The 288,358-nt window shown below is 39.6% G+C and overlaps 11 protein-coding genes and 1 long non-coding RNA gene across 22 annotated transcripts; 4 read left to right on the forward strand and 8 right to left on the reverse strand.

Moving 5' to 3' along the window:
• Positions 1–28,888: 28,888 nt before the first annotated feature.
• On the forward strand, positions 28,889–47,595 carry st3gal2 (ST3 beta-galactoside alpha-2,3-sialyltransferase 2). Its single transcript, XM_040034435.1, has 8 exons — positions 28,889–28,951; positions 29,045–29,731; positions 36,171–36,230; positions 36,666–36,799; positions 38,469–38,648; positions 38,962–39,007; positions 39,902–40,021; positions 40,108–47,595. The coding sequence occupies exons 1-8, from the start codon at positions 28,889–28,891 to the stop codon at positions 40,279–40,281; spliced, it is 1,464 nt and encodes a 487-aa protein (XP_039890369.1). The 3' UTR covers positions 40,282–47,595.
• Positions 47,596–48,098: 503 nt separating this feature from the next.
• Positions 48,099–68,035, reverse strand: aars1 (alanyl-tRNA synthetase 1). Its single transcript, XM_040034916.1, has 20 exons — positions 67,906–68,035; positions 66,025–66,180; positions 65,657–65,845; positions 64,891–65,036; positions 60,665–60,856; positions 59,109–59,253; positions 58,688–58,833; positions 58,449–58,557; positions 56,653–56,803; positions 55,806–55,930; positions 54,209–54,353; positions 53,935–54,113; positions 53,100–53,213; positions 52,763–52,969; positions 52,475–52,659; positions 50,708–50,816; positions 50,129–50,242; positions 49,821–50,027; positions 49,297–49,410; positions 48,099–49,202 (listed from the first exon to the last, which is right to left on the reverse strand). Exons 2-20 carry the CDS (start codon positions 66,166–66,168, stop codon positions 49,023–49,025), a joined length of 2,901 nt encoding a protein of 966 aa, XP_039890850.1. The 5' UTR covers positions 66,169–66,180; positions 67,906–68,035; the 3' UTR covers positions 48,099–49,022.
• Positions 68,036–68,473: 438 nt separating this feature from the next.
• exosc6 (exosome component 6) lies at positions 68,474–70,094 on the forward strand. Its single transcript, XM_040034926.1, has 2 exons — positions 68,474–68,820; positions 69,423–70,094. The coding sequence occupies exons 1-2, from the start codon at positions 68,543–68,545 to the stop codon at positions 69,967–69,969; spliced, it is 825 nt and encodes a 274-aa protein (XP_039890860.1). The 5' UTR covers positions 68,474–68,542; the 3' UTR covers positions 69,970–70,094.
• Positions 70,095–71,333: 1,239 nt separating this feature from the next.
• psme3ip1 (proteasome activator subunit 3 interacting protein 1) lies at positions 71,334–77,118 on the reverse strand. Of its 4 annotated transcripts, XM_040034962.1 has the most exons (8): positions 76,998–77,118; positions 75,115–75,246; positions 74,925–75,023; positions 73,782–73,903; positions 73,311–73,444; positions 72,539–72,624; positions 72,153–72,344; positions 71,334–71,718 (listed from the first exon to the last, which is right to left on the reverse strand). In XM_040034962.1, the coding sequence occupies exons 2-8, from the start codon at positions 75,239–75,241 to the stop codon at positions 71,714–71,716; spliced, it is 765 nt and encodes a 254-aa protein (XP_039890896.1). In that variant the 5' UTR covers positions 75,242–75,246; positions 76,998–77,118; the 3' UTR covers positions 71,334–71,713. The 4 variants fall into 4 exon arrangements, with proteins under 4 accessions (XP_039890896.1, XP_039890888.1, XP_039890871.1 ...); XM_040034954.1 differs by having other exon boundaries at positions 71,334–72,341; XM_040034937.1 differs by having other exon boundaries at positions 71,334–72,344.
• An 8,212-nt stretch (positions 77,119–85,330) lies between these two features.
• Positions 85,331–135,712, reverse strand: cpne2 (copine II). Its single transcript, XM_040034994.1, has 16 exons — positions 135,410–135,712; positions 131,143–131,336; positions 122,589–122,768; positions 122,327–122,401; positions 121,575–121,646; positions 120,144–120,227; positions 119,880–119,969; positions 119,511–119,609; positions 117,518–117,604; positions 116,128–116,187; positions 102,859–102,992; positions 101,629–101,683; positions 101,154–101,205; positions 96,786–96,919; positions 88,261–88,497; positions 85,331–86,669 (listed from the first exon to the last, which is right to left on the reverse strand). The coding sequence occupies exons 2-16, from the start codon at positions 131,317–131,319 to the stop codon at positions 86,562–86,564; spliced, it is 1,644 nt and encodes a 547-aa protein (XP_039890928.1). The 5' UTR covers positions 131,320–131,336; positions 135,410–135,712; the 3' UTR covers positions 85,331–86,561.
• Positions 135,713–136,782: 1,070 nt separating this feature from the next.
• nlrc5 (NLR family, CARD domain containing 5) lies at positions 136,783–173,131 on the reverse strand. Of its 2 annotated transcripts, none has more exons than XM_040034983.1 (55): positions 173,019–173,131; positions 171,893–172,242; positions 170,685–170,735; positions 168,854–168,922; positions 167,939–168,124; positions 167,585–167,739; positions 166,927–167,058; positions 166,276–166,591; positions 165,018–165,486; positions 164,689–164,851; positions 164,282–164,412; positions 161,440–161,665; positions 161,122–161,363; positions 158,636–158,719; positions 158,455–158,538; positions 158,251–158,334; positions 158,067–158,156; positions 157,788–157,838; positions 157,675–157,704; positions 157,215–157,298; positions 156,888–156,971; positions 156,683–156,772; positions 156,462–156,542; positions 156,134–156,217; positions 155,558–155,641; positions 155,054–155,143; positions 154,119–154,166; positions 153,984–154,013; positions 153,807–153,890; positions 153,629–153,712; positions 152,420–152,509; positions 152,198–152,257; positions 151,672–151,755; positions 151,451–151,534; positions 150,951–151,040; positions 150,769–150,834; positions 149,599–149,682; positions 148,983–149,060; positions 148,743–148,829; positions 148,553–148,606; positions 148,341–148,388; positions 147,984–148,067; positions 147,804–147,887; positions 145,145–145,219; positions 144,912–144,989; positions 144,712–144,795; positions 144,129–144,218; positions 143,929–144,012; positions 142,378–142,461; positions 142,021–142,104; positions 141,840–141,923; positions 141,668–141,745; positions 139,053–139,136; positions 138,818–138,901; positions 136,783–138,712 (listed from the first exon to the last, which is right to left on the reverse strand). In XM_040034983.1, the coding sequence occupies exons 2-55, from the start codon at positions 172,224–172,226 to the stop codon at positions 138,631–138,633; spliced, it is 5,724 nt and encodes a 1,907-aa protein (XP_039890917.1). In that variant the 5' UTR covers positions 172,227–172,242; positions 173,019–173,131; the 3' UTR covers positions 136,783–138,630. The 2 variants fall into 2 exon arrangements, with proteins under 2 accessions (XP_039890917.1, XP_039890908.1); XM_040034974.1 differs by having other exon boundaries at positions 165,018–165,489.
• A 155-nt stretch (positions 173,132–173,286) lies between these two features.
• On the forward strand, positions 173,287–180,524 carry LOC120735572. Its single transcript, XR_005696304.1, has 3 exons — positions 173,287–173,401; positions 178,122–178,238; positions 179,395–180,524. It is a non-coding gene; the product is annotated as an uncharacterized LOC120735572 (long non-coding RNA).
• Positions 180,525–184,284: 3,760 nt separating this feature from the next.
• LOC120735578 (myosin heavy chain, fast skeletal muscle-like) lies at positions 184,285–195,367 on the forward strand. 2 transcript variants are annotated; one of them, XM_040035013.1, is made up of 41 exons: positions 184,285–184,375; positions 184,504–184,544; positions 185,102–185,323; positions 185,399–185,542; positions 185,645–185,801; positions 185,892–185,919; positions 186,000–186,111; positions 186,206–186,298; positions 186,381–186,444; positions 186,526–186,624; positions 186,705–186,808; positions 186,906–187,044; positions 187,170–187,288; positions 187,471–187,620; positions 187,712–187,882; positions 187,992–188,292; positions 188,403–188,473; positions 188,562–188,649; positions 188,752–188,869; positions 188,952–189,075; positions 189,720–189,856; positions 189,946–190,201; positions 190,291–190,533; positions 190,623–190,799; positions 190,893–191,038; positions 191,134–191,224; positions 191,331–191,720; positions 191,818–191,944; positions 192,056–192,174; positions 192,338–192,534; positions 192,616–192,799; positions 192,886–193,051; positions 193,135–193,259; positions 193,372–193,680; positions 193,772–193,975; positions 194,063–194,188; positions 194,271–194,441; positions 194,528–194,632; positions 194,758–194,853; positions 194,970–195,101; positions 195,269–195,289. In XM_040035013.1, the coding sequence occupies exons 3-41, from the start codon at positions 185,117–185,119 to the stop codon at positions 195,287–195,289; spliced, it is 5,811 nt and encodes a 1,936-aa protein (XP_039890947.1). In that variant the 5' UTR covers positions 184,285–184,375; positions 184,504–184,544; positions 185,102–185,116. The 2 variants fall into 2 exon arrangements, with proteins under 2 accessions (XP_039890947.1, XP_039890954.1); XM_040035020.1 differs by lacking the exons at positions 184,285–184,375; positions 184,504–184,544 and having other exon boundaries at positions 185,117–185,323; positions 195,269–195,367.
• syt19 (synaptotagmin XIX) lies at positions 194,356–204,793 on the reverse strand. Of its 6 annotated transcripts, XM_040035066.1 has the most exons (10): positions 203,465–204,793; positions 203,126–203,164; positions 201,836–202,070; positions 201,653–201,726; positions 200,489–200,608; positions 199,450–199,635; positions 199,144–199,290; positions 198,768–198,887; positions 197,762–197,873; positions 194,356–197,662 (listed from the first exon to the last, which is right to left on the reverse strand). In XM_040035066.1, exons 3-10 carry the CDS (start codon positions 202,035–202,037, stop codon positions 197,355–197,357), a joined length of 1,269 nt encoding a protein of 422 aa, XP_039891000.1. In that variant the 5' UTR covers positions 202,038–202,070; positions 203,126–203,164; positions 203,465–204,793; the 3' UTR covers positions 194,356–197,354. The 6 variants fall into 6 exon arrangements, with proteins under 6 accessions (XP_039891000.1, XP_039890981.1, XP_039890976.1 ...); XM_040035047.1 differs by lacking the exon at positions 203,126–203,164; XM_040035042.1 differs by having other exon boundaries at positions 201,836–203,164.
• Positions 204,794–205,795: 1,002 nt separating this feature from the next.
• Positions 205,796–212,319, reverse strand: si:dkey-12e7.4 (uncharacterized protein LOC558132 homolog). Its single transcript, XM_040035086.1, has 6 exons — positions 212,100–212,319; positions 210,287–210,338; positions 209,785–209,972; positions 208,450–208,623; positions 207,779–207,889; positions 205,796–206,737 (listed from the first exon to the last, which is right to left on the reverse strand). Exons 1-6 carry the CDS (start codon positions 212,250–212,252, stop codon positions 206,624–206,626), a joined length of 792 nt encoding a protein of 263 aa, XP_039891020.1. The 5' UTR covers positions 212,253–212,319; the 3' UTR covers positions 205,796–206,623.
• A 16,384-nt stretch (positions 212,320–228,703) lies between these two features.
• On the reverse strand, positions 228,704–249,913 carry calb2a (calbindin 2a). Its single transcript, XM_040035099.1, has 11 exons — positions 249,718–249,913; positions 245,432–245,508; positions 245,258–245,347; positions 243,282–243,362; positions 240,551–240,607; positions 236,987–237,064; positions 235,541–235,596; positions 235,364–235,403; positions 233,759–233,812; positions 230,985–231,056; positions 228,704–229,316 (listed from the first exon to the last, which is right to left on the reverse strand). Exons 1-11 carry the CDS (start codon positions 249,809–249,811, stop codon positions 229,200–229,202), a joined length of 816 nt encoding a protein of 271 aa, XP_039891033.1. The 5' UTR covers positions 249,812–249,913; the 3' UTR covers positions 228,704–229,199.
• A 4,454-nt stretch (positions 249,914–254,367) lies between these two features.
• On the reverse strand, positions 254,368–264,208 carry pnp6 (purine nucleoside phosphorylase 6). Its single transcript, XM_040035112.1, has 6 exons — positions 264,049–264,208; positions 261,490–261,653; positions 261,297–261,400; positions 258,586–258,761; positions 258,304–258,494; positions 254,368–255,504 (listed from the first exon to the last, which is right to left on the reverse strand). Exons 1-6 carry the CDS (start codon positions 264,081–264,083, stop codon positions 255,272–255,274), a joined length of 903 nt encoding a protein of 300 aa, XP_039891046.1. The 5' UTR covers positions 264,084–264,208; the 3' UTR covers positions 254,368–255,271.
• Between the last annotated feature and the right edge of the window lie 24,150 nt (positions 264,209–288,358).

Raw genomic sequence — 288,358 nt, forward strand, 5'->3', positions numbered from 1 at the left:
GTGCTTACTGGTTTCAAAGATAGCACAGCTGAAGTCTGACCATGGACAAAATATATTGTGGTGTGCATGTGTGTGTATTTGCTTTTACTTAAACTTTTATCTGATAACATTTAATATTTCTTTAACAAAGTATGTCTCCTTTTGCACAAAGATACCCCTCCTCCCCCAGCCCATCTCCCCAACACCGTTATCTTTTTTAAAGTTTGTTGCTTTCAGTCTTTATCTTTGCAACAGTGACATAAATGGAATGTTTGTTGTGGTGGGTTTTTTTTCCTCTGATGAAGCTTTTGCAAAATGATGCCAGACGCGTGTCTCAGTATTTTACTTCAGTTGTTGCTGAGGCTAAAATTGCTATAGACTAATTCTGTTCCATGGACACGGGCCTTTGAAAACAAAACAAACACTGTTCAGTCTGTTCATCCAAACCACAAATGATTAACTATGCTCTCCAAATTTATGTTGGAATGCATTTTCTCACAGGCTGACACTGCTTCTGGCACAGAGCTCATTCTTTGTAATTACCACTGCTAATCTAAAGCTTCTTTACTCGTCTCGCATCTGTTTAGTTTTGATTGAACTGACATGACACTGTGTTGGTTCAGTTTCTGTTAAAGAATGCAACTTTTATTTTGAGCTTTGTCTAAAGGTGATTAATAAACTATCATTTATGGAAGATCATCCAAGTTACTTAAACATTTTACTATATATTGCAAGTGTATTTGAGTGGGGGGTCTTTTCAGCCCTTATTGCGAGAAGACAGTGAAGAAAAACAGGGAGAAAGACACTCGGTAAATGGTCCTATGGTGGATTCAAACTTGGGCCTCTGCATTATAGGTTACCTGCTCAACCCAGTGAGCAAAACCAGTTCCCCATTTAGGTCTTTTTAATTAAAGGAAGTCATTGTTTCATTAATGTTTAGTTGTCTCCTTGTTAGTCATAATTATACACCCAGGTTTTTGGTAGTATATGCATCATGATAAACCAGACACAAACAACAGATAGGCTGCTGTTTATCTTGTCATTGTCGTAGATGAATGATAATTGCTGAGGCCTCATTTACTCCTAAAGTTGTGGTTCTCAATATTGTTGGAGCCAGCTCTCCCCACATCTATTCAACATGTCCTAAACTACCCTGTCTAGTAAAATGCAGACTAATTGACCTCCCTGAATTGTAATGTTAATTTGGGTGAGGTTTTTTTATATGTTCATGGGTGCATTTCTTCTTCTTCTTGGTATTATTTTGTATTATTCTTTAAATATTTTTATTTGGCAATTTTAAGAATATTGTATCAGTGGTCACAAGCAACAGCCAGTCAATGAGAGAAGCCATCCAAGAAAAGAAATCTCAATCTTCTAGAGTGGAAGAAAAGGAGAAGTTTTTTTCTTAACTTTCAAAGATATAAAGTTAAACTGGTTAGTATAAACCTGCACTTGTGCAGAGCTGCTGTCAGGTGTATTGCGCCCAAGGATCAGAAATTCCAAGTGATAGGAGTGCTATCACTTGTCTAACATTTATTTACATTGCTAAAGCATGTATTTTGTCATTTATATTCCACAGAGAATGGGAAAAGAACCTCCTTCTCAGCTGGAATCACTGCATTGTTGCTGTGACTCCAGCAGTATCCCAGGTGGCAGATGCCCAGTTTTAAAGCAGTGCCTAATTTGTAAATCAGCATGGTTCCAAACACAGGAAGGATGCTGTTTTAGCTCCATAACAGAAGTATGAGTATTAAAGTGTGTCTAATAACTTCCCGAGACTATGAAGGTGACAAGGAGCTGCCTCAGAGCACACTTCAAGAGCTGTTGTTTGGAAATCTTTTTTTTTTTTTTTTTTTTTGTCCAGTTGCGTTCTTCTAGAAGGATGGTGCAGGCCACCGTCTTTTCACCTGAACATCTCAAAGCTTCTATCTCATCCTTCAACTTTCTTTGGCCTCCACTTGCTAAAATCAAGCCAGAACTGGCTGTCTAGAATATTCCTCTACTGTTACACAGCTTGACATTGCTGTTGTCCCACCCATAGCATTGATTGGATATTGTTTGTCTTCCCTGTTGCTCAGTGGATGGGTTATTTAAGTGAGAAACTGTTTATTTCGCTTTGCACGATCAGGTAGCTCAATGGAGTGAACATATTAAACTCTATGGACCCAGAAAAAAGTGGTACAGATCTGCCTGCTAGACACTATAAGTGCACTGGTGCAGTGTCCCTTTTATTTGCATATACTTACACTGAAGGGTAACATTGTATTAGGTGCCCACATGTTTTAATCTCCAATGTGTTGTGCTTTACAGGTGGCCTAGATTCATGTCTTGGTTTAACTGACTCTGATACACTAACTTTATGAAGTATACTGCAGGAGAAGTTTAGTGTGCTGAAGTTTTATGTGGTTGAATGTAGCTTTAAATTATTGCCTCTGAAGTTGAAATCTCGGCCTCTCTTACACCATTATCACTTTTTCAGTAACTGTTATGTTTCATCTTATATTGTCGTCGTAATTGTAGTCTACAGTCCATATAGTAATGTGTCATTAAATGGAGGGAAGATAAGAAGACTGCCTGCCATCTGTGTACATACCAGATAAGAGATGGCTATGCTTGTAATGGTAACATTGTTCACAGAGCGTAGGCTTGGGTGACTTATGTTATCACTACTGGGACAGAGCTTCATATAGCACACAGGCAGCCCAGGGGTCTTCTGAGGCAGCCTTGCCGACAGAGTTTGTATCAAGGGCTGAAATCCAAAACAGTGTCATCCCCGCCTTCCTGTGTTTGGATGGATAGTCTCTGCAGCAGTAGCAGCTGGCACCGGGCCTCGGGACGGAGGACTATCCTCCTCGTCTTCCCTTTATTATTCCTCTCGCCTCTCTGAAGACTCAAGACTAATGGAAAGAAAAGGAAGGCAGGGGAGTGGAGGAAAAGCCCAGAGACACAGAGGTACCAGAGACATGAGAGGGGGAGAGAAAAACGGTGCGTTACATTTAGAGGTGTTTCTAATGTCTCCCTATTTACATACACAAAGAGAAAAAAGATTACACTAGACTTTTTGCAGTGCACAGTACACTGACCTCAGTATTAAAGCATAAAATATTATTAGGCTATTTCTCAGAGTGCAGTACTGAGTATTATAAGCATCAGTGTAGACACAAAAAAGGCTCTCCAACAGCCGGGTGAACTGGGTGAAGGGTGTATCTAACAGTTTAGCCACAGCATGTATTTTAAAACGGTGTGTTTTACAGGTAATAGTACAAGTAAACATTCAGCAAATGTAAACTATCTCAGCGAGGCTTGAATGAGACTTCTGGAGTGTAAGTTGCATAGCTGGGCAAAGACGTGGTTCTTGACCTTAAAAGTAAAAGCTGCTACTATACATATACATTTAAAACAAGACTTAAAACTTTTTTCGTTTTTTTTTTAAGTGGCCTATGATTTCAGCAGCTTCCCCTTTATCTCGATGTTTAACCCTTTATTAAACCATTTTCGTCTTTTTAAACTGATTTGTTTTCATAAAAAGCAATTTTCTATTTTAAATTGTTTTTGCAATTCTAAGGGTTTTTTTTCCCCTAATGTCACATGTTTTAATTTATCTTGATAATAATTTTTTTGTGCCATCTGTTCTTGTTAAGTGGGGTTAGTCCTCAGAATTCAATTTGCTTGAATTCTTGGGAGGCTTGATGAGATCGGAATGAGGTTTGTAATGCATTTTTTTTCTTTTCTTTTCTATGCACTCTGAATTGCTTTGCGTCTCAGTAGTGCTAAACAAATAAGCTTGCCTTTTCTTACCTCGGCTGTTGCAGATAATCACATTTTAATCAGTACCTTGAGTTTGGTAAGGCACAACATGTACAACATTCATAATTTAGTTAGAAAGATGACTAACAACTGAATTGGAAAAGAGAAATCTTTGGAACAGCTAAAGATTACTAATAAATTATTTAAAAATTAAAGAATTTATTTAAGAATTAAAATGAGTGGGGGATTAGCCAGTGGTTTAAATACAGTAGTATATAGCCAACTGATGTGTTTGGCACAACAAAGAACAGATTCAGATAGCTGCATGTAAGCATAAAGTACATAAAGTCCCCATGTTTTCTAGCTTTACATGATGCACCGAGCAAAATAATCTTTATTTATCTTATATTGAGCTCCTTAGTTCATCCACTGTCTGAAAAAGTTTTTTTTTTTTCCTTCTTTCTCATTAAAACCAACTTCCCTTTAAACCAGTTTTTTTCTGATTGGCTGTTGCTCGCAAACAGACTATTTTAACAGCAGGGGGTTGGTCCTTTGTGCTCCTGTGCCTGAGATGATCATATTAAGCATATCACCTCACTTTCACACCATACAGCTACAAGGGTAGAAAAAAATGTCTGAAACTGAGCATTTAAAGCTGCCTCAAGGAGGAAATTCTGGCTCATGTGGATTGATTGTACATAAAGGACAGAAAATAAGAAAAGGCACAGTAGGTTCACTGTAAAGTTGTCCCATAACCTTTCACCTTAAAAAGGGTTTTTTTCAGCTGAGCAGCATGTCATCTTGGACTTTAGGGATGTTTACTAGAGATGTTGATGTACCAAATGCTTAATAATCACCTAATATCACCAGATGGGAGTTCACACAGTCAAGTATAGTCTCTGCCAATATAGCAGAACTTGTCTTTGACAGATGAAAGCTGTGAACAACAGGTGACTTTGAAAGGAAGAGCAGTGCTCAGTGTTGTTGGAAGGTGCATCTAGGTCGAGGAGCACTCACCTAAATGCAAATTACAGAGCAATGCAGCATGGTGCAAAGATTAAAACCACAGAGGCCGTGTTAGAGCATCTCTGCATGGCAGCAGGAGTTTTGATTGATAGAAGACTAAAAAAAAAGTTTTTCCGATGCAGGGAGAAATTTTGACTTTTATCTGAGGAAGAAAGCCAGACATGATTTGAGCTTTTGACTGTGTGTTGGCACAACAAAAAGCATGTGTGACAGGGTGATAGAAGATTGTGAAGTTGAACAGTGTTGTAACAAATAATCAAGATCCAAAGAAACTTGTGACACAGAAGTGAAATTGAAAGCAGCAAGAGGTGAAACCGGAGGTGATAAAAGTTTGAAAGAATGATAGGAGAGGGAAGCTATAGATTTTTAAGAGTCACACTGTTGAATAGGAACTCTGCAGGAAACCGTTTGAAAGAAATTACTCATTTTAAACTTCTGGTGGCATGACTGAATAGAATTTACCTTTTCTTAAAAGAGAATTTAATATCAAACCCTTCCTCGTAGAGTGTCTTCAGAGTAAAAGACAGTAAAAATAGTGGGATTATAAGGAGCCAGAAAGAAATGCAAGGAAAATGGTTTGGTGGGGTCGGGGGGTAGGGGGGTTGAGCTGGGAGATGAAAGCAAGAAAAAAAGAGAGATTCTTTTTGGCGATAGACCTCTTTGCCGCTACCTAGCTATTCAGCTGTCAGAGAAGAATTATTGTTAAGTGCTCTTTAAGTGCGCCTATTTTTTCCAGTGATTGGACAAATGCGATGCTATCCAATACAGAAACAATGTGTAACGACTCATAAATCCGAAAGGAGAAGGTGGAGGGAAAAGGGAAGGCCATGTTCTTTGACTTGAGAGCGATGACTCAGTGGTCAAGTATGTCTGTGCTATCAGATTTAAGATCGTAAAGTAGTAGTTGTCCAATGGAGGGAAAGATAAAAATGAATTATAGGACAAATACAAAATGGAAGGTGGTGGTGGGAAAGAGGAGAAGAGGCAGTCAGACAAATTGCAGTTTTGTGGAAATTTTTAGGACAGAGTGAGGGATTAGTATTGATCACTGGTTACAGGAGTAGCTGACCATTGCATAAGACGGGAAGAGATGGGTGTGTATGAAGCAGAAGATGCATAGAAATAAGGTTTGATGTAAAATGAATCAAGCATTTTTAAATCCATTCGTTTAAGCCACAGGGGTTTTTCAGATTGCCATGTTTCATTTTGGGGTGTGAAAACAAAGCTATTAATGCTTCTGGATCAAATTCTTTATTACTTCTTTTAGTTATTGATTTCAGAGAAAATTAGATCTAAACAGGTTTTTCCTGCATTAACTCATCTGCCCTGAGGACAGTGTTGAAATAGTAAATAAAAGACTTCCATTCATTGTAGTGATGAACACAAAACTATGCCACAACCCCTAGAATGTATATAAAAGATGGGCAATGCCTATCTGGCATCACCTATTGGTTAAAGAAGATCCGATGTGAAGCCTCAAGCTGAGCGTTTTGGCTATCGCCATCAAGTTTAGGTGCTTTAAAACTGAATCTGACAAGCACGCATGCCTGAGAAACCAAGTGACTGCACATTCACGGGCTAGTGACTTTCATCCATCACAAGCACCTGCTTTAGTATCCTTTTTCACTCTAATGGGAGCCATATTTTACAAAATCAACATCGGATTGTATAAATAACAAAATAAAACTGGCATTTCATTCCATAATCTGACTCAGAAAGGGTTTCAGAAGGCTAGAGAGCATTTTTTTAAAACAAACAAACAAACAAACAAACAAATGTCTTTTTGCAAGCAGCTTTTAAAGTGCTTTTGTTATGGCTTTATGTTTCAGACAGGTGTACATCTGCTACAAAGTACCTTTAAAAGAATTTCTGTTCCTGTAGTTTTGGCAAAAACAATCATTAGCATGACTGTCTACTAATAGTAGAAAATCAGATTATAATTTTTTGATTGTGTTGAGCAGTTTTCTGAAATTGTTTCCATTCACAGAAATAAAAAACTTGCGACATGCGGTGATACCTTAAATGAACAGTCAGAGGTGGTTTGTTGCAGCATGTTGTGTGTACGTTAAAGAATTCTTTAGAAAACAGTCAAATTAAAGCACAATTAGAACCGTCATGGCATGATTTTGAATATACATCCCTAAATAAAACCTAGGAGTCCACCAAAGAGGATTGCTAGTTAAATATTTGGATTCTTACTTGTACTTGAAATATTTTTGGTTCCAGGGACACAACCTATTAATACACGCATTTTCAGTGACGTATATAGCAGTTCAGCTGTATATTGTATCCTCAACATGTTGAATAAGCTAGTAACACACTTACAGAATCAGAGGTTGTAAGAAAAGTGATGTATTTAAGTATTACTGAGTCTGGTTTGTTATCTTTTCTGGGTTGAATGAGATGCTCCATTAGTTCTGCTGCTTTTTACCCTAACTCATTATCATTTTAATAACTAATGTAACTCAACTGTACAACATTCTCTTAATAACAGAAACTGATCAATTGCACAGCAGGGAAAAGAGCATTAGTTTAACTTATTAAGTAAATTTGTTGTTTGTGTTTTGTTGCATTTGATGAGGCGTGCAGGAGGAGTCATAATGCAGTTGTTTATAAATTCCCAGCAACAATTTATTTGAAAGCATTACTTCACTTAGTAAACTATGAATATTTTAGCATCCTACTTACTTAAATCAGCGGTGTATAATTAGACCTGATTCAGTAAAAATTGCCAAGGAGAGATTGGTACAGTGGGACCTAAGAACCTGCAGTTGTTGTCACATAGACCAACAGATTGAATATCCGTGATAAAATTACCCACACTAGATAATAGAAGGGTTTCACAGGATGCTGACAGAAACGGACACATGAAAAGGAAAATTGCCATGCCATTGCCGGTGGAAAAGGGTTCACGTCATGCTGATGGTCAGTGTGAGCTGAAAGAATGTGAGTTTGGCAGAGTCTCAACACAGCTGTGGTGTGACAGGGTCAGCCAGTGGAGTTGCAGCTTTGCAGTATGCTTTGTATCTGGGATAAGAAGTAAAACATTTCCCTTGTTTTAAATGAACATCTTCTCTTGCGAACAAAGGATGTCTTGTCAGGTGCTACCTCGTGATAATAACTCATTTTACAGAGTGGCCATTGTTCTGGCATTAAGTTGTAAATTAGGTCCAGGAAATGGGACGTGTATCTCACAGTTTTGTGGCATAAATTAACAGAGAATTAACATCTTACTGGCCTTTCTGTGGTTGTGTGTCTGCAGTTGTATTACGCATGTTTTGGGAATGCAAATCTATTCATCCAATGTGTGGGTGCTCATTTAGCTTTTGGGTAATCTCACGGCATGGTGGCACAGTGGTTAGCACTATTGCCTCACAGCAAGTTCAATTCCACCATCAGGCCAGGGTCTTTCTGTGTGGAGTTTGCATGCTCTCCCCATGTTTGCGTGGGTTCCCCTGGGTACCCCGGCTTCCTTCCACAGTCCAAAGACATCCAGTTAGTGGGGATAGGTTAATTGGAAACACTAAATTGCCCATAGGTGTGAATGCGGGAGTGAATGTGAGTGCCATTGGTTGTCTCTGTCTATGTGTTAGCCCTGCTGCAGACTGGCGACCCCCCCCCCCATGGCCCTGAAAAAGGGAAGCGGAAGCTAAAGGATGGACTTTAATTTAGGCTAAGACTTACCCTGTGCATTATTTTAACTCAGGGATGGTTTAGCAATTGTTCGTTTTTTATGCTACATCTCATTAACTTGAGTCTTCGGAGGTGATAGTAACACAACTGCGATAGTCACAGTTCTAAAACTGAGATGCAATCCAGAAACGTTTATGGTTTTGTGTCAGGGTTCTGGTTTCCAGTTGTCTTTCAGGAGCTGTAGCTGTTAAAACCTGTCATTCTTATTTGTATTAAAATAAGTAGAATATCCAAGACTATATTTCCTGTGCATTAAGAATGATTTTTCATGCATATTTAGGCAGACACCTCACCCATCCCTAACATAACACATTCCTGTTAATAATAAAAAGGCTAACAGAGGTGATTGAACCATCTTTTCTGTCTTCTTGGAGTTAAGATGTTTAGCATAGTTCATGAGTTGGTTCAGGAATTAGGCCCTTAGAAGAAAAATATATATTTGTATATTTGTATTTGGCACCCTCTAGCAGAACAGTATTGGAGTGAACATTCATCACTACATCCAGTCACTTCAATCCTTCAATATTTAGATGACACGTTTATTCTCACTTGCCTTGTTTTTTTCTGCCTGTCTCACACAAACAAAATGACACAATATCAGAGTCACACACATTATGAGTCGAACATTACTCATTTGATTTCCTCCAGCAGCTCTCTCTCTCTCTCCCTCCCTGTGTCGTTTTTTTCTCTCTGTCTCTGTTTCATCCTCCATCCCCACACGTCTACATTCCTTTAGCCCCCCTTTGCTGCTGCCTGACAGCTGATTAAACTTGCTGAAAACAATGATTGATAGCCCAGACTCACTAGGACTGTCATGTACAGCGAATCCAAAGAGGCAGAATTATTTTCTGGGGTTATTTTTACATCACACTTTCCTTTTCAAATATTTGACCTTTAATAGTTGTTTTTAGAAAAACTGAAATATTGCATTTGCATTTATTTTCTTTGTTGTGGTCCAAGGTGTAGTCCCGCTGGAACACGTTCCGCTCTAAGTGAAGAAAATTGGCTTTTAGCATTATGCTGCTGAATTTGAATCATCATTAAAGTATATTTCGTGTGAGAAAGCAAGGAAAGGCAAACTCAAAGCTGGTCAAAGCTGCCATAATGAATGAAATAAAATATTTAAATGAAGATAAAACATCAAATTTACTGTGTTTTCTCTAGTTATGTTAATTAGCTAAGATTAAATACTGGTCATAGCTTTGTGATTTGTACTACATTACTAAAAGTTTAAAGTGCCTTTAGGCAGCAGTTGTTTTAGTTTGCCGCTATACAAAAGAAATTGATTTGAAATGAATTAAAAAGCATAAATTGTACAGGTGCAATGCACAGACAAATGTCAGCTAATTAAAGGGGTAATTAAACACCAGACTTTTAGTCACCAACACTCAAGCACACATATCTTGGATGGTTTGTACTACACAGCAATCAATACTAGTCACATAAAATTAAAAATACTCCAAAAGGAACTAACAGCAAACACACAGGTAAACCCTTACAAGGAATAAGTCCCGGATGAGCAGACACTTTGCAGTCGTAGGGAGGAAAAACTTCTTTTAACAGGAAGGAACTTCTGGCAGAATCAGGCTCAGGGACTGCCGTGAGGTGTGAGGGATGAGGCGTACCAGTCACTGATCAGCTCCAGCTACTGTGTCAGGTCACCTGTCAATCCAGATGGTTGAGTTAAATGGTAAAATGGTAAATGGCCTGTATTTGTATAGCGCTTTACTAGTCCCATTCATCCACGCACGCAGTCACACACTGGTGATGGCAAGCTACATTGTAGCCACAGCCACCCTGGGGCGCACTGACAAAGGCGAGGCTGCCGGACACTGGCGCCACCGGGCCCTCTGACCACCACCAGTAGGCAACGGGTGAAGTGTCTTGCTTTTTGTACCAGGCTGTGCTTTTCAAACCTTTAATTTTGTACATTTGATCATGGGATATGTGGGAATTGTCCTTCTTAGAGACAGCCTCAAGTGGCTTCTAGAAGAACTGCAGTCTTTACCACGTGCATTTGGCTTCGTTTTTCAGCTCTGGAGGTCACTCCTTGGTGTTTGCTTACCCTTAGAATTGAGCCACCACTCAAAGCCTATCTACTCAGCACAGGATACACAACACTTCAGCCCTGCCAACCTGCCTGCTTCTTTGAATAAAGGTCAGGTTTGTTCTTGAGAGATTTTATGCAGCTTTGCTCAACAATGTCTGGGAATTGTACATATAAAACCAACCATGTTCCTGCGTGTGAAGGTGTCATGTCCTGTGTGGGAGGATACGCATAATTCACATTTATTATGCTTTTAGCAACAAGGTAATAACAGTAATTAATTAATATCAATGGTTCAGTGGGCAACACAAACAAAAACACATTTTAACCACCCACAGTGAATGTTCTTTTGACCCCTGTTATAAAATGTCGTTGACAGTCTCGTTACCATATGTCCTCAACATCCTTCAGTTTGCCTTCCCTGCTGAATCCGTGAACTTTATGTTGTTCCTTAGGATGCAAATTCCCATCTGGCGTGATTATCTCTGTGACTCGTTGTCAGGTTCTGAGTCCTCTGGGGAAACTAGAGCTGCTGCATTTATTTCCAGAGCAAAAAACTTTTAGCCTACCTCGTTAACCTCAGTGTCCGTAATTGCACACTCATACTTAGTAGCTCAGCTTAATTGTAAATTGTAATTTAAAGTATCAGCATATGTCTCCGCTTCAGTATGTATGTGTAAAATGATACCAGAGATATCAGAATATTTAGGTGAACCATTAAATTTAGCATTGCTCAAAAAGTAGCATCTATAGTTCATTAATATAAGCAGAAATATATGATGATGTGATACTTAAAGAGTTTTTTGTGACATTGTTGGGAATGTAAAAACCATCCAGTGACAAACATTAGGTTGTAGTTATAGGTGTTTTTGAATTTGACAGCATTATTTTGGCAGCTGCTGGCCATTTTTTATCATCCCTATTTATATGTATGTGATTGGCCAAATTATAGAACCAGCTCTCAGCATAAAGCAATCTGTACCACAGCAAAAAGCATAGTTTTATCTGCATCTTCTACCACTCGCTTTATCATAAAAACTGTATCAGAATAGCCGTATTTGTTCACATTACACTATAAAGTTATATCTAAGGTGACATTGAACATGTAGCAAAATTAACTGTCCAAGGATTGCAAATCCAGTCGCATTTTTTACAGGTCAGGAGACTTTATTCTGAAATGATCCTTTGCCACAGGAGCCAGGCTCATCTAATTATAGACATGCTGACAGTACTAAAGTAAGAAATTGCACTCAGCAAAAGCAGAGCTTGGAATTATTCAAAATGTTGCTGGTGTGGTCTTGGCAAAGACAAAAATAAGAATCTACATACTGCACACAGTACTCTATTTGATTTATACTGACTTCTTGTGTCTCCTCGACATTATTCAACATACATTTCTGTAAAGATTTAAAAAGAATAAGTTCCTTTAAAGTTTTCTGACTGGTAGGGACTTTAGCTCTACTTCTGGTTGTATCACACTTTGAATGCAAAACTTGGAGCGATCTCTCTTTTAGGCATTAAAGTACAAAGTAGAGACTAAGAAAGGTGGTACATGGGGATCATATTGTGTTTATTTATAGATGTCATTTGAGAGGTTCTGTTGGAAAGCACTTTCTTTGAGAAAAAAGAAAAGTGTCAAGTATTGACATCACAAAAAACTTATGATTAAAGGGCCACCATACCCTGTCAGAAACACTCAGATGGTTAGGTGGATTCAGAGCCCCCTATCCCCCACCACTTTACTCATGTCTAAACTAAAAGCACTGCATCAAACATTCCTGTAACTTTTAGAAACCAACAGTCTGATATCATCTTTCTAGTCTGTTTTTTATCATTTGTTCCAACTCTGTTTGTGGCACTTTTCATTTAAAAGATGCCAGCGAAACACTATGAATGTGTTACAGAGGCTGTCAAAGAATTTGTAGTGTGCCTGTCTAATGTCTGTCATAGCTCTCCTCTTTTTTTTTTAACGCCTGGGTAACTTTAGTTTTAAGGTTTGTGCTTTTTAAACTCAGATATAACCACTTTTGGTACATTTGTCTGCTTCCTGCTACATTATAGCTTGAACTTCTAAAGTACAAAACTGCATTTTCCATAATAAGATAAATAACAGTCAAAAATCATGCCTCCTTGCAAAGTCATCCATGTGCACAGGAAATATACACATTTCAACAAGAACTGTATTACAAAAGTCAATATAATTTGTGAAAAAATAAATCCTGCGTTTCAGTCCTGATAAATTAATGATTTGAGATGGGTTACATCAGTCTGCACTAAATGTTATAGCCAACATGACATTTATAAAAAATACTTTTGCAATTTTATAATGTACCAACTGCATTTTAAAGAGCAGATCTTTGGTCATTTTGTGTAATCAGAATGGTTCAGTGACACAATTAACTGAAGGCAGGAGTGAAAAAATAATCTCTTTTCAAAGGATATAGATAGTGGGTTTCCATGGCTACAGCCCAGTTGCAGAGCAGGGCTTTCTGCTTGCATTTATCAAAATGGAGAGAATTTTGAATTTTGCGATAAATAACCCTTTATCTTCTTTTCAGATTAGCCGATCTTTGACTGTGTATGAGATTTTCTTTTCCCATTGTTATTTCAGTTATTCTGTGTTTTCACTTTGTTTCTTTTTGCTTAAGGCTGGTCGTGATTTCTTCTATTTCCAGATTGGCAGTGCTGTCGCAGTGTTAGATGTGGAGACACAAAAATAGTCACAAAGATCTAGGTTGTTGCTAAAGGTTTTTTGTGTTCTTTAGGACAAAATATGAAAGGTGTATATGTTAAGAAGATGGAAAGAGGAGCTCACAAATGAGAGAGAGAGGAGGACATATAGGGGAAAGTTATGAGAATGAATTTTGAAGTTATGAGAATGATTATTACGGAGCAAAGGGCAGCTGTGAAGAGGATGAAGAGTAGAAATACCTGTGGAAGTATAGAGATGTCTAGGAGAGATGCAGCAGACTGTTTAACCAGATTGCTTAACACGATCCTGGAGAATGAGAGGATGCCTTAGGAATCGAGAAGTATAATAGTACAAGTATGCAAGAACAATGGTGATGTACAGAGCTATAGCAACTGCAGAGGGATAAAGTTGACTAACCATACTATGAAGCTATAGGAAAGAATTGTTCACGTTAGGGTGAGAAAAGTGGTGATGATCAGCAAGCAGCGTGTTTAACTATCTGGGGTCAACCATGCAAAAGATAAAGGACTGAGCACAAGAGAGTTGAAGCAGTAGTGCAGGGAGGGTAGAGTGGGATAGACAAGATTAGAAATGAGTATGTAAGAGGGACAGCTCAGGCTGAAGACACAAGAGAGACACAAGGTTGAGATGGTTTGGACATGTGCACATAAAAAGGTAGATGATCCACTGTAGCAATCCCTAAAGAGACTAGGTGAAAGAAGAGGGGCATATCCGGGAAGATATTCAATGCAGATGCAAAAACAAAAAATGTGCAAAAGTAAAAGAAAAACAAAAAGAGAATTAAGCGGCACAGCTGTGCAAGTGGATGAAGGATTTTGTAACAGAAGTATGCATTAGGTTCTTCTAAATTTGTCAGCTGAAATCTAAATATAATGAAGAAATGTATTTCTTTTAGATTTTATGTTGATGGTGGTCTCTTGTAATGAAATTGCAGTGAAGCATTATTATTGGAAACAAAGGGGAGAGACAAAAGGTGAGGGAAGGGGGTCATACAGAGAGACAAAAGGGGAAAGAATGGTCCGTGACCATGAGAGGCAGGGGAGGTATATGAGACACCTGTAATAAACAAAATGGCAGATTTTTATTGTTTCTGACTCATGCCATTTGCGGCTGTGATTGAAACAGAAAGACAGAGTGAGGTTGATGGAGGGGAACGGTAAAAAACAATGACAAATGAGACATCCAGCAAGGGTGAGAGAGACAAAAAAGGGAAAAAAACTGTGATGGAAAATTATTAAAACCTTTTGGACCTCAATCACATGAACTGCTAATGGCAGCTGCCTCCAATGGGAGGATGGAAAGTGGAGTAGAACCATGATGGAGATGAAGATAATGACAGCATCAATCTTTCATTGTCATAAACACAGTCAAACTGCAGACATAATTGCAGAAGATAGAGATGAATGAGCAGGCTGGATAATAATAAGAAACTAATGGTAAAAGATGAGGAGACAGACTAAAAGTGGGTGGTTGGAGAGCCTATTATGAGAAGATGATTGGCAAAGATAATTGAAAATGGTTGGTGCAAGATAACAGCTGCTAATAACAGATGTTTTTGCTAAGGGATATTTTCCTCTTTTCCTCGCGAGGAAAAGAGGAATGGATGGGGGTAAAAAGAGGATTGATTGACCAAGAACAGATATCCAGATAGGTTAATGGCAGGCAGGCAACAACAGTCCTAGTGACAGCACCAGTTAAAGCAAGTAATTAAAGATGGCAATTAAACCTGGAAGGGGACTCATCCAGATGAAGTCGTATAATACACGCTGGCTAACACAGCAAGTTGTTTTGTTGGACACTGAACAGCACCAGACAATTAAAAGCAGCATCGACATAGGCAAGGTGATGTTGTTACTAGATGTGAAGTTAGCTGTAAATGTTTCCTCGGTTCATGCAGCATTATATTATATACATGATTTCATCTATGCAGTGTCATGAGGTGAAGAGTCACTAGTTTACATGTCAAAAGCTTCAAGTGGCTGCTGTTATGCTCAGCCAATACTTTATGACATCGGGATGATGATATTTGTGCAAAATGTACAGCTTCAGTTTACTTCAACATTAAATCTCCCACTCTCTGCCGGAGGAATAAATCTATTTCTTGCTAAAGATATCTCCTCATTTGGTCTTTGGATCAAGGTGGTGGAGAGCACTGTCTGACACATCAGTCTAAAATCTCCTATCATTGAACTCTGCTGGAGTACTAATGCATATGATTCACATCATTTCCGTCTTGTCAAACAGTTCAGTGATTCTCGTGCCTTATGAAAAAAGCTCCTCCTATTAGGACAGAAAATGTTTCTATATTATAAAGGTGATTAACCAGAATAACATGCACTGATCAGAAGTAATTTTTCTCTATTAAGGGACCAGTGCACTTAAACAATGCCATGAAAAATGCCCCCACAGCATAACAAAGCCACCAGATCACCTCTCTGCAGGGGTTCATGTTTTGATTTAATGTGTCGCACATCTGTGCCTACCTTTAAATTTTCAAGAGGGAGTGTTCAGCATATCAATTAAAGAATAAAGCTGGGGATATTTAACATTTTCCCATGGCTAATACAAAATTGATAATATTTTAGTCCACACACCAACATTTTCTGATATTCCTAACAGTCTGTGGCCCATTTATTTCCTGTGAAGATGCAAACCTCTAAAAATTGCATCAGAGCTCTGTAATTTTTAGCAAAAGTCTTTCAAACAGGACTAAATAATGAATTTGGTGAGTAGTTGCCATGGATGCACACTTAGTTTGGTATTCATAAAAAATTTGATGAGGCTGAATTTTCATCTCTCGCTGCCAAGTTCTTAAGTTTATAACATTCTTCCCCTTCAGACACAGACGTACCTTTAGTGTGAATTAACAATTGTTAACTGTGTGCCGTTTGGCTGCTCCTTCTGTGCCTGCATGCCTTAAGTAGACATGCATGTTAGATTATGGTGGTGATCTAAATGGGCCATAGCTGTGAGATAAAAAGCTTAAAGTGTGTAGAATAAAACTTGTTTTGCATGTGTGGTTCAAGTGCAAATACATTACAGAAGTTTGTGCTTCATTTATGGTGCATGAAATTCTAGTACCGTATTTACCGCACTATAAGGCTCACCAGATTATAAGGCGCACTGTTGAAGACTGGCTCTGTTTTCATACATAAGGCGCATCATATTATAAGACGCATTAAGACAAACAAAAAATAACTCGACCTTTATTAAGCTCATTCACAGTAACTCTTAACACTGTTAAGCTGTAACACATTAAATATTGAAAAATACACACTTTTTCCAGTACGGTACATTCAACTTCCACAATTCCCTCAAACTCTTCACCTTCCGTGTCCGAGTTACGGTAAACAGCTGGGCAATTTCGGCATCAAGCATGCCCGGATCCCTCTCACACCGGATTAAAAGGCGTTTAAAGTGCATTCAGCAGAATAAAACAATCGGATGAGTTAAAATTTAACCAACTCATTCACAGTAACTATTAACATTGTTAAGCTGTTAAACATCAAATATTGAACAATACACTTACATTTCCAGTACATTCAACTTCCACAAATCCATCAAACTCTTCACCTTCAGTGTCTGAGTTAAACAGCTGGGCAATTTCGGCATCAAGCATGCCCGGATCCCTCTCATCATTATCCGAATCAGTCTCGTTGCTGTTACTTAGCTGTTCAGTGATTATTCCAGCCTTCGTGAAAGCTCGGACGACACTTGAGACTGATACCTTAGCCCAAGCATCCACGATCCATTGGCAGATAGTGGCGTAACTCGCTCGGCGTTGCCTCCCTGTCTTGGTGAATGTGTGTTCGCCTTCTGTCATCCAATGCTCCCACGCAGCTCGTAATTTAACTTTGAACGACCTGTTGATACCAATATCTAGTGGTTGGAGTTCTTTGGTTAATCCACCCGGAATGACGGCAAGCTCCGAATTAGTTTGCTTCACTTGGGTTTTGACAGCCTCGGTGAGATGGGCGCGCATGGAGTCGTAGATCAAAAGAGACGGAGATTTGTGGAAAAAGCCATCCGGTCTCTTGACATAAACTTCCCTCAGCCACTCGCTCATTTTCTCTTCGTCCATCCAGCCCTTTGAGTTAGCCTTGACGATGACGCCAGCCGGAAACTGTTCTTTTGGCAAAGTCTTCCTCTTGAAAATGACCATGGGTGGTAGTTTCTGGCCATTAGCTTGGCAGCCCAGAACTACAGTGAAGGATGACTTCTCGTTCCCTGTGGTGCGTATAGATACCGTACTGGTCCCTGTTTTCTCGACAGTACGGTTCACGGGGATGTCAAAGGTGAGGGGGACCTCGTCCATGTTAGTGATGTGTTCTGGCCGGATCTTCTTTTCAGTGATCTTATTCTGGCAGTACGTGCGGAAAATGGCCAACTTTTCTTTGTAATCGTTTGGCAGTTGCTGTGAGACAGTAGTTCTTGTGCGGATTGAGAGATTATGCCTTTTCATAAAACGGAAGCACCAAGAATGTCCCCCTCGAAAGTCGTTGATCTGCATGTCACGTGCTACCGCTGTTGCCTTGAGTCGAATAGAGATTGTAGAGACACTTCTACCTGCTGTTCTCTGTTCAATAACCCACTGTTCAATTTTGTCCTCTAACTGCGGCCATCGCGCCTTGTTCCCTCGGAAACTCCTTTTGGTCTTCTTTACTTGTTTTAGGTCATCTTTTTGCTTCCTCCACTTGCGCACCATGGACTCATTAATGCTGAATTGTCTGGCAGCTGCTCTATTTCCATTCTCTTCTGCAAAACTAATTGCTTGAAGTTTAAAATCAGCTTCGTAAGCGTGTCTCTTCGCGGGTGCCATTTTGGAGTCGTTATACACACACAACACGGTAATGTTGTGTTGAAGCACAGTACGTATTACTCCGCGAGGATCCTGGCAACGGTAACCGTAATGCTCCAAAAAGTGGCACTAAAAATCTTTTTTTGACAGATTTTTGAGCATAGTGTGGCACATAAAACCGGTTCGAGGTCAGTAAGCACAAACCAAAATTCATACATAAGGCGCACTGTCGATTTTTGTGAAGATTTAAGGATTTTACGTGCGCCTTATAGTGCGGTAAATACGGTATTGTATTTGTCGGTTACTGAGCACTATTAAGCTGATGTGTGTGTCTATGCATTGCGGTCATACAATTTATGAATACAGCTGGCTAACAAAACTTGCTAGTATTAGTTGGCAAATGAGCCCTCCACAGTCTATAAAAGATAACTTCAACTGCCAAAATCTTGATGTCGAAACTCCAAAACAAAGAGTCCCAAACTAATGTGTCACGTCACAGTGGCTATCCCTGTGTTAAGTATGTAAATTTCATTTGCGCACATAAGCAGCAGTGCTGTGATTGCAGGTTACCTTAAGTCAAAAGGGTCTGCGGGTCAGATTTAAGCCTTCAGGTTCTATTTTGTTAGATGTAGGGCATACATTACTATTCAAAAGTCTTGAGCTACCTCTCTTCTTTGTACTTTATCTTCAAGAAATGACTTTCTTGAGACTTTATAAAAGTAATAATAGAGACAATAGTTTCCAGGCTTTCTGAAGGTCTTTCAAAGTTTGTCTTTGGACATTTGCATTCATTTTCAGTCCCATCCTTGCAATTAATTATTTCTGGAGGAATTATTTGTTTCCTAAACCACTTGGTACTGACAGTCATTCAAACATAAAAAGGCTCTTAAGTGAAAAGATTAATCAGTGTTGCGTCTAGACATAACAGACCAAGTAGCAAATAACCTATTTTAAATTATATCTTTAGGAACCTTTATTACTAGCAGTCTGTTGCAAAAAGAAAGAAAAAAATTAATATTTGTTTGTTTGTTTTCCATGTGAATCTATGAAAATTGCCAAAGACAGTTTGACAGGCATAAAATTCTTTTTTTGCTCAAAGAAGGTGATTCCCAAAGAGCTATTAGCTACAAATGTGGCATATCTTGTAATTCATTTGAAAGCCTGATGCTTAACCTTGTCTACCCCAGCTGTTAAACTCAGAAACCAGTCTTACTTGTTATCATCTATCGTCCACCTGGGCCTTACACAGAGTTTCTGTCTGATTTCTCAGACTTTTTATCTGATTTGGTTCTCACCTCAAATAAAATAATTATTGTGGGTGATTTTAACATCCATGTAGATGCTAAAAATGACAGCCTCAACATGGCATCTAATCTGTTATTAGACTCAATTGGCTTCCCTCAAAATGTAAAAGAACCCACCCACCACTTTAATCACACTCTAGATCTTGTTTTAACATATGGCATAGAAACTGAACATTTAACAGTGTTTCCTGAAAACCCTCTCCTGTCTGATCATTTCCTGATAACATTTACATTTACAATAATTGATTACACAGCAGTGGAGAGTAGACTTTATCAAAGTAGATGTCTTTCTGAAAGCGCTGTAACTAAGTTTAAGAATATAATCCACCCACTGTTATCATCTTCAATGCCCTGTACCAACACAGAGCAGAGCAGCTATCTGAACGCTACTCCAACAGAGGTCGATTATCTTGTTAATAATTTCACCTCCTCACTACGTAAAACTCTGGATACTGTAGCTCCTGTGAAAACGAAGGTCTCTAATCAGAAGTACCTGATTCTGTGGTATAATTCTCAAACACGTAGCCTAAAGCAGATGACTCGTAAGCTGGAGAGGAAATGGCGTGTCACAAATTTAGAGGATCATCATTTAGCCTGGAGAAATAGTTTGTTGCTTTATAATAAAGCCCTCCGCAAAGCCAGAACATCTTACTATTCGTCACTGATTGAAGAAAATAAGAACAACCCCAGGCTTCTCTTCAGCACTGTAGCCAGGCTGACAAAAAGCCAGAGCTCTTTTGAGCCAACCATCCCTTTAACCTTAACTAGTAATGACTTCATGAACTTCTTCACAAATAAAATTGTTATCATTAGAGAAAAAATTACCAGTAATCATCCCACAGATGTAATATTATCTACACCTACTCTTAGTACCATTGTTGTTAAGTTAGACTCTTTTTCTCCAATTGATCTTTCTGAGTTAACTTCAATAATTACTTCCTCCAACAGCTTTAGTGATGGTTACAAATGATCTTCTTATGGCCTCTGACAGTGGACTCATCTCTGTGCTTGTCCTGCTAGACCAGTGGTTCTTAACCTTGTTGGAGGTACCGAACCCCACCAGATTCATATGCGCATTCACTGAACCCCTCTTTACTGAAAAATAAAATATGATTTTTTTCAAATTCAAGACATGATATGTTTTTTACTGGTGCACAAAATGAGCTGTGCATGTCACGGCGGAGGCTCTGCCGAACCCCTGAGACCGACTCACCGAACCCCTAGGGTTCGATCGAACCCAGGTTAAGAACCACTGTGCTAGACCTTAGTGCAGCATTCGATAATGTTGACCATAATATCCTATTAGAGTGATTAGAACATGCTGTAGGTATTACAGGTACTGCACTGCAGTGGTTTGTATCATATCTATCTAATAGACTCCAATTTGTGCATGTAAATGGAGAGTCCTCTTCACACACTGAGGTTAATTATGGAGTTCCACAGGGTTCAGTGCTAGGACCAATTCTGTTTACATTATACATGCTTCCCTTAGGCAGCATCATTAGAAGACATAGCATAAATTTTCACTGCTATGCAGATGACACCCAGCTCTATCGATCTATGAAGCCAGATAACACACACCAATTAGTTAAACTGCAGGAATGTCTTAAAGACATAAAGACCTGGATGGCCGCTAACTTTCTGCTTCTTAATTCAGATAAAACTGAGGTTATTGTACTCGGCCCTGAAAATCTTAGAAATATGGTATCTAAGCAGATTCTTACTCTGGATGGCATTACCTTGGCCTCCAGTAACACTGTAGGAACCTTGGAGTCATTTTTGACCAGGACATGTCCTTCAGCGCACATATTAAACAAATATGTAAGACTGCTTTCTTCCATTTGTGCAACATCTCTAAAGTTAGAAATATCCTGTCTCCAGGCTGGACTACTGTAATTCATTATTATCAGGATGTCCAAAAAACTCACTGAAAAGCCTTCAGCTAATCCAAAATGCTGCAGCAAGAGTACTGACAGGGACTAGAAAGAGAGAGCATATTTCTCCTGTTTTGGCTTCCCTTCATTGGCTTCCTGTTAAATCCAGAATTGAATTCAAAATCCTGCTCCTCACATACAAGGTCTTAAATAATCAGGCCCCATCTTATCTTAATCACCTTGTAGTACCATATCACCCTATTAGAGCACTTCGCTCTCGCACTGCAGGCCTACTTGTTGTTCCTAGAGTATTTAAAAGTAGAATGGGAGGCAGAGCCTTCAGTTTTCAGGCCCCTCTTCTGTGGAACCAGCTTCCAGTTTGGATTCGGGAGACAGACGCTATCTCTACTTTTAAGATTAGGCTTAAAACTTTCCATTTTGCTAAAGCATATAGTTAGGGCTGGATCAGGTGACCCTGAATCCTCTCTTAGTTATGCTGAGATAGACGTAGGCTGCCGGGGATTCCCATGATGCATTGAGTTTTTCCTTTCTTGTCACCTTTCTCACTCACTATGTGTTAATAGACCTCTCTGCATTGAATCATATCTGTTATTAACCTCTGTCTCTCTTCCACAGCATGTCTTTTATCCTGTCTTCCTTCTCTCACCCCAACCGGTCGCAGCAGATGGCCCCGCCCCTCCCTGAGCCAGGTTCTGCCGGAGGTTTCTTCCTGTTAAAAGGGAGTTTTTCATTCCCACTGTTGCCAAAGTGCTTGCTCATAGGGGGTCATATGATTGTTGGGTTTTTCTCTGTATCTATGAAGCGCCTTGAGGTGACTTTTGTTGTGATTTGGCGCTATATAAATAAAATTGAATTGAATTGAATTGAATCTTGGTATGGTACAGAATGTGTCCTTAACAAATTTGAATAAACTGGCAGGCAAAAAAAGCCTGGTCAGAATTGGGGTTGAATGGTGGCTGTGAAGAAGCCATTTGTAAAGAAGGGAAACAGGAAGAAAAGGTTGAGGTACATTAAATTACACAACAGTGTAATTTTAACAGTTCCTTCATTTTCAGCACGACAATGATCCCAAATATGCTGACATCACAGTAAAAGCATAACTGGATATAAAAAACACACAGTGGAACAGTACCGAGCATGAATCTCATGGCCTTCAGTATTATTGAAGCAGTGTGGGATCATCATGACAGAGAATAGTACAAAAAGGCAGCCGACGTTCAAAGAAGAGCTTTGATTGGTCTTCAAGAAGTCTGGAGAAGTATATCTGAAGACTGCTTAAAAAAAATTACAAGAAAGCTTGACTAAGAGAGTTCAGGCTGTGCTAAAGAATCAAGGACTCAGAACTGACTTTCAAGTTTATTAGAATTGTATAAACTATGTTTGTGCACCACATACTCTAGTTGCATTATGTTTGCATCAAGAACAATGCAAGAACAATGGTGCAGAGCTATAGCAACTACAGAGGGATAAATAAAGAATAAAAGAATTGTTGAAGTTAGGGTGATGATCAGCGAGCAGCATGTTTAATTATCTGGGGTCAACCATGCAAAAGATAAAAGACTGCACAAGAGAGTTGAAGCAGTAGTGCAGGGAGGGTAGAGTGGGATAGACAAGATTAGAAATGAGTATGTAAGAGGGACAGCTCAGGCTGAAGACACAAGAGAGACACAAGGTTGAGATGGTTTGGACATGTGCACATAAAAAGGTAGATGATCCACTGTAGCAATCCCTAAAGAGACTAGGTGAAAGAAGAGGGGCATATCCGGGAAGATATTCAATGCAGATGCAAAAACAAAAAATGTGCAAAAGTAAAAGAAAAACAAAAAGAGAGTTAAGCGGCACAGCTGTGCAAGTGGATGAAGGATTTTGTAACAGAAGTATGCATTAGGCTCTTCTAAATTAGTCAGTTGAAATCTAAATATAATGAAGAAATGTATTTCTTTTAGATTTTATGTTGATGGTGGTCTCTTGTAATGAAATTGCAGTGACGCTTTATTATTGGCAAGAAAGGAGAGATGCAAAAGGTGAGGGAAGGGGGTCATATAGAGAGACAAAAGGGGAAAGAATGGTCCGTGACCATGAGAGGCATGGGAGGTATATGAATTCAATTCAATTCAATTTTATTTATATAGCGCCAAATCACAACAACAGCCGTCTCAAGGTGCTTTGTAAGATAAGGTAGACCCTACAATAATACATACAGAGAAAAATCCAACAATCATATGACCCCCTATGAGCAAGCACTTTGGCGACAGTGGGAATGAAAAACTCCCTTTTAACAGGAAGAAACCTCCGGCAGAACCAGGCTCAGGGAGGGGCGGGGCCATCTGCTGCAACCAGTTGGGGTGAGAGAAGGAAGACAGGATAGAAGGCATGCTGTAGAAGAGAGACAGAGATTAATAACAGATATGATTCACTGGAAAATATGAGACACCTGTAATAAACAAAATGGAGAACGGAGAAGTATTTCTGAAGACTACTTAAAAAAATTACAAGGACTCGGAGCTTCAAGCTTATTAGAATTGTACAAACTCTGTTTTTGCACCGCATACTGTAGTTGCATATATGTTTGCATCAATTTTCCATTTTCCATAATTGGCGATTCAAGACTTTTGCACATCACTATAATCTGCATTAATATATACCTAAAGAATTTGTGAATGAAGCAACTTTAAAAAAAAAAAAAATCACATTTTCAGTTAATACAGATCTTGAACAGAGCTGTCAGTTTCTTGGGCACATATTCAGTGTTAATACTAATGATTATGCTCATATTCACTGTTCTTAAGTAGTCCACTGAAATGTGACGTGAAGCTGCTGCCAGGACATAAAGAACTGTCTGCCACTTACATGCACTGTGGAGCATCTGTGCTCAGCTTTGAACAATAAATCTCTAAAATCTATTTGCAAGGGCGTAGATTTGTTTTTGTGTTAGCCATTATTTTCTTCAATCTTTGGACAACTTCACCTAGGAAATGAACAGGAGGCAGTGTAAGAGAAAAACACTGAAATTTTCTGACACCTGTTCACAGCCTTTGCTACAGAAATAAGGGTGACTGGAGGTATCGGGTGATAATTGTTAGCTGTAAAACTGAGATGGCATCAGACTTGCAGGAATTTGACAGGGAAATTGCTGTGCCAAAAGCAGAAAATAGAGAGAACAAAGGTGGGGGACGTGGGAGAGGTGATTGACAGTTGAAAGTGGTGTGCTCTTATTAAAGCTGGACTGAAATCAATGCAACAGAAGTGTTAGCATTCAGAAAGCAGGGCAGTGTACAAAAACTGGACAGCATACAAATCACAGAAGTCAAGTTCACATCCTGAAAGCTGCTCTTCAGGTGTATAAATGTATTAACACTCAGACAGGTGATGTGTCTGTGCACATAAAAACATGTAACATTTGAGCTGCAGCATGAGCAGGACTGTGGCATCAATGTTTTATACATTAACCGTGTTGTCTTGCGTAGCGATAAGCGGCGATAACTGAGGAGAAACATGCATTTGTTTAGTGAAAACTGGATGCAGTGAATCATTTAACAGACAATTTCATTGACAGCTGTGTGGACTCTAAAGGACAGTATAGATAACCGTGGGAAATCCAGTGGAAAATCCTGACAGCTGTTTCACTAACAGCTGCCACGGTGGAGCTCTTTCTGCATTTGTCCTTCCCTCTCTCTCCGAAATGAGTAATAGATACAATAAAGAATGCTCTTAGTTGCATTGGCAGAATTTCCCATTAAAGCCAAAGGGGCAGAGGCGAGCTTCATGCTCAAATTAATTGTTTCCCTTGGCTTTCAGTGACAAATGGAAGGAATTCTAACAAGAATTTATAGGGAACCTGCAAAATGAATTCGAACAAATGTGGAAAAGCCGACCAGCTACACCATACTGTAAATGTGCAGCTTGTTGGGATGTTAGAACCTGTGCCAGCTCTATACAGCTGCATATGTGTGTTGTTTATTAATGCACTTTTCCAACAAGTGGGTGTGCAGTTAAAATAAAAAGACCAAGTTATAAAATAAGATGAAAAAGTTCTAGCACAGAAGCATGTGGACGTATACAGCAAATATAGAAATGCAACTTAACAAGAAAGAAAAATTATGTCAACTGGAACCAAAGTCTGCCCTAGTTCTCTTGCACTGATTAGACGGGTCAAGGTTGGGGCTGGTTTGTGTTGCTGTAACAACTCTGCATCACTTGCTGGCTGCCATGGCAATGCATCAAAAATAGAGTAGTGGAAAATGATCATTGGCTGCTCGGTGGGTGTGTTGGTAGGTTGATGGCACAAAAGAGAAGCAGACACACATCACATCATATAATTACTTCAGTCAGACTGCTCATAACCTCAAATGATTCAGTTATTACAGCAGAAGTAGTCAGATATCGGTGTCTAGGCTCCGAGCTCATCTCTCCTCACACATGTTACACATAAGATTGGGGAGAGATGAGTAAATGTCCCCCCTGAAGCCGACAAATGGATGCTGGGGCAGTGGAGGGGTTGAAACATTAGGCAGAGATGCAGGGAGAGGTGGGAGGTGTGCAGCTTAAATAGACAGCCAAATTGGGAGGTTGTGTTTGGTATATGATGTGACTAGAGTGAGCAGGTTAAATGTGTTGCTTACTTCACTCTGGCTAGCAAGCTTTGCTCCATTTATCACATCCTTATAATTAAAGGTGACAAAGAGGAGAGCATTCCACTACACAACTACATATTGGGATATGCAATAAGAATTTGCAGCCCTTCGTTTCCCAAATGATGTCCCTCCTTAATTCTAATGAACCGCTATAAGGTTTGGCTTTGATAAAATGCACGAGAAAGGGGCTCCAGCTACCACTTGCCGATTACACTGCTGATTATTTTAGATTTTTTTAATCCACTGAAGGCTTAGCGTGTGAAATGGCAGAAAATGAACACGACAACAATACAACAGATGTGACAGATGTGATGTGGCTTCCTTTCTGATTTCCTTCTTAAATTGCATTCTTGCCTTAATTTAAAGTACTCATCTGGAAGTCCAGTCCAGTGTCTTTTAATTATCATTTTCAATATTATTATTATTGTTGTTTACAGCAAGAATCAACTCAAGAGTTTAAAAGCTTAACCAAAATCCCCCACAGTGATTATTCAGTTGCTAATCTTTCTGTAGAGCCAATGACGTTAGGCAGTTTAACTCACATTTCCTCATGCAGCCGCCTTCTTACAGGACGAATAAACATTGCAGTTCTAAAAATATTTTTGTTTAACCAATCCGCCAGCAAGAAACACTTTCTATTGTGCTTTTTTTTGTGTCATTTCCCAGACACGGGCGAAATGTGTCCAAACACCCCACTGAGTTTAAACCTTAATGAGCAGGACTTAATTAGTCTGTAGCCTCAGTGTAGCCTCTCTCTCAGTCATCTACACTGAAATATTGCTGTGATGCAAAATTATGCAACCTGACATTTTATATTGAGCTTAGTAAATGTGCCACAGATGCGCGATCATCCAGTACAGCAGCAATAAACACAGAAGACAGCCGATATGACAGGAGTTTGTTTATATGAGGGGCCTGTTTCTCTGCTTAGTATTCTGCCCCCGCTCTTTCAATCTGTATGCTGTCAGTCTGTTTCAGCATTTCCAGTTCAGCATAGTGACATTTTGAAATGTATTCACTTCCAATCAAGACACTCAGAAACAGGGGACACCAAGTCTTTCGTCCCCCCCCAAATGTTCACCCTTGTCTGTAGTGAGTGAAAGTCTGAAAGACAAATTAAGAAAGAAGAGCAGAATCAAAGTAAGAATGAAAAGAAAGGGAGAAGAGAAAGCAGAAATAAGGAAGAGGTTAAATGAGATGGCTTGAAGTGAGTGGATCAAAGAGGAAGATTAAAGATATCGATGCGGTTAATGAGACTAATGGCGTTCTTTTATCCCTATTTCTCTGTTTCTCCAGGTCTTCCAGCTGAAGAGGAAGTGAAACTTCTTGTTGGACATGGGAGCTAAAAGTTATGAAACACTGCACAAAACCAGATACGGACATTTGATCATGAAATAACCAGTTTCGTAGCTTTGCTGGAACCAATGATTTGCAGTTTAAAGAACCAGAGACACTTAGACATTAACATCTGCTTTTTAGAAATACAGAAGCATAACTTTCTCTGCAGGTGAGCAAAGCAGGTGTTTTTTAGGGCATCTAACGAACATGAGCAGGGCAGACAGCTGGCATAAAGTGGGCGCTGCAGGGGTCTTAACCTTAGATTACAGTTTAGCAGATTAGAGCTAAGCAGCAACCACCTTAAGCTCACCAGCCCCATGAAACTCACGCTTCTAGCCAACAGAGCATGCACAAAAACATCTGCACACAAACACACACCCACTGGCACAGCTGTAGAACACAATTAAATTAGTGCATTTGGCAGACGGTGTGCAAACCTAGCTTTGCACCATACACACATTAAATCACAGGCATAAAGATGTGCACATACACACATAGTCTGGGGGAGAGGACAGATGCTACGCCCTCCCCTCCTCCCGTCATCCTCTCAAAGCCAGCTGGAGAGAAGATGAGATTTGGGGCTGATTGGTTTTGTCTATTTTTCCATCACGCCCTGTGCGCCTCACTCCATCCGCCACTTTCGCCTTTCCACGGCGCAGCCTCATCCATGGACAAATAGTCATCATAAAAATCTGACATCTGTACCAGTTTGAAATGAACAGTGACAGGACTTCTTGACTGATTTTTCTTTCTGAACTGTGGATGCCAAATTGGTGAGACATCAGTGAGGTGATAGAAGGAAATGCTGTATTCCTTTACAGCGTGTGATGAAAACTATCTTAAAGGGTTCTTTTTTTATACACTTCTTTTTCATTACAATTTCATCATAACACACAAAGAACTGAAACTTTCTATACTAACTTTTAAGACTTTGTGTTTGAGGAGAGCGTAAAGAAGAGCCGCATCAGAGGAGAGCTTTAATCTCAACACAGTTGCTCTCAGTCAAGTAGCTCAGCGTTCCTCAGTGGCAGATTCAGACAATGGACTGAAAAAGGTAAAAGAAAAAAAGGAGAGACCTTGAAAGAGGGTGACACTGGGCGAGGTGAAACTTGATAGAAAGACAAAAGGAAGAAAATAAAGGAGAAACTGGATTTTTTTTTTTTATTGTCAAGGGTGGCTAGAGCAGTGATGGAACACCCTTCAGGGCAGACCACCTCCCTTCTGCTGCTCCTCCTTCCTTCTTTCCTCCCTCTCTCCACCGCTTTCGACTAGTCTGCTGGCTGTCTTTGGCTACGTCGCTTCAGTGCAAACAGAGAGACGGAGGAAGAGAGAAAGCACAGTGCTGCGGACCAAGCTCAACATTCACACAGATGGCAGAGGAAACGAGAAAGACCTGCCGCATCCAGCTGTTGGATTTCACTGACGATGGATACTGCAGTTAATCAAATAAAAAGAGGCAGGGAAAAGTGACAGAGATCCAGACAGAGGAAGCCAGGAAAGGGAAAGTTATAAAGTTCAAAAGAGGAGGGAGTGGACGAAAGATACAAAGGTGCAAATACGCTGGGATTGTACTCGAAGCTGAAAGAGAGATCACCTCACACTGAAAACAAAGGACCTCTGAAGCAGTCTGGCTCCAGTTGTGTGTGATTCAGCAGCGACTCCTGTGTGTGTGTGTTCGTGTCTGTTCAGGCGTTTCAGTGTGTGAGACAAGTGCATGGCTGTGGAGCAGTTAGAGAGAGAATCCAGCGGGAGACATAGAGAAAGCGTAGGAGCTCCGGTGAGCGAACAGCTTGACTGTGAGACAGATTGACTCTGACACTATCCTTTGTATTTTTGTGTGTGTGTGTGTGTTTGTGCGTGTCTTTGACAGACCGATAAAGGGAGTGATTGTGTGGTCCATACTGGCAGCCAGGGGCTCGTCCCAGTCAGTGTGACCAGACCGTGGTGGTTGCTTAGTGGAGGCACAGGAGGAAGAGGAGGAGGTAGTTGTGGGCTGGGGACAGTGGCAGGCTCAGGGGTGGGGACATGGCCTTGGGGGGGCCGCATACCGTCCTCCACCCTGCACCGGGACAGACGCTGGGGCTGGGGGTCCTGGAGCGGGGGCGCATCCAGGGGAGCTCCCAGAATCTCAGAGCTCAGGCCTTGGTTAAGTGGAGGGATGGTTACAGGTGGAGGTAGTACTGGGGTAGGAGGTGGAGCAGAGAAAGGAGGCAGAGTGAGATGTTCCCGCAGAATCTGGGTTCTCCTCGGCTCCTTGGTTCTCATCTTTCTCACTTCCCTATTCTTGTCTGTGTCCCTTCGCGGGGGCGTCGGATTCAACTACCTGGAACCACCCGGGTGGGAAGAGTCACGGCGTGTGAAGCTCGTGCCCAGCTACATGGGTGCGCACCGCCTGTCATCACCTGATGCCCCACAGCAGAAGACGTGTGCCTGCCCGCGCTGTGTCGGGGATCCTGGAGTTTCTGATTGGTTCGATGAAAACTACGACCCGGATATCTCTCCTGTTTGGACAAGAGACAACATGCAGTTACCCTCTGATGTCTACTACTGGTGGGTGGTAAGTAACTTTAATCTCTAAAGTTATGTAAGTTAGTAACAGTCTGGAGTGTTTTTCTTTTGTTTTGTTTTTTTCACATCAGCTAAAGCAGTAAACTATTGTGACATATCTCAAAGTCTGGAAAATTAATAACCTCTACAACCAGGGCTCCTACATCTTTGTAAATCTGTGGTGACGCATTATTACATGTGCAAGTTTGTTTTGTTCCTGACTTCTGTTTGATGTTTTTTTTTCTCAATATTCGAATAAAGCAAAGATCCTATGCCCTCAATATGCTACGAGTTTAATAGCTTAGCTTCTTTGCATATATACTTATTGCTCCTAATCGGTAAATATTAAGCTCTATCCAAGAGCGTGTCAGATTAGCACAAAGACTGGAAGGCTGGAGACAGCATGGCATTTCCAAAGTAAACAAAATCTTCTTAGCATTTCTTCTAAAGCTCACTGATTAACAGGTGTTATCGTGTTAGTTTGTTTGCCCCCTTCTAAGTGACAGCACATAATCCCTTGTAAAACCATTATAGAATAAACATGCAAGATATAAGATTAAGATTAATGAACTTTTAGTTGAATTTTGAACACAGCCTGCGTAGTTGATTCCACTGCTTCCTGTTGTTATGTTAAGTATCTGGCTTTATAATTAACATACAAACAGAATAGTTTGTCCATACGTGATTGATACAATGTGATGTTAATATTAGCAGGGTTTGTGCCTGCCAGAGCTAAATCTCCCACTGCACTAGAACAAATGCTACAGCTGTTAAGTTAGTTAATGTGTCTTATTAGCATACCGTTCTTGTTTTCACACATGTAAAAATACTTTAAATGATTGTTTTTTAAAAACGTAGTCATAAAGAACCAGAAAGAAATGTTATGAAGTCATACTTTGTCCATTTTTCAGCTATTCGTTCACTTGTGTTCATTAAAATGCAGACTTATCCCTCCACCAGTTACAGCAGCCACAGTTTTCCTGGCAGAAACCCTCAGTGTCATACAGTCTTTAAAACAACTTCATTAGGTAGACGTATAATGTTTACAATGGTTTCATTTGATTGTTGGTATATTTACATGTGAGCAATTAAATAATTTAAAGCCAGGATCTGAATTCACTTTCATAATTATTCATGAAAAAATCCAGCAATAGTAAGGGCAATAAGTTCTCCACCGCCTGTCTGAGCTCTTAGCCCTTTATCTCAGTGTTCCAGGGTCAGATGTCCCTGACTGGAAGGGAAATTGGTATGCAGTGCATGCTACCACAAGTTCATGCAAATTGTAGAAGTTTCCAAATCAGAAATTTAAAGTTCTACTTATAAATGCTATGCCGCATTTTTTTGTATATGTGGTTTAGTTACTTGTTTTGGAGTAAAACACCTGGTTTGCATACTTCACTCTAAATCTGCAGACTGTGTTTGGGTGATTTAATGTTCTTAACTTCATAAAGCAAAACACAATAATGAGATCATGTATTATACTACAGCATATAGCATCATTCTCCTCTGAACCACAGTCCACAAAAATAACTTTGTGCCACTGTCTGGAGCACTATCAAGCACTTTCTATTTATGTATATAGAGAGCGTGGGGAGCTGCAAGTTACATGGAAGACATAAGTTTATAGAACACTAACACAGGGGGAGTAACACATAATAATCTTGTCCTCCTCATCCTGCCTCATCTCTGAGCCAACCAATCCCCTTCTTACAAGTCCTACATGCTTCTCAAGTATCCCTGCCAGTCATATGTGATGGTATTTGTGGAAAAGTGGAACAAATAAACAAGGTTGGCCTCTGGGTTTTCCTTAAAATGTTTTATAGTAATGTGTAAAAAAAAATAAACAAACCCCAGAATGAGGTTTTTTTTTAGTCAAGTGTGAGAGACAGGAAGCACTTAAAGGATCATTATGTAAATGCCTCCTTTTAGTTTGGTTTGTAACTATTTACGTACATGCGTTGTCTCTCTATGTCCACTCAAATCTAAGTGCAAATGTGTTTGTGTGCATCTGCAGTAAGTGTCATCCAGTTTAGTGTCCTTCAGTGGCCGGGTTAGACTCTTATTTCAAAGCCGAATCCTCAGCTAAGCTCTGAAATGGCAAAAAACTGCAAACACAGGCCAACAGCTGCCAAGTCATTAGGTCACACTGTAACAGGGTGGTGATGAACTGGCGTGGGGGGGGGAAGAGTGGATAGGAAAGGAATGGGCAGATCTAAAATACATTTATATTAAATTATATTAATTTAATTATATTAAATGTGGTTTCTGAATTTAATTAGTCCAGAAATGTAATCATCTGCTCTGACCAGCAGCAGCTTTTAATGGACTTCCAATAAGTCACACTGCTTGACCACTGTAGGCAGTCATTTTAATGAACGACTTGTGTTGGTTACACCATGTATGTAATGCTGTTATTGCTTGATTTTTAATATATAGCATATACCTTGTGTGTTTGTTTGGCACCATGAACACCTGACCTTGAAGACCTCTTAACTTGAGGTCTGGAGTGTAGTTTTGGGAGATATGTTAAAATTGTTGCTAATGCTAATGGGGAGGACTCTACCTATCTTAAGATACCTTAACATTTAAATTTGGAAACTTCATAGAGAGTTTCCATATTTTTCTCTAAATTTAGAATGTTGTAAGAATGAACATAATGTAAATTATATTTATTAGCCTCCTATGAAGGCAAAGACAACTCACCAGGCTTTGGAGAGATAAGTGTTGTAGACAGGCAGCTGTCCTTGTTTCTGAATTACTGCAGACACAGTGAAAAGTGCCAGTTTACGTGTTGTCTGCATAAATTTAGAGTAGAAAAATGTCACAGCACCCTGAATGAAGCTTAACAATTTACCCAGAGTGATCACAAGGCATGTAAATAATTACATTGAAATTCATGCGGCCTCTCCTGCAGAGGGTACTGCGGAGAATAAAAACTTGACTAGGACTTAATTAGAATATTATTTCTGTTTGAAAAGAGAAACTCTGCATATCACAGTCAAGAATTGTTGGACTGCTGGAATTAGTTGTGCGGAAATTTGAAATTTGCTGAGAATTACAATCACAGACATAGTCCAGAGTCTTTAATTGAGTCATGCTTGAATTCTGACTTTTTCAAAAAAATTGACGTCAAACCTAAAAGGCAAGCCTTATTTAGCAACTACACAATATTTATTCTCTCACACTGCAGTCAGCAGATTTCCACTCTCTAATCAATACATCCATTTTAACTTAACAGGAATTAATGGATGGCTGGGTGGAGAATGGAGAGAGGAATGGCCACAGACCTCAAGAGTAATAATGGCTTGCTGTCTAGTGTCTTGCCTGCTGTTTATATTGTTGTGTCTCGAGCTAGTATTTATCTTTGAGCGCTGTAATGTAAAGGATGACTTACAGTCCTTGCATTTGGGAATCAGAAAACAGAAAAAGACATTGTTTCCTGGTAAAGACTTTTATGAGGCAGACTTCAGCAATTCACAGTAAGGATCATCTGTGTAGCTGCTCCCTAGTCAGTTACCTCCTTTTATTTCTTCTGAGAGAACCTCTTCAGTCCAAAAGTGATTTGTTATGGGAAGTCTATGCACCCGATGCAACCAGTGAAAAAAATTACTTCTCCTTTGTTATTTGATTTGTTTGTTTTTGTATTGGTCGACTTTCTTTTATTCCCAAATCCAATAGCAGCGCTATAAAGAAATGAAAATAAGCGATTAATGCGTATTCGTGATTGGACCTCTTCAATCAAACCTAATGTGCAAATGTGTACTCCTGCCTCAGGAGAGGCACAATGCAAGCACGCAGTGAAAGAAACATTTTAAACATTTCAGTCTGTTGCTGTAGACACAAACTCTCCAATGTTGTAATTGTACTTTTTAAGGTAATTTTACAATTTCTTTTAAAATTTGCACACTGGGCATCTGTCTCTAATTTTATAACAGGGCTAATTTTGAATATCTAATGTGGCTTCTGGAAACAGCAGTGAAATCTTGTTTCAATGGAAAAAGAAAAATTAGAGTTCCTTGGATGCAGTTGCCAGGAAACTTTGGGAGTCAGAAGACGGCTGACATGAAGGAAGCTCGACAGCATCCAGCTATGCTGCCAGAAAACAAACGCCAAAAATTAGTAGCCCCTGAACAACAGCGGTATCGAATGCCAAGCTGGCTCTGGCATCGTGTATGCAGTCAGAGACCGAGGAAGGCAAAGGGATGGATGGATCAAGGAGGATTGGAAAAACAGAGACAAAGACACGATAGCAGAGAGGCAACAGCAAGAGAGACAAAGTCAGAAGGTGTGAAAGAAAGATTAGTGGACTCTGATCAGGGCTTATGATCTGCCTCGTGCACAAGCAATCCAGAGAGAAAAGGAGATGAAGATAGACAAGAGGAGCAGCAGTAAGGGAGAGCGGAAAGGGGAAGTTAAAGAGCAGGAGTTAGACATGCGGGCAAAAAGGCTGATAGAGAAGATGCATGAATGAAAATCTTGAAGACTGAGATCTGTGTTGGAAGAAGCGAATTAAGGGCACTGGTGGGTGCAAAGGAAGGGGTGACAAAGGAGTGTGAAAATGAAGATTGCTGTGTGTGGGAGAGACAGAGAAAAGATGGTTATGGATAGGAGGAGCCATGCTTCAGCTGCCAATACCCCGATGGATATCCATAGGATGCCATAAACTGCATTCTTTGTTTATGGGTTGTTGTTTTGTTTGTTTTTTTACATTTGTGCAGGTGCTTGTTTTGTCTTTTCACGCATGATTGCACATTTGCCTGTGTGGTTTGGCAGATGCTCAAATGAGCCAGGATTTATTTTTTGCCTCTTAATTGGACAACTTCTGTTTGTTAGTTGGTAAGCATCATCATACCACAAAAGGGCACTCAAACCGTGATCCAGAGAAATGAAAAACACTCTTACTGACGTGAATAAAGCAAAAAAATTTTTTTTTTCTTAACTGTAAACATGTGGCTTCAATATAGTTCATGCCCTTTAAGATCACTTGTTGATGTAAAGCGACTGGTGCCTGCCCAAGAAAGCTTTGAAGTTAAAGGATAAGTTAAAAAACGGGCATTTCGTGAGTTAAAGCTTTAAAAATGAAGGGTGCCTCCATGCTAGCAACACTGAGAGGCTATAATTAGGCACAGCAATGCTTTGAGCTAAATGCTAATGTCACAATGCTAACATGCTGGAAGCGATTAACATTTTAAAATTACCATTAAACCAGAGGCGGAGCCAGACATTTGAAACACCCGGGGCTTAAGCCCAGTAAGCCACCCCCACGCTCCGCCCCTGCATTAAACCAAAGCAGAGCTGAGGTTGATGGAAATCTGGTTAGTGTTTGGAGGGGCGATTTTTGTTTTTAAGTATTTGATTAAGAGAAATTTATCAAATCATTTACCAAGAAATTAATATTTTCACATGTGGCAGGTGACAACCAGATTGTTCTGCTGGTGCTGCTGTTACTTTTTTCGCCTATAGATGGCACTAGTTTGCATGCTCAAGGACTCAAGAAGTAGTCACGCCCATGGTCTCTTACCATAGTCTCATGTGTTGAAATGCCATAATTTATTATGAGGACAAACATGCCAAGACGGTTTAAGCGCTTTTTAAAGTTCACCGGTTTAAAAGCTATTAAGGCTTCACATTAAAACAGCTTCAAAAGTCAGCACCCACAGGTCAGAGGGTAGACTGATACTTCTGTGCTCATTTCAAATGTGCCCTGTAAAATGGTGGAGCTTTTAAGTATGGTAATTTTGTGAGGTGCCGTGCTTTATTTTTTTTCTAAGTGACCTTCCTCATTAAAATTATAATGGACTCTGTTTAAGCTAAAGCGCTTAGATTATTATTCATGTTTTCAGACAAGCTGATGAACAATGCATTAAACCCATTTTCACAGTAGCCAAAGGCAGGAACTTAATCTGAGGGTGTTTTTTTTTCAATGTAAAACACCAGTAGCTTCACATTTATGGTGTTATTTATCCATTAATCCTCTGACAGACAGCTAGCTTAAGAGCGACCTATTGTATCACTCTCCTCCTCTCTTCATCTTTCTCTGAGCTATGTTTAGATCTTATTTTTTCTCTTCTGTGCACCTTTACATTTACCAAATCTTTTTTTTTTTTTTAATAATTTACTCTGAAACAACCTTTGCTTTCTTTTCTTTTTTAAAAAGATTTTCTCACTCCGCTTGTTTTTGACATGTGGACGGCAATGCCTCAGCTCCTTTGACCACAGTCTGACTGCATCCTGTCAGTCTGACACGTAGCTGTTACCTAAACACACACGCACACACTTAGGCACAAGCATCTGCTTATTTTCTCTTGAATGCAGGTGAGTGCATGCATACACATGCACACGGGCACACAGAATGTAACTAAATTTAAAGTCTCTTGTCAGATATGATTTGTCTGCAGAGGAGAAACTACACATCCTAACTATCTCTCTCTCTCTCGTTCTCTCTCTAGATGTTACAGCCCCAGTTTAAACCCCACAGCATCCAGCAGGTGCTGCTGAGGTTGTTCCAGGTATTTTATATTATTAATTCATCTTTCCTTTGCCGTAGTGCTTTCATATCAGCCAAGTCATTAATTCAGACTTCCTTCCAAAGACTGAGTGGAGGGGGAGCAGATTGTCTTTATTTGACATTTGGTTTATCTCAAACCTGGCTCATTCCTCTCCAGCGCGTCCGTATGACTTTTTTATATTCGGACTCTCAAAGCACTTAAAGTGCTTTCCCACAAGGATGTAGGTTTAGTCTGGCTCCCTTAGGGCTGAAGTGGTTCATGTATTTTTCATGGAGATTCTCATAAAGAATTCACCCCAATATTGAGAGCTGCATGTATTTTCACAGTCAGGTCTGAGCTGCAGGTTAGGTCGTTTTATGTGTCTTTGTGATGTATTTAATTTCCTCCGTAGCTTCGGTCCAGTCTGCTTGATTTAATCATGGTTGTTTATCACAGGTGATTCCCGGAAGGTCGCCGTACGGCTCGTGGGATCCGGGACGCTGCCTGCGCTGCGCTGTGGTGGGGAACTCCGGGAACCTTCGCGGGGCCAGATATGGCGCAACCATTGATGATCACAACTACATTATGAGGTGAGAGAGACGGCTGCAACGGATAGATGAGCAGAGCAAGACAAAACAGAGTGGATGCAGGGCACTATTAGATAAAAGCACGACTCGAAGAAGTAAAATTATGCTGTAAGACCAAAGCTTGGAGGTGAAGGAGGGAGAGGAGAGGAGGGAGACAGCTGGAGGGAAGAAGAAAAAAGAGTTTATGTGGGGATTACACTGTATTCTCACTCCGCACAGTATGTGCCATTAAAGTTCCATCATCATAGCCATCTAGATTGTGTGTGCATGTGTGTACAGGATGGGGAGGTGTACTTACAAAGAAGCAAACAGCAGATATGTGTGCGATAGCAAAAGTAATCCCAGCGTTTGTGTCCCGAGACATTTGAACTTATAGGCTGTGTCTCTGTCTCACACACACGCCCATGCACAGAGGCACATAAATCCTTTTGTGTCAGTCTGCTCCCCAGCTGTTTCCGAGCCGCATTGACGGATCACAAAGCCTGATTGTTCTTAAACAATCCAGCTCATGAGCACAGCTATATGTAGTTTCCTGCACTGCACGCGGGTTAGTGTCGAGGACACATGCCGGTGCCATGAAACACTCAGCAGGAGTGACTGATATAATGTGTTTTTGCCTGCTATAGGCAATTGAATCCATTAGAGCTGCATTCTCAATAGACCCGTGTGGGCAGCCTGCAACTTCCATCTCCTGCTACGATTTCTTAATGCTGTGCTTTGATTTTCATTTGTTTTTCAACCAGCTTGACCCACAAAAGTCCCCCTCACTATCACCACCCACCGCCTGTCTGCATGCTTTTTAACTCCTGCTGTGTGAACAACATCTGTTTTGTTCACTGGCATATGGTCAGGTGAAGTCAGTAGCCACCTTTTTAATTCCAAGTGCAACCAACTGTTTACATAAACGGATCACTCCTCCAGACAGTGAGTCACAGCTACTGTAAATACAATGAATGGCTTAAACGCAGCTGAGCGATTAGTTACTGTCTGACTGATTTTCCTGCATATAATATACATTACTGTATACGCTGCATATGTGTACTTGATACAGTGTAACTGTGATAAACGTAAAGTGTTTTCACTGCTATGGGAGCTGTGCTATGATGTAGAGAACAAGTAAACAAACAGTCGCTGAGAACAGCGGTCTATAGGTGAAGAACTTGTTTGTGTGACCTTGAATCAAACTGCATTCAGCAGCAAAACACTGAAACACTGAAATCACCTCAGCTGTAAAGTGTGACAAATTGAGCCCATTTTCTTTTATGACATGCTTTATTTTTACTTTATTTAAGTTAAGCACATTTTAAACAACTGTATTGTTTGCTCTCAAACTTATTTTATCAGTTACAAAATAGCTGAATAACACGCAAGCTGATATCTGTATACGATATATGATATCTGTCATAGACCCATAATAGCCAAAATTAGTATCTATATTGAGCTCTATGAGGTCATGAAGTCATGCTTCAAGAAATTGATTCCAGCAACATGAGCAGGAATTGCATCAGGAATTTGGCAAGTCAGTGTGAAATTAAATCCATGTGAAGGTACTTTGGCACCAGTTTGAGTCCAGCTGGAGGTAAAACCCAAGGCCTCACACACCAATTTCTAACAGCCTGTGACCTGATGATGTTCATCTCTCACGCTGTTCCCCCGTCACACTCTCTCCTAGGATAAATCTGGCACCCACAGTGGGCTACGAGGAAGACGCGGGCAGCCACACCACTCACCACTTCATGTACCCAGAGAGTGCCAAAAACCTGGCAGCCAACGTCAGCTTCGTGCTCGTTCCCTTCAAAACACTGGATCTGGTCTGGATCACCAGCGCTCTGTCCACGGGCCAGATTCGATTGTAAGACGAGACACATGCACGCAGATATGCATAAGCATGGATTAAGACATGTGAAATACTGCTTGCAGCACAGGGATGTTGAAACTTGCCATTTGACTTCAGGGCACACAGACACACGGAAGAGTATTTTTGGGGAATAAATAAAATTTTCTTAACACACATGCACTGACACGTGGAGTGGAGATGTGAGAAGCCAGAGAGTTTTTGGGGTGGAACAATCTGCCAGCTGTCAATCATCCAGAATTCATAGCTCCAGCAATCACATAAAGTGCTGATTGAATGTAGTCAATCAATTTCTCTCTCTCCCTCTCAGTACTTACGCTCCAGTGAAGCAGTTCCTCCGAGTAGATAAAGACAAGGTATGTATTTTCATTGAGTGCAATTAATTTTGGCCATTTTCTCACACACACACACACACACACACACACACACACACACACACACACACACACACACACACACACACACACACACACACACAGACACACAAAGAGGGAACCTGGTCTGCTACAACTGTTTCGCCCCATTCCCATTGTTGATGAAGGATTACAGTTAGATTATAAACCCTTCCTTTGTTTTCACTAATCTGCTCGTTTTTGGGTATTTTTAATCCGTGAAAATAAATAAACTCAGACTAATCCCTGTCATGTGAAGACTTGGCAAATATCTTCGCCTGGTCAGAGACTCAGTTTTAATTTATTTAAAAAAATTTTTTTTACAGCATCTTTGTGGCCGACCCAAAATTATAGATTTAAAAGACTTAGCCCCCCACTGTGGGGTGGGGGAGTAAATGGGGTTCTAAGCAGCCTCTCTAAGCCCAGTTTGTTGCAGACTTGAGTATCACCTAGAGGTAGATGATAAATTTCTAATTACCATTCATTCCCTTAAGAAGTCCTTGAATCTTTCACAGTGATCAGAACTGCAGGGAGTATTAAAATTTAACTTGTTCTGTGGGACCGGTGGAATATGCAGCGTCTATAATATGCACGGGGTTATCTTCCCTGTGTTAAAGTGCAAACATCTGTTTAACAACCTTCATTTTGATGAGGAATGAGCTTGAATTTTACTCAAGTTGGAACGATGTGGCTTTGTAGTTGAAGCAGAGGTCTGCAGGTCTCGCTGCCCGAGGTGGTACTTTCAAATAAACAAGAAATTCCACAGTTTTCTTGTAGGACTTTTGCTTTGATTTCACAGTAAATAAGACTTTATCTTATGGTATCTTCCCTTTCTCTACATATCCCTCCATGACCCAGGTCCAGATCTTCAACCCAGCATTCTTTAAATACATCCACGACCACTGGACTAGACATCATGGCCGCTACCCCTCCACTGGGATGCTAGTGCTGTTCTTTGCTCTGCACGTCTGTGATGAGGTCTGTTCTTCTTCTTTCTCTCTCTGCGTTTGCATCAACGTGGCACTTGTGTCATATGTCTTGTTTTATTTTCTGCTCTCCTCTAGGTGAACGTGTTTGGTTTCGGTGCGGACAGCCGTGGAAACTGGCACCACTACTGGGAACAGAACCGCTACTCTGGAGAATTCAGGAAGACCGGCGTCCACGACGCAGACTACGAAGCCCAGATCATTGAGCGGCTGGCCAAAGCCGGCAAAATCACAGTCTTTCCTGGAAAATAACCAGCAAACCATCCTGCATATATCTAAAGTTTAGTGTTAGAGGGCTGGTTCAGCAAACAGACACTAAACAGGCTGCTTACATCATGTTTTTGCTTTCACTTGCCTGCACAAGTTTAGGTTCTCAGCTGAAGTAAAACCAAATGGCTACGGAAGACGAGACAAAGTGATCACAGTTGGTACTCAACACTTTACTCCGTTCACTTTCCCCTCATATTAAATGAATGCCCTCTGTTGAGCTGCAGGTCGCATCTGTTAAGTAGCTACGAACAACTATTGTGTAGATCCAACGTGACTCTTTTCGCTGCTCTAAAAGTGGGAGTTGAGCCTCAAATTAGAAGCAAAAGGCTCAGGATTTCACCTGGGCTGCGTTTGGACTGAAAGTCAAGGCAAAGGACAGTACAAACACAGGTATGAGGGCCCATGGAGGAAAACCTAACCATTGACAATAAATACTGACTTTGTTTGCAGTGTGGAGGATGCTGGAGAAGGAAACAGAGGAAAAACATGTCCCACTTTTGGACTAAATCCAGAGGAAATATTCACCTTGGATGACAACCTAATCCTCAATAAATAACAGAGACACGCTATCATATGTACTAAAAAGACGACAGAAGCTGAACGGTCAGCGTCTAGAGAAATGTTGTTCTACATCGTTTGTTGTTCCCCTTGTTAGGTACAGACCTTCAGAAAAGGCTGAGGTTGCAGACGCAAAAGTGTAATGTTGGACATTTAAAGGACGCCAGAACTTAAAAGGCCACTTCATAAACAGTTGTTCTTCTCAAATCTTGACAATTTTCACTGTAAACTCATATTTATGTGGTTTCTACTGGAGAAGACAGTGTTATAAGGACTTTGTCTGACAGTGATGGGTTGTAAAATGGTTCCTTATAAGACAGTGCGTGATTGCTCTAGGTTTATAGCATATGACTGTCCTCTAAAGTCCCCAGAGTCCTTACAGTCTCAGCAAGGCATTAGCACCATGCAGCTGACCCACAGAAGCACAATGGAGACTTTTGCCTTTCAGCCATTCTGACTCAGAAAGATTACTGCAGCACTAGCACCGCATCCTGCTTTTAAATGCCACAACAACCACAGGCCCCTGCTACAGCCTTTATTCACATTCAGACTCGGAGAGGAAATGTTCTGGGAGAATGACGCTTTGACTGTGGTGAGGCCAAAAGCCCATCTCCGGGGATTTTATGTTTGGATGGAGGCATGCTGGTGTCTGGGCCCCGAGTTTAATCCTCATGTGGTCTGTCCAGGTCTAATTTGGGAGAAGAGGACTAAAAACAAAGAGCTGGGGCTTGTAGAAACAGACTGACAAAGCCGGCATGAGAAGCAGAAAAAGAAGAAGGCGTCGCGTCGCTGCTGTTTATGTGCAGCCGCTTGCACAGTGCTACTCAAACTCACCGCTCTGGTTTGGAAAAGATGGAGAAGCTAAGACTTCAGGCAACCTCCCACACCTCAGTGGAGTTAGAAACTGTTCGGAGCACTTCATCCCAAATTAAGGCCCATTTAATGGAGTGAAAGAAACCTCCACCAGATATTAGAGTTATTAACTCATAAGTAGCTCAGCATCATTAACCACTAGCTCCAGTCCCTCTTCAACCAATTAAAACTTTCAGCTGTGTCTGGAGGGGGCGGAGCTACCAGTCGCCTTACACTTGACCTCTCTGCCATAAAACTGCACATCCTGTCCCGTTGTTTTCATCGTGATGACATCCCCCCCCCCCCCCGCAGAACGCAGAGTTCATGCTTAGCTTTGTTTGATTTGAGGGATTTACAGGATCACCTCAGAAAAAAAAGTGTTTCTGTCACCATCAAGTAGTAGTGATTTACTTGTGATATTCGCCATTGTTAGTTGATATGTCTTTAACAAGAAAACAAGCAAATGATAGTTTAGGATGTGCTGCTAGACCATTTCTAGAGCAGAGGTAGATGGGCGAAAGTATTTGGTTTAAGCTGAGGTTGTAAGTTCATCCTTGGAGATGTGGTCATAAAGAGGTGGAGGCTGAAAATGAAAGGTACTCAGGATTCCTACGCAGGTCTGTAAAACATGAAGAAAAACTGGCAGAGTGAACTCAACTCGCTCTTCACTCGCACCTAATGCAGTTATACTGATTTGAATCATTATCGTAAACGCAGCATTTGTACTGAGAGCTGTGGCTTTGAAACTTTATGTGCTTTTCTTTGTTTTCTTTCATATATACTGTTACAAATGTGGATGCCCATATTAAATATTGCCAAATTTTCAAGTAATAAGGTAAGCTTCTATAAAAGTAACTGCTGTGAGCTCTAATCCCAGATGTTACACAGTTCTAAAGGCTTAGTTTAATGTTTTTTTTCTGCTCTTGTGTCTATCTGATGTCAGTTTGGTGCATATTTCCTTATATGGTCAGCCACAGCTCTGGCTTTCCTACAATAAGAAGGCAAGGGTGCAAGACAGCCAATCACAACAAAGAGGCCAGAATGTTTCAGTTAGATGATATGCTGGGTGGCTATTTAAAGGGCCAGTATAAGGTAAATTATTGAAAACATTTTTTAAACTGCTAATCAAGCAGAAACCACAACAGAAAATGAGCATTAATGGCCCCTTTTAACATTTTTTTAAATTTTTTTGATATTTCTGTCAGTCACAGGCTCGATTCAGTGGTGAGTTGTCAAACTGTAAGTCATAAATTACTTAAAGGGTCTAAACACTTAGTTTCAAATTGACATATTTCAAAAATAGTATTAAATATTTATGAGGAAACCAACAACATTCAGAGTTAAAGGCATCCTGTGGAGTTTTTGACCACTGGCAACATTATGGAGCAGCGTGTCCTGTTTTCATACATCTAAAATTAGAAAATGTAGTAATATAATGGTTTTCTCTGCTGATGGCTTTTAGGTTTTTTTTGTTTTGTTTTGTGTTTAAATCAGCTTTGTTAATGTTTTACGAATAGGAAAAAGCATTGAGCTGGGCTGTTAGATCTGCAGGATATGCTTACAGAGAAACAAAACCTCTGCAGGCCCTGTCGCCGCTGTTGCTCTATGAGGCTCCCAAAATTCACCAGCAGTGTTTTTATGTTTTTTGTTTTGTTTCATCTCACATTTTTCCACATCCGGCCTTCCTATTTTAACCCAGGGCAAACAGCACAGACAGACTCATAGAGCATGCTGCTCTGTGAGAAAAGTGCTAGGTACAGCTTGAATATTTTTCTTTATGAGTCAGCGTGTATTTAGTGACTCATAATGTGGCATGCGCTGAGTTAAAATACCAAATCTGACACCCCCCTAAAAATGGTTATGAAGATTTGTCAATAGAAGCTGCGTAGGAACTGTGAGCGCCAACTTCTGCAGCACCTGCTTCATCCATGTGAAATAAGACCTGTGTGAGAGAACAATCACATCTCTCCGAGATTGTTGTTATAACTTCGGGGATATCATCCCCTGACATTATTACTGAGGTATGTTCTTATTAGCTGTTTTACATTTTACATGTACTTTAACCATAATTCTTACTGAGAACGATTAAAGAGTACCCATATGCTTTACCTAATTTTCTGTCATATATATATATATACTGTTACAGAAGTGGATGCTCATATCAAACATGGCCAAAATTTCAAGCACTGAGGTGAAAAAGGCTTCAGCCTGCTCTAATCACCCAGTTTCAGACAGTTATGGGGGGTCTGTGCCTAATTTGTTCGTCTCAGCTAATCAGAAGAAAGCTGGCTTAAAGGGAAAAGAGCCAACAGTGGTTGTTTTCAGTGGCAAGCTGAAGACCCAGTATATGATAAATAAAGATTACTTTGAGCTATAAATCATTAAAGGCTATTGTGAGAGCCCAAGAATAAAAACACAACAAACATGGAGCTGGAAATGAGCATAAGAGGTCCACTTTAAGCTGTGCCTGTGCTTCTGATATGAGCTCCGTTGGTGTATTACTGTATTGTCATTGTACTTTATTTCAGTGTTTTTATTCTTCTTTGCACATAACAGATTTTACAGGATGTTTTGGTGTTGCTGTGGCTGATTCTGGACACTCTTTATCTCTCTCTCTCTCTCTCTCTCACACACACACACACACACACACACACACACACACACACACACACACACACACACACACACACACACACACGTGTACACTCATGCTTTCGTGCCTTGTCCTGCTGCTGGACATCCTCTCGCCTACAGCTGCTCCATCGGCAACACACACCTGCTACCATTTGCCATTTTTTCCCACAAACACGTGCACACAAAAGCACACACATGCACATCTTCTGGCTGAGAACTGTGCCTTCTGAGCTGTACATGCACACACCTTCATGAAACAAGCTCTTCTGCCTTCTGGTCACGGTACAAACGTCCCCTGGTGTTCACTCCTTACTGTCATTGTTTTCTAAAGATGGCTGAGGGAGAGGATGTAAACTCGTGATGCAGCGTGACTCGCGGTGAATTCATATTGGGCCCTTTGCTTCTTTTTGGGACACAGGGTAGATACTCGTGAGGCAAGATAGACGGCAGACAGAGAGAGCTTGAATCTGCTTTACACGACTCTGCGGGTACCTGTCCTGTTCTTGTCTGTTTTGAAGCACGCCGCGAGTGTAAAACAGCAGATGCAGATGATAACAAAACAGCTAAAATCTTAGACGTATCACTGTACTGCTTCTGTGGTGAACTTGAGCCTGGTTCGGTGTTTTCTTAAAATCGTCAGCTGCCACATTCAGAATGAATGTGTAAATTGTTTTGGAGATAATGTGGCTTTTATGCAGACATTATTTATGTTGCTCTCCGGTAGCAGTGTAACACATTCCTATCAAAAACCGTAACTGTAACCCCCCCACAAACAGACCAGACCTTGTTCCGACATCGAAACACTTTTCAGCTTCCTGGCTCACAGCTGTAGACCTGAACATCGTGATAGAAAGAGATAAGTGGCAGGGCGATCCCTTTCGGGTGTACCAGCCTAGATTAGTGTGGAGTTTTTCCCTCCACCTACATGACACAGATCTGAGTGTTCCCTGTAGTATTTCTAACCTAAAGTAGGTCTTTTCTCTGACCCAATACACTCATTTTTCTTTTCTCCTGGAGAACCAGTTTTCTGGTTAGGTTCTGTGTTGTAACTTTGTAGGAAACAACTGAGAGCATTTCAGTTAAATTTGTGCTTGTGTGCTTGTGTGCTTGTGCTAGGCTGTGAAATTTGATTGTGTGGATTACTGAGGCTGACTTACAGAAAATGCTGAGTTTAAACTGGACTGATTTAATACAATTATACAATAATTTTAGACCGGACTACCCCGACCATCCCTGTGCTAACAGCTGATTTGTTCATGCTGTCAGTGGAATCCAGGTCCCCGATACATCCAGGACTATTTTTACTCAGTTTTGTCTCACGTGTCATGTGCTGCTGCTCGGTGAAGCCACAAACATCACCCAATTACTGATCGCCTGAAACTATGTTATCGAGCTTTGTGACGCTGCACGGGGAGTTTACCACACTTTCCATTTTCGTGGATAGAAACAGAGGCACATTAAACTAATTGGCTGCATTGTTTATGGGGTAATCAAAAAGAATGAGTGAAGGGAACTAAGACCATTTCATAACACCAGATCAGCAAAAAAAAAGGAAGCTGGACAATAATGTTTATAGTGTCACATACAGAAATTTTAAAGGGAAAATCAGAAAACTCTACCAAAACCTACCAAACTGTAGGTTAATGTTTGAGTTATAATGATTTTAATTGTGGACTGACCTGCTTTCACCAACATGTATTAGGAGATTTGGCTCCCATGCAGCAATACGGCAAATTGTTGCCGGGCACTGAACCGAAAACTAATCAAGCTAACATAATGCAGACTGGTGCTTTTGAGTGCTTTGTTTTAGTGTTACACATTTAGTAAGAAAACTGTTTTTCCCTGAAAGATGGAATCTGAACCCCTTTGTGCTCCACGTATTTTCTACCCATTAATATGAACATACAGTTTGGAAGCGGGACCAGTGGAGGAAATTCAGGTGGGGTGGAACCCAAAGACTGTTTATAAAAGAAAGAAGTAGCCACTGTGACATCACTCATTTGTTAGTGAATGAGATGAGCGTTTTTGAAACCAGCAGTTTTGAGAGCAGGCCATATCTGGTGGACACTGCTCGTTGGTTAACCACGTGTCCGTTGCACAGGAGATAAACACCGCTTCATCGTTATTCTGGAAACTAATTGGAACCATAATTTGCAAAATTAACATTATGTTTTCAGCTAACAGTTAAGACCATTGACTCACAATAAAGGTACTTAAAAATGTGCTGGATGAGAATTCAGATTTAACATATTTATCCATTGGCGCTCTCTTTAAACCCGAAGCTATGCCCATCTTTTATACACAGTCTATGTTCCCATAGACAGGTTTTAGTCTTTAATGATTAAACAAACAAGATGCAGCATGTTAATAAATGAGCTTTAGAGGCACTGGTATGAGGACAGATGAGGCATTTTGAGTTTTTGTCAAAAAAAAAAAAAAAAATCTTAAATCATTACTTAATTTGACAGGAACAAATAAAATTGGATCAATTTGTGGTTGTCTAGCAGAGGTAAATGATAGATAACCTGTGCCGGATTAATAGTTTAATTCATTCGCCTCGTTCTGTTTCTTTCCATTTGCTGTGGTGGAATCTCTGTGTCACTCTGAAGTAATGGAGAATAGCTTTGTGCAGTAGGGACAGACATTGCACTGGCTGTTTGAAAAAGAGTTTGTAGGAACAAATACATCATGATCAAAACACTGCCAGTGCTGGCTGTTGGCATCGTTACATCGCCGGCTCCTCCTGCCAGCCTGCTGAGGTGGGAACAGCCACAAGCTGCTCCTTCCTCATCAGTTCACTGGTCTGCACTGAACAGAAACGGCTCTTTAGCAGCAGCAGCAGTCAGTGAGCTGCAGACAGCCCATGTCAGACTGTCTCTGTGGATTGTAACGCCAACACTCATACATACCTCCGTTAGCTGTTGTCCCAGTACTCTACAGTGAGCTAGACAAAACACCAGTCTTATAAAGTAGGCTTAAAGGCTGCTTAGTGAATGCATCTGTCGCAACAACAAAACGAGTAGTCAGATATTTAAACACTAACGTTTGGAGGGTTAAGCCCTCTCCATGTGGACTGTTTCCTGTTATTGCTGTATGGATTTGTCATTGTCTAGTCCGGCTTTAATGTCTCATTCCTTGGTAGGAATACCTTTAGGACAATGTGTATTTACTGCACTCAAACATCTGTATGATATGTGAACAGACTCTTTGTATCTTATGGCATTGTACAAATAAAAGCTTCATGAAAGATGAGGTTAAGGCCTGATGCTGTTTTTTGTGATGCCAAATGGTCAAAGGATTTGTAATGATAATAAATCAGTGCTGATATAGTGTCAGCAACAAAAGCTTGTACAAGGTATGCAACTCTCACTTCTTTTAACAGGTCATATTGGGTCACATTTTTGTTTAGTAGCTGATTGTGTCAGTATCAATAGACTATAAGAGATAACCTCAATTTGAGTTTTGGCTGTCACACTCTTATCTTTTTTAATCCAGTGAGAGCTGGATTTGAATGTGAAGCTCATACATTAGCAACTGTTCAATCATAAAGGGCTGTTTTCCTGCAGATTTCTACACAACCACAGGAGTCGCCCCCTGCTGGTCATTAGACACTGAGACGTGGAAGCTACAGCCATCTTTTACGTACAGTTTATGAACAGTGCTTGGAGTTTAGATCAATCTCAAATCCACAACAGTCCATCTGAAATGAATAACCCAAAGTTCATCACAGATCTACCAGGAAAGACACAGACATGTGGCATTTGTCAGCTGTATTTATTCCATCCCATAGCGTGACATTTCAGTGACAGGAAGCAGATACAATAACAAAACTTTCTGCATTTAATTAATCAATATTAAATGTCAGCAGCATGGAATTGCAAAGATTGGTTACTAGACATGTTCGTGATCATTTTACAGTTAGTGAATTCTTAATTTACTAAATTAAACCCATTATTTTAGTACATGTCAGAAAATGGCTTGTTATTTGAAGACTATAATACAGCTACTGCATGTACTGTACAACTCAAGTCCAGCTAATCACAGGAGAGCACACAGGCTTTTGTCGTACACATGGACGGAGCCAAACTGCTTTCTGCCAATAAAGGATAAACATTATTTATACTGTGTCCAAGCTGGGTCAACTTTACTGTTATTCCTGAGCCCAAGTGGTACAGGAAGCCAAAAGAAGGACAAAGTGCCTTGGGGGCTTGTTTCTAAACAAACAGGACTACAGTGAGATGAAACTAAACACGGAGGCAGGATGGTGGTATGTCGAAAGCCCACTTTGTGCTCCAAGGTGGGAATTTTTTGTCAATTTATCTGAGCTGCACAGTACTTGTAGGAGGCTACATCAAATGTATGTCCCTTTTCTTTTCCTCTGCATGCAAAAATGAGTTGGAAACAGGAAAGTAGAAATCATCTGCCATCCTCCAGTTATGAGTGGATCTTATGTGTTCAAGTTATTCCCAGAGAGACGAGTTTTAACAGGGCAAAGCAGAAAGTAATTTATTGCTGGCTGAGCATCAGTGGTTGAGTTTTGCTAGTTTTCCAGCCTTTCTAAGTCTAAAAGAGGAGAGGAAAACGAAGACAGGATGTTTGAAGATTTCAGACTAATTTCCACTTCACTCCCCGATATGTTTGTAACCGCACCTCCCACACAGACCCCACCCTCGCGCCTCTTAGTTCTCCCCCAGTTTGAGCCGTGCAAACTCGTTGGCCATCTGGAGCGCCTCCTGCAGGCACTGTGTGTTCCTGCCCGTGGCCTGTGCAGACATGTCTTTGCCGCCTCCCTTGCCGTCCAGCAGGGGACACAGCTCCTGAACCCATTGGCTGGCCTTCAGGCCACGGTTAGCCACATCCTGCAGAGAAGAAAGGTGGAGGGTGGAAAGCGGAGGGTTAAATCCATGGAAAATGCTCAGAGCAAGGCTTCTAGCATATGTCACTGAACGATACCTGTGGGACTTGACACAAACAGGTGATCTTGCCAGCATCTGGGTCTACAGTGAAGAGCATCGCAGCTGTCTGAGGGGACTGCGACTTCAGCAGCTTCAGTGACTCATTCAGAGCCTGAGAGAGAAAGAAGGAAAGAGGGATGTAAAGAGGGGGAAAAAGGAAGTGGGAAGAGAAGAATAAAAAAACATCTCCTAATCAGCACTATTGATGTCTCAAGGTCACAACTAATGGGCCACAGAGCTGATTTAGTCCCGTGGCAATAACACAGTGAGATAAGCTAAGTGAGCCTGAGAAAATGTGCAGAGATAAAGTGAATTTTAATACTGTTTGCACTCCTAATTTATTTCTGTACAGGATGCTGACGAAGTCTCGGGGATTGGATTATAAATTTGCTCTCTCTTTATGCTCTGTATATCCAACAAGGACATGGTTCTTTTATGGAATAACACGTAAAGAGATTTATAAGAATTCTGCTACTGATTTTTAGACTTCACTTCCCAAAAATATTCTGTCTTGACTCTCACCTTTGCTGAGGCTCCAGTCTCCATCTCCATGATGAGCAGCGGCTGGTTTGGGTTGCTTTCAATCACCTCCTTCGTCTTCTCCAGAACCCTCTTCTGGATGTCAGCCTTGTAGTTGCGGTCCAAGTCATCCATGGTCTTTTTCAGGCCCTTCAGGGTTTCCCTCATCTCATCCTTTTGCCACTGAGAGATTACTGCGGTGCCTATCGACTGCAGAGGAGACGGAGATGTTACCACAGCGCAATTTGCAATTTTTTCACAATTTTTTTATTTGCCTCAGAACGTCTCTCTAAACCAAACATCCCATTTACCTCAGTCATGTCAGCAATCTCTTTCTGTATGTCCTTGTTTGGGCTTGTCTGCTGCTTCACCTTGTCTCCAAGGGCAGACAGAGACTGGCGCAGGGCATCGGCTTTCCTTTGAGCCTGATGGATATGCGAGACAGCAGAGTGAGAGTGAGGCAGGGGCAAAGATCAAAAAGGGCAAAGAAACACGAGGAGGAAGAATGAGAAGAGAAGACGACTGGTGGAAAAGATGAAAGACTAATTGTCTAAAAATAGTAAATTTGTCCTGTGGGCCTGAAGAGAAAGGGGTGCTACATTCTTCTTTCTACTACAGTGTTCACCCCAAAATTCATTCAAGTTTCATCACAGAAACCTAAATGTCGCTTTGTCTGGGACAAATTTTCCTTTAATCAGTCGTGTTTGTAGTTACCAGTGTGAACATTTCACCATCAAGACACCCCCGCCCCTCTGTGGGGCTACCGTCTTTAAAATGTTGTCTAAACCCTTCTCTGTATGTGGGGGTGGAAGTGAGTACATGAGTGTAACGCTTTGAGCCAGTACATCAGTAAGTGTAAGCTGTGTGTGTGTGTGTGTGTGTGTCCTGACCTTCTGGGCCTCTGTTCCTGTCACTGCAACGATGCGGCGGATGCCCTTAGCGATGGCCTCCTCTGAGACGATGACAAACGGCGCGGCGTGACCCGAGTTCTGCAGATGGCTGTGGATAACAGAAAACAAAAACGTTACACAACTGCGGGAGGCAGATGAGAAGTAGGAGAGGGGCGAGCAGGAGCAAAGGATGAGGAGCAGAGGGAAAGGAAAACATTACCAAACAACAGCAGCAGGAATGAGAGGCTCTTTGAAGTGGCTGCAGATTAAAACAACATCAAAGACAGCATCAAGAAGCACACCAACAGTTTACTGAAACCTGAAGCAGCTTGAGATGGAAGGATGTGCAATTAAAACCAAAAAAAGAAAAAAGAAGATGGAGAATGGGCTTAATGCAAATGTCTTTTGCGGTGCTTAAAATCTGAACCGACCCTCGCAGCCTTTGCATCAAATGTAGCTCGGAATATTGGCTCCTGCAGCACAAAATGGCATAAAAAGCCAGGCTATAACACAACGTGTGAAAGAGCGGAGATGTCTGGGCATTCAGGTGAATTTTACAGCCAGGAGCAGACACTGTACGAGTCAGTGGAGCAAGTCTAATCAGTGGATTGAGCTTGACGAAATGTTCCAGGCCTCTGTCTGCACAGGGACACGCTCGTCTCACCATAAAGATGCACAAATCCAATTAATGCTTTCCACTTTACACACCGCCCCTGGGCTGGTCTGAAAACTATCGGCCCAATGCAAATGCGCGTATTTGGACTTTTGTACACTGATGTGTTCACGCTGCACACTTGATTCCACTCAGGGCGCACACACAGTAATGGCATGGCAAACACACTTGAATCAATGCAGCATATCAAATTAAGAAAAATGTTAGCATGCTTGGATTTTTCATCCTGCCACATGTTGTCGTTCTGCTCATTTTTCCCCCCGTGCATTTTCCCAAACATCACTAACATCTGTGAAATACACTGTTAAACAAATAGGCATTGTCACCATTCATTATCACAACATGATAATGAATGAGGCAGCTCTCCAAGCTAAAGGAGTGAAGCTGAGAAAAACTGGTTTGAGGTTTTTAGGCAAACACTAACAGAAGGCCATTTTCTCTGTTTGAGAAACTGTTGAGAAACTGACAATTAGAGTCCATTATTCATGGGGAACGGCTGCAACTGATTTAAATCACAGACAAGAAACCCATCAATAATATAGTTAGCGATAGAACCTGAGATCCAGCACCAAACTGTACAACTGTACAATATTATTTTTCATATAGATCCATTATCAGAAACGCAGTCTTCAGTTCAGCTCAGGCTGAAGCCTAGTAGGTACAGCTGTCTCTGCTGACACAGTTGCCCCTAAATGTAAGACTTAAAATCCAAATGGTTGAATAATAAAAGAAAAACAAAATAATACTGAAAAAAATCTGATGAATTTAAACAATTGGCTCAAATTAAGCACTTTAATACATAAGTCTAAAGGGTGTTTGACATATCCACACCGCTAACTCGAAATTTCAAGTTACTTTTCTCGAAACGTATTAACTCGAAATTTTGAGAAAATAATTCAAAATTTCGAGAAAGAGTTACTTTTTTTTTAGTGGCGGAAACGGGCTTCCTTAGACCCATCACATATAAAAACTTTTTGTTAAGAGGAAACCACGCTGAGTTGACCCAACAACGTTAACAGCCATGTGGTTGATTTGCATTCCCCCTCAAGTGTGAGCAGAAATGCACAAAGACTGAAAACAAGTGTCATACTCACGTTCCACCACAAAACTCGATGGAGGTGAGGGAGCCAGCAGCACTGTTGGGGTCGGCCAGCAGTTCTGGGACAGGAATGCCAACAGACACGACACGGACCGGGTCGGGGTATGTCTCATCGAATACAGCGCGCAGACCCTGAATCGCTTTGGCTTCTGCGAGGGTTGCTTCCATTGCGTACACAGGCTGGAAAGTTAAAATCCAATATTAATATTAAATAAAAGTCTGTGAGGATCAACATTTTTTTCTCTTCATAAAACTGGCTGGTGATTTCACTCCATCCACTGACCTTAGCATCTTTTATCATGGTACAAGCGATCTCCTCAGTCCGGTGGATCTCATCCGTGCTGAGAGCACCTTTAGCAGTGAAGTCAAAGCGCAGGCGATCGGGGGCAACCAGGGAGCCCCTCTGGTCTGCCTCCCCTAGCACCCCACGCAGGGCAAAGTTCAAGATGTGTGTGGCAGTGTGGTTGCTCATGATGGGTCTACGGCGAGCCTGGAAAGTGTGTGTGGATAGATAAAGCTCTACATAAAGCTCAACATACCTAGAATCTCTTTTGCTTAGCTGGCTTTTGTTTGTTTTTGTTTTTTTAAAATAGGGTCAATATCCCGGTTTCAATTCTCACCTCATCTACGTGTAAGGTGACACGGTCTCCAACTTTCAGTGTGCCATAGACTGTACCCACATGGAGAACGTAACCTCCTCGAACCTGCGTATTCTTCACCGAGAACTCCATGCGCTGCAAAAAGCAGAAGAGTACATTCAAACAAAAGTTTTCATAGGCAAAAAGAAAAACTGAAGGCAGTCTGATGGTTTGTGTGTCTACGAGATTAAATATTTTGGAGAACACGGTGACTTAATAAGTTAAAGCTCTTTATAGAAAGTTCCCACATTCTCAGCAAATATGAGAATTACGAGAAGAATACATAAAGACATACAAAAGAAATGAAGTGCTGGCATTTGAATGGATCCCCCCCACCCTCCCCCACAGATGTTCTGCTAAAACTGATATGAATGTTTGCATGCCATTCAAGTTCTCAGTTATGGACGAGAGACAAGAACAATTTATTATCTTTTGTCCATTCTTCTGTAAGAACTATGATAATTCATTTCGCAGGCTTTTTCGCCAAGCAGATGGGCTGTTTGCTCACGGCCATGATTTCCAGCAGCTATCAGATCCAGAAGTGCTATTTGAACAAATGTGTTAGCTTTGAAGATAGATTGTGCAATTCTCATCCGCCCAGTTAAAAGTCGACAAAAGGTAAAGCTCGATTTCTCTCTGTACCTGCAATGTGTTCGGGAGGAAAAACAAACTCCAACTGTGACAATTACCCTAATGAAGGGAAACTATCAAAGCTCTTTTTTACAACGCAAACAGGATTAACAGAGCTCATTACAGAAGTGTAAAAAGCACATGAACCTAGGTGTTGTTTCCCTCAATTTATTTTTATTGCACTTACATCCTCTGTACTGTCATCCTCTCTGAGCATGTAGCCTTCATCAAATGTCTGTCCACCCTGCTCTGCGTAGAAGGACGTCTGGTCCAGCACCACGCCGCACTCCTGACCCGTGGTCACCTCATCGCAGAAGGCGCGGTCGTGACGGAGGGCAAGCACTGTAGCTGAGGTTTGCTGGAACTCTGGGTACAATAATAGGATACAGATCAGTTGACTTTAAAAGGTAAATGGACTTTATATAGACTTTATATATAGTGCTTTTCTATGCATCACTTACGGTAGTTGCCGTTTTCATCTGAGGTATAATTGTATTTGGGAGAGTCATCTGTGGCGGGTATCTGTTTGTTTCTCAGCTCTTCGATGGCGTAGATGTCCAACATGATGTGGTCCTCATCTCCCGCGCCCTTACCCTGGGACTTCAACTACACACACACACAAACACAAACAGACTTATGCTCAGTCATAACCCCCAAAATACAGAAACATTTACAATTAAAATTTTACATAATTACAGAATGACTGATAGCAAAAGACAATCACAATTTGCCTGGTATAATCATTCAATAAAGATTAGACATTTGTTAAATAATGACTGTGCAAGATTGTGCATAATTCATTCAATCAGTTCCCAGAACTGTAGCAGATATAATGAGTTAAATTCCTGTACATTTACATCAATATCTAATAATTTTAAGCGTTCTACATTTATATCAGTGTGGAAGATGGAGTGACTTTGCGGGAGTGCTACAGAGATGGCACAAAATCAGACCCAAGCAACACTTTGAGAGTTCTCTTTCCTTTTCTTTACAAGATTATAAGCTCTCTCACTTTCTTACAGACAGGTTTCAAAGATGCATATGTCGATTTCTAGCCAACATAAATGTTAATCAACTCAGAAAAACAAAAGGAAACAGCAACAAGTGAGGGGACAGCCACAAGACAAATTTCAGGTAAACTGGCTCAGACTGTATCCATTGCTTAAGCACATAACAGTTAAATGAACAATTGGATTTGTAAAACATGTCGTGCTTTAGTGCAGAATGGATGCAGCTCAGTAAGAGGAGGGGAAAAGAATAAAGGGAGAAGAAATTACAGCCATGACGAAGCAAAATCTGGGGGAAAGAGAGGACAATGCAGTATAGTTGTAGAAACCCAGAAGTGTAGAAATCCCACTTATGAGATATTTTGCAAGTTTCTTTTTCTGTATATTTATTCAATTCGGTTTTATTTATTTAGCACCAATTCACAACAACAGTTGCCTCAAGGCACTTTATATTGCAATGTAATGAGATATTTTCTGGATAATGTAAGTCTCACATGTTAAAGACCACTGAGAACATTTGAAGTTTGCAATGTTACTAAATTTGTTCTCCTTCTTCAAGACACACTTGAATAATAAATAAGTACTTATGTGATACTATTTTTTTTAAAACGCTGAGAAAAACTGGTTTGAGGCTTCACATGTGTATCTAATAAACTGGTAACTCTATATAAGGTTAAGGAGATATTGTACAGTGATTGTGTTCTGTGTCAAACTCCCCCAAGTGGGAATGAGGAGAACTGCAGTATTGGTATGAGACTCGTACAAAATCGATGAAATGTGTGGGATAGAAATCAGAGGTTGCAGTTTTACGGAAAGCAAATCAATCTTTTGGCTTAATCAAACAACAAGGGATTCACACAGGGCTGTAAAGTAAATGTAGGCTTATTTAAACAGCAGGTGCATGACTCCTGATTCTGACTTACAGTGCAGTACTGGAGAATGCTGACACAAAGCAAAACAGTGCACCCACAGGAGTGGCACAGTAGAGTAGTTAGCGAGACTCAGTAGAGTCAGGACGGTCAAGGCCATTTTCAAACAATCATCTGCTCACCTGTGCTGCCTTCTTCTCCTCCTCGAAGCCAGCCAGGTCAACCTCCATGCCTTTCTCCTCAGCAATAAGGGAGGTGAGGTCCAGAGGGAAACCGTATGTGTCATACAGCAACCATGCTGTGTCACCTGTGTGCATGGAGAGAGGGAGAAAAGACAGAAGTGTAAGTGTCTGAAACAACACTGCTTAAACACTTATGTTCTTGAGTCAGACAATAAAAAAAATATTGATGGACTGGAGGCATTGTTTGGATAAGTAAAAGCATGAAAAGCACAAATAAACTGCTTTGTAGCAGCTTATGTTTGCAGGGTGCAGTAATGATTCGGACACACTTTGTGACAATGAAGAAATATTAGTTTGCCTGAGGTATACAACTTTTGAAAAAGTCCATTACAGTGTACACTAACAACCCTGGAGGGTTACGTTTATAAGCAAAGCTGAATGTGCATCAATTTTTATGTCGCTTGAATTTATAGTGTGAAACATCAACTGATGAATTTTTAGCTTTTCAAACTCTAATTCCTTCCCTTTAGTGAGTATTTTTGTACTGATCTGAGAAGCTCTGAGGCATTGAGCATGACAATCAGACAAAAAGATGAAGGAAGAGACTGAACCATAATGCCAACAAATTCTGATGGGATTAAAAGCGGGAAAACAAAGCAACTGAAGGAGGGAAGAAATGACAGAAAAATGAGCCAAGAAAAGAAGAAGTCATGTGGGTGGTGAAGACAGATGAAAGGTGAAGAAAGGATAAAATGACGAGGATAATTCAGGGAGGATGTAACAAAAAGAGAGCAGTGAACTTCTTAAAAGAAAGTTACACACATTACACTAAACACCGCACTCTCACCTGGGATTGTCTTTGTGTCAGCCAGACTCATTATCTTCCTATCCAGGATACGGCGCCCTCTGCTGAGGGTTTTTAGGAACTGCGCCTCTTCCTCGTTAATAATGTCCTTCACCATTTCTGGGTCTTTCTTCAACTCTGGGAATGCTTCACCCTGGAAAATGCAGTCAAAGTAGACAGATGGAGATGTAGACAGAGAGGGGGGAAGAAAGAAAGAAACGGAAAAGGAGGAGTAAAAAAAAAAAAAGACACATCATTTAGAGTTTATTAAGTGTTATATATTAACTAATACTAAACACCAAGATTTTTTGAAACAGTCATGTTTTTTCACAACTAGGGATGGGTATCGAAAACCGGTTCTTGTTGAGAACCGGTTCCCACTGTTTCAATTCCTTGGAATTGTTTGCCATTTTTGCAAACGATTCCTTTATCGATTCCAGTCGCCCCGAATGACGTCACCACGTTGCGGAGCGTCATTTACCTGGCAGGAAACACGGCGCCTAAGCGGCTCAAACGCTCAAAAGTTTGGTTATACTTTACGAGAACGGATGACAACAGGGCAACTTGCAATACTTGCAAAGTGGATATTTCATTTAAGGGAGGAAACACTACGAATATGCAAAAGCATTTGCTCACAAAACACGTGATAACCTTAAATGAATGTCATGTTTTTAATTCCGCTCCGGACTCGTGAATCTCAACCCAGCAGCAGCGGTAACGTTTGCATGTCCTCTCCCGTTAATGCGGCAGGTAAATAATCAACTACCAGTGCATATTATGTTAGCGCGTTCTGCCTTATTACAAAACCTGCCATTACTGTGCATTTAGGTGACCATGATGAGAGAGAGAGACAGACAGAGTCTGGCTGCCTCAGATGCTGGCAGTTCTCGCTGCAGTCTACCGGTAGCGTCTCCTTTCAGGCTAGGATAGACGAATGTCACCGAGCAGTGACTTAAGTTTGTGGTAAAAGGCTTGAACCCATTTGCCACAGCAGATGCCCCCAATTTTCGGCAAGTGAATGTGTTTAATTGTAGGCAGGGACATTACTGGATATTCTTGTGTAATTGCTACAGAATAATTTATGTTATACTTTGTTATTGCTACAGAAGAATATTTATTTTATTATTTTACATTTACAATTTTTTTTCCTGGGGACCCTGTGACACCCCATTGAAGAGCCGTAGGCTGTGGATCTCTTAAGAGCTCACTGTTGGGTTTGTAAGGCCATGTTACTCCTAAATTTCTACCTTGTTCAAAGAGAAGATATAAAACAAAGTTCTAAGCTAATCGAACTTAGTGTTCTCCTTTTTTAAAAAGAATCGATAAGAGAATCGATAAAGAATCGAATCGTTAAACAGAATCGAAAATGGAATCCGAATCGTGAAAATCTTATCAATACCCATCCCTATTCACAACACTGAAAAATACAAAATACACACCTCACAATTAAGAATATATAAAACAAAATCTCATGTGAAATCTAATATTAATAATAAGGATGCTTCCTGCAGTGAATTCTATTCACTGCTGTCATCCAGTAAATGCAATTAAGCATTAAAAGAAAAATGGAATTAAACTAGTTTTGGTAGAACAGAACAAATGTTTTTTTGGCTTCTAAAGTAGGAAATGCTTTTTAAAAAAGCAAGAGGAAAACTGTCTTCAACATTAACCCAGTCACACTACAAGATCAGAGAATAAAACAGCTAAAAATTAACGTAACCCTCATGACAATAACCCAAACAACAGCAAGTTGTGTGTCTGTAATGCCTATGTGGACTACAAAGGAAAGAAAATCTCACCAGGGAATTGACCACTACATCCACGAGAGAGGCAAAGAAGCCTCTCTGAGCGCCCAGCTTCTCATGAGAATATCTGACCGCACGGCGCAGGATCCTCCTTAACACGTAGCTAAACATGGTGGAAACAACAAAATATTTTAATGATGTGTAAAAAAGGCTCCACAAAACTTTTCATTTGCAGCAATCATGTTACTTACTGTTAAGTCTGTTGAGTATTTAAACAATTAACAATGTCTTACCCTCTTCCTGTGTTGTCAGGCCGACCGCCATCTGATAAGGCGATGGTGATGGTGCGGGCGTGGTCAGCAAGCACACGGTAAGCCATGTCGATACCATCAGCGTCCTCAGCACCTACTTTTCCCGTGTAAGGTCGAGCACCCGTACCCTGAAATAGATCATATTCTTAATGTTAGATATGTGGGTCCCAAACGTCTTCCTCTAATGTAAATAAACACGTTGATAAATGTTGCTGTTAAGGCAACTTTGTGTGGATTGATACTACCAGATTAATTTATAGGAATAAGTTTTGATATTTTGATTCAGTAGCTATTACTATTTACTGGATCTTGCCCAATCTAATCATAATTTCTCTTTCATTGAACTGTCAAGTAAAGGATAGATCTTCTCTCTCTTTCGCACAAATCCTTGACACTTCTGTACCTTCTGAATAGCTTCAAAGTACGGTATGAAAAGGTCAGTGTCATAGTTGGACATCTTGTTCTGCAGTACAGACACAAGGCGCTCCAGACCCATCCCTGTGTCAATGCTCTTCTTAGGCAGCGGCTTCAGCTCCGTCTCTGACTCTCTGGAAACAACAGTTAAAAAACACAGATTCACTGATCAGTAAAAAGATTTAAGACCTCTTGGCAGTGCTGTTTTGTTATAGAGGTGCACACATGTTATTCTTAAAACATACATGTATATGTAATTTATATGCAACTATTGATCTTCTTATTTACCATTGTAGTTTGCAGTTTATGAAAAAAGAAAAAAGAAAAAAAAGACTACTGCTACCCTGTATTTAATTTACACTCTTCCATAAAAATAGGCCCACTGGTGAGAATTACTTTTATAAGAAAAAATAAATAAATTTAAAAAATCCTCGACAGTAAATTTCTTGGAATGCGTAAACAAAAGATTTAGTTTTAAGTGGTGTGGAGAGTGGGAGTGTGCATCTGATTTACTAGCTTGAACATTCTGTCCAAAACAGATAGAGGTGTGTCCAAATTCCAGCCCATGTTCCTTGTATAGATTCATGTAAGGGTGTGCTGCTGCCACAAAGGTTCATTTTAGTTTATTTTTGTCACCTGCTGAACAAGTAACAAGGCTCAGGTGAATCTGAAACCCATTTAAGCACACGGCTGCTGTTGTGTTGATAATTGCTGTCAGTGATAACTTTTCACTGTTGTTTGGTTCAAATATGGTGGGAAATACTACAAAACATCAGAAAAGCATTGTTTTGTTTTCTAATTACAGAATGAAAATGCCTACACACCACATGTACATGTGAATACAGTCTTTCCCTGTTTGTTCAGAACATGGAAATATAGTAAGTTAATATAAGGTGCACCGAGCTTTTACAGGTCCCTGTATTCCAGCAGTTCCTCCAGCGCATTTCATTCTGCTTATACCTGTTATCAGTATTTCTAAATACCCCCCCCCCCAATGAGCTTTTATAGACAGCAGAAGACATAAACGCATAACAAACATTACATTGTTGCAACAGAATCTAATTTCACTACTGGATCGATGTTGAGTGCAAGTTCAAAAGGCTGGGTGCTTAAGTTTTGTGAACACAGACTAGAAAAAGAACTTAACAACATATCATTTTTTTCTTTAGCTCACACCAAACGAGCACAACTATGGATGTGAAAGCAAACCCGAGCCCTGCTGGAACTGAGGACAAAGCAACACTATGGATTAGTATAGCCCAGCAGCCTTGACAGGACTAATCCTGGAAGTCATTTTCAAAACACCACAAGGTGTAAACGAATGCAATGAACCAAGACGATTTTACACTGCCTCATAAGGCATGAGAATAAATTACTCTTTTAACACAGCATGTGATGGTGTGTTAAAAAAAATGTGTGAATTTAATGCAAAAGCATTATTCCTTCAATAAATTATTTTGCTTCATGGATGCAATCATCGATTCATAAAGTCCTCTTAGTAAGATCATTTTTCACTGTGTGTGTGTGTGTGTGTGTGTGTGTTACCTGTTGAACTGGATAAACACCAGGTTCCAGATCTCCAACACATCGGGATCATCCATGTTCACCAAGTGAGAGGCGTCTCGCCCTCCAATGCGGTCATAGTGGATCTCACTGCAAGGGCCACAGGGGCCGGTGTCTCCCATCTCCCAGAAGTTATCCTTCATACTGCCCGGCAGGATGCGAGCCTCATCCACGCTAAACCAAACAAAGAAACAGAGAGAGGCAGAAGTTGAATCAACTCCCTTAAGTTGAGAAAGACTTTCATCATTAATTTAACATTCACATCATGCAAAAATGTTTTTCCTACATACAAAATTCTGTCCTCTGATGAGGTTTTGGAATTTGACCAAAGGGAGATCACCAGGATTGTAATGCATACTTTTGAACTACTGTTTTTTTATTTTAAGGTGTAGTATTAGGGCTGTGCGATATGACCAAAATCTCATATCCCGATATAAGACATCTATCATCCCGATAACGATATAAATCACAAAAATTTAACATTTTCTGTGAATCTCGGGCAGCTCGACTTGCGTGAAGTGTTTCCAGCTGGGTGTATGCATGTATGTATGTATGTATTAGGGGTGCAATGATACTCGTATCGATATTGAACCGTTCGATACAGTGCTTTCGGTTCGGTACGCATATGTATGAACAATACAAAATTTGTAATTTATTTTATCAACTTTCCTTCTGACGATGCTGTCTGTGTTGAGCGTCATGGACTAAAGTAAAACAGTATGTTGGATGTGCCACGCAATGCTCAATTACATGGGTGGGAGCTAGTGTGTTAGCGCAGTTAGCTCGTTAACGTGTTGGCCGTCCAGCCCCATGCACGGGGCGATCCGTGGTAGCTCGTTAACGGAGATTTGCCGTGTTGTGGCGTTAAGGTCATTTCAACGAGATTTACGCTGACAGCACTAGTGGGAACACAACGAATATGACTGCACATTTATGCCGACATCATCCTAGTGCAAAGACAAGCGAAGCAGACAAAAACAACAAGCACGCATGCTACAAACTTTACCCGAGTCATTTAGACAGCCATTAGCACATGATTCTCCTTATGGGGACCTGATATGTTTAATATGCTGCTGAGAATATAGCCCAGAAGAAGCGCATAGTATAGCTTTTATTTTGGAAAGAGACATTTCTCTGTAATAAACTCTCTTTTCCAAAGATGAGTGATTCCTCAATAGGGATGGGTACCGGTTCTGACATAAACTGTAGTAACCAGACCGAAAAGCAGCGCACATTTCGGTGCTTTATTCCTGAGCTGTGATACACTTTAGATTCTAGCCAATCATTTTACGTTTCCGAGGATAGTAGGCGGGTCCAGGTACGTACGTTCTTTTAGAGCAGAGCTACAGATTAAAAATGCCCAAGGCGAAGCGGTCAAAGTCTGGCTGTACTTCACAGCAAAATATGCAAACTCAGCAGCCTGCAACAAGTGTTTTAAGCTGATACTGAGATACTGTGCAAAGGAGGTAACACCTCAAATCCGATGAAACACCTGGCGACGCATAGCGTTTTTTTTAAAAGCCGAGAAATGCGCCGTATTTGATAGCTTGCTGCGAGACCTCACATCGTGCACATCTACTGCGGGTGTGGTGCCTGTTATCAGACCCGGAGTTTGCAACATCCCCCGAGAACCCGAAGAGGAGAGTCCTGGCCCCTAGCCCCGCCAGTGCAGCAGAAATGATGACGGATGATGATGGCAGCAGCAGCCGTTCTTCTCTGCGTGAGTAGCTTAATGTTGTTCATGTGTAACTTACATTGAGTAGGCTAACTACGTTATTACATTAATGCAGTAAGGTGAACTAGCAAACACCATCATAGCTACATGCGGCTGTCTTCTTGTTTGATGGCAGATACTCCCTTCACCCTGGCCAAAAAGGCTAAAATGACCAAAGAAAAAGTGGAAAACAGTTAAACATGAGAAGTTTTTGGACAAAGTTTGTGTTTTTTTCCATTGTTTAAGCACTGCTTCCAGCCAAGAGTGATACCATATATGCCCCATAGCTGCAGAAAAGGCTAACATTGTTATCTTTTTACAAAAAAAACAAAAAAACAAACAAACAAAAAAAAAAAAAACAGCTGAACATGAGAGGTTTTTGGACCAATTTTGTGTTCTCCATTCTTTAAGCACCGTTTAAGCACCGGCACCGTTTCAAAAGTACCGGTTTGGCACCGGTATCGGATAAAACCTAAACGATGCCCATCCCTATTCCTCAATCAGATACAGGGCTCGCAAAATCGCTAGCCCGACGTCCTGGGGCTAGTGATTTTTCCAGTCGGGCTACCAAAATCTATCTCTTCCCTGCCCGTCGGGCTATTGTAGGAAGGAAAATATATGTCAATGCTTTTGCATTCTTTCGATTAGCTGTATTAGTCATTGCATCGTGAGCCAACTGTCATAGTGACATATCGGCGTTAATTTGCGCTTGTTTTTTGCTTTCAACTTTGCAATCGCGCGAACTGTGTATAGAGAGCGACAGCACTGATTGGTAGTGATTATAATTTGCGCACCAATTCTCTGACATCTGCTTATCATCGTTAGCTTACTATGCAAACATGACAAGTGAAATCTCCCGCAGCAAGCTTAAACATGTGAGAGGTTGATCGCGCAGAGAATCGCTGACCGTTATGTGAGTGCGTGTGTAAAAGTACAGGATATATATTTTAGTTTGCTGAGGGGCCAAATAGACAGGTCAGGGTGAAAGAAGTGACAGCCAAGAAAAGCTTACCACAAAAACGGAGAAGTTATGACAAATCATACTATAAGGCAAAAAGAAAGTGCAGCTTTATGGTTTTCATGGACAAAAGAATTTCTGTGGCTGCATATGAACAAGCGAAATAAACCAGGGCTGCACATAAGTGGTCCGCAGGTGCGCATTCGCTGTCAAAATAAAAAACGCGCACAAGATAAGAAGTTACAAAGCGTGTTTGCGTACATAAGATTTTCAGGAGGAGGACAGACATTTGTTTAGAACTCTTAAAGATGTCGAAGAAGCTCCTTTAAGCAATTACTGTGATGTTCCTCCACCTCCAAAGAAATGTCAGAAGGAGTCCGAACCACAAAAGAAGCACGTATTCTCGGAAAAGTAGTTGCAGGAGGTGAGCTGGCTTCAAACAAATGATGAACGCACAGAGATGTGGTGCGGAATGTGCCGTGAAAATTTAATAAATGACAAATTAAAAAGGCATGAACATTTTTTTTGTATACCCCAATATATTGGGGTGCAACGATACACAAAATTCACGGTTCGGTTCGGTTCGATACTTTGGTGTCACGGTTCGATATTTTTTCGATACAAAATAAAATGTTCATGCCTTTTTAATTTGTCATTTATTAAAATTATAAATATATATTTTAACTCAAAAGTACAGCTTCGCTTGTCTTTGCACTAGGATGATGTCGGCGTAAATGTGCAGTCATATTCGTTGTGTTCCCACTAGTGCTTTCAGGTTAATCTCGTTGAAATGACGTTAACGCCACAACACGGCAAATCTCCGTTAACGAGCTACCGCCGATCGCCCCGTGCATGGGGCTAGACGGCCAACACGTTAACGAGCTAACTGCGCTAACACACTAGTTCACACCCATGTAATTGAGCATTACATGGCACATCCAACATACTGTTTTACTTTAGTCCATGACTCGCTTACCTTCAGGGTCATACGTCACATGAAAACCAAAATAATTCCAAACGCCAGATCTGAATGAGGGTGGGTGAGGTCTATGTTGCAAGGAGAGCTTAACTTCTGTCTTGCTAGCTTGCCCTGCGCTCTTCCTTCTGACTATGCTGTCTGTGTTGAGCGCTCAGTGGATCTGCGCTCGACAGTGCAGCCTAGGCGGAGTAGTCGAACGCAGATTCACTGAGCGCTCAACACAGACAGCATCGTCAGAAGGAAAGTTGATAAAATAAATTACAAATGTTGTATTGTATACAGGCCGAACCAATAACGATATATTAAATATATACATAAATATTCTTTATAACATATTAATACACACACATACATACATACACACACACACACACACACACACACACACACACACATATAGCAGATTATAGCTCATTTTGATTGTACAGAAATGTCGCTGCCTCTTTCTTGCCATTAAAAAGATTGGAAGTGCCTTAAACCTGCAAACTCGTTTCACTTTTTGCATCACAAGCTTTATCTATTTTTACATACAGTCAATGCTCCCAAGGGTCACTCACCCCAAGTCCATCCAGATCTGTTTGCACTCCAGGTCGGGCTCCAGGCCTGCATCCTCATTACCTCCAAAGTAGGTGACATACAGGCGCTCTAAAGCAATACCAAACTCCTGAGTCAGCAGCTCCAAGGCCATCTTACAGGCCAATTCCTGGAGAGCAAAAATGATGCAATAACAATTTAGAGCTGTTTAGGCAATGTCTTATCCATTAATAATGATAATGAATATGTCATTGTAATATAACAAGCAACACTGACAAAAAGGAGAGAACAGCAAGATTCTCACATAGATCAACACTTCAACCGAAAATATAAAAAGAATTAGATGAGCCCCAGGCTCATATGTTCAAGCATTTTTGTATTAGAATTATCTCCTTTTCTCTACTTACCTAAGATAATGACACTATGTATGTTTTTACTAGTGGACAATCCCCTCACTCTTATTTTGAAAGTGCCTTTTTCCTGTGCCTTTACAATGAGCTCACCAATGCTACAGAGCTGAACAGCTACTGCTAGCTGCTGTCCAAGGCAAAGAAGTTGGTAGAGTCACTTGAGAGGGAGCAGATTATATTGCCTAGTTATACATTTATCACAAAGTACTTGGCAAACAAAATGTTTGCAGAGGAGAAATTTATAAATGGTGAAAGGTCCTACAGCAATATGTGTGTGTGTACTCGAGCACTGTTCAACAAACAGGATTTAAATCTGTGGGACTAAAAATACAAGTAACAAAAAAGTGAAACTGATGTGAAGGATGAGAAAATGTAATACCTTAAAGTAGTCCCCAAAGGACCAGGAGCCCAGCATCTCAAAGAAGGTGTGGTGGTAGACATCTTTACCCACATCGTCCAGATCATTGTGTTTGCCTCCTGCACGAATACACTTCTGGGTGTTGGCAGCACGACGCAGCCTGGCCATGGGATGTGATGGATCAATAGTGTTGAGAAAGATGGGCTTGAACTAAAGAAAATGAGGTGCAAAAAAAAGAAAAATCTTGAGAAAAAAAATGTTTGGTTTTTTTTTTTCAAGAAAGTTTGCTAGATCTGATTTCCGAGCTTATTCTAAAAGTTGTGAATCAGTGGGAACATAAAGAAGAGCCATGGTGTAGGAGGCAGTGTTGGGAAAGACATTGTGTGTACCTGGTTCATGCCGGCATTGGCAAAAAGCAGCGTGGGGTCATCCAGGGGGATGGTGGATGAAGAGTGAACGTACGGGTGCTCATAGCGACAGAAAAAGTCAATGAACTTCTGGCGAATTTGAGCTGCATTCAAGGAGGAGTCCATTCTGAAGAAGCTCTGTGAACAAAATTACACACAGAGAAAAGAAACACTTTAGCTATCAAGCACATTTAAAGAGGTCTTGTATGCAGCCAGTGATTTTTTAAGTTAATTCTTGGTCCAATTAAATTGTTCCAGGTCACAGACAGACGAATAATTTAACTCACAGAAACTGGTCCCATTTAGAGAGGTGATTATTTGGTCTGAGTAACAGCAACTTTACTACTGAGTTATTAGAACACAATTAAGGCCTGCTCTTCCCTTTCAGGCAGTAGTCCCCTTAAGGGTACACTCTCAGTGCTCGTGCCCAAATACTAATTTAGCAAGTACAGAAGAGGTGTGAGTGTGTGTCACATCTTGGGTAAAGCTTTTTAACCAGCTGTTTAAAACACTGGCTTACCATCAATTAACAGCATCAGCAATTTCCCATGGGTTTCTCTTCCTGTCATGACTGCGCAACTAGCAAGAGCTCTGGCAAGGCTGGTGCATAAGGGGTTGTGCAAACCACCTTGTTGTTTTCACCGTAAGAAGCAACAATTTTCTTTCATATTTTATATGCAAGTGCTGTACTTTGTTGGAAGCTGTAGAAGTAGCTCCTTTTTACGTACTAAAATGTCATTCAAGGCAATCCCATTTAATTAAAAAAAAAGAATTATACATTTGTCAGTGCTTTTAAAGGCTGGTTAAAGAACTGTCCAGTGTTGGTCCGAAAATACATGTTTTTGTCCATAAAGTATCAAAACATTATGAAATTGTTTATCGGTCATTATAGTAATTGTGCATGTTTTGATTTTACCACTCCACACCAAAAGCTTAAAGTTAAGTCTGTTTGTAGGGTGTGGATGTTAACCTAGCTGCAGCTAATTGGCCTGACGCTCTCCTCATAAACAACAGCAGCTCAGGAATCCAGTGAGACAGGTGAGGCACACAATGCTGCGATCTTAAATATGAAGTCAGATGCAATTTTAGGTAAGAATGGAAACAAAAGCAACTTACAATTGATTTGTAAGCACTTTGTGGATTTTTGGAGTACACATATTTCATTAAAAATGTGATACCATATATAATTAAAAGGCAGCAGAGCTCAATTCCCAATGGTGAAAACTGACTGCCAAAGCAAACCTCAGCTGGTGTTTTCAGCTTTCTGGGAATAAGGAGTGGATGACAAATAGTCCATGTCCCCGTCCTGACAACAAAGCATTTCGCGGGCAGGCAGAGAAAGAAGAGACGTGGGAAGTATTAGCCCAGTGGTTTTGAGAAATAAATAATGGTCCATTTTCAAGACAAAATAAGGACATTTATAATCATAGAACAGGTAGACGGAGACCAGGTTGATGATAAATATTGGACCCATCTTTCAGGTTAGTAACAGGAACAGCCCTGTTCTCTGTCTCCATGGCACAAAATCAGTGAACTTAATCTCGCAAGTCTAACATAAACTTCCAGACCACACAAATTCGTGACAGTCATGTGATACAACATATTTCCTCTTAAAGTTCTACCAAAAACCGACAGTCTTCAATATAAGCTAGTCAGCTGACTATAATTTTTATTGTAGGCAGAGGCACTAGCTTGATCTGACGTTAGCAGGCTAATGTGTTAGCTAGTTAACTCAAGCTACCTCCCTGCGCTCAGCCTGAGATAGACAGTTCGGCACACTGCTCTAATTGAAAGGCTATTCTGCTGAATAGTACAATAAAGATAACTTATTTCAACTACATTTAAACACATGAAAATACTCACAGAAGCCGCTATTCCCTCAGAATGAATCAGGTACTTCTCCTTCACTCCACGCTGCTCAAACTGAAGGAAAGCACAAGCAGCAGTCACGCCTACGTCAGCCTCCAACTGGTCCGGCTACACAGAAAAGTCAAGAATTCTGGATTCTTATTGGACAAATCTACTGTCCTTCTTAACCGAGCCCGCCACGGCAGCGACACAAACCTCTGTGCTTTGGCTGATGCAACTTAAACGGTGTCAGCTCAGATTTTTGTTGTCGTTTTTAAATATGTTAGTTGATGTAGAGAAATGTGAGAAAAGTCCGCAAGCCCAATGTATGCCAGCTTTTGTTTTAAATACTCTAACCTTTTTAACTAATGTTGTTATTTATCTATTTACTTTTTTTTTTTTTTAAGAAATGATTTTATTCTGTCCTTGATTAATAACATGTATCACTTTTTTGTGACTGTTATTTTATGGCATACGAACTGACTAGTAATAATGATGAAATATTGCTGCATCCGTACGTACTCGATAGTTCGCATTTCTGATGTAATATCCTTCAGTGTGCGTATATTAGCGGAAGAATTTCTCCAGCATGCTATGTTTCTAGGGGAAGAGATTTCGTGCGGGACCGGTTGCTTGGTTCATTTACTTCAACATGCCGACTGACACCAAACGTGTTCGTGGTCCAGAAGTGTCTCAGAGCCCGTCTCTCTTTTCGTGCGATCCGGCGGCGGTTCTGCCCTCGAAGGGGCCCAGAGCGGACGGTCGGCGACGGGATCAGGTCGACGTGCGGCCCGTTTTCGTCCGCTGTGGCCTGGTGAGCCAAGCTAAAGGCTCCGCGTACTTGGAGGCTGGAAACACCAAGCTGATGTGCTGCGTTTACGGCCCCAGAGAAACAGACCGGAAGGATGAGACGAATATGAAATGTGGAAGGTATGGAGTTTGTTTGTTTAAATCTTTAAGCATATTGACTGTTCTAACAACACAACAAACAAAGAAATAGTTTTCTGCTGATTAAACTGTGAAGTCATAATAAAAATACAGCCTGCTGTGTCTTACATGGATAGCAGAATTTTTGGATTTTTTTTTTTTGTTATTTCCCCCACTGTTCTGCACTACACATGCGTGAAAACTAGTCTAAACTTTAATAAACCACATAAACAATTGAAATGCAACAGAATTTTAACTATTGCCCAAAACAATTGCAGGAGATATTATTGACTTAATCCAAATGCAGCACTTTTTTGTTGTTGTTGGGTGTTTTTTTTTTTTTTTAAGGGGATTAAAACGCTTTTTGACATATCCATAAGTCATAAATGTGCACAAAGAGGCAACTCCTTGTGTTTGAAAAGAGTTTTTGTATTACTTCTCACTGTGAACTATTATTTAGTACCATAGTTAGTTTGAAAACTGAGCTTATGTGGGTATACCAATAAAGCATTCAGTTTGAAGTGGACACTGATATCTGTGACAGTTTTAAAAAAAGAAAAAGAAAAAAAAAAGACTCAACCACAACTGTTTTTCTCTGTGTCCAGATTGACTACCGACATGCGCTTTGCTCCATTTTCCTGCCCGGAGAGGGGCTCCTGGATTCAGGGGAGTCAGGACAAGGACTTTTCCCTGATGTTACATGAGAGCCTGCAGCCTGCCATATGTCTCCACAAATACCCTCGCTCTCAGATCGAGGTCAACGTGATGGTTCTTGAGAACAGCGGTTCAGTTCTGGCCCATGCCGTCACATGCGCCTCTCTTGCGCTTGCAGATGCGGGGATCGAAATGTATGATCTGGTCCTCGGTTGCTCCATGCGCCAGGATGGCACCTCCTATGTGGTTGACCCCTCCTACATGGAGGAAAACGGCTGCAACTCGGTAAGCTGTGAGAACCAGGGTGGTCTGACTGTCGCATTCCTCCCAAGCCTGAACCAGATTTCTGGACTACAGTCTGATGGAGAAATGACTGAAGAGACTCTAACCGCTGGAGTGAGGACCTGCATTGAGGGATGCTATAAACTGTACCCAGTTATCCAGCATGCCCTGACAAAGGCTGTGCGCAAAGCTGCGCCATCACAATCAGAGAGCTGAGTGAACCACGAACTCCTCCGTTTATAGTCTTTCCTGTAGATCATTTCCAATCGTTACTAAAGAACTTGATCTATTTTTCCATGTGTGGTATTAGTTTATATATTAAAAGAAAAAATGAACTGAGATTCGCCTCTTTGCATTTCCTCATTAAATTATTTAATGGACTATATTTAATGTATATTCTTCCCAGGATTTGAAACTAAATGCTTCCCACAACACTGGAGAGAAATTGTTCAACTGGTATATTTTTAGTAGGTGCACTCTGGCAGTGCAAATAGCCTCATAAAAGCAATATATGCAATATAATTACAGATGGATTTGGTCACAAAAAGTTTGTCAACACCTTCTGTCACAAACAGAATTACACAACCATTAATTACACAATTATACAACCCTCTTTTATTTTGGTTTTCATTGATGAATCCTAAATCATGTCCACGGGTCATACCCAGGGCCACAATCCCGAGTACCAAACTTTGTGTTATTTTTTTGGCACCAAGAGAGCGTTTGCCAAAAAGAGCTTAGTTATTGCAGGGCATCATAGAGACCTATCTCTGCCTTCTACATGCAGAAGTTGTCACATGTTGCTGGCTTAAAATGTAAGAAAGAAAGTTACGTTGGTGACACAGATATGGTAATCATCTACAATACAGAATAAAAATAGAAAACACTTTATTGAAAAAGCTAGAGCCTCATAGATTTACATTAGATTATTCCCTGCCTGTCAAACTGTAATCAGTTGTTAAATATGCATGTTATTTTAGACCACCTCTTTCATGCACTGTATTGCCAAAAGTATTAGCTTGTCTGCCTTCACGTGCATATGAACTTTGGTGACATCCCATTCATAACAGACTGAAACAATGTAAAGCATGTTTCTCCTTTCTCCTCGCAAAATTCTTTCTTTAACTTTGGAAAATTCTGGTCAACATTATCGACCCTTTGATTCATATTTGATAACTAGTGTCCACCCTTAAACTGGTGTGTTATATTCATTATTTATTCTGAATTATTCTTAGTCACTGCAACAGGTCATTCCACTAGTTAAGCTGGTTTGGAAGTTAAAATTGTTATGTGTACCCAACTGTTAAATGTGAAGAGAGTTGATTACCATTAATATTAATATCATGCACTGTATGCATGATATTGTGACTGGGGCTGAGGCCCCCAAAACATCAAATCTAGATTAATCCCTGTCTCTTTTCCTATAACCTCTCAGAAAAACAGACATTTACAACACTCTTTAGAGGCACCAAATTAAAAGGAATAATCATGCCCATTTCCTAAACTTGAGCCATTTTTAAAACTTCCTGTAAATATGTTTCTGTTGTACTCTCAGAAACTCCAAAGTAAAACACGGCACAACACAGGGAAATCTCTTTATTTATTTCTTCTCAGACACCCCAAAGTCTGAGACGGCAATAAACAGTCCAGTATCTTCCCAGAATAACGCAACTTTTAAACAAACATACATTACTTCACACAAATAAAAACAGAATTTTTCAATCCAAACAGACTCAGCATTCAACCCAAACGCAGTCCTGCTCTCACTCCTCTGCTGCAGATAGCTAAAAGGTGTGAGTCATGTGACAGTCTAAAGCAGTCTCTTCCTTGCTCCACAGCTGTCAATCACTGTTCCCTCAGCCAATAGCACAGCTTGCAGCCGTTGTGGCTTGGGTTGGGAAGGGAGTGTAGGGGGGGCAGGATGTCATCAGGGTAGGCAGTGCGGGATTGGTTGCTCGGCTTAAACTGCGTGACATGCAATTGAGGGAAGGAAGGGTGGAGGCGTCATGTTTGGGTGCCACAATTGCAAAACAACACAAATAGATACACAGATTTAGCTCATAATAGAGTTTAAAGTTGGTTTATTAGGGTTGTATCACTGGGCTGAACTTTGATGACGAAGAGCAACAGTTAAACTCACAGCTGTGAAAACAACAGGAATTCATAAAATGTTTGCTTGCTGTGTGTTGCAGGTGTACGACTTACTTGACAATAACTCCTGTTACCTGCAGATACGCCTCTATAAATGACTTTAATCAGTTTGTGTGTGCATGTGTTATGTGAGGTCACCTTTCCTAATTGCTGCCAACATGCGTCAGTTTGTGTGTGGATGCTGCTGTGTGTCTATCTGTAGGCCCTGTTGTGCCGTGGGTACGGCGACATAATTGCGTCCACGCTACCTTCGCTGTCCGAGCTGCTGTCAGAGTCGCTGCTGCCGGAATAAACGCAGAGTCCTGGTAAAACACCGACACACACGGCCGCCGACGGCAAGTGTAGTACGCCTTGGCCGGAGCTCAAGGCGGCTGAGGGCGGCTTTGCAGTGACGCCAGGGACTGTCTGTTGATCTTTGGCTCCTGCTCCACCCCCCTCTTCTGGAAAGCATAACTTAAGTGTAAGACCTTGTGCCAACATACAACAGTCACAGTGATTTGAACTGTAGGAAAGAGAGTAAGAGTGGTCCACTGAATCTGCATCCATTTCCACTTTTTAACAGGCTCACAGGGAACAAACTCCACTGTATATTATATGAGCTGCATATTAATGTGTTTTTCTGGCTGCTGCCCACCTGTGTGTTTTTCTCCATTTCCTGTTGTTGCTGTTGTTGCCGTGATTTCCACTTTCTGTTTCTTACTGCTGTCTGATTGTGAGGAACTTGGAGAGAGAACAAAGAGATTAGAAAAGCAAGACTTAAAGCTGATCCAATCAATATTTTTATATCAGCAATTTTGTGAAATTCCTGAGTGTGGCAATTATCAACAAACTCTGTCGGTGCTGTTGAAACTGTTAGTCTCTTTGAGCTCTGTACTTTGAACAAAAACAAGTTCTGAGCCAGACAATAAAGAAAAGGAGACAAAGTTAGGGCCTAGATGGTGAAAACACTGGAGTATTTAAAAAACTAATTTTCCTTTATTTAACGAGAAAGCTGAAGTCATTTTCAATAGTGTGTCCTGAGCAAAGATAGCATTAAGTCAGCATGTTCATAAAGAATCTCCACTTTGAGACCCAAGAGCCTCTGGCTACAAAGTAATATTAAAGGAGAGTCAAATTTGGATTTTGGCAGGTGGAGGGCAGAGGCTAATGGCAGCTAAAAAACAAGGCAAGGCAAGTTGATTTATATAGCACAATTCAACAGCAAGGTGATTCAAAGTGCTCTACAGAGACATTAAAAAACAGAAACAAATAAAAAGCATGATTTAAAATGGAAAAAAAAGAGTGTAAGTTTTAAAATTTAATCTTAAAAGTAAAACAGTGGATTTGGTGTTTTATTCAAATGCAGCTGAGAACAGGTGAAAACAACAAGAACACGTTTTAAGGATGGTGCATGTTCATGTGCATACTTGCGTCTCTTTACAGCTCCAACTAATAAATGGGCCTGTGACAGGTGGCTGGTCCTGTGCTCCACCCCTTTAGGTGCCACCTTCTTTTCAGGCTCTTTGCGGCTCTCTGCAGATGCTTGCTTCACTACAGCGCTGTGAAGCTACACAGTTAAGGTGAAAAAAAAAAAAAAAAAACAACTCCTTATGGGGTTCTAGCGTGGAAAAGTGGGGGATTAAAAACTGAAGGGAGACACCAGAGAGCAGACTGGAAAGCTTTACTCAAACTAGTAAGAATATGAATGTAAAACTCAACCTCAGAAGTAGAAATCTTGCTGTGGAGGCAGTTCGTATTTGAATGAGAGTTCGAATTGCTATTGATTTTAACATAACGCAAACTTAAATGCAACTCTCATTCTGGTTTTATGTTTGCATGCTGGCTTCTACGACTCCAATCTCAACCGTGCAAGTGCCCTGTTTGAATATGAAGGATATTCTGTATTCCAACAGCTCCTTTTTCTCCTCGTCCCTGCGTTGTTTCTCCACCAGACACTGTTGCCGGGAGACCTCGTCCAAGAAACTGCTCTCATCCTCATCCAATCCCCTCACCATGTTCTCTGTTACCATAGAAACATACTCTCAAACACATGACAAGAGAGTGACTGCATTTTCCCGAAAACAAACCAGAGACAATCTGCCATAAAAACTGCACAAACACACATCTGAGGAAGCACTGAAAACAAAAATCTAACATCACTTGCAAAACTGTTGAATATGGAATTATAAATGAACAAACTGAAGAGAGCTTTTCCAAATAAGCTCTACATAAAAACTGAGGGTAAGTTGTCTGATACTCGAAGCAGGAGAATAAATTTCAATGTTTCCCTTAACATAATCATTGCTTCCAAGTTCTGAAGACATTTTTGAAATCTTGAATTTCATCAGAATTAAAAGCACCAAATTATGGGAGTAGTTATTCCCATTATTTTGTTGGGAGAAGAACCTCAATTCCCAACCTGACATACAGTGGTGTGAAAGAGTTTTCCTGAATTTCCTTGGATCACAGTGTGATGTCTGGCTTTTAAGGATCTTTTGATCTACTCCACTTTAATCTCCTTTTCCACACAGGTCAATGTAGGTTTGGATTTTTGCCCCCTTAATAATAAACACCTTCATTTAAAAACTGCATTTTGTGTTTACTTGTGTTATCTTTGTCTAATATTTCAATTTGTTTAATGATCTGAAACATTTACGAGTGACAAACATACAAGAAAATCAGGAAGGGGCACAAAGTTTCACACCACTGGAACTCTGATAAACTCTTCAAGATTAAATCTACAGACTTTACAAAGTTTCCTCAAGAGCCAAAGACAATTTTAAGGCTGATTAGGACTTGGATTAATAAGTGGACCTTAATGATGTCTAAAAATGGTGGCTTGTTCTCTAAAAGGCTTACGTTACATTTGCTATGAAGCTGTTCAAAAACAACCTTTAGAAACTGAATATTAAAGTGTACTGACACATACTGCTGATAATACATTATTCATTATCTCTTACATCACAGAATTACAGAAGAAAAGTGTTCATTCAAACCCTAATGAAAAGTGGAGCAAGGCAAAAACACCCACAAAGACCTACTGAATTTAAACTGCTCCTCATATTCTTCTTGTTTCTTGTCTTTCTGTTCCTGCAGCCGCTCAAAGAGGGAGCGTGGGTCATACTCCTCCTCTGGGACCTCTGAGAAGTACAAAGGACAAATATAAAGGGGTTACATGCACAGTGGGACATCCTTTAGAGGTTTGGTATAGTTTTGGATATGTGTTCTTACCCTCTGGGTCGTCAGGTTTTCTGATTTTCTCCCATTCCTCCTGTCTCTTTTTCCTCCTCTCATCAAGCTCTGCTTCAGACACAAACTTCCTGCTGAGGTCGACACCTGCTCCTTCTGCTCCTGCCATTACAACTGCGCAACATAAAACACAGAAATTGGCTGACTCTTATATTGCGCTTTTCTACTCTGAGCACTCAAAGTGCTTTCTGTGTAACATTCACACTCCAATGGACGCATTGGAGAGCAATTCTCGGTTAGTGTCTTGCCCTAGAATTTTGGCATGCAGACTGGAGCAGTCGGGGATCGAACCACCAACCTTCAGATTAGACGACCTGCTCTACAGCCACACAGAAGCTCTGAATACCATTCTAAAATGTGTTGTCCCATCTCCGCACTGGACACAGACCATTTACAAGTGACTGCTCAATCAGTACCTCTGGGTTTTCCTCAAAGAACACAGAATATTAATTGATTCTTGACATAGCTCAGCAAAAAATAAGTCTATTCCATTAAAATAAGCAAAACCCTTAAAAGACTTTGTAGCTGACTACTGCGTATTCCCAATACTTACAAGTGTTAATTGTTTACAACCACTGAGGTTACAGTCTGCTGAATAAATGTGACATGGTACTGTAAAACACAATGGCATCACTAGAACAGGTTTCTGATGAAATGTCCATCTCTGCATTAAAAAACAGAAAACAAAAACAATTACTACTTGTTCCAGCTGTGCCCTTTAGGGGTCGCCACATCAGATCATATGCCTCCCACTCACCCTATGCTTTGCAACCTCTTCTGTCACACTAACCCTGTGCATGTTCTCCTTCATGAAATCCATGAATCTTCTCTGTGCCCTTCCTCTTTCCCCCCTGCCTGGCAGCTCTATCGTCAACATCTTTTGAAAATATGCACTTTCCCTCCTCTGCATATGTAAAAACCATCCAAGTCTTGTTTGCCCAGCTAACATAGTCTCCAAACCGCTCAGCCTGATCGATCCCTCGGACATACTCATTTCTAATCCTGTCCCTCATGGTCACTCCCAGTAAAAATATTAACATCTTCAACTCTGCCACATCCAGCACTGCCTCCTGTGTTTTTGTTGTCGACATCTCCAAACCACGTGTCATAACAGGTCTCACGATAGTTTATTTTGCCACGTTTCCTGACAAATCAATTTACTGGCTTGCACACTTCCTGCAAAATATTTTGGTGACTTTAAAAATAAGGTACAAAAGACGAAATCGGCCATCACGTGACAGCTTTCATTGGTTGGCATTACAGCAGATGGTATTAAGCCTGTTATTTTTATCAGTTCATCACATACAAAGCAATAACAAGTGCAACAGCTGGACAACCACAACACCACTGCACAATATTTCGACTAAGCTGTACCGATCTGCGTGGTTTCTGGCTTTTATTTAGCCCTCTGATGAATATGAAGATTGAAGCCATTTTAAAACTTTAACTGACGTGAAATAAGATGACGAGTGAATTAAGTGAGAGATCTGCTTAACTGACCGAAGCTTTTAGTTTATAATGGGCCCTGATGATTCACTCACTGTTACAAACAACAGCGAGAACAACGCCAGCCGCTACACAGACTTAGTCCCTTAAAGCTGTGGACACACAAAGATTAAAGGAAACACTCACACACCTGACCTCTTGCCTATATAGCAGAGCAGCAAACTCTGAACTCGCAGATGCCTTGTGCGTTGCAAAGCCGCGGCTAACGTTAGCTTCGTTAGCGTTAAAAATAATCTTTAAGAGCAACAGAACATCATGTCAAGTCTGAAAAGAAACATTTTCAGATGCATGACCAAGCAGTCTTTAGTTTAGGACTGCCTCGTATCAAGATTAAAGACCTGTAAGTGGATAAACCTTACCAAGATCCAGGCTTGTCGCTAGATTAGCGCTCCAGTTTAATGATCTTTGTGTCACGCTGAAGACGGCTCGTCGCGAAATACGGCGTTCGAATTAAGTTCCGACTCACTTTTTTGTTGTTAAACGCACGCTGCTCTGTTTTCAATATATGTTAATAGATTATTTTTATTTATTTATTTTGACAGAAAAGGCCTACCGAATATTACCGATGACCTAGATTTATTAGTAGACACAGTTGTTGTCAATTATTAATTATATCTACATCGTGTGCTTCTTGCGCGTATAATTAAAGAGTCCCTTAATTATACGCACCATTTGTAGTTCCATTTTCCAGAAAAAATAAACAAACCAAAACCTCAAATAAATAGAGGTCTAAACAAAAAATACTCAAAACAAGACGGAATAAACATGAAAATAACAAAAGGCTAAAGCTTTTCAAATAAATTACGTTTGCAGATAAAACCGTGAATATACAGTACAAAGTTGTATATATTCGACCTTCCTTGTAAGTTTGCCTTCTCAGATTAACTAATGCGTATAAGTAAACCCATAAAAATAAGATTGTAAGCAGTTACTAAACTGATCACAAGATGGCGCCTAAAATCCATTAATGAGGTCCAAAGGTATCTCTGGAGGACTGTTCAGCTATATTTTAAGGGTAGATGGTAATTTATTTTACTCGTTCGTCTTGTTCACGATGACCTCTTGAAGTGCCTTTTCGATTTAAGTGACAGATTCCACATGATGGAATGTGTACGTTTAGCAAGCGGCGCCCACAGGCTACAGCCTCCCGTGTTGCTAAAGCAAAGTCCAGTTTAAAGAAAAACGATCCTCCACTCACTTAATTCTTTCCCTCTGCAAACGCTTTCTTGGCTAGTTTCAAGTGTTGCTGGACAAATGTAGGAAACATGTAGTTTCATTTGTAATAAATGGTTCCCATTTTTGTCCAGAAGCATGTTATGCTTTACGGTGTATGGGATTGGCAAGTTGCTATCACATGACTGTACAGTGCCATGAAGTAACCTTCAGTTTCACAGTCAGATCCAACCCGTTCTTGTGACATCTGCTTTCAAAAAGCAAAAAGGATGATAAGTATAACACGAGGTTTGCAGCTTCTTACACGTGACTTCAAAAGCCAGTGGATGACATCACTGGCCTCACATCATGCAAACACAATTTTTCAAGCATAACTTATTTTTAGAATCACTTTTATATTTTGAAAATTTGTTCCGGTTTAATAGTCCAACCTCTGACAGCCTAACCTGCTGCAGTAAGTGTTTGCCCGTCGCTGAGCCTGGTTTTCCTAGAAGTCAGTTGCTTTTAAAAGGAAGTTCTTCCTTCCAGCCATATCTTACCCAGGGGGATCATGTGATTGTTGGAGTTTTATCTCTAATAAAGTAGGGCATTTACTTTAAGATCTCTAAGCTCCTTAAGGGCATTGATGTTGTATATTGGTGCTATATAAATAAAACCTAAAGAAAGAAAAGAAAACCATTCCAATGGTTTTATTCAGCTGAGGGTTACATTATATCGAAGTTAAGTCAGATATTATAAATGATTCCTCATTTAATGATGCACTACGACCAAAATAGTAACTATTGATGATTGCTAAGCTGAAAAACTGAAATTACAAGACAATATTTTCTGTCCCAGTCCAATGAAAGTAATGGCCTCAGCCATAGTGTCTCTAAAATAACTGTTGTTTGTTCAAAACGCATGCACATAACTGAAACCCAAATGTTCTTGTGGGTTGATTAGTCAGTCTGATGTGCTGTTTTTACCAATCAGCTGGAGAGTGAGCCTTTCAGTGCCTTTTAGTAATTATACATGCTTCCACAAATGCAGCGAGGTTATTATTTATTTATATTATCAACATGTTGTCAGGTCCTGTGATAAAATGCATTGCACCATGGAGATTAATGCTAAAAGCTCAGTCATATTTTAAAGGAACAGTTCACCACTTATGGGTGTTGGGATTTGTATCAGTTTTGATGTTTCGACTGCAACGATAAGGCAGCAGCTAGTAAACGTATGCAAGCATGAAAAAAAAGAAAAAGATTTTGTACAGGCTAAATAAAAGTGGGGCTGCCCAATTATTTGTATTTTAATTTGGCCTCCCACTATTTAACGAGCATCGCTCCGACTGTTAAAACTCAAAACAACAGGAAATCAGACGCTCCCTAAAATCAATGTAGCACCGCGTGTGTACATGTACCGATCACCGCTGTTACCTGCAGCACGCAGCTTCAAGTTTCTTAGATGCAGTCTGGACACAAATATACAACGAAATGTAAATGCCACTACAGAAAGTCACTGCAGAGGATGAAGAGCTTGCGCCTCAAAGCGGATCAACATCTAAATTACGGAAAGTAATAAAGAAGAAATGCAACGAGTGCCGTGTGTTTGCAACACAAAGCAACACAATGTATTCAAACTGCACAAATTACAGCAGAATTAATTCATGAATGCGAAGAAAAACAATGCAATGCTAACGTGAATCATCCAGCATCAACTCAGGCGTCCATAACAGCGAGCCTGTAGGCTACAGCGCGCGTCTGTGTATCCGTCCACATCACAAAGACGCACTGAAATCACCAATGCAATTGCATTTCATTCGGTGTCCAGTGAGCAGGGCGAGTAACGAATCTTTTGAGAAAATGGTCCGCCTGATAGACAACAGATATGTTATCATTCCACCAAAGTGGCAATACCTGTGTGTATTTTCCCAGCTGGAGCAAAAGACTTTATGTTATTTATCTGCCACTTTTAATTTATTAAATGTATTGAAAGATTTGTACAGATGTAAAAGTAAAATTCTGTTTACATTACAGTAGATTTGGCATCAGATCAATATTGATATTAATACTTGTATGCATAATAATCTGTATAGGCTTTAAAAAATCCAGTAGTTCTAAATACAGTAAAAGGAATTAAAGGAAAAAGAAGAACATCAGACCCCTGCAGTGAGGGCATGTGGTGGCCCTGTTATGCTGTGGTTTGGATCCACTTGTGTTTGGGAAGGGTCACTGCAGGTCAATACACAGCTGTAGGGAGAGATAACCTTTTCCCTAAGATGAAACATTTATATCTTGTTGAGAGTGGTTTGATGAGTATCCAAATGATGTGAATCACACGCTGTGGTCTTGATAGTCACCTGAATCCAACCCAACAAAATATCTGTATTTTGAAGTCTCCATCACCAGGTGAAAGAATATGTGTTGGATGATTGTTGTTTATCTCTCCAGTAGAGTTCTAGAGAATGCCAAATTCCAGTGAAGCCACCAACATCTATGACACTTTCTGTTGTTTTCTTTTATTCATCCCCCATCTGCATCTGTGAATAATTTCATTTTTTATTTTACATAAACAAATAACATAATACAAACTTGACTCTGATCCTTCAGATTTGCAGAGACAACAAGATAACCACGCTGTTTCCCATCCACATCCAGGGCCAATCAGTTACTGATCAGCCTGACTTTCAAATAAATAAATAAATAAATAAAATACAAACACACTCACTGGGAGAACATGCAGACTCCGAACAGAAAGGCCCCAGCTGACCAGAAGCAACAGTGCCAATCTCTGCATCATGCCCTTGCTGGCTGTCTGTTTCTGTACAAATGTTAGACATTAGTTTAGATTTATAACTCAAGAGCCAGATCCTACGCCACCAGAGCTCGGCGGTGTGCGTACACCTGAAATAGCTTCAGAAATGTTTACTCTCCCGATGTGGCTGGTCTCTGAGCATTTCAGCCTCACCGTCACCCTCTCTCTTTGTCTTTGGAGACACACATGTTTCTAACCGAAAGGTTCTCTGCAGATGAAGAAGAGGATGGGTTGTCGTGGAAACTGAATCATAGGCTGGTAGCTACGGTGACAATTGCATACAGTCATTTGCTGCTGTGAACACAAAGTGCACACAGAAACAGAGGTGCAGACCTAAACTAATGCTGTGGAAAATCAGGAAGATTCTATAGTTTGCATATACACACTGGCCAACTGTGTGTCCACTGCTCAACCTTTGTGCACCTCTGTCTCCATGTTCTTCTGTCTCTGCATCGTGACCCTATTTCACGTCTCCTGAGCTCTGTCCATCTCCTGTTCTTCTTTTAGTCTCTTTATCTATGTCACCCTCTCTCCCTCACTCTGCCTCTCTGCCTGAGTGCTTTTCTTAGCCCATCAGAATTGTGTCACTTTCTCCAGCACGGTAATGTAGAGATGTAATGGCTGCCCCTAAAGGGAGCACAGAACCTGTTGAATATTCTGCCTTTCTGCACCTGAGCCCTGCTCTTTGCTCCCTCTCCAGGGCTCCATTATGGATTATTCACCTTAAAATTGGATTTTTGGCATTGCAGCTAACATTCTCAGAAAGTGTTGCTGAAAGCTGGAGCTTCATGGAAAAGGAAAACCTGTAATTACACTTTTTGTTCATATTGTACCCACTGGAGGAGCAATACAGTTTTCTCCACACTGGTAACCCGAAAGGCTGAAAATTAAGCAGAAAAAGTGGAAAAGTCAGAAACTGAAGTTCATCTGATGAACATATTTAGAACCTTGTACAAAAAAGGGTTTAAGTATTTTTACTTAAGGTTAATAACAACCGTCTTGGGGTGAATCTTACTTATAACTCACTTATTTGGATTGTATTAAAGTTTGTTGGAATGGTTCCTGTAGCCTTCAGTTGTCTTCTGGGACTCGTTTTGTGGTGTTCTTACCTTTTAGTGCATTTATAATGGAGGTATTTAAAAAATAATATGGCCTGCTGTGAAGTACAAATGGTCCAAGAAGTCTAGTATTTTTTAAAATCTGTTGCTTAACAATAATTAGCTCTCTGTGTGTGTTGGAAAGGTTCGAAATTGAAAACAACAATCCTGGTTCTGTCCAGAAGTAACAAAATCTACCTAGCAGTGATTGTAAAATGTAAAAGTACACGCAGAATTCTTGTGACTCTCTTGTCAAGCGCACAGAAGACAAAGAAAATGCCTTTGCATTTCATCAGCAAATCTCACTCTTCAAGACGTTTCAGTTAAAGGGTCAGATAAAAGTCATTAAAAAAGGAAGTAGTGTAGGCTTCCACTCTCAGGTGCTCAGATGGGCAAGAAAATATGTAAGCGTGCACAAGAAACAATAATAACAGGTAGACTACAGATTGCAGTCATCTGATTTTACCCCTCCCAGTTCAAGCGCATAATCCAACAGCTCTGGCTCCCATTAATCGATATTGACTGTATACATCACTCGAGCCCAACAATAAGTAATTTTACATGTTTTTTTGTTTTGTTTTAAAGCCCCATATTCATTCAGGTAGATGAGGCTTGAAGTGAGGAGGATGAGGGTTCATTTGTGTTTTCACATCTCAAGTCAGTAAGTGCAGACAAAAGTTAAAATTTACCTCCATGACACACGAACATACGAGTTCTCTACTCATTCATCTTTGTCCTACCACATAGTAAGTGGCTGGTCTCTACCCACACACATTAAATATGATTTGGCAGAATGACAATATCCATCTCAGCCACTGTATTCAAGATAGTGGGATAACATGGTAGCTTCCACAAACTCTCACCCACTCCTGTCTATTTTAAATTGATTAATTCCAAGTTTGTTTGTTTTTTGAGAAAATCAGTTTGTTGGAAGATGTAATTACACTCTCAATGTACGTTTAAGGGTACTTCAAGTTAACAAGTGATGGTTAAGAAGAAAATTAATTACAAAATGAAGATCTAGAACTAAACTAGAGAAATCATTTTCACTACACACCTTCTGTTATATTTCTAACAATGCAGTATGTTGACAGTTCCGACAGCTTTGAGATGTTTTGTGTTACCACTCTGACTTAAAAAAAAAAGAAGCGAAAAAGTCCCTGTTGTTCTAGGTAGACTTTGTGCACAGTTTTCCAAGAATCTTAGCAGGTTGCTTCTTCCAAGTATCTTGTCGTACGAGTCTTTTGTGGATTCAAGCTGTTTCCGTGTCTTCAGTATCTTCCTTGAAATCCTGACTGACTTCAGGAAGTTGACATCAGTGCTCTGTGGGGATCAAACCATCTGTTGTCGGACTTCTTGTTCTTCTTGTCACTGCAGGTGGTTCTTTATGACTGTATATGAAAGGGCCTGCTATCTGTCTGCACAATACTGTGGCTCAGAATCAGACTGACATGGGCGTTGAATTTAATGCGCAAAATTGGACTAGATCAAAATTAACTTGGTTAATTGGATTGTGGGATGTGTATTCAGTTCTCATTAAGATCTTGGCAGGAGAACTGTACATCTGGAGCTGAGCTCAGCTGGCTGACTTGAGATTGAAAAACAGGGTGACAGTCAAGGTGTGAAGATAACATTTAAATTCTCTCAGTGTGTTAATAAGCTAAACATTTAACATAGAATTTTTCAATTCTCTTCAATGGATTAAATCTTTGCTGCTCAAATAAGAGACTCCATCTCAAAGCCTTTAGAAACATAGTTTGTGAAATGGGACTAGAAGGTGATTTGATCTTGTGATGATGGTCAGAAACAAGTGTTTCAGTCCATCTGAGCTCAGTTCACTGGCATCATTAAGGATGGCATGGGTGTCTTAGTTTAGTGTGGTGCCGCTGTAAAAAGCGTTGCTATGACAACCTGACACACAAATAATATACGAAAATGTCAATAAGTAATTTGCATTTTGAGGCAAACCATACACACCCAGGAGCAACATTGTTTTTTAATCTGGCAATTATTACATACAGTGTGTCCAAGGTAGTTTGTATCAAAGGCAGAGGTGTTAAACCACAGGACTATAAAATCCACAGTCTGTCCACAGAGATTCAAGAAGTATTTCATGTTTCTAAGCTGCCAAATTTTATGTAAGCTGAAATTAGTCTCCTTAGTCTGTTTAATAGCGGCAAGCTGTAATTCATGATCTCTTGAGTCTAAGCAAAACCAATGGGAAAAATCAGAGGTGAGTCATGTGGAGTTAAAGTATATAAGTGTCCATCACCCACATGTCTGTGTCTGTAAAATTTGCTCTTATGTATAGAGGCAGGTGTAGAAGCTTGGGGTGAGTGGACATCTATTTGTATTTATTTGTTTCTATGTGGTTGCTTTAAAGGTTGCATTTCCTCTTCTGTAGTAATTTTGTATCTCTTTATCACTTTATCACCCTGCATCACTGGTGTTAAACGTCTTATTGTGGTGCTTTTACATGGCGTTGTAGCTGTTTCTATGTTGCATAGCTTCAGATAATTTTGTGGGTGTTTGTTTTTAGTTTTTTTTGCATCATTTTGTGGCTACTTTTTTGTGGTTATTTTGAGAATATTCATACAGCGTTATTTCCAAAAGCTGTAGATAAAAACATAATGCCATCCAGCTTTCCTCTTATCCAGTCATGTGGGTCATGTGAGTTTTATCTCTGCTGTTATTGGGCAAGAAGCAGGGTACACCCTGGAAAAGTTGCCAAACTGCTGCAGGGCTAACACATGGAGACAGACAATCATCACATTAATGATCAATTTAGAATGACTAATTAATCTAATTCTGTTTATGTCTGGACTGTGGAAGAAAGTAGGAGTATTTGGAAAGGTTTCAACTGGATTTGAACCCAGGACCTTTATGCTGTGAGCCAAACGTGCTAATCAATGCACCACCTGCAAAAACGACTACCACTGCTGCCCCAAAATTTACTGTGATTTTTGCACATTAAAGTTGATGAAATTTTATTACTAAAAAAAACATTTCAACAACACTGGAAACAATTCTGAAAAACACACCAGATCGAGCATTTTACATCTAATTTGGTTAACTGACAAAAGTCAGCAACTCAGAGAGGCAGGGGTATCAGTGGGCAGGGTTCACTTCTCTGTTAAAACCACATTGTTAAAGACCACAGGTCACATTTGCATTCAGAGAATCTGGAGAATTTTTTAATATATAAGTGAGAAGGATCCAGATAAATGCTGAATGGCTGTGATCTTTAGGTTCTTAGATGGTAGTGCTTTAAAAAAAAAATTCAGACTTATAAGTGCACAGCCTACACTAGTGCACAGATCTTTGGTAACTTGCAATCTTTGAAGACATCGTTAATTCTGTACCAAGTGTTATAGCAACGTGCTGCTGTCCCGACATCATTTTCAGGGAAGTCAATGTTCTCCACATTATCCGAGTGTGGCTCGGTCCTACAGTTCAGAGCTGCCATTCAATGAAAATATTTAATGGACTATAAAACAAAGAAAATGCAACTGAAATCATAGATCAACCAGGAACAGGATAACACGTGGTTTCAAAGTTACAGCATCATACTGCTAGTCTCATAAGTACTCAATGGAAGTTGTGCAATAGGCATTGCACAGAGGCCAAGAGACTTTTCCTTTACTTTATTATCCTGAGTGTGGACATAGACACAACTTTATAAAATTAATAGCAACACATTTAGTACAAAGATGCACAGCAATACACATTTCAGTTTAATTACACGATTCAGCACTGCATAAAAAGTACATTAAAAACATGGCATAAACATTGGCTTCTTATAACATAAACAGTGTCATAGAAATATACATTCGATATATGCATATCAGAACCTTCTCTGCTCTCTCTGCCCTCTCCAGTTGTTAAGGCTGTGACAGCTGCAGCCTCTGTCTTTATCACGTAATACTTTCTTTGCAACAGAATCTCATAAAATATTTACAAAATCTGGTAAGTACATAATTTGAGGAAAAAACCCCATCATGCGTTTGTGATCATCAGTTTGTAAACAGTGAGTAGATACTGGCAACATGCAGGATGAACTTAAGTCATAAGTAAAATACACGGATTTTGCAAAAGCTAGCAAAACGGCCTACTGAATACACTCAGTGTCCAACATCTGTCTTGTGGTAGTGCTACAGCTGCCAGTATGCCTCATTCTTCTCTGGTTATGTCCTCTTTACTTCACCAAGGATAGTGGAGCATTAAATCTGCCTCCCAGATAACTGCTGATCAAAACTTTTAAACAGAACCCTTCCCCCTGGAGGGTAAAATAAATGCTGCTCTGTTGAGACTCCGTGTATGAGTCCATCACACATGAGCACAAAAGCAAACAGCTTTCATCTGATATGCTACCTCAAAAGGTACAAGAATAAAGAGGAATCAACCACTGATACAGTTCAGCTTAAAGAGGACTTCACACAAAGGAGTTGTATGTATCACATGGTATCAATCACAAGACACATACACATGCAAAAAGCAAAAGAAAAGAAATACAGTTAATTTATTTTCCCCTAAACAGGCCAGTGTTTCACCTGCATTTTATCTGCACATTTTGGACATGCATGGTACTCTACACATTATCATCACTGATCTGTGTGCTGGAAAGACTGAAGAAAGAAAGAGTATCACTTCAGATGGGTTTACACTGAAAACTGACCAAACATTCTTTAATCAGTGAAAACTTAGAGATGTCTTCAACGTTGGATTTTTTTTTCCACAACTAATTTTTGTCTACTGCTGACATATACTGTACAGTTTCGTTCTGTTTTGTTTGCCATTAACAAAAAGGAGGGGTTTCGTCAAGCTCTTATATCTCATGTGGGCTCTCGTCTTCGGGGCGTCTCACTCTGGTGCTGGGTTAATGGGCGGTAGATTCCGCTGTTTAAAGTACTGGGTGACCTGCTGAGGCAGCTCAGCCAGAACTGACTTTGCAAGGGTTTCCTTGGGCGCCTGAGAGGAAGAGAAAAAAACAACACATTGCGTTTTAGATTGAATAAAGTGAAGATTTAAAATGAGACATTTTCACTCACGTACAGAAACCTTGGCCTTTTTAATACACTCACCATGAAATTGTGTGTGGAGTGTGTTCAAAACAGTCGGCTTGTGCATTAGCCATTTACCCTGTCACTTACCAAGTGCAATATGTGTACAGCGTCCATATGAGTGAAGACCGGATTCTTAAATTGACCATAAATGCATAATAACTACTCTTACTTTTTATACTACTAAGTGTTGAGGTATTGTAGACAAGTTACCACTAAGCACATTAACTTGTTAATGTGACAATCATGATGACAATGTAGGATCAGGTGAATAATGCCCCAGTCTCAAAGGCTTAGAGACCCGTCTATGACCATCTGACGACCACTGGTTGTGAGAGGATAAATGAATATTCCCTGAGTGACTGCAAGTGGTCGCTAGAGGTTGATGGCATTCGCTGGGAAAAATAACAATTTGATAAATAAAACTGAGCTAAACTGAATTCAGTGTGTCAATGATGTCATGTGGTAAAGCTCAGTATTTTAAAGCTAATGCTTTGACTGCTTTCACCTTACTTATAAATGTTTAATTCTTTTCCTTATTTCCTGTCATCTCTAAACAAGTACAGTGACGGATGCTCTTAAGTAAAAAGGTTGCTAAGTAATATCTTTATACCAAAAGCTGTACAGCAGCCTTCATAAAGCTCTAAACACTCTGTTTCATAGATTTTCTACTGTTAATATGGCCATCTCTGCCCAAACCCCTGAGGTGCAGCTAATCAAACTGGGAAACAACACTACCTTAGTGGAGCCCAGGACACATCATACTTAGCTTGAACCGAGCATCAAGTCCCATTTTAACTTGTTAAAAAAACTGTTAACTTTCAAAGTAGCACTATACAACCCTAATGATAATAATTAGTACAAAAGAATCTACCCTCCCAGCACAGCTTATCAATCAGGTCACTCTAATTTCCACATTTCCTCTCTGTCTTAGGCTTCATTTCTCTCTCTTCCTCTCTGTTCAGTCAGTTGCTGTCTCTTAACCTCCCACCAACAATCTGGAATGAAGCCAGTAAACACTGTCTGTTCCTCCCACTACAGAGGAAATCAACTCGCCCACCATCAGCCCACACACACACACACACACACACACACACACACACACACACACACACACACACACACACACACACACACACACACACACACACACACACACAGACAAAAAATAAACACATAAAAAGACGATGACAAAACCCAAAATGCCCTAATGAGCCCTCCTGTGCACAGCCTGAAAATGTGCACACACTAATTAACCAGTGTGCTGACCTGCAGCAAGCATGTATGAAGCCTCATTAAAATGAACACATTTCAGCAGGCCTTGTGTATTATGTGAAATCTGCAACATTATGAGAAGAAACTGAATTCTTTTTATGTAAACAGAAAGAATTTCGTGTTACATGTATTCGAGGGCAGCATCAGCCAATTTGGAGAATAAGAACATATCAGACCCGGGTGTTTATACATATTTGTGTGTATCTACTGAAACCAATACTTACGTTGCGGAAATCCCTGAAAGGGACAAACTGCACAATATCCCGAACAGCCTCCTCTCCTGTGCTGGACCTCAAAACGCTGGCGTCCCCATCCAGGAACTCCATGGCGGCAAAGTCGGCATTGCCCACGCCAATGATGATGATGGACATGGGTAACTTCGATGCCTGCACAATAGCGTCGCGCGTCTCATCCATATCGCTGATGACACCGTCTGTTATAATGAGCAGTGTAAAGTACTGCTGCAGAGGGGAAGAAGGATGGTGCGAGAAAAAATGAGAAGAATTAGCAAACAACAAAAAGTTATTTTTAGTTGAGCTCTTGAAGATGAATCTACAACTACAAAAAGACTTGAAACACAAATTCAGTAATGATCATTATGCTGTGAATAATGGTAAACAGAGTCGCATATTGCGGATGAAGAGGAAAAAAGAGTGCTAGAAAAACAAAACAAAACAGATATTATTACGAGTGATGGTGAAGAAGAGTCAAATACAACGCAGAAATAAAGCCTTTCTGCATTTCAATAAGCTGAACTCCATCTGAACTCCATTTGTGCCAATGAAAAGAAAAAATCATGACAAAATAATGGAAGTGAAAGATAAATGGCTGAATTTATTGTAAATTAGTTTCGGCGTTAAAGTAAATTCAGATCAATTCAAGATTATTTCTGTAGCATCACAAAAACAGTTGCCTTAAGGCACTCCAAGATAAAGACTACCGTATTATTGAGACCCCAATAAGCAAACACCTGGCAACAGTGAAAAGAAAAAACGGAGTTCTAAAAGAGTAAGAAAACTACAAAACAAGAAAAAAGTAGCCAAACAGATGAGAAAAAGACTTGTGGATGAGCATAAAATTATTTGCATTGTAGTTGCCTCCCAGGATGCTCTCAGGAGACCTTCATGCTAACTTCTAGTCAACTTTAGCAAAATTCATAATTCAAATGTTCACCCTTTATCAAAATATAGATATGAATGTAGCTGAGGACCCCTGGCTGACCAAAGCACCTTTGAAAAATGGTGGGGGGTGGTGTTACGAGTCCAGCATGTATGGGTGCAAATGTGTCTTTGCTGACAGAAGAAAAACAATAAGGATGCATCAAAACTCAGTGGACGACGTTTCCTTACTGAGCAGGATGCAGAATGTGTTTAAAAAGCTACATCTCCAATAGTTCTTTCTGTGTTCTGATGCAAATGTATTTAAAAAAAAAGAAGAAGCTAAGACTACATGCTTTAATGTGGGATTATTTTATAACAAAAAACCCAAATAAAACTGTCCAAATACATAACTGCTGGACTATATCTCTCTCTGGCACAAAATAGCATGCATCAATTCTGCATAATGAAATGCAAATGGTTGTCCTACGATAAGAACAGACAAGGTGACGATGCACACTGACGTTTCTTGGAAGAAAATCGCACTTCCACGTGACACGCAAACAGCCACACACGCGAGGACGACTCTGAAGCCTGTCTCTTTAATGTGCTAACAGCAGCGCTCATTAGAGAATCATTATCACACAGACAGACAGGGTCGCTCACACACTGAGGCACGCACAGACTGCGCTGGCCTGCAGCCTGGGTGTGTACGCGTGTCACTGGCAGGAGCGTGCTCATACACACTCGCACAGTCTGCAGTCGCAGGTTCTCTCATTATCTGAAAAACAGAAACGCCAAGGCTGAGGAGTAGCTGATTTGTGAAGCCTACCCACTGACTTTCTCCAACACACACCAGTCTAACCAGTAACTCAGCGTGTAGCCTGTGCGCACGCACGCGCATTTGTGCTGCAGCTGTTACATCCTCATTGTCTGTTATTCCTTCCTAATTTCAACCCGTGTTTGAACTCGCTGTAATATAAGACAGGAAAAGGGTCTGCAATCATTTCCTTACAGAAACAAAAGGATTCTGGCGCACAACACACAGACGAGTACAAGCCTTTGTGTATTCTGCTCATGTATTTTTTCTCCACAGGGTGACAGGGTACAATTAGGGACAAAAAGCACCGTGGGAGCATAATGATACCCAGCCACTACACTCTCGTCACATATAGGCAGTAGAAATGCCAGTGGATATGTACTGGAGAAGGACATGTATATGTTTAAAGTTTGTAGATCCCAAACTTCAGCGAGTGCTGCACATCTATATACTCATATCAATGACAACATCACGTGGAGCCTTATGCATGAGAACACTGTCTCTACTCCGATGCTTTTTGTTTGTTTTTGTACACTCTATAGTGTTTATAAAGCAGCAGAAGAGCAACGTGGCATAATTCTGTTTTTGACACAAAGATAAATATCATAAAAGGAAGTTACGATAAATCATAAGAATGTGTCGGTCCCGGTGTTCGAGGAACACTCTACCAAGAAACGCTGCCAAAATAGAACGTCTTTTTTGGATGTGTCATAGAGCCTTAGGGTTGCTCTTATTTTGGGTTTTAGGTGTTAGCTTCACTGACATATAATAAGCCACTGGAAGTACAGCATGTTGCAGTTCAGTCGTTTTTCTGCATGAAAGCCAATTCAGATCAGGCAAGCTCAGCTGAAATATGCTCTTCATGACTTTTTCTGCTGCTAAAGGTGTTTGGGATGTATATGTGTCTCGAAAGTACCCAGCATTACAGTAGAACTGCTGCAAGCACAACTGCGCTTATGATAAGATCGCTCAGGCTATCTAAAATGAACTAAAAATAAAAGATAAATAAAATAAATAATAAATAAAATTTTATTTATATAGCACCTTTCTAGACAGAAATCACAAAGTGCTGCACATAAGATAACAAATAATAAAAGGGTAAAACAGACAATATAAAACAGGCAGAAATTGAACCAAAACCAGTTTTAAAAAGGTGAGTTTTGAGTTGTTTTTTGAAAACAACTACCGAGTCCACAGTTCTTAATGTATGAGGGAGAGAGTTCCATAGTCTCGGGGCCACGGTGGCAAAAGCTCTGTCACCCTTAGTTCTCATTTTAGTCTGTTTTATAGCAAGTAAGCCCTGATCAGATGAACTCAGGGACCTGCTAGGGACATAGGGCTGTAGCAGATCGGAGATGTAGGGAGGTGCCAGTCCATGCAAGGCTCTAAATGTCAAGACCAGGATCTTAAAATGTACTCTAAATTCAACAGGAAGCCAGTATAGCTGAAATAGCAAAGCTGTCACATGTGACTACTTGGAGGATTTTGTCAACAGTCTAGCTGCAGCATTTTGCACAACCTGCAGACGATCCAGAGAACCTTTGCTTAGACACATAAACAAAGAGTTACAATAGTCCAAGCGTGAGGAAATAAATGCATGTATAGCTATCTCCAGTTCAGGGCGAGATAAAATAGGGCTTAACTTAGCCACATTTCTTAAATGATAAAAACAAGACCGAACCAGAGATTTCACATGCCCATCCAATGTGAGAGTCGAGTCAAAAGTGACACCTAAATTCCTGATAGAGGATTTAACATACACAGAAAGAGGACCAAGGGCTTTCACTATCTGGGATAAAAATCTGTCCGGAGCACATATGAGGACTTCAGTTTTCCCCTCGTTCAGTTGGAGAAAATTTACAGCCATCCAACGTTTGATGGAATCTAAGCAGTCATTTAAAAGCTGAAGCTTAGATAAATCCTGGGGCTTAAAAGAGATGTACAACTGAATATCATCAGAATAACAGTGATAAGAGATGTCCTCAAAAGAGCCCATTATATGCTGGAATGGGAGAAGATATATTAAGAACAATAAAGGCCCCAAAACCGAACCCTGAGGGACATCACAAGTAAGGGAGGTAGAAGATGACCTAAAATCGGGGACCACCACAGAAAAAGATCGGTTATGTAGATATGAGGAGAACCACTCCAAGGCAGTACCTGATACACCAACCCAATGTTTAAGCCTTTCGAGGAGGATGTGGTGGTCAACAGTGTCAAAAGCCGATGATCTTTAAACAAGTCCATCCAGCAGCGACTGATTGAGTCCTACCCAGAACCGAGCCACTGGCACGAGAATGAAAAAACAAGAAGCCTCCCTGGTCAGTGTCTCAGCTGCAATGAGGTGTAAGATAGAAGAAGCTAGGACAGAAGTCGTCACTCCAGTCTGCCACCTTCCTTCCTGACACGCTGATCCACATGCCAGGAGACCGAGCCAACAGATGCACACACTTGTTAGCTCCGTCAGCCATCAGTGTAGATAAATTGTGAGTATCAACTTCCCTGACAGGCATTCCCTGTCGACTATTACTGGTTAGTAAATAAATATTAGTGTAATGTTTGCATTTCTCTGGTGTGAGATATGATATATGTATACATATGGCTACTAAATTGAATGAAGGGAAACTTACTAACTGCACGCCATAAAGGGCAGAGCACCATCGAACAGCAAAAGCAGAAAAATGACAAAAACTGAGATTGAATCAAAAAAGAGCCTAAATACCTGTGACACAGAATCACAATAAAACATAAGGTGAAAGAAGGCATCAGTCAGTCAACGCCCACAGACTCCCATGTTTGGCCTATATAGATAGTTTACAGACTCTCTAAGGTGAATGTTTTTTTTTTTTATAACTCAGTGTGTCCTTAAAAAATGTGAGGAAACTGGGCAAATGGAGGCCCAAATAAGAAGTGGCAGGCCTACAAACTATCTATGGCAGATTAACTGTATTTAAAAGTCATGTACAAGAAACAGGAAAAATCCAGGAAGCCAGATCTGACACAGTACCTGAGAGATTCATCTGGCCCGTTGACTAATCCGCCTACTGCTCATTAGGTTTAGAGGGCGATTAATAGGGCCAGGTAGATTTGGGTTTTTTTAGCTCTCAAGATATTTCAGTGCAAACCAAATGAGTTTGTAATCACTAAAAGTAAATAAATAAATTCAACTTTTCCATAAAGTATGAAGCTATAAAAGATCAAAGTGACAGAATGAGCGCCTGAGCGATTCTTGGCATCCAATCAGAAATGTCTCTTTTTTTACATTTACTTTTAAAAACTATCAAATTTAACTTTGATTTAACTTTAATTTCACCGGTGTCTTGGACATAAAAACCTGCATATAAGAATCGCTGATCAAATCTAAATTATAAAATGAAGTTTTAAGAAGTTTTTGCTTTTTTCTGTTGAAGTAGAATTTTTATTGAGTAAAATAATTGTCTCTGTTTCCAGGAATATACAGTAACATAACGTGCTTCATCCTACGTTTTTATGGTTCTGCTTACACTTTGGCTTTTATGTTTTAATCCACAACTACTACTAATCAGACTGCAATGGACTTGAATGGGAATAAAGCAAATACTCAAACAATTGATCAAAGAAATCACAACACATATACATATAACATGCAATCTGTTGGGTATATGGTCTCTCTGGATTAGCAGAGAATCACACAAGCAAAAATAATTTCCATCCCAAGTCAAAGGATTACCTAATACCTGGATCCTCTATTATAATCTTTCAAAATATGAATTAATTCACAGGTAGAGAGGGGACCTTTTTACACTCATGAATAATACAGACTTGCTGTATTTTGTACTTTGCATGAACAACAACTGAAACTGACATTCTAATTTCAAGCATACAAATGCAAACCTCATACGGACATGAACAAAACCCCACAAACATCACGCTAACATGAGATTCAAAATAATTCATTGAATAATTTCACATTAAATCAAAGTTTTATTTCATATTTTGATAATCACTTGCAACGTTATCATAGGTTTGGAGACAAATGACTGGAGGGAGCTCTTTAGAGTGCTTGGGAAATGTTCACAGTTTTAAAGAGAAAGAAAATTATTTAAATGGAATGTTACAAAAATTGCATTTATAAGTTTTTTAAAATGGAAATGACAAGATTGAAATTTATACAATATTACATTTCATTATAATTAAAGACAAAGGCAACCAGCCCCCTCAAAAAAAGGCACAAACTCAAGCTAAAATAACACTTCTAATGTCCTTAATCAAAATCAATTAAATTAGGTACCACTTCCATTAGAGGGAACCCTGCTTGACCTTTGCCTTCATTAAAAAAGCTTAACAAACAGAAAGAAATCGAATTAGGTTTCCGAGTAGCCTGAAATTTTCAGTCAGTGTTTAATTTCCCCAGACGACGACATGTATTGATTTAACTGTTTATGTGACCTTTCCTCTCTTTGTTCCTTAATTTCCTTTATAAACTTAACTGGGTAGCATCACAGAGAGTACATGTGTGTTTCTGCAGCTGTTAAGGGCAGCACAGGTGTAGATATTCCCTCTGTGCTTTGGGCGATGTCAGCTCTAAGCTGCGCTAGCTGCACTACCTCAGGGTTTGTTCACATTTGAAGGAAAATTAAAACCTTTAATTGTCACACCTGAGCTGATTTTAACAGATTTGATCTCCTTCTGGTGTAGTTACACAATGCTATAAACACGACAGTGTTGGAATTTCCACGTTCTTAAGAATGCAAGGGCCTGCTTAGATCCAAGGGAAGTAAGGGCTCTGCGTGGCTGCCCATGTGGCAGCAATTTTTTCATGACAGGCACTACACGGGAACTGACTAACTGAATAGCCCCCAAGAAAAAGTAAATAGTATAATAGAGCAGCAGCAGCGTCTGCGTCCACGTCCGCAAGCAAGTATAATCCTGGCCTCAGAAAATCATTGTCAACACTTCCTATTTCTTTTTCTGTCGTGAGCTGTCCTATGTTGTTGTCACTCTGTGCAGCCACAGCTGTAGCGAAGTCGCTGTCCATCACTACAGATGCTCCCCTCTCAAGGTCGAGGCACATAGGTCCTTGTTGGATGACGTAAAACATCACTACCTGTGGTCCTGCATAGAAATGTCCCTCCAGATCCCTGATGTAAAACTCTGGTATACCGTGAAATAGGGACAGTACCTGGGACTAGCGGGCTAATTCAGCACTGTATGCGGTCCTTCATAAAGGGCTTGAATGATTCAATGTAGGAATCCAGTTTAGGAATTTATCTGCCGTGTGTGGTGGCTGAAAATTCAAATATAGAAAAGAGTAGTTTTTTTTTTAGAATGATTTCTTTGTTTCCTTAGGTTGTGAGAGATACCATCCATCCAACCACTGTCTTCCACTTATCCCATTCAGGGTTGCAGGGGGGCTGGAGCCTATCTCAGCTACTATAGGTAACATAGATAACAACAGAAAAAAACAGCTGCAAGATATTGAGATATTCTAAAGCTAAATCTTTCAACATTTTTACTTAAAATTTTTAATGTAACACTCATACACTCCAGCTTTAAAATGTGCTGTCTTTACTTAAAGTAGAATTGGTAATAATAACGGATTGCATTTATATAGCGCTTTACAATTCCACTACTCTTTCACACACTGGTGGAGGCGAGCTACAGTTGTAGCCACAGCTGCCCTGGCTACAACAGAAGCGAGGCTACCATATCGCGCCATCGTCCCTCTGGCCAACACTGGTAAGTGGCACGGTCACCCGTGGTTCAGGAGGGGGGAGGCTATATACAACAAAATTGACATAAATGGTACTTCTGTTTTAGAACTGTTGTATATAATGACAGCTGGGGTAGGCCAAAGCATGCCTCTACCCCCCTCCCCTGTATAGAAAAAGGCCAGAAAAATAGACAATAGTGAGCAGCAGTTCTCTGGGCAAAAATGGCTTGTTTATGCCAGAGGTCTTTGAATGGCCAGACTACTAAGAGCTGATAGGAAGGCAGCGGGAACTTAAATAACCACGTGTTACAATGAAGTGCAGAAGAGCATCTCTGAATGCACAACACTGGAGACCAAAACAAGTGTCCCTCCTGTCAGCTAAGAGCAGGAAACTGAGGCTCACCAGAACTGAACAGTCTCAGAATCCTCCATAAGCATTCGCTCCTCATGACGAAGGGGATATTTCCTTGGCACATTATGCAGAACCTCAGTATCAACTGTATGATAAACACCGCAGCATACCTCCATTCCTCGTCTCAATACAATGAGTTCACTGTAATCAGATGCCCTCCACCAGATCTCAACCCATTAGAGCCCCTCTGGGATGCTGAACAGGAGATTCAGATCATGAATGTGCAGCAGCTGCAAATTAAATCATGTCAAAATGGACTAAAAGCTCTGAGGAATGTTTCCAGCACATTGTTAAATCTATGACTAGGAGAACTAAGGCCGCTCTGAAGGTAAAAGAGGATCCTGCCCGGTATAATAAGATGTAACTAAGTGAGCAGTGATATATAAAGTTACCAAACTCAGTATGTATATGTAACCTACAGCCTTGATGGACAGGTGCGCCAAAAGAAGAGAGCGTTCTGACAGATTGCAGTGAAAGTCTGGTTGTGTTTAAGCTTGGATTTGCAGTGGTTACAGTTAGAATCAGCATCTGCGTTTGGGAATACACAAACTCCTCTGGCAACACAGTCAACCTCTCAAACAAGATAGAAAAGTAGAGCTGATTGTGGAATACAGCCTGCTTTTATATATAAATAGTTTTATCTGTGGAGTACAGTGTCTTGAGAGGTTTAACTAAAGAACAACTAAGAGTGTAAAAAGCAGGTAAATAGGTAAGTTGTAGCCACCCACCGCTGCTTTCTCCTGTTGAAGGGCCTGAGAAGCAAAACGTGCTACATGGTTGATGATTGGAGCAAAGTTTGTCGGACCGTAGAAACGAATGTGAGGGAGACACGCAGAGTAGGCCTGGGCAATGCCCTCCACACCTAAAGATGCAGAAAGGCAGAGAGAAACAATTTAGACTCAAATACACTTTAAATGTGAAGATGAGCTGGAAATAGTGAGGGCAGGAAAGAAACAGAGAGAAAAGCAAGAGGGAGAGAGGTTTGTAAAGTCCTGGGAGAGATGGGAAAAAGTTTATATAGAGTATTTCAAGGTCAAAATTGAAAACTAGACATAAGTCTAGACACAAGTCCTACATCATTAGTGCTTATTCATATATATATATATTAGGGGTGCAACGATACTTGTATCGATATTGAACCGTTCGATACAGTGCTTTCGGTTCGGTACGCATATGTATTGAACAATACAAAATACATTTTTAATTTATTTTATCAACTTTCCTTCTGACGATGCTGTCTGTGTTGAGCGCTCAGTGGATCTGCGCTCGACAGTGCAGCCTAGGCGGAGTAGTCCAACGCAGATTCACTGACCGCAGGGCAAGCTAGCGAGACAGAAGTTAAGCGCCCCTTGCAACATGGCAAATTGAACCTCCCCCACCCTCATTCAGATCTGGCGTTTGGAACTATTTTGGTTTTCATGTGACGTATGACCCTGAAGGTAAGCGCGTCATGGACTAAAGTAAAACAGTATGTTGGATGTGCCACGCAATGCTCAATTACATGGGTGGGAGCTAGTGTGTTAGCGCAGTTAGCTCGTTAACGTGTTGGCCGTCCAGCCCCATGCACGGGAGATCTGCAGTAGCTCGTTAACGGAGATTTGCCGTGTTGTGGCGTTAACGTCATTTCAACGAGATTTACGCTGACAGCACTAGTGGGAACACAACGAATATGACTGCACATTTACACCGACATCATCCTAGTGCAAAGACAAGTGGAAGCAGACAAAAACAACAAACACGCATGCTACAAACTTTACCCGAGTCATTTAGACAGCCGTTGGCACATGATTCTCCTTATGGGGACCTGATATGTTTAATATGCTGCTGAGAATATAGCCCAGAAGAAGCGTATAGTATGGCTTTTATTTTGGAAAGAGCCATTTCTCTGTAATAAACTCTCTTTTCCAATGATGAGTGATTCCTCAATCAGATACAGGGCTCGCAAAATCGCCTGCCCGACGTCCCGGGGCTAGCGATTTTTCCAGTCGGGCTACCAAAATCTATCTCTGCCCTGCCCGTCGGCCTATCGTAGGAAGGAAAAATATATGTCAATGCTTTTGCATTCTTTCGGAAATGTAGCTGGGTAATTATGTCATTGGCATCGGTGAGCCACTGTCAATATGTGACATATTGAAATCGCGTTTGAATTTGCGCTTGTTTTTTGCTTTCACTTTGCAATCGTGCGAACTGTGTATAGAGAGCGACAGCACTGATTGGCGAGTGATGATAATTTGTGCACCAATTCCTCTGACATCGTCTTATCAATCGTTAGCTTACTATGCAAACATGACAAGTGAAATCTCCCGCAGCTTAAACATGTGAGAGGTTGATCACGCAGAGAATCACTGAGCGTTATGTGAGTGCGTGTGTAAAAGCAGCAGGATATATATTGTAGCGGGTCAGGGCTGTTCGGGGTTCTGTTTGTACAGTTATGTTTTGTTTATGTTGCCATAGTGACGGGTGACGCCCTCTCGCTGCGACGGTGTGTCCTTCCGGGGTCAGAGGGCGCCCTGTGTGGTGTTGTTGTTGTTGCTGCTGTGCTGTTGCCGCGCTGAGCAGTTAGCTAGCGGCAGTGTTCTTCTGCAGATGTCAATAAACGGCTGTGCTCCCTGGCTAGCTCACGGGAAGCAAGACCAAACGATACCTCCGTCTCCTCCTTGTCTGAGGTCGCCACAATATTTTAGTTCTGCTGAGCCAAATAAGACAGGTCAGGGTGAAGAAGTGACAGCCAAAGAAAAGCTTACCACAAAACGGAAAAGTTATGACAAATCAGACTATAAGGCAAAAAGAAAGTGCAGCTTTATGGTTTCATGGACAAAAGAATTTCTGTGGCTGCAATATGACGAGCGAAATAACCAGGGCTGCACATAAGTGGTCCGCAGGTGCGCATTCGCTGTCAAAATAAAAAAACGGGCACAAGATAAGAAGTTGCAACGGGTGTTTGCGTACATAAGATTTTCAGGAGGAGGACAGACATTTGTTTAGAACTCTTAAAGATGTCGAAGAAGCTCCTTTAAGCAATTACTGTGATGTTCCTCCACCTCCAAAGAAATGTCAGAAGGAGTCCGAACCACAAAAGAAGCACGTATTCTCGGAAGAGTAGTTGCAGGAGGTGAGCTGGCTTCAAACAAATGATGAACGCACAGAGATGTGGTGCGGAATGTGCCGTAAAAATTTAATAAAATTGAACAATTAAAAGGCATGAACATTTGTTTTTTTTATCGAAAAATTCGAACCGTGACACCAAAGACGAACCGAACCGAACCGTGAATTTTGTGTATTGTGCACCCCTAATATATCATATCAATATAATATATATATCATAGTGTGTGTGTGTATATATATATATATATATATACCACCACATATATATATTAATATATATTATATATATATATATTTTGATTATATATATATATTGATATATATATACACACACACATACACATAACACACAACATATATACACAATATATATACTATAGATACTCTAGCTATATCTATATCTACTATATATAGATATACATATATCATAAATTATATATAGACACACACAAATATCTAGCTATATAATGTGCACTTATTCATTTAAACATTTGTCTATCCCTATTATATATGTATTTTAATTATCTGAATATGATACATATAAACACCATTCTAAGTCAGAGAAAAACATGCCGCACAAATGTGCACTTATTCAAAACATTGCATACCGCTAGTTGAGAACATAAAACCATTCTGTTATCAGGACAGCTGCATATTGCAGTTGCAAGAAATAAAGTTTTGCATAACAGCTGAAGTCTTTTTTTTCCTTTGGCCTAGAATTTTTCATTTCAGAGTGCACTGGAGGCTGTATTGGCCCAGAAAATAAGCTAACCCTAAAAAGAAAAGGGCATTTGCAGAGGCAGTTTTTTTTTTTTAAATAAACACAAGCTGAACTTCATGTTCTGACGCGGGCCTTTTTCAGCACAGGGGTGAGTATAAATGGAGTTATTTAACATAACCTCTTTGCCTCAGTCAGGCTAAAACATGTGTTACACAATCACAATTTTTTTTCTGGGTCTCACGGATGTGCTTTTAGCAGTTGGCACTCAATTGATTTGCAATTGTCAATAAATACGTTTGCATCCTACACATTTCAAACGTGTTAGCAGATGCAAGCTCAGTGTAGTAAAAGGAGAGCTTACTATGAGGTTATTACAGCGAGGTGCTGACAATTTATGAATCTTTTCAAGTCATCTTTGTGCGATGAAGGTAAGGGTATGCACTTACTCTTACTCAGAGGATCTGCAGCCATGCAAGCAGCTCTGTAAGGCTTTGCTCGGGTATGGTGCTTTATACTCAATAAACACACTCAAGTTGAAGTCCAGTGTTTAAAGCGTAAGTGTAGCCACGGCTAATAGTAAAAACTACTCTTTTTTATGTTATTTTTTTGTTCAGAAGCCTGAGTGTTGTAAAATTTAATCAATCTGTGTAAAGATTCCCAGAGTCAGAGTTGTTAGACACTGTTACTTTAATATTTAAATGTGAAGGAATGGACTGTTTTCACTGCTCTGAACTGTTTGGTGTCATAACGTGCATTAGCGTTCATACTTCTAATTTAGACGAGCATCCAAAGTAGCAAGTGTAGGTGATGTGTTAAGGAGTTATTTACTCAGCAAGGCACTTAGAGAGGAGTGCACCACCTGCTGCGGTCACATGATCTGGAGATGGCATGTTTTTTTTTTTATTAGTGGTTTCTTTTAATCACACAGTGTTTTTTCTGCCATAACCTTAATTATATAGCTATCTGTAAATGACAGGTTTTACACCTATTAACTAGTTAGTGGCTTTATTTTTTGCATCCAAAAACATGACAACATCCTATAAGTGTAAACATATCAAAGTATGTTATTATGGTATGGGTTTATGTTGAAAAATAACTAATATCATGTATGAAAGGCCAAAAATGTAAATGGGGTATCTAGACTTCTAGACTAGACAGAACTCAGATGGGGTAAATAAAAAAATGAATGAAAATGAGAACTATTTGTAAATACTTATAAGGTTGCCGCAGAGGTCTAGATGACATCATAACCTCCTGTGTGGTAACTCACCTGAACAGAAAGGGTTTGTTGGGTTAAAGTTGATGGCAAATTCATGTGACACCTGAGGAGAAAAGAAATGAATGAATCGAATGATAATCCTTCACTACGCTGTACAATATTGTTAAGAAATTGCGTCCATTTCTCCCACCTTCTCCCTCCCACCCTCTCTCCATCCCTCTGTGTGCTGCTCTCTCTTCTTTGTCCTTTTCATCAGCTCAGTGCCATGGCAACACAGATGGGTTGACAGTTGCGTAATCATGTGAATATGCATCTATAATGCTTATAGTTTTATTTGTGTGTCTCCGTGTGTGTCTGTGTGTAAAATAATACATCTCGGCTTTAACTGTAAGTCCGCTGATGACAACCCACCCTCCTCTCTCTTTGCCACATGCATATACATGTATCACCTACGTTTGTGTTTGGAACACACACACATACGCACACAACAACAACAACAACAACAACACCATCAACACACACATACCTTCCAGTCTGGTGGGAGTTGGGCTCCAAATCCCAGAGCTGGAAACATTTTGTCACTGAGGAGGAAACCATGACAACAGATTGGAACATTAGTTAAACCTTCTTTTTTTTCCCTTTTTTTTTGCATACAAATTCAAAAAGCTGGATTTAGATAGCAGGAAAAATCCTGTTACCTTGTTCACATAGAAACACATTCAAAGACATTTACAAGAAAAGCAAGAAGAGAACTGGTGGTAAAATGATGCAGTGAGGAAAAATGTCTTCTCACAAAGAAAAACATTAAAGACAGGACAGGACAGAAAATCAGACATACTGATGTACAATTATTTACTGAAAGAGGAGGAATAGCAGTCGATAGATGCTATTGGTGTTTATACTGTCTTATTTTTAACACAAAATGTAAAAGAACAAATAGATGTTTGTGTGTTTAAAGTCCAAAAGTGATGCCCATGCTACAGCTCTGTGCAGTGGCGCTTGTGTAGATGATGGGATTAAGATGGGTATTAGGGAACTGATAAACCTGTTTAGTTCTTTCCACAAAGCCTCAACTGCTCGAAGCTCAAACTTCAAAACTGGAATATGTAAATGTCTTCGTCAAAATGCTCTGAAACCAATGCATCATTGTTGTTCTTTTAAGGACCCCAGTCACTCTCTTTGTGGTTCACAAGTTAATATGATTAGCATAGTCTGTATATAAACATGGCATAGTCTGAAAAGTCAATGCGCAGCTACTCTAAACCCTTATCTTTTTGATGAACCGCTGGGAGCAGAGTTTGAATGCTCCATGATAAAATGACATCACTGCTTACTTTAATTTTGACTTCGTAATGAGTTTGTGGTCTTAATCAGCAGTTTCAAGTTTTTCTTCAGTGCAACATGATAATTAGTTTATAAATTCTGGGGCTGTTTAGAGTAAAATATATGATAAAGCAGGGTATAATTTTGGGTAGGCCTGCCTTTTTATTGAGAGATTCCTATAAAGGCTCAACGCTTCAGCAAGGCAGTAAAAATATATAAAAATGAGGATACAGAGACTAAGTCCATCTTATCTGTACAGTTTATGGATCTCAGCAGTGAAACGATAAACCTTTACATCAACCAGCCTCACTCATCCCTTACTGCGACCTTACTGTGACCTTTCTTTGCAAGAAACGTATGCAAAATGTAAATGTTTGCACTAAACTGACTAAAAACATTGCACCACCCCACAGGATTTGATTTAAATACTCACGTATCATAGTCCTGTATGATTTGTCCCACAGCTAAAATGGCAGCGAGGTACTCGTTGCTGCCCAGTGGGTTGATGTAGTGGAGGGAGGATGGTTCTCGGGGGTTCCCATTGGATGCCGTGAAGTCTATACCGACCTATTAAAAAACAAAGAGGTGACAGATCAGTAGTTATCACATTGCATTCATTTCCAAATCATGTGCAGGGAGGAGGACAATGGTGGAGGGTCTGAAACTTCTGAGGAATGGCGATTACTTTGGCATTACTTTTATTTTTCTTTCATTAACGAACAAGAAGGAAATAGTGAAATGCAACATGTGTCCAGGACAGAATTACCTGCATCATACTGCTAACATAACATCAGCTCTTTGCAAGCACCTGCAGACAGCATGCACGCACACAGCTAGCCAGGGTGCGTGAATGTGAATGGCGAATCCCAACCCTGCAACCACTGGACAAAACCAGTGAACAGCAGCTAGGCTTGTAGCATTGTAGCCTTCATTTCCACCTGTACATGTTCCTAAAGTAAAATCACTGTGGTGTTCGCTTCGAAGTCTCTCTGGGCTGGATTTTAACTTTACTTTGTGTTGTTGGATTTGTGTTCAAACTTAAACACTAAAAGAAACATTGTGCGTGTTTCCTTATTAGACAGGAATTTGTGTTAGCGTGTGGGACTGTAACCCCAGGTTTATACAGCTAACTGATATTTATGTAATTTGTAATACAGACATGAAAGTACATTTGGAGCCTCGAGGATATGTACAGTGAATTCTGGTCAGTAAAACTGAAGGTAAATGCAGTTCCACAGTATATTTTTGGGGTAAATAGAGACAAATAAAAATCATGCGATGACCCCGAAATCATATGGAAATTTTTTTTCTTTTAACACAGATTACCACAGGGTGACGTACAGGAGACACATATATGAGCACACACAGACACTTTCCACATGCAGCAAACACACACACTGGAAAACACAAACGCAGGGAAGTGCAGCCAAACCCAATATGAGATTAAGAGTGACAGGCTTTTCCTCAGGCAGTGAATAGTGGTTTGTGTGCTGACAAGAACCCGACCCACAATCTCCGCCTCCCTCCTATCAGCTTAAACATAGTCTAAAACGATCTTCTTCTTCTGTCTTTCGTTTGGTGTATTATAAGACAACAATGTTCTAGTTCAGTAAGGACAAGGACCGAGAAAAGATATAACGGAGAAGGGAGCAAAGGTGGGGGGTGAGTGAGTACAAGGGAGAAAATTGGGAAAATGAGGTAAGGAGTGGTAGGGCAAGGAGAGGAAAGAGTTTAAAGAGCAACAGGAGAAGCAGGAGTGATGGGTACAGAAATGCAGGGTGACAGAATTAGGGTGCTGCTGTGTTTTGTATTGTGGGCATGTGACAACAACATACAGAATTGTGCAGAAGTTTTAAGCACCGATTTTTTCGTTCTTATCCATCGCACTCAAATCAGTGAGGCCTCTGATCATACTGCTTTCGTTCTGCAGCAGAAAAACAAGCCTAAACACCCACAAGCATTTGGTCTACTATCCATTTACGTTGTTTCTTTTCATTACTTTTTCTCAATTAAATGAAATCCACTAATTCAACTGTTTTTGAAAGCATCCTTCCTTTACTTTTAGCTGTTAAAATTGTTCCTCGGCACTCTGTGTGAAAACCACACTTCAGGGTGTTAAGTGAACAAATACGTTTTATGAGGCCATTATTTGTAAACCCATAGCTAACACGGAAACCAAGCAACAGGACACAAGAACATCCATTTATCTTTTGGCTCAGAAACACACTTTTGCATCAGCAACATTACCGAGTGAAAGAGTTTCATTTCAGCAGAGTCGAGTCAGTCATTGGATTTGCTTCCAGAGGGAAAGTAAAATTTACCTGAAGCGTTATTATCTTCCAATTCTGACCGCTACACCTGAATTTTCACAGCTTACTAAATCCTCGTAGAGATTGCCCTGATTAAGCCTGAATTTAGCCTTGAACTGTTGCCCCTGGTTAATTTTAGAATAATTTCTTCCAGATGGCACATATACTTTCAGATCAACCAATCGATGCCTCACCATACAAAAATCTGCCCCCAAAAGCTGGTGCCAGCTGGAATTTTAGCAGGTCAAATTTATTATTGAGATTTATTATTTATTATTGAAGCTGCAATATAAAACTGACTGTCACCGGAGAACAGTCAGACGAGAGCAGTCTCCACATAATACTGGCTTTCTCCTTCGTCTCCGAGAAGGAAAAAAAAAGATATTTTTTCTACTTCTTGCAAAATCATTATTAGAATTCTAAATAGGCAATTCAGCCTGGAGTTCTGTTCATTATGAGTTACTCATTACAGCCATTCAAGTTATCTGCACTGTGTACAAATCTAAATAGTGCAGGTCCAGGCCATTACAAAAGACAGATTAAAACAAAGTGACAACCTCTGGGTCTGAAAATGAAGAGTGAACAGTGCCAAAAGCTGCAGTTCCTCTGAAGGCCACTTGAGGCTGCCCCCAGAACAGCACGTCCAAAAAGTGTGTGCTTCAGTTTTAGTAAGTGAAAGCTGAGTATTTTATTTTTCTGCGACTTGATGCTAAATAGGTGTCTGAGCATTGCAAACAGAGAGTATATATATGGATGCAGCTTGGCATTCATCTTTACATGTGATGTGTCTAAAATGTAGAAAAGAGAAGACAGTTGATCAGGTTAACGAAAAAATAAAAAAGAACGTGCTGGTGTCTCTTTCCCAGTCTCTCGTGTGTCTCGACAGTCAAACTCAGTAGGAGCTCTGAAGTCTCCCAGCAGGACTTCCAAGAAGCCTCATTTTCACTTCTCCCACATTCTCCTATAGGCCTCCAAACTGACACAATGTGTTGGTTTTTCACTCCTTTCATCAACACAATACACATATAGAAAAAGGAAAAAAATATTATATATTCTTTTGTCTTTAACAGTACATGTTTATTTTTTCATGCAAGTCTCACAAGACTACGATTTACTCATCATCAAAGTGGACTCTTTTGCATTCTTCTCAAATATATAATGTTTACTTGAGTCACACTTAATCCTTATAATTATGTTGCATGAGGGGCAGCATGGTGGTATAGTGATTAGCACTGTTGACTCACAGCAAGAGGAGTTGGCCGGGGCCTTTTTGTGTGAAGTAATGGTTTGCATAGGATTCCGCTCTAGCTTCCTCCCACAGTCTAAAGACATGCATGTTAGGTTAATTGGGGAGTGTAAATCGGCTGTGTGTGTGGATGTGAAAGCGTGTGGTTGTCTGTCTTACTAGATGTGAAAGTGGCAAGTTTCATGAATAATCTATGAGACATACAGCACGTACAAAAATAAAGTTCTGCTTCTTTTTCATATGGGTATAGCTGAGAATAAGCTTCAAAAAGCCTGGCTCAGGGGTGCCCAGGTCAAGTGTTTTAGAATCTCTCACTGCTGGTATCATAGCCAAGATCAGATTTCTGCTAACATATTAGTCTTTCTATTTGGTCTGCTTACGATTTGTGATAGCACGGATGACTGCATCACTGTGCAAAGCCTCTTCACATTTCTTAATGTTTTGCTAGGAAGATGGAAAACAGGTGGAGCACTTTATTGAAACATAAATTCATGTAAGTACATTATATCAGGGAAAAATAGAGTTTGTACAATTCTAATGAGGTTCAAAGTCAACATTTTTTATGACCACCTTCATACTTCAACAAAGCCTGAACTCTTTCAGGCAAGCTTTCCTTTGGAATTTCTTTAAGTAGTTATCAGGAATAGTTCTCCAGGTTTCTTTAAGACATTCAAACCTCTTCTTTGGATCCTGGCTGCCTTTTGTTCAGTTCTCTGTTACTATGAACCCTCAAGGCTTCAGCAATGTTGTTTTGCCTGGGAGGCCAATCCATAACTGACCATTGTGTGTTTTTCTATCCAAGTATGCTTTTACTGAATTATCAGAATATTTGGGATCATTGTCATGCTAAAAAATGAAGCTGTTCCCATTCAGATGCCGTCTCAATGGTACTGCATGGCAGATCAAAATATGACGGTACTTTTCTGCACTCATAATTCCACTGATTTTCAGTTCAGTTCTTGTGTAATTTGGCGTACATCAGCCTTTTGTCCACTTTCCCCTTCATTAAGAATGACTTCAACAAAAAGAAGATGTACCAATTGAAGGGCCAGATGGATCTTAAGTCTTGTGGGACTTTTTTATTCATATTTCTTAAGGACATGACTTAAATACACTGTTGATCTACTGTAGATATTTTCTTGGCCTGCGACTCCAAGATACACCAAGGTTTCAGCTAATAGCTCAGGGAATCACCTTGTTGGTGGAAAACGACTACTATTTTATGCCTATGAAACTGTTATTTTTGGCATTTTTGTAAGTAAAGAAATGGGAGAAAAGTGCTAGTAACAAAACATTTTCTGTTATGTGAGTTACGTACTTTGAAAGACCTTCAGAAAATCTATTAAATAAATTACAGAATAGCTCATTGGAAGCAAAGAAATAACAAAATTAGAGGCAGCCTAAGACTTAAGCACAGTACTGCAGGTACACCACTAAGCAGAAAAAGAAAAGGTTTATTGTATAGTAGGCTTTTTGTTTCCCTCATGTAGTACATATTTTCCCCCCTCTGGTGTCATTTATTTTGTCTTACTATGAAGCTGAAAATATGTACGCCAAATTGATGGCATAAGATCATCCCTAAACTGTTACAGCATCTTTCCTCCAGTGGCCTCTCCCGTGACAGATGCTATTAGTTTGATGGCTGTGTATTTGATGACAGTAGGAGACGACACCATTCTGTTTCCAACTTATTCCTCGCCTCAAGCTATTAGTAATTGCGAACACACAAGCAGACTAAACACACCATGACAAACACACAGTTTTAACAAGCAAGTACAAGAATTAAAATGATCATGGGGTGACGGAGGAGCATTTCATTACTGGATATTTTAGCGCAGCAATGTGGCAGAAAACGCCTGTGACCGCATTACATAGATGGATTCCACTACTGCCAAATTACTGTCAAATAACAGACATGCTGACAATCACGCTGGAGTTTTCTCAGCTGCGCCCTGTCGAGTACTGATGAGCCAGTTCTCGTGCCAGAACCTCTCAGGCTCATTTGCAGTTAAACAGTCACATAGATGGATGGAGGGATGGATGAATGTGTTAGAGCCTGTGTGAACATCTTCTGGAGTTGTTCTCTGTCTCACTCTGAGGCGATAAAGAGACAGTGACAAGCAGAAGCTGCAGCCCACTGTGGGAAAGCCTGCTCTTGGTTCATATTTGTCTTGTTGGTTGTGGTTGTATATTTTTGCTTTTGTGAGGTACACAGGAGCCACTGAATGCTTTTTAAAGAAAACAATAAAAATCACAGCAGTGCCAAGTATCTAATGATGAATGACTCAGTGCTTGTAGGCAAACTGCTATGATATGTACAACAATGTGGTTTTTTTTTAAACTACTTTTTGTGTCTTTAGTGGAGTGAATCAATTACAATCAATTACCACTTGCCCGTAACTTGGTAGCTGACACATAGACAGCATATAAAAGAAAGGTTTAACCACTGTGATGTCACACATTGGTTTGTGAAGACTGTGAATTGAGCATTTTGGCCATCACCGTTATCACAGTCAGTTTATGAGCAAAGGTTGTAACTGAATGAGAAGTTAAGGAATCCTGCACGCTCATACGGCAGTGACTTGGCCACGAAGTAGGTCTGCCTGAAACACAACTTGTGTTATCTATTTCGCTTTATTTTTCCTTTATTTTAGAATAATTTTGAAAATAAATATCAAATTGCATTCAACAAGAAAGTGATTTCTATACAATCTGACTTTTTTCTACTAGGAGTCATCTTGTGCTGACAAGATGGCAACAAGAAGCTCAGCTAGAAGTGGCAGAGTTGAAAATGTTAAGATTTTCTCTGAGAGTGACCAGGATGGACAGGATTAGGAATGAGTATATCAGAGGGACAGCTCGGGTTGAGCGATTTGGAGTCAAAGCAGGAGAGGCAAGGCTGAAATGCTTTGGACACGTGCCGAGGAGGGATAGTGGATGTACTGGACAAAGGATGATGAAGCCGAAGCTGCCAGGCAGGAGGGAAAGATAAAGACCAAAGAAGATTCATGGATGTGTGAAGGAGGACATGCAGATGGCTTGAGTAACACAAAAAGATGCAAGGCACCGTGGCAACCTCTAAATGTGTGTGTGTGTGTGTGTGTGTGTGTGGTGGGGGGGAGAGAAACGACGACACCCCTGCAGCACAGCACAAAGACCCAAAAGCTATGTCAGTTTTTTATAAACAGTATTTTCGAGTTATCTTTCCTATCAAGCTGCCGACTTTACTGACATTTTAGTGTCCACATTGCTGCTAGTCACACACACTGTGTGTGTTTCTTATATGTCATGATTTGTTCACCAGTTCTGTTCTATTTTGTTTTTATCGACATACTAATTATTCCACCTCGGCGGAGACTAAAAACTTTGAAATAAAATTACATGCTATCCACGCTGATGCTTTTTTAGATAAACAAAATAAAAGCATGGATAAAAAAAGAGGACAGGAAAAAAATAACTAGCTCTAAAGACATAATCTCCCTTTTACATGTGAAATGTGATGCAACTGCAGGAAATCACTTTCACCGACTTTGGACTAGCCCAAAAAAGGTATAGTAGAACAGATTGTAGCATCCGACTTTCTCTTTGATTCGGTGTCATTCTGCAGCAGCACAGCAGCTGTTATTAACATGACATTCTGTTCATTTTTTCAGCCGAGGTAGTCACGATAAGAAAATGATGAAAATATGTTTGTGAGAATAACTATGTTGTAAATTCTGCAGCACTGAAAGGCAGAATGTGTAACTGAATGGAGGTTGACTCCTTCCATTGTCTACGTCTCTCTCTCATTTTTTTTTTTAATTTTTAAATGTTTGATCAAAAGGGGTTATGAGTCACCTGTCAAAATAAAATGAGTTTAAATGAATTCACGAGACAATTTCATCTTAAGAGATGTGAACCAGTTAAAAATAATCAAAAATAGATCCACTGCAAAAAGATAACAGTGATAAGAGGATTTAAATTTGGGAGCCAACTTACTTAAGTCGAGTAATCATCGTTATTATTGCTGGCAATCTGAATATCAGCAGGGAAAGGAAAGTGGCGATCGATCATCTTTATTTAAATCATCATGAGTAGATTTGATTGCTACACTTGCATTTAACAACATAAAGCTGCCAAAATCTTGAAAAGAGAAGCTGCGTAAGATGCTGTTGGCATTAGGATTTGTGAAAAGTTTGAATCCAAAAGAAAAATGAGTAAACTGTATTTTTTAAATTACGTTTACTAGGAGTAATTCCACTAATGCTGCTTTAGTTCCGATGAACATTAATGTCTCAATCGTGTTTTTCCCTTCTAAGAAAAAAAAGACAAGTGATTGACCAGAACAAACAATCAGATCTCCATAAAAGGTAAAGAAACAACAAGCAAAACCTACTACCATCCTTGAAAGCTCTTCACTTCCTTACAGATGCAAAACAGGCCGGCGTGGCATTAGATCCCTAATGCTGCTAGTGGCTGCAATGCATTTGCACACTGAATCTCTATGATTAAGATGAAGAGTGCAAATGTTTAAGACCACCTGCTTGATCATGTTCAAAGCGAGTATCAGAATGGGAGAAAAAGGCGACTGAACGTGGTGTGCTCGTTGGTGCTAGACAGGCTGGTCTGAGTATTTCAGAAACTGCTGATCTACTGAGATCTTCCCACACAAGCATCTCTAGGGTTTACAGAGAATGGTCTGAAAAAGAGAAAACAGCCAGCGAGCGGCAGTTCTCTGGCCAGATTAGCTCTGAGAAGAACGGCCAGACTGCTGGTAACAGGAACTCAAATAAGCCAAGCCATGTAAATGCACAACGTGCCAACCCTTGAAGCAGATGAGCTACAGCAGTAGAGGACCACACTGGGTGCCACCACTCTCAACTAAAAACAGCAAACTGAGGCTACGATTTGCACTAGCTCAGCAAAATGGACAGAAGAAGACTGGGAAATGTTGCCTGGTCTGATCAGTCACGATTTCTGCTGTTTGGTGTAAACAACATGAAAGCATTGATCCATTGTATCATTGGTTCAGGCTGCTGGTGTAATAGTGTGGGTGATGTTTTTTTGGCACACTTTGATCCTTAGAACCAACTGAGGATCATTTAAATACCACAGGCTACCTGAATATTGCTGCTAACTAATCATCTTGTGATGACCGTTTCCAGCAGGATAACACATCTACATCACAAACCTCACATAATCTCATACTGGATTTTTTTTTTAAACGATGGTGAATCCACTACACCCAGATGGCCTCCACAGTCACCAGATCTCAATCCAATAGGTGGAACGGGACATGATGCATGATGGATGTGCAGTGGACAAATCTGCTGCAACTATGCGATGGTGTCATATGGACCAAACTCCCTGAGGAATGTTTCCATCACCTTGTTGAATCTATGCCTCAAATCACCATAAATAAAGGCAGTTCTGAAAGCAAAGGGGAGTTCAACCTACTACTGGCAATAGATACTTAATAAAATGGTCTTTAAGGTAGAAATGAACACATTGAAATGAACTGGAATTTTCCTTAACATGGAAGCTAAGCTATGACTCTCCTCATGAACACTAATGGATTTGACCATTACAGCGGTTACTAATATGAGTTTCAGCTTATACCGCAAGAAGTGGTTTCATTCACTGTGGTATAATATACACACAATATACACAAGCTATAGATACTCTCTAAGAGTCTGCTTTCGATTCTTGAAAATCCATTATGTTAATTGTTCTCTATATGGCCCCTGAATGATATCAAACATATGATATTAATAATATCTTAATTTAGTAAAAATGTTTTTCATAAACAGCCTATCAGCAGTAGCAGGCTGTCTCTTTGTGTTGGAGTGTGTAACCGAAATGCGGCTCTCTCCTCAAGCTCCTGCAGCCCAGAGGAGAGACTTCCCCTTCGCGGAGATTAGGATTATAGCCATACTAAGTCTGATTGAACACCGGAGAACAGCTCTTTCTGCATGTGTGTGTGACTGTGAGGATGGGCTTTTTTGTACATGACTGCTTCCCCGCGTACGTGAGAACGAAGAAAGAGAGCGAGGTCCTAAAATCCGAGCATATAAATGCCAGTGTGTACGTGAGGAGAACTCTTTGGTAATTGAGAATCTGCGCGAGATTATACATGTCTGAATCAGTCAGCGTGCATAAAAAGGTGAGGTGTAATGTTTGTGTACGTGTGCATGTACACCTACGCCACGGTTGTTCAAAGCGCAGTAGGAAAACATCTGTATGAACACAGTGAGTTTTGAACTTGTGCTTTGTGTGTGTGTGTCATGACTTACCCATGGAATCTGCATTTAAAATCAATTTTAGTGTTTAGTGTGAAGTATGGAGTGTGGAGGATATACGTTTGTGCTCACGTGTGTGAAGTAAATGCGCCTGTAAGCAGGAGAAGGTAAAATATCTCTGCATGTGTGTGTGTGTGTGTGTGTGTGTAACTCAGTGAAAGAGCTGCAGGTTTGTGACAAACGGCAAAAGATTAGGAGGGAGCAGGGAGGATTTAAGTTACCAATCTGCCTCAAATTTGCTCATTTCATCACCACTATTGCAGGAAAATGTTCCCATTGCACTGAAATTCAACACATTCCAGAAGAGCAGAGCCTTGAGTGAGGAAGTGATTAAAAAGTATTTAAACAATTCTGTGAGTCAGAACCTGTTTGCAAATTCCAGTAATTATTATATTTCAACACATTGTGTTGGATGTTTGCATTTTCAGTAACGCTGAAACATTGCCATGGCTGAGAGCTGTCCAACCTTTTGTTGGGGCACTTGACTGCTGGCTGATTACCTGGGGATGAGTGTTTCACCTTCACGGTAGCCATTGAAAAGAGAGAAGGCTGGACATAGAGCGTCCTAATGGCCCTAAACCTCAAGGCCTATCACAGCTGGACGACTCAGAAATCCAACTTCTAGTTTTAACAGGTTGTCAATTGCCGAGTAGAGTATATACAAGAGGAATTATGTGCTACTGAGGCCCATTTATCATTCAATAAATACTAGAATTATCAAAAATTCAGCAATGAAATAGGATCTGCATTGCATCCTTTGGAGGCTACAGCATGATTATATAATGCCTCTGTTTTAACGGCTTCATCGGCTGTAATTTTTGTTCAGTGATTACAAACGAAGTGGGTAAAATCAGCTTCACTTTCTACAGTAAGTAGCTACTTATGTAACCACTTGTTCCATTATACTCTAGCTAGCTGGACAAACTAAAATCTAGCAAGTCTAAAAACATCTTAGTTACTGAGAAAAATTAAAAACAAAATTCTTTAAAATCTGTGTTTTGCTCTCATCACAGCACCACATACTGTTGAGCATGTAGCAGCATGTAATGGACAGTTTGAAAAGTTGGACATTTTAGACCAAAAATAATGACAAATTAAATGAAACTGAGAAACATATGTTCACTTAAATTGTACATCATATTGTAAATATGTAGTCAAGTGTCTAACTATTCGTTTTTCTTTTAAAGCCTCATTTCCACCAATAAGCTCAGGTGTAAATAGCAGGTTGACACTGGAGGTTATCATTGTTATTAGCAGCTTTAGCAGCTAACTGCTTCAGACAAAATGTAGTCCTCAACAGCTCAGTGCACAACAACAGCTTTCTTGAGACCAGAAAAATAGTCAACACTGCCTTCTATCACAGAAGGAAGCTACTCTGAAACTCCGAAACTACTCTGCAGTGTCAACATGTTGCAAATAATGAAAACAGATTCCTGGGTGGGTAATGATGACATTTCCATATCTATTTAACATTTAAGTAGTCATTTACAGGTATTCACGCATCACATTGTTCCGATGGTTTATTACTGTGTGTGTATGTTTGTACTGTGAGCTTTGGGTGCTCTAATTGTATGAACTTTCGTACGATCCCTTGCACCATGCACACACATGCCTTCTTGCTAAATAGATACTAGGTATAGTAGATAAAACAGGATACTTCTATGTATGTGTCCACTTGGGAAACATTAGAGCCTTGAGGCAAAACTGCTTCTTGTCCTCCTAAATACACAGAGTTTATGTTAAAAAGGTAATCAGCATATATATAAACATGTTGACTGAGCACAAACTCCTACGCATTTCAATTTCGACTGATAAATTCAGCATACTGCACATTCCCACAACACTAATTTTCCCACAACATGTGTTCACATGTGGGTTTTCCCTGAAAGATGTTAGGATTTCATTAATTTGGTTATGAATAGCACTAACCTCCAGTGACTGCAAATGAAAATTAGCCTATATGGCTAAATCTAGCAAATTTACATGATTGACCTAAGTGCACGTGTTAATATTTAAACCTTTTCCTTCTTAAATAGAATAAACATAATGGAACTCAACTGTTATCCCAGATGCTTTGCATTAAAAATGTAATATAGCCTTTCCTGTCTTGGCCGGTTTAATATGTAGAGCTACATCGATTTAATTAAATACTTCTTTTCCTGACTTCACATTGTATGAGTTATTGTTGTGAGTACAGGACAGGTTATATCTCTCCAGCACTAGTGGTTATGCATTTTCTCTCTGCCGTTTTTTTGAATACCAACATTTGCAATCATGTAACAGCGACTTTTTCAAAAACTCATCCACCCCATGATTCAGTAGGTTATAGAGCCACTTTCAGTAATAACTTGGAGAAACTGTTTTCTGGATGACTTTGTATCAGTCTCTCAGATCGTTGTGGAGGAATTGTAGCCCTGTTGCTTCAGTTCATTAAGGTTTGCAGGCGTTGATTTTAACGCACAGCTATCTTAAGGTCCGACCACAGCACTTCATGCTGAAGTCTGGGTCAATGAAACACCATGATTTTTTTCTTTATCAGACATTCTGCTGTAGTGTTGCTGGGATCATCGTCCTGTGGCATCAACTAATCTGAGTCAAATTTTAGATATCGGCCTCACATTTGACTCTGCAATACTTTGTTGTTCAAAGGAGTTCACGGTTTACTTAGTGGCTAAACATCTCCACTTTGGTCTTGTCTGTCCATTGTTGTCAGATACAACTTTGCAAACTTAACCCATGCTGACATGTGGGTGGGGTTTTTTGGGATTATTGTGTTTTCTTTCTTCCAGGCAACCCTTCCTAAACAAGTCATTCTTATTCAGTGTCTTTTCTAATTGTACCATCATAAACTTTAACATTTACTGAGATCTGTTGCCCTTGGATTTTTTTTTGCAGATTTTCTGAGCATTGCACAACACGAGATTAAAGTGAATTTGGCTGGCATTGTGTTAACATACACACGAATGCTCCAGGCTAGCAAAATGACAAAACATATACTTTTACAGAGGTGCTCAGACTGTAAGGGTGTACTTTTTTTTTTTTACATTACTCTATATGAGTACTCAAAGTATTTTTTTCCAGCATTAGAGAATAAAACCAAAGTGCATGGAGGATATTTAAACTATTCATTATATTTTATATAATCAGAAACGATCAACTCTCCTCCAGTACATCTGTAGAGAAAACATGAATCTTGACAAATATAACTGTACAATGTGGAGCACAGATGTCCAATCTGAGAACACACTTTACAAGAAATACCACAAAATGTAAGGAACTACGTTATCTTCATTCTGCTACATCTGGAGCCTGGTTCTAGCTCACAAAGCTGGAAAATTGTTGGAGAGATAGAGAAGGAGGGAAAAAGGGTCGTTGTGCACATGCAGTGAAGTGCATGTGTGTATATGTGTGTACTCTCTCATTGCATGAGTGCTATAGGAAATATATTAATAAAACAACTCAATGTGTGGCAGCGATTGCGCCTGGCTACTATAAAAGAGGACTCTTTCTCTCTCATTCACTGAGTTGCACAAAAAGGTGTGACATCATCAGGGACACACAAGAGTTTCTACTAACAAGAGACTAAAATAGACCATGACGCCTCTCTGTCTCTCCCCCTCCCTCTGGTAAAATATCTTCTTGTTGTTTATCTTTCTCCCTTTCTTTCCTCATTTGTCTCATTCATTTTCCATTTCAACCATTTCAGCATTTCACGATACCCAATTTCTCCTCTTTACAACAATCAGTACCACCTTTCTGTTTTTAACCCTTTTTCTTTTGGTTTATAAAAGACAGGGTTAGAGTTGGATCAATATCCCATTATAACATTACTGCAGAGATATAAACATGCAAGGTAATATCGTACTTACTGTAAACATGAGCTGGCATCCTCCCAGTATGTAATCCAGAAAAGTGTAGTCCCTTGTAATCTAGAGACACGGGGAAAAAGCAAGAAATCAGGAAAATAAGTGTGCAAGTGAGAACTGATCTGCTGAAGATCAGCTCTATAAGTGAAATTATATTTTCTATCATTCACCATTAACTTTGCTGCAAACATAAACACAGACATTATTCTTTTTAAATGTTTTAAACAAACCTGACATATGTTTTTCGTGACATAATGTGCAACCAGTAGAGCACCACTTATCTTGTTTGAGCACTCCAATTACAATGAATATTTAGCATGGATTTTACCGTCATTAGTCTAATCCCTGCTGCCAGCCAACAAATATAATTACTATATTAGCCATTTTCTTCATGCGCTGTGCCCTATGTGTGTCTCTGTACAAAGGCTTGTTCATGATTGTGTGTAAGAAAAAAAAAGAGGGAAAGAAGGAAAGGAATCAATTATGAAAGCTTGTCATTGCACGCACACAGCTTTAATGTTATTCCAACAGGCATCTAAAGACTCCATGGTTCAGCTTAATGTGTCCTCTGTGGGGCTCTGAGCCATCGTACTAATTAGCTATTCAGGTGGAGTTATGAACGCCCAGTTAGAAGTGCGTCAGTTGATCAAAACTGAAATTCACTGAGTCGAGTGTTAAGATGGATCATTAAGACGTGATGAGAGGCCGGATAATTTATTTGATTTGCTACTGTAGGTGAGTTATTTTTGTTGCTCCTGCTTAGATTGCTAATGGATCAAACTTCTTGAGCTAATATTTAAAACAGTGAGCATCGATGTGCAGCTGACAAAGATTCAGCAGCTGTGTGAAGCCATCATGTCACCATGGACCAGCATCTCTGAGCAATGTTCCCAGCAGCTTGTATGCTATGAAGAATTAAGGCAGTTATAAAGGCAACAAGGGGCTCCGAACCACGACTAGCAAAAAAAACAGTAACAATCACAGTGTTTTATTTTATTAAAGTTTTTTTTATCTACTATAAACTTAGCACCTGTATAAGAGCTATAAGCTTTCAGTTAAAACCAACATTAAACCATATGGAAACATCAGAACATGACAACTAATAATGATGAATGCTTGAGCATGTAAAACCAAAACATTGCTTTCATTCTTTTAAAATATCACTCAATTTCCTGACTGAGTACAGATTCCCCAGTTTACAACAAAGCTGTATATGCCAGGTAATCTAAAAATATTGATCTGATTTTAGATTTGGAAACACGTTTGATATGTGAAGCCACAAGCTGAATGTGTCGGTGACAGCAGTAAGAAAAAGAATACATCTACTGCAATTCTACTAAATTTATATGCAACCGAAGATTAAGATTGCTAAGAAACCTCCATCCGTCCTCACCTTGCAGGACTTGACAATGATAACTCCAGAATTTTTATAATTCTTCTTCTTTTTCTGTTTCTTGGGGTTAATGCAGTCAAACTCCACCTGCAGATACAGGAACGGGTAAGAGGAAATGAAAGGAATTAAAATGAATGTGTCACTATCAGTAACAGAGGAGTGGGTTTAGCAGGGACAATACAAGGAGAGGAAAAGCTGAGATGACAGCAGAGTTGAAAAGAGTTGGTGTGAGATGGGAAAATGATCAGAGAGGCAGACGATTGAAAGACTGCAACTTGGATTCACAGCTTCCCCATAATGATGAGAGCAGGTTCACCTTGACTGTCAAACTATAGTGATTACCATTAATACAGTTACCTACATGTAGACAGAAAATGAAAACAATACAGTGTTAAAAAACAGAAAGATTTAATTTTATGTGATGCTGTTGAAAGAAAAGTGAAGGACAGGATGGCTGTTAATACTGTAAGTCACACAGACACACTCTTAGGTGGCAATGTCTGATCAAAACAGACATTTTAGTCAGTCAGCGATTCATATGACAGGTAACTCTAAATGCCTTGTCGTGTTACTAAGGCTCGGCTAAGGGATATTTTACATCTCAAAAGCACTTCTCTTTTTATCTTTCTTTTTTGCATTCCATTCTCGCTCTCGCTCTGCTTACCCCCCCCCCCCCCCCCCCCCCACTCACCCCTCATCTCTCCATCCTGCCTCTTATCTTTATTTCCTTGTTATTTCCCCCACCCAACATCATTACCACACATGATGAGACTCAGTGGGAGAACAAGTCATGAGGCCGCTTTGGCACATGCAGTTTCACTAGCAACACACACACACACACACACACACACACACACACACACACACACACACACACACACGCACACACAGACCTGCTAATGAATGACCTACGTTCTTATCAGTGCATCATACATCTCTGACAGATCAGGAACTCACATGCGAAAAGAATAAATCTCAGTAAAATTAGAAACAATACCAATGTATAAATGAATGCTTCTTAACTATAAATCAAGCCATAATAGGCAGAAATGCAGACATGTGGTAAGAAATGAATTATAGCACTTCACATTACAAGTTAACACTTGGGCTCATAAGTTGATATCAGTTGATAAATATCATGAAAGTACCAAAGTAAAACCCAATCACAAGTTTGTTACCGTGTCGCATAAGACAAAGTCTAACCTAAGATATACCCATGTAGTACTCTTACTACCAAGCAATTGCACAGTTATAAGTCTAGTAATTACATTGTATTTACTTAAATAATGTCTCTTTATTATTATCTAATTACCCTACTACTAAACTCTGTACACACTGGAAACGATTCACTCGTTGCACACTGCTGTACGACGCCTGGTTGCTTGTAGACATTCCAAGTTCTGGTTGCCTAGATGACCCTCTAATGTGTTCACATCCAGGTCATATGTCATATACAGGTCCTCGTCTAGAAAGTGCGTCAAGTTTATCTTGGGCCCTGCCCACTTTTGATCACCAGCTTTTATTTCGCCCATATTGGCTCAAAGTCGCTGAATGTGATTCACTTTCTTTAGTTTCTTGTTGCAATGTTGGCCCAATTGCTTCCAGTGTGTACACAGCTTGACACTGCATTACAAAAGGATTCAAATGCTTAAACTCATTAGCTTTAATTTTATGTATGCTGCACGTACTGCCTTCCTGGCTTGCACACCTATTTGTTAGCATTTCTGGGGCCCACCCTGCATCCCCCTACTCTCGCCTCTTTCATATGTGTAACAGCGATATCCTAAACCTGGGAGGCACCGCTTATCCTGAATAAGCCCTTTCTCGAGCCGCAACCTCTGACCTAGATCATTTTCTTCTCATGAGCCTGTCACCTTTATTATCAATAAACAGTGTTAAATCATGTTTGAGTTGTGTTATCTGCTAGCGAATAGCATGCTAACATGCCACCTGCTAAAATGGAGCCACAAGCACAATCATGTCAGTGTTTTACCTCCACTGAGTTCTGGGCTTCACTCATCTTTGCAACTGTGGTCTGAAACTCTCCAATGAAGTCATGTCCTCCATCATTATCGTAGTCATAACACAGCACCTGTAATTGTGCAGAATGCATCACATCATGCTAGTCTTTTCTTTCACATGGGCAGCTTATAAATAAAAGTGGAAACTCAAGCGGTTATGTGGTTTCTGGTATCTGTGTCCTACTTTCACTTCTGTACTGACTCTTCACTTCCTTTTTAATTTTTTTCAAGTTTGACATTCTAGCCAAAGGACACGATAAAATTTTTTTTTTTTTTTCACAGTTGATCTCACCTGTTAGATTCAGTGAAGATTAGAGAAAGTAAAAATTCTTACTACTAACCTTGATGCTTCTGTCCACGTCTCCATTGCACAAAGAAATGAGAGGCACGGTAAAAGGTTTCCACACTGGATCTAAAGTGTTCTTTATGACCTGAAGTCACAGACACAAAAATAGGCAGAGGAGCGGATGTATGATGCAATTACCTGAACTTATGTCTGTAATTAAAGTTGTACCACTTTGTGTGAGGCCAAGTTTAGCTGACAATAACAGTCAACAATAATAACAGTCAGATGAAGGTAAGTTTAACCTCTGCCAATGACTCACCTCTGTCCTGTGCACAAGCATCCATTTACCATCTTCTCCCTGTTTGTGAAACTCCAGGTAAGGGTCTGACTTCCCAAAGAAGTCCTGCACAAACAAACACACGGTGAATTTGCCCTCATGTCTTTTTTTGTCTGTTTACATCTCTTATCTCTTTCACAAAACTGCAACCACTAACCACTGTATGACAACTGCAAAACTACAGGTGATTTAAATTTCTAAAAAAAAAATGTTTCTTCGAAAACTTCAAAGATCAGATTGATTAATTAATTCTCTGGAGTTTTAAATACAGCATACAGCAGGTACACAGCTTGAGCTTGAATCCTACTCACAGTTATGATGTTTCTGAGTTGCAGTATATCAAAGCTGCTTAAACGCCGATATTTAATATGTAACAATTTTATAATAATAAATTTTTTTTAAATTGTCCTTCAATCGGAAATAACACCACATGATAGTGTTTAAAAGGTACATATGTGTACTGTAGTACACAGTGCATTGTACCATAGGCCAAAACACCTTGTAATGTTACAAAAAGGTAGCAGCTATTATGGCAGCTGAGTCATTGTGCGCACTTACTTTTTAATATTTCAGGGTTTAGAAACATGTTGCTGTTACAAACCCACCGAATACTTCAAACCCCTTTCCATACCTGTTTTAACATCCCAGAATCACTAGCATTATACACAATACACACAATACACTTTCAGTTCAATCATGCCCGCGGCACATATGGCCTATATGTGCGTTTCCTGTAAATGTTGTTTGTCCTGGTTCCTGGTTTCACCCAGTGATTTTAGTCTGATATAAACAGGCTTGGGGAATGTAATTTTTCCTTAATGTTGTTTCAAACAAAGTGTTGTTAGGGACAATTTTATTGAATAAATTTCTTTGAAAAATTATTTTTGTCATAGTCTTTGTTATCAGCGACCTTATACAGTAAGGTTTAATTGACACTGGGAGATTATACAGCATTTTTTTTGTTTTTTACTTTACTATAATCTTATGATATTTATACTCAACTAAAACTAAACTGAAATCAAAAGAATTTAAATGTCGAAATTATGACTGAAGCCATTTTATGCTTTAGTCAAAAGGCTACGACTAGAACTAAATCAAAATTATCTGCCAATACTAAATGCTGCAGGAATGACTGTTGGAGGTTGCAGTTGTTTCAGCAAACATCCAAAAATACATATTTAATGTGTCAAAACAACAGTTTTAATTCCAGCTACCCCAGCACCTGATAGCCTGTTGTTTGGCAGACAAAGGTGAAGACTATGAAAGCATTTAAATCTTGTCTGTGTGGGCTGTATTTGTGTGTCCTAAAGTGGTATGCATGCTCAAATATATCTGAGTGTGTGTATGTGTGTGTTTGGATTTGCACCCTGAGTGTGTGTACGTGTGTGAGCGTGCGGGGGTCTAACTGCCTACCTTCTTATCCAGTTTACGCCCACTCAGGGTCAAAGTGATGATTCTGTTGTCAGACAACTCCTGCGCTGTTATCTAAAATAAGAGCACCGCACAACATTAGCAGCAGCAGAAGCACTCACAAATATTAACATTTACATCAACAACAGCAACAGGAACCGTTGGCAAACACGGTAACGGCAGCAGCCTCGATGACATCAGGATCAGCGATTGTAGCCATACCGTTCACGCAAACATCACAGACAACAGCAAGTTTAGGCGACACAGCACAGTGTGCATTTTTTACATTTGTCTTGTAACTCATTAAGTGCATTGAGACATTGACACCTTTCAATCAGGTGCATGGCCAGGTCACCAGGTTAGTGACTTCCATATATTCCTTATACAGCACTATTAGATTGCTGACTACCCTTTAAACAGATCCTCAGAGGGTCTGAGGGCTGGTTATGATGGCGGTCATGCTCTGAGTCTCTTACTTCTAATTAGATCTGGGGGCAACATGGCGACCCGTCACACCCCAGTTTAAGGAAAATACTAACGCTAACAAGCTTGGGTGTCTTTACTTAATTTATTTAAACCAACATAACTGACGATCCAACGGGAACTTACCCTTAAATAATCCGGTCTCTTCTCGGGACCATTTCTATTTTATTTTTGTAAATAAGGTTTTTAAAAAACAAATAAGTTCATAATATTCAGAATATTCAGTTCATAGTTCATAATATTTTCTTTTAAGAGACAGTAGACATTCTTACTGTAATGGATCCTTTGCCAGCTGGCTTCCCATTGGCTAAGATCAGGGGTCTGTGAAGTTTCTTATTGGACACAATCTATTGGATCAGGACAACAATTATTTATTTTCGGAATTGTGCAAAAATCCACTTTAAAATACAGTCTGCATCTAATTGTAAGAATAAATTCCATCTAGTTCAGTTTATCCTATCCCTTCTTCTCTAGACTATACCTGTAGTTATAAAGAATATACTTCAAACCAAAGAAGAAGAAATCATTCAGTACCACTCCCAGTGTGCAAACAAATGCTCCCAGGAAGTCGTGCTCATCGAGCTGTGTGGCACACTTGTCTTCATCGAACATGGCAAAGCGAAGTTTCTGGATTTCTTCAAAGTGGTAGTCCACCTGGAACTTCACCCCAAACACTGGATTCAAGTTGTTCACAGCTGTTTCAGTGCGTCCCAGCTAAAGGTCAAGAAACAAGGAGAGAAAAATGCTGTAAAAATTAAATAATTTCAGTATTGTCCCTTTTAACGTTTCACAAGCGTATCATAGTCCTGGTCCTGAACTATCGAGCTCTGTCCAGCGCTTGTTTTTAATTGATCATGACCTAGGTTATTCCTTCCTCAACAGAATGCTCTTGTGTCCTGTTGTCAGGTCTTCATCTCTCTGCTAAGTTGGTTTCTATTTTATTTTGGCAGTCCTCTGTGTTTTATCCTTAGTTTTACTTCCTTTGTTTTCTTATACCTCATTAGCCTCACCTCTTGTACCCAGTTGTTCCCTGTTATCCTGATTAGTCTTAGTGCGTCAGTTTGTAGAAAGAGCTTTGGTTGTCCTTTGTTGTGATATCTGTTATGATTTCCTGTGTGTCCTCTACCAGTTCGAGTCTTGAGTTTGGACCTTTTTTCCTTGTTCCTGTGTTTTGGATTGCTTTCTACCACGATTAACAAAGAGCTTTTTTTAATCCTGCCTGTAGAGTCTGGTTTTGTGTAGGCACTACATTACCAAAATAGCTGCTCACCTGCATCTAACAGTCTCAAAGTCACCACAAAATCTAAGCTCCGTCCCTTTCAGCAAAACACAAGTGGCTAGTTTTTCCCTTGGTTTTCTGTCCATGTTCCTTAAACAAGACTTGAATGCCAAAATAATAGGTTAAAGTAACTGTGACTCTTCTGTTGTGGAAAACTGCAAGACTGGGTAGTCTCTGCAATCTTGCAACATGTGGCAATTTATACAGAAGGTTTGTAAATTCTTAATGAAAGCTTAAAAGACTAAAAATAAATGACTAGAAACATAATAATGAATTATTAGTATGAATACATGTAAATACTATCATACATAATCATCAATTTAACTTTTGAGTATTTAGTTGCAAAAGTTTAAATTATTAAAATTAAAATTAAAATTGGATTTTATTTTGGAATTTTACAAAGCTGCAAAAAACAAACAAACAAGTTTTTATATAGTATAAAAATATTACTGTTTGTGTTTGCAAAAAGCAAAGTATGTACATGCATATGCAATTTAATAAAGTGATACTGATATGTATCTGGCAACTGTAACGCACCAAGCGACTGTAAAATAGTTTGAGTCGCTACATATGCGTGTCTGTGTTTCTCCAATCTTTTTTACTCTAGAGATTCCAAGAGAATGATGTGTAGTCTTAACATTAGTTTTGACACACACTTCTCTAAAAACATTTAATACTGAATGCATTAAACAAGAATCAGCCTCGGGCAACTCTTCAGCATCCCTGATTGTGACACCAGCGTGTCGTAAAGTCTGTGGCGCCCACTCGAAGCCAGGATTCCCCCCGATAACAAGATGCAGCTAAAAAAACAAAACAAACTTGGCCAGTGATGATCAAATCTGTGGGAGTGTGTTAGACAGAGACCCAACAATGTGCCTCCTACCTGCCATCCCCAGAATTACTATAGATTCCTATAAATATTATACCTTGGTCTGACGCTGGGTTGATAAAGAACAGCAGATTTATCGGAACTTTTAAAGTAGCCTGCTGCGGTGGTTTGTGGTAAATGTATCCTTAAACCAAAACAAAGTCCTAAAAAGCTGCAGCCGTCTGACAGCACTTTATCCAATTTAAGGGCCCTTTCCCCTAAAGCCATTGTTTTTGATGTTTCTCAATGCGCTGTGTTCTCATGGCCCCAGAGAGCAGTCCAGACAGCAGACAGATAAGAGGGTGTGGGTGCCTGAAAAGAGTGCTGTGAGAGTCATGTTCTTTGCTCTGACTCTTCTAAACCAGGTAGTTGACTGGCTCATCCCACGGCCATGCTACTCTCCAGCCTGACTCACCCACGACACGTACAATCATTAAACGAGGTCACATATACTCAGCCTGTCACCACTGAATATAAAAGGCCTTAAAAAAGTTCAGCTCATTCCTATAACGGAGACGGGATGGATGAAATGCAAACCACTTACAAAAATCCATCTAACCCTCTGCTGGTTCACAGGAAAGGAACAAACACTTTACACTGGATGTCTAGAATTTCAGTCTGGAGAAAAAAATGTTGTTCAATTAAAATTAAACTAACTGAACTTTGATACACACCAAAAAAGTGAAACTCTTTTTGAAAGGAAAACTCTTGTTGATGATCTCCAAACCTATGGGACCTTCCAAACCTTTGGTGTCAAACACAAGGCCCAGGGGCCAAAATCAGCCGCCAATAACTCCAATCTGTCTCACTGAACGGATTTTGAAAATGTGAAGGAGGGTGTAAATTTTACACTTGTAAAGTAGACGTATTTTCATAGGCTAATCTGTTTAATCTGTTAGCTGTTGTAATGCTGCTCCTTTGACATAAAGAGTCAGATAGCATCACATATTTGATTTGGCAGTTTTAAACCAGATACCCTTCCTGATACAACCCCAAAGGGGATTTGTGTCTCTAGCTGGAACTCAAACAGTGACCTTTAGTTTGCCAAGCAAATATGTCAACCATCAAACTATGGAGCCATCACTATTGCCCTATAGTGTCTAAGACCAGCCAAACATCGAACAGTTTTTTTCTTGAGCCCATTTCCCAACATCTAACACTTTTATTCATAGGCACATCTAGACAGTTTATTAACCTCAAAAGAATCTCCATTTCTGCAGAATCCTGGTGTATTTTCTATTCACCAGTCTTTACTCAAAAACCCCTGCAGCAAACAGCAGTACCGCCATCTATTACTTAGCTGTTCTTATGCAATTACACCTTCTTCTTTCATCTTTATTTCCTGCAACGGTTGTAGAGAAATGAATTCCTTGATCCTGACGGGTCCCAGTGGTTGCATACGATCTTCCAATGTTCATATATATTGTATATACTCCTTTCACTATTCTTGTTTGCTATTTATTCCTGATGTCTTTACTATTTACATTTTATTTATATTTATATTTTATTTTAATTCTGTCCAGTACATGTACAATGACAATAAAGGGCTATTCTATTCTATTCTATTCTATAAAATGTACCTTTCTCGTGCTACTGTGAATGCTTTTATCTAAGATACGTTTCTCTCTGACTGTAGGTAATGATATTAGAACAGAACTGAGATACTCCAGCAGGAAAAAGGTTTTAACTTCACCCTGCTACCGGTGCTTGCAGCACTTATCCATCTGTCTGACTCATGGGAAGGCAGCAGTGGAGAATGGCTGCACTTCGTAGCTTAAAAACTCATATTATTGGGACATCACAGCACGCCAGCAGGCTAAAATCTCATAGCAGTGCCTCTGTGGATTTGATCCTGGTTCACTGAGCTTTAGAAATGAATCAGATCCCTCTGGCACTTCGTGCCTCCTTTCTTTCTTATCTGTTTATGTTTACTACTAGATAAAAAAGAAAAACAACAATACAGGTCACTGAGATTAATTCAGATAGAGGCACTGCCCGCTGCAGGAAAAATTAAGCTGTAGAACTGCAGCTGGAAGAAACAGGTACAGGAAGAAAAGTACAGGTACTGATAGGGTTATGATAGATAAATAAATAGACTTTTAACAAAGCAAATGCAATGGATGTGCATCCCGCAGCTTAATTTATAGTGAGTTAAAGGAATTTAGAAGCAATCTGTTATAAGTGTTCGTGCCTTAGATTTGAGCGGACACTTTTATTTTTTTCATTCAGCAGACAGGGAGAACCTCCCCCAACAACCCGCACCCCAAAACATAACAAGGACACTTCAGCCCAACAGCTCAATACCAAGATGTTGAATCACTGAAACAAACCAAAGCGGCTCTAAAGACATCGGTGATGATGTTGCTAATAAATAATCACTAGGACCAGCCTACAACACCAAAACAATCTCTGCTAAACACTGACAACTGGCAGGTGCAAAAATGTACCAGTGAAAGTGTGCTTTGGCTTTACAGTTTAAATTTAATGTGTTATAACCATAAAAAATGCAACACAGTGGCTGTCAGCAAAAGTTATTTATTTAGTCATCAGCTACAACAACCTTAATATAATTTGCGAGTCTTCTTTGTGTCCCGAATCATGTCCAAAGTTCACTTTCCTTTAAGCTTCAGTCTATTTACCACCATTTACTGAGGCTTCTAAATATCCCGTGTTTATTGTGCACTCACTAACTTTGTTGTATGTTATGGGTTACTGAGCTGAAAGTCCGAGTTTTCAGTGTCTCTTTGAACATGGATTGATCACCATGGTAACTTGTGCTTACTGCATAACCCGATCTGGAGCAGATTATGTTCAGCTTCAGTTTAAAATAGTCTGGCGCACAACATTTTCAGTCATTCAGTCTATTTACAGATGATACGAAGGAGCCTTTACCGCCACTGAAATAATATTCTAGCAATGAATGTTTTCATGTTATGCAAAAGATTTTTTTAATTTTCTGCTCTTACTTTTGATATGGGTAATTACATATCAAATATTCTGGGGAGTCCTTAATCATTTACGAGTGGAAAATTCAAAACAATACTCTGGTGTGGAAAGTTTTAAACGTAATATTAATCATACACTTGTATGAACTGACTGTCCGTGTGCTGGATTTCCATTCTTTTGATCGAACAGCTAATTTAATAACTTAGGAGTTTAAATTACTGGAAACTTGGAACTCTGGGGACTAATCGTGGAGCTTTGAAGTTGTGATAAATGTAGAGGTGTGTTTATTTTTTAAGACACATTTTTAATATTCTTATAACGTATTTAAAGATGAAAATTACTACAAAATGTCAGTTATATGGGGCTTAATGTGAACCACACCATTCACATATGCATAGGCCAGTTTACATTGGAATGAATTATAACAAAACTTACTGTTGAGTATCATTTAGTATCACAAATGTAGATCTAATAAATAAGGCTGCATTTACTGCAGAGGACTGTTAGATTTTTAAACCCTCTGGTTTGAATATGCCACTGCCTGTGAGTTCTCACTTACAGTGTTACAGGCTTATATCTGGGTTTATAACACGTGTTGAGATTAGTATTGGGATTTGGAGTTGGAAGCTCGGAGAAAAAAAAATCCTTGGATTTAGAAAATAGCCTCGGTAGTGTGATACTTGGGTGCCACATCATTTACATAGCTGAGATCCATATTTCTGTAGACCTATCACATTCTTCAAAGACTTTCTAACACTAACTTTGGCTGCTATCTCCCATTTATGGCTACAGTCATTCACTTTCTTTTGCCTTCTTCTTGTTCTGTCGCTCATTCATGTCATCACCTCGCTGTCTTTCTCTCCTCCTCCTCCTCCTCCTCCTCCTGTCTTTCTCTGGATAATTTTCCCCTCGCCTTCTGCTGCACCCTTTTCTCATCTCCCTCTCTCGCACCTCCTCGTTCTCACACTCTTACCCTTTCGTACCCACTTTTTCTCTCTTTCCCCTCCCCGATGGACCCAGCTGCTTCTCACACCTCTAGCTCACAAGACAGACGAAGATAGACAAGAGACTGAGACACGGAGACCTAGAGAGGGGAAGGCTGGCGACAGGAACGAGAAAGACAATCAGAGAAAAAAACTGAAAGGAACAGGAGGAGATCAGAGAAGTGAGAAAGCTGAGCGTGAGTAAAACAGCGAGCTGTGGATAATATCCGCGAAAAGGTTCGGGCCTCATTTCGCCTCCTCCATCGTTGCCTCACTCTAGGAGCACTAAGCTTTTGTTTCCCTTCCCGTTGCTATGGTAACTGTTGGCAATTTCACATCGGAGCCACATGCCCTGCTGACCGACAGCTAGCTGCAACCCGAGGCGCTCGCCTACACACACACACACACACACACACACACACACACACACACACACACACACACACAGGCACACATACACAAAAAACCCAGATTGCTCTGTTGACCAGCTGTTAGCTGCAGAAGCATCGAAGCAGGAGCCTGCACACGCCAAAACTTCACCACCGTCTTCCTCTTGAGCATCTTCAACTTGTTTCCTCAGTGGGTCTACATGGATAGACCATGTATGATCAGGACACATGACAGCCACTTCCTAGCAGTGAATGCACAAAATATTAACAGTGCTGTTCCGACATAATATGGACTTTGAGCAAGTGAGCTGGTAGTTTAAACGTCATCAAATGTCCGTTCCAACTGCGATGGTCAGTCATCTCCATCACATGCCCCGCGTTTCTGGAAATCTTCAAAACAGATGTTTGCTAAACTGCTCTGTTTAGAAATATAGTAGCTGGCAATGATTCTGCCTATTGATTTTCGCGAGCAGTGTGCTGGAGTCTTGAAAATGGCCTCATGATTATCACCATCTTCTCATGTTGGACCTCTGCACCGACGCTTCAAACCTGACTCAAGCTCACAGCAACAGTCGACGTGCAGTGTATACTTTTACTGCGCCTCAAGTGCGCTTAAAGTGAATTAGTAATGGCAAAAAGATGACTTCACAAAGCTGGATGAAACATTTGAAGACCTGTTAATATAAATCAACCCAAGAAAAATACATAATTACTATGAACTGAGAACTATATAAAAATAGCTAACAAACAGCAAAACCAACTGACCAAGATCTGATACAAAATACAGTCACAATATCAAAGCTGAATCAAACCCACTGGAATTTAGCAACAGAGTTGCTGCACTTCAGTTTTGGCATCAACCTATTACCCCAGTTGTTGCTATTTGCAGGAAAAACCCCAAACGAGCCAAGCTTGCCCTAATCACAATCATTCAGCGGGGCACTTTATACTGCGGCAGATAAATTAAAGGTGCATCAAAGCTACTGAGCTAAAATCTGTTTCTTCTGCTTTGGAATCTCCAGCTGTCCATAAAGCCGAAGCAGAGAAGAAGAATTAGCAGCTGATTTCAAACCAGTAACTTTCTGCTTTGAGTCATGAGCACACATCGGTGAGAGCCTCTACTGACCAGAAAGGATTTCAGTACAGCTGTTGTTTACTTCTCTGTTAGTTTTCTTGTCAACAGTAACAACCAACAACAACAAAAACGAAGGTATAATCACTTCTTTACGCTGTCTGGACCTGTGCTCTGGTTTAAAGAGAATAAAGTGATGTTTTATGCCATTCAGCTAGACTTCAGTGCCATCTTGTAATGGATACAAGGAACAGGTGAGTGAATGAGAGTCAACACAGTCAAAATGATTAAAACCACCTGAGTGGCTTTATCCCCGATGGGCATTTCTTATCACTGGTATGGACCACCAAGCCACTATACACATAGTTACCAGTTTCTGACTTATAAATGTCAAAAAAATAACACTAGAGGCCTTAAAATCCAATGAACAGCTAATGCAGCAGCCAAAGGCATTCGTTTTCCACTGCCTGTTCAATAAAGATACACGTAGCCACCATGATACCACGCGCTGGTTGGTAAAGGTCACAGTAAAGTCTCAACCTAAGCATTTTCAAAATCAATACCTCAGCTTTATGAAATCTGACTATGAAACTTAGGGCAGTGACTGACAAGTAGTTACCCTGGCAAGGAGCAAAGGAGCTGATGGATGTTTTCCTGTAAATTTCTACAAAACTGGATGTCATTAGAAAGAATGCTTCACTTTTTTACAGCTAAATGCTTTTCTAGTTAATTTTTGATTATCTCAAAGCATTTTTAATCCTCAATTTACCTTTAAGAGAAATGTCATCAGTAGCAGATTTTGGTGTTTCCCCTTATTTGGTGCTTTTCCAAAGTTTAAATCAGAAAAAAATATTTGTTTAACATGATGATGCATCCTCGTGAAACCTGAGATTTTATGGCAATGATTTAAAAATGTCAAACATGTATTACTGACTCTCTTTCCAGTTTTTGTGCCTTTGCCCGAGTCTACACTACTTGTCTTAGATTGGAATGCCGCTCATAAATCTTGCAACATCCTATTGGGCTCAGCATGCCATGGCTGATGCCAGATGGTCAAGACATCATGACTTTGGATCTGACTCACAACCTATAGGCTCTTCCTGCAGAGTATCATAGACTACAAACAAAACCTTCTGGTTCCCTTTCCTCGAGGAGCCAGCATGGTGGATGTAACCTTAAAAGCACTTCTTAGAATTATTCAAATTTTCCATCCTCCCCTCAATCTTTTTATTTCTGCACTTTAATCTTCTCTCTCCACCTCCCAGGAGTCGCTATACACAGTGTGAAGAAGCGCCAACATGGGTTTGACTACTTATGATCTTAACAGTAATATATCAACTCTCTGTTCGGCCTTTCCTCTTCAGTCTGCCATTCCATTCTCCATTGATTCTGCACCATTAAAACAAAACAATCCTCTCATTTCTCATTTTTTTCTGTAGTCTTTCTCATCACTTGTTCATAAAGGTGTGGGAAACAAATTTCCCACACGAGAAACTAATAAAGGTTATCTTATCTTATAAAGTATGTATGTCTTTCCATCCTTTACTGTACCTCCACCCAGTTTCCATCCACTTCGTGGAAGAGAACGCAGAATGGATCCGACTTGGAGGCTACATCTCGATCTAGCAGGCTGGACGCGGTGACCGACAACTCCACCCGAGTGACACAGTGCTGAGGTCCGACACTGCGCTTCTGGCCATCAGTGGCCAAGCCCAGTGTGTAGGCCATGGTCACACCTGATCACCCTGAAGGAAAGCAAACAGGCAGAAGTAGGCAAAAAGACTTTTAGTTTCATACTTCTTGACACTTAACCAAATATGTCATCCTGTCGACTGACAAAAAAACCGATAAAACAGAGCTGCTGTGATTATTAATAACAAATCTCAGCACATTCTCATCCAATGAGAATATGTGCAGTGATATCATGACAGTGAACTAAAACTCTCTGCATTATGTGCAGTTAGCTGGTGGAAACATAACACCTGAAGATGCTACTTTTGGCTCTGTGAAGTGGTGAGGGTTATTTTTTCACAGACTAAATGAATTTATCCTCTGCAGAGTACCATCATAGCAGAGCTGTTACAGCCTGGATCACAGCATAGGCGCACATTCACTCATATTCCTATAAACACCTTCTTCTGTACTTTTTCTGCATAAGTGTTTTCTTTCTAACATTCACTGTGTGATGGGAGCATCATAGAGCAACCAAAGGATATCTGGCATATCAACCACCAACCTTTTGGTTTCTAGATGACCTGCTATACCTCCTGAGCTGCAGCCACCCGGAATAGAACATAGAAAATATATCATATGTTTAAAATGAGAAAATGTACTATTTTAAGACCGCATTAAGGTCATTATGAAATTGCTGACAGCAACACAACAGTGTATAAATGTCTGGGAACTGAGGAGACCTGCTGCAGGACTTTTGGGAGAGGCAAGCCATCCCATTTTTGTTTGATATAGGATTCTAGCTGCTCAGCAGCACTGGATCTCTGTTGTATGTTTTCTTTTGCACTAAATTTTTCCAACAGCTAAATGGTCTGGACTGTAGGCAGGTCTTATACTGTGCTGTTGGAGTAGCTGTGGTTGGGCTTTATCTTGCTGAAATATGCAAGGCCTTGCCTGAAAGGGGTCGACTGGATGCGGCCATGTGTTGATCTAAAACCTGTATACATCTTTCAGCATGGGCACATTGCTAACTCCATAGGCACTAATCCACCACCCTAACATACAAGACACAGGCTTTTGACTCGAGTTGGTCCAAGGTGCAAGCTTGATGGTCCCTCTCCTCTTTGGTCCATGTTTTCCAAACAGAATTTCTGTGTTAACAGGCAGCGATTCCTGGAAGTGTTCCCGAGCCCTTTAGATGATTTCCATGACAGAATCGTGCCCACTTTAAATGCAGTACCAGAGGATTACAGGCATTAAATAATGTTTTCCAGACTTGTCCCTTGTGCACAGAGATTTCTCTAGATTCTCTTTTAGATTCTATTTTGATGATATTATGTACTGTAGGTGAGGAGATATTCAAAGTCTGAAATATGCTGAAAATTGTTCCACAATTTGTGAAGATAGTTTTTTGCAGATTGTTGAACCTTGTCCCATCGTTACTTGTTCTTTTTATACCCCATCATCTTACTGACCTGTTGCCACTTAACCCAATTAGTCACAAAATGTTCCTCCAGCTGTTTCTTTTTAGTGCCTTTTGTTTTTTTTAAATGTGTTGCTGTCATCCAATTCAAAGTGACCTTATACATCTTAAAATGACACATTTTCTCAGTTTAAACATTTGATATGTTTTCTACATGCAACTGTGAATAAAACATGTGTTTATGAGCTTTGCAAATCACTGTGTTAACACCGGTGAACACAGGTATATCTGATAAAACTAACTTATGGTCCTGTTCTAGTTAGCATGTTGATGCCATTCTTGTCAGTGAGCATACACAATGCCAGCACCTCATCCAAACGGAACAGAGCCATAATTAGAGTTATTAATTACACCTGTGTTTACCCTGAGCCAAAATGGCTGCTCAGTAAATGGACAATTAATTAGAACGAACTAAAACAGAGTGCAGGTACAGAAACTGGCTGAAACATTACCGAGGCTTAAAATGACAGAAACAGATGTGCAGAGATTTTCCTGTTAGGCTGTCATGAAAAAAAGATAAACAGCCAATATCAACATTATTCATAACCTATGGTCACCATCAGCTCAAAAGTGTCTGCCAGTGCCACGAAGAGTGAGTAAATAAATGTGCTACTCTCATGTAATGTAAATGCAAAACTGTAGGTTGCTGTTACATACACACAGATGGCTGGTGTCCAGGATAAACCGCAGTTTCCTTGACGTAACTCTAACAGACAAGCATGTGCATGTGCTCATCTTACGCTGTATCCAACCAAATCCTAAATTACTGGAGACACCGCTGAGGAGAGAACACGAGATGCTCCCAACACCCTGGGTGTCTGTATCTGTTGCCACGCAGAGAGCACAATTACAGAAATCAGTGTTTGACATTTGTCGAATGGAAGTAACATTTGGTTTGGTTTTTTTTGTAAAGTTGTTTGACATATGTGATATCTAACGAAATGAGTGGAAGTTTACCCAGATAACAGAATTAGTAAATCCCCATTACATCAGATCACCTTGAGAATTCGGCTTAATCACACAAATGGTTCCGTTTGGCTAAAAATACCCAATGAGTACAAATAAAACAACACTGGTGTAAAAAAAATCCACTGGGGGCATTATGAGAGTCATAGTTACCCTGTGATAAGCCCAATGATACCCAGGATTAAGCATTGCAAAGACACACACACACACACGCTGCCCTGAGCCCAGATCAAAGCCATTACCTCTAAACTAAAGAAGCCTCAGGCTAGGAACGGAAAAAACAGAAAGAGGGAATACACACACACACACACACACACACACATCTTGAAACAATTGCTGAGTTTAGTAAAAAATGTGAATATATTCTCAGTGGTATTGCATTTGAAATAATTCCCAGGTGGCTTTAAGGACAATATAAACAGCACCGCACCCGTGTCCAGATCAGTGGTTTTGTTCTCACAGCGGCATGCTAAAAGGATGCTGTCTGTTGCTAAGATACTAATGTGTCATAAGCAGCGTGCTCCTCCCGCTCAGCTCCACTGTGATGTCAAACTGGTAGTGGTGATGCACTGAAAATACCAGTGCAACATTTTCATTCACTCACTTTATCATTCATAGGTGGAGAAAAGCGTGTTTTGACTGGCTCAACTACTTTTACTCACTCGCTCATTGTTCATGGTCTCAGTGGCAGTCTCCTGTATTTATAGATGCTATTAACAACTCCAGTGCGAGAAGGAGCAGAGAGTGGGATAAATCCAGCTTTAAGCAGACACCTGCTCTATCCCTTATATAGAAGTCTGAATGATTAAGAATAAAAAGACATCACAGATTGCCAAATAGCATTATCAAAGAAAACATGGCTTCATGAAGTATGCTACAATGCACCAGAGCAGCTTTAAAAGGTGTGCAGTATATTGCTCAAGTGAACTGTGCTGCACTTTAACTGGATTCAGGATAGGTCCGCAATATTTGAGACATCAGGGGGGGAAAAGCAGGATGAATGTTTTCTAAAAGCAACTGAACCTCACAAAACTGCATGTTTCTTGTACTGTGGCTCTAAAAAACCTAGAGCTGCTATTGCGTCATTTTTGGCTACATGATGCACTTTGTGTATGAGTGCACTGTAGAAAGAAAACACAAACAAAATCCAGGTCCAGGTGCAGGCCTCTGACTGTACTGACCGTGCCAAAAAGCTTCACACCTGCTCACACCTGCAGGATGGGCAGGCAGCTTAAAGTGACTGGCTGAGGCGGAAAAAGCATGGAAGCAGATGCCAACTTGTTAATACTAGCGGAAGGATCAGCACGCTTTAAGTGTAATTACAAGATCGGTGAGCCATATTGGTGCCAAAGTGGCCAACATCAGTGAAGAGTAGACTCCAGATCTGAATGAAGGAGAGATGTGCCAACTTGACCATTAAAACTCTCTTTCACACACACAAACACAACACCTGTCTATTCTGTACCATATTTCCTGTGATATTTTTTTGGTCCTACATGAAAGGTGCTCGTCAAAACATGACATCTTCCCCACATCCTTCCGTAATTAACCTCCAAGAGAAGCACACCGACTGTACATTTTGGCTGCAAGGGTTATTTTTGCGTTTTAGAAGCTCCCCGGTTCCCCTTTGACTCGGGAGCTGCTGTCAGATCTCTTCTTCTAATGTAAACCCAACAGGAAAATGTGAAACCGACTCACCTCGGTAAATGACGAACAACTTCTCCGCCGCTTTTCACTTAAAAAATCTTTAAGTGCTGCGCACAGTAAAGAGAGAGGAAAAGCAGAGCCAATTTTCCTATAAAGGAGTGAAAGCTGAGGTTAACATTTTTTTATTATTAATTTTTTTTTTAACCGGAGTATCCTGGAAGGCGCAACAGTGTGTGAACACAAACCATCCTCGTAGCCTGGACTGTGCTCTCTGCGCCCGGCCACTGAAGGACGGAGTTTAATAAAGCCAACAGTGGTGGCCTCACAGCGGAAGTACGACAAACCCACTCCCAAAACAAAAGCGGAAGAGTCAAGCAGAAAAAACTACTTCCGGTTAGTCATTCATGAGCGATCAGTGTCTATATTTTCCATAAAATTACAGAACAGGGAAAAGATGCATCTTTTTTTTTACCCTAGTTAATACGGGGAATGCTTTTGTTCCACATTTAACACATTTTTTTCAATTATTTTGATTTTTTTAAACTTACTAAGTACTTAGTTTATCTCTAAAACATGAATTTAATCTTCTTCCTTGTGAATAGTACAGACATCAGGCCCCAAGTGTGTTCACTTTCTTTTAACACTACAGCCACATTAGATGTAAAATAAGGCTATTTACAGTACTCAAAAGCACGAAAGAATCAGCACTTTAAAGCATTATTTTGAAAGTATTTTCCATTGTTTTATGCTTCTGCTAAACGCAGCAAAGTCAAAGCATGTACATCTGCATGCGCAGTATTTTATGTGTTATGTATTCAGTCTTATTTTAGTTTCCATTGTTATTTAGTTGTATTTCAATAAAATGTAAATTACCCTTGTAAAAGTTTACACCTTTAGTCAGATTTGCATGTTTTTATGTGTTGCGTGTAAGCACGCCCACAGTTTCAGAGTCTCGTTGATCCTGGGGTATACACAATATTTTTCTGATAATTTCATATGAACATTGTGCAAGAATAGCAAGCAAAGCAAATCCATCTTCTACGGAGAGAAATTTGCCTCCAAAGGGCTGCAAATGCGTACGATATGATCCACAAGCGTAAACTAACCTTCATAAATGTTTACAATGATTTGTGTCTAACTTTTTAAGGACTCACGAGTGCTTCAATCCACACACAAACACCTGAAGTGAAAGGACCCAAGTTTTGGTAATCCTCATGCAGCACATTCTGCAGTACCACTGTTAACCACAAGAGGGCGGAAAGCGAACATAAATTATAACATTTCACTGACGTCCACAGCTGCGAACGCAGATGCTGGTGCCGCTGACAAGGAAACAGGAGAGGTATAAATTGTGCTTTCCACAATGAGCAGGACGTAAGATGACCTAATCTACACCAAAAAGATGTAAAGACAAAGCATAAAGCAATCAGGTGTCAACTTTTAATTGTTGACATTGAGAACAAACCAGAATTTTTTCAAGTTGTATATTATAGTTGAGGTGCATATTTTTGTATTAGACTTTATTTAACTGGCATGTATTGCTAGAGCAGATTTTGTTGAGTTTGTGCTTTGTTGATCTGTTTAAATTTAGCATAATACTTTATAAAACCGCTGACATAACAAAAAATAGAAACTCAATTTAAAGTTTTCTAATTAGCAGGTGACATCTTAATGCAAGTCATAGTCAGGGAATATCAAAAGTATCTGCAATTTTTCTGTCAAGCACAACCTGCACACAAACCTTTCAAAAACTATATTTAACAGATAAGCAATTTTAAATCCTTTCAGTGAGAGCCAGTGTTGCTCCAAAAATCAAAGGAAAAATAAACAAAACAAAACAAAAAACGGACAATTACACACAGGAAAAGAGAAAGGAATAAGGTGCATTACATTCAGAAATCAAAGCATCAACATGACTTTAGAAAGTCAGAAATACAACTGGTGCAACCTGCAAAAGTTGCAGTATCTTCTTTTGGTCACAAAGCAAATACATTCCTATAAAAATATTTCTTTTTTAAAAATTTTAACCCTGATTCAATCACAGCTCAATAAATACATACAATTTCTTGTGTCCTCCTATGATAAACAGCAGAAATAAATACGCACATTGGATAGAGACCACGACCTAGAGTGACCATAGGAGCAGGTAACTGTTCTTTTACTGTGACTTTGTGATTTCTTGTGTTTTCAGTAATGTGGCCTCTAGTTATTGTAAACATTCCACAATGGAAATTGACTCCTCGTATCAGAGTCTGCAAAGATATATTCATCATTTCCTCACAGGAAAATAACACAGTGTGGCCTTTATTTTCACAGCAGTTTGGGAGCTCAGTGGTGTGCTACTGAAAGGCGGGGCTCAACACAGGTTTAGTGATTTCACACTTTTTTAAGTGCATACATAAGTTAGTGTAATCTTTTTTTAAAAGCCATCTTTAATGTACTTTGTGACTTTTTCTAACTTTATTGTAACAAGTTTGAAATGATCCTGTCATATGGGAAATACTGTAGTCCCGTTATAAAAGTAAAATATTATCTGTTCAATTCAGTAGGGAAGAATTTAGTCATGAGTGTGATACATTAGTTAAAACTGAACAGGCAGGACCTGCTTTGTTTATGTGTGTGTTTTTCCTTTCTCCCAGGAATTCAATGATAAAACAGGAAGCAGCTGGCCAGTCTCTCAGCATCACTCACTTGGGTGTCCTCGCCCACCTACTCGCCTGCCTGGGAAGGTGATGACAGTACACCCTCTGCCGTAAAAAAAACTAATTCTACTGCTGATTATTACGACTCATTACAAAAGTAAGTGTGTTATTTCAGTGGCTTTGAAGAAAACACTTTTTGTTCAAAATCTAGTGTGGTGTTCTACTGATCAGCTGAGCGTGCCACCTTTCCCAATTTGTGTCCATAAACCTCTTTGTGTGCTCCCCTGTTAATCTGACAGCAGCTTTTGAAAAAAAGGTTTCAGTGGCTTCCACCTGTCTCCTGCTTTGTGAAACCAAAGGCCAATCAGTGCAAAGTCAGGGATTTAAATAGTTTCAAAAATACATTATTTCTTCTTGTTCTAACAAACGTATTTCAACTGTACAGCCGTGTTTCAATAGAGCAGCACTTAGAGAAAAAAAAACCCAAAACACTTCAAGCAAAAAAAAAAAAAAAAAAATTCTCACAGATTTTTAAGTCAGTGTTGGCAGAAGAAGTGCTGGACTGTTCGTCTGCACTGGTGCTGATGAACTGGAATTGTGCTTCTCAACTGTCAAGCAGTGCAGATCATATCAGGTGGAAGAGAAATTCATCCTCCTGTCCCTTAGACCGAGCCTATGGACATCACCCTCAGAGATTTTGTTCTTCCAGAGTCTGAAACCAAGTTCAATAACTTAGAAAGGCCAGAACATTACCACAACATTAGAAATTAATAAGGTTTCCTTGGATAATGCAGGTCTAGCAGTGCAGGAAGTTTACCTGATGAGTTGCAGAGCAGGGCAGAACCTTAAGGCTTTAAGCAGGGCCTCCGTTCCAGAAGCACTCAAGCTGTTGCACTCGAGACTGAGAGAAATAAACACTTAATCTCTCATGTACTGAGACAAGAGTTGTTTTCCTTATTGGTTTTATAAATATAAGAAAGCCTAAATGAAAAGTGGAATGAAAAAAGCAAAACTCTTGCAGTTGCGGGTCTTTATGTGTGTGTTTTACTCACTCTATCTGAGTCAGCGTATGACAGAAAGGCAAAACCCTGGCCACTTCCAGTGCCACTTCATCACGACAGTTATTCCAACCCAGACTAGACAGACACCAAGACACAGAGAGAGAGGTTTGATGAACAGAAGCTGAAGCATCACGCAAAAATGTTATCCTAAGATGCGAATATCATAAATTACTTTTAATTAAAAACTAGAGTGTTATGTACAACAATACCTTAAATAATTAAATAATCAATTCCTTAAAATGTGTGGTGCTGTGTAAAATTTAGGCAAAAAACTGAATGAAATGATCTGCAGAGTTCATAAATCCATATTCTGTTCATAAGCGGCAATAGAAAACATCCAGTGTTTAAACTGAGAAAAATATTTACTCATTTTGTATTTGATGGGGTCATAGTGTCTCAGCTGGGACAAGGGCAACAAAAGGGTGGAAAAGAAAGTGGCATTATAAAGAAACATGTGGAGACCATTTAGCAAATAATTAGGTTAATATGCAATGGGTTGGTCACATAGTGGGGTATAAAAAGAAGCAGTGATGGACAGAGGCTGAACAATCTGCAATAAAAAAAACCCTGAATATCTTCTCATACAGTGCATGACATCATCAGAAAGATTGAGTAGATTTGGAGAAATCCCTGTGTGCAAGGGACAAGGCCAAACATCAGTATTGGATGCCTGTGATCTTTGTTCCCTCGGATGGAAATGCATTAAAAACAGGCATGATTCTCTCACAGAACTCCCTCAGGAATACTTCCAGAAATCACTGTTTGTGATTCATCCACAAGTGCAAGTTAGTACATGTAAAGAAGAAGCCATATGTGATCATAGTAACTTTAAAAGGAGCTAATATTTTTCTTAAATGCTACATTTTAGTTAAAACCTTTGATGTGTTTTCTATTTTCTATTGTGAATAAAACATGAGTTTACAAGATTGACAAATCATTACATACAGTGTGTGCCAACTCTTATACAGGGAGTGCAGAATTATTAGGCAAGTTGTATTTTTGAGGAATAATTTTTATTATTGAACAACAACCATGTTCTCAATGAACCCAAAAAACTCATTAATATCAAAGCTGAATGTTTTTGGAAGTAGTTTTTAGTTTGTTTTTAGTTTTAGCTATTTTAGGGGGATATCTGTGTGTGCAGGTGACTATTACTGTGCATAATTATTAGGCAACTTAACAAAAAACAAATATATACCCATTTCAATCATTTATTTTTACCAGTGAAACCAATATAACATCTCCACATTCACAAATATACATTTCTGACATTCAAAAACAAAACAAAAACAAATCAGCGACCAATATAGCCACCTTTCTTTGCAATGACACTCAAAAGCCTGCCATCCATGGATTCTGTCAGTGTTTTGATCTGTTCACCATCAACATTGCGTGCAGCAGCAACCACAGCCTCCCAGACACTGTTCAGAGAGGTGTACTGTTTTCCCTCCTTGTAAATCTCACATTTGATGATGGACCACAGGTTCTCAATGGGGTTCAGATCAGGTGAACAAGGAGGCCATGTCATTAGTTTTTCTTCTTTTATACCCTTTCTTGCCAGCCACGCTGTGGAGTACTTGGACGCGTGTGATGGAGCATTGTCCTGCATTAAAATCATGTTTTTCTTGAAGGATGCAGACTTCTTCCTGTACCACTGCTTGAAGAAGGTGTCTTCCAGAAACTGGCAGTAGGACTGGGAGTTGAGCTTGACTCCATCCTCAACCCAAAAAGGCCCCACAAGCTCATCTTTGATGATACCAGCCCAAACCAGTACTCCACCTCCACCTTGCTGGCGTCTGAGTCGGACTGGAGCTCTCTGCCCTTTACCAATCCAGCCACGGGCCCATCCATCTGGCCCATCAAGACTCACTCTCATTTCATCAGTCCATAAAACCTTAGAAAAATCAGTCTTGAGATATTTCTTGGCCCAGTCTTGACGTTTCAGCTTGTGTGTCTTGTTCAGTGGTGGTCGTCTTTCAGCCTTTCTTACCTTGGCCATGTCTCTGAGTATTGCACACCTTGTGCTTTTGGGCACTCCAGTGATGTTGCAGCTCTGAAATATGGCCAAACTGGTGGCAAGTGGCATCTTGGCAGCTGCACGCTTGACTTTTCTCAGTTCATGGGCAGTTATTTTGCGCCTTGGTTTTTCCACACGCTTCTTGCGACCCTGTTGACTATTTTGAATGAAACGCTTGATTGTTCGATGATCACGCTTCAGAAGCTTTGCAATTTTGAGACTGCTGCATCCCTCTGCAAGATATCTCACTATTTTTGACTTTTCTGAGCCTGTCAAGTCCTTCTTTTGACCCATTTTGCCAAAGGAAAGGACGTTGCCTAATAATTATGCACACCTGATATAGGGTGTTGATGTCATTAGACCACACCCCTTCTCATTACAGAGATGCACATCACCTAATATGCTTAATTGGTAGTAGGCTTTCGAGCCTATACAGCTTGGAGTAAGACAACATGCATGAAGAGGATGATGTGGACAAAATACTCATTTGCCTAATAATTCTGCACTCCCTGTAGAACTGACATGTCCATGAGTAGAACACAGAACACCACCAGATTATTAAATGTTTGATCACTTTGCTTTATCTTACCCAACTTCCTGTATGAGGGGACAGTGAGCCAGACTGGCTACAACAGGACGCAGCTCTGAAGTCCCAACAGAGGTCAGGCTGAATTATTGTGCAAAAGACAAAAAACAATCAGTAAGTGTAGTCACCTGTGTGAGCTGTGATTCTGAAAATAATCAAAGCAAATGAGTCTTACTTAATCTTTTTGAGGTTCTTCATGCACATTATGGCTTTGGAAAGGCTATTGGAGCCTTCATGGTCAATGTGGTTGAGCGAAATGCTATAAATGACACAGAAATACAGAAGAACAAAAAGGCTGAATAAGTGAGGGGAGAAACACATATCAATAAGAACATATAACCCTGTGTGAGACTTACTCTAACACACTGAGGTGTGTCAGTGATGGGAAAATGAGGGCCATCCTGGCAGCAGTGAGGATTCCCAGTTTGTTATCGGACAGACTGGAAGAGTGCACAAAAAGACATATAAATATGTACATTTTAAAACAATCTTTGAGTTGCTTGAGTTAAATGCCAATTAATGATATAGCCAAATATATAAAACTCAGCTTTTCCAAGGAAAATAAACAATTTTGAAGATTAAAATGTTCACTCAAAAGTTTTGAGGGCTTATTTTGTCCACTTCTTTAGCCAAGTGCGTGCACATGCAAACTCTTGCATAGTGCTGCAATCAAGTGCCAAAAGCACATTTACAGGAATGAAACACATTCTTACCAGAGCTCCTCCAGGTGGCTGCAGGCTTTCAAAGCCTCAAGCAGCTTCCCTCCTGATTGGTCACTGATAAGGTTCTTTGACAGCCTGGAGGATAAACACACACAGCAAGAAAAGCAAAATTACTCATTTTTAATAACTGTTAATGGACCATGTAAAGTGTTCTGTCGATAGTTTGTTTTTTTGATTATTCCACTTGGCGAAGTTAGGTTTGTTTGGCGCCAAACCTAACTCAAACTTTACTTTTAAATTATATGGATAATAGACACCCTACACATTAAAGTGGATTGATATAGACAAGGCAAGGCAAGGAAAATTTATTTGTATAGCACAATTCAACAACAAGGTGATTCAAAGTGCTTTACAGAGACATTAGAAACAAAAACAAATAAAAAGCATGATTTTTATGATTAGCTCAATTAAATCTTCTCTATAGGTAACTGGAAACCCTTTTGAAACTGTGCCATAAACTACTTAAACGCTTCAACTTTGCAATAATATCATTTACAGCTGATCACGGAATATTTAGGACCAAAGAAATTTCACAAGCTGACTTGACTTATTCTTTCACAACTGTTTGCAAAGACATACTGCATGGTTGGGTGCTTGATTTGATTGATTGATTTGATGTGTGGCAAATGGACTGAAAACACCTGAATTCAAAGATTACGAGATTTGGCCCAGTACTTTTGTCCTTATGGCATAGATTGCATTAGTTACTGGAAGAACTTTGGATTGAATTTAATCTGGGTCATTGTTTCTGGCTATGCAACCTCAGATTCAGAGTTCCTCCAGTTTACTTGATGTGTATAGGTTTACTGCCTGCCACAACAATTATTCATTGGGATCTACAAATAAAAGTGGAAGGAAGTAGAGACAGTGATAGCCCAGTGGAGGTTGCAACAAAGTTGCAAATTTCTTCATTACATTTTGGGAAGCTTTCATTCAAGCCAAAGAGTTTAACTTGTGCACATTTAAATGAGTACTTCAGGGGTTCATACTGGAGCTGGATATGTACATATGAAGTATAAGCATAAAAATACCATTTTCTTTAAAAAAAAAAAAAAAAGCATAAAAGCATAAAGGACGGTAATATGAAAAACATCTTGAGCCTGTAGACATTTTGTGGCTGTCAGTCAAACACACTTGGAAGGACGAACCTGCTGCATAGTGCAAACAGTTGGTCCCCATAAAGGAACGATAAAATTGCTGTAACATTCTGAATGACTTGCACATCTCATCCTGTGGTTCTGATTTATGGCCCAGCATAAACTAACATTTTTATTATTGGATTGTTTACAAAAAAGGCAAAGAAACTACTTCACACTCATGTTGTATATGACAGGATAAATGGAATTCGGCATGAGTATAATCTACAGAAGATTGGTCATGTGACATAAACAAAGTATTTTAAAGCAATAATAAAAATATTACTATTTCTCTTGGGGTGAAGGTGAACATATCCTGGAGAAAACATGTTGGAAATGCAGCTAAAGGGTTTTGGAGATCACTAAAATACAAACTTTCTATGTTTTCCACCCCCTGTGTACATACTTTAGCTTCCTGAGCTCTTTCCAGTTCGGAATGAGCCTGTTCAGCTCTTCTATTCCTCTGCAAGCCATCCTCCAGCCCCCCAACCTGAGAAAGAGCAAATCCAACATTCTCAAAGCCAAGCTTCTTCTTTTTTTAATGACAGACTGACAGAAGGTGAATGGTAATGTCCAGTGAGCGCTAGGTATGAATGAAAGACTCACTCTATCTGCTCTAAATGTGCGTGTCCCTTCGTGGCAGCCAGGAGATCCAGAACGCTGAGATTGTCCATTGCTGTGACAATCTCATTCAGCCTGGTACACACACACAAAATGTATTAGTTATGTTAGGTAGATGTGTATTTTGATGAGGATTTATAGCCATGGGAATATGATCTGTATGTTAGAAATGCATAAAAGGCTTTGACATATGCTGACCAGGCACCTTGCCAGCTACATTTTACAGCTTAGCACTATGAGAGAACTGGGAACGATAAGGGATAAATTTGTCCCTGGGGTGGGGGGATTAGTAGGATCAGATCCTACTAATTAATTATGAGGTTCATAAGAGCCTGATGACATGCTGGTATGACAAACAGCACCAACATTGGCCAACAAAAAGCAGCATGTGCATTATAGTGTAAATGCAGAGTGAAATGCACTGTGGTGAAAACAGCAAAGATGTCTGCCTGGAAGAGTTTTGATCTCTGTTCAATAAATCCTGAAGACTATGTGGTAAAGAACAAACCAAGATTTACTTTAGCTCTTGGATTCTGACTACTGCAAAGAAACAGAGAGTGTTTCTTACCTGAGACGGCGAATAGAGTTGATACTTTTTAGAGCTCGTGCCAGACACATCCTGCTCTCCTCATTCAGTGCCACAGAATCCAAACTTAGGGTGCACAGAAAACACAGAAAAAAACTGACATTTTTTAACAGCTTCTTTATGTTATCCAACAGAAAAAACAGCTGTATTGTTGTATGTGTGTGTGTGCGCGCATGCCTTACCAAAGGTCTTCAAGAATAACACACTGTCCCAGTGCTTCAATGAGCTGCAGTCCTCCAGGCAAAACACAGTGGGAAAGACTACAGCAGAAAGGTTCCATTGTGAACAAATGTTTATTCACTGTGTGTAACATTTTACAGCAGCCTAAATATAAGTTCATATTCTAGACATTATTTTTCACACAGTCATGTACAGAAGTACATCCACACTCGTCTTATATATCATAAATGCTTACTTGAGTGATCGTAGACAGGGCAGAAACGTGGTCATATTCTGAGCTGCCGTCTCACTAATCTGATGACCCGACAGACTGGAAGAAACAGAGGATGGTTAGAGCCACCCAGTGCTCGGTGTAACATATTCTGAAGTAACTCTTACTGTAATCACATTACATTTTTCAGTAATATATATTACTACTATATTACTAAATTTAGTATTACATTACATTTACTTATGTTGCTACTTGCATTACAAAGGCTCAGTAGGCCAGACAGAAAAAAAGGAAAAAAACAAAAAACATCTAAGAAGCCTTTATTTTTCTTGTGTTTGTGCTACAATTAGCTGGTAGACGATCACTTTTTGGCACAACACCTGGAGCTAAGGGGGCAAAAACAATCGCATGAGTGCTGCTGTTTGACTGAGGAAGAATAAAGTAGTTGTGGTAAGCCAATCACATGACCACTTAAAGATGACAAAGCAACAAGGTGATATATACCAGTTTATAAATTGTGTTGATAGGCCACGTGTCGACCAATCAAAAAATGATATGGCAACATGACATTTGGTTGTTTAGGAAGAGGGGGAAGTTTTAGGAGTGACGGCGAGAGAGAGAGAGAGAGAGAGACAGCAGAAAAAGAGAGAGAGCGAGTTTTGAGATGTGAGAGATTTGCGACGTTTAGCATGTTTGGAGTGTGTAGTTAATGTGTTGTCTTGTGTAGTTAGTGTGTAGTGTTGTGGATAGTTTTGTGTTGTGTGTCAGAACAATGAGGTGACTGCTGAATGAAAACAGGAGGAGTGATACACCTGCTGCTGTCAGACCTGCAGGTATCAGGCTGTGATGTTCTCCTTTATAGTGGACAGAAATTATTTTTTTGGAGTGGCACAAATCATTTGTGTGGCATCTTATTGAATGCAGAACAGCTGATTGTTCTGTAAATAGTTTAAAATGGTTATTAAAAAAAGGGTAAAATGTAAATGGCTGCAAATAACTTTGTTGTTTGCAAAACTTGTGCATATGATTTTAAAATTGACAATTTATATTTGCATTTAAAGTTATGAAATATGATTCATTAAACATGTTTGTGGTTGTTACAGTAAAAAATATAACTTTTTCTACTCTGATTTGATGTTTTTTGTCTGATTTTAGATCAATTGTGTTAACACAGTATGTCAACATGAAAACATAACTGTAAATTCAGACACGTGAGGTTGTGCTGAAAAGGATGATACCAAACAAGGCAAAGTAAATAGTTTTTAAAGGTGAAATGCAGAGGTCAAATCAAAAGTAGTTAAAATGGCCAATTATACCCTGGACCCCAGAGGGATAAACATTTTTTTTAAGTAACGCAATAGTTACTTTTAAAGTAGTTAATTACTTTTAGAATCTTGTAACTCAGTTACTAACTTAGTTACTTTTTTGAAGAAGTAACTAGTAACTATAATTAATTACTTTTTCAAAGTAACTTGCCCAACACTGGTGACAATGCATTTAGATCATTATACAGAGTAACATGAATGTAATGTAACGAATATTGTAACAAATCCTCCCTTTGGTGAGAAATTAAGTAATTTACTGCATCACTTTTAATTACTTTACATTACTTTGAGCAGTGATCCTCTACATTGGATCCACCTGTCCACAGAAGATTATGAAAACAGTTCACCAGGTGGTGTGAAGGGAAAGGTGTTTATTTATCATACTGGGCCTTTATTCTGGGCCTCACTAAGAATGGCTTATATATTTGGGTTTTTTATGAGCCTGTCACTTCTTCCTCCAAGTCTTCACTACACTTGTTAAATACATATACCAAGTTTCTGACTAAAAGCTCTTTGGGAACTACTGTATTGGTGAAAAATACTGTTTTATGCCTTTGAAACTGTGCTAGCTTTGACATTTATCAACTAAATGAGAACAAATTATGCTCCAGGCTGTTAGTAATGAAAATAGTTCTTTGCCAAGTTTTATGTGTAGGCACAGCACTGGTTCACCTTGAGTGTCTTTTCTGCGTTTGAACAATCCATGAGTCAGTGTTAAATGGCTGAATAAAAAAGATTCCTATAAAAACTTTCAGGTACAAGAAAATCTGGTTTGCTGGAAACATATTACAAAGAAATAATGGGTGGCTCATTACTTTTGCACAGCACTATAGGTAGCGCTGTGGAGCAGTCTTTAGCAGTACTGATGGTGACCGAACAAAGGAAAACAGAGGAAAGTGTTATAATTCCTCCTTAAATTGTGAACATTATAAAATCCTAACAGCAGTTATGACAATCTGAGATATGGCCACCTTTTCAAGGTTTTGGAATCATGCAATCCACAGCTGCTTTTTTATATTATTATCACTATTATTTTTATGAATGCTCTAATTTCCCAGATATCCTGAATGGAGCATTGGCCATGTAGGTATTTGTAATGTCCAGTGGAAGAGTGTTGCTAAATGAATGAATCAATAGGGGAATTGAAAATTAATGTTCTAAAAATGCTTCGGACAAGTTCTAAAATGTGTTGCTATACTTTAAGTGCTGAATTGTGTTAGGCTGCAGGAAGACCTGTGACAATGTCTCGAGCACAGTCACATCACTCTCTTTGGAAGCAATATTGTGGATGACAGAGAAAATAGTTGTTATAGGAGATCTTTAAAAGTCAGGTTGGTCAAATTTGAAAATGTTCTGACCTGAGTGAAGTGAGATTGGGCAACCGGGGAAGAACAGAACAGAGAAACTCAGCTCCCTCTACACCGAGGCTGTTGTGGGAAAACCTGAATGGGAACAAACATTTTTTTTTTTACTAATTTATTTCCCTTGAGTACTACAGAGCACATGCCAATGTTAAATACTGAAATGTGACTACTTACTCCAGTTCTGTCAGAAATGGACAACTGAGGATGACGCTCTCTATGGCTGCAAGCTGATACACATTTACTGCACAGTCCACAAGGCTAAAGCAGAGAGATAAGAGGAATTCGTTTTTCCTTTATACTGTCTTTACTTTCAAAGGAATTCAGCCAGAGTGTGGTGTAAATTAATACAATTTACTAGAAAAAAAGAGCAACCTTTACAACAGTGGGCTTTTTCTTTTTGCCTGCAAGGTAAGCTAAATATAAAGCATATACACTGAGTAATATAGCAGTGCGTGGAGGCTGTAATCAAAGTGCGCATTCCTTGCAGGTATCATCAAAATGTAAAATAAAATGTATAAAATAAAAAAGCACCCAATTTTCTTTATGGCACTCGATTGAGCTGCATTTCCAGAGAGATCACTGCAAACAAACAAGCAAAAGACACAAATCAAAAATCGGAATCATTTGATTTCTAGAAACATTAAATTCAAAATAATTGTTATTTTATATTTACACTTTAATCAATAAACTCCCGAAGAGTACAGCTGGTGCCTATATAACAATCATTAAACAATAATCATTACCTATCTGTCGTCAGTCCAGTGGAATTGGTCAGGTGGAGTGTGTTTTGATGAATCCTGGAAAATGAATATAGTTCACAGCTTTGACACACATACTGTATCTTTATTTGGGGAATGTTACAATATGTTTGATTTGTTTAAAAGGAGCATCTCCTGATATGTGTGTTCATTTGCATCTATACGCATATCTTACCTGACAGTTTGAATATTGCTATTGAGTTGCAAACAGTGGAGCATTAATCCAACAGCTTTCTCAGCGCTGATCCAACGCTCCTCAATACTGAGTAGAAAAGCATGTGTAATACACTCATTATAATTCAATGCTTTAACAGCCATTCACTGAACAGCCATGACTGATTTGGATAAGTTGCAGTTTGAAAAAAGCCCAAAAAGATTGACAGAAGAGATAATAGTAAAGATTCTCTTGTCTCACCTGTAAACACATCCACTTTGACTGAAGCTCAGCAGCTGTAGGAAATGTTCAGTCTGCTCCAGTAAGCTGTGGTTTAATCTGCAGATGAACCACAGACATATCACTATGTACTTTCTGATCATGGTTAGATAATGGAGGCCAGAAAGGAATGGTTAAACCCTGAATACCCTGAGACTCTTAGCATAAAGAGACTTTTAATAAATAATAGATGCATTTCTAATCAGTTCCTTGCTGTCTTGATGCATGCTCAATCATCCTGGTAAGAAAATCCCAAAAAGTTCATCTTAGCATGTTTTTAGTGGGAGAAACGTTTCGTCACTCATCCAAGTGACTTCTTCAATCTTAGCTGACTGCAGGTTTCCCCAACCTTATAAACAGTACATTTGCACAATGACTGAAACTAGCACCACTGAATGAGCAATGGGCTGTGAGGTCAGTAACTTGATCATTAATCAGGCAATTTCTTGCTGGTAGTTTCAAATCTAAAATGTTAACAAAGAAATATGGCCTTGTTTTGATCTTTCCATATTTTACAAGTAGTCAGTTTATGAACCAGAACCAATTGTTTTTATCTGATGAAACCCAAAAATTTGTCTTAAGATTGAGGGATACTTACTCCACTTTGGCCAGATGGGGACAACTGGACACAATCTCTGCTAATCGGATCAGATGTTCATGCTTCAAACTACCTTCCCTGACTCTGGTGGAGAAATAAAGCAGAGAAGGCAAAAAAAAAAAAAACATAAAGAAATTTAGATTTCTGCAAAGTTAGTGCCAAATCTAAAATGCACTAAAATCTTTAAAAGGCCTTAACCTCTACTAAGCCCCCAAATTACACTGTAATAATATTATGTACTGGATGTTTATTGAGAGCTGGAGGACGCTGAACTCTTGTTACTGTGAGTGCTAGAGTTAAGGAAGGTACTTTCAGAGCTGCTAAAATCGATCAGACACCAGAAACTAATTATGTCTTCGAATATTTACAACCACATTCTAAGGTTCACTGCTATGCTCAGCTCTACTTCTGACATGCAAAGTCAGTTCCTTGTCGCCCACAGTGTGCAAGCTGGATTTAGACGTTTTCAGCCGTTCATCTTTGCTGATGCAGTCAGTCACTCAGTGCATGAACCTTCAGATGTAGAGAGAGTTCACATATCTGTGCATACCTGTGAGATGTTTCTTGTGCTGCTCACGCAGGAAAAATTACAAAGCCAAAGGAGAGAGAGTCTGTTTTTTTTCCACAATGACACTTTGTTACTTTGAATACATCAGCTGCTGACTTATACAATCAGACCACATGTAAGTTTCCTTTTGTTCTTTTCTGTCTGCACACTAGTGCTGCATGGAGCTCTGCACGTCTGCATTAGTTCACGCCTCCTCTCAACCTTTTAACACTCTTCAAATTTCCTGTCTACATGAGAGTGAGAGCTGGAAGCCTTCCCCTGATTTCAAAGGCATCATTTAGCTTTAGTTCCCCAATCAGTTACATTCGAGGTGACTTTCATCACTTAGGGCTATTGTGCTTTAGCACTAAACTTTAGTGCTAAAGTTTCATGAGTGTTAATGAGTTCATCAGCTCATTATTTTTTTTTACTTTATCTGAAATGAAAATATTTAAAAGTTTTACTGGTTTCTTTTTTGCTCTATACAGCAAAAAACCAGTAGGTGTGAATTCTGTGTTTTTACTCGAGTCACTGTGCTCACCTCATCAAAGTGACTCAGTGGTAATACGGGCACCATTTCAGAATCAGAGTCAGTGTTTTGAAATTTTGGATGGAACTCCTACCTCAGAGTTTTTTCCCGAGTTTCATTTTGTCTGAACCAGATGAGGCATCGCTCTTCTTCTCCTAAGCTACCAGCAGACATCAGAAAGTAGAGTCCATGGACAAAGAGAGAGACATGGACAAATATTTCATTATAGATTACTTAGAAGAATTCCATTAACTTCTTTCCTTTGTGCAGACTTACCTGACTTCCACACCAGAGACATTAGCACAGGTACACAATGTGCTGGCCACAGCCAGCAGCCCCTGCTGGGTCAGTCTGTTGTTACTGAGACTGCACATGAAGATTCATTAAAGAAAAGAATTAGTCTATATTTTACTCATTAACTACAATACACATCATTTCTAAATATTGTAGCCTCATACTCTCAGTCTACCTGAGGTTGATTTTATTATACATTCAGCAGACAATATATTAGGTACACCTAGCCATTTTCAGAATCACTTAAATCACCTTTTTTATTAACCCATTCAGATGTTCACTTTGAACTGCATTAGGGCATCATCACCTTATATACATGCCTGAATACATGTTGCTGTCATGTCATTGACTGATTAGATATTTGTGTCAACAAGCATTTAAACAGGTTAACTAATAAAGTCAGTGGTGCGTGTACATTTAAGTATTTTTTTTACTCTTCTGCTCTATATTTAATATAGAACTTAATATGTTTAAAGTCTTACTTGACATAGGTGCTGATTTTTAGCCTTGGTAGGGAATGCACAAAAGAGCTCACGTCTTCATCTTCCAGCTGGTTACTTGACAAACTGTGATGAAAGAAAAGCAGAGCTGAGCATCCTTACTGGATAAAAGCTCAGGAAGAAAACACTGGACTACCCATGGCTCCATGGGTGTGTGGTTATGATTCTAAGATTGTGTGTCTAAATGTTTGTGTGGCTCATACTCAAGATCTGAAAGCTGGGGACCCTGCTGCAGGATCTCAAGAAGTTTCTTCAAGTGGTCACCCTTCAGGCAAAAATGAGTTAACCTGTGTTACACACAATCAGGGAGACAGAAAGAAAACATAGCACATGAAGTTGATTAATTACTAGTTATAGTAATTATTGTAAGATGTCCTCTTTTACCTGAACTTTCTAATTCTGCGGTGATTAAAATGGCAGATTGTAAAATACAGGACACCCAATGTGCTTCACACTATATAATATTGTCTTTTTCAATGAATACCATAAAATCTTTAATGAAACTGTGCATTTCTACAGTTCTATGTATAAAACAGAAAGTGACAACATATATTTTCAGTCAAATTCTAAAATAAACACAGCTTGAAATGCAGTTTAAAATGAGCAGCTAAAACTGCTATAGTGTATGAGCTGTGAATGCTTGGGTAAGTGACAAAGTGAGCGGTCTGAAAACACCTACAAATGTTGTTAAGTCATCAGTAAGCAGTGAAAATGTTGCGGATCACAGACCTGCAGCTCACTTGTTCCACTTTCACTGTATCAAAATTGATGAAGGAGTCACCCCGAAGGCTAAAGAAGAGATCAAAGCAGCAATTAACCAAAACAGATCAGTTAGAGAATTAAAGTAATTGCAGCTACAACTAAAAAGTGTGGTAGGGAAAGGAGCATCACATGAACACTCAAATATGACATGGTGTGTTGTGATGAGTGCCACAAAAGTATTCACTGTACCTGAGCTCCACCGACGTCACTCGCTGACTGTGATTCAAACAGCTGACCAGCTCAAGTGCATCGGTTGCAGATGTGATGCTCTGTCTGACACTATTAGGAATACAGAATGAATATAGTATATTTCATTTGATGAGGTTCTTAGTATCTTACACAGTCTGAAAATAATTTCCAAACATAGTTCACAGAATAGCCACAATTTGCTTTGCCAGATTTAGCCATACAGGCTAAACTTCATCTGTAGTCTCTGGTAGGTTGATAGCGTTAATGAATAATAAAGACACCAAATGCACAAAGGCAAAATATGTAAGTGACAGAAGCATATATATGGTAAAAGAAAAACATACTGATATTATGTATTAAACATCAAAGTTTTTAATTTATAAATATCTGCAAATCTATTTTTTTGTTCTTAAAGTCATTAAAGATGTAAACATTACACGAGATTCATGTTCATGATGACTACATGTAGGTTTTTGACCACAGCTGGGGTACATCTGGCAAATTTTACAAATTTTAAATACTTCAGTATAAAAATAAAGACAAAAATGAATCAATATAAATAATTAATCTATAGACTGAATAAAAAGGACCAAGAATTACGCCTAAAGGCATTTCAAAGTTATTGTTAACTATTTGCAGGGTTTAATTATACATTTGCATTGTTGTTGTTGTTTTTTTTATCTGTAAGAGGATTTTCTCCAGTTAACTACAAGGTAATTACATAATGTCACAAACTATATAATAAAATTAAATGAATATGTCTAGAGAAAAATTAAACACTTCTAATATCACACTTCCAATTAGAGCCGACAGCATAAAGTGAAATTACAACAGAATTTCTGCAAATCTCCTTGCAGTGTAGATGAGATTGCAATGTTCTGCAATCTCCTATAACAATAGTGATCTTCCATCATTTTTTTCCCTTGTTTTATGGACCTAACCTATACCCTGTGATAGGAATAGCATAGATACCCATTAGTAAAAAATAACTACACTTAAAATCACCATCCAAATATTCAAATTTTGTGCTCAGTAATCTCAGTAGGGTGTCCTTTAAAAAACAACAAGTACTCAGCAGCTTTTTTCCATATCTTCACATCTTTTCCCTACTGTACATATTAACATTTTAAATCCAGAATAATCTGACTGTCTATTGCAGGTTGTAATCCAGTGTTATTATTAATACTTGCATTAGTGTGTATGCCTTACTTGAGTCTCTGCAGTGACGTCATCTCTGGCAACACTTTGAGAAGATTCTTGATGGCTTTGTCGGTAAGTGAACACTGAGATAACCTGACAAAACACATTAGTGCATGAACATGAACGTGTTCAGTCACGACTTTAAATACTGTTGAATAATTTGCAGATATACAATAATAAAGCTTACTCTAACTCCCAATGGAAGCGACTCTGGACCAATTTTCTACATACTTTGGTTATATCAGATGGTAGGATGCTGCTGTCCTTTACTCTAGAAAGAAAAATAAAAGGGGATCATTCTTTTGTATTCATAGTCAGAGGTCAGATTTGTACTTTTCTGCATGTCTTTATTTGCTCACTGTACCGGAACATCTTCAGCTGCTGCTTGTCATCACTGACATAGAAATACAGTAGAGAGTTAGATTATTAAACAGAAAAACTAAACGGAGACAACAAGAATCAGACTGTGTGAACGTTTGCATAGATGCAGGTCTTCTACCTTTCATCTGGGCAGAACTTTAGATTGACTTCCTCTTTGCCTCCGCCACTGTAAAACCAACAGAGCACAACAGCCAATTATAATTAACCTGACTGATTACTGTAAAGCTATATGACTAGTGTTGGGCAAGTTGCTTTGAAAAAGTAATTAGTTATAGTTACTAGTTACTTCTTCAACAAAGTAACCGAGTTAGTAACTGAGTCACAATATTATAAAAGTAACTAATTACGAGGAAAAGTAACTATTGCATTACTTTAAAAAATGTTTAAATATGTATAAGAATCCCCTCTTAATGGAACTTACTAAAATACAAACATATAAATAGCTAAACATACTTGAAAATACTAAAATATATATTCAACTGTTTGTTATAAAACTGAAAATATAATTGAAATAAATGGGCAGTTAACAGAAGGAACTAATAAGAAACATTGTACACTAATCTAAACTATTCAAATGTTACTCTGTGAAAATATGAAATAAAACACCAATCAGATAAACTCTAGATAGAACAATACAACACACTATGACTACCATGACTACCTTACTCTTCCTCAGCCAATCAGCAGCACTCGTGCGATTGTTTCTCACCCCTAGCCCCCGGTAAGATGACATAAGCGTCAACCATCTGTGTGTTTAAAAATAGTAACACACCCACACCGCTTTTTTTTCTTAGTAATGGTAACGGTGTTTTAACGATAGTAAAAGTAATTAGTTAGATTATCTGTTACTGAAATAAGTAACAGTGTTAGTAACGCTGTTTATTTTAATGCAGTTATTCCCATCACTGTATATGACATGTAGTATTTTATGTATTTATAGTATTTTTCAAACAGATAGATTTTTTTAAACCCAGACCGGGATAAGAGGCACAAACGGTTGGGTAAAGCAGCTACTGGTATCATTAAATAGCTACAATGTAAAACAAAGATTACCTGATGTGAATTTCTGTTAAGGTGTTATACGAGCATAGAGCTGCAGCCAGCATTACCACCCCTTCCATGTTGATGTCATTTTTACTGGCACTGGAAAAAACAAAAGCAATTAGCACAAGGAAGTTGGTGTTGGCTGTTTGGAACCTGTTTGGTGAGAAAACAGCTTACCATTTGCCTACCTACTTTGTATATCTCAATGTAAAAAACAAAGAGTCATCTTTCTATTGAAATAATCGCAAATTACTAGAGAGGCAATAGAGGGAAATTTCGCTACCAGGGTCACTTACAATATAGTTGTTGGTATCTTTAGCTATAAATATCTCAAGGAAAGCTTTAAAAGAGGTAGAATTGTTAATTAATTATTAGTTATAATGATTGTGTGTGAGCATTGTGACAGACTAGCAGCCTGTCCAAATATCTACACCCCCCCCCCAGACACCATATGCCACCCTATGACAGGCTCCAGCCTTGTCAGAGAAAATAAATGCATGCGTGTGAGCTTACTTAATTTCCTGGATTTTGCTAAGACGAGGCAGGAAATCCAACAACTTCTTCAGACCTTTGTTGCCTAAACAGTTACTGGACAAACTGAAAAGAAAGGTTAAAAATGCTTTACAACTCAGTGTTTGTACATTTATCAAATACTACAATTAATACTACAAATTACAGTTATTTACAATATTTATATATAATTAAATATGTGTGTGTGACAGGTGGTCTAATAAATTTGTTAAGCACTGTATAAGCTACCTAAAGGTTACCTGTAAGCAAAAACCATGATGGTGCATCATTTAAGAGGTGGTTTAGGATGTAGTGGTTAGCTACTTCATAAACTGAGCATACACTGTCATTTTTAGAATAATGTCCAAGACATCAGTTTTTAACACAAATGTGTAGTAGAAATTTTTTCTTTGATTGCCCGACACACTTTGTAAATATCTTTCCTTTCTTTGCACCATTATCTTCGTAATTGTAGACACTTGTATTCATACGGCTCCCCCTGAAAACTTTCTAGGCTTTTATTTACACATAAATTTATTATCTATCTGTGTGCACTTTCATAGTTCTTGCTCATCTTACTCCAGCATAGTGAGATCAGAAGAGGTGCCCAGACATCTCAACACACTTTCCAGATCAGCAGGATGCAGATTGCAGAAGCTGAGGCTAAAAGACGCAAAAGCTGAATGATTATCATTAATACTGATGACATATCATTATTGGACAAAGGATATACCTGAACAACCCATTATAACAATTAAAACATTTAACTTTTTGCTTGATAACTGATGGTCTGTTGGTTACCAGCTTAAAATGATCGCTTTACTCATTCTAAATGCTACCCTACTATTGTTCTGCAACATCAAATATATTGTTGTTGTAAGCTTGTGTTACAGAAGCATTAACATACCAGAGAGATTTGGATATTCCGCTTGCAGGTTTTTCCCTTCCCCTAGCAAACACAATAGACACCTTAACAGGAACCTGTAATCTGCAACATAAAGAAACATTCAGATACAGAGCAGAGATGACAGCAATAACTCTAACATAAATCTAATTTTGCATTTCCTGGTACAGTATGTCTAAAACTTCCTGCAACTATGGTTGCTAAGATTAAATGCGTGTTTGTACCTGATATGAAGCTCCATCACAGGAGGATAATCAGACAGTAGAGCAGTCAGAACCACCAAACCCTCCACTGATGAGCAGCTGTCATTAATGCTGAGAAAAGATTGTAAAACATCAGCTAAATGCTGCTGGGTTTTATGTGCAGGTATAGCAAAGTGCACAGCAAGCACAACACAAAAAAATGATTTCTTTTTAAACCTAGTCTTACATGAGCTTGTCAGTAATGCTGAACTTTGGCAAAAACTCAGTCAGTGTCCTTAAAATGTCTTCATCCCACTGGCCTCCAGACAGACTAGAGTGCAAAGACATACAGTAAAACAGCCACACACATTGACAGGCCTTTGGCTAGCATTCATTTACCAATGTAATATGCACACAGTGTAGTTTGCAGATTGTTCAACTACTTTAACAGAGGGAAAACAGTAAGTCAATAACTAGTGCATTGTTGCTATTCTATTCATTACTGATGTTGTCTGTGTCATAAGCTCTGAATAGGTTTTTCTAATTATGAAGATGTGTACTTATGAAATCTTACTCTAGGACAGACAGCGCAGGGCATCGAGCCAAGGATTCAGCAAGTTTCTGCATCTCAGACTTGTTCCAATTCTGGTTCAGCAAGCTGGAGAAAAATGACACCATCATAATGCAAACGTCCATGATACAAAAACCTCAAAAATACTAAACTGTGACATTTAGAGTCATATTTAAATCAACATCCTTTGTGGACTTGCTACATGTATATCTTTGTACTACATTGTTGATGCTCAATAAACATTTTAAAAAAATAAAATAAAATAAATCAACATCCACATAAACATCCTTTCTAGTCAAGATCTTTTGAAGCCAAAAAAACAAAAAAAACAAAAAAAAACCCAGTAAAGGTGAATGCACATTTGGCTGACACCTATTTAAAGGTGCAAAGTTCATCAAGGAAACTGGCAAAGCTCTTTGGTAAGGCAGTTACGGTAAACTGACTTATTTGTTTCATATCTTACCTGATTGTCGATTCAAGTATAGATTTATGGCTGTAGAACGGGAAATATAAATATATCAGAATTTTACTATGTTCATTTTATTGCTTTATTTAGTTTATAAGCATAAAAGTCACCTGTTCATATCTGACTTTTGGAAGAAAGTTACTGTCAAGTCTTTGATCCCCCTGCAAAGAAAAAGAACCTGGACTGGAGTACACGTTTATGACACACTTATGTTTACCTGGTCTTGTCATTATAACTTCATCAATAGCAATTAGCTACTTTGAATTTCAGGTATCTCAAATCTATGACTGAGAAAATATTAATAGTGCAGTGAGCATTACTGACAAAAGCGAGTTAAAATGTGTGTAATTTTTATTTAATTTAAACAACACATGTGTGTGTGGTCATACTCTGCATGAACATGTTGGATGTTCAAACATGAAGACATCGTTTTAATAAGACAGTTGACTGCATTCAGGGTTGTGCTGTTTCGTCCCAGCCTACAAAGAAGCACACACACATATGATCACCACACAAAGTCTTCTGCATTGTTAAGTACAGACGAGTCTTTGCATTAGAAATGTGAGAACTTACGCTACATTCGAAAGGTTTTGTAGTTTGGTAAAAACCTCAGCAATGCGACTGATTCCTTCATCCCTCAAATTGTTGTCACTTAGGCTGAAAAAAAAAACCCCAGAAGAAAAATTAGCAGAAACTTTAAGCTCAGCATTATTAAAAGCATCTGGATAAATGAGCAGTAAGCTAATCGTGCACTATATTGAACAACAGAAGATATACTTGATATCAGTGATGTGTGGACACTCCTGAAGACCAGAGGCCAAACTAGCTGCTCCAGTAGCAGTCAGGCTGGCACCAGAAAACCTTGTGAACACAAACACAAACAGGTAATTATTGTCGTTAAGGGACAATTACCTTTAATATATTTTTCGCAGGAATAAAGCAACGATATAAAACATACTCTAGTTTTCGCAGGGATGTGAATTTAGGCAAAACAGACGACAACTTCTCAGCAAACTTGTCCCCATACTTGCGGCTGTGAAAACTGTAAGGACACATAGTGAATAACAATAAAGTAATTATTATTCATAATATGAGATGAGATCTATTTGTTTAAATGTCAGTGTGAATGTCTGAACATAACAACTAAATAAGGAGGCATTCAAATATATAAAAAATAGTAACTCTTTCTTAAAGAGGTGGTGACAGAGACAGATTTCTGTAACGCAGGGAATCAAACTAGATTCACAGACTACAAACTGAAAGCCAAAGTAAGGTTTATAGGAGCTGTAATCTCTTTTAACCCTGTATAATATTTGATACATGAGATTTTGAGACCTATACATCATCAGCGTGCTTTTAACACACAAAAAAAATGAAAAAAATAAAAAAATAAAAAATGAAACCTCATACATGGAAACTGTTATTTATTGATTTTTTTTAATTGTTAGCATTTGTCCAATTTGTCAAATTAAAAGAAAATCAAATGTCTGGCATTAATCCATGCTTCAGGCTTTACAGGGTTAATAATTCAATCTATGTAATCCAGAATAAACTGGAACTAAATCCCCGTGACAGAGGTAATTTGATGGGTTTGAACACTGGTTATATCATGTTTGCTTTACTTGTATAATTTGTACATGGTTTGGGGGGTTTACAGCAGTTTTCTGAATTATAATTTTCACATTTCTAAATCATATAATGACGGATAGTTTATTATATGTACAAACAGTATTGTTGCAGCAGTGTTTTACATGTGGATGATAACAACTTTTTTTTCACTCAATAGTCTTTTCATTGGCTGCCTTCCAGGTGGCTTTTCTTGCACATGCTTTCTCTCACACTGTATGCTCTCTGGTGTTTGGAGCCCATCTGGTTCTATGTATGGGTGGTCTCTATTTGTCATGTCCAAAATGAAATAAGAAATATGTGCCGGTATTCTTTTTGTTTTCATATTTGTCAAGATCAAGAACCGGGTACTGGGTTTAGGATTAAGAGTTGGGTGACTGTCCAAAAAAAATCTAGTTTAATAGCTTACTTGTGCCTGGGTGACATAAAATATACACATGAAATAATTATGGTGTAACTATGTGAGAACTGTAGAGAGCAGCTGATAAGTTCTGCTTGCACCCTTGACTGTTCACTAGTTCTAGTCTGCACAGGAGGATCGAACCACTGTCAGTAAAACAACATTTTCTGCTCACCACAGCTGTAAATATCTATTTCAGGTACCTTCTGCATCTTGTCAACAAGATATTTTCTGTGTATAGAGTTCCTACGCTGCTGTTCTGAACATACTTATAGACTGCTGTGTACAGTCACATTTTTCCTCATTCTAATTTTCCAAGTTATCATTACAGTTTATGACTTGTATGTAACTGGTTCTTTTTATAACCACAAGCAGATGTATCGGTGTTCGTAATAAAATTGAGGTTTTGGTTTGTTTTACACACACATTAATGAGCTATCACTGCAGCACTTTTTCAGACACTGTCTCACTTTTAATGTCTGAGCTGAAATCTTTATGGTCAATGCAACTTTATTTGATACCAAGATATCTTAGTTTCACAATATGTACAGGTTACGCTATATTTGTCATTAAATTCTTGTTTCGGATAAGGAAAACATCAGGAAGAGCAACTAAGGAGGGATAGCTTTCCCGCTAGACAGACATTAGATGTTAGTGTGCATAATTATATAAAATTAACAATAAAGATGCTTCAACTTTCAGAATTAGGCAGTATAAACAGATGACTAACACGATGTGACATGACAACGTGCAGCTTACAGATTTTGCTAAACAGATAGGCCCCGTCCCACCCACTCTTCAAGACATGCAAGTGCAAACTTGTGTGGAAAAACATTCTTTTTCGAGTTGATAAAGAAATACTTTCAAAGAATCAGTGGTTGTGTTTTTGCAGTTGAGTCCAGACTATTTTCTGTCTTCTTGTAACAAGAATACTGAGCTCATTCACTGTCACTGTATGACAGGTGGCCAGTCAGCTGAGGAATGTCAAAGGCAAAGCTGCAGCTCTATTAACAACAACATTCACTGCTGCTGTGCGACTAGTCCTCTCTCTGCATGTCCGTGGGCTAAACATGGGTTTTATAATTTCTGACAGATCAACACCGTCCATTTCAACACTCTCATGTGTCACAATGATGGCTTTCCAATGCTCCTATAGTGCATTCCCACAAATATCATATGAATAACCCTGTGAAACCTTTTCAAATAAATGCTGACCTGTAAGATTTAACATATCCAGGATGGTACAGTAATATAATAAAAACCCTTGTCTCAAAATCAAAATAAACTTTTGTATTCTAATTAATAGTTTATTTTTGCTAGTTTTATTTAGGTTAGCTAAAAAAAATTACACGTAGGTTTTGGGAGGGTTTTTGTTACTTTTTAACTACTGTAACTCGTAAACATCTGTGTAGCCTCACCTGAGGTTATGAATGCCCTGACACCTGGCCAGAACTATTAAACACTCCAGCTCCATGGAGCACGCTCCGAAGTCCAGACCGATGTCATTATGATCGGCTGAATTAACTACGAAAGCCAGAGCTTCGATATCATTCGGTAACAACCAGATGTTGCGCAGCTCCAGTTTGGGTCTCACACCAAAAACCTGCTTGGCGAGTTGGTGGTTCTGGCTCTCCTGAACACTGTGGCAAAGCTGGAGTATCTGGCAAAATATAGCAAAGAAAAGATCAGTAACAAAGAGACAGAAAATAAAATCTGTTTCCTGTTTTTCATTCTACCTTTGGTCCGGTCAGAGTGTTACTGTTACACATGGTTTTGAGCAATGTCAGAACAAGGTCTTGTCGTTTCTGGACCCAACTTTGGGCTCTACCAGAAACCTTGGCTAACTCAACCAGGGCTGGAGTGCATTCTGAGGAAGCCAGACCGCAAACATAGAGGTACAGTGAGTCAGTGAAGACCGTCTTCTGGTCTGATTTGGTTGTCCAGCGAGTTTTCAGACTGAATCTGAGGATATAATGAGAGGAAAGTCAACTTCTGAATTATGATGCAAATTTAAGCATGTTACAACACTGTCCAGATGATAGTTTCAACACTCTTCTGGGAGATGTGAATAATAATAATATGACCTGGCATACTTTGAAATACAATAATATTATTTTAAGATTTAACAGGTAGGACAAAAACAAACAACTTCTACAGTGCAGCCTACAAAGCAAACAGAGTGGGAAGGAAGCACAGTACACCAGTTTGAATGGTTTGCATCTTTTCTTCTGTTCAGGTGCATTAATTTTACTACATTCCCCAAATGCTCACGGAATGAAACACACAACAAAACGTCAAAGCCAGAACTGAACTAGTCATTTTGCAGCTGCCTGACTGATTTCAAATCAGAGGCCTCCAGAACCTCACTCAGAAACATGTGAAATCAAAGGGTTAAATGAGGAAGTGTGAGCAAACAGACCTGTTATCTAATCATTTAAGGAACTGGGTATGGGTGAGGTCCTTTTTGCAATCCACCTTGTCAACTAAATATGATTAAAGTGTGAACAAATCCATATCACACATCAAAAAAATGTAGTGATTCTTTAGGGGAAACAATGTGAGATTTATTAAAATACAGCTGTATGAATAGATTTCATGGAGTCTGCAGCAATTAAAAAAGCAATTAATTAATTAAGATTTAAGTCATTAATGAATGCGTGCCCCCTGTTTAAATACTCTAAAGCACAAGTTACTGTGTCGTGGCTGCAGTTATTTAAAAAAGTCCTAGAGAAGGAGCTTCAAGTCTATATATGTTTGGACATATGAGAATGGATCTGAAGCTGAAAAGGGGATGGAAGATGAGCTCTATAAGGGAAGGGTGCAATTTGGATGTCAGAGGGTGGAGCTTAGCATCTGTGGGCTCTGATGCAATTAAATTCCTGCTTTTAAAATGACTCGTGATAAAAACAACATCCTTTTACAAAAGAATAAATAAATCCATGAAGCTGCATTGTCATTTTTAGAGGAAGCAGTAGCATGTGGTGGAGTACAACCCGGGCTTGTGATATATGTTAAACTACATGTAGCCACATACAAGAGGCCTCTTAGCGAGTGACTGTGGTCGCCTGCTGCTTAGTTATGTCAGCTGTGCCATTTTTCACTTTCAGTGCCCCCACCTTTGCACAGTCTCACAGACTCTCGCAGTGTGATTTGAGCCGTCACTTTATGCCTACATCAGTGTTTTTCTGATGTAAGGACTAAGGACAAATATGTCTCGTACTGTAGCGTGCTTAACTCGCACAGCTCAGGTTGCTTCCATGGCAGAGTTATTCCTGGTATACCGTGTGACTTTACATAGTCAAATTCCATCGTGCTTTCTTCCACATATTCTAAATGAGATTCATTAATTAACTGTTGAATCTTTCAATATATTCATCATGATTCTGCTGTGTGTGTGAGCTTCTCTTTTTAGCTTAGGCGACAAACTTTTATTTCCACAGCTTTTCAAACACTCCATCACACACTAGTGTCTACCTGATCTGAAAGGAACTTATCTATTTCGGGACCAGGCAGAGACTGCCCAGCACCGAGTTGGGAGGACAGGTGTACACAGAAGCGTCATTCAGCTAAGGCAGGAACAAGAAAGGTGACCGTATCTAGGACATTTTGTTCATTTGGTTAATTAACAAAATTATTTCCAGGATGTGAATTTGATTTGATGATAATTTAATCAATCAATGTGTAATAATGTCGTGAATGTTATACTGTTATCTGTAATTTGAATTTGTCCCTCACCAGTGAGAGAGTAAAGTGCAAGGGTTACTGTGTATGTGCCATTAGACTAAAATAGTATCTGGCTATTTTATTAGGTACACCTTGCCAATTTTGAGTTATCCCCCCACCCCCCCTCCACCCCACCCATTACCCTCAGAACTGTCTTTATTATTTGTGGTACAGACTCAGCAAGGTGTTTTCATGTTGCTTATACCAAATTCTGACCTTTCTGTTTAACTGTCAAAGCAGAAATCCAGACCCATTAGGCAATCTTGTTCAATTTTGGTGAGCCCATGTGACTTGTTGCCTCAGTTTCCTGTTCTTAGCTGGCAGGGTGGCACCTGGTGTGGCCTCCTGTTGCTGTAGCACATCTGTTTCAACTTGTAACTTATTCAGTGATGCTCTTGTAGACAGCTTGGTTGTAACAAGTGGCTCTTAGAATTATCGATTCTGTTCTTTCAGCTCAAAGAATTCTGCACGTTCTCCCATCACCAACACATTTTCACCCAGAGAACTGTCACTCACTGGTTATTTCCTCTTTTTCAGACCATTCACTGTAAAAACTAGAGTTGGTTATGTGGGGAAATTCCGGTCGATCAGCATTTTCTGAAAAAAACCCCCAGACCAGACCATCTGGCACCAGCAACCATGCCACGTCACTTAAATCACCTTTCTTCCCAATTCTGATACTTGGTCAGAACTTCAGCAGGTCATCTTGACCGTGTTTTGATGCCAAAAGTAGAGAGCTTCTGCCGTGTGACTCCGTAGTTTCTCCATCAGGTGGGCTATATAACCTAAACAGGTCTTAACACTGCAATCATCTTAAAAATTACACCCATATTTCTCTCCATTTGGCTTCCTTACCTCTTCTTAAGCTGTGCATCATTAACATCATTACTAGTCATGATTCTCAGTGCAGCTAAAAACTCCTGCACTGTCAGATGAATGAAGCAGTAGGCATTGGCAAGTATTCCGTCCTGACGTCTGAGCTCCACCTAACAGCAGATAAGTAATTATGTTATTATTAATAATATGTTACAAACATGACAAGTCGTCTAAAGGGACAACCTTTATCTACCCTTACTCTGTTTACTACACACAGCCCTGGCCCTATCTATGCCCACTGTAAGGAAACACAAATAACTTTTGCCCACTAAGCAAATCTATTAATAGTATCAATAGTATAAATAGCATGCAAACACTCGACAACAAGGATTTTGTGGACATTCACAGATATGAGGAGGACATTAATGCATGCATTCATGTCTGACCTGTGATAAGAGTCCTATTTTCAATGAAAACTTTAAAACCTCCTGTGGAATCTCTTCTTTCAAAAAGAGTATCTTGCTTTCCTCTAAGCCTCTCCAAGCCAGCTGGCTCAGCTCACACAGCTCCGATTGATACTGACTCAGAATGGTCAGTGTGGTGACAGCACTGCACGGAAAGACAGAAAACAGGGATAATCCATAAACTCAAGCATGACGCGTTTTTTGCTACACTGGTGCTTTCTTTTCTAAATAGTCATTTTTTCATTTACTTTTTTGAAATATAATGTTCAAGATGGTGATACACTAGAGTGAGTTCACAGCTCAGTCTCTACCTGTGAAGAAATCTTTTAGTTTTTGGCTTGCCATCTCCTCCGTGGTTAGGGGCTCGGCTAAGAAATGAGGCCAGAACAGTGAGGTAGACCTGAGTGAGGGTGGCGGGGACTTGGAGTGAAGTGGGAGTCAGCTGGGGTCTGCCATTTGTTCCATCAATTATTACATCTTTGCTCCCTTTTCTTTTTCCATCCTCTTGTTTCCTTTGTGCAGGATTTCCTCTTCTATTGCCCTCCTCCCCTCTGGCTTCTCTTGACATCTGTGCTCCTTCTGCTTCCTGAGCATCTGTCCTTGCCTTACTTCCTTTTTCGTCAGGCATCAGTGCTCCTCCTGTGTCTTTATCTCTACACTGCAGCAGTAAATGCTCAAGACAGATGCAGCAGATGTTGCATAGGGCAGGAATGGAAGACATGGCGAGGAGGTGTCGACTGGAGAGAAGGAGCTGTGCTGCCTGCTCTCTAAGAGCTACATCTGCTGGGTGTAAATGATGATTAAACTAGTTAAAGACAACATACATTTAAGATAGACATGCACAAGAATTTTTACTCATTTATTATTTTTACACCAATTTTTTAATGTTAGTAATGCAGTATTACGCATGAGGTCCTGTTTTATATGGAAATTTCTCATTTCTACTAGTTTGAAAGTCTAAATTTTAGCAATTTCCCAGTTATACCTGGATACAGGTGCTGGTTTGCAGGTCTAAATGAGCAAATATAGCACTGCAAAAAATGTAGATAATCCCACATTAGGGTTATTTACATAAGATACTGCCAACAAGTAAAATAAAAAAGACAAGTCGGAAACATGCAAGTTCAAACTTGGCTGATATTTATGTGAGTCTTGAAACCCACAGCAACCATAACTGAAGAGAAAATAAAAAATGCAGACAAGTGTCAAGTAAGAGTCAAAGAGAAAGCGAGAAAAAATATCAGAGACAACTTTGGCTGTGGGGAAAGAGAGAGCTAGATGTTTTCAAGAAATGAATAAGCAGCAGAAATCTGGTGTCCAGAAAACCATATTTTATCAGTTAATACAAAAAAGTAGTAATAAGTGAATTATTACATTTTTTCCCAACTTGATACAATTGTATTGCCTTGATTATATATACTAAGCACCAACTTCCACAGAGAAAAATTAAGTTAATACAGAAGAGCCAAAAACAAGACTTCCTCAAAGCTTTACAGAAATAAATAAAACAAATAAAATAATTAAATAAAGCCCAACAACAATGTAAATACAAGTAAATAAAGTTTTCACCTTTTGCACCAAAGAAGTTGTCTACATACTCCTTGATCTCATCCTGGTCCCAGCCCAGCAGCTGGCCTACTTTATCTGAAATGCCATCCAAATCTATAAGATCCCGTACACGACAGGTGACCAGGACAGTGCTTCCTGGAAGAATCTGGCGATTTAGCAACCCTGAGATGAGGTCTGCGACAGGCAGAGGATCTTCTAAGTGCAGCGGTTTCCTCTGCACTTCTTGTCTGCTGAGTTTGACGTGAAACTCATCATAGCCATCCAGTACCCAACAGCTTTGCTCTGGATTAGTAAGGAGGTAGTCGATAATGGCTCTCTGTTCAAATGAAGAATACGTTTAGAAGCAGTTGAATTTCACACCTGTAGTTTGTGTACTCTGGCCCAAATCAGCTGATGAGTTCATAAAATTGTAGCCCTTTTCCCATGGATTCATTTTTTTCTTACACAAACACAACTCTGATCTTCAATTTATATTCATTTTACCACTAATATGATATGATATTCTGTCACATCCCAGAATGCAAAGCATAACTAACTATGTGAAGGGGTTTAGCTCAAACCAGATTTTGATTTAAATGAAATGCATCCCTATGTTTAGTATCACAAATGTACTGTTTTATAACAAGTATTACTCAAGCATTACGTGCGTACCTTTGCATCTTCTCCCCCAGTTGGAGGGAGGTAGTACTGGAAAAGCAGCTCTGATAGTGAAAGAGGGTGTGACAGTAGGTTGAGCTGACGAAACTCCAGCAGGACAAACACAAAGGATGAAGGGATAGGACCCTGGATGAGATGGAGAGGAGAACAATTGGCAGAGGAAAAAAAGTCATATCAAATTCTGTTTGCACAGCTTAGGTAGTTTCACAAATGTGAAAGTTGTAAAAAGCATTCACTGGCTCCAGAAGAAACAACTTTGCAGTGGAAAAATGGCTGAACAAGTAGCTGCCTGATAGTAGCAGGAGTATCTTTACTTTTATTCTTAATGCACCAAATTGATAATTTATTGATTAGGTTTTTCCAATAAACAATGAGAATGCAGAGTTTGGATCGTCTGCAACCTCTGCAAGGTCAGTGATGGTTCCTAAGCCTACAGCATACTCTAATAATGATAACCACAGTAAATACAGTATGGATACAGTATGGAAATAAAGCTGCTCTATGTTTTTATAACACTAGCATGCAAATCTGGGACAATGGCTCTTCCTTTATTCCTCTGAATACAAATAAGACCAGCACTAGCCATACAAATGAACATAGAACATGTCTGATAACGCAAATAATTATAAATGTTGACAAAAAGTGAACTTACTAATCCACTAGCCCACTGCTGTCCTAAACAGGATGTTAGCAGAGTTTTTCCTGATCCAGTCTGGCCCACCAGAACTGTCACTTTACCCATACATCCCTGGAGGAACGTCTCCAACGTCACTCTGGACTCCAAATACCCGTAATCCCCATCGGGCTCTGAGTTTGGTGAGAAAGATGTATAGTATGCAGCAGACTTCAAATATTCATGATTAGGTAAGTTTACATGAGAAGCTTAGAACATACAAAACTGCTATGATTTTATTTCTTTGTGCACCACAAGATACTTTAAAAAAATCCCTTTATTTAAAAAAAAGCCCAATCATCAACTGGTACAATTAGAGGAAGTCTTGCTGACCTGGTGTTCTGCCCCCTCTGTCTGCTGAGCCAGGGGTTTGATCAGGTCTGTCTCTGCTTCTGTTTGCCGCTCTCGGGCTGACCCATACATTCTCCAGCTGGACCTCCCTCACCAGGCCAGCTGTGAGTCGCTCCCATCTCTTCAGCAGGAATTTCTTCACTTCACTGATGTACTGCTCCCAGTGATCTGTGGGTGGAACCCATTATAAAAGTTAGAAGTGAATAACACCGATAATCTCTTTACAGTGCGATTGCCTTGCTTAAAAATGTCAGCCCTGGGTTTCAGGTTGATCTTATTTTGATATCTAAGACATAGGCCCGCTCTGATGACATCAGCTTCCCGCAGTGTACAATAATTGCTCAACTACATGAAGCAGCACAACTAAATGCTAAACTAAAGACTTCCTCATCAATTTCAGCTGATTATCTGTGGGATGATGTGTAACACTCATCCACGTAAGCCCAATTTCCCTATCCCCTACATACAACATAAAAACAATTCGCCACCAACACAGTGATGCTAGATACCACAGAGTTCATAGGTCCATGTGTCAAAGGGGCAGAGCTTTTTTGGCAGCACAGGCTTTACTGCCAAGATAAGGCAAAGGGTTTGAGTGCTAAAAAAGTGATAAGTCCTTTAAAACTTTAACCTAAATTAGCAATACCACCATGCTGGATTAATTATTGTGAGAACTAGATAGGTACTGGAAATTTTCCAAGATGGATCCCAGTCTTTCCACTGTCAGCTGCACACTTACTGTATTGTGTTTTAACTCTTCCTAGTTTCTTATCATAAACTCTTGTTTGTGTTTTTATTAATAAATCAATGAATTAAATATTTCTCTTTGTTGGTTTGTGTGATGGTTTGAATGTAGCTGTAACGCATGAATAATTAAAAGTCACATGTGTATCCTACCGATCCGTGGGCGCTTGACGAGCCGCTGCTCTAAAGATGTTACAGCAGGCCTAGAACTTTCACAACCGTCTGCAGTACAGAAGACACAGAAAACATACAGTGCACGAAAACCCTGCAGAAAAGTATAACATGCCAAAAAAATGAATGCAATAAAGTGTGTTGCAAGACATTAAAATATTCTGTAGCTACACCTCTTAAACCTTCCTATCAGTTTTGAAATGATCTACACACCAATAACGCAAAAAAATAAAATGCTGGGGGAATCCCAAAGTGAAACGAACGAATAAGTCACGTACATTTTTTGATACATGCAAACCTATTTACAACAATCTTAAGCTTTTGGTTTCACTTTTCCCCTGAGTGTGTTTTCTTTGAGCCTTTACTGTAAACTAAACTGAGCTAACACAAGTGATTGCTGAAATAAATGAGAAAAATTAAAAAACGAATTTAAGCTTTTCTAAAAAGAGAAAGAAAGAGGCATAACTATTGAGTGGCTGTAGAATGGTTATAGTGGTATTGTCACCATCAGGGTAGTGATGATTGTTTTGCAGCCACGGGTGATAAATGAAGACGATACTGCTCAAAAATGAAGGGAACACAGGTAAATATCAGTACAAACCATTGTGAACCTATTTCACCTGCTTTGGTGTAAAGCACCAGTGAGGGGGAACCGGAGCAGCAACAACTAGGGAATGGTTTTGCAGGTGATGGAGAGACTACTGCTCTCTCCTTATCCCTCCTGACTGATTTTCCTCTAGCTCTCCTTTTTGCTGTTGAACTTGTCACTGCTGATTACCTGAGACAGTACCTGCATCCCATTAAGGTCCACAGGTCATCGCAAAAAGGTTTGTCGCCCAGCACAGTTACAAAACTGTGAGGAGATACCAGGAGACGGGCCATTAGAAGAGTAGAGCAGGACAGGGCACTAGAAGGCCATCAACCCAACAGCAGTAGCAGGAGGAACACAGCTAGACCCCTAAAAAATAACCTCCATTGACCAAACTGTCAGAAACAGACTCCACAAGATAGGCATCTCCTCTACTATCTTGAGACCGGGCTGGAAGGCACAGCAAACTTTTTTGTGATAGCACATATTGACATGGCACACTGGAGGAGCAAAAGCAACTCTTACAACCCGCATGGGCTGCAGGTGCTATTTCATGCTTCCAGCAATGACAACGACACCAGCTAAAAGAGTCAGTCAAGAGGTATAAGGAGAAAACAATGGTCTGCAAAACCACTTGCAAAACTATTTCCTCTTCTGAGATCATCTTGCTGTTGCCACTCCAGTGCACCTCATGTCACTTTCAATTGCACTAAAGCAGCTAAAATGGATTCACAATAGTTGAACCTTCCAAAATGGGCAGATTGTTATCCCCGAAATTTAACTGACTTTGTGTTATACTACTGTGATTACATTTTACTTTTACTTTATTTTTACTTAGAAAAATAAAGCGTATGAGAATTCAAAAACATTAACATCTGATGAATTTCATCTAGTGCCTCATTTTGGGTTTCATTATCATTTAATCTTGGCTTCTGATCTTATGGCTGAGCCACATTTTATTTGGAAGATGCTTTGGGTGTGCTCAGTAAACACACAAAACAAGCCAGAGAAATGTGACCCAATGTGGTCGGTCTGATGTAAAACCAAAAAAGAAAACACCAAATTATGGAAAATCACCTGCAGACTGCAAATATATGCATTTATAGTAAGCTTAGAGGTTAGGTCAAGCACAACTAAAACTACAAATTTTTACATGCACATACACATCCACACAATTATTCTGTACACACAGATATGAGACAGTGGCAAACAGAGGTGGTCTACCTGTGTTTGCTAGAGACACGTCCTCTGCGGCTGGAGATGGTACATCATCAGCTAAACATTCAAGCACAAAGTCACACTGTTAGCCATGCAGATAAGCACAACTATAGTTACATTTGTAATTACTATGGTTAAATATATTTTACGTATTATTCAACTTCATGCTGTGAAAACATGACAACAAATGTCTCTATGGCTGTATGTAAATGTCATCTAAGTGACAACTTAGGGACACTAGAAAGGCTAAATGTAGTTCATCATGCCAACTACAAAAGAACCTCAAATAATGCAGCTCCTAACAAATTTGTGACCCCAAAATAAGACCATTATATTGATAAAAAATGCTTGAGGCAACACCAAAACTATAGTAATAGTATTTAAAATACTTCAGTTAGAATCTGTACAATAAAAAGGGATTCTGATGTCTGTGCCCCACATTTATAGTTGTGGTCAAAAGTTTACATACACTCATCATGGGAATAAGCATATTAGCATTGGAATAAATAAAGTTGGCTAAGTGGAATTGCTTTCCTAAACCCTGCCCTCAACCCTACTGCAAATTTGTGGACTACACTTAAAAGCTGGTTCCATACCAGGACACCAACCTATTTAATATAAATCTGCCCAGTGGTCAAATATATACGAACCTCTATCTATACATTTGCTACTGTGCGGATTACAGAAGAGCAACCATAAATTAAAACCTCTGCCCCTAATTCTTTTTTAAAAACTTGACTAAATATAACAGATTAAGAGCTGAGCACACCAACCCTTATTCAACAGAAATTAGTGACAATTTATACTAAATTTGGTGATTCAACAAGTTTGTTAATACAGTAAAAGTTAGTTCATGCTGTCATAGTGTGTTACTTTGAAGAAAACTGCTGATGCTGTGGGTACTGTGGGGTTGATTTTTGGGTTCTTTCCGTATACAGTCAAATAAATGTAACCACTTCCATGTCAACCTCAGTGCTTATACCCTATTCTCCTCAGCAGGCAAACCTTTAACTGGTACTGTATGCATGAAACACGTATATTATGCATTTGCTCACCAAACAAAACTCTATTTTTAAGACTGCTTTAAATTACCTTTCACTTTGTTCTACTGTTTTGACACAACAGAGGACCCAGACAAGTAAAGTAAACCTCAAAGTGAAAGTGACTGAGGATTGCAGTGCTTTGGTCCAGGACAAACACCAGTTTATACTCACTGTTGTCATATCCTGCCACTGACATGAGCCTCGACTCCAGAAGCATGGGAATGTTCTCACACGAGAAGCACACGCTCTGAAGGAAGTTACGGCATTTTCGAGCACTGGCTGACCTGAAGTAATCCAACATGGTTTTGATGAGTTCTGGTCTTGCTGCTGCAGAAGAGCTTGAGGGGTCAAGCTGATATTGGCGCCAAGCTTCACTGGGCATCATTTGACACAGCTCCATTATGACTGAGTGCGACTGACTGCTGAGGATGTGGAACAGTTCAATGGAGTCCTGAGCCAAGACTGAGTTCACATTTTCATGGTCAGGGTTGACCTCCTCATCCATGGTCAGACTCCATCGGCTGATACAAATAAAGAGGGGGAGACACAAATACAGTCACAATCTTACCTGTGCAATGCAGCTTTGACTGAAGGAAGCAAGTAGCAAACATGCAAATCATACATTCATATCGTCGTACATCAATATAGTAGTCGATGCTTCAAACCCAACACTGTGAGCATTAACATTATAATCATACAGAAAGCCACAAAGCAAAGCGATCGTCCATTGCATTTGCAGGAGACCACGTGCTCCGCACTTTATTCACTGAAAGTGAGGCATACATGGACAAAAAAACCATGAAACTTTTTAACACGCCCTTGATAAACCAGTAAAACATACTTCTATGTGTCCATCGACCTCACAGATTTACACTTTAAACAACTAAAAGTGCTCCAATAAGTAAACAGCGTTAACTATGCTCTAATTTAGGTGAATTTCGCTCATTATTAACGAAAAAAAGCGATTTTGAGGGACGTTTGAATCATTAGGAATCATTTGTGTGAGTGTGCGCTTTTTATACGTTTATTATTATTATTTTATTTAGACACGTCATACCGACATTCATTTCTTTTTTCTCGTCATTAAACTTTTATGTAAAAAAAATATCGACGTCCACTGCGTTGTCTCGAGCCTGTCCTCAAACGGCTTCGAGGCGAGGTCGTTTAAGGTAACGCGCATCAAAGACTGCGTCATTGTGAACAGCTCAGCAAAGTTAACAAACTCAGGCTGCGCGGACAAGCAAAAGTCTGCGACACAGGTTACAGTATAATGTTCAGAAATAAAATAAAGACTCACCAATAATACTTGGCGCAGATTGCAACTCAGTGTGGCCAGCCAGTGTCTCTATCATTTAAACCGAAACTCATGGAATGGCTGGCTACATAGTTTTTGTTTCGTTTTCGTGTAACGCTCCACCAAATTGGCAAAGTCAGTGGCATACGCTGGCCTCCCCCAGATGAACAAAGGAGATATAAAATAGTAGGGTTCTGGAGGAATGATGTATTTGGGCATTCAAACGACTGCATGACCAGGCAGAAATTTGTGTTAAAGCAAATTTCATGAGTTCTGGGTTCTGCTTCACCCAAGACATCTGATGGCAAGCGAATGACCATACCACAGGAAATGCCATGGGTTTAATAGTGCGATATCCCGTGTATTAGATGCGGGCAGGCCCGTGGGTGAGTACTGCTTGCTTTGCGCATCAAAATCAGGTTTAGTTTATTGGATTATTCCAGTTCCGAACCCGTTTCTTACTTTCAGAAGAGCTAGAGCTTTGGAGCGCGTGTTGCTGGCGGTTCGCCATTCTATTCCGTGTTTTGCCAAAGAGTCTCAGTCTGGACAAGATGCTTTTGACATATTGTAGGAGCTTCTTAAACAAAGGCAAAATGTTGTAGCTGCTGCTATTTCGCTTTATCCCACAAATGATATATAAAAATGAATATGGACTGATTTTGAAGGGAGGATAGTGCGTTTATTTTACATAATCCAAAACACACTGGTGCCTGTTATAATACATGAGTATCAGATATTTTGTATTTTGTTATATCTCTGTTGTGAAGCTCTACAACGTCAAAAACGTCACAGGTTAAATTTAGCACTTCATAAGCGGACTTAGATGCGATAACATGTCACGTGTCTGCTCATTTCCAGGCTTACGAGCTGCAGTCACCCACCTTTTTTCAGACGTATTGCAGTTTTACTTCTTTAAGTACTTCGGTGATTGGGTTTTAAAGGAACTTCAACAGCCATCTCGTCCTTCAAAATCCCCACCCTGACCACATTGCCTGATCTTTGACCTCCTAGTCGGCACTCTTTCATTTCATTTTCTTTATTTGTCAAAGACCATATACAAAAAAAAAAATGAACTAAGAAAAATTTCATTGTACCAAACATGATTAAAACTATTAACTGTGCCACAAAGGAGCCATACATACACACTGCTAGGTACTCGTGTTTTATTTTTTATTACTTTTCACTATTGCTCTGTACAGCTTTTCAGTTGGCTTGTTCTTGGCATAGTGTTCTCCTCCGGTCCCAGCTGGCAGCTGAAATAGCAGGACTGATCACCCAAATTAGTCCCAACTGCTCTACCAGCCTTCAGGCACTGCCCACCAAACCTACTGCCCCACCACTTCTCTGCAGCAGAGCAGACCACACCCCTGCCACATACCGCCATTGCCTGACTGAGGCCAGGGAGCCATCCGGCAGAGCCTATCCCCCCACGCCAGTGGGAGAGGAAATCCCCCATGATCATCTGCGCCCCCGACCACCTTTAACTTCAAACAGGTGAGAGCCAGATACCACTGCGTGATCTTGGCATTGGCATCCTTGGTAAATGGTAAATGGCCTGTATTTGTATAGCGCTTTTATAGTCCCTAAGGACCCCAAAGCGCTTTACACAACCAGTAATCCACCCATTAACACACACATTCACACACTGGTGATGGCAAGCTACATTGTAGCCACAGCCACCCTGGGGCGCACTGACAGAGGCGAGGCTGCCAGACACTGGCGCCATCGGGCCCTCTGACCACCTTCATGCAGTGGAGCCATTGCAGCTGGGCATGGTCTGAACAGAGGGTGAATGACCGTCCCAGGATGTAATAGCGAAACGAGTCGACTGCCCACCGGATGGCCAGACACTCCTTCTTTATCTGGCCTCTGACACTTCACAGCTGATGTATACAACCGGGCAGTTGACCCCCCTTACAAGCTGGGACAAAACAGCTCCCACTCTTCTGTTTGAGGCATCAGTCAGCAGAATTGAAGGGTGTGAAAAGGGTCTCCCCACAGAGAGCCTTCATCACATGCACAAATCCTGCTCAGTCCACTGGACCAGATCTGGCGCCCCCTTTCGGGTGACATTGGTTAAGGGCTGGTCAGCTCCTCAAAGTTTGGCACAAATCGTTGGTAATAACCAGTCGACCCCAAGAACCGTCTCACCTCTTTTTTGGTCTTGGGGTGCAGGCAGGATGTGATGGCTGTAGTTCTCTCCAAATGCGGGCGCAACTGCTTGACTCCTAAGTGGTACCCGAGATACTGTACCTCCCTCTGTCCAACTGCATACTTTTTTGGGTTGGCTGTGAGCTTGCCTGCCTCAGAGACTCCAGGACTACAACCACTCGCTGCACATGCTGTGGATTATGACATCATCCAGGTAGGCGGCAGCATATGCAGCGTGTGGATGCAGCACCTGGTCCATAAGGAGCTGGAATGTGGCAGGGGCTCTGAACAAGCTGAATGGAAGTGTGACAAATTGGTACAAACCGCGCAGAGTGGAAGGCCCTTTGTTAAAATCAGTGTAGTTAAAAAATGTGTCTAACCAGGAGCTCGTTGATCCGCGCATTGGATAAGCATCAAACTGCAACACTTCATTCACTTTGCAGTGGCCAACACAGAACCCTATAAACTCATCTTTCTTCACTGTAAAAACTATGGCATCCTTCTATTACTCCCATATCAAGCATCACAGCCAATTCCTTCTTAAGCAACTTGTCTTTTATGTTCAGGTAACCTGTAGGGCCAAAAACGCATTGTCATGCCAGGGCGCCATTTCAAAATGGTGATCTATGAAATTTGTATGGCTGGGCAGGCGGAAGAACACATCTGCAAACCACTTTTGCAGCAAAGCAGCATCTGCTCTCTGGGCCTGTGTGAGATGATCATCATAATCTAGGAGGCGGGAATGGTGGAACGTGGCACCACCGGCCTGAACTGATCTCTCTCCTGAACCATGCTCACCAGAGAAACAGTTTCAGCCTCTCTCCATGCTTTCAAGAGGTTGAGGTGATATATCTGTGTGGCTCCTCCCCTGTCAGACTGTACAACCTCATAGTCAACATGCCCTATTTGCCATGTGACCACAAAGGGTCCTTGGCACTTGATGAGTAATTTGGAGCTAAAAAAGGGAGCAATACAAGCACTTTTTCTCATGGTGAAAATGAGTCTAAGCCCTCTGTCGTCCTGTTTCTGGGTCTGGAGCATGTGGCAACCCCGCCAATGTGTAGCTTTGCTCTGAGGTCCAGAACATATTGTATTTCATTTTTTAGCCAGGCTTGGACCTTCCCCACAGTTGTTTCTTTCCACGGCTTCCTGCCAAACAACAACTAAGCATATCAATATATAACACCACCCTTTTGACCTGATATGGCTTTTACTTTCTCATCATCAGACTGAGACTATCATGACTGATTTAATCCATGTACATAGACACATACCATGATTTAGTACCATCCATCAATCCATTCGTCTATCTATCCATTTAATCTGTTTGTGTGTGTACCATTACATTTCTGTGAGCCAGCATAAACATGTGAGGTCAGTGCAACTTAAAACATGACAGGAAAAAGTTAAATATATATTATATCACATAACCATTAATAATTCAGTGACAGTCACCCCAGACAAAAAAAATTCCATATCATTTGCATGGCTCTTGTTTTCTTCCCCTTTCCTCATAGGGGAGGTGCATAGGCACCAATTTCCTCATTTACTGCTGGCTTTTAAAAGCTATCTTGCTTAAATGAAGACAACTTGATTACCACGGGAAGAAATGAATTTTTAAAACATATCATAAGATTAATAGGTGTATGTTGCTAGGGGCTTTGTGTTTGTCACAAATCAGCAATAACAAGCATTTTTACTACTCAAACCGAAACGGTGTGTTCTGTTTCACAATGAATAGTTACGTAATGGCTTCCAGCTATCTAACCAGAAGTTTTGAACAAACTCAGAGCTCTGTTGGAGGCTGCAGTGTGTTTTTTTAATTGTTTGTGTCAAAGCAAACACTTTTATCTATGCAACTGAGCACAGTAACAGTTTCATTTCTTTTGTGCAGGGCAGTTTAATGTGACATATTCATTTTTTAAAAATTGCATGTAAAGCTTTTGGATAATTTGTAGCCAATGTGAACAGTACAGAACACTAAGTACTGTCAAATCAAAGGTATTTCGTGACAGGTGAGCAACTCAGCTCGGAGAGCTTTTTACCCTCCCATTCTTTAAACACATGCTCACTCTTACAATCACCACTGCAGTAGCCTTTATAACTACTCATATTTCATGGCTATGACAGTGGAGCCCTAAAACATGTTGAACAAACAGACCTATCATGTGTGTTACTGCACTCCAAGTTAGCAAACAACTGGTGCACTCTGAACACTAAACTGCACTCACACAAAAGTGAAGGCCAAAAGTTCTCGCAGAGACTGGGGCACACTGGACATTCCTGTAAAGTTGAGTCAAATTAGTTTAGAATGTTATACATGGAGGTTTTCTGAAACTACATTAACCTGAAGGGAATTAAAATGAACTACATCAAATTAAATCTTTGCTTTAAGTCATTCCAAATATTTTACAATAATACATATGTGCCTGCATTTGCATACAAAAGACCCCAGTAACTATACAATTTCTATATCAGTTTATTATTTAGAACAAATGACCTAAATCTTTCCAAACAGAAAAACTGCCCAGAATTTTGTACATTTCAAAAAAAGTACTAAACCCTCTATTATGTATAACAACAGAATCGGCTCCTTCAGACCATTAAATCGACTGTTACCAACCTCCACTGTGTATATTCAGTCAGACTGTTTAAAACCTCAAGTATAATTGTTTATTTCAGTACAAAAAAGCGTTTTCCCCACATGCAATTTGGATTTTAAAGCAAACACTGTAAAATAAAACACACTAAAATCCACTGAGTGTTAAAATATCAGCAATTAAATGAGATGATGTTATAGGGACAAGCACACTTATGGAATTAATTAAAAAGGCATTTATAACTTAAAATGTGAGTAAAAATATTCAGTTTTTTCAAGGACAATAGAGCTAAAGGTCCATTTCCAACATTTACATGTTTTGAATATTTAAATATTTTGCTGTGTTTGTATTCCAGAGAATTCCTGTCCAAGTGCAGGAAGATCCAGTACGGGCACAAGGAGGATGAGGAGGATGCTAATGTTGCAAGTCTCAGATCAACCAGCTGAGCGCTAAGAGCTATGACTCTGGCAAGGTAAATATATATATCAGTTTAGACAATATCTCAAATAGCAGTAAACAAACACTTTCTCTTTTATTTATATAATTATATGTAAATTGTACTTCGTTTCAATTTATTGTATCATATAATGTGATATGGTTTATGTTGAAACAATAAAGATTAAATGGTTGCCCTTAAATCGATCCTTTGCCTGTATTTTTTTCTTTATCTGTGAAAGGTAGCTAATATAAGGATTTAATACACGTCAACCATAACCGTTTGATTTGAGAAGCACTAAGGATCTTGAGAAATATAAACCAATACCAGTTGTTTGTAACACGTTTCTGTCACAGATCATCACTTGACCTTTATATTAAATATTCTTTCTGTCAGTAAATAAAAATATTGTTACTGAGTAGAACTGTACAGTAAATGTTAGCCACAATCCCTTTGCCTAATGTTTTGGGGCTTTTTGCAACAGAAGTAGGAAATGTAATGTAATATGGCAAATAGTTACTTAAATATCAATTAATTTTTTTATCAGTTAATGTTATAAATCAGGGGTGTGAAAAGAATTTTACATTGCGGGCCACATATGGCCCACTTTGAACCATTTAAACTCTTTTTTCTGTCAGTGTAAAGAAGTCACATATTTAACAGTTTTTCTACATGATAAAGAAAACGCTGCTGTGATGAAGAAAGAAATCTGTCAGTATGACTCTATGGACTTAAATGTGTAAAATTACAGAAAAAGTTCTTGTAGCTCATTCCCCACACTGTCCATTTTTTGTTGTTGTTTTTTTTAACTGTAGTGGTAAAAGAAACTGAAATTTCTATAGTAGAAAGTGAAAAACAAGCTTTTCTGTCATTTAATTGTTTATTGCTTAATTTCTTTCTGTAATATAAAGGGAGGTAGGAAAGGCTGTAAAAGTTATGAAAATAGTTAAAAGTCCAAAATTGATGCTTGTCTGTAGTGAGGATAAGATCAACCAAATTAAGAATTATAAATAGCTTCAAGTGCACACCACTGTTACACTGTTAAGCAATACTTAACAAGTCGTCTTTGCGACACAAGTCAATCTTTTCAACGCTAGGTTGATTAACAAAATTAAGCAGGTCAAAACTCATCTTCAACCGCAACCATGAAACATAGCCACCCTAAACTCACGACACAATTTCATCAATTTAGGTTGTCCACAGCATAAAAAGATCCCGGACGAGCCCCCACTTGTGTTACGTCCACCCCACCATGGTGGAGGCAAAGGAAGGAAGGAGACAGCAACACCGGAAAACCACAATCAATGAAGGAGGAGGACAACAGGAAAGTGAAGAATTAGGCAGGATTTATTGGTTGCTTGCCTTGATAGTCAAGGCAAGCAACCAACAAGATCAACCAAATTAAGAATTATAAATAGCTTCAAGTGCACATTAAGGTCTGTGAGACTAATTTAGACTCTCAGACACTGAGCTATTCAAAGACACTTTGTATAAAGCTTATTTTATGTAATATTCAATTTTGAACTGTAAATTTTATGCATAAGGTGTATAATGTTTTCATAGGCCTGGACGAATTTGAAACCTTTTGTCCTCCACAATGGAAATAGCTGAAAAATAAAAATTGGTATCACTTTAGCCAACTCCTCTTTCTGCCCCCCTTTCTTCATTCACATAATGGTACGATCCTAGTCTGTCTTCACGTGGGATTGGTTGCGTGGTGTGCCCATCAAAATAAAACATAAAATCCCACCCCTGCCAGCATGGATTCTCAGCAGGGCTGAAGATTCTCACATACCAACGGGCCATTAATAATTGACATATGAAATTATCTCGTGGGTCAGATGTGGTGCACGAACCTTAAGTTTGACACTCCTAGTATAAATCATCCACACCACACCTAGGGTGAACTTCTTTCTGTGGAACCGCATAGCATTTTTATTCTTTGTTCCCCTGTCCCACAAATTGAGACAATGCTCCACATTTTGACTGGTTCTGCTGGACAAACACTTTTCTCAAATCTGTGTCTTATACACATAGAAAGGAAAACCTTTTAATTACAGTGAAAGGAACATCCCAAGTCACAGACAACATCCCAAGTTACACATAGCAAGCTTTGCAGATTTTTAAAAATATGATAAAAACTACTTCAAAGAAAAAGAATTCTGAGTATATTCTGCAAAACAGTTTTTTCTAGAGGTTATTTTTGTTGAGTAGAAAAATATGTTGTAAAGGGACATAGTATATGTGTGTCAAAGTTTCTAAAATTGTCAGACGTGCCAAAATGAAGCGAGTTCCAAACCGAAACCAAAAAAAAAAAAAAAACCACTGAAATGAAAGTGAAATAAATGAGAAGCTTGAGATTAGAAAAACAAACTTAAGCTTCTTTTTTATCATTATTGCACTTACTTAGCAAGAGAGTTGGAAATGTAATATATTTGTCCTGTATGTGCTCGATGACAAGTTCACATTGTTGCTGTGGCCTCATTTAGTTTGTTGGGATCCTAAACACACCACATGATAGAGCTTGACTTGCTAATCAAAGATACCTAAATGCCAAATTTCTTAGGTTTGCCATGATCACGAAAGCTTCTTACATGCACACATGTATATATTATTTACATTAAAAAGTATTATTGACCAGCTCAAGTGTCAAAATAAACATTAGAGAATCCAAATTCCAAGACTGTAATTTTTACTGAGTGAAAATTTCATGTCGAAATGTTTAAGAAGTTTGTCATACTAAAGACTGTGACATTTCAATGATTGTATTGCACAACAAGTGGAATTAGGTTGACATTCAAACTGCAGTGATGTGCATGTGCCAAAAGTGGACTTGAAGCTGTGTCTGCAGAGTCGGTTGAAGTGTTAATAGGTTGACATATGAGTGTGAATGCCTGAGAGATATCTCTTACAGTTAATCACATGAAATTATTTGTATAATTTAGTTATTATGAAACTATTACACAATGGCATTACAAGTTATTGATGACAATTTAAAAATAATTTTTTGTTTGTTAATATTTTTAATTACAATTAAAAATATATCCATTAACAAAAGTTTGAAATGTGTGTTTTTACATTAATTGGTCCAACCATTTGACAAGGGACTTGACATGAGCTATTTTAAGTAGGGATTATGAACAATTCAGGATGTGCATTTGGTGATGGAAACATGACACATGAGATCTACGTACTAGCGACAAATGCTAAACTCATGTACCCATCAGCTGTCTTCCTGACCATATTTGGTTTATGTTATATATTTAACTTATGCGTTGTAAGCAAACACACTGAATGCATTCATATCTGTGTATGTAGTAGAAGACGTGAAAGTTGTTTGTGCAATATATTTATGTGTTAGATCACTCTGGCACAACAATTATGTGCTTTTAAAATTATGAAGTGTATAAAAACATTAAATAATTAAACAATTACCTATAAATATATGTATATAACTTTTTTCCACTTATAAAAAATGCATTAGACAAATTGTTTAATCTTCAGTAAATATGAATTAAATTTTCTTATTATTGCATATGTTTTATAAATCATTGGTAGCTCATTCAAAAAGGTTTCTAATAAAAATATTGTATCTAACTATTGCTCTGCATTGTCTTTTTATTCTTTGCTGTAATTAACAATAACATTTTTTCTATAGACATAAGAAAATCTCAGCTGAGTGCAGCCTGTCACCAGGTGGCAGAAAGCAAGCAATATTCCTGTTCAAAACAGACACAGGGTGCATATGAGGATGCAAATTAGGGAGAAGAAAATCAAACAGAAAAATCTGGATATTCTTGCTAAGGACCTACATCACTCGAATCATCCTAGTATTTATATATTATAAATTTATCAAATAAAATTGAACATTTTTAATTAGAAAGATAGAATGCAAAGTGTGTTTTTGTGTTTTTAAAACCCCTATAAATTTATATTCATGCTAATTTAAGTGGGGATTATTAACAGTCTGCATTTGCTGATGGAAGTATGAAACATTTGATGCACGTACTAGCGACAAATGCTGAACTCAAGTAACCATGAGCTGCCTTCCTGGCCATGTTTGGTCTATGTCATATATTTAACGTATGCCTTGTAAGCAAACACACTGAGTGCATTCAAGTCTGTGTGAGCTGTAGAAGATTGTATTTGTGGTCAGATTATCAATATTAATATCAATATCAACACCTTAATTATTATATACTTTGGCAGTATATTTTAATATTAATTAATGCTAACTGTATATGTTTGATACGTTATTGATAGCTCATTCAAAACAGTCTGGAAATCTAACTATTGTCCTGCATTTGTCTGTTTATTTATTTATTTTTACCATAATTATGAATAATATTGCTATTGCCCCACATATGATTATTCTCCACTGAGTGCAGCTTGTCAGCAGGGCTCAAAAAGTAAGCAATGGTTTCAAAATAGACACAGAGTACAGATGAGGATGCAAGCTCTTATGTGGGATGTCATATATATATATATATATATATATATATATATATATATATATATATATATATATATATATATATATATATATATATATATATATATTCCTACCAGGGATGTAATGTATGATATGACAAAAAAAATTTATATAAAACATGAGCCTTTTTAATATAAAGAGTTATAAATGAAGTAAATGACAGTGTGCAGAGGAGAAAGACTGCAGGGAGGATCAGGAAGTTCCTTGTGGATTAACTTAATTCTACAGTATTTGATGGTCTACACACACTTGACTTGTGTAGGCCTGGGTCATAAGAACTATCTTACCTAATGGGGGGAAAAAAGGTTAAAACATACTGGTGTACTAACTTCTTGAATTGTAAGAAGGCTCACTTTGTTTCGTAAGGCACACATATTATTAGCTGTGCTAAAACATCTACAAAGCAGCAAACATGACATTCATTTCTCACAGTGTTTAGTTGCCATCCTTAACCTACAGTAAAAACTTGACCTTGTACTTGGTCTGGCACCGCAGACTTGACCTAGTGTTAATAAATTCCAACACACAATTCCCACTTGAAGCATTGAACGTTGCCATTCCAACATATATCTCTAATTAATCTGTGTGGCATGGCAACAGCTGTGGCCAACTTGGATTTATGGCATTCCAGAGATGACCCTAAGGCACAGAAAGAAACTGTTGAATTGTATAAAATTGTTTCAGTGTCTCCTTCATTATAAACTGATGTTTATAGTTTTTAATGTTTTCTTTCATGTTTTTATATCTTCATCTTTCTAATGAAGCATCCTGAGTCTCAGATAGCATCATGTATGAGCTTAGCTTGCAATTCAGGTTGTGATTGTATCAAAAGAGAAGTGGGATATCTTTGGCATTATCCTAAACTGCTCATGAGAATCAGACATTTTTGCGGTTACTTTCCCGTCTTAATCTAGTTGGTAAATCAGTAGGAACATATTACAAATACAAATACTCAAACAAAATAGGTCAGAAATTAATAAGAAAAACAAACAAAAATATCTCAAAGTTTACACAGGTCAATGGTATTAAATGATAGTAAATCATTGTGTAAGTCTAACAATAAGGTACTGTTCAAGTCTATCTTCAAATATTATTAGAAAATAGACTTGAAGTCTCTAAACACTGGAGTTGTGGTTACACTCATACACCGTCAGTGAAAAATGAGCCGCTTTGCAGCCTGTGCAGACAGCTGTTTTCATTAAAGGTTCAGCTGTAAGTAGATCTTCATCTGTGTGACACTGTCCTGAAAAATACAGCTGAAATACAATCTGTGTTGATATAGTGTAAAATATGGCAAAGGCAACCAGGGGGAATCATTGTTTTGGAGATGCTTCATAAAATAAATCAGCTTCACACTGCAACATGAAAAAACACAAAGCATTTTTTGGAATCCCCTTTTCTTTTGCACCTTGTTTCTTTAATGTGGACATGATACTTTGAATTGTTTTTAAGTGAGAAATCCTTTGCTTCCTAAATAGCTTTAAAGAATGTTTAGAAGTGAAAGCTGGTGTACAGTATGTCCTTGCACTATGTTTCAGCAGATGTCTGCTCACTCTGGTATCCACACCACATTTGGCATTTCTCCCATATATAACTTTGTTGGGTAAGCATGCTGCATTGAATATAAGCGGTCCGCGAGAGCACATCACTCTGTGGTAGAAGAAGAAGACTTTTGCTTGTGGTAGGTTTGTCTTCTATCTGCTTTGGAACTGGTAGTATCTTCATTATTATTATAATAGTACTTAAATAAATACATTTATTTACTTTTTTAAAAACAAGTATTGACAATATCTCCTATGTGTTCAACAGGATTGTGCAATATAACATACTTTTGACAGAAACAGAGTCAGGTATGGACAACTTTTAACTATTTAAAATTGTCAGTATTTTATGTTTTATATTATTTGTCTTTGGGCAGCATGGTGGCACGGTGGTTAGCACTGTTGCCGCACAGCAAGAAGGTCCTGAGTTCAATTCCAACATCAGGCCGGGGTCTTTCTGTGTGGAGTTTGCATTTTCTCCCCGTGTTTGCATGGGTTCCCTCCGGGTACTCCGGCTTCCTCCCACTGTCCAAAGACATGCAGCTTGTGGGGATAGGTTAATTGGAAAAAATTCAAATTATCACTAGGTGTGAATGTGAGTGTGAATGGTTGTTTGTCCCTGTGTGTTGGCGCTGCGACAGACTGGCGTCTGGACTGGCCTGTCCAGGGTGTACCCCGCCTCTCGCCCTATGACAGCTGGGATAGGCTCCAGCTCCCCCCGTGACCCTGAAAAGGATAAGCGGAAGCGAATGGATGGATGTATTATTTGTCTTTGATGTTAAGGTGTTAGCTGTCCACTCACAAGAACTCGACGATAACTCTAACATATTTGTCTAAGATTACACTTATTTGTCATAACATCATAGAAGTAAACCGCCACCATGAGTACGGACGCAGAGATGGCCGTTTATGGCAAAGCTGCCATTTACCTCCGTAAGCCAGAGAAGGAGAGAATTGAGGCTCAGAACAAACCTTTTGATGCCAAGACTGCCTGCTATGTGACTGATGTCAAAGAGCTGTACTTGAAGGGTACTATCGTCAAGAAAGATGGTGCCAACGTCACCGTCAAAGTCTTGGACACTCAGGAGGTCGGTATAATAAAGTTAGAGTTAACTGAGAGTCAGATATGACAAATTCTCATCGTGATCAATGTGCTGTTGCAGGAGAAGACAGTCAAAGAAGAAGACGTCTCTCCAATGAACCCTCCCAAGTTCGACAAAATTGAGGACATGGCCATGATGACCCACCTCAATGAAGCCTCTGTGCTGTATAACCTCAAAGAGCGTTATGCAGCATGGATGATCTATGTGAGACTGTCTTCCTAAGAAGCAAAACTTTTAAAATTACTCTTCTAACAGCAACTGTTAATTAACATCCACTTTTTTAAAAATCTCTTTAACCACTTTTAGACCTACTCTGGGTTGTTCTGCGCCACAGTAAATCCCTACAAGTGGCTCCCAGTGTACGACTCTGAAGTCGTCTCTGCCTATAGAGGCAAGAAGCGTATGGAGGCTCCACCCCACATCTTCTCTGTCTCTGACAACGCTTATCAGTTCATGCTTACTGGTATGCCTTTAACTCAAAAATCAAATATTTAATCATATATATGGTGATAACTACAGAAATACATAGTGAACTCCTTTTTCATTTTAACAGATAGGGAGAACCAGTCTGTCTTGATCACGTAAGTGTCACATTGTTTGACTTTGTTTAAAATAGTTCAGCATTTCAAACAAACTCTTAAAAGTATTTGTCTACACCCAGTGGAGAATCTGGTGCCGGAAAGACTGTGAACACCAAGCGTGTCATCCAGTACTTTGCCACTATCTCAGTTGGTGGAGATAAGAAGAAGGACCAAACATCCGGCAAAATGCAGGTACACAAACGTGATAAGATTAGTAAAATCATCATGAAATATACTTCAGTAAGAAAAATAATTTTCTCATATATTTCTTAAACCTGGGTTTAAGGGGTCCCTGGAGGATCAGATTATTGCAGCCAATCCCTTGCTGGAGGCTTACGGTAACGCCAAAACTGTGAGGAATGACAACTCTTCTCGTTTTGTAAGTATGGAGTGATCTTTAGATAGGAGAAATAGTGTTATGATTGTTGTGTGACTTTGACAGCTCCTTTTGTTCCAAACAGGGTAAATTCATCAGGATTCATTTCGGCACAACTGGCAAACTGGCTAGTGCTGATATTGAGACATGTAAGTGACAAATTCACAATGTGAGTAGTTCATCTGACTTTGGGACAAACTGTGACTTCAAAATTTGATCAAAATCTGCAGATCTGCTGGAGAAGTCTAGAGTGACATTCCAGCTTCCTGATGAGAGAGGTTACCACATCTTCTACCAGATGATGACAAACCACAAGCCAGAGCTGCTTGGTAAGCAGCAAAACCAAGTTGTTGCACAGTTCTCATTTTAAACAATTTATTAAACACTTATGTTTTATTCCTTTTTCCAGAAATAGCCCTCATCACAACCAACCCCTACGACTTCCCCATGTGCAGCATGGGTCAGATTAGTGTGGCCAGCATTGATGACAAAGTTGAGCTGGAAGCAACAGATGTGAGTGAGATTTGATTTATAATTAAAATATCAATGATGTTGTGTCTTTAAGAAAAAAAGTGTTTATGCAGTGTTTCATGTGGACACTTTTGAACAGAATGCTATTGACATCCTGGGCTTCAGTAATGAGGAGAAGATGAGCATCTACAAAATGACTGGTGCTGTGCTTCATCATGGTAACATGAAGTTCAAGCAGAAGCAGCGTGAGGAGCAAGCTGAGCCTGATGGCACAGAGGGTGAGTACTTAGTAAAAAATACTTGTGAATAAGAGCAGTATGGTTCCCAATTAGACTAAAAAATCCTTGTCACATACTGTATAATGTATGTACTGTATAATAATGTTATAAATTGCTGTTTTCAGATGCTGACAAGGTTGCTTACTTGCTGGGTTTGAACTCTGCTGACATGCTGAAGGCTCTGTGCTATCCCAGAGTGAAGGTCGGAAATGAGTATGTCACCAAGGGACAGACTGTACCTCAGGTAAATGAGACAAACTGGTACAAAAAACATGCGCTGCTTAAATCAGAGCGTATTTGGATCAAATGAAACATAATCATGTACCAGATTTAATAGATAATTATTTGCCAGGTATATGTTTGTTAAATATTTGGTCTTAAATGCATTTTGTGATTCAATCAAATTTCCCCTTTTTATTTTTTTAGGTGCTGAACTCTGTGACAGCCCTGGCCAAGTCCATCTATGAAAAGATGTTCTTGTGGATGGTCATCCGTATCAACCAGATGTTGGACACAAAGCAGCAAAGGAATTACTTCATTGGTGTCCTGGATATTGCTGGCTTTGAGATCTTTGATGTAAGCTTTATTGCTAACAAATGGGGAAACTCTACTTCAATTATAAGATCCCGCTTAGTGATTTTTTCCGTACCCTTTTCTCCCCTCACAGTTCAACACCTTGGAACAGCTGTGCATTAACTTCACCAATGAAAAACTGCAACAGTTTTTCAACCACCACATGTTCGTCCTGGAGCAAGAGGAGTACAAGAAGGAGGGTATTATCTGGGAGTTCATTGACTTTGGCATGGACTTGGCTGCCTGCATTGAGCTTATTGAAAAGGTATACTTCAAGTTCATGTTTGAATCTTATATCTTTTTTATGTCAGTTTTGTTATAATAGAGGAAAAGTGCCACTTGGTGACATATCTCTTTTCTTTACATTCATCAAGCCCATGGGCATCTTCTCCATCCTTGAAGAGGAGTGCATGTTCCCCAAGGCAACTGACACATCCTTCAAGAACAAACTGTATGACCAGCATCTTGGCAAGTGCAAAGCATTTGAGAAGCCAAAACCTACCAAGGGCAAGGCTGAGGCCCACTTCTCCCTGGTGCACTATGCTGGCACTGTGGACTACAACATCGCTGGCTGGCTGGATAAGAACAAGGACCCACTGAATGAGTCTGTGCTGCAACTTTACCAGAAGTCCTCAGTTAAACTGCTGAGTCTTCTGTATCCACCTGTAGTTGAAGGTATGATGTAACTGAAAACATACATTTTCCATATTCTACATGTTATTAAGTTTTGTTTGGTATTACGAGTCTCACAATGTTTTTAATTACAATTCACAAACAAAAAACAGAGACTGGCGGTGGCAAGAAGGGAGGCAAGAAGAAGGGTGGCTCCATGCAGACTGTGTCTTCACAGTTCAGGGTAAGGTTTGAGAAGTAAATTAAATGTAAAATAATACATTTTTTATTTTTACTTTTCATGACAAAAATGTACTTTTGTGTACCTACAGGAGAACTTGGGCAAGCTAATGACAAACCTGAGAAGCACCCATCCTCACTTTGTGCGTTGCCTGATCCCTAACGAGTCAAAGACTCCAGGTAACCCAACATAATTTGTGTGCCTGCATGCACAGGTTTGGATTAGAAAACAGCAAATTAGTGTTTGTTCACAGTATGAACTCAAACATTTTTGTTCTACAGGTCTGATGGAGAACTTCTTGGTCATCCACCAGCTCAGGTGTAACGGTGTGCTGGAGGGTATCAGAATCTGCAGAAAAGGTTTCCCCAGCAGAATCCTCTATGGTGACTTCAAACAGAGGTGCAATTAATATCCTCGTGGACTTTTGATTCAAAATATGATAAGAAAATGCTGACACTGACAAATCACTCTCTCACAAAAGATACAAGGTACTGAATGCCAGCGTCATCCCTGAGGGCCAGTTCATTGACAACAAGAAGGCTGCAGAGAAACTGCTTGGATCAATTGATGTTGATCACGACCAGTACAGATTTGGACACACTAAGGTAAACAGCCTGATTGCATTACTATAGATCCATGCATGAATATAAAATTACTTTTTTAATTTTTAAAAATCTGTCTGCTTAAAGCAATTACTTTTGGACAAAACTGAAGGAGGTAAGGTCAGTGAACTGGATGAAAACTAAAAAGAAGCTCAAGTAAAATATCAACAAGTTTCCATCCCCAAATTTCAATAGCCCTGGATTTATTATCATAGTTACACATGAAGATCAAATCAAAATTTTCCTGTTTTTTCTCAAAGTACAAAAAAGAAAACATAACGATAAATGTGTCAAATAGTTGATTAAATAATTAACTATTTGACACATTTATCGTTATGTTTTCTTTTTTGTTTTAAAAATTATTATTATTTTATGTGGCCCATTTGACATAAATTATGCTACTTTGTGCACACATGAGATATTGTATGGTAGACAATAAACCAACTCCCATATGTAATGCAGACGTGTCCACACAGGAGGCACAAGGTTTCTCAAATACCATGTCATTAGTTTAGCAAGCTTTTCACTGTGTACGTTCATAAAATTCCCCAAACCTGATGTAGATTTACATTTACTGTACATATACTTTCTGAATCATTTCTAATTGAATGCTTACTATAATATAATTCTCTCTTGTGATCATTTAGGTGTTCTTCAAGGCTGGTCTCCTGGGTACCCTTGAGGAGATGAGAGATGAAAAGTTGGCAGCTCTGGTCACCATGACTCAGGCTGTCTGCCGTGGTTTCCTCATGAGAAAGGAGTATGTCAAAATGACGGAGAGGAGGTATGTTGAACACAGCAATTAAGAGCAATGAGCCAGAATAAAAACAATGAAAAATAACTTTGTCAATAATGGAAATCTCTTGTGCACAGGGAGTCCATCTTCACCATCCAGTACAACATCCGCTCATTCATGAATGTCAAACACTGGCCATGGATGAAGGTGTACTACAAGATCAAGCCTCTGCTCAAGAGTGCTGAAACTGAGAAGGAGCTGCAGCAGATGAAGGAGAATTATGAGAAGATGAAAACAGATCTGGCTGCTGCCCTGGCCAAGAAGAAGGAACTAGAGGAGAAGATGGTGTCCCTTCTGCAGGAGAAGAACGATCTGCAGCTCCAAGTGGCATCTGTAAGTAGATATCAAGAGAAGCTGTGCCCTTTTATTTTGTTACCATAAAATGTTAACGTGTTCATGTGTGTTCTTCCAATGCAAACTAGGAATCAGAGAATCTCTCAGATGCTGAGGAGAGATGTGAGGGACTTATCAAGAGCAAGATTCAGCTGGAGGCAAAACTCAAAGAGGTAACTGAGAGACTGGAGGATGAAGAAGAAATCAATGCCGAGCTCACTGGCAAGAAGAGAAAGCTGGAGGATGAATGCTCTGAGCTCAAGAAAGACATTGATGACCTGGAGCTTACCTTGGCTAAAGTAGAGAAGGAGAAACATGCCACTGAGAACAAGGTTTGACATTTGGATTATACCTAGCAGATTAAACAACATGTATACAACAATACAGTCACATGGTAATAACACTGTAATTGCAAATGTAGGTGAAGAATCTGACTGAAGAGATGGCTTCTCAAGATGAGAGCATCGCTAAGCTGACTAAGGAGAAGAAAGCTCTTCAGGAGGCTCATCAGCAGACTCTTGATGACCTCCAGTCTGAGGAAGACAAAGTCAACACTCTGACCAAGTCCAAGACCAAGCTTGAGCAGCAAGTTGATGATGTAAGTTGAAAATGTCACAGGTGATGGCAAAACAGAGAGAGAAAAGAAACCTCTTCTTTAACAAGAGAATAACAAAGTCATGTCATTGTGCAGCTTGAGGGTTCTCTGGAACAAGAGAAGAAGCTTCGTATGGACCTTGAGAGAGCCAAGAGGAAGCTGGAGGGTGATCTGAAGCTCGCCCAGGAATCCATTATGGATCTTGAGAATGACAAGCAGCAGTCTGATGAGAAACTGAAAAAGTACTTTCATTTTTTCTCCCTTTATGACAAGCATCCTTCTAAGGATTGGACATAATATGTACATTTATTAACTATGCAACTTATTATTTTCACAGGAAAGACTTTGAAATCAGTCAGCTCCTTAGCAAGATTGAGGATGAGCAGTCAATGGGTGCCCAGCTTCAGAAGAAGATCAAGGAGCTTCAGGTAAATGATACATGATGTTACATCAAATGATAGTCCATACATATTTTCTGCGTCGTACTTTAAATTTGAAAGTTTACTCAAAGGAGACACACATCTAATCCAACAGGCTCGTATTGAAGAGCTGGAGGAGGAGATTGAGGCTGAACGTGCTGCTCGCGCCAAGGTTGAGAAGCAGAGAGCTGACCTCTCCAGGGAACTTGAAGAGATCAGTGAAAGGCTGGAGGAAGCAGGTGGTGCAACTGCTGCTCAGATTGAGATGAACAAGAAGCGTGAAGCTGAGTTCCAGAAGCTCCGTCGTGACCTGGAGGAGGCTACTCTGCAGCATGAAGCCACCGCTGCTGCTCTGCGCAAGAAGCAGGCTGACAGCGTTGCTGAGCTGGGAGAGCAGATCGACAACCTCCAACGTGTCAAGCAGAAGCTTGAGAAGGAAAAGAGTGAATACAAGATGGAGATTGACGACCTGTCCAGCAACATGGAAGCTGTCGCTAAAGCAAAGGTAAACAACAAAATGCATTTATTTTAATACTTAAATCACCAGCAAATAGTGATGATATAAAAGCTTGTCACTGATGAATCTTTTTCTCCCTCTCTAGGGAAATCTTGAAAAGATGTGCCGTACTCTTGAGGACCAACTTAGTGAACTGAAGGCCAAAAACGATGAAAATGTCCGTCAGATCAATGATTTGGGTGCACAGAGAGCACGTCTGCTTACTGAAAATGGTTTGTATAAGACAACATGCAGTGATCCTAACTTAGTCCTTTATAGTGATCTTCTGTTTTCGATAGAAAAACTGAACACAAACTAAAGTTTGATGACTATTTTTACACAAGGTGAGTTCAGCCGCCAGATTGAAGAGAAAGAAGCTCTCGTCTCTCAGCTGACCAGAGGCAAACAGGCCTTCACACAACAGATTGAGGAGCTGAAGAGACACATTGAAGAGGAGATTAAGGTAAAAAACACTTCAATGGAGGCTGGTATGGCTTACCAGACAGGGCAGGTGATCCCTATGCTGTAAGGCCCAAGTTTGAATCCATCATAAATGGTAAAAGTGGGTATAGTTTTTTGTTGGTGATTCCAACATTTTGCTCATGCAATGATGTGTCTTACACCAGGCCAAGAATGCCCTTGCCCATGCACTGCAGTCAGCTCGCCACGACTGTGACCTGCTGAGGGAACAGTTTGAAGAGGAGCAGGAGGCCAAGGCTGAGCTGCAGCGTTCAATGTCCAAGGCCAACAGTGAGGTGGCTCAGTGGAGAAGCAAATATGAAACTGATGCTATCCAGCGCACTGAGGAGCTTGAGGAAGCCAAGTGAGTATTTAGTTAGTAAGAATGTGAGCAAAAAACAAGTAAAACAATAAGCTTTTACTGAAACAATGTTTTTTCATAAAGGAAAAAGCTGGCCCAGCGCCTTCAGGAGGCAGAGGAGCAGATCGAGGCCGTTAACTCCAAGTGTGCTTCTCTGGAGAAGACCAAACAGAGGCTCCAGAGTGAAGTGGAGGACCTCATGATTGATGTGGAGAGAGCTAATGGCCTGGCCGCTAACCTGGACAAGAAGCAGAGGAACTTTGACAAGGTACCATCATTTACTTTGCTTGAACAAGACACAAACTCATGGTTTCTCTTAGTATGGGTGAATAACTGCATCGAATGTATATATAGGTGTTGGCAGAGTGGAAACAGAAGTATGAGGAGGGTCAGGCAGAGGTGGAAGGATCTCAGAAGGAGGCTCGTTCTCTCAGCACTGAACTGTTCAAGATGAAGAACTCCTATGAGGAAGCCTTGGATCAGCTGGAGACCATGAAGCGTGAAAACAAGAACCTGCAACGTGAGTTCCTACTATGCTGTGCAAGTAACGTGTGTTCATTTTTAATGTCTTAAGACTAAACAATATCACACATGCCTCTGCAGAGGAGATTTCCGATCTGACTGAACAGATTGGTGAGACTGGAAAGAGCATTCATGAGCTGGAGAAGGCCAAGAAGCAGGTGGAGACAGAGAAGTCTGAGATCCAGACAGCTCTTGAAGAGGCTGAGGTAAATCTTTGTCTGAGGAGCTCCTCTGAAAATAAATATTCAGTTATACACAAGTAAAATCTACAAATGCAGAGATGAATATATTTTCATATTCATTCTTTCATATGATTAGGGAACTCTGGAGCACGAAGAGTCTAAGATCCTGCGTGTTCAGCTGGAGCTCAACCAGGTCAAAGGTGAAGTAGACAGGAAGCTGGCAGAGAAAGATGAAGAGATTGAGCAGATCAAGAGGAACAGCCAGAGAGTGACTGACTCCATGCAGAGCACTCTGGATTCTGAGGTCAGGAGCAGGAATGATGCCCTGAGAATCAAGAAGAAGATGGAGGGTGATCTGAATGAGATGGAGGTTCAGCTGAGCCATGCTAATCGCCAGGCTGCTGAGTCCCAGAAACAGCTGAGAAATGTCCAGGCACAGCTGAAGGTATGATAGAGCACATAGCTGTTGTACACATTCTGTGTAAGTGCATTTTTTTTATTCATGTGAATATAATTTTGATATTCTTTTTTACTAGGATGCACAATTGCACCTGGATGATGCTGTCAGGTCTCAGGATGACCTCAAGGAACAAGCTGCTATGGTGGAGCGCAGGAACGGTCTCATGGTAGCTGAAATTGAGGAGCTTAGAGCTGCTCTGGAACAGACAGAGAGAAGCCGCAAAATCGCTGAGCAGGAGCTGGTGGACGCCAGTGAGCGTGTTGGTCTGCTGCACTCTCAGGTGAACATTTTTGAAGAGACACTTTAATTGTTTTTTTTAGACAAACTTAAAACGAACATCCTAAAATGTAAACTTTCCATTTCTTAGAACACAAGCCTTCTGAATACCAAGAAGAAGCTTGAGGCTGACCTGGTTCAGATCCAGAGTGAAGTGGATGACACTGTTCAGGAAGCAAGAAATGCAGAGGAGAAGGCCAAGAAGGCCATCACTGATGTAGGTTTATACAAATGTCCACTATGACAGTACAACTCAGCTTTGTTTTCATCACTCTGTTAATTGAGGTCATGTTTTCTAGGCTGCTGTGATGGCTGAGGAGCTGAAGAAGGAGCAGGACACTAGCGCTCACCTGGAGAGGATGAAGAAGAACCTTGAGGCTGCTGTTAAGGACCTGCAGCACCGCCTGGATGAGGCTGAGAATCTGGCTATGAAGGGTGGCAAGAAACAGCTCCAGAAACTTGAGTCCAGGGTAAGAAGAATGTGCAGCTGAAAAATATGTGTGAAAACACACATATATAAACCATGGATTTTAAAAGTTTGCTCAATTTTCTGAAGGTGCGTGAGCTGGAGGCTGAGGTTGAAGCTGAGCAGAGGCGTGGTGCAGATGCTGTTAAGGGTGTCCGCAAATATGAGAGGAGAGTGAAGGAGCTCACCTATCAGGTAAAGCACATTAACATTTTACATCCATCCATTCTGTTCCACTTATCCTTATCAGGGTCGCGGGGGGCTGGAGCCTATTCCAGCAACCAGTGGATCACATTTTTAAAATGTGTTTTCTTTTATAGACTGAGGAGGACAAGAAGAACATTAACAGGCTGCAGGATCTGGTTGACAAGCTGCAGCTCAAGGTGAAGGCCTACAAGAGGCAGGCTGAGGAAGCGGTAAGGACCACACACAGAAAAAAAACCCCTCAACTCTATGTCAGATTTTAGTTTTGTGCAAACAAACTGTCATCGTTTTGGACACTAAGAAATTTTGACTTATTACAATGTTACAGGAGGAGCAGGCCAATGTCCATCTGTCCAAGTACAGGAAGATCCAGCATGAGCTTGAGGAGGCCGAGGAACGTGCCGACATTGCCGAGTCCCAGGTCAACAAGCTGAGAGCTAAGAGCCGCGACTCTGGCAAGGTAAATGTACACACACTTTAGACTTTGCACAAAGTTATAAGAAGAAATATCCCAATTCTGCTTCGAATTTCATAAAATTGGCTACAGACAATAATTTGATTTGTTTTCACTGAATGCTCCGTTTTTATACACACTGACCCATATGTACTGTTTTTTTTGTTCTACAGGGAAAAGATGCAGCTGAATAAAGCACACGTGTGAACTGTGCATTTCTAATCATATAATATGATGTGAAATACACTCCAATAAAATATTTTTTATCACAATTTCCTGTCTGTGATATTTTCATAGTAATAAACAAGAGAGTAAACATGACACACAGGTAATCTAAGTGCTAATGAATCTTTACTGAGGTATCCTGCATTCAGTTATTAATTTAGGCATGAATACATAGAAGTATATCTCAATTAACATCTTAGGACTTTGAGCACAAACAACTCAGAGTGAAGATACTCCAGAGGGACTCATGAATGTAGATAAGAAGTTAGAGACAGTGGTTTAGGAGGAAAAAACAATCTGCACTTAAAGAATCAACATGAACATAAATAAATAGATAACATTAATAACTTCATTCAAAATGCATTCTTGTGTATTTTAAGCTTTCTTTGTAATCCAGTGCTCTAGCTTGAAAAACATACCCCACATAATCCGTTTCAAATTCAGCTACAGAATGTGTGCAGTGAAAAAAAGTGACACACTGAGTTTGAGAAGAATGTTTAACAAAGAGCTTATTTTACTCATTGGATCACATTTTAAAAAGAGCCTGGCTTTCTGCATAACAAGCATAATGAGGATTCAAAACTAATCGTTACTCTTCGTGAAGCACATGCTAGCTGAATGAGACTGGCATAGCTAAAATAAAAGCAATACAACACTGTACCTGTAGATTACTCACCTGACCATGGGTTTTTGCTCTTTGCTGTGTGGATATTCTCCCTGGTTTCCTAAACTTTTGTCCAATGATGCTCAGCTCATTTCTGGCTTCTTTTTCTTTTCTCATTAATGGATTGGCTGATAAAGCATCCTGCCTGACAGCCTAAAAAAGGAGACTTAAAAAGCAGAAGCAAGTCTTTTAAAACACGTATTCAAAGTTTTTTTGTTTTTTTTTAAATTTCTTCATTTTTGGTAACTTCAATTATTGGGATTAGTCAACTGGAAAATTTAAAGAAATTATGATGGTGCTGATACTCCACATGTGGCTTTGTGCAATCACTTCCACTTAATCACCTTATTTCAAAGGTACATATTCTATACGTTTTAATTCGTTTTAAAATTTGCGGTAATTACTTTAATTTTTTTCTGTCCAGTCACTTTATTTTGCTATTTTGTAAACTTTTCATTAATGTATGTTTTTATTTCATACTTAAAATGTAACTGTAAATGTAATTAGTATTTCACACACTTTGTCTTCGCACACAGTCGCCCGCTTGTGTTCAATTTATCAGACATGCGCACAAAATGGCGCACTCTAGCCACAGAGCAGGGTGAGGACATGTTGATTATCAGGAGAAAAAGTCAACATACTTGTAATTTTTGTGCTTTTAAGCACTTATTATTTAAATTATTCAGTTGTGCTGGACCCTTCATACAAAAAGAGTGATATGCAGAACACTCTTTTATCGCAGCACTGCCATTCTGCTAAAAATGATATCACATTAATCATGGCTTAATACTCCAATAACATTATTGTGCCCATACCAAATGATGGAATTTATTAAGGATTCATAGGAAGTTTTAAACAACTGCATTCTATCTTGTGAAGTTAATGTCTCATATATTACATTTCATAGAATAAATTGTGGATTAAAAGATACACATTGTATAAAAAAAAAAAAAAAAGCAACTAATCATCATAACTGTGGCATTCATTATTTTTTCGAGTCCTCTCGTACTGATCTAGGTACACGCTAATTACATGTAGATAGCAACAAGTACAGTTTCTGCTTTAGCAACCAAAATAAACATTTAAACCAACAGTTCGTCGATAATGCCTCTCATAAACTGAGTAATGAGAGTAATGTTAGTGTGGCATTGAGAAAGTGGAGCATTGTTACAAACATCACATGTTTACCGTTGAGTAGCAGTAAGTACGGAGAGTAATAAAGTTTTCTGTCACTGTGAGATCAGGAGGACAAGCATGTCTGGTCTTTACCTCAGCAAGTGCAGATGCCTGAACAGTCTGATACACATGCTTTCAGGGTAAAAACATACAAATACAACACTCCATGATGATAGCGTTGGTTCTGCTGTGTTTCAGATCAGTAGGCCATGCCACTTTGCTACTGGCTGACGGACTGAGCGCATCATCAAAGTCCAGTGCTCATCTTCTGAACTCTTCTCCTTCCCCACACTCAGCTGTCCGATCAGCTGTTTGGCTGATTTGCTTGTTGGGCGAGTTTCATATATAGAGACCAAAATTTTACACCGCTCCAGATGAACCTCTGGCAAGGAGAACAAGAGGACCTCATTGAAAACAGTCACCAGGCACCGAACCACTGTAGAGCTTTTCTGGTACTTTAGCTTGAACTGATTGCACTGGAGGCTGATCCTGGCATACAGGGCTGTGCAACACACACATACACAGATTACATGAATTTATAACCGTATGTGCATCAAAGCTGGCGTCTTTTTTGTGTGAAGGTGTCTTTTTTTTAATTTACCTGCATTTGGGGATATCTCAGAAAGGACAGTTCTGACCTTTAGAAGGCCAACCTCCAGCCTCTGAGACGTGGGAAGAAATTTCAGGGACAACAGCACCTCTCCAACAAGATCCTTTGGAGAACGCATCAGTATAATGTACATTTATGCACAGTTTTAAAAAAAAAGTGATATAGTTGCAGGCACAAACATAAATGACAGTATTCAGCAGGGCTAAAAATCACCACATAAGCACAAAATGTATTAAATTGCCACAGTCATAACTCAAAAGTATAACATTTTTTTCTTTTGTTTGATCTTAAATTAAAGAGGCAAAGGTCATCCTGTGGTTTCAGTTGCACTGGTGTTACAAATATATTTTTCTTTTCTTTGAGCAATTAAAAAAATATTACATGAATTATTATTGCCCCAATATAGTAATTCATTATTATAGTAAGATAGATGCATAGACGGATGCCATGTTCAGTTATTGAAATATCATTGACAATAATGATGACACCATACGATCCACAAATTACACATACCAGTAAAAGTTCAACTAAATTTTCTGTGGAAAATAAAATTCTAGCTACACAAATGCACTTTTGGGTTCACCTGTGCAATTCTAAATTACTCCTAATATTTCGCCTCACTCGTGGTACATTAATGCTGTGGACAAAATATTAGGCATAGGTACTATAAACAATAACAAAAATTATTGCTTTTCTGAAAATGGAACAATTTTTGTGTGGACTATGAAGAAGGATTATATAGTTATAACAATGTACTCTATTATATTTTTACTATCATCTGTCACGTCTGTAAATGTCTGTTTAATTATTTCCATTTACACAATGAATATTAGCTTTTATTTTTATTATTATGGCTAAATATAGTTATTATATAGTTTTATAATCATATTGACATACTCTGTATTTCACCTTTACATAACATCAACTACTTGAGATGCTACTGAAAGCCAGTCCTGTGTGCATGCTGTGTGTTGTGTGTGTGCGCCCCCTGCAGTACCTTCTGGGGTATCTTTAGATCCTCCTGTAGTTCCAGAGGGTAGGAGATGTTGAGCTGTGCTAAAGGAACCCTCACATCTCCTAACACTGTGTTTCTGGAGAATTTATCAAAGTCTCTTACCTGAGATGCATACAGACACCTGATAAATGATTTACACCACAGCAGATAAAAACATTTATCATTCATACTTTTTTCTCTCAACAAGTGAAAAGAGACTAAAGTACTATAACATAGCTGTAGTGCTTATGGTTTTAAATTCTCTGGCCCTTGAAATGTGACAGCTAACATGCAAACTGCATGCACGATGTAATACAAGCAATACCGTTTGTGTCCTGAACAAATATGTTTTAAGAATGAGAGATATGTAGTACAGAACCTCCATCCTTAGGTTGATGTGATGAAGCTTTTCCTCTTGTAAAACACAGCTGAACTGGTCTCCAAATAAAGGGTTACAGCTGCCTTTCACAATGCGAGTACGCCACTCCTGCAGTACTGTCCACAGAACAGGCGACAAGCCTTCCCCCTAAGAGGATCACACCAGTAATTTATGACACCTTTGTCTTTAGTACAGAGATGCTTTGCTGAATGAAAACTCAAAGACAGCGTGGATTGTATTTTTTAAATATGTATCAAGAAAAGGAAGAAAATAAGTTCACGGAAAATAATAATACGACAAACTTACCTCTTCATCTTTAAAGCCCTCGACTTCTACAGCCTCTGATCCAGCCCACATGAGCAGTATTTTAACAAATGGTTGGAGGGTTCGGCTCTCACTCTGTTCCAAAAGCCCCTCCACCTGCAGCACGGTGACCACCAGACGTGACTGCATCTGATCATAGTAGACGGAGAATCGTAATGATCCATCCACCTGGTACGGGAGGATATGTTAGGAAAGACCCAAAGACTGTAGTTGATTTTGCCTGAAACTGTGTCATCAGTCATTTACTGTTAATCTTATTTTGTGAGGATTGATGGACATTTTTTTTAAATGATGTTTAAATTTCTGTTACATACTCAAATACTTGCCATTAGGAAAAGAATGTAAAACTAAATTCAGCCTGCTTATCTTTTAGTCACCCTGATTCATCCTGAATATCTAAACAGATGCCAGAAAGATTTACAGGACATTTAGCTCAGACATCTTTGGTTGACAGAAGATGAATCCTAATGACTGTGGTGAGGTGCTTGTACAGCCAGAGAAATGAGTCTACACATGTATCTGTGAGCATAAGTGTAATTCATGCACAAGTGCAAGGGTATCTGTATGCATACTTACACTGCATTTTTTAACTTGTCTCTCTATAAACTCACTCTTGGCGCCACCATGTGGTTATGTTTATGGTTTACTAGTAAGAGAGCAGCTTGTAGCGTTTACCTAAACGTTGGCATCTCTATTTAATGATAGGAAAATCTCAATTTTACACCACTTAATTAATCTGACAGCTTTATTTAGCAGACTTTAAATAAAAAAAAGTGATACATTCATAACATATTTTAAAAAGCTGTGCATAACATAACATCATTGCTGGATGTTGCTGGTGTTGTTTTATGAATCTTTAAATTTTGGATCTTTAAATAACTGTAGAAACACCAACAGAGCAACACTGCACTAAAAGAATGAATATACTTCCTGTTTTGTCTCTTATTAATAATTTCACTGGACCTTGGGTTTCTGTCTGTCCAAAATAAAATATAGAAACAGGATAAAATACCAATTTTACCTTTTGAATAGTTGCCTGCTCTTCTTTGTCTCCAGCTGCCTCTGTGGATGCTAAGGAGGGAAACGAGGGCTGAGCCAGGCAGCGACTCAGTCTGTGGGCCTCTGTGCTGACATCCTCCAGCTGCAGGCACACACAAATGCGCACTATTTACCCAGGAATTAAGAAAGAAAGCAGGCTAGTTGTATAAGCCTTTATAACACAGAGCACAATTAATTTTTAAGCCTCTACTCTTTAAAGACTCACATCTATCGAGGAAATACTTAGATATTCCACATGTACACGCTGTCATGATGGATCTGGTTTCATGTACATAGCAGTCAAAGGGTATTAATTTATAACTGTCCTTAGACTAGAGTCCTTCACTTGCATCATAGTTGTTATTGCCTGCTCTATCACAAAGGTGCTCAAGGTGATTTAGATGTAGTAGCTTCAGCTTGTAATACTACATTAAAATGCTGCCTACATTCAGGTTTACATCTGTGGTCCACAATTTTCATCAGTCTTAATTTAGCCATCCTTTGCCCTTGTTCTAACACTCTACATGGAAGTTTTTACACTCAGCAGAACTTTTCCTGACACGGGTCAGTCATGTGGTACGAAGCAAACAGCAGACTATCCAAATAAACTGCCCGACTTCTCAAACACATCCACACAAACACCCCACCCAGCCTGTGGTTTACTTATCTGCCTTCTCTCTGACAGTCCTCTAAAACAGTCCTTAGTAGAGTTACATGCTAAATGCTGACTTCTGTGGTACAAAATATATTAAAACTCTTAATTGTGTGGTATTTATATCATCCTGTTTTACTAATTTCCTACTGAAAATTCTCACGTTTAAGTAAATTGGCATTACCTGATCACACCGTGAATCTACAAGTTTCAGAAAAATTCACTTCATTTTTTTTAAACAGTCCTAAATATTTCCTGCATTTCTCACCAATTCTGTTCCAGAATCTTAACATGTAACTCAATAACTGTGTCCAAAAGAAATTAGCAGCAATATATTACATTTAAGAGATTCACCTTGTTCAGATGCACAAATCCCAAGTATCAACTGAAAGACAGCAGATTCCTTGAAGCAGGATTTTCTCTTAACCTGGTTTATACAGTCTGGTCAAGACCATGTGCACATTAGTGCTCAATTGTGAAAACGTTTCCTCTTACTTTGGTACTTGGAGCTCCTGAGTAGTTTCCTGTTGTCGTTGGCCCTTCGTCTGAATACAGCAAATCATTATGCCCTATCGCAGAAAACAGACACAACCATACATTTAATAATTTGTGTCACAGTCACTCTGGCTTGTCAATATGCACCACACTGAGTCTTACTGTAATGTAATTCCTACTCACCTGCATCTTGCTGGGTGTATGTAGTGTATTTCTCTGTGCAGAATCTGTAGATCTGCCAGGCTAAGATGCCCAGAGCCAGCAGTAGGAGAATGATGGAGATACCCAGAATGCAGTATTTGACCACATCAGAAAATGGCATTCTCAACTCTCCAGCTTTTGAAAACAGCTCCATAGGAGCTGGGTAGTCTATAAGAGTCACCATGGCTTTTTGCAGCCATGTGGTCTGCACATACCTCTGCAATACAGGAACACAGAGCATGTGAGGACCATAGCTGGGTGGATTAAAGGACCTGCTAATAGCAGGTATGTAATGTAATGTATGTAAAAAAAATATATACAGTGCTTAAAAAAAATTATTAGACTACTATCCATGTAATGCCACAGTGAATTAAACTAACATTAATGTTTAATCCATCAGTATACACAAGCACTACAATCAAAATTATTATTATTATTGTTGTTATCCACAAGTTTTCAAATTTGCTGTTACAAAAAATAAGATTTAAATTAAGATTCCAACAATACATTGTTTCTGATGTTAACCAACAGTGAAATTTACAAAAATATTCAGCACTGATTTTGAAATGATCATCTAGTTAGGAAGAATCAATTAATGTCGATTAATCTATTACAGTTTCAGACTGCATGTGTATGACAATATAAAGTTTGAAGATGTTACTTGGACACTTGGGAACTGGATTAAAAAAAAAAAAGTATTCTCGTATTTTTAGACTAATAGCTAATAATACGTATCAACACATTATTAAAATATAGCAAAGGACACTCAGTGACAGATCATTGACAAATAATTAAAATCTCCGCTGGTCTTTTGGTCATTGGTCTTTTTCGCTGAAAACTTTTTAGTAAAAGTAAAAAAAACACAAACCCATTAATTGCACTCTCCTCAAAGAGAAAATCAAACAAGCATTGCAGGGAAAAACAATGTTCTAGTTGTTGGTGACTGTTGTTATAATTTGGCCTAACTAATTGAATCCACAGTCCAGTTTTGAGGCACGGAACTTGGATTGTATGCAAATAATATATAATAATAAAGCACAAATGAGTCTCGACATATATCAGCTTAACTACTGTTTTCCTTCATGTTGAATGTAGTAAAGCAGAGCCTGATGAACATTTTTCTACAACTTTCTTTAATTTGCCAAAAGAAAAACTGTATGAAAAAAATATCCTTTTTCTTCTAAAGCTGTTATATACAGTTAGTGGCATTAACAAAGTTTTACACCTGTACCTTTACCAAAAATTCCAGACATGTGCACACTAAATACCTACCAAATGTCCAAACGCCCTGGTATTATCTGAGCGTTCCCTCTGGTGAAGAAAAACAGTACAGCTGTATCTCTTTTCTAAAAAAATGCTTAACTCCTATCAGAAATAGTTTAGTCAAAGAGCACTGGACCTGCTCTGTGCAACATGACGGAAAAAGTAGTACCTAATGTTTCTATTAAGACAAAGTAAAAATCTAAGGCAATTATACAATGTGTTGCTAGGTCACAGAATTTAAAAGGACAGGTAAAAGGTAAAAACAGACATACACTTCACTACTGCACAGACCTTCTGTTGCTGCTTGAATCGTGGCTAAAATTGCTTTAAGGACAGTTAAATATTTACCTGTGATAAGTTAAAAACTGAGGTCTCCTTTTTCTTCTTTCCTTTTCCTGTGCTATAAATCCATTGTGTGAGCGCTTACATCTCCACAGAAACAAAAGAACTTCTCTGCAAAGAGAAATTCAAACTAGTACCTTATCATGTAACTGTTGCTCCTACTTTGGTCACTCTACACTCACACACTCACACACAGACACACGCACACACACGTCCTCCCTCTCTCTCTCTCTTTTACCTAACACATGACTATCAACACACCATTCTGGGCAGACTGGTTTGATTAGATATGAATTACATTTCAGAGAGCTTAGCTCAGTGTGACCTGATCCCAACCTCTCTTCTTCATCAAGATTCCTCTGCAGGCCTGTTTACTGAATGTTCAGGTTAGATACTTGAGAAGTGAATTATTGAAACTTGGAAAATAAGCATTTTCTAAGTTGCATGTTCAGTTACAGCTCTGCTTTATCATCTCTGTGGCCAAGCTGGCTGCAGATACAGGTGTTATAAAATGACAGTGGTAACGTACTTTCAACAGCTTAAAGGTCAGCCAGGATCATGCCCTGTTTGTCTTAAAACACTTCCCTTGAAATTGTCTTGCTGAATGGTCACCTAATATGTTGCAGGACTGCTTGCTGACAGCAAGGCCTGCAAATGGTAAAAGGAAATGTATGTAAAAATTGGCCTATCAAGTAACACTTAAGACAGGTAAAGTGTTTTTAGAAAAATGAGGAAGAAAAGCTTGATGACTAAGCTTTCTCATTTCCTTGTCACTCTCAGAATTAGCATTGCTTTTATTTTGCAACTTTTTAAAACCCAGTCAAAGAACTGCTTCATGAAACTTACACTGAAACTTAAAACGTCACACAGGGAACTTCATATTACATGACCATTGCATTGTGGGCATGAGTCATGAGTTTTCTTCTTCAACACTGTGATATGGCTGAAAGGTATCTTCTGATCAAAGTGCAAAACAATGGAGGCACAGTTTGGTTTTGGGTTAAGACTCTCATAGAAGTGATGCAAAGAGGGCTGGGGTCAGGGTTAAGGCTGTCTTCTTGTCATCCACAGAAGACAGCATGTCAAAAGCAAAGTGAATACAAAAAGCTAAGCTGCAGACATCGTTATGTGAAAGTGAGACTGATGTCATAAAAAGCAGAAAGACTTTTGATAGAGTTGTTCTTTATTAGCAAAAAAAAGAGCTTTGCTTTTGGCAGTAAGGACACCAGGGGACTATAGAGACATTTTGGCTTCATTTTTGGAGAACTGCTGTGCCGTCCATGTTTTCTACAGCCATTGATTTAGAACACAGGTGTCGAACTCCAGGCCTCGAGGGTCGGTGTCCTGCAGATTTTAGATGTGTCCTTGATCCAACACAGCATATTTAAAAGGCTAAATGACCTCCTCAACATGTCTTGAAGTTCTCCAGAGGCCTGGTAATGAACTAATCATTTGATTCAGGTGTGTTGACCCAGGGTGATGGAGATGTATGAAGATCGGTGGGGTCAGAAGTAGGGTGCCAAGGGAGCATGTACTTTTACAACCTTTTCCCACATTCTTTGTAGCTGTTAATGTTTTTTAATTCCCTATTGGGGTTGCAATGGTATGAGAATTTCTAGGTGCAATAACTAAAGGCATTGTGGACTTCAAGTGTTACACCTTTATTTTTGCAAAGCTAAATCCACTAAAATGTCTACAAGCACACTTAACATGCAAAGGACTGAAACTGGGTCACAGCTTCTTTGAAGGTCTTTTTGCCAGTGTCCTAATTTTTGTATGTATTGGAGTTGAATCTTAAAAACACTGTCACACATTTTTAAAATGACTATTCAACTAAATAAACAATCACTTGTGGCCATATTTGCTATTGCGGAACAACAAGTATCTCCTAGGAATAAAAAATAGCCAAAAATTACATTAGCCACTTTGAACTGGATTCGCTCACTGACTGAGGGAAGTAATGCATCATCGTAAACTCAAGAAACTAAGTAGATAAATCGAGACAACCTAAAACACTTAATGGACTATATGAAAACTAAGCTTTACATCCATTTTCACTACTTAAACAGTGGCACCCATATATAAACTTAGCATTCTTAATGGTATTGATGAATGTTATCGCTTCTGTCCTAGTCTTAGGAACTCATTGCAGTCTACAGAATAACTGTTTTGTGCATTTGCCTGCCTGTTTTTGTGGTGTCATTTGCTTTATGTGTTTAGAAAATTATACAAAAAAAAAAAAAACCCTGAAGAAATGAACAACATCCTTTCACCTCATTTCAGTTTCTAAATAAATATTACTTACAATAAAGCTTTAAGGAATGAACCAAAAAATAGTTTTGTTTGAATAAATTATTTATTAGAACTGAAAATTGAAACAAATTTTTAAAGCAAATATGTGTAAAAAGACTTCCATCTTTTTACAGTCTCCCACTGGAGCAAACAAAATAAGGGGAAAATAAATTAATAAACCCTACTTCTTTTGAAGGAATACAAACAGGAAAGGTGCACTAGCTTGACCTATTCTCCAAGCAGCCGAGATTACTATGAGCAAATTAAATTCTCCATCCTAATACGAAATATTATCATACGGCTGTTAAACATCATACCATGGTTTAAGGGCAAATCTGCGAACTGCTGCTAACCTAGTCCCTATGTAGTCAAAGGAGCTTGCAAAGAAAGCTTGCAAAGATGACCTGGATGACTGAGAACCTTCACAGACATAGTCCCTATGTAGGATATTTTATTGGATATCTGTTGTACATGTAATCATTGTGAAGACACTGGTGGACTGAGAACCGATTTGCACCATGGCTGGTGTTATTTCACAGCAAGACAATCCAAAAGCCTAAATACACAGCAGGCCCACCCTGAGCGATGAAAAGTTCATGGAGTTTGTGCTAACATTTGTAAAATCTAGTCTGTGATTTTCTCTTACTAACACAACATGCGCTTCCCTGACCGCAGGGCTCAGTGCACTTTTTGAAGGGGACAGAGCAAAATGGTTTGGAAAAAGCTCTAGTAGATACGCTCCTATAAAGTGGAATGCAGCACAATCAAAGCCGTAGATACATTCATTCTTGCATAGTTAAGAGTAAAAGCAATAACCATTAGGATGAGTTAAGAATTCTCAGTCATCCTTCTCATAACTGATGGACATCAAGTTCACCAAGGTATCTGCTCTCCTGTAAAGTTCAGAAATGAGCCATGGTCCTTTTCAGTTAGCCCTCCAATCACAGACAACATGAAAGAAATACTATCCTCGGGACTCAGTGGAGCCTGGAAAGAGATGGAGAGAACAGAAAAGCAAATGAAACACACGCTTCTGTCATGATCCCAGGTCTGTTGTCAGGGTATTTGTGTGTGTTGGAGTGTTATTCAAATTCATTCTTGTTTATTATAAGGTTAGGTCTCTCTTTGGGTCTCTTTTATAACCATCTACATTTTCAGGTTTCACGTCTTTTACTTAGCATATTCAGTCTTTAGTTCACAGTTTGAGTTTCTATTTGTATTAGAGTTTATTTGATTCCTCAGTGTCTCCCTCCATCTTATTGTCCTGAGTTAAGTTCACTCAGATTTACTTTTTAATTTTCTATTTTACTTCACTAATCACACTCTTTGTGTATTGTTTCTAGTTTAACCTCCTCATTTACCTTGACTGTGCTCAGCTGTGTTTAGCTTCTCTTACGTTTCTGCTCTCCTCATTACTTCATGTTTATTTTTAGCCCCAGTTTGCCTGTGTTCTTTGTTGCATTATAATGTGTTTTAACCATCCATCCATCCATCTTCTTCCGCTTATCTGGGGCCGGGTCGCGGGGGCAGCAGCCCAAGCAGAAAAGCCCAGACCTCCCTCTCCCCAGCCACCTCCTCCAGCTTGTCTGGGGGAACACCATGGCGTTCCCAGGCCAGCCGAGAGATATAATCTCTCCAGCGTGTCCTGGATCTGCCCCGGGATATGCTGGCAACTGTTGCTTTTATTTTTGTGCGTTTTGTATTTTGTATTTTAGACTCTTTTGGGGTTTTTTTGTTAAACCCATAGGCTTTTGTTATTTTGGATCTGGACTTGATATAGTTACAAGCAGCAGCTTATATTTGAGTCCTTTTAACTACTATACTCCAATCTATGACATGTTTTTACACACACACACACACACACACACACACACACACACACACACACACACACACACACACACACACACACACACACCATTTACAGTATATATCACAGTGGTACAGCCCATTCATAAGTCCAATGCATTCTCTCTTCCTTCCTCATCGATTATGCGTATCTTAAAGTCATTCAGAGCAGGCCCTTACCTCTGACCCCCCCATGTCAGTGCGTACCCAGCCGGGGTGTATAGCCATACAGAGAATCCCATCTGGCTCTAGGTCTACAGCCATGCAGCGACTAACCATGTTTAGTGCACTCTAAAATGACAAGCACAAACAGATTATCATGAAACACAAAGAAAATGAATTTCACCTTGACCCCTCTTTTCATACTCACATCACAGTACAGTTAACCCAAGTTAACTGATGTCCCTTAGCAGTCCGTTACTTTTTATTATGCAGTATTCTCTAATAACTCTTCTTTCCTTTAACCTGGAAGTTGCTGGGAGCTCCTGCTAGCTGCTAATAGCCAATAATTACTGTTCTGAATGTTTTGTGCAACTCCACATGGTCCACACACCTATAACAGCAATATTAATGCGAAATACTCACAGTTTAACTGCAATAAATGTAAATGATGTCAGTTTGTTTAATTTATTGTGTTCATCTATGTTATTTATTTCCTTTATTTATCGTTGTTCCTTTTGGGGTAGGAACTAAGGTTCATTCTGTGTTGCGCACAGGCCCTTTAAGTGATGTACAGGGAAGTCAAAAAGCATATGCAAAGAAGCTAAGTTAATAAGTTAACTAAGTCAGAAGAGGGAGTGATACACAGCTTAAATAAACTGTAACTATTCTTTAAATCACAGTAACAATACCTTGGATGTCCTGTAGGGGTACCATTTGAAGTTGTTGGCCCTCTCACCCCAAGCGAGCTCCACAGAGCCCAGCAGTGAGGTCATGTTAATAACCGCTGCCCTCTGGATTCCCATTGTAGCTGAGCCTCCTGCCCCTCCTCTGGATGCAGCTTTTTTTAGAAGAGGCAGATAAGCCTGGCAGAAAAAAGAAGACACACACATTATAGCTGGAAGCAGCAATAAAGTCACAGTTTATGAATGGTTTAAAATTATTTAAAAAACATGCTGATTATTATACTTTTAGCATTTTAAATATGAACTTGTCAGACTAACACATTTCACACTGTATGTCTTTAGAGATGACGCTAGTGCTGCCCTCTGGTGGCAGCATTTCCATGGAGTGGGCAAAAAGCCACAATTCTCCACACACACTTTTTCAATTCTCTCAAACTTTACTGATGCTACTGAAATATTCTGCTTTTATTTAATTATTATTTACTTATTATTATTTACTTTAAAAAAAATCAAAACAAAAAAAGCAAAAATCAACAAGTTGAAGCAGAGATCAACAATGATTCTCCACAAAGCAACTCTGTTTAAAAACAAGCATTTTTAAGACAAATGAGAGATACACCCTTTTAGGGTTTTTATAGGTTAAAACAAGTTTTTCCTCAAATTACTGATTAATCATTCAGTCATTAAAACTCTCTGGGAGAAACAAAACACAAACAAAGACCTAAGATGACATTTTCAGTTTTGTTACAATCTGAAGTGTAATTATCTCCCAAAGCCTGCAGAGAGGGCCGAGAAGCAGTTGTCTGCTCTAAAGTGTGTGATGTAGTGTTGATTTAAAACCACATTTACAACTTTGCAGACGGTGATTATAGAAGACGTCCGGGCAGCAATTTGGCCTTGCACAGTTGCAGAAAGGGTTCTTTAACAGAAGCAAACTGTGTGTCAGGAACAATCTGCCATGCTGCCATGCTTCTGATCAGTGCCTGAGTTTTACCAGCACAGGAGGCTTACTCTGTAGTCCACCCTAAAATCAGCGGCCGACAAAATAATTGACTTTTAATTAATATTTATGGCATTCAGTCTGCCCCAGGCAACAGGGTTTTGTTACTTCTGTCCATCAAGGTCGTGTCTTTATGTTGGCTTCCAGCACTGAGGAAATGAAACACTCATGGGTCCTGCTTGCGGCGACTGAGGAAAACAGAACGCTGCACTCTTTTCTTTTGGTTATTTCACTGTCTGATGATGAAAAATGTTCCAAATAAAACTTTTTTAGAGCTACTAAGTAGCTGATTCACAGCACAGAAGGTGGCAAGAGGCACACAATATATAAATAAAATTTACCTTAGTGATCATTAGAGGAGCCACAGTGTTGGTGTGGAAGTTTTCTATCATCATCTCGGCGGTAACAGAATGAAAGTCGGCCACCACGTTGATGCCCGCATTGTTGATCAGGCAGTTCAGACCTTCTTCTTGCACCAGCTTGCTCACTTCTTCTACAGACTTCTCTATGCTCCCCTGGTTCACTACGTCTAGTAAAGAGACATAAACTAATCAAAGCTGAATATATAAAAAAAAATCATGCAACACTCGCAGCAACAAGAAATTGGGGGCAAAAGAATCATAAAAGGACAAGGTGATCATGAAATATGGCTCAGATCTTAAATACAATGAATTGCATTAAGCCATGTGTTTGGCTGATTAGATATTTACAATAACAAGCAGTTCAACGGGTGTATCTAACAAAGTGGCCGATGGCCTGTCATAAAGACTGTGACTTTGTGTTTTAATTTTTCCTAAATTTTTTCTGTCTAAACACAGAAAACAATGTTCTTCTCAGTCTTACCCAAAGTGATTATGTGGATGTTGGGATGCTTCTCCGCCAGTTCTTGAAGTTCCTGTAGGTCAAAAGCACAGTTGGATAGCGGTGAGGGAGGATGTCTTGATCCTGTTTATTTCTAAATAAATAAAATGGTAAATGGCCTGTATTTGTATAGCGCTTTACTAGTCGCTAAGGACCCCAAAGCGCTTCACACAACCAGTCATCCACCCATTCACACACACATTCACACACTGGTTAACATTTCTATGTTAACTGAGGGGCGTACTACAAACCAAGCTCACAATAGCCAGGGTCTGTTTGTGTTAGCTGCCTCAAGAAAACCTTACCGGCTATGACCAAAATTGGTTTCCAACTTTCTCTGGTAACAAAGGCTTTCTGATTCAGACACTGTGCATATTTTCTGATGCAAAAGACCAATTTCCAATTATTAGCGGCACTTACAGCAATGTGACAAATACACAGGTTGTTTATGCAAATTGCATTTCTTCCTCAGAAAATCCATAATCACACTCAGAGCCTATTGTCAAGAAAAGTGAAAAATGTATCAATTTCAAACCACCACCTTTGTGACATTTAAAATTCAGACTCAACATGACTTGCTAAATTATAAATCCTGCTTCATAGTACAGCCCTCTGGTGACCATCAGTGTTTGCTCAAAGGAGGAGAATAACTGGCCAGTGTACTTTTTTTCCTTACTTGAATGTCAACATGTTTGCCTTGTCAGTGGAGTGTTGTTTGAACATGTCACCTAAAAGAAATGTTGCTGTATTTTTAATGCTGCATAAAGACACAAAGGCTGCTGATAAGATAAGGATACAAAAGCATAATGACAAGTAACACAATGCGAGATCCCACCAGACTAGCTCTCTCTCACGCACAGATTCCACTATAACATACAGGCCACTGTAATTTCCGATTATGTTACCCATGTATACTTAGATTGTTTTATATTAACAAACTCCAAAAATTTAGCTAAAAATAAAATAGAATTTAATTCATGTGGTAAGGTCCCTACAATAAAATAAACAAAACCCCAACAATCAGAAGATGCCTTTTGGGCGTGCACTTAGCAACAGTGGGAAGGAAAAGCAGACTTTTAACAGGAAGACAGGGAGCCATCAGCCATGACCATTTTGGGGTTAAAATTACCATGACATTCACGCCCATGATAGGTGTATGGAAACTTCTAGGATGATCTTTTACACAAACACTTTAAACATGGATCAGAGCTGGCGGAAACAAGTCTTTATTTAGCCTTTATCCTACACATGACAATGTTTGAAATAATCTTAAATTTAACATATCTTTATTAAGAACATATTTTAATTTAAATTGTGGGGTTTTTTTTAAAAGAAAAGATCAATATAGTGTACATCACTTTTTTCTTATAGTTTTACTAAAATATGACATCTTTTTCAATAAATACCTAACCTCTTCTTTTACTTTACGAATAAGTTGTAAAACTTAAACGAAATGTTCATTTTTAGCGTTTTTTTTTTTTAACCAAGTCATACTTTTTTGGAAGATATTGTTCTATTTCTATTTTTTTTTAACGAAGGGGGGGAAATTATTCCGTTTCAGCGTGTTATATTCAGGCGTCTGCACAGATGAGTCAAATACGCATGCGCCGACGGATTACTTAAATGCGACCAAAGCGACATTCACTGAAATACGAAGAATCGCTGTTTGACTATTCTCGGGAGTTAACATACACACTTGTATTATCCAAATAGCTGTCTTTGGAGTGGTCCATCAGCTTTATTCCATTATTGCTACGCCATCAATGCACACACCGAGTTTCGTGTTGGTGTTTACCTGTGCGTTACCAGGGTTTCTGCACGTGGCTATTATCTTTCCAGGTGAAAACTGTCCACTTGCCAGACTGTCCACTAACTGCAGCCCGAGGCCCCGGCTGGCTCCAGTAATCAGCACAGAGCCGCATTTTTTAAAATTCATAGCAGCACTCATGGCGGACTGTATATGTCCCTGTGCGCGAGCTCTTAGATAATCTGCAGGCGTCACGCGACTCCTCCAGCAGGGGGAAGGCTTGCTCTACTGGGGCTTGCGCTTCTTCTTCTTCGTCTAGTTTCATTAAATTGCCATCCTTGTAAGTTTCATTACTGCCTCCTTCTGGTTTTAGTTCTTCATTGCAGCCCACTGTTGTCACATAATTGCTGCTGTTACTTCAGTTGCTCTAAAAACTTAAATATGCAAAAAGTCACGCATGGCTCCACTCTCTTCTCTGCCTACAGTTTTTGGACACTGGATATTTCTCTAAACCTGTAAGTTACTGTAATTATTTGTAAACTTTTAATGACTGGCTATTTTCTACTCTACCCCAGTTCTTCAACATCACCTCAAATCAGCAGTTAGACAGCTGAAACTTGGACACAGTTTGGTGTTCTGCCAGGACAATGATCTCAAACACAAATCAAAACCGGTTCAGATCATTACAAGCTCTCCCATGTAGTTTTGGGGTGATTCACCAACTTTCTCATGATCATTTTCATCCATGAGCCAAGATCTTTTGTAGGAGCTCCAGCTCAAGGGCGACAGACAGCTTTGTGCAGGTCTACGATTTTGTTCCTGGTGTCCTCTGATGACAGCTCTTTGGTCTTGCCCATTGTGTAGGAGAGGGTGGAAAAGAATAAATTGATTCTGTAGACAGGTGTGCTTTATACACATAACAAATTGAGATCAGGAATATCTGTAATTGATTAACTGACTGCAATCACTAATCTGTGGGAGCTAGAATTCTGTTTGGGTTGTAGGGGATCAAATACTTATTTCACGTATTAACATGCAAATCAATTTATAGCTTTGAGATTTTGGGTTGATGTTTTGTCTCTCTCCATTAAAATGAGATGATTTATTTCTTTGTAAGTGAGAAAACTTCCAAATTCAGCAGGGGCAACAAATAATTATTTCCCTCACTGTATGTAAATCTCTGGCAACTAAAAATGTGATGTCTTCCCTGAATTAATTCCTGGCTGTTGTAATGGTTGACAGTGCTAACAGTGACTCATTCCACAGAGTATTTCATTTTCTTCTGCTTTTCTACCCTATAATGGTAGCAGGAATGTATATAGCTTAACAGCACAAACACTCAAATAAGCTGATATTCTCCTACAAATGCCTGCCTGCCTGCTTCAAGTCCTCTACCATAATCCCTGTCCCCAAGAAACCTAGGATCACTGGACTAAATGACTACAGACCTGTGGCTCTGACATCTGTGGTCATGAAGTCATTTCAGAATCAGAATCAGAATACTTTATTGATCCCTGGGGGAAATTATTTTTTTGTTACAGTGCTCCATTATAAACCAACATTAACAAGACAGACAATACGCTAAGAATCAGCTTTAATGGAATAATCAGCTTTATTCCATTTATTCCATTCCATTTGAGCGCCTGGTTCTCTCCTACCTCAAGACCCTCACGGCCCCCCTTCTGGACCCCCTGCAGTTTGCATACAGAGCCAACAGGTCTGTAGACGACACTATCAACATGGCTCTACGCTTCATCCTGCAGCATCTGGACTTCCCAGGAACCTACGCCAGGGTCCTGTTTGTGGACTTCAGCTCTGCCTTCAACACCATTCTTCCAGACCATCTCCGAGGCAAGCTTTCCCAGATGAATGTGCCTGATCCCATCTGCCGGTGGATCACTGACTTCCTGACGGACAGGAAGCAGCATGTGAGGCTGGGAAAGAACGTCTCGGACTCCCGGACCATCAGCACCGGCTCCCCTCAGGGCTGTGTTCTTTCTCCTCTGCTCTTCTCCCTGTACACCAACTGCTGCACCTCCACCCACCAGTCTGTCAAGCTAATCAAGTTTGCAGATGACACCACCGTTATTGGGCTCATCTCGGACGGGGATGAGTCTGCCTATAGGAGGGAGGTTGAACGTCTGGTGTCCTGGTGCAGCCACAACAACCTGGTGCTGAATGCCCAGAAGACAGTGGAGATTATTGTGGACTTCAGGAAGCACACAGCCCCACTCCCCCCCATCATCCTGACTGCCACCCCCATCACCTCTGTGGACTCATTCCGCTTCCTGGGTACCATCATCACTCAGGACCTGAAGTGGGAGCCCACCATCACCTCCGTCATAAAGAAAGCCCAGCAGAGGATGTACTTCCTGAGGCAGCTGAAGAAATTCAACCTGCCAACACGGACGATGATGCAGTTCTACACTGCAATCATCGAGTCCATCCTCACCTCCTCCATCACCATGTGGTACGCTGGAGCCACTATCAGGGACAAACAGAGACTGCAGCGTGTTGTGCGCTCTGCTGAGAAGGTGATTGGCTGCAGACTCCCATCTCTGCAGGACCTGTACACCTCCAGGACACTGGGGCGTGCAGCTCGGATCTCAGCTGACCCTTCTCACCCTGGATACAGTCTGTTTGACCTGCTCCCCTCAGGCAGGAGGCTCCGGTCCATCCGCACCAGAACCTCTCGCCATAAGAACAGTTTCTTCCCCTCTGCTGTTGGACTCATGAACAATAACCATATGACTGTTCCCACCACTAACACATGACCCTACGCTGTGTTCACTGCATCATTCCATGTTTGGCACTGATCACCACCTGCACTCATGTATATATCTTTCTACTTAGCACTTTTAATTCTTATTTTTATGTCTATTTAAGCGTTATATGACAGTATGTTTGCACTAAGTACCGCAGCAATTTCCTAATGTTGTAAACCTGCTCAACATTTGGCAATAAAACCCTTTCTGATTCTGATTCTGAAATGCCAGTGTGGCCACTGTGTACAATACCTGAGACTTTGACCAAGAATAACCTCACAAACAGAGCCTGGTAGTAGTTGGAAAAATAAAATAGAGGCATCAACACTGCAGACAATGAAGTTAATAAAAAGGAGGTATCTTTAACTTTCATTGCTTTGAAGCTCTGGATTGAACAGTTCCACAATTCACTGTGCAGAAAGCCCCAAACAGCTGTGTTTGCAGCAGAGTCATCTTTACTTAAGCAGCAAAGTGCATTTCTCAATGAAAGCTAATAATCCATAAGTTCAGGGATCATAGAGGGAAAACAAACCGAGTTCTGGGTTTTATTGAATAATTTTTAAGTTCAAAAAAGAGCGAGAATATTAAACTATGGAAATTGAGGTGCAGGAGTGGGGAGGAAATAAGAGTTTGTCCCTAAGTCTCTGCTTTATTTTGATTGTTATAATAGACAGAAGTGCAGGTAAAAGCATAAAATAATTAATGCTGGGTAAATATTTTAGGAAAATGTATTGCAATCAGTCACTACCTTTTTGATCCACACATATCTAAAAAGCTTTGTATCTTCCCTGCGATCCTTTGCCTTCAGTTTTGCTCTGTGTAAGGGGAGTAGACTCACCCATTTATGGCACACAGGTTCTGTGTAATCAGTTCAAAGAACTTTGTCGCAGAAATCTGCTGGTTTCTTTTTCTGGCTTGTCATATTTTGGTGAAACTGGTCATATTCTTTCCTGGTAAACTCACCTATAATATTTTAGTTTCATGACAGGAGTTTTACTATTACTAGTTTTTTTTTTTTTTTTTAAACTCTTATAAGAATCATATTCTCATTTACATTTGGTTTGGTCACCTCTTTTCTTCTCATATTGATAAGACTGCTACACCTAAATGAAAACTTTTGGACATCATTTTTGTACTTGAACCACACACACCGGCAAAAAAACCCACCCAATAACCAAACATAACAAGTGCCAAATTACTTCTGCTCGGCAGAAGGGCTGTATTTCACTTATGTGCAGTGATAGAAACCCAAGAAAAGGCAAAGAAAGTCCAGAGACTCTGGTTATGAGATAAAGTTAGCAATACTCATATGTAAAGTAGCAATGACATGCTTACATTTGTTAATTGCCCCTTGGGGATAAATAAAGTCTTTCTGATTCTGATTCTGATTACATTGTAGACCAGGGCCCATGAGAGAATAGCAGAAATATCCAAACTTGCGTACACCATACAAACACATTGTCCCTGCTATGTAACTTGCCTGCTAGGTGGTCTAATGACACATATTCCAGTAAGTAATTCCGTCTGCTGCCATTGAGTCTTAGATGGGGCCGTATCCGTGATCCTAAAGGACACACTTCCTTACACAGAACATTAAAAGCCTGTAGAGCTGCTTTCCAAACTTCCCTCTGATTTTGTCATTCGCCATTCCGAGTAGAATACACACTGGATTACATTCAGTGTCAGTAGAAAAGATCTTATCTGGTTCATACTTTATAACCCATTACTATATTTCGAACTGAAAGTGCTGAAGCACATTCAAAAATTAAATTAGAAAAATGTGCAACATTTTGCAAACACTTACATGTCTGCCTAGTTTATAATAAATTATTTACAACAACACTGAAGCTAAAATGAAGGTAAATTAGTTTTCTCTCAGAACTACCAATAGTTTTTCATTAGTTTGATGTGAAGCTGGGAGGGGAGGGAGGGAGAGCCTTCAGTTTTCAGGCCCCTCTTCTATGGAACCAGCTTCCAGTTTGGATTTGGGAGACAGACACTATCTCTACTTTTAAGATTAGGCGAAAACTTTCTTTTTTGCTAAAGTATATTGTTAGAGATGGATCAGGTGACCCCGAATCCTCCCTTAGTTATGCTGCAATAGGTGTAGGCTGCTGGGGGACTCCCATCATGCACTGAGTTTTTCCTTTTCACTCACCGTTCTCACTCACTATGTGTTAATAGACCTCTCTGCATTCAATCATACTTGTCATTGATCTCTCTCTCTTCCATCGCATGCCTCCTGTTTTCCTTCTCTCACTCCAACCGGTCGGAGCAGATGGCTCCGCCCCTCCCTGTGCCTGGTTCTGCCGGAGGTTTCTTCCTGTTAAAAGGGAGTTTTTCCTTCCCACTGTCGCCAAAGTGCTTGCTCATAGGGGGTCATATGATTGTTGGTTTTTTTTCTCTGTATGTATTATTGTAGGGTCTACCTTACAATATAAAGCACCTTGAGGCGACCGTTGTTGTGATTTGGCGCTATATGAATAAAATTGAATTGAATTGAATTACCTACAGTACAATAACTAGTGCCTTTATAAAAGAAATAGTGACAAAGCAAAAAAAGACACTGCCTAGCATATGCATTAATTTGCTCTGATGAACATGCATTCACACTTGAATGCTTATTAAAGCCAGTAGCTGTTAATGTGTTTCCTTCTGCTTTCTCAAATTTACTGGAATCTACACAAGGTGAAAGGAGTACCATCTAAGAAGCTAATATTAATCACATTTAAGGGAATTTGATTCTACTGATGCAGTCAAAATATATGATTAGATAGTCTGGCCTTCATGAATACTAAATTTATAAAGGGGACTTACTCTTTGCATTCATTTCGTTTTCAAATATTGAAGCTAAGATGGAGGCGCAGCGATAAGGGTGACAGCACAGCTGATGGAGCTTATGCAGTCACAGCACACAGATGGTTTCTCTGGCAGCTTCCTAAGTCCAGATTTTCTTAAAGCTTCTGGTGCTTGGGAGCGGCAGATACTCTGGGTCTGCTCCAGGGTCAGTTAATTTGGAATTTGGCTGCTATGCCTCCATTTACAGACACATTACTTTGGCACCAAGCGCACAGTGCAAGTGATGAGGTAGTGGTACAATGTGTGGTGCAGAGATTTGCTCGTGGAACTGGAGAGTGTTAAGTGGCTTGCCTAAGCACACACAATAGTGCTAAAGACAAGACAACAGCAAGTTAATGGCTTATATTGCAGTTGGTCTGCCTGGTAATCAGGGACAAAGCAGAGGGACATGCAGAACATGGTGTTTCCATTTTTCTGGTTCTACTGCAACTTTACACATTTACAGACTCTAAGAAAAAACCTCTGGTAATGAATGACACAGTCCATGTCCACCAGAGTTGTATTACTTGAAACAGTTGCCTCTGAGCTATGCTGACTATATGAATGACCAGACAGTACTCTAATTATAGTTAGTGGACTTCAAATATTGAAAAATAAAAAATTTAGGACCACCCTCAAAACCCTCATCAGAAATGCATCAGAGTGTTTTAATTTCATTAAAAAAAAAGATGGCAAAGTGACACAAAGGCACTGGATGTGAATGTGATAACCTGGCCGTGTGGCTTTAGGGCCAATAGCTCAGTGCAAGGCTCTCTTTAAAGTTTTAGTCTTTAATATGTTCAAGAATCTGAGCATGAAAAGAAAAACCTTAATGTAGTCAAACTTTTCAACTCAATCTACACTTTAATTCACCGTGAAATTTCTGACAAAAACACAGGTCAGGTATTTTGAATCATCCCATACAGGGGGCATTTATAACTCTTTTGAAAGCTCCGTGACATGCAGTGCTCAGGCTGTTTACTAAAGGCTCTTATATCTAAGAAGTATAGAAGCATAGGTTTGCAAAGTTGCATCTGACAACAGGACAAACAACGGGACGTCTGGAACAACGTCTTTGGACATTCAAGACCAAAATGGAGTGCAGCATGTGATGCAAAAAATCAGAAACAGCACCAAAGTATTCTAGAGGCGAATGTGAGATTATCTGTCCAACAGCTAAAGCTTGTCCAAAATTAGGTAATGCCTCAGGAAAGCAACACTGTAGAAAAGGGTGAACTCAAATGTCTTTACAATGATGTGAGAGATTGATAACATTATACAGAGAGCAATTACTTCAAGTTCTTGCTGCTAAATGTGGTTATACTAACTACCAAATCATAAAGTCTACTTTCACATGACTGTATCGAATGAAATGTCAGCATGTAAAAAGGGGCTGAACAGCATTAATTTCCATGTTAACAACAGACACAGTGGGCTAAAGAGCTGCATATATTACAAATAAGGATTTGGTAGAAACAAAAAAACTAAAGCTAAAGTTGAAAATAAACAAAGCTAAAAAATATAAAATAAACGAACCTCTGAAACAGTCAAAAGGAATGATAACACGTGTATTTTCTATTCACAGATTATTTATAGTTTTGATTGATTGAGTTTTGCTTTTGATTAAAAAAACATTTTTAGACTAATTTATGGACTAAAGTGAAAAACAACAACAACAAAAAACAACAACATATATATATGTTGTTGTTGTTGTTGTTGTCTATATATAGCCTATAACATCTTTATCAGTGAGCTCTAGCATGGTTAGTTGGATTTAAATCTTTTAAGCCAAAAGTTACAGGAGAAGCTCCACATTTATCATACAGATGTGTGTCAGGTGTTGGGAACATTACTTTCAGGAGAGACATTTATGAGCTATTTTTACCAAATAAATCTCTGTTTGAGCCTCATAATTAAGTTGCTGCATCCTATTAAGTAAATTGGATCATCAGTATAACTAATTGGTGTAAATCAATAAAATCCTTTAACATGAGGTACTACACTGTAGTTGGCACATACTGATATGTTAACCCTGCATAGACAAGAAATCTGTTCAGGGTGCACCCGGCTGCTTTACAACTACGATATCATGTTAACAATGTAAAAAAACACAATAATGATAAATAAAATTGAAAATAAACAAAAGAAAACAATAAGACCCCTGGCTTTTGTGAATAATTTATTTGAAAACACTCATCTATATAAAGACTAACACGTCAGCTCAGCACAAAACTGGGTTTAATGAACTGAGAAATGAATGTGAAAGGACAATTCTCCCAGTGACATGTAGCTGCATGTCATTTCACCAGCCTGCTTTTGATAATAATTTGAATCCTACAGACCAAAACCGGCACATTTTTCCCCCAATGAGAAATTGCCTTTTTAATCATAAAGAGCAGTAACCACTTATCATAATTATAACTTTATTGTAACATCATTATAACATTTTGTAGCAGTTTTCCCCCCAGTTGGTGAGTCAGCCAGTAAAGAGCTGACGCATGGCTCAGGAGTGTATCTCCCATCAGTAACTTATGTCTGTTTTTGAATGTGTGCATGTGTGATTGATGTGTTTATGTGCACACAATAGATGACTCCAATCATGCTAGTGCCTGGGTGTAATACAAGAGTCTAGGTTGGAACATCCATTCTCAATCACTTATTTAATTCACATGAGCTATATTTAAAGACATCATAAATAAAATAACAGGGTTTCTTTCATCAATGAATAAAGCATGACTTTTATCCTCTTATATTTTCCTATTTCTTACTCTTCTGTAAAACATAGTTGGCTGCCTTGGTCTTCATTACAATGGTTTATCACAGTTGGCTAGACGTATGAAAGAGTGTGTTTACATGCACTGCAGTATCCTTTTGTTATTCAGTCTACTCAGCTGTTCACTTATTGAGTTTGTTCAGTAGCTGGAAAAAATGGCATTCTCCCTTGCATTCAAAGGACTAAACATGACACAAGATTCAGCAGTGTTTAGTATCCTGAGGGAAATGCACTTCGCCAGAACAAGGCAGAAAATAGTGCAGGTTACCGAACAACATGTTATGATTCTGAAACAAAAGAAATCCCGGCATTTTAGGAAATCATGTTATATATCATGTTCCCAAATGAGAACATTAACAAATGAACTGATGAATTTATAATTTGGAATTATCCATTTGATTTAAAAATGTATGGCTCAATAAAGTCTCCCATCTAAGATGGAGTATCATGTTTTATCTCACACTGACAGCACCAGTGTGCTCTCTGACTGAAATTAAACATAATGGGTTAAGGCAAAGCACTGAAGTTGCTTTCCATAGATTGGCTCTTTCACACAACTTTAATATTACTTTTGTTACTAGATATCAATGTTAAACTATTTGCCTATTATCTCATTTCTCAGTTTTTTGCATATTTGTTAAACTTAAATCTTTAATATCATTAGAATTTTTTTATATTAGTCAATTGTACAACAAATAAATACAAAATGCATTTTTTAAATCGTGATTTTATTCATTATTGGGAAAAAATCTATCCAAGCCTACCTGGTCTTACATGAAATCAAGTAATTCCACCCCCTGGTTAAATCATGAATTAACTGTGACTCATTTTTTGGAAAGTGAAGGTCAATTTCACTAGCTACACCCAGGCCTAGGTGAAGTAAGCTAAAGATATCAAAAAACAAATTATCATTCGACAATCTAAAGAAACAGCTGAGAAACAAAGTCATTTATATCTATCAGTCTAGAGAGGGTTACAAGGCAATTTCTAAGACTTTGGGACTCCAGTGAACCACAGTGAGAGCCAGTATACACTAATGGAGAAAATGACAGTGCCTTCTAAAATGACTCCAGAAGCACATCAGTGACTCATCCAGGAGATTACAAAAGAATCCAGAACAACATCTGAAGAACTCCCGGCCTCACTTGTCTCATTTAAGGTCAGTGTTCATGATTCAACAGTTAGAAAGACACAGGGTAAAAATGACATCCACAGGGACTCCTGACCAAAAAGAACACAAATGCTCGTCTCACATTTGCCCAAAAATATCTTGATAATCCAAAAGATTTTGGGGGAAAATATTCTGTGGACCGAGGAGAGAAAATTTTTGCTTTTTGGAAGGTTTATGCCATGTTATATCTGGCATAAACCTGAGACAGTCTGAAACACACCAGCAGGTCTACCTCTGAAAAGTTTTTGTCACTGTTACGGTATTTGTGCACAGAAATCATTTAATTTTTCTCACTGAAATATGATACAGATGGACCAATTAGCAGATAGCTCTCCCAAAACTGTCAACATTATCTCATGGTCCTTGGGAGAAAAGTTGTTATGTAAATCTGATCAAGGCACACAAACCCCATCTCACGATGAAGATGGGATTTAAAGCTGTGGCAAAAAAACAACACCCCCCCAAAAACCTATGTAAAAGGAGTAAACAAAATAAAAGGTCATGCCACAGTGGCAATATGCTGTTTATGGTGATGTCATGTAGCTATTCTTGTAAATCTACTATTTAAGCTCAGATTTAACTAGCACCTGGGTTCCCTCTCTGGGAATTACAAATGACTGATGATGCACTGATATGATTAAAAACAAGTGGAAAAGTAAGAAGACGTCATGGTAGAAACTATAATGCAACACACTGTAAAGTAAAACCTTTATAGAACAGTGAGCTGAACGGCCAGCAATCATATTCTCATCATAAAAATATATATTTACATTTACCTTTTGTTGTCAGATAAGAAGGTTGTGTCATTTTAATTTGCAATTTCGTTTTCATCTCTTTTTTAGCTGAAGAGTAAAGTTCATTCTGCGTGTGCCTGAGAACAGTCTGATTTTAGATGTAAAATCTACTCCCAGATGGTGGCAGAAGGAAGTACTTAGAGACTGTACCCAGGGATTGTAGATACATCCTGCCTTCTGCGTTGTCTTCAGCTCAGTCTCTTCCTGCAGGTTTAAACTAAATTCCAGTGTTTAGGCAAAAGGTACCAAAAAACGCAAAGATGATGTCTTTGTTTTGGATTATTTACACAATCCTGGCAAGGGACTTATGTTGTTCAACCTTTCATCTTCCTGAAGTTGTGATTTTAATTAGATAGGGCTTCCAAGTTAAAGACTAGTGCAAAGGAATTTAAGGAGAGAAATGTGCTGCTTTCAGCTTTTGTGAGGACTGCAGGGATACACCTGTGTGCAGTGGCGGTCCTAGCCTGTTTGGTGCCCTGGGCGAAAACTTCCTCTGCCATTATCCAATAACATATCTGCTTACCTGTTTCTTTTGCTCGTTTCTCCTCCTTCTCTTTTCTCGTTTTTCTAAACTGAGGAGCTGATGGCTTTGAATTTTTCTTGTCCATCTTGGTTTTAATTTTGCACTCCAGTATGAACACCCATCCCCCAACCCGAGGATCACCACAACATAACCTAATAGACCTACACCTTAGTTCACAGATTCACTTTGTCTAAGGTGTATTTCTGGGATTTCACACAACCCAGGATTCAAATCATGAATCCATAATGGGCTTGGATTTACATCATTATGAATGAAATGTGCTCTATTTGGAAGCAGCAGGTCTCCCCCCCTTTCAACAGCTTGTGTGTGAGACTTTAAATCAACAAACTGTAAATTATAAATGTTAAATTGTTATTGATCCCTTTACCCCTCGTCTTAAAGTGTATATTTATTTTCTTACTCTTCTTATATTTATTGTTTGTTTTCTTGCACTGCTGTAACTGGAGCCACGTCGTCTCGTCTCTCTATATACTGTACTGTATGTAGCGGAGATGACAATAAAGTTTACTTTGACTTCAGCAGCGAGCAGGCACACTGAGGGCTCTCACGCTCACTTTTCGCATATAGTAGTGATGGGATTTCTGGCTCTTTTTAGAGAACCGGTTCTTTTGGCTCGGCTCACTAAAAAGAGCCGGCTCTTTCGACTCCGAACCGGATCTTCAGGTTGTTTTGTTGCTTTAATTGATTTATTATTAACAATAATATAAAATATGCACAAAAGGAATTACTAATGTTAAAAAAGTGGTTTTATTTATATATGTTTATATATAAATATATGTGGTGGCCCCCAGAGACAAAACATGTACAAACTCCAAAACACATTTCTTGCGTTAACTGAACTTCCAAAACAGAGATACCTAGATCACTTAAATTACACAATGGAAAGCATGTGTGTATTGTTTGTGTATTTATACACAAGCACTCATATATATTCAAATAATTTAAAAAAAAAGTTCATTTACCTGTTACTACCACACACCAAATCCGGTCGTTGGTACTTGCTGCCTTGTGTAGCCTCTAGGTAACAAAAGCTCAACACTGCGCCCTAGCATCCTGGAGCACTTCTGTTGTCTTTTGTACGTGTTTTGGAGTTTTTATGTGTTTTGAAGTTTGTACGTGCTTTTATTTATTCACTCCACATAAAATGTAATAAATAAATCATATAATACAAAAACCAGTGGTTTTAGTCACAGTTCAACTTTTAACTATTTAAATTTTCAGCTTTTTCCTTTTAAACAAATTTAAAATGAAACAACACAAAACACTGCAAACCACAACACAATTAAATATAAATTAAAATATGAAAACAAAAAGAAGATGCATATTCTCTGTTATATAGGCCTGCATGAATAAACTTTCTGAATCCTTTATCATCCACAATAGTTGTGGATGATTACTATACCTTTCTAATGTGACGTTGTTGTCCCTGGCTCTCTCTCTCTTTCCCTCCCGCTCTGTTCCTGTGCTACTGAGAGTGTAATTACCGCCCCTCCCCCCTCTTCCCAGCGCAAAGCACAAGGCTTGCATGCTGAGTGAAGCGGGAAAAAAGTGCGAGAGAGGGTGAAAGAAGGTAAAAAAAAAAACACAGCTCACGATAAGGAGTCGGCTCGTGTCGTTCACGTCAAAGACCCGGCTCTAAGAGCCATTTCGTTCGCGACCGACCCATCACTAGCATATAGAATTTCGAAAAAAACAAAACATCGGTGCAAATTATAAGTCTGTATCATAATGTCTGGTGTTTTCGTGTTTGTTGGTTTGTTTTTATTTTGCTTTATTTTGCGAGTTGGTTATTAGATGCTGCTCCTGCCAGCCGAGAATACCCCGCTGCCCCGCCCTCTCCTCCCTGTGCCGCAAGCAGCGGGCGCACCTTGCAAACGGAGGGCGCCCTCACTCCGAGCAAATGGGCAATAGATAGTGCCTATGCCATCCCCAGTATGCGCTGGCATGATGTCGGGGCAGCATGAGTACGAGCAATTTTTTTATTTTATTTTTTTTGCCGATGCCCGTGTTGCCCCTATCAAAAACCGCTACTGCCTGTGTGCTGTGTGTGATAACGAGTAAATGTCAGAAATCTAAGCTGACTGCTTACTACTGAATTTACTACTGAATCAAAGACTCCCTTTGATTGAGACAAATGTCTGGAAGTGTAATGAGCTTTTTCTGTAATAAGGTCTTAAGTGCCCAGTTAAACACAGTGAACTGGATTCCAGGTGATCAAAGGAGAGTTTTGTTGACCATGAAAAAGTCCTAAGAACCTTGATTACCTATTGGGATTTGGTCACCAAAGGTAGGACCTATACTATCCCTGAGTGAAGTGGCAACTGATCAAATTACACGTAGAGACCCAAGAGGAGATTTGGAACCTCCTAACAGATTGATGCGACCATGACTACACCCCTGCTTTTTAACACTAGCAAGAATACATCCCATGAACAGTTTTTTCCAGGCCACTCGTCAACTTCATTCATCAGGGTCTGATTTTTACCCAGGACTGCCAGCATTTACCCATTTCAGCATACATCCAAACAAATAGAAATAAATATAAATATTAACTGTGATAGAAAAAATATAAAAAAAGACTTGTTGGTTGTTCCATGTTTTTGGAATTCTTACATTTGCAAGAAAGCGCTTGACACTGCCAGGTTTCATTACCATCTTGCTGTTGGATTTTACCTATGATGTTGATTTCATTCAACATTTCATTAATTAATTATTAATTTACAACCATTAGAAATCCAATAGGAACATGTAAATGATAAAAAAAAAAGATGGAATAGCCAGAGCCCAATCCTGTTTGTAGTCACATATCAATGTGAGCTATTAAAGTTGATTGTGATTATGAGGGCCCAACTAAATATACCTCTACTCAAAAAGTGATTTACAGAAACGTAACTACGCAAATAAAGTATACTAAACTTAACACACAAACTGACCAAAACACAAAGACAGGATGATGACTTTTATTGTGGTTCGGCCAAACCATTTACACACACAAGGGGAAACCGAACTAAACATCAATACCATCTACGCACAAAATAACCTAGCTAAACCTAAAATACCCCCCCTAAACTGACAAGCACATGGTTGGTTCTCAGTCTTCAGGCCTTGGCCACACCTTTTGCCCAGACAGGAAACAGCCAACTCCCCAAACCAGGAAACCTGAAAAAAAGAGAAACCTAATTAATATAACAGAATACATCTTAGAAACCAAACAGTGCTCTTATGTGTGTGTTTTGTAATATCACTGTAAGTAGAGAAGTTAATGAATTATGTTACTGAAATACATGTTTAGCTGCAAAACAAAACTAAGGTGAGTGTGTGTGGCGTTATTTTTGTGCCACTATTCTGAGCGCACGTAAAAAAATTTGAGCGCACGTAAAAAAAATTTGCAGGTGCAAGTGTTGCATTTTGAGGAGAAATTTATTTTGAGTGAAGAAAAGCTAAATTTGAGTGAACAAAATTCATTGCTGCGTGCAAAAAATGTATTTCAGTGTTTGCTATTATCCATACACACATTTCTGCTCGTGCACATTCAACTCTTTCTGTAAACCGTTGTAGTTGTGCCACAAAACCAGCCAATCACAGACTTGGATGCAAAAAAACCTGATTGTCTGTTTTGGTCTCTAATCAGCTCGAAATGATGAAATGCAATATCCCAGAATCCATTTCGTCCAAAACTCAAACGAGGCAGTGGCGGAGTAACACAGAGTGGCAGAGTTTGAAATATTACTCTTTCTGGGTCACGAAATAAACTTTTAAGATATTTTCACGCGAGAACAATGCTGTGTAAACTTCAAATATCTGCTCGATTAACAAGACATCACATATTTGCATATTTGCTTATGCTTTGGGTCCCCTCGAACCAAATAATCATTGTATGAATCTTTCAGCTTACCTGGAAATTGTTGCTCATGCCCATCCCTTCATGACCACAGTGTACCAATATTCTCATGGCTGCTTCCAGCAGGATTATGTGCCATGTTACAAGTTCTTGAACTTGACAGTGAGTTCACTATACTCAAATGGTCTCCGCTGTCAAGAGATCTCAGTCCAGCAGTCTGCATGGAACCAGAGAGGCATCCTGGACATGCAGCTGACAAGTCTTCAGCAGCTGTGTGATACTATCATACCAATATGGACCATCATCTAAGAGGGTTGGTTCCAGTACCTGGTCAAATATATACTGTGAAGAATTAAAGACGTTTTGAAGGCAAAAAGGGCTTCCAACCTGCTACTAGTAAGGTGTACCTTCTGTACAGGTGACTTTGATTAGGATTTGCTAACTTTGTGATTAATTTAACATTTTCCTGTGATTGCTACTTATGGTCAGTGATCTACACACTTTTCTAGTACAGATGTGTGTATAAAGATTTAAATGCTCCTGATTAACTGATGTGGATTTGCACCAGTTCCTCAGTATGATGGGGCGCTTGTGTGGCTGCTGTATTATTCACATTGCTTTAAAAGCATGTCAACCCGATTACAGGAGTTTTAGTAGAAATATCTTGTCCTGTCCTACTACCTCAGGAGTAACATGTCAGCTCAGCTGCAGGGAAAACCTCCTATCCTGTATTCAGCTGGAGGAGTTGAATGCTTCCTGTACTGGAATTCAGCCAAAATTTTAAGGCTGTCAGTTTAAATAATTGTTAAGGTTAAGTTCTGTAGTTATATTTTATTGCAGCTCTTATGTAACAGGCTCCGCATACATGTTTCTACTGACATTTAAAGCTTTTCAGTTACTCTTTTAGTCAAGTCAAATCCTATTAGCTCTCCTTGATGACATAATTTAGCTGGTGACTTATAAACCTCAATCAAGCCACAATAACTATTCCATCCTCAACATATTTCATCAGTATATTTGGACTTAAGTAAACTTCAAATGTCCTTTATTTGGTGTTGACATTTAATTCCCACAGAACTGAATAAGGCTGAAAGCCAGTTACATTTTCACTTTAAATTCATGTCAGCGAGAACTGTAGGTCAGGCTGTGTTTTGTGCAGCAGTCCAGAATTACTTCTGCATCTCTAGGGAGTGGAGGATTTTTGTAATGCTGTTTTATTTTACCTATTGCCACCTATTTCTTCAGTCATTTTCATTATGCAAATGGAGGAAAGACGTTATCCTGTAAATAACAGCAGCTAAGTGCCCTTCATCATCTTTAGTCCACTAAAGCTACAGTTAAATAAAAAAAAGAAAACATTAGACCCCTTGCTTGCTTTAGCCTAATACTGCAGGCTAACATCAGCTGATTCCAGTTTTTGAACGTCTCCAAAGTAACTTCACTAAAGCCTTAAATTGCACACCGTCTCACTCTTGTTGGGATTTGCAACCATCGTTAATCCTTCTTACACTTCGGCTTGCGGATTGAAGGTGGGGGAGCAGGAAAAGCTGGGAGTCCTTGATAAAAATGGCCAAGCTGGTACGCAAAAGGTCACCACAACAGGATGTATCAGGCAACTGACAGAATAGCGAAACACTGCATAGCTGAAATAGGCAAGGGGAGGTCTGCATGGTATTGTACCACTCTCAGCCACTCACACAAAATCATGTCAAAGATGATTTTATCTTAAGATATTTTATTAATATTTTCAATTGACAGTATCAGCCAAAAAACAAACACTGAAAACCAAAATCCTTTCATGGCAATGATACACAAGAGTTTTAATTGAACAAGATAGTTTCAGGAGAAACAGAGATGGAAAATTAATATCAGCTCCATCACAGATTATAAATGCAATCAATTCAAACACATCTGTCTGCAGTTTTCTTTGACTATATTCTATCTAATGCAAAGTTGAAAAAGCAAGGGAACGAAGGAGTCAGTAAAGCTGGGGTTAAGGTATAGCAGTTATCATCAGGGCATTTTGGTGGCATTAGGGAGACTTTTGGTCAGTTGCAAGTCACGCAACGCACAGCATGGGCAGGGATGAGGTCAGAAATGGAAGATGTGGGAGGGTTACTAGAGAGAGCTACAGGGATTCAGATGGGTCATGATTATTAGAGGTAAGGTAGCAAAAAACAAAACAAAACAAAACAAGGTTTAGAGAAGAAGAGCTGTTGGTGCTGACAGTGCACTTATCATTCAATCTGAACCTGTTACTTTGAGAGATGGGAGGGGCTTAGGTAATGATTGGGGCGGGAGGTGTCTGGCACATGCACCTGATATACATATGTTGCCACTCAGCTGGAAGTGGATGTGGTCTAGGGGAAGAGGGTGGGGCAGGCAGAGCAAATGATGATATGCGAACAGAAAGAAGGAAGAGTCACACAATTGGCTCCCTGCAGAGGACAATTTCCAACTCGCCACGGTAGAGCTTCCCTCCGTCAGATAGGCTCATGATGCTCTGCTTGTAGCCCGACAGATTTGTGAGGTCCACCTCCTGAATGAGAGACAGGGTGATATGATACACTGAGGAGGCCAAAAAGCAACATGTTATGATCTTATAGCTCATTTTGATGAATATTCTCCTACTCTCCTCCCAGCATTAGGTTTTGATTATTTTCAAGATATTGAGGAAACTAAAAAATGTTAGTATGTTTCTGACTAGAAACCTGAATGACAGAAAAGTAAATCCAAGGCAAGTTCTTTTGTTTTGATTGTTCTATCTCTTTGAAGTTAAAAGGTTTGGAACAAAATAGTGAAAAGTATTCTGAGTTGTATTTTAAGCATAAGAACTTATGATTGCAATCATCTTTTTTCCTCACTAAAACATTTTGTATATGGAGCATTTCTGTAATATATTACAAAGACCAGTTTTTAGAGTATCCACATTTGCTTGCCGGAGCTCAGCATATGGCCACTCACTCATCAAAACATCACTCTGTAGTACTGCTGGCGAGGGGGAGAAAAAATCTACATATCTCAGGATAATTTAAATGGGGCTCTGTTGGGCTTGAATTCAAGTGTTTATCTTTCCAAAGAGTGCTTTAAACAGCCTTGGTAGCTAATGTTGAAGGAAAGACCTACTAGGCTTTGTATGGATATACAGCCCTTTTGCTAAAAAGAGCTGAGACACTCTGTAGACTATAAATGTTGCAGTTATGTGCAGTTCATTTTGCTAGAATACTAAATGCACTAAGTGAGATCTTGAAACTTTTCTGTCTCACCCTGGACAGGTTGCTAGTCGCTGGTGTATTCCACGGGACTACCACATTCTCATCCTTAGTCTGTGCTCAGTTTTGATAGAAGTCCATGCAAGCACAGGCAGGACATTCAAACTCTGCACAAAAAGGCTTAAGCCAACCAAGAGGTTCAGCTTAGGCTGGGATTTTTTAATTCTAAGACATTAATACTAACCACTGCACCACTGTGCCACCCACATTTAGTTTGATTTAATGTATGCCTTACTGTGGTGTCAGCCAAAAAGTAATATACGCTCACTTCTAATTAGCCTAATAAATACATCGTTGAGAGAGGCGATAAACTATTATTACCCTTAAATCAGCACCAGGCATACCATGGACTAGCAGAATGCTCTGTTTAAAATACATTTTTAGACCACAAACACGTTGGATTGAAGAACCCAAAATAAAAACGAAGGAGTTCAAAGGCAAGCCACATGTGGTGCATACACATATGCTTATCTTAGTATCCGCCAATCTTCTTCTTTCAGCTGCTCCCTTTAGGGGTCACCACAGCAAATCATCTGCTTCCCCAATCCTTAGCATCTCTCACACCAACCCTCTGCATATCTACATCTACATACTACATCCATGAACCTCCTTTTAGGTTTTACTTTTTTCCTCCTTCCTGGCAGCTCTATATTCAACATCCCTTCTCCAGCTTATCCACTATCCCTCCTCTGCACATGTCCAAATCAGCCTTGCCTTCCCAACTCTTTCTCATGTATCATGCACATCTTAGTCACTCCAATAAAATTCTTAACATCTTCAACTCTGCCACCTCCAGATCAGCCTCCTCTCTTTTTATTAGTGCCCCTGTCTCCAAACCATACATCATAGGATCTTTTAAACCTCCCCATTGCGCTCTTTTCAGTATGCACTAGCAGGCTGTAGGTCTGATCACCTTGAGTGAACACCCATCTTACCTTCTTGTTTGTTTGGTAAAGGTCTCGTAGCAAAGCGTCCAGCTCCTGCTCATCGATGTAGCCATTTCCATCCTGGAAGGAGTCACCAAAAACATCATGATTGTAATTTTCACTTACAAACAATCATAATGGAGACAATTAATTACTGTTAATAATAATGATACTGTACCAAATTTTACCACAGCTTTTGAAAATATAGATGTCACATATATATTTTCATTACCTTCTTGTAATTCATTCTTTAAAGTAAAGGCAGTCTTTTGTCAACAATGTTTTGATTCAGAGCTACTTGATTTTTCCTTTCGCTGCTGCTCGACTTCATTCATTCAGTATTTTGTGGCAGCAATCAGCAAATCATTTAAAAAAGACTTCCCATTCAAAACTCTGTGTATGGGGTTAGTTGCTAAGTTAATACGGAGCCCCCTTGCTAATTAATGAGCTATGTCTCACAGCCGTGTTTAGAGAGTTTAGGGCCAGAAAATAAGCCCAAATTATTGGACTTTTTCCCTTGGCAAGTGGCACAAAACATGTTCTGTTCATCTAGGCTCGGTCTCAAGATGACTTCAGAGCTGAGTGTCTTGCCAGTCTTATATTTTTTTTTAACTCTGGGAGATGCTCTTTGATGTTCACAAAGCCAGACTGAAGTGTCCTAGATCTTGGGAATAAAGTGTAAATTCTATTTATTTTCCCTTTAAGGATAAAAGACTCTGCACTCTGCAGCGATATGGGAAAGCAGAGCAACATCAGGTATGAGCCAGTCTGTCTTCCACTCCACGCCATCTTGCTTTTCAGACATTTTCAAGTCTTGCACAGTGTGGGGCCGTGGCACTGTGAGCCACGTTAGTGTTCAGCTGACCGGCCACACTTTGCCCAGCCCTCAACCACTCGGCAGATGCCTGTGTTTCTGCTGCAGGGGCTTGAACTCATAACAAAACGATGAAACTAATTACACACATAAATGCAAGTGCTCCATATGCAGAGGGGGACTACATGAATGGACCGCAGTGGCTAATCTATAATTAAACATTCCACCCTGTCCTCTACTAGTGAACTAGAGAGAGTGAAGAGAGTGCAAGCCTTCAGTCTGACTCAAGTCATGAATACGCACGCAACCTCCAACCCCCCCCTCCCATCGCTGCCATGGACGGCTCTATACAAATTTGCCAACCATACTACTTAGTATGGGACAAAAAGAGAGCACAAAAACACAGAGGTTGAAAACATGAATAGCTGTTTGTTTTTATTCTTTTTCTAATCACAATGTCAGTGCACTGACATGACTTAAAGTTATGGATTTACATGGACTGGCCTTCTGCTTCAAAGTGAACTTATTAGATAAACGGGCATTTTGCAGCCCTTCTACTTGTTGCTACAGCAGGGCACAGAAAATTATTTCCAATTTTTATTTTTTTGTTATTGACCTAAAAAGTCCCTAAGTGTCTGCATCCTGTCTTCTCGTGTGTGCAAGGCTGCACGTGAGCAGTGTAGCTGTTCTGTCATAGGATAGAAGACATGAAGCAATTATAATATACATGCAACATTTCAAAGTTTTGCATTTTTTAGTTTCATGTAGTTCACATTAGGATATTGCCCATCTTTTGGTTACAAAGGGGATGAATTTCAGGCAGCAGCTGAATCACTGTTGCTGAAAAAGCAGTAAGGCGCATACTTTAATTTACTTTAATTAATTTACTTTCACTACCCTATTTCATCAGTAATATAAATCGGGGAAATATGAAAAGCATTTTGAACATTAAGGTAATGCTAACAACTGGGCTAAAAGGCACCAGCAATGTATCACATCAAACTGAATTGTTTATTTCTTCAAAAACCTGAGTCAGCCTTCTTATAGCTACTTAGATTATGGCTGGTCCCTCAGCTGTGCAAAACACACAATACCATAAACAAGAAAAATGATATAACAGATGCACAGAGCGCTGCTCTCTCTCTCTCCCATCTTGTACCATAGTCCCTCCCCACCGTTCTACTGCTAATGTGGAAAATATGCCCATTAACCAAACCACTGCTCAGCCACCCTGGGCTGTTTACAAAAGGACAGGTGTGCCAAGCCTGACTCATTTCCCTAGGTAAATGAAGAGTGCCCAAGGTAAAAGACAGAATTTACATATTCATGATTTTAACAAAAAGGGATCTCCTAAACAAACAGCACTGAGTCACCCAGACAGCTTGACTCAAGCTGGCGTGTTTTTACACTGTAAAGAGTCCCACCCTTATTCAGACACACTTCCATTCTGTTTTTCTGTCTGTCTTTGTGTGGACTAACCATTAATTATTTTCACAATGATTTCACGAGCATGTAACAACAGCCTGAAGCCTTAAACGTTTCCCCATAGGGAGGACTCATGGGAGACGGAGCTGTCGCTAACAAAATAACTAGATATGATGAGGTTCTCGTGTGTTGTTGTTGCAGATGCCAATCTAGCTCAGAACACATGGAGGAAATCCCCGGGAGAGCTCCCAACGTTGCAGAAAGACAGATCAAAGAATCCATTCTTGCCAAAGTACACTAAAGCAGTTGTTCTGAAACTTTTTCTGACATATCCTTCTGAGACTGGAAAACATGCCCCACAACCCACAATTATTATCAGTTATTAACAATAAAAAGAAAAAATCAAACCTGGTTTTTGATTAAATAAAAGAAGGCCAAATAGTTTCATCATAGTCTTTGTTCTTTTTCTTTTTTGATTTTTCTTTAAAAAAAAAATCACATTTATTGAATTTCAGTTTACCACTTTTGATAACATGTCACCTACCTTGTCATAGTATGTGAAGATGGCATTGAACTGCTCAGAAGTCAGCTTGACACCCTGTAAACACAAGGTTTCACTTTAATTACAAGACTACAAAAAATCAAAAAAGACATGTATCTGTGCAACTAACTCAGACCCAGTATACTTTGTTTTCTGTCACTTATGAACTCCTACTGTGGTGCAGAGATGGGCACGCGTTACAAGTAACGCATTACTGTAATCCGATTACTTTTTTCAAGTAACGAGTAAAGTAAGGGATTACTATTGCAAAAACGGTAATTAGATTACCGTTACTTTCCCGTAGGAACGCTGCGTTACTGCGTTACTAAAACCGTGATTTCTTTGCGAGAATGTCTCATGACAGTGACGTAAGCGAGTGCAACGTTTGTGACAATAGCTGTGTGCAGATCAACAATGGATCATATATCGAGTGCGGGAGAGAGTATGAGCGTGCAGCGTTTAAAGCGTGGAAGTACTGACCTTATTTTGAGTTTGATTCCATAAAAAGTGACAAAAACATTAGTGTCCGTTGTGCGTGGGAAGAAAACTTCTTTTTACAGCGAAGAAAACCCCCTAAATTTCCAAGCAAGCACCGAGTGCGCTACGACGTAATGGGAAATTCACAGAGAAACTCACAGATTCTTTAACTGATATTTTTATAATATTTTAATATTTTATTTTATGTGCTGGAATGTGCAGAAAATAGGTTTAAATGTTAAACAAATTTCTTCCAGTCAGAATGTTGCATATAATTCAATTTTTGCTTGAGGCATAAAGTTAAAAGATTAAAACTAATAAAACAAGTTTTAAAAAGAGACGTTTCCATTTGATTACATTTTGTATGATGGATTATGCAGAAAAAGTAGAATTGGGCTGAAAGATCTATCGCTTTATCACCTCTTCAGGTTGTAAATCATGTTTTTTTAAAGTAACTAAGTAACTAAGTAACTAAGTAATTAATTACTTTTGAAAATAAATAATCAGTAAAGTAATGGGATTACTTTTTTGGGGAAGTAATCAGTAATTAGTTACTGATTACTTTTTTCAAGTAACTTGACCAACACTGCTGTAGTGTATGCTCATATGAAACATGGTGAAATTTTCAAATAAGGAGGGCAGTTTATAGTCAACTAATTGCTGTTAGCCAAAACCTCAAGCTTGATTTCACACAGAAGTCTTCTCTACATCTGACTCTGTATGTCAGCTGAGGATGGATATCTCTAATATGGTCTGGCACATAGCTCTGTCTCTAAGCAGAGAAGCCCCGCCCACAGCCTTTTCCATCCTGTCGGTTATGAGGGGCAGCCAATCAGATGAAAGTTGGCTTCAAGTGGGAGGTGCTACAACAGCTTGTTTCGGACAGTGGATGAATTGATATGAAGCAGTAAGACCCACTATAATACATATAAGGATTATTTTAAACTGTGAATTATACAAAGCTACTCTTGAAGAGTCAATGAATATCTCCTTTAACCATCATCAAAAACAGGCCTGTGAATCATAAATTTATAAAATGGTAACAGTGTATTATGTAATTCAGTGGCGTTCTCCGAGTATAATATATCATTTCTGTTTTGCTTTTATTTCAGCCCCATGTTTGTCCCCTACCTGGAATTTCAGCAGGAAATTCTCCTGTACAGGAAGAAGCCTGCGGCAGAGAAGGACTTCATTAGTGGACACAATAGTTGTTAAATTATTCACGTTCTTTGACAGTGAATGAGCATCAGCGGGCAGTGTGCTTCAACATTTACACAATGAGCAAAAACAAGCAAAATTACATATTACCTTGCCATCTCTGACAGGCCCAGCTTCCCATCTCCATTCAGATCAAACATCTTGAGCTACAAAGCAGAAGTAGAACAGAGGAGAAAGTGAAAGGAAGCTTTTTATAGGTATACTCTGTCAAAGTAAAGGTAAACGTGGTCCCAGTGCATTTTATTGGCTGAGACGCCGAAGGAGTAGCCATAAATTTATGATATATTCACCACTTCTTTTTTCCCTGCTTAATACTACATGTCTAACAGAGGAACACTAAAAGCAGCGGTCTATAAACCTTGCTTCAGTTTTTCAGCCAGTGTGGCAGGTTTTCCTTACACAATAAGTCAGAAGGTTTAGAAGAGAGTTACACTGGAGGAAAAGAATAATAAAATGGAGACTTACCCACTCTTTTACATCGAAGAGTGTTAAATTATTTATTAAATGAAAACCTACACACAGTAAAAAATGCCTAGAAGTTTTGCACTGTTGTCAGATGCAATAAGGCATCTTGATGTCACTATAGTCTATGAAAATAGTGATGAGCATTTTTATTGGCTGAACAATTAACCCAAAAAACAACTGACGGATCACTCAAACTACTTCGAGAGGTAGCGTGGGATGCATTTGACAACATGTCTGTGGTCTAATTTGTTCTGAGTAACAAGACAGGAGGAAAATATGTCACCATTGAAGGTTTGGTGTTTTTCCTGGACCCTTTTGGAAGTCAAAATTTGGACTGTACATATGTCATAACTAAACGTAATAAGTGCGTGCATAAAATCTAAGAACATTTGGTCAGCTTGATTCTTTGGAGTCTGAAGGTGACACAGATGTGAACAGCGATGCGTGAATCTGATTGCACAAGTAGAGATCATGCATGGGTATAATGCCCGTTGTTGCTGGCAGTACTGTATTATTTCCTTTTCATTACGACAGTGATGTTTGGTGAGTGTAAGCTAGACTAATTTTAGTCATTAGTTTACACCTTACTTTTCATAAATTAGCAACACTGCCTGCATCATAGCAGTATGCTGATTAAAATGACTCATTCTTTACATTAATCTCAGCCTCTGTTTTTTGCTTTATCTCTAATATGTCCCTCTGCACTAGATGAAGTAACAATAAATTTGTCTATGAAGAAACTGCTTCAGAAAATTAGGTCAGCTCAGCTCTGGGGCTTCCAGGAAGAAGCAGATGTTAGCACATCTGGGCTGCAGTCTCACAACCTGCAGGACATGATGGGTCACAACCAGTGAGCCGCACAGGGCTGCAGCCACCACTATAACAGGCCACTGAGTACCTCCACAAATTGCTAGACATATGCCTTTTATCACAAATGTATACAGTTTAGTTTTCTTCTAGTGAAGCAACTTCTAAAGATTGTCAGCTTTTTGTTTGTCCAGTGTAAAGTTTGTCCAGTTAAACCGAGCTTGTGTGATTGAGCGTTCGAATGTGCAAGAGAGCAAGTCTTACTATGGTCTGCGTGTACTCCTGCAGCTTCTGCTCGTCGTAGTGTCTGTTAGCTTTCTCCAGCAGGTCTGACAGAAAGCCCTGAGGACAGAGACACACAGGGTGCTTTTCATTATGCTAACTTGTGCTTCCTCGTATTCTCTCTCCTCCCATGAACCAAAAATCATTGCCCATCATGGAGGATCTTGCAGTGCCCTAAAATGCAAGTCTGGGTGATGAGGAGTGACTGGAGAGAAGGCTTTTGGAAAAGCTTTTGCAATTAAACATATGCGCATCCTATATGGAAGAATTTTATCAAATGCCGTGACATGAAATTACACTACTAAAACTAAGCATTCAGCAGCTTTAGCTCCTCCGCCTTTATATCTCTTCCTTTCATCTCTCTCTTATATCCAGGAGGAGCTAGGAAGCGAGAAAGAGACACGAGAGACTGAAGCGAAGAGGCATAATGAAAAGCACCCATGGATTAGTAAAAAGAGCCAGCGGCTGTGCCTGGTCTTTCATTAAGCTGAGGCAAAATGTCCAGAAAACAAATACAGAGATCTTAGATGAAGATGCATTTACATTTACTTAACATATGCTAACAATCTGAAAAACTTAAAACACTCAAAACATCTGCAATAAGCCCTGGAGAATATAACCCCAACATATCAAAAAAAAAAACATAAACTTGCAAAATAAAGTTATATTAATGAGTGTTGAAGTTTGGGCTGGCTGGGATTTTTTCTTTACCATATTTGACAAAGAAAAAATGTGAAAATTAGGTATGGAGAGAAATGCAAGAATAAGAGAAAGAAATGACGAAAACGGGACAAAAAAGGAAGAAAAAAAACCGAGACACTGAATTATTAAATTATATTTTGATTTATTGGTTTATCCGGTGTTTGGCTTTTGAAATCAGAATTGAAGAGTACATGTAGAGCAGCAAACACTACAATTCCTTCTGAAATTAGCACAGTATAACATCTTCTATAAATAAAGTACTCCAGTAGCATTAGACCAAAGGTATCAGTTATGCGCTACTTGAGTCAATATTTTCCGCGCCTGCTCACAATTATGTGGTGAGACACATGTCTGCTTCCTGAGATCTCATCTGCACTTTTTCTAAAGCTTTCAAAAAGCCACACCTGAGTAACTCATCTGCACCTGGTCAGCTGGAAGAGATCTTATTCCCACAACTACCCGAGCAGCCAAATCTGTACACAACGAGTAATCACTGACCCCAATTAATCCGCAGCTTGCCACTGTGGTGCACTTTCCTTTATATAATTTGACAAAACATTTCCTAGAAGGGTTTTAATGACTAACCTTTGTGTAATTAGTAAAGCTTTTTTTTGTATCTGAATCCTCGCTACATAAAAAAGAATAAGAAAACACTTGAGGTCAGTGGGGAATTTCCTGTGAAGCAGACATTTATCTCTCCTGAGTCAAAAGTACTTCCCGGTTTGGCTCATCCATATGCTCACATGAATTAAAAAAAAAAAACAGATGACACACTGAAAATATTCAGTGGCAAACAATTTATACATCTCAAAAGAATGCCACATTCAGTTATAAGAAAAACATAAATGAATGTGACATTTCTACTTCTATCAGGTATTTAAAGTTATGTGCTGGGCAAACGGTACCTATGTTTGCTTCCTAAATGTATGCTAAACTGATTATTAATAACTGATGGCGGTTCGAGCTTCTGGGCCATTTGACCCAGCGTTTTGAGTTTCCTGTGTTTTGGTGAATATGCTTTATGGTGATTTAAGGTTCATTGGTTAGTCTTGAGTGTATTCTGTGTTCTGAGTTCCTTGTATTCCCAGTTTAGTTTCTTGTCTGTTAGGTTCCCCTTGTGTCTTGGTCTCTCCTCTGTGTCCTCTATGTCTGTCGTGTCATCTACGTCTCTCCTCTCTCTGTGTCTCATTTCCTTGTTCCCCAGGTCCCAGTCACGTCTTTGTGTTTTGTCTCCCTTTTCTGTTTACATGTGCCCTCCTGATGTTTCATTCCATTCTCCCCTGTCTGTCATGTGCAGTCATGTATGTTTTCCCCAACCTGTCTCGTCTCTCTCTCTCTCTCCCTCTGTGTCTCGTCTTCCTTAATTGTTTCCGTGTTTCCCTTTTTGTGTCACCTTCCTTTGCCTCCCCCTGTCTGTCTTGGTCTCCTGTCTGTTCTTTCCTCCTGGTCCTATGTGAAGCTGCGTACTTGTAATGTTTCCTGTTTACTTTGACAGTGTCGCATCCTGTGTTCAGTGTGTTCGGTTTTGCTTCATCTTGTGCCATTATGTTTATTCACTCCAGCTGTCTTCCCCTTGTGCTTCCTCTTCCCTCGTTACCCTGTTCTGTATTCATGGTGTGAATTGTCATTCGTTCTTTGTCAGGTTTAGTTATAGTTTAGTTCACTTCAGCCTTTTCGTTACTCTGTTCAGCCTATATGAAACAGCTCCCCTTTTGGTTATTCACATTTCACGCCTTGTTTTGTCTGCGTTTGGGTCCACACCACTCACCGGCCATTCAGCCTTGACACAGTGAGTGTGCAAGAACGAGGGCTGTATCCTTCTCTTTAAAAAAAATTAAGCCAAAAGCTGTAGTTCCTCTTGTGGCCACTTGAGGCTGGCTCCAAAAGTGAGTCAGTTTGATCAAAAACTGTTTGGGTCTCTTAGCTTATTTCCCCTTGATCAAAACTATACAAAGATGAATTTTGTCAAAATATATGCAGGTAAATCAAAGTTCATCTTGTTAGAGATGTTTATACTGACAGGCTGTAGCTGTTAGCTATTTACTCAAGTTAATTCAGGTCACTGAACAGGATTTCTCATTATTTTAAACTGTGCTCATGGTGCTGCTGCTTTTTGAAACAGTTTTAAATGTAATTATATTGTTTCTTTAAATTGGATTGTGATGCAATTTTGAAGAGTGATACTCTAAAAGCACCTTGATAATGAAGCTAGCATCAGCTCATAACTTTGTATTTGGGGTTTGTTAGCCAAATTTGGTTGCTACGAGCTTCAAAAACAAAAAACAAAAAAGCATTAATAGACTGTTTAAAAACTAGCCATAATCCCAAAATCAAAGCCTAAAACCAGACTCCATAAACAATGGGTTACGCTAGGTACGCCCATCTTTGCTATACAGTCTATGATAATGACACAAATTTTTTTTTCCCCTTTGATTTATTTGATACCAAAAACAAAGCATGCAGGTGTAACGCAAAATTGAAATATACATACAAGTATGCATACAAATAAAGATATATTGTATATATTTAAAATGTCAATAAAATGTTGGAATGAAAGGTGTAAGAAAATACAGAGATTAAAGATTTTCGGGACGTGCGGTTTCCTAGTTCATACTATTTGATAATTACATTTTAGGGGGTGTGCTCTGTTATTGTGTGTGTTGATGTGCAAATGAATGTGTGTAGGGGGAGAAAAGAGAAAAAATGCATAAAATAAGTATGACAACAGATTAAAGCAATATTTGTAATAAATGAGACACTGCATGTTACTGGTCACATATGATCAAATGAATAAACATGTGTCAGTGCTTCTTAACATTTGATTTAATGCTGTTGAGAATTTACCTTCAGTTCATTTGCTTCAATGTAGCCACTGCGATCTGTATCATATCGCCTCCATGCCTAAAAAGAAATCAACGAAACAAACTGAAGCAATCGATTGAAAGCATTTTCTCAGCTCAAAAGCACAGAGAAGCTCGTCTCCAGAGTGATTTACATTCTTTCCCCTTGAATAAATCCTCTCTGATCAACTCCCAGCTTACTCTTTGACTATGCCAAGGGTTTGCCTTTTTTCTCTGGTGCACAGCAGAAATCGTTCCAGAGCAGCCGACAACAAATGCCTGGACCATCACTGTAATCATACAGTTTTCAATACAATCCTATTTGCCCACATACAGAGCAAAGGGCAACAGTGGACAAAGAGAGGAAAGAGGGGAGAGAAAGTCATTTTAATGAATGTTTTAATCTAGCAGCTGTCCCTGTCCAGAGAAGGGCTCCTTATCAAAGATGGATGGCCTTCTCCCTTCTTGTTCTCCTCCTTCTCCTCCCCTCTCTCTGCTCCTCCTCTCCTCCTCTGGGTTCTGCAGAGAGGAGCTACAGTGGTGTTATCCATTATATATGACTCTGAAAATAGAAGGCTGCGCTTCCTCATTCTAACCCTTTAAAAACCTCTCTGCCCTCTTCCTCCTCCCTGCACCCTTCAGCAAAGACTGATTAATCTCCCCTCTCTTGTTTTATGCTCTCAAACTTTGGCTCTCAACTTCCCATCGACATTTCATTTACGTCTCCTCTGCTCCTGCTTTCACTCGTTTGCCCTTTGTATCCTTCTCTCTTTGCACACCTTCTCTTTCATTCGTTTCCCTTCTCTCATTTCATTATTCCTTCTCAATATGACACAAGAGACAAGGACAGCCTCTTCCTCACATGTAATTGGTTTCTAATTGGCTTCATTTTTTCCATTTAGCAGATCTAACATGAAATCTGCCATTTTGTCTCATCTTCTTGAGATATTTGGTAGAATAGATTATTTTCTGTTTCTGCTACCTTTCAGGATATAAATCTATATCGTCTGCAGGGTTTTTTGCTACTTCTCTTCACCTATTATCCAAAATTCAAAGTGCCACTTAAACTTCAGAAAATGTTTAGTATAAATGGTAGCAGAGTTTCTCCACTTTCCACTTAACCATTTAATAATATTGTGAGACAAAAGTTTCCCACAAATTTGGGTAAATGTTGATTTCTGTTTCTGGTCTCTATTGAATTTCAACTGTGTGAAAGTGCCTCCTGTTAATTCTATCTGCTAGCAAAAAACTCTATAATGACTAAAGGCTTCTATTTCCGACAGACTGAGGAAGCAAGAAGTATTTGTTTTAAGGAACTTTGAATAAAAAATGCAGTTTTTCAGGAGAAACACATCGATAGTGACTATAAGACATGAGATGGTTCTGCCAGAAGTTACACCCTTGGGTTCCTCAAGAGTTCCTCATCCCTGCCAGGTGCGACAGATGGCTGCCCCAACCCCCCCCAGGGATGGTTCTGCTGGAGGTTTCTTCCTGTTAAAAGGGAGTTTTTCCTTCCCACTGTCGCCAAAGTACTTGCTCACAGGGGGTCATATGATTGTTGTTTTTTTCTCTGTATGTATTATTGTAGGGTCTGCCTTACAATATAAAGTTCCTTGAGGCGACTGTTGTTGTGATTTGGCGCTATATAAATAAAATTGAATTGAATTTAATAGATGCTATTAGCAGGAGGAATGGGGAAGCTGTGAGACTTAAAATGCAGCAAGCATCATCACTGATAAGATAAATATCCAATGTCTTCATATGTTTCTGTGAGATAAGCAAAAGTTGTATGTTTATTATTTTTAAGTGTCTCCAGAAAATAATCCACAGTTAGTATTAACCTTTTACGGCTTAATTTTGTTAGCATTTCAGTTGTATACTGTGGGGGTGATGGTTTTCCTTCCTGTTGGGCATGGTTTTCACCATGAAGTTACTAAAGCTTTTTCCATTTTTCCAGCACAGCCAATGAGGAACCGGCAGAAAATGTTCTCACTCCACCATCGGTGATTTAGAGTACAGCATACTTCTCCAGGCAGCAAGTGAGTCGATCAGAACGGTTTCCTTTAACTAGTAGATAAAGATACTTTGCTTTTAATGTGTTTTATCCTGTTATGAATCACAACTGACAGTGTCAGCTCCTCTTTCACTTTTACTTACACAAACAACCCACAACTGCTCTGTATGAGGACTCTTAGTTATTTACATCAACCAGTTACTGAGATGGCAAAGGTAACAGTTCACATAAACAAATAAAGTTCTGTTTCTGTGCCCCACATGAATTTGGATGATGTTTAATATGCAGTGGGCATATTATTATTATTACTATTCACTCCTCCTTTTCTCTAAGCCATCTTTTTGTTATATATAAACCTTTAACACACAAATTCAGCCATTTGTCATTTAGACCAGCAGGTTATATTCCAGATTAATCCTGTCTAACACACCTTCAATGTATACACCTTCAAACACTCATAAAGAACTGATTCATGAAATTAACTGTTAGGCAGAGAAAATGCAGGTAGCCAGCGCTCCGAGGCTGACTGACTCTGGCCTATAACTTTATGGTTGAGTGAAGTAAGTACGCCATGGCTAATGTTAACGGTGAACAAGAACCTCCTGTGCAAAAAGTTCAAAAGTGCCTTAAAGAAGAGATCAAATAATTAAGTTGGTCAAGAGGAGTGGCAGGTTCTTATGAAAAAAAAATATGACAGATATTCTCAGGAACACACTCTTACCGCCATAAACTCAGCGCTGGAGCTGACAAACTGTCTGAAGCAGAGCAAGAAGTTCTCTTCAGTTGGAAGAATCTGGGCCAGCTAGGAAAAGTGACAGGGAAATGGGAGTGGTGAGAACACAAGATGGTACAGTTGATATTCTGGGAGAGACTGGGGAAGCTTTTTGTCTGCGAGGCCTCAAATGGGCAACTCAGCATAAATAATAGAGAGCCACAACCTCAGAAGCACAACTATGCCTAAGTTAGAAATATTTATTAAAATACATATTTTTAGCTGTTCAGACAAAGACTATAAACTGCATGTTCACACAACCAAGTGGACTGCACACTCATTTACTTCTCTGGCAGCAGTGGATTATTGATATTGCAGAAGCCCTATTTCTCACAGCTTTGTCAAATCACTGTGAAAGTGGTCAAATCGAGGAAAACCAATATCCCAAACTGATGGTCTATAGAGAACATCACGAAGACCGCATTTATGCAAGCAGTTAAATATTGACCAGACTTCTGGGGTCTTTATTTTTGGATCTCTGAGTTATCTGAGCTCTCTTTTTGAACCTTTTCTCATCACTCACAATGAGCAGAAAACCTTCACCTTTATTTTGCAGTCTGTTTATGGTCTGATATCCAATGCACAAGTCTCATATACAGTGTGTCATGTGAGCGTCTTGCCCCCAGCTTTCCATGTATGCACATGTAAGGGCAGTGAGCTTCCACAAGAAAGTCATTCTCCCAAATGTAAATGACTGGAAATAACAATCCTACTTTGACTGTGGCAGTGCTATCTGAACTAAAGGTTTCCCAGATCAGTTAAAAATTCAAAAAATCACATGAAATAGGCCTAAAAGTGATCACAATAAACATGCAATGTAAATGTAAAGCCACAAATTGTGGTTTTCTGAATTTTTACATACTGAAAAAAAATGACAGGTGAAGCAAGAAACATTAATTATGTCATTACAATGCAATGTTCTGCCGGGAAACTTTGGGCCCTGGGTTTAAGAAGTGCTGCATGCGTATGTTACTTTGCCAAGTAGTAGTCAACTAAACATTGTTGCAAACCAAGCAACGCTCCATATGGCGCTCCCAGTCAGCAGCAGCCACTGCCAGCAGAACAATGTGCTCCACCACACCACAGAAACTATTCAGGAATGGTTCAAGGAACAGCTCCTTGAGCTGTTAACTTGGCACCAAAATTTCTTGGCTCCAAAATTCCCAGAGCCCACTGTGATCGAGAATTCACAAGAAGCCCCACCTAGCTGAGCCACAACACCAAAATGATTCCATGCTAGAAACCACTGGACACTCATGGAGATTCTGTGGCCTCGGTTTTCTGGGTTAAACATTTTAGGCATCAGAAGGGAGACCTGCATAATATTGTGTAGGTGGTTTAAATGTTGTGGCTGATTAGTGTATCCTATTTAAGTGACCAGTAATTACTCATGCACTCTATGCTAAGTTAAGCTAACTGTCAGCGTAGTTAGTGTTTGGCTATTTACAGTAAATTTGTCAAAAAAGAGAATGTGAAATCATCCTGTCGTCCGAGCTGACGGCCGGTCATTATTGGACAGTCTAGGTTCTCATTGTCTTCTTCTTGTAAGTGGGTACCCACCCTCTTTGTATTACTGGTAGTTATATCTTTAAGCTAGGCTAAGATAAATGACTTCTTTTTGTTTTATGTGGGAGCAATGATCTTCTATCTTAATCATTGTAAAGAATGTGAAAAAACCCACCCATCTATCCATTTTCTGCTGCATATCTGAGTCCAGGTTGTGATGGTATATTTCTCAAAAAGTCAAACCAATCTTTGGTGGAGCCTAGCTGTTTCTAATCTTTATGCCAAGCTAAACTGTGAAGCTGCATATAAACGTTTTGTATCAATCTTTTCATCCAAATCAGGGAAAGAAAGCAAAAATGCATATTTCCCAGGCAGTCGAGCTGTTCTGTTATAAATAAAGAGGTCCTCTGAGGCCTTACCTCTGACATCTCAATTCGTCCATCTTTGTTCTTGTCGAACTTCTGCATGAACTCCTTCATCTTTTCTCTGAATGTAGGATTTGTAGGGTCCTAGGAAACAATTTTACTCAACATAAGTGAATCCTGAGATGTCAGTGTGTAGATATGTGATTAATTCCTGGCCCCTGAACTCACCACCCCCGCTCCTCTCCGAGCCATCTCCAACTCCTTGAAGAAGTTCTCCAGCTCCTTCCCCTCGATGTATCCATTACCTTGGAACAGAGAGACCATAATTGCATGTTAATGCAACATCACAAATGGCATTGTTTTTCTGTTTTTTTATTTTTTACCAGTAGTGCTGATGTGCAAAAAGTTCCCAAACAGAGACACGGTCACAGTGTCAAACAGATCCCAACGTGGCCAGGGTTTGCCCTGGTATTGATTCAAACACGAGCCTTTCAACAGTAACTCTCTTCCTCCCCTTCTAAAAGATTTCATTATTGACTGCCACAGTGATCACTCTTCAAAAGACTTTGTGTTCACAAGATTGGATGCCAGGAGAGGCTATATATGGGAAATAACTTTTCTTTGATATTCAAGGTGATGATTCATGGACCGCTTCGGTTATTCAGCAGTGATCAATACTGCATTCAGTGGCAATCTGGCAGATATTAAGCAGACGAAAATAAATGGTTAATTTAGATGTAGTTGTAGCCTATATATGCTTTTTTATTTGAGATAACTTAAACTCTGAAAGTGATATTTTGCCAAGAACAGTGTGGCTTTCTACAATCCTTTAGAAAATATCTTAACCTTGGTTTGCTGTGTGCCACCAGTCATTTTGACAAGCTGTCATAATGACTGATGGCACGAGTGTCATTTTTTGTCAGGCGGCGCTTAATCTGTGATCGTGTCAATCACACTTTTTTCATTCTTTAATGACAAATTTATCTTGCGGTGGCCACAGAGTTGATTTTCATTTTTCTCTCATCCTATTTTATTCTTGTTCCTGTTGTTCTGTTGCCCTGACAGTTCCTATTCGGAGGACAAATGAGGGTGCCCGCTTCACCCAGGTAGTATGTGAACCGGTGCCAATATTCTTTCAACACTCCTGCTGAATGGCCGGACAGATGGCTCCAAACGATGTGACTAGCTGCTTCAATAAAACCCTGGAAGGCAGTGCTGCCTCATTAAACGCTAACAAAGATTATTATGCCATCCACTTCCTTCCGCCTCTCTCTAACTTTCTGTCTCTCTTTTTCTCCCTCTGTCATTTTCAATCTAACTCCTTCTCTCTATTCAACTAAACTCACAACATCTTTTATCCAAGGAAATTGTGTGTGCGTGCGTGTGCATTCCTCAGTGATGTTATCAAAACTCATGAATACAAACTCTGCTGTTTTAATGAAAATGTGGGACAGTGAAATGCTCTGTTGCTGTCGAGCTTCCCTCCTGTGCCTCTTATTTGACATTTAGCACTGTAGAGAGAAATGGCCCGCTTGGTAATTAAACAGAGTAAGTATGATGTGATTAACTACAACACGAATGGCATAAAAATGCAATAAAAACAGATATATGAAATGATTGTTTGGGGATGCGCTCATATGCTCAATAGATGCAGCAATAGACCCATTCATTTGTGCAAACCACCATCTGTTGATGCTTTCACACTCTGTTTATTCAAAAGCAGGATAAGCAAGTTCTGTTTCAAGCAGCCTTTAAATAACAACAGTATGTTTAAGGTATGAAATGCTGTGTGCGCTGCTGACTAATGTCAGTATGTACAGATTGTATTGAAGTGTCCCAATTTCAGTGTAGACGTTTAGGCCAAATATCAAAAGCAGTATGTGAATGTGCATCATTGCCAGCAGCTACATTTTATGGCTAATTTCACCTTACTCCCAGATAATTTTGTTCAAATGTCAAATATATACTTTGCACAGTGCAATGAGAACATTCCTGCCAACTTATACTTTTGTCTTTCTGCACACGCACTTAAAGTTTGTACCTAGCACCCAGATACTGTAAAAGGTTCACAAAAACCACTTTAGACCCAAATAAACACTTTTTCATCACTAGTAAACATTTAATGCGTCACTAGACCATTGGGACAAGCTGGTAAAGTGATTTTACTTCTGGTTATTTATTCTATAATCCAACCCCAACCGGGAAAAACTCTCAAAGGGGCCAGTTGTGCCAACTAAGTGCATATTTAAAGCTTATATAAAGTGCATTTGCCTTTCAAAGGAAAGTGGAGCCCTGTCTATTCAAATATTTTGTGTTGAGCTCACAGCTGGGTCAATTCAGGAAGTAGATTCTGCTTAGTGTTCCAAATTGTTTTTATCCAGGTCAATAAGAAATAATTGACAGCAAATCTGCTATAATTAGCAAACGAAACTGCAGTTGTTTCCTTTTCCAGCTTTGAAGTGACTGAATTGAAAAGGCTCGAAGGAGACAGCAGGGAAAGATGAGAGGGACGCTTGAGCAGAGGAGCTGCAAGAGACGCAATCCAGATGAGATTTGATCCCGGGCCAACCAGGGGAATATGTGGTTTCATCATCTCTAGGTGCATCGCCTCTCATGTATTTTTATCTCGAACTCAGAGATATTTACTCAACCTGAACAAACAAATTAGCTCTCGTTTCTTTCTGCTGAGCCAGAAGACACTCCCATTAATGAGTGCAGAAATCAGACTCAGTAGCCAAATCTGTGGAAGCGTATTGGTTAAATTTGATTTGCAAAGTGGCTCACTGCAGAGCAAAATATGTAAAATACCACCGCTTAAGAACTTAAGTACCTGGGTGGTTGGACTAATATCCATACGCTAAAACCATGATGAGCAATAAGAGCCATAACAACCTTCTCTGCACAGCGGCTCATATGGAGGAGCTCAGCTGTGGAACCTCTCTGCCCCACCCGAAATGTCCCTCCACCTTGATTTCCCTATGGAAAGCAGTTCAGCAAGTGCGCCAGCATCAAAACACATCATGGTGACAATAAACTCTCGGGAGGATGTGTTTAAAGCAAATAGGTGTGGCACACTTGCCTCATCTGCAGGTGTGATTTGGACATCTTGGAGAAGTAGACTGTATATTTTTAAAATAATGGCCAGTTGTAGCCTCATCATGTTTACATCACTGCCAGAGATTAATGAAAAAGTGAATGAGATGACAGATCTTGACTACTATTTTCAAGAGGGTTCGTAATATTGTCAGTTTGATATTAGATCCCAGTTATGTGGCACATTAAAGCACACAGTGACTCTATTTTAAAATCTAAAAAAGACTCTAAAAACCTATAAAAGAATAATTTATAGGTTTTACAGGCAGCAACTGATGGTCTTCTTATCAGACTGCTGTATAGTCTATCCATCAGTTTGCAGAAAGCCTTCAATCTGCTGAGGAGTCTGCAGACCTTCAAATGGAATGAAAGCATCTCTAATCAGGCTTATAAAACTTTCACTACTGTAGTGACATGCTGATGAATTTGTCATAGAGACATCCACACACAGACAAAGAGTGATATAAAGAGCACTGAGAGAAGAAGGTAAGACAGCACTGAGGCATTTGATGACAAAAAATGCGTAAGGGCGTATGTTGGATATTAATGGGAAAATAAATTGTCAGTAACAATTTTGAAGTTTTCAGGAATGGCACGTTCATCAGTCCATCAGCTGTGATCGGATACAGCTCAGTGCAAGCAGCATCGCTCACAGATGAATGCAGTTTAAGGACCAATGGAAGCACAAGTTGCTGACTGCAAAATTTCACTTAACACAGGCGTTTAAATGAAATGCCTTCATTTCTAAAAAGCGGCGCACTTCTCTGTGCAGCATGCACCAGAATTGCGCTTTAATGGCATTCACATGGTGTTAGTTTACCTACCATTTAGATTAATAGATTTATCAGAGAACCAAAAACGTAAAACCGTGCGTAACTATAACTGTGACTATAAATAGATTCATTGTAAATTCATGCAACCAAAATGTATTTCTTGATTTCAAAAAAAATAATCTGTTCTGAAGTTGTTAAACATGATCTAACCAGAACATTTCTCCTTTGAGCTGCTTTATCCATCAAACAGCCAAACGACGAAGACAAAGAACAGACCACAGCTTCGGGACCAAATGAAAAACAGTCCCATATTCTTAAAATCTCACTTTGTGAGCTGCAAAGATGGCTCATAAGAATTTCAATTTCTTCTTCTTCTTCCTCTTCTTCTTTTGATTTTTTTAAATCTTTCACATCTCTTAAGTGTCGTTCTGCCTGCACAACCTAACTTTTGCGCGAATATCTTTTTTCCCCCAAGCTTAACGGTTATGGGCTGAAAAGCATTTCCAACCTTTTCTTTGCATTTTCCATCAGTCATTAAATCGATGACTTCACACACCAGTTGTATCTAATCAGCCTATCATTTAATATTTCATGAATTTAGAGTTAAAATAAACTTTTAATTTCTAAGGAGGGGAAATAAAATCCTACCATCACTGTCGAAATGTTTCCAAATGTCGAGGAACTGGGACGCGGTGACCTCGGCCAGGTGCAGGTGAGGAGGCTGCTGAGCTTTGTTTGCCATGATGCTCTCGACCGATGCTGCTGCAAGTCAGACGCGACAAAAATCCGCTACTAACTTTTCTGTGTCTTCTTCAAACACACCCCACACTGTGGCCCCAGCGCGCCGCCCGCCGCTTTTTAACCTCGGCGCAGGAGCGGTAGCACCGCCGCACGGCCACTGGGGGCGCACTGCCACCGACAGTGTACATCTGACTCAGCGTCCCAGCGTATGTGCTTCCAAGCTTGATGTAGCTGTGTGATAGGACGTCTTGGGCACTGCAGTAGGCTGATGAGAGTGTGTGTGTATGCGTGTGAGAGAGCGGGAGAGAGATGCAGATAGTGAGCAGATTGACTTTTTCGCCATTGTTTCATCATTCATCTCAGATCCCGTGCGTGTGTTTAATCTGTTGCAATGCATACATGCGAGCTCACGCATTTCTGTATGCAGGGGAAAGGCATACGTGTGTGTGTTCTCCTTCCCAGCGTGCAGCTCCCCGAGCCTGTCTGTCAGCGCGTGAGGCTTCACAGACTTAATTAGAACTCACACACTAATCACATTTCCCACACCGCCTCCAGCCAGCGGTGATTAGCCCCCATAACAAATGTAAATTCTGGAAAAAAAAGGGGGATTTTCATTAATGGCCAGTCTTGTGTGCAAAGCAAGACCACAGATCCTATTAGCGGAATGAGGCTTGGAGGGAAAAATGGACTCTTATATATTTCTTTAACTATTTGCTGCAAAAGGGGATAATATTCAAAATGAACTCATAACACCATAATGAGCAGGAGGGCAAGCATCCCCAGAAGCATCTGGATGCTGGATGAAATGTGTAAGAAGAAAGCTTATACACATGAAGTTAAGAATATTTCCCTTTCATACTCAGTTGTGCTTGAAATCCTGTAAGACGTGGGTCCTTCGAGCCTTCCTGGCAGATGTCAGTCAATACTTTAACAGCTATTATTTTTAAACTGTAAAGTAGTCAGTAGATGTAACTACAACATCAACAATGTCTCTTTTTCATCTTGTTGCCAAGTGAGTCATGCCAGTACGCAAGCACAAAATAAAGCTTATGGGGCAGAAATAATTTAAAAGACTGCAGTCTAGTTAAGTGATTAACTGAACTTTTCCTTTTTCCTGCTAAAACTTCTTTAAACACTAGAATTGATTCAATGAAAATTTGAATTTGAATGAGGATCTTTTTCATATCAGTTAAAAAATAACTTAATTATTTATTTATTTTGGTCACTTAAGAACTTTTTCAAACAGGAAACTGATATATAAACACTTTTTCAGTATCTGAAGTATTTAAACAGATAGCAGACCTATTACAATAATAATATTCATCTAACATCCCATTTTGTACCACCTTTGGATACTTTGTTACATATTCAGTCTTCTGTTTGCTCTTCTTTGGTTCAATTTATGTCAGTGCTATTGTTATAGTGCCAATTCACAACAACAGTTACCTGACGATGCTTTATAATGTAAGGTACATGACCCTTACATTTATAAAACCCTGTTTTCTACAGTCATTGGTCTCCACTGATTCCAAACGGAAAGTTTTGTCTCCATAGCACATAAATGCTGCATTAGGTTTGCTGGCTACTGATATTATAGCTTATTAATCCTCTGTTTTAAGAGTCAGCTGAGAAGCTTGAAGCTGTCCTGTAGCTATGAGCTTCAGACTGGGAGCTGGTGATTGAAGTAATTAGTCGAGTGTAGTAAAAAGACTGGAGTTATGGACAAAAGCATTACATCACATACTTCATCTCTGCTACAGAATCTGATGTCATGAAGCACTGAGCACACAGTTTTTGTGCTGATGTTAATGCCAGAGCAGGTTTGGAAGTAGGAGATGCTGCTTTATATGGGATATCTAGGAGGGATTAAATGTCCCGCACTGATTTGTTACAACGAGGGCATAGTATTACAGTCCTACACTTGAATTTCAGTGAGCTCTTTACAACACTCAGTTCTTTCACAAGTGTTTGTGCAGGCAGACTGCACTTGGTTTTTGATACAGCTGTGGCAATGGGCTAGAAAACCCCTGAATTCAAAGATAAAGTGCTGGAGCCCAACACTTTTGTCCGCGTAGTGCATGTGGAATTAACTGGCCTGACTGGTCTTTCTCTAAAGTCTAAAGTCATTTCATCCAGCAGCATGAACATAAGTCCTAATCATAACTTTAAAATGCACTAAATAACATTTTTAATTAATTTATGGCATAAGTAGGCAAAGGAAAGTGCATATATTTGTTTATTATTTGGTTCAAGGTACCTAGCAGCTTCATATAATATAATGATCCTCACACTGTAGTAAAAGGGGAATACCAGAGGTGTTGGTAGTTGAATATATAGCTAGTAGGTTCACCTTTTTAAAAGTATTTACATGATTCCATGTAAATTTAGAGGGTGTTGTCTTCAGGGTTATTCAGTTTGCAATTTTTTGTGCTACATTTGAAGTGTTTTTGTCCACAGGCTGGGTAGACCTATTTTCTATGAAAATTAAATTCAGTGAATAAGGATCCATGTCTACTTTTACACAAACGCTTCAAACCATATTCCAGACTCATAGTCTCTCTCTCTCACTCTCTGATCGACAGCTTTATTAGTAGAGCTCTGCAAGGTTTTGCCCTTGTGGGACAATTTGCACATTACAGTGCTGTCTGCGCTGTTTGTTTGAATTTTGTTGCAATCAATCAAGACCAGTACACAACTTGAAGCTGCAGGCAAATAATTAAGATAATCCAGATAAACTGAGATAAACCACGCCATTAGCTGCAGCGCTGAGTTTGACCTGTCACATCCCCACAGAGTTGGAGCAGTAATTTTCCAGCTCCACCCTGTACACTGGTACAGTGCTGACACACTGCTGGCAGCTGACACGATTTGGAGGCAGCGTGTGAAAGTCAGCAGAGACATTCGCTCACTAACGCTGTTCCTCGGGTTTGTAAGAGTCACATTCAGTAACAGGACAGGAGGGGCACTGCTGCCCCGATATGAGCACAGGTACATGACAGTCTATAAGGGCACAGGGTGTGTGAGTGAGACAAAGACTGTGTGTGTGTGACAATGTGTGACAGTGTTTAAAAGTGTCAACTCAGCAGAGCTGTCCCGCTCTATTTCCTCAGCTTCTCTTTTCACCCTATAATAATCAATAACGGGCCCCAGCCTCAGTTGGCACAGCAACAATAGATAGATCAACATTACATTACAGATGAAGCCTGTCAGCAGCCGTAGGGACTGAAGAGTCAAAGCACTTCGTTCTCCTCTCTTATTCTCTTTTAGTCGCTCCCATCATCTATGCTTTTCTGTGTCCCGTTTCCACTTCCTCTCATCCCAAAGCAGAGAGAGAGCTATTTGAATCTTACATATCTTTGAAGATGTCTTGTGTTTTGCTGTGCAGTTAAGTTGCGACTCATTTTTACAAGTATGTGCAAATACAATCAAGCTCAGTGGTGTGTTGTTTGGCTCTTGGGCTCATTTGTATTAATATTTCAGCTCCACAGACGGCTGCACGCTGTATGTAGATGAATTATATAAGAGAGTGGAGAGGTGGGGTGGACGGAACAGCCATTTTCGCTTTATCTCAATCTGACTCTGACCTCATCTGTTTGAAGTATGTTTAAAGTGAAGGATTGAAAGAGTGTGGCGCTGCAGAGAGAGTGTGTAGATGTGTTGATGAGGTGTGTGCTTTGTTTGGGGCTATGTTTGCCTTTATCTCACTGTTCACTGAACCTCATTATCGTTGAAAGAGGAAGAAAGTCCTTTTCTCCTTGAAACTGACTTCCATATTGATTGATTTTGGGCTGTACCCCTGTAGTAGCCTGCTTACACACGCACACACACACACACACACACACACACACACACACACACACACACACACACACACACACACACACACACACACACACACACACACAATGACCAATGTGTGCAGTCACCCATGGCAAAGAAAAAATGCAATTACCCAGATGTCATCTCCAAATTTTTATTTAATAGCAGCAAAAGCTGGTGTGGCAAATAATTGCTTTGCTAGAGTGCATTGTTATATAAGTGAATACAATTCTAACCTGAGACCTCAGTACTTTAAATAAGATCAACAAACAACACATAAGGGTTAATTAATCCAATACAGTACAACCACAAGAAAGACCAGAAAACCGGAGACTAAAACAAATTGCCAAATTTGGACTGCTGAGCTTGTATTTTTCCGGCCTTTCCAGTGAATGAGATGGTCAAGACAAGCTGGCAGGCAAACTTGTTCCAGATGAGCACAGAAAAGATTGAAAACTGCAGGTATTCCAGCCCTCTCTGATGTTACAGTGTTAAGGCCTCACAGTGTGCAAATAAAGCAGTCCACTAAAGAAAAAAACCCTCATACATCACAACCACTTAACAAGACTGCTGGCATATCTTTCAGACTATACCGTGCGCTTTTTGTGTGATTAGTTAGATTTCTCTCTATGTATGATATATGTATGGTATAAATATATATATATATATATATATATATATATATATATATATATATATATATAGATACACACATATACATATATATATATATATATATGACAAACTTTTAAGAAACTCATTGATTTCTTCTTTAAATATTAGGAATGATATCAGAGATTGGCCTATTTATTTGTAGGCCAGTATTATATGATAAATACATTGGATAGATATGTAGTCTGCCTGCTTAGAAATATAAAACTCTTGAATAAAGTGTATAATAAATATGCCCACATTGATTTACAGGTAAAATAATTATTAAAAGTGCATCCTTAACAAGAAGAAACCACTAAATAATGCCAGTTGATAAGTCCAGTCCATAAGCTAGCAGGGTTTTCCACATGCCCCTGAAACAGATAAATGGTGGATTCATAGGTAGTAGATGCTCGCATTGCTCTCGCTAAAGACAAACTGCAGCATGCATGCATGCAGCAAAAATATGAGTGGGAGAGAGGAAGGAAGGCATAAACTAACCATCAAATCTTAAAGGTTTGGACTCACTCAGATACTCAAGTCCGGTTTTCAACAACGACCCAGATTGAAATTTGCTGCCACTGTGATAATAATAGGGAGTACAGGGAAAACCCCAGCCACCCTGCGGCACTTACATTAGGACAGAAATGCACACCGGTGGTTGTAAAAGTATTACTATTACAGTTATTTATCTGTGATATCTGAGACTGTGGAAAGTTGAAACATTGGAATGGATGCATGGATTCAGGCTTACGTTTCCTGGATCACATTTGTTGATTTGTGCAGCTCTTGCTGAGGTAGTGCTAAATCCCTTAAAATCTTAAACCTTATAACTTCTCCTAAATGTCCACTTTACCCAATAGCAAATAATAATCTATCCCCCAAAGCACCATTTTTACCTTTTGTTCAAAGCTATGATTATTCTGTCACCACAAATTTGACTGTAAGGCCTAAAATGTTCTATTGGTCCAACAGATTGTAGATGATGTTACTAGAGCTTGGCTATGAGGCAGCTCACAAGATTCTGGAGGTCCTGAGTCCTGCGCTCAGTAGTCTTCAGCACTTCTGTGTGATTTGCTTTTTCATTGCTCTCATAATCTGTCACAACCTTGTTGGTGATGAGGGACAGGCCCAAGACACGCAAGCGACGGTCAGGAGCCCCATCCTCCTGGGCACGTGTGCCACAGTGACGAGCCACCACCACCTCCGGGACTGTGCTCATACCTAGACAGAGGGTAGAGGTTGACATTTAATTGAGTACATAAAAACATTCCTTTACATTCCAGTTAGTACTGAACCTTGAAAGAGACACGTTAAAAAGAAAAGGTGGTTTGACTTCAGCACTGTGGTATAGGTCAGTCTCCAAACACACAGGATCCTTCATTTCACAAAATGCAACTTTACAGCAATTTCTATTAGATCATCCCTGCTTAATTAATCTCCATGGCTTGGCTTTCTCTTATGAATGTGTAGTTACCAACCCAAATAAGGCTAACACCTCACAGAACATGACGAACATGCCATAAGTAGGCTTAAACTTAAGTGTAAAAGTAGTACTAAGACAGTTTTAAAAAACTGTGATAGTGGCCCTCCTGTGAGCAGCAAAACAAGCCAATATGACTATATTATTAAAGTCATAAATAAACATAGGTATATCCAATGTTTTAGCAAACAGTTGCTTATTAAGAATTCATTTGGAGTCATTTTCTTATCGTTATATGATGTATTTAAGATCCTAATTAACTTGTCTGCCATTTGTTGCTGGGTCTGTAACATAAAGTGGCTTTTTAGCTGCCTGTTTTACTGTGAGGCAAAATAGTAAAGTTATGGGACAGACAAACCAATAAAGCTTTGGTGAACTACAGTTAACTGCAGAGTCGAGTGATAGTCATCCTTCAGTTTTAAATATAGTCATTTGAAGTCCTGTTGAATTTTTTTAAAAGGATTATAGCAGTGAAGGTGCATGAACTTAGACATTCGTTTTTATTAGCTATCTTATAATAACTATTCTGTCAGAAATGGCATATTTTCCTACAATTTAGCAACTACTCTGGCTGTGAACTGACATATGTAAAAGTAAACTATAGTAAAACTCAAAAAGATAATGAACCCAGGTAACAACTTTCAAAATGTATCATCTTTTTCTGCCGATTTTACTACACAGAAAATATTTACCATTAAACATGCTACATTTACTGTAACTGATCTGATGTAGTTAAAACTGGTTTATATCAAGTTCTTGCTCTGTAGGACATGAAAGTCTAAATCACATTATGATACATAATAACACAAACAAAACATCAATTGCTATACAGTGAAAAAAGAGTAAGCGGGTGTATGCTGTGATGTATATGATGTGAACCGGTGGTTACAAGGATGTCCTGTAGAGTCTGTTTCTGAAAGACGTAGATTATGTATGAAAAAATCTCTGATGATAGCTGATTTTTTAAGTTGGTACTGAAAAAGGTGCATGTGAAACTGATTTAGTGATGAGGTGTCTTGTGTTGTGCCCCTTAAGCGGAGCAGTAAGTGTTGGAAAGGAGTTATTGGTTTGAATTTGAAAGTAAAATTTAATGGCATTATTATCTGTGTAAATTAAAGAAAGTCAGGGTACTCGATCCATGTGCACAGGTGGAAATGAATCATATGAGCTCTATGATGTGTTCTTGGTTCAGTAATATCTCTTGTAGTGAGGGAACAAACTGGGAGGAAGTAGCACAGTAAACTGGGAGGCAGTGTTACGGCTCCCAGTTTGATCTCCACCAAATTATTTAGAATTAGAATTTATTCATGGATGGATCTAAAGAGCACAAGTAAATAAAACTGTAATGAAGGCAAACAATAAGCAAGTCCAATCATGTAACATAAACCTCCTTCTGTATTGTCATAACAACAAATCACAAATAACACTACTCAGATAGTTTTTCTGATTTGTTCCAGTCATAGCCTGAATCCAAACCATTTACTGTTGACTTGTAGACTCTGCATGTATAAATTATTATTTTAACCATGGAGCTGAATTATTTAAATATGAAAACAGAGCTTGTATTTAAACCAACTTCACCTTCAAAAACACAAAAGTATTGTGCAGTATAATTGTGTGTAACTTTATACTACCACATAATGTGCAAAAAAAAGTGTGGGAGAAAAAAACAGGGGAATTAGAAGAAGCGTTTTCAAGAGTGAAGAATTGCAAAGTCATTCATACTGTATGACTTTGTAAAAACTGGAGGTTATGTAATAATAACAGGAGAGCCAGGTGCCAAGTTGGTCTGTCAATGATCTGAACAAATAAGTAACAAATACATAATACATAATAGATCATAGGAGGACCAAATGAAAAATAGTATCCTTTATACAAAACAACATTTTGCATGCATAGATTTTGAAGTCATTTTTAGGTCTTTAATTTAGTTAAGCCATCATATCTTGTGTACCTTTAAGTCTGGGGTTCAATATCGGACAAGTGAACCAGACAGGAAAACTCTGTAGTATCACATAAGCTCGTTTTTTGCACTGTCCAATGAATCAGGTGAAAACTGATGCTTTTTTCCCATATGGAAAAGAAATAGTAAAAACTTGTAAAAGACTTGCATAAGATGTGGCCTACTTCATACAGTGAATCATATAAGGCTTATATGATTTACTCATGAAAGTGGCCACTTTCTCATTACTTTTATATATTGTTTTAGTAAGTATCCAAAACATACAAGTCTCATTTATAAAATTTTTCAAAGGATCTCATATATCTGTTTTCACTCCTGACAGATACAAACTTTATAAGATTTATATATATCTTTTCCATATGGGTTAGCTTCCACTAGTTCCAACTGTTGGGGTAATATTACTGCAGAAATGTAACTGCTGTCAGTACATCTTCAAAGTAATTCGTCTCTCCGTATCCATATTTTTTTTAATGTCTGTATGGTGGCTCTTGTAGATGTACTGTTATGAAGTTTTAACCCTTTATGGTACCTTTTTAAAGGGCACTATCTGAACTGAGGATGAAGGAGCTGTACTAACCCACAGCATCAGCCCCCAGCATCTGCAAGAGTTTGCACTCAGCAATTGTTTCATATGTTGGGCCAGCCAACATGCAGTATACCCCTTCCTGCAGGAAGCTGTCAGAGCCCAGTTCCTTTGCTGTTTTTCTGGTCAGGGCTCTCAGGTCACGGTCATATGCATCTGACATGCATGGGAACCGCACTCCGAACCTGCAGGGATAATTAATGCATGAATGAGACACAGGAGTAATGTATAAGATACAGATTTTCCTTTCAATGCCCTGACTGAGTGTTTCTGTACCTCTCATCATTGTGCCCACACAGAGGGTTCTGTCCTGCAAATCCGGGCATGTTGATGTGATCTTTAATGAGCATGATGTCTCCCACACTGTAGGTGTCATTGAGTCCTCCTGCTGCATTTGTTACAATCAGAGTGCTCACACCCAGCAGATAGAAGACTCGCACTGGGTAAGTCACCTGGAAAGATAAAAATTGTATGCTTCAGAGACAGCAGCTGTCACTCTTTTATGGTCTCAGTGTTTGTCAGAAAATTACAGAAGGGAGTTACAGGTAACCTGGGAATAATAGCAAAGCAAACAATTCATCATATGAAGCAAACATTATAAAAGTGCCAGCTTCTTTATGCACTGATGTCAGTAAGATTTTTATTACTGTAGGTTTTTGCGCATGTGTGGTACAGTCGTGGTTCTGTGCTAACCTTTATATGGCAACTGATGGCCCATAAATGACTGTTGCTACTTTTCACTGCAGTCACATTTAGAAATTGTTTTTTTCTATTTCACATTCCCCTAGAGATTGAATTGCCTATGAAAGGGCTCTGCTAGTTAGTGCAGAAATGTTATCGAGTAGCTTGCTATCTTGATAAGGTCAGTGCTGTCACTTTGGAACATTGGTATGCTTGATATAGGATTTGCATATTATAAGCCCACAACAAACTTTGTTCCATGGACAAAATTTAAGCAGAGCCGTGTGTAATAACAGGACTGCAGAACCTCTAAAAGCAAACGAATGATATAAGGTTTGGTGGAATACTTCTTCTAAAAAAACATATTCATTGTATAAGACAAAGTAATCAATTACAGGCACTTATTATTGCTGGTGTAATGTTTACTATACTAAATGTTTCAGATGAGTGTATTGCCATGGTAACAATAGCTGATCTGCCTAACCACAAGACAGTTGTGATAAGCGTGTCTTTAATTTGGCAGATATTCTGTCATAAAGCAAAGTACTGGAACAATTAAAATGTGCGGACAACCAACAGAGTGACACTGCCATTCACTGAGCCATGCAGTTACTGTACATGGTTAATAAAAACATCCCATCTAATGTTATCTTGGCTTTATTTTTTTCAGGTTGCCAAGTAGGGCTTAAGGACCATAACACAGGACAAAGTCCAGTACATTCTGCCAGAAAAGCAAATTTGTAGTAGAAAATTTTACTTAAGCTGGCATAGGTGGGGGGTGGCATATGCAGATGATTCATCTAGAGACATTTAAAATGTTGTTTGTCTATACTTCTAACTGGATATAAGAGGACTATAAAGCATCTGACCTTCTGTTACTATAAAAAAAATGTGCCCTTATGATTCAGGGGGGTCATATGGAGAATTTTATGTGGATATGGCATGTGAAAGCGGGTAATAAAAGTCAAACCAGGATACAGTCTCCACAGGCCAAAGGGCAATCCAATGTGACACACTGGTTAGTTTTCTTACTGTCATCTCAGCACTTCAGCTGATCATTCTATAAACTTGGTAAATTGTTACCTCAAGTTGTACCTATCCTTGATCCTTGATGTCATACACCCAAATTTCCCCTTGTGGGACAATTAAAGGATTATTCTATTCTATTCTATTCTATTCTATGTAAGTGTTTATTAAAAGTCACTTGGCTATTTGGGAGAAAGTCTTAACCCTCTCAAGGCAGGCGTTGCCGATTTGCAACAGTTAAAAACTAACAACCTAATTACCCCACATACATATTTTATGAGTTTTTCTTTACTCAGAAGTACCACTGCAGGACTTGGTTGTGCATTAGCAACAAAAAGTTTAATTTGAGCCTGAGAGGGTTAATTGTCTCAGAGAACAGCGTTCTCTCATAGAATATAAGCTTTATGGAAGAAAGTCTGATTTTGACTCATCAATTTAAAGAGCAAGAATCTATTTTGAAGGCAGTTTGAACTGCATGTTTTTCTCAGTGTGACTGACTATGTCAGAATTTAAACTGCTGGCTGAATTCTACAGTACTTCTACAGTACAGTGCATCGTTTGCATCAGCAAGGTCTCAAGACACAGAAGCGAGTTGGGTAATGGAAATGTTGTATTTGTTCCAGAGTTGCTTGTTTTTTCACAGCACAATAATGCTGATTCATGAGTTATGAAACTATTCTATGAAACATGATTGATACAGTCTTGAAGCCCCTGAATGTTCTGCTGAGGGAACGACTACACCATATGAATGTGAAATGAGTACACCACTTCGACTGTGTGCCGGGCCAGAGTCTCAGTCCCATATGCATATAATAACCTTTTTAATGAAAACTCTGAATGATGACTGCTTTTTATTTGTCTTGTTCTTTCGTTACTGGATTGCTTCTGTAATTTGGGATAGAAATTGTGACAGAAAGCTGCTCATGAGGCAAAGCAATAACAAATAAATGTCTATCTTTGCACATTTTCACATGGAGGCCATTCAAAATGCAGTTAGATCAAATATAATCCCAGCAGAGCAGAGCATGGAAGTGGACAAATAATGGGTTACATCCCAAAGAGTAAACACCAGGTATCTGCTACTCACAGTAGCTCAAAGAAAACACCAAGCTTTGTTAACATAAGCGGAATACGCTACTAAAGCTCCCCACCCAGGACTGGTCCACACACTGACTAACCAGCTCTTCACTTGCTTATATGCTGCTAGGTGGCTGATTGCTGAATAAAGCCAGCTGTCCACTGGCTTTATTCTACATACATCTCTACATACTGCTGCTTACCGTTTGTATGTTGTAACCCTCGTAGAAATGGAATCTCCCCTGCATACAGACACACTCGCAGCCATTCAGCTTGCCAAACACCAGCTGCCCTGCATGACCCTGCACTGCACAGCACACGTGTAGCATTAGCCATTGCTGGCATGAATATGCACACTGTCCAGACAGTAATAATGAGTTTTAGGAAACCGCTTACCAGTGCTGGTGGGAAAACGTGGAATATCCTCATATTTGAACACTGTCTTCTCCTCCAGCAGATCAGCTAGACCACCCAGGCCTGAACCACAGATGATGGCCACTTTGGGACGCTGCTTTGTACGGTTAAACAGCCAGTCCGCTGTCTCCTTATAGTCTTCATAACTGTATATGAAAGTGTTAAGGAACATAAACAATATAAAGTCAACATGTGCAGTTTTAACTGAGAAAACAGAAGAACCAGCAGAACAGCTTCAACTGAAAGTTCTTTTAACTTCTATAGGCAATCATTAAAAGTCAGAACTCTAAAAATAGAAAGATTAATGAGTTTTGTTCAGTTAAGGCTTTTCTGTGTGGATCAACTAGTCTGACCTGTCTATCCAGCTAAAGTGTGTCCCTTTGTGATGACAAAGTTTCCACAACTCACGTAAAGCTAATGCTCATTGTCTCACTGGTTGCACTGGTAGAGTTACCCACTATTCAGCAACAGCGATGTTAAAGACAAGTGAAAAGATCATCTGGAGGGGAAATGTGGGAGAAAAAACACACGGAAATGAACACTGTAAAAATATGATTCAATGATGCAGGGTGCAACACACTGAAGGGCTTTTACTTTGCTATTTTGAGTGCACCAGGCAAATTATAATTCAGGGGTGCTGATTTGATTGGGAATGCCCCAAGGTACTACATTATATAAAACTTGAACCAGTCTGTAATTCTGCTTATAAATGTGGTAGTAAAGCTATAACCTTGTTAATGTTCCCTCAATGCCTCAAGTCAAGCCTTGTTGTTAAAACACAGGGACACTTCAGGCTGTGGCCTTTACCAGATCAAGCTGAAGCAGGGGAAAGCCCAAAGACTCTAGAAATCCCATCTAAGATATATGCTATATCTGATTAGAATTAGATGTTCTGGCTTATCTTTTCCATATTCCACCTGTTTCTTTGCTAAAAATCTAGCATGGAATTATTTTAGCAAGAGTAGAAGTTTTGGCAACTGGGATGGAGAGTTCAGTCAAAGTCATAAAATTTCCATGAAGTAAGAAAGTGGGCCAGCTGCCAAATATATCAGGGGCCTATGCATCAAAAATTTTATCCAGAAGAAAGAAACTGAAAGTAACTGAATCATTATCCAGTCTGTCAGTTGCAATCGTGGCTCTATAACTAATTCTTCAGGTGGTAATTTTCAGCTTTGTACAAGAACACCAGTCAGGAAGATTAACACATGACTGTACGAACGTCTGCTGGATTAGAAGGTGGAGAATAAATGACAGCATGTCAGGTTATTTAACCATTGCATGTTTTTTTTTATCAGTGATTTATAAACCCAAGCAATGGAAACATGGAGACATCAGCAGGGGTGTATAATATGTAGCATAGCAATAAAACCATCTCTTATTCAGCAAGAACATGATGACAGCTCTCATTCCTGTAATTCTGCTGTAACCTTTTATTTAAGGGGAAGTAAACTTTCCCCATAAACAAGATGAATTTACTTTTGAGTGGCCAACTAGACTTACCAAATAACAATTATAAGAACTTGATGTTTAGCCATCTTTGTATGATGGTGTTAATCTGTTAGATTATCCTGTTTTTTAAATTACATAATAACCTTACAGTTTCTACTATGTGTTAGCATTTTAAAGTCATGTCAAAATGACAGCTTGTAAAAAAACTGTGAAAAACTCAGTACAATCCATGTTTCATTAGCTAAACCAAATTTAGTTGCAATAAGTTAAAGTAGCTGTTTTCTGTGTACTTCTTTTTAGTCCTGTGGCAGTAGTTTTTCACAGCTACACCTAGACTTACACCGACACCTAGCAACATATAGAGTGATATATGGGTAAGCCAGTACATTTTATTTTGATTTTTCTCCTACCTGCCTTTCAATTGAGCTCAATGCTTATCTAGGTTACATTTGTCTTTGAGCTCACTTTGTGATTATGTTCAATTATACAACAGCAAGCAGGAAGTGAGTTTGTAAGGGCTCTCCTTCCCTTGAACTGGTGGGCTGGTATCGTGTGGAGCTGTCCGTGGTGCTGCGGGAAATTTGTTTTCAGGCTCTGAAGCCTGACTGCCACATATTTCTGGCATTCCGAACACAAAGTCCCGAAAACACAAAAGGCAGCTTGACTAGTCGCGGTAGTTGCTAAGCCCCAGGCTTTGAATTAGACACACAAGACAGGCCTGTAAAGTAGGCGAACATGCAACCAGTCTGACTAGATCATTACGATAGATAGCAATGGCATTTGCATTTTTATATATTAACAATTCAGGTTATTCTTCCCTTACGCTGTAGGTAAAGGCTTCCACCTGTCATATTACGACAAGCTCACTTCATAAGAGGAAAACCCTCATTGGCTGGTCTAATCTTCAGAAATAAGCGTCCTGTCCCTTTTGCCTTCATTATACGTTTCTCAAAACGCACAATATGCTTTATGTAAATCTTAGGATTTATTCTTTAGACCCCCTTCAACACCGTCCACATGCCAATTAGACAGCGTAGTAGCCTTGACAATCATTAGGCTCTTTTCACTAACATCCAGCCTTGTCATTCCTACCTGCACTGACTGCTGGAGGGGTTTGCCGCTTCCATATCCGACGATGGCGACGATAAGGTCCCGTTTCGTGTTTATTTTCACAGGTGCTTCCCGTGGATGGTACGCCAGTTAAAGCCGCCGATGGAGACTCTTCTGCTTGGGTGGACGAAGTGCGGAGGGGGTGTTGCGCGTTGACGTCAAGACATTTCGTAGGGGATGGGGCGGGGCTTACACAGAGTGCCGGTCGCACTTTGAAGAATACAAAATCCAATTTTCTAGCCGACTGGGCAATTTACTGATCCGTTTCTCATGACGAGACAAGACCGGGAACAGAGGGAGAAACAGTGAGAGGGCGACAGAGAAGAAGGGAAAGGAAAGGATAAGGAAATAATAATAATAATAATAATAAGATAAAATCTAAACAGTAATGTTGTGGATTTTTTTTGTTATTGTTTTTTACCCCACAAATATAAACAAACATTTCAGATTTCAGATGTTCCATTGACACCAGTTCGGGGAAACCCCGCATGTGTCTGAAGCATGCTGTACAAATACTCGCTCTGACTAACAATTCAAAGTGCTGACTCAGGGATTAGTAGAAAAGAATGAACGTGAAAACACACAAAAACCTAATACAAAGCAGTGACACAAGGCATAAGAAAAGGGGAGCAATGTACTGCATGTAATTACAGAGACAGGATAAATACAAAGCTAGAGAAGCTTATTTGTTTAATATTTTATCTTAAAAAGTCACGAGTTTACAATTAACAGGTCTAGTTATGGGTTAATGCCAACAACCCATAAACCATAAACATTCCAGAAAAAGTGAAAAATAGTTTAGTATAACATACAAACTTAAATATGAATAGTTCCTATTTAATGCAACTTTGACTGCTTTTTCATTTATTCACGTGGAACAAGTTAGAAACAAAAACATGTCATGGTGGTGTTGTGTAGCAGGCTATAGTTGGACCCAGATGCAAGACTCGAACACAAAAGAGATTACTGAAAGAGGCAGCTTTTATTTGCAGCAACAAAGCACTAAACTAAATACATGAAAACAAAACCTAACATTGGAAACTGAGAACTGAAAACTAGAAACGTGCAATAAAAAACTAGGAACTGGGGAGAAAGCAAGGAGAAGTCAATGGCCAGCGTTGGTATTGGCGTGGTGTGGCGTGGTGGTAGTATCGGACAGAGGCCCTTGGGCGGCTTGAATGGTGGCTGGTGTTGACAGGGATGGGAACCCTTGAGCAGTGCAGGATTGGGCAGTGCAGTGACCACTGGTTCAGGCAGAGATAAACCAGATGGAGCAAGGACCTCTGGTGGAGCAGAACCAGAAAGTGCAAAGAGCTCTGGCTAGCTGGAGCTGTGCAGGGTACACAGCCTGTTAAGGATGCAGCGGCTAGGACTACACAGCACATGAGGCTTCGCAGGCTCAGGCTGCAATGTGGAGACCATGGCTAGCTGGGCAAGCTCGCCTGACCCCCAGCGGAGACAGGTGGCTGGGACGCCTCAGCTGAGCCCCCAGCAGAGAATGAAACAAGAACCTCCGGGGGACCAGAACAATCTAAGGCCTCAAACTCAGTCTCTGAATTCCAGTGTTGGGTAAGTTACTTTAAATTAGTAACTTAGTTACATTACTAGTTACTTCTATCAAAAGTAACTCAGTTACTTCAAGTTACTTGTTACTTTCAAAGTAACTAGTTACTAGGGAAAGTAACCTTGGTTTTACTCAGAATTCTCTTGTTATTGTGCTTCCGTAACTGGATACCCAGCGAGATTGCCAGTCTTCTAGCTTGCTTACTTGCCACAGGTGCACTGTGCCACCTACCAATAGAAAGGAAAAAATAATGTGCATATTTCCACGAGTGAAATCCCACACCTGGACCATCATTGACCGCCGCCATGATTCTAGCCTACGTCACAGCGTCACGTGCGCTTTTTACATCCAACACGAAAACTGCAGTCGTGGTGCTTTCGATTGTACTCAGAACTCGGAAATTCTGCCTTCCGAATAGGAAGATGTAGGTAACACCAGACTGCAGATGAGCTGCATACAGGGCTGGACTGGGACAAAAAATCGGCCCAGGCATTTTGACTAGAGAACAGCCGCCATTATAGGAAAAATCATAAAGCCTTTGAATGAAAACAAACACTGTTTTGACTGTGATGTACACTGTTTTGATGGTATATATGCATCAATCAATCAATCGTTTGTTGTAAGATTCAGATAATTATTTATTAAAAGTGAGAAATTTTAAATGAGAATAAGAAAGAAAAGTATTTCCTTGTGCCCACCTTTCCCTGTTAATGCCCTACCTGGCCCCCTGGCAAAACTTTACTAGACCCGCCCCTGCACAGTTACCAGCTGTCAGCTACTTAGAAAAGGATCCTGGTGTTATTTGTCTCTCAGAAACAGTTCATAACTTCCCTTCAACTCATTCATGTCACCTAAAAGGTAAACCTGTTTCTCCATCACCTGTTCAGCTCTGATGATTCAGTAAGGACATCTCCTGGTTTCATCTTCATGTTTCCCTCTCACCAGATAACCAAACCGACATCATGACCAGCAGCTTTTACAGCTGTGGCTCCAGCAAACATCAGCTGATACTAGAAAGTAATATTAAATAAATTCTAACAACAGCTGATCAAACATGCTGCTGTTGTTTAACCCTAGAACACTATCGCTGGGTGATTTACACATTTATACATTCACATGATTTTTCTCTCCCGCAGCTGTTTGCGTGTCGAGGAGCCTGTGCCTTCACCAGGGAAGTCTCAAATGTCCCAGGAATGGGTGGACCAAAGACCAGCTTTCCAGAGTCATTATTTTGTTTTAGGAGGGGTTTTTTTTCATTTTGTTAGACATGGCACAGTTGAAAGTAAAAGAAGACCACTCTAATTTGTCATGTGTTGTCATATTTTGATATATTTGATTACTTTTTATTGGTTATATTATATCGGGTAAAAATCACCCGGCATTAGTGATTGTGTTACTATTTATAGCGATAGTGTTCTAGGGTTAATGCGACATCCGCTGGTTTCTTCTTTCTGGTGCAAAGTGGGCGATAAACAAACAAGAGAGATGGGACTTGCATCAGAAAAGCCGATCAGCTGATCATTAATCAGTTTCATTATTGAAGTAGAAACAGAAGAGGGAGGGGAGAGAATGAGAGAAGAAGAGGCAGCTGTGCAGCAAAGACACAGAATAACTCCAGCTTTGTGTCTTTTTCATTGTAGCTGAAGTCCAGGACAAACTACGTTCCTTTTCACCGCAATACGAAACGCATAATATTTTCTCTGAATACGAGACGATTCCATTTTTACGGGACGGTTGGAAACTCTACTAACTAACCTTATGAACAAAATAAAGTTCAACATCAGTAACACAGCACCCACCCAGCTGTATAGAAACTTGTCATGCTAGCTAGTACGCAGTATGAAAAAGTAAGCATAACGAAAATAAACTCCACCTAAACTTAGTTTATATCTGACCCAGACAGACTGCAGGTCATAACTTCTTACCTGAAGTTCAGTTCACCTGACACTCGGACCCCTCGGGTCTCTGCTCCTCCTGCCTCACCTTTCCCTCATCCACCTGCTGGCCTCCACCACTTGCTAATGAATCTGTGGATGCGCTGCGATAGCCACCACAAGAAGTAATGAATAACGAGCCTATCTAAATCCCAGTAACGATTAACGCGTTCCTAATTTTGGCATAATAACTAGTTACCATGCTCGTTACCACAATAATAATGTAGTTACTGTAACGCGTTATTAAGTAACGCGTTACAGTAACTACATTAGTTACTGTAACTACACTAACTACACTGCTGAATTCCGCCTGGGTAAAGTTTCACTTTGTAATTGGCCCAGTTTAGCTGCACAACAGTTCCAGAAAAACTGTTATTATCCGGAACTGGGTAACAAAGCCTTGGAATAAACATTCTCAAGGCCCTTATCCATTAGCAGCTACTCAGATCGACTCACCCCCTTATCACCACAACTTGGCTTGGATTGACTGGTTTCCCATTACAACCTAGTACTGCCTTGTGTGCATGCTTGTCAACATAGCAATGCATCTGCACGTCCCACGACGTCAATAATGTGCGATACGAAGACTAAAGGTGGACATTTAGGCAAGAATATACCTACTGCTTGGTCTGTGGCTTTTCATCAGACTCAAGGATCACCGCATTTTTTTTTTTTGGGAGCTATTTCCCTCGTTGCTGGGTTTCAAAGATGCCGGTTTTGACTTTCGTGAATGAGAAGCTCTCATGACTCATTGAGTGACACTACTGACCAGCCAATCAGTGTCATGCAGTGTGACGACATCACATTTTAGTACCTGCTCGGATCGTTTGGATCTGAAAAAGTACCAGGTACCAGGTACTATGACCTAATGGAAAACCGTGGTAAACTGTGCCGAGTCAATGCGCGAAGGTACTAACAGAAAAGGGGCTATAAAGTTTCCAGGCTCGGGAGGAGTGTGAAGAAAACAGTCTTCTAAATTCTCTGAGCTAGAGTTACCAGTCTCTGTAGTAATACTTCCAGGCTTGGAAGGAGCATGATGAAAACTATTTTTTTTTTTTTTTTAAATGGAGGAAACTGCGTCAGAATAAACAGTTTTAGAATCTAAACACTCAGATCAGGACAGCTTCGTCTTTAAAAAAAAACTTGGAAAATTTCTTCCGCTGCTGCAGCTGTGGTGATGTAGAAGACTCCTGCTGCTGTGGTGACGTAGTAATGGAAGAATTAAGCTGCAGCGCCGTAGAAGAGGAGGACCAATGACCTGGGCCAGCTCTCAGTGCCTCCTTAGCCTGAGTCAAGGAACAGCCAAAATCCTAAGCTATACATGTAAACAAAACCTAACATTGATTGGAAACTGAGAACTGAAAACTAGAAACCAGGATCAGGAACTGGGGAAAAAACTAAGAGAAGAGAGGGACACAAGGACAGCAAGGGAATACACAGCAATGTGAGACAACACAACAACAGGCAGAGGAAGACGGTGGACTAAATACAAAGAGACGTGACGGGGAGGAAGCAAAACTGAATACAATAAACACGGGACATGGGACTATCAAAATAAAACAGGAAACATGCACACACACTAAGACGTGGGGTTGACACTGGGACTGGGGACGAGACAGACATAGGGACATAGCCAAATGGGGAGACAGAAAGGAAACACGGAAATCAGACACAGGAGATAAATGAACATGAAGACAAGGGAGACTAAACATGAAATGAGGAAAACAGGGGAGGAACAGTATCAAAAACCTAAAGACTAGAACTATAAATATAACCTGAGCAGATAGTAACTAAGAAAATTAGAAATACAAATGTTTAAGCTGGAAACTTAAACAAAAGCCTAAGACTTAGAAATGCTGGTACCATGACAAAATAAGAAGATGATCAAAGTGTCTCATCTACCAAAGCAGTTCAGATATGTACTGTAAGTCATGAGTAATCAGTCAGGGGGGATAAAGTGGACCTGCAGATTTAATTGGAGCTTCCTGCCCTTTAATCGTGCTCACTGGGCTTTCAAATTCCTTTTGTGTCTCATATGCCTGCACAATGACCCTCTTGAACACAGAGTGCTCAGCTGATGTTTGGTTTTAATGGATGTGGTGGTGACTGCTTGTGTGTCTGTGTGTAAGAGAGCAGGATTTTGTATTTAATACATAGTATAAGACATATAATCAGAATTATTTTATTGTATCTGTGGGTTATAGAGATACATAATTTCTTTCCCCTTTGAAAACTTGTGAATTTTCAGATGCAGTGAACCAAGCCATACTCTGTGAAACAGGGCAAAGTAGGCTTCTTTAATTAAACTCAAGATCAAATTCAACACACTTCTTAAGTCTTCAAATAGCTTAAGTTCAGATAGCATGTTAAAGTTTAAATAGTAGATCTAAAGTTCTCTATTTTTATATATATGAAAGGCCTGTATAGCTGTTTGGTATAGTACTTGCACAACACGAGTGTTTGGTGATTTCTGTGCACATTTTTCTTAGTAATATTTGTTGTTGTTGTTTCTTCTTTCTGGATGAAAGAGGGAAGTTAAAAAAAATCGAGGCAGTGTGCAAAAATGTTTCAGTTCTCTTTATTCGAAGAAATATTAAAATGATGTTAATCAAAAACACATCAACAATCAAAAATGCCGTCTTTAAAAACATTTTGAAATAGACCATTCAGCATTATATCAACTTTCAACTGTTAGAGCTTTGAGCCAATCAACAAAGAGTATATTGGGACCCTGTCGAGTAGGTTGCCTGATGGAGGGAAAGCTTTGTGTAAAATGAAAAGTTCTTGAAACGTTTAACCTGACCCATTCAACCTGACCAGGCATAAAGGGAAACTGACACAGTGGCTGTGTCCCAATTCAGGGTCTGCACGCTTGAAGTACGCGCACTACGCGTACTACGTACGGTGCGTACTATAAGTACGAGAAGTGCGGAAGTGAGAGGCTTGTGAAATGGGACGGTCTAGCCTTCGTTGCGCTGTTCAGGTTGCCTAGCAACCATGATACTAACCGCGAGAAACGTTACATACAGCTTTGTGTGACAGAAAGGGAGGAGAAAAAATGTTTTGCTGGTCGTTCATTTTTGTCATGACATCACTCTGATTAGTTGAGTATCTGAGGCTGAGACCACGGGACTGTCAAACATGATTGTTGGGCTTCACTTCTGTGCTGAACAGTCATTGCAAGATTAGTGAGTAAAAAACAATTAGTTAATGTTGTTCATGAGACTAAAGTCATCTCACTGTGGTAATGTAAATATAATATGGCCAATATTATAGTATTGTCAGATTATTATGATATATATATATATACATATATATATATATATATATATATATATATACACATAAAAACACCCAGCACGCCCCTGCGGGCGGTTTATCCTTCAAGCTCGGGTCCTCTACCAGAGGCCTGGGAGCTTGAGGGTCCTGCGCAGTATCTTAGCTGTTCCCAGGACTGCGCTCTTCTGGACAGAGATCTCCGATGTTATTCCCGGGATCTGCTGGAGCCACTCGCCTAGTTTGGGAGTCACCGCACCTAGTGCTCCGATTACCACGGGGACCACCGTTACCTTCACCCTCCACATCCTCTCGAGCTCTTCTCTGAGCCCTTGGTATTTCTCCAGCTTCTCGTGTTCCTTCTTCCTGATATTGCTGTCATTCGGAACCGCTACATCGATCACTATGGCCGTCTTCTTCTGTTTGTCTACCACCACTATGTCCGGTTGGTTAGCCACCACCATTTTGTCCGTCTGTATCTGGAAGTCCCACAGGATCTTAGCTCGGTCATTCTCCACCACCCTTGGGGGCATCTCCCATTTTGACCTCGGGACTTCCAGGTTATACTCGGCACAGATGTTCCTGTACACTATGCCGGCCACTTGGTTATGGCGTTCCATGTATGCCTTGCCTGCTAGCATCTTGCACCCTGCTGTTATGTGCTGGATTGTCTCAGGGGCATCTTTACACAGCCTGCACCTGGGGTCTTGCCTGGTGTGATAGACCCCAGCCTCTATGGATCTTGTGCTCAGAGCTTGTTCTTGTGCTGCCATGATTAGTGCCTCTGTGCTGTCTTTCAGTCCAGCTTTGTCCAGCCACTGGTAGGATTTCTGGATATCAGCCACCTCCTCTATCTGCCGGTGGTACATACCGTGCAGGGGCCTGTCCTTCCATGATGGTTCCTCGTCTCCCTCCTCTTTCTTGGGTTTCTGCTGCCTGAGGTATTCACTGAGCACTCGGTCAGTTGGGGCCATCTTCCCAATGTATTCTTGGATGTTCGTTGTCTCATCCTGGACTGTGGTGCTGACACTCACCAGTCCCCGGCCCCCTTCCTTCCGCTTAGCGTACAGCCTCAGGGTGCTGGACTTGGGGTGAAACCCTCCATGCATGGTAAGGAGCTTTCTTGTCTTTATGTCAGTGGCTTCTATCTCCTCCTTTGGCCAGCCTATTACCCCAGCAGGGTACCTGATCACGGGCAGGGCGTACGTGTTGATGGCCCGGATCTTGTTCTTACCATTCAGCTGACTCCTCAGGACTTGCCTGACCCTCTGCAGGTACTTGGTGGTTGCAGCTTTTCTAGCGGCCTCTTCATGGTTCCCATTTGCCTGCGGGATCCCCAGGTACTTGTAACTGTCCTCTATGTCTGCAATGTTGCCTTCTGGTAGTTCAATCCCCTCAGTTCTGACTACCTTCCCTCTCTTTGTTACCATCCGACTACACTTCTCCAGTCCGAACGACATTCCGATGTCATTGCTGTATAGCCTGGTAGTGTGGATCAGTGAATCGATGTCTCGTTCACTCTTGGCATACAGCTTGATGTCATCCATGTACAGGAGGTGGCTGACAACTGCTCCGTTCCGTAGTCGGTATCCGTAGCCAGTCTTGTTAATGATCTCACTGAGGGGGTTCAGGCCTATGCAGAACAGCAGTGGGGACAGAGCATCTCCTTGGTAGATCCCGCACTTGATGGTGACTTGTGCTATGGGCTTGGAGTTGGCCTCTAGTGTTGTACGCCACATCCCCATTGAGTTCCTGATGAAGGCTCTTAGGGTCCCATTGATCTTGTACAATTCTAGGCATTCCAGTATCCAGCTGTGGGGCATTGAGTCATAGGCCTTCTTGTAATCAATCCAGGCAGTGCACAGGTTGGTCAGTCTGGTCTTGCAGTCTCGGCTGACTGTTCTGTCTACCAGTAGCTGGTGTTTTGCGCCTCTGGTATTCTTGCCAATTCCTTTCTGTGTCTCACTCATGTATTGACCCATGTGCCTGTTCATCTTAGCCGATATGATGCCTGACAGGAGCTTCCATGTAGTACTGAGGCAGGTTATTGGTCGGTAGTTGGAGGGGACCGGTCCCTTCTTGGGGTCCTTGAGGATCAGGACCGTCCGACCTTCGGTTAGCCATTCCGGGTGTCTCTCGTTAACTAGCAGCTGGTTCATTTGTGCTGCCAGACGCTCGTGGAGTGCAGTCAGCTTCTTTAGCCAGTAGGCGTGAACCATGTCGGGCCCTGGTGCTGTCCAACTCTTCATACTGGAGACCCTTTCTTGGATATCTGCCACTGTGATGGTTACTGGACCCTGTTCAGGGAGGTCGCTGTGGTCTGCCCTCAGATCCACTAGCCACTGAGCATTGCCGTTATGGGTTGCGTCCTTCTCCCATATGCTCTTCCAGTATTGCTCCGTCTCCAGCCTTGGTGGTGCTGTTCTCTTATTGTTCCCTTGCCACTGAGAGTACACCTTTGCTGGTTCTGTGGAGAACAGCTGGTTTATTCTCCTGCCTTCTATCTCTCTGGTGTACCTCCTCAAGCGGCTGGCCAAGGCTGTGAGTCTTTGCTTGGCAGTTTCTAAGGCCTCAGGTATGGACAGCTTGCTGTATTTCTTATGCACCTTCTTTGTCGCACCTTTCTGCAACTCCGTTAGTTGGCTAACCTCCCTCCGTGCTACTTTGATCTTGCCCTCTAGCCTCCTTCTCCATGGAGGGTACTGCCCCTTGTGGCTGTTCGACGGCGCATTTGGAGTATGCATTTGAAGCACACTTCGAATTGGGACAGTCGTCGTCGCGTGGCGGTAACATAATCACACTTAAAATGCGTACTTCAAGCGTGCAGACCCTGAATTGGGACACAGCCAGTATATACACATGAGAGTGACAAGGGAAGTAGAAACACATGGGGAACACAGCTGGGACTAAACACACTGAACACAGGATGAGAGAGACTGTCAAAATAAAACAGGAAACACTGAGGGAGAACACACATGGATACACATGACAGACAGGGGAGACATGGGAACAGAAAAGGGAGACGAAGAAAGAGAAAGTGAGCTAGAGAAATGGAGGGAAACACAGACATGACTGAGGAAACATACACAAAGGACATAACAGACTCTCAGATGAGACACAGGAATGAGCCAGAGGCAGGAAAACATGAACTAGAAATACAAAAAAAACTTAGAAATATAAAAAAAGACTAAACTCCGTACTAACTGTAAAAACTTGAACTTCTCCAAAAATGCAGCAAAAAGCAATCATAAATACAAAATAAACTCACTGTCAGGCTGGACCAGCGACCCAGCAACCTGACATTGTCTGTTTTCTTCTTAATTCTTCAGCTTCGCCTTAAATCACCACTTAGACCTTTGAAACCTGGACACAGCTGAGCCTTTCAACAGGTCAATAATTGTTGAAGTCCTGATTTCAACTCTATTGAATATTTGCAGATTACACTGAAAATCTGTGTCCATGCCAGGAAACAACCAGTTTAAATCAACTCTTCTGCCAAGAAGAACGATCAAATATCCAGAGGTTTGCTGATGAGTATTAAAAGTGTCTGGTTTTAGGTGCCACTTTGGTAAGGGACATTTCACGAAATATTAGCCAGAAAGTATGTATATTTGTATACTTTTGACCCTGTATGGATTAGAGAAAATCAATATAAGGAAAAATTAGAGAAAAGTACATTCAAACTTGTGCACCTAAGTTTTGTTTATAAAAAAATGATTTTATAGTGTACTATACAGTCATTCCACCCCAGAAAAAGATCAGTTCAAAGAAATCCTTAAAAGCTCAAAACTACAGTGACATTCATGTCCATGATGAGTGTATAGACACTTCTCAACCCACTTCTAAACATGACTGTAATTAAATAATTTTAATTTTAACAGAATCTGTTTCGAGTTCTTTTAAATGTAGTAACTGGATCCTAACGGTGTCACAGCAATATTGCACCTCAGATAATAGAGAGCAAACTTTTTTTTAATACACCTGTGTTTTGTCTGTTTTTTAATGATCCAGCTAACATCTCATTAAACAGTCAAGAGATGAGAAAACATCATCACGCTGGGAAAGCATTGCAAGTCTGAAATTGAATATAAAACTTTACATCACTGCACCGTAACGAAATATAAAAGGAAACACAAGTGAATGTGATCTTTACACAGTTTTAGCCTTTTAGGAACACAGAGTGATGCTGTTTGAACTGAATCATGATTTTTCTTTTCTTTCCAGTGTAGCCATTAGTATAAACTGCATAATCTGGGTGTCCAGTTTATCTGTCCATGACTTCTCTTCTCTTTCCTGTCTTGCAGGTTTACTACAAAACTTTTTTCAAAATGAGTGCTATTCAGATTAAGAAAAAGGCATCCTTGCTTTGCCGTGATAAACATTTGAAGGAGAGCAAGTGAAGAAGGGTGAGAGTAATTGTTCTTTTTGGCTTTGTGAACTAATATAGTCTGCCAGTTCTATTATGAAAGTTATGGTACTATCACCGCATAGTTTTTAAAAATCGTGTTTCAAATAACAGATTGTCTGAATAATTACTCTCTCTTCTTTTATGGAAGAACAATCAATACCTGACTGCAATGAGGTTTATTTGTATTTACCTCAACTCAGCAATTTTAGTATCACTGCTTTATTTCCTCCAGCGTTACTTACAATGTTTTTCAATGCCACATGAAATTTAAGACTTATCTGCTTACTTGTTCAGATTTTTAAAATTCAAAAATTGCATCAAAAAGTAAAATTTAAGATTTTTCTGGAGAATTTCCACACATAGCGGGGCATCTCCATTCACCATGGAAATATATGTAGTTAAAGCACCAAAACATTAGAACATTACTTTTCTTGAATGTACTTTTTCTGAAATGACATCATTTAACTCTGTGACGTTTTCAAAATAAAAGGCCTTAATGGGAAGCTACTGTCTTAAAATGTCTGGTTTTCAAAATGAAAGCTCCCAGATATCTATTGGAAGTAACAAAATGCTTTAGGCCAGTTCGTTTTCCACAATAAAAGCCTGTCATTAATTAGTGAACATAATAGTCATCCTCTAAAATATAACAGATATTGAAAGGAAAAGGCCATGTTAGGCTACAGGAACCAAGATGCTTTTAGGTGTTTATTGCTGCAGCTAGTCAATTTTACAATCTTAAGTCATCTATCACCCTTCGTCTTTTTTAGTCATCTTTTTTAGCTGCAACTTTTAAGCAGAATATGCGAACAGTAACACCAAAAAATCCACTGCAGCTGCCCCAGGAATTCCATATCCTAGCTGATTGTGTCACGGTCCTGGGTCTGCGATCCAGTGTTTTGTGTTTTATTCTGTGAATTATGGTTTTCTGTTTGTAGTACATGTTGGCGTTTCTGTGTTATGCTTCTTGTTTTACTTTGACATTCTGTGTCCCATGTCGGTGTGTTCTGCTTTGCCTCCTTGGTCTCGTTATGTCTAATTTGTCCCAGCTGTGTTTCCCTCCTGTTTCTCACTCCCTCGTTACCGCATGTGTATTGAAGCCCTGTGTTTTTTCTGCTTTTTGCTGTTCTGTCTGCGTTTCACTCTGCGTTTTGTCCTCCGTATTGCCTCTGCTTGTCATCCCGTTTCCTCCACATTCCAGGTTTTCTAGATTCTTGTTTTCAGTTTCGTGCGAAGTTTAATTTTCCCCCTTTGGGTTTTTTCAGTGTAGTTGCTGCTATGTTCAGCTCCTGTTTGTATTTCGTTTTTGTCCCTCTGTAAATAAAGTTAACTCTCAATATATCCTTTGCCCGTGCCTGCACTTGGATCCTCAGCCGCTCCATGCCTCACGTCTGCATTGTCAGGCGTGACAGATTATACTGGTTTCAACATTTGTTTGTTCATATCTCATATTTAATTACACAACAAAACATTTTTCATCTGCATTAAGAAATAAAAAAATAAATGCACTAATTATCTAAACACATTAAACTTAAGTTTAGATATTTTGGCTCTCCAATGATATCCCAAATTTACAGATATGATATGATTTGAATAAATAGGTTTTAATAAAGCAGCACAGCTTTTATATTTAGCACTGTGCTTACAGTCCATCATTTGGGCTACACCAAATGATGTTATTGTAAAAGTCATTTCATCATTTCAAGAAGGGAAGAATCTTCCCTTCTTGAAGAATAGTGTTTACTCAGGTAACTTTGTTGTCTTTTAATAAAAGATTGTAGTGTATTTTGAAAGCACACCTAACTGGCAGCTCTTTAATATTGCATATACAATAAGTTCCTCTGCTACATTATTAATTTAGATTTTAAGCAAAAATCCTTTTCTGACCTAACTTTGTAAGAGGTTAAGTGCAATTAGATGTGTCTTTGCTTCATATGGGCTGATGCCACAGGATTGTGCAGAAAATATGATAATGTCAAAATGCTGCTGATGGCCTTCACTCAAGCAGGAGGGTTGTTAACATTCTTTGTGTTCACATATATGCTCACAATCCTGGTGTCTTCGTTAGAAGTTGTCAAGCTTTACAATGAAAGCCTAGAGCTCTTGAACTTGTTACCTTTTAGTGGTTAGTGCCTCATTACTGCTGATTAGGAGACAGTAAATAGGTCTGTGTGAATGTGTGGTTGCTGATGACTCCATCAGTTTTCGCCCAGGAGAGGTTGCAGTCCACAGATGAATGCATGAGTAACTCAGGTGACACGTACCTGGAATGCCTCGACATGAACACCACTACACATCACAAAGTAAATGCTGGTTAATGTTTTGATATCACACTATTTCAATAACCTCCTAGTACAAAGAATGATGTAGTATGAGACCTGAAATGGATTTCTCCTTATGTCATCATTAATCTCCTGAATACAGAGCATGTGCTGTCTGCTAAGGGTATTTACACCATACCAAAGCTGCTTCCCCTTAGTCAGCAGGTGCTAATTGACAGGCAGAGGACAACCAATGTGACTTAAGTGCTGTATTTTTAGAAGCAGTATTTAACAGAAGACTTGGAGCAGAAATGCCATCAAAAGTTCATGAATTGCCTTTGAAATTAATAAATGTCCCCTCATCATATTTATGAGGACCAATTGTGCATCTCACCTTTTATGCATTTTATGATGACTCATCAAATATGCAAATGCAAATGTGACTAACCTCCTGTCCGGGCCACTGCAGGTGATAAGAGGGAGCAAAACACAGCAGGTCATTTTTAAATTATCCTGACAGCAATAAACCGAGAAAGTATTACTTTCAGTCAGCAGTGATGCAATGATAGAGGACAAAGGCAAGCAATTTAGACTTGTCTAAACTAACTGTAAAGATGTGCACAATGTGCAGATCCTCCTTGTGCTGTAAAAACAACTTTGACAGGTTGAAGAACAGTGGACACAGTTGGATTGAAATCATAAGTCAGGCCAGGAGTTAGACTCCACCCCAGGCCACTCTGTTGACCTGGGATAGAACAATCGCTACGCCATATTTCCTCTTAATGATTATGTTTGTTTATGTTTTCCTTCATATTCATTAAATGAATATGAATATAACACATTGTAGGTATTTACAAAGTCTGCAGGGATTTTCTTAACTAGTTCAACATCTTATCCATCATTTGCTTCCAAACTAGTGAAGAAAACAAATTGGTAATAAATTCTGTGGTAGCACCCAAAGTACCGTCACCCAGAAAATCCGAGGGATTCTACCTGTATCTGTGTGTGCTGCTAGTTTTCTTCTGTAGATGTGGACCAGCCAATTTTTCAGCCCTAGCCATCTAAACTGGTCTTCCAGAATGTCACTCCTGGACAGACCTACAAGTTTCCACTATGCTTCCTCAACAATGACAAGGTATAGTAATTAATAAGATAGATAAAAAGTACATTATTTTTAACACTACATGGCTGGTGAGCTGATATTTTAATGACAACAGAACAAGTGAAACAAAAAAGCGTACATTCCAGCTCTCATGTAACAATTGCATCGCCATTTGAAAAAAGAAAATGTTACATTTTATGTGGCGTGTCAGGTTGTTTGTACAGATTGGAAAATGACTGGAAAAGGTAATTATTGATTGCAGGAGATCTATACAAGACACCACCAAGGAATGATTAATAAATCACCACTAGCTTTGTGTTTGCTGCTGTGTTGGGCTTTTGCAATTTTCTAAAGTTTAGATAATTTTTTTCCAAGGTTTCACAGCAAGTGAAGCTGGAGCAGCAGGACTCAGAGTATTTCTGTGTTGTCAGTCCAAATGATTGACGTGTCAAGTTTGCACCAGGAATGGAATGTCACTTTCACAGTCTTCTTCAGTTCACGGGAAAACAAGGTATAGGAGACATTCACATTTGACTGGGGCATACAATAGTTAAGCTAAGAAGGATCGAATCAGGCAACAAAATACAGGGTCACAACAGGGTTGATATAAAATAGTTAGTTTAAGATGCCTGTGAGGAATCAGGGTCATATATATCTCAAAATTATTTAACAACTCCATCAATTATGCATATGGATTTTGTGCATTTACATCAACCTGTTCACTCTGTCTTTACAGGACTACCACCATAGACTGATTTGTGTGACAGAGAGGGAAAAGATTGAGATTTTAGTCCAGGGCATTGGGCTACGTGCCATTCTTGACTTAACTTAGAAAACTCACTTTGTTTTCAACATAGGAAACAGCAACGCCGAGTTCAGGCTTCATAGGGAGAGGTGAGAGCCAACACAAGAGGGGCTGTCTGTCTGCTTTCTATATTAGGTGATTTTCAAAGTTAACTAACTTATGGCTCTTTAAGGTTGTACAGAATTGATAAGTGAACAGAAAACTTTTGGCTTACCACCTTATCAAGAATTACATAACAGAGTGTTGGGTATACCTCTAATTAGACTTTGCAGTAATTATTGTTAGCTAATTAAAAGTTCTCTTGAATATTTCAGTTTCTAAAACAGTCACGTATAATTCCAGACCTTTTTCAGTGACATTTACCTACATCATGAGTCTGGGACTCTTGATGTAGGTAAGGGCATGCAGGTGACTGTGGTTTTCCACCCAATGAATATAGGAGACCATAGGCAGGATCTACAACTGCACCACAACATCAGTGAGAACAAAACTGTGAGGCAAATTGCTTAAACAGAAGTTGCATATTTTGAGGGTTTTTTTTTCACTTGTTACCCAAATTATATTCAGTTTAGCTTAATTGAAAGTTGACTGTAAATGGAGTATAATAATAATAATATTCTGTTGTTATCTTTCTGTGAAACTTCAAAATATAAAGAAGCGCTTCCTTGTTTATCCTTGTAACTGTCAGAGCCATGAATGGAAGATTTCTCCAAATCTTGTCAGTAATCAGCAGTGTCAACTAACAGAATACGTTTTTTCCTTTAATCACAATGGTGAACACTGGAATAAGATTCTGTTTCTCTAGCTGTGGTGATGCTGAAGCAGAGACCAGTGATGGCACAAACAAACACACAAAACTATGGTCACATGAATGTCATCTGCAGGAATTCCCTGCAGGCAGATATGAAGACAGCTTGTTTTATACTCTTCTTTGTGTGTATCTGTGTGTTTTAGTGTTTCTGTCACATTTCCAGTCTTAGCAATGTTTTCTATTCCCACACCTGTCTCTAGCAGACAGATTACTGGGGTAATCAAAGTATTTGCTCATCGTCTTTTTTCTGTCTTCTTTTTGCTTCTTGAGCTAAACATGCGTGTTTAAAAAAATGTGTATACATGAAAATAACTGGTTTTGCATTTAAGATTCATGACCTTTTGACTTAAGATGTAACAGATGAGTGCATATTATTACATGTTACATCAACGGAGTAACATTGCTAAATATCTGTCTGCAGCATGCTGTAGCAGAAAGGTTCAGTATAGGGTTACATTTAATAAGAACTCTGAGTCATGCTAAACTAAACTGAGTCCTAGAATAAAATTATGCCAAATGAGCTTAATAGGTCCCCTTTAATAAACAAGTCCATTTGTATCCCAGTGCAGTAAACTAATGAATCATTCATCCCTTCTTAGTTTACGTAATGTTGTTGCTGGATAAATGGTTGTTTTGATACAGGGTGATAATTTTATTCTTTTTTAAATTTGTGTTATGATGAATCTACTCATTTGTGATAAACTTGTTAAATGTGTTTGTGACTGATTTGCTAGGCTTTAGCCACACTTATACCAGACCGCAGCTTGATGCACAGCAGCCACATGATTTAAGGGTAATCTTAGTTTCCTTCACAATTATCTAGACTCTTTAACATCAAAAGCAAAAAGATGAAGCCTTTGACTCTCCTGGTACATGCACAAGGGGATCAATTAACCTTGAATGCATAAAGTTGCTGGCTTTTTATCCTGTTCAGCAGAAAATGCAAGAGATAATTTAACTGGAAATTAGTGGTTTTAAAGTCTTCATCTCACCTCATTTTAAATATCTCATATCAATTTAGAGAATAGTAGTGCAATTTTAACCTAGGTGGGTTCTCAGGATTTAATGGTACGCTACAAAGGGTTCAGTGTAGTTTCATAAGAAGCTCAGCTCACAGCAAGCCACATACAGTTATGAACTATAATTCATTCTGATGATCGAGCACTTTGTCTGCCACATAAATATTGCACACTAAAAATAGCAATAGCAAAAACTAGCTGATAGTTAAGTGGATTAATCTCTGAGATGCTTCACTCACAACCAAATCAGACTTATTCCTGACCCAAAACAGCCACATCAAAAGCTCATTTAAAGCTAATTTCATCTACCTGACACTGTATCCTGCTGTCTAAGGAGAATAATTCTGTGGTGTTTAACAAATGCAGTTGAAGAGCTTTGTGGCATGCAAGAAACTCCAAACTTATTAGCTATTTAACACCTGGGTGGATATTTTTTGTGTACTAACTCTATGTGTGTCTGAACTTGGGTGAATATGAGGGAGTATCTGGCTGCATGGTGGGTAAACACTCATTCAGTTATCAGTAATAGTCCTTAAAGTCTACAGTATTCTTCTTATGAAAAACTGTCTGTTTATTACTGGATAAACTGTTCTGACTGTGGTTGTCGTTTTATGACTGCGTTACCATTCCCTGGAACTCTTGATTTAGCTAGATAGCTCTCCATATGTTTGTTTTTTTTTAATCTTTTTTTTTTTAATCTTCAGTTTTTGCGTGACCTTAAAGGAGCAAGGGTGCTGTGTGGCTACTTAAACTAGCAGGTTTGTTGTAGGAGGGACAACAGTATTCAGCAGCATTAAGCTTTTATAGTTGGAGAGCCAGCCCCCATCCAGAACACCACTTACAGCCCATCAAGAGACTATCATTTTTAATTTAGCACCTTTCCCTGCCTCCCTCACTCTCATGTATGTTTCAGATCAGCATGCTGCAGAAGTCGTTATTCTGCTGAGGGAGCTTTAGCATAGGCTAGCAGACACAGTCTGTGTGTTGCTGTTTATGTTAGTATGTGTTGATTTGCATGTACATTGCACGATAGCACTTAACGCTGGAATGGTTCCTGCCGTCATTTAAAAGCTGGTGCAGCTTTAAAAAAAGAATATTTTGCTTAGCTGAGTTGTTTTTCATTATGGTGAGTTAGACAGTGCTTGTTCTGTCTTAAGAGTCCGTGGAGACTCATCTACTCCAGTACACCCCCATCCACCCATTGCACTCCCTCTCCTGTGTCACTTCTTGCTGGTTTAAATGAAAAGAAGGACAACTCTTGGGGAGCACTGAGGCATCTGCTTTGACGGAGCTTTAGTGCTGAGGGGGACTTGAGTATAGCAGCTTTTTAAAAAAACAGCACACACACACAAACAGGAAGCAACTGCACAACACACACATGCTCAAGGCTGCATGCTCACACACGCACAAACACACACTGCTGTTTGTGTCGTAATCAAAGGTAGCTGAGAGGTCTGTGAAGTTCCACTGCTGTGTACATAGAGAAATTATGTGAAGAGAAAGCAAACGAGGGGCTGGTGGACAGCAATGATGAAAGCTTTGCAATAAGCTGCAGCTCTCCCTGCCTGTCAACTGCTGTCATAGCATCCGGATGCTGGGAGATAATTGCTTTTTCTTTCTGGATCTCCTAGTTCGTCATTCTCGCTGCCTCATTTCCTTCTATCACTCATCCTCCGTCTTGTGTGTTCTCTTTTCTTTTCTTGATTCTACTCGGTCCGATGATATCACATCATTTTGTAGACTTTCTAGCAGAGTAAAAGAAAAGAATCGGCCTCCCTTAGGACCTCTGCCAGGCTACTTTTCTATTCTTTCTCTCTGCCTCTGGGTAGATGATTGAGATCTCTGTGATAATTGGCCCAGTGGAAGCAAACACGGGAACTCCTTGAATTCTAATGTGTGTCTTTACTGTCTGGAACGCTCAGTCATTGTATAGATTTTACCAGCGTACATTCGTCACAGTCTGGTTTGGTTGGTTTTTCTGTTTCTGGTCAAAAAGGCTGTGATTACTTGGTGAAGAGTAAGTAAAGAAGTCAGATTGGAAGCATTGTGCTACAAGTAAAGCTTTTGCGGTTCTCACAAATAAGGCTTTTCAGGTGCCAGTTAATCAGTTCTTCTCACTTGTGTTAAACCTCAGGGCAGAGATGGATTAAAACTGTCCTATCCAGTCTGCAGTGAGCATAAACCTAATAGGATCACTCATCTTATGAAACACATTTGCTTATCTGTTCTGTTTCTTTTAAAGAGTGTTCATAGATTTACTCATATGTTATTGACCAATAAAACTGTCCTTAAAAACTGAACGTTGAACGAGGAAAAGAAAAAGAAATACCCCAGTTGGTGTTTCTGTGTAATTTTCTATGTAATTTAAAACTCCTATGTCTCATGTTAGCTGGAATTAAGATGATGCATGCAAAATAAAAGAAATGGAATCACAATATTCAGATCTTACAGATGGGTAAATGATATTTGACATTTTTTCTGCATGCTGTGTACACTGTTTCTCAACATCTGTTGTTGGTGTGAAACTACAGCTTTTAAGTTGATGGCCCCATAACTTTGGGTTCTGTTTGTTAGCAAAACTACATCCTTGTTCCTTTAAACACTGTTGGATTCAAATATCAGCAGGAGCATACTTATGCCATTCCAAACCTCAAGATAAAGTTTTCCAGTATCAGACAGGAGTCACATTTCTAATCCTTAACTAATTTAGAAATTGGATTTCGCTCACTATCCAGCAGGGAAACCTAATCCCATTCAAATTATTATTTGTGTAAACCTAATTTAAGAGAACTTGTTCTTTTGTTGCAATACATTGTGCATTGTTTGTGTTTGATCCAAAAGGCATGAGGTACAAAACTGAGGGTTCAAAGAAATCATAAATGGCAAGTTTCCATGGCTGTCAGTTCACTTTAATCCCATTTTCATTTCATTTCAAGAAATCTCTCTTAATTTCACTGCTGTATGGTTAAAACATCAGAAAGAGACACAAATCAGTGTTCAGTCTTTAGAGTTCAGAAAAAAACTTTAACCTTGGTATACAAATACAGAAAAGAATAAGTGGAGAGTTTGTGCAGACTAAGATGCCCGTCCTTCTGCTTTGAATGTAAACAAACACATGTTCAATTTACATATGGCCTTATTCTTGGTGGCTTTATACAAAACCTAGTTTTGCATTGTACTTTTTGTTGCTGGTTATTGTTGCTCTCTGCTGCACTGTTGGCAGTGTGCACATATGACGGGACCCTGTTTGTCCTGCAAAATGAAGAGACTGTGGTTCTTCTGGCTTCTTGAAATACTTGAAAGCATGTTTGCCATACCCACATGTATGTGTGATGTACTGGTATTTTAATCATATTTATTTTCCACTTGGTGTTTTTTGACATTGTAAGTTTCCCACTATTCTCCACCCGCATTCATGTCAAGACACTGAGATGTTTAGATAAATGAAGTGAAAGTTTTCCATGAATGTCAGGCGATATTGTGAATAGATTGACTCAAACTGAGCACCACAGTTGTTCAGTTAATTTCTTGTGGCCTATATGCCACCACGTCTGTGACACTCTGTGTCTCATAATAAACATCGCAGTGTCTTGTGCTCAGGAGAAGATGTGTACATTAACCTGCATGGGCTTTGTGAGGAACTGAACATCCATCTTGAACCTGATTCTAGTTGGTTGGATAAGACTTATAGCTCACTGTCCAGTACATGCACAGTGTCCCTCACCAACAGGAACAATATCCCTCTTCAGTACCGCTGGACTGTGTGGTTCAGCCAGCAAGAGGACTTAAACTTACTGAGGTATTTATGGACACATGCAAGATGTTTTAAGAGAGGCTACAGAGGAATATGTTTGTCACAAGACAAGTTTGATCGTTCTGTCTCTACGTAGCAAGTAGAATTCTCTTCAGTATTATGTTTCTTTTTTATCACAGCATGTGTTGCCAGAAATAGCTCAGGTACTCATCATGTTTTTCTGTCAGCAGCTCCTTGTTCTTCTCCTTGCTTCTTTTTCTCTCTGACCCTCCTCATTCACTCTTTGTTATACTTTTCACCTTCTCACCCTCCCTGTTTCTCTCTAGGGAAGGCTCAGTGCTTGAGCAGGAGGCAGAAGGAGAGCGGGAGCACTTGCTTTATCCCGTATTCCTGCAGTTCAGAGACCTACAGGAATACAGCTTTTGGCCTTCCCAGATAGCTGCATAACTGTGGAGCCTATGAAGTTTTTAATGTGTATCATATGTTTTCATCACAAAAATATTTCCCTTCTTAATATCCACTTCATTGTCTTTGTGGATCTTTCTGTAGGACATGTATTGCTGTATGGCATCAAAGCTGCATTGCTGCTTTGAGAACAGTGTTGAATCGGTTAATCACATCTGAGGTTAAAACTGTCACAAAGAGTTAAAATTCAAACCTGTTTTTTGCATGTAAACCCCGTGTGACTCCTCTGTAACAGTAGGGTCCCAGACTGGACTGTTTCTGTTCAGGGACCTTCAGACAGAATGACCCATTCTGACACCACCGCCCCCACCTTTCTCTGCTAGTGTCGTCTCTCCTCAACTCTGCCCAGTTCCCTGGACAGATGGAGAGAGGACACAGATGAAAGACAGAGGCAGAGATGATGAAAGTGTCATGGTGAGAGAGAAAACAGTCTGTAGACCAGTTACTACACAATGTTTGAGAGGGCATTTGAGGAAAAATGGTCAGCAAATGGTCAGCAGTCTGTGTATGAATACACCCACACACACAGAGAGTGTGTGTTTTTATAGCTAAGCTTGACAAATGAATCAATTGTATTCTTCTTCAGGCTTGTTATTCTAACTTTTGCATTTGTTTCACTAAATAATCCTTCTTGTCTTCACATGGTTCTGAAGGGGGAAATATGGTCCTACAACATAGCAAATTTCACAATCATCTTCAAGCCTGAGGATGCCAAACTATATACTGCGATGTCACAGGTCAGTCCACAGCTAGAAGAAAATTATGATCATTCAGGTTTCACATACACACACATACAGCAGTGCATGTATGTGTATCTTGTAGTGCTGACTGAGATATCCTACAGCTTCTGGATGAAACATGCACATCTGAACTGGTGTACCGTAAAAGCTTAGTTGTTTAAGAAAAAGTAAAAGATAATTCTCCTTTGGTGTCAAAGTAACCAGATACTCAATATTGCTGTATTGAACATGAAGATGTGATGAAGTGCAAAACGCAGTAACTTCCACAGTTATTCTACTTTGGCTGCAGAGTTTGAGATGTACAAACCAATTTTTCCCACTTGTTTAGTCATAAAAACAAAAGACCCAATCACACACAGCCAAATAAACAACAACAGGATTTGAAGTGAGAAGATAATGAACCAAAAGTATTTTGAGTGCATTTATAGCAAACTGACAGCAACAGTTGTTTCCTCATCTCAAACCCTTCGTACACCCCTGGATATAACTCTTCTTTTGTGTGTTCTTTCAACCTTGCAATTGATTACTTTGACAGCTACAAGCACACCCTATACCCCTGCTGTAAATTGAAAGCTTTAGCTTTCTCATAAAAGAATCTCCTTCCCTCTGTGGGTTAGTGCAGACAACTTACAGATAAACAAGTCTGGGTAGCAAACCATGTCTGTCTGTTTGTTAGTTTTTTCAGGGAACGACAGCTCTTCTCCAGTGTATCTGTTTTATGTTCCCTTTTCCTCAACCGTGTGATATTCTCAATCAAAGGAAACAGCACAATTGTTCTTCATAAATCCACCTTCGTGACGATGAACTCACTGTGCCCAAATTTAGTCATCTCATCTAAGTGCTAGTAAAAGATTGTTGACAGTTTTGCATGTGGCCTTCATGTGTGTCGTTTGAGCCGGAGGTCAGATTTACATTAATTTTCATGTTTTCTGCGGTGCGTGATGACCTGATGAGCTTAGGACAAGGACAGAGAGACAGGAGACTCCTGTGCCTTATTTCCTCACTTTACAAAAAGCCTAAGAAACATATAAAGCAAAACAGAAGACTAGATCTCATGTGGCCTTTGCATTGATTAGATTTAGTACTTTAACGTAATGTAACACCAACCATAATACCAAACTCTACATGATATGTTGCCTTTTCCTTTTTCCATGGCCCTACAACATGTTTTTTGCTTTGTCTTTTCTAGCTTTGTTATCACTCTTTCATCATGGTTGTCTGTTTTCTGCCTTAGGACGTGAATCACGGTTACCCCTCACAGTCAAGGGTAAAGGTATGGGACCTGAACTTGAGTTCAACCATAATGGGATTGAGTTATTAGATTTTTTTCATAGGAGAACAATAATATTATCAAGAGATAAGAAAAACGAGCCAAAACGAACACTTGTAATGGGAGAAATATGTCTCACACAGGGTTACGAATGCATACAGTATGCTTCATAAGTGTAGACTATGATTTTCAAACATGTGCCATGATTTGTGGCTAACTTTTAGGGACTAACAAACATCCTGCTTGTAGTCCTGTGGTTTTTTCAAATAAAGTGGGCATTTCTCCTTCTAAACAAAAAAGAGGAACTCGTCACCCAGAAAAAACATAGATTTTCCAATTACAGACACCACACAGTAGTCTGTAAAGGTTAACATATGGTTTAAATAAGCTGCTGCTACATCCTGAGATGTTCAGGATTAGTCATTAAGCTAACATTAATGTTAGCCTGCTGTTATTAGAGAATGCTAAGATTAACATCAAAGTGTTATTTCACATTACCTGGATTATATCTATATTCAAATTATGCAAAGATTAGTTAGTATTTAGTCACTTCAGAGTATGATCCACAGTGATGTACAACGTGTTCAACCATCTGCAGCTGAGGTCTGACTCAGTTTGCAAGCAGCAAGTAGCAGCAGCTTAGCCATATGTTAACCTTTATAGCCCACCGTGTAGTATCTGTAATTGGTAAATCTATGTTTTCTAGTAGAAGGGTGTTCTATTTATTTAGAAGAAGAAAAGCCCAGTTTAACTGGGAAAAAAAATCCCACAGGACAGAGGAAGCACAGATGTCCCAGTTTTACACTAGCACATGAACACAGCTTACATTTGTGGATCAGTGCAAAGCTGACAGCATGAAATTTGTCTCAAAACCCCACTTGGGCAT

This window comes from Simochromis diagramma, unplaced genomic scaffold (genome assembly GCF_900408965.1).
Source record: "Simochromis diagramma unplaced genomic scaffold, fSimDia1.1 OVJJ01000333.1, whole genome shotgun sequence".
Taxonomy (NCBI): domain Eukaryota; kingdom Metazoa; phylum Chordata; class Actinopteri; order Cichliformes; family Cichlidae; genus Simochromis; species Simochromis diagramma.

Excerpts from the sequence above, each read along its gene's own strand:
- st3gal2 (XM_040034435.1), top strand. The coding sequence starts at position 28,889 with ATGGCTGTGGAGCAGTTAGAGAGAGAATCCAGCGGGAGACATAGAGAA. Across the intron at positions 39,008-39,901 it reads TCCGAGTAGATAAAGACAAG|GTCCAGATCTTCAACCCAGC; the intron begins GTATGTATTTTC and ends TCCATGACCCAG. Across the intron at positions 40,022-40,107 it reads CTCTGCACGTCTGTGATGAG|GTGAACGTGTTTGGTTTCGG; the intron begins GTCTGTTCTTCT and ends GCTCTCCTCTAG.
- aars1 (XM_040034916.1), bottom strand. The coding sequence starts at position 66,168 with ATGGACTCCTCCTTGAATGCAGCTCAAATTCGCCAGAAGTTCATTGAC. Across the intron at positions 54,354-55,805 it reads AGGAGAAGAAGGCAGCACAG|TTGAAGTCCCAGGGTAAGGG; the intron begins GTGAGCAGATGA and ends GTGTGTGTGTAG. Across the intron at positions 52,660-52,762 it reads CCATGATAAAAGATGCTAAG|CCTGTGTACGCAATGGAAGC; the intron begins GTCAGTGGATGG and ends TTAACTTTCCAG.
- exosc6 (XM_040034926.1), top strand. The coding sequence starts at position 68,543 with ATGCCGACTGACACCAAACGTGTTCGTGGTCCAGAAGTGTCTCAGAGC. Across the intron at positions 68,821-69,422 it reads ACGAATATGAAATGTGGAAG|ATTGACTACCGACATGCGCT; the intron begins GTATGGAGTTTG and ends CTCTGTGTCCAG.
- psme3ip1 (XM_040034937.1), bottom strand. The coding sequence starts at position 75,241 with ATGGCAGGAGCAGAAGGAGCAGGTGTCGACCTCAGCAGGAAGTTTGTG. Across the intron at positions 73,445-73,781 it reads AGGAGCTGTTGGAATACAGA|AGCGCTGTAGTGAAGCAAGC; the intron begins ATATCCTTCATA and ends GTGTAGCTTCAC. Across the intron at positions 72,345-72,538 it reads AAATGGAGAAAAACACACAG|AAGAGGGGGGTGGAGCAGGA; the intron begins GTGGGCAGCAGC and ends TATGCTTTCCAG.
- cpne2 (XM_040034994.1), bottom strand. The coding sequence starts at position 131,319 with ATGGCCTACACACTGGGCTTGGCCACTGATGGCCAGAAGCGCAGTGTC. Across the intron at positions 121,647-122,326 it reads CTGGCAAAGGATCCATTACA|ATAACAGCGCAGGAGTTGTC; the intron begins GTAAGAATGTCT and ends CTCTTATTTTAG. Across the intron at positions 119,610-119,879 it reads ACGTGGACAGAAGCATCAAG|GTGCTGTGTTATGACTACGA; the intron begins GTTAGTAGTAAG and ends GCACAATTACAG.
- nlrc5 (XM_040034974.1), bottom strand. The coding sequence starts at position 172,226 with ATGGATGAGGAGGTCAACCCTGACCATGAAAATGTGAACTCAGTCTTG. Across the intron at positions 170,736-171,892 it reads AGTGGCAGGATATGACAACA|CTGATGATGTACCATCTCCA; the intron begins GTGAGTATAAAC and ends TTGAATGTTTAG. Across the intron at positions 156,218-156,461 it reads GGAATATCCAAATCTCTCTG|CCTCAGCTTCTGCAATCTGC; the intron begins GTATGTTAATGC and ends TGCGTCTTTTAG.
- LOC120735578 (XM_040035013.1), top strand. The coding sequence starts at position 185,117 with ATGAGTACGGACGCAGAGATGGCCGTTTATGGCAAAGCTGCCATTTAC. Across the intron at positions 185,324-185,398 it reads AAGTCTTGGACACTCAGGAG|GAGAAGACAGTCAAAGAAGA; the intron begins GTCGGTATAATA and ends GTGCTGTTGCAG. Across the intron at positions 190,534-190,622 it reads AACATGCCACTGAGAACAAG|GTGAAGAATCTGACTGAAGA; the intron begins GTTTGACATTTG and ends TTGCAAATGTAG.
- syt19 (XM_040035042.1), bottom strand. The coding sequence starts at position 202,094 with ATGCTCTGTGTTCCTGTATTGCAGAGGTATGTGCAGACCACATGGCTG. Across the intron at positions 199,636-200,488 it reads AGCAGGCAACTATTCAAAAG|GTGGATGGATCATTACGATT; the intron begins GTAAAATTGGTA and ends CTCCCGTACCAG. Across the intron at positions 199,291-199,449 it reads AGGGCTTTAAAGATGAAGAG|GGGGAAGGCTTGTCGCCTGT; the intron begins GTAAGTTTGTCG and ends TGATCCTCTTAG.
- si:dkey-12e7.4 (XM_040035086.1), bottom strand. The coding sequence starts at position 212,252 with ATGAGTGCTGCTATGAATTTTAAAAAATGCGGCTCTGTGCTGATTACT. Across the intron at positions 208,624-209,784 it reads CTCCTCTAATGATCACTAAG|GCTTATCTGCCTCTTCTAAA; the intron begins GTAAATTTTATT and ends TTTTTCTGCCAG. Across the intron at positions 206,738-207,778 it reads CTGACATGGGGGGGTCAGAG|GCTCCACTGAGTCCCGAGGA; the intron begins GTAAGGGCCTGC and ends ATCTCTTTCCAG.
- calb2a (XM_040035099.1), bottom strand. The coding sequence starts at position 249,811 with ATGGCAAACAAAGCTCAGCAGCCTCCTCACCTGCACCTGGCCGAGGTC. Across the intron at positions 245,348-245,431 it reads CTCGGAGAGGAGCGGGGGTG|GACCCTACAAATCCTACATT; the intron begins GTGAGTTCAGGG and ends ATTGTTTCCTAG. Across the intron at positions 235,597-236,986 it reads AGGAGTACACGCAGACCATA|CTCAAGATGTTTGATCTGAA; the intron begins GTAAGACTTGCT and ends TCTGCTTTGTAG.
- pnp6 (XM_040035112.1), bottom strand. The coding sequence starts at position 264,083 with ATGGAAGCGGCAAACCCCTCCAGCAGTCAGTGCAG. Across the intron at positions 258,762-261,296 it reads AGGGTTACAACATACAAACG|GTGACTTACCCAGTGCGAGT; the intron begins GTAAGCAGCAGT and ends TTATCTTTCCAG. Across the intron at positions 258,495-258,585 it reads TGTGGGCACAATGATGAGAG|GTTCGGAGTGCGGTTCCCAT; the intron begins GTACAGAAACAC and ends TTATCCCTGCAG.